General features: G+C 38.8%; 9 protein-coding genes and 1 long non-coding RNA gene across 17 annotated transcripts; 7 read left to right on the top strand and 3 right to left on the bottom strand.

Moving 5' to 3' along the window:
* Positions 1-47: 47 nt before the first annotated feature.
* Positions 48-19,868, top strand: arhgef7a (Rho guanine nucleotide exchange factor 7a). 3 transcript variants are annotated; one of them, XM_087803683.1, is made up of 21 exons: positions 48-435; positions 2,989-3,072; positions 7,770-7,854; positions 7,984-8,117; positions 8,635-8,836; positions 8,984-9,063; positions 10,010-10,104; positions 10,181-10,276; positions 10,343-10,465; positions 10,711-10,849; positions 12,882-12,941; positions 13,011-13,157; positions 13,540-13,626; positions 13,704-13,782; positions 13,863-14,002; positions 14,641-14,862; positions 14,931-15,024; positions 15,432-15,521; positions 18,641-18,740; positions 19,236-19,290; positions 19,356-19,868. In XM_087803683.1, the coding sequence occupies exons 1-21, from the start codon at positions 271-273 to the stop codon at positions 19,476-19,478; spliced, it is 2,400 nt and encodes a 799-aa protein (XP_087659809.1). In that variant the 5' UTR covers positions 48-270; the 3' UTR covers positions 19,479-19,868. The 3 variants fall into 3 exon arrangements, with proteins under 3 accessions (XP_087659809.1, XP_087659810.1, XP_087659811.1); XM_087803685.1 differs by lacking the exon at positions 48-435 and adding an exon at positions 2,819-2,876; XM_087803684.1 differs by lacking the exons at positions 18,641-18,740; positions 19,236-19,290; positions 19,356-19,868 and adding an exon at positions 15,821-18,492.
* Positions 19,869-69,416: 49,548 nt separating this feature from the next.
* On the top strand, positions 69,417-137,726 carry LOC148068640 (uncharacterized). Its single transcript, XR_015713184.1, has 4 exons — positions 69,417-69,806; positions 105,177-105,341; positions 128,561-128,599; positions 137,454-137,726. It is a non-coding gene; the product is annotated as an uncharacterized LOC148068640 (long non-coding RNA).
* sox1a (SRY-box transcription factor 1a) lies at positions 124,637-126,391 on the top strand. The gene has a single exon (XM_087804159.1). It carries the CDS (start codon positions 124,942-124,944, stop codon positions 125,968-125,970), a length of 1,029 nt encoding a protein of 342 aa, XP_087660285.1. The 5' UTR covers positions 124,637-124,941; the 3' UTR covers positions 125,971-126,391.
* Positions 137,727-163,929: 26,203 nt separating the features above from the next.
* On the top strand, positions 163,930-203,449 carry LOC148068639 (phospholipid-transporting ATPase IH-like). 2 transcript variants are annotated; one of them, XM_087804152.1, is made up of 31 exons: positions 163,933-164,316; positions 175,606-175,728; positions 175,968-176,057; positions 177,659-177,739; positions 178,184-178,291; positions 180,365-180,493; positions 181,924-182,027; positions 182,128-182,178; positions 182,298-182,362; positions 183,501-183,582; positions 183,642-183,792; positions 183,862-184,059; positions 184,118-184,291; positions 184,363-184,529; positions 185,736-185,807; positions 187,041-187,114; positions 187,228-187,331; positions 188,801-188,982; positions 189,238-189,471; positions 189,537-189,714; positions 189,781-189,883; positions 191,778-191,923; positions 192,272-192,331; positions 193,683-193,810; positions 194,149-194,284; positions 194,617-194,640; positions 196,343-196,408; positions 196,527-196,630; positions 196,696-196,861; positions 197,812-197,926; positions 200,722-200,868. In XM_087804152.1, exons 1-30 carry the CDS (start codon positions 164,278-164,280, stop codon positions 197,887-197,889), a joined length of 3,417 nt encoding a protein of 1,138 aa, XP_087660278.1. In that variant the 5' UTR covers positions 163,933-164,277; the 3' UTR covers positions 197,890-197,926; positions 200,722-200,868. The 2 variants fall into 2 exon arrangements, with proteins under 2 accessions (XP_087660277.1, XP_087660278.1); XM_087804151.1 differs by lacking the exon at positions 197,812-197,926 and having other exon boundaries at positions 163,930-164,316; positions 200,722-203,449.
* Positions 203,450-205,145: 1,696 nt separating this feature from the next.
* mcf2lb (mcf.2 cell line derived transforming sequence-like b) lies at positions 205,146-236,557 on the top strand. Of its 4 annotated transcripts, XM_087803623.1 has the most exons (34): positions 207,983-208,202; positions 218,987-219,070; positions 220,300-220,414; positions 223,114-223,204; positions 226,080-226,199; positions 226,291-226,407; positions 226,933-227,082; positions 227,149-227,273; positions 227,361-227,475; positions 227,567-227,686; positions 227,749-227,940; positions 228,004-228,195; positions 228,753-228,912; positions 229,740-229,798; positions 229,886-229,971; positions 230,070-230,136; positions 230,214-230,329; positions 230,842-230,911; positions 230,972-231,064; positions 231,127-231,219; positions 231,287-231,412; positions 231,515-231,736; positions 231,813-231,905; positions 231,977-232,055; positions 232,547-232,619; positions 232,704-232,807; positions 233,025-233,126; positions 233,227-233,286; positions 234,280-234,345; positions 234,454-234,531; positions 234,759-234,868; positions 234,940-235,052; positions 235,112-235,215; positions 236,081-236,557. In XM_087803623.1, the coding sequence occupies exons 1-34, from the start codon at positions 208,046-208,048 to the stop codon at positions 236,158-236,160; spliced, it is 3,732 nt and encodes a 1,243-aa protein (XP_087659749.1). In that variant the 5' UTR covers positions 207,983-208,045; the 3' UTR covers positions 236,161-236,557. The 4 variants fall into 4 exon arrangements, with proteins under 4 accessions (XP_087659747.1, XP_087659749.1, XP_087659746.1 ...); XM_087803620.1 differs by lacking the exon at positions 233,227-233,286 and having other exon boundaries at positions 232,971-233,126; XM_087803624.1 differs by lacking the exons at positions 233,227-233,286; positions 234,454-234,531 and having other exon boundaries at positions 207,984-208,202; positions 232,971-233,126.
* Positions 236,558-237,373: 816 nt separating this feature from the next.
* Positions 237,374-251,848, top strand: phf11 (PHD finger protein 11). The gene is given in 24 exon segments (XM_087804066.1): positions 237,374-237,577; positions 238,400-238,501; positions 238,785-238,918; positions 238,997-239,028; positions 239,089-239,123; positions 239,346-239,393; positions 240,173-240,240; positions 240,316-240,359; positions 240,428-240,477; positions 240,542-240,564; positions 240,747-240,858; positions 240,860-241,027; positions 241,114-241,130; positions 241,693-241,724; positions 241,792-241,850; positions 249,688-249,805; positions 249,879-249,922; positions 249,996-250,039; positions 250,393-250,421; positions 250,501-250,559; positions 250,625-250,736; positions 250,797-251,066; positions 251,131-251,202; positions 251,567-251,848. Coding segments are annotated over 24 exon segments (1,851 nt in total). The 5' UTR covers positions 237,374-237,475; the 3' UTR covers positions 251,644-251,848.
* On the top strand, positions 242,990-249,694 carry LOC148068637 (uncharacterized). 2 transcript variants are annotated; one of them, XM_087804065.1, is made up of 5 exons: positions 242,996-246,501; positions 246,605-246,728; positions 246,799-246,935; positions 246,992-247,069; positions 248,550-249,694. In XM_087804065.1, exons 1-5 carry the CDS (start codon positions 246,436-246,438, stop codon positions 248,553-248,555), a joined length of 411 nt encoding a protein of 136 aa, XP_087660191.1. In that variant the 5' UTR covers positions 242,996-246,435; the 3' UTR covers positions 248,556-249,694. The 2 variants fall into 2 exon arrangements, with proteins under 2 accessions (XP_087660190.1, XP_087660191.1); XM_087804064.1 differs by having other exon boundaries at positions 242,990-246,501; positions 246,992-249,694.
* Positions 251,849-251,887: 39 nt separating the features above from the next.
* rcbtb1 (regulator of chromosome condensation (RCC1) and BTB (POZ) domain containing protein 1) lies at positions 251,888-258,876 on the bottom strand. The gene is made up of 11 exons (XM_087804334.1): positions 258,749-258,876; positions 257,866-258,053; positions 256,388-256,538; positions 256,155-256,321; positions 254,666-254,824; positions 254,500-254,607; positions 254,298-254,440; positions 254,048-254,238; positions 253,298-253,576; positions 252,988-253,118; positions 251,888-252,521 (listed from the first exon to the last, which is right to left on the bottom strand). Exons 1-11 carry the CDS (start codon positions 258,843-258,845, stop codon positions 252,381-252,383), a joined length of 1,755 nt encoding a protein of 584 aa, XP_087660460.1. The 5' UTR covers positions 258,846-258,876; the 3' UTR covers positions 251,888-252,380.
* Positions 258,877-260,151: 1,275 nt separating this feature from the next.
* Positions 260,152-277,649, bottom strand: kpna3 (karyopherin alpha 3 (importin alpha 4)). Its single transcript, XM_087803549.1, has 17 exons — positions 277,517-277,649; positions 272,735-272,779; positions 269,225-269,314; positions 268,774-268,803; positions 268,649-268,701; positions 268,488-268,583; positions 266,888-266,973; positions 265,605-265,691; positions 265,309-265,478; positions 265,111-265,155; positions 264,904-265,035; positions 264,688-264,816; positions 264,487-264,591; positions 264,227-264,298; positions 262,582-262,744; positions 262,410-262,504; positions 260,152-262,336 (listed from the first exon to the last, which is right to left on the bottom strand). Exons 1-17 carry the CDS (start codon positions 277,583-277,585, stop codon positions 262,238-262,240), a joined length of 1,566 nt encoding a protein of 521 aa, XP_087659675.1. The 5' UTR covers positions 277,586-277,649; the 3' UTR covers positions 260,152-262,237.
* Positions 277,650-281,626: 3,977 nt separating this feature from the next.
* spryd7b (SPRY domain containing 7b) lies at positions 281,627-287,985 on the bottom strand. The gene is made up of 5 exons (XM_087804000.1): positions 287,831-287,985; positions 286,948-287,064; positions 286,314-286,480; positions 284,478-284,580; positions 281,627-282,333 (listed from the first exon to the last, which is right to left on the bottom strand). Exons 1-5 carry the CDS (start codon positions 287,934-287,936, stop codon positions 282,236-282,238), a joined length of 591 nt encoding a protein of 196 aa, XP_087660126.1. The 5' UTR covers positions 287,937-287,985; the 3' UTR covers positions 281,627-282,235.
* Between the last annotated feature and the right edge of the window lie 373 nt (positions 287,986-288,358).

The raw sequence follows: 288,358 nt of genomic DNA, 5'->3' as shown, positions 1-288,358 counted from the left end.
TTGTCCCTTTCGCCGTGACGTCACCGGCGGACTGATGCGCATGTTTCCAGCCCTGCAGCTCGATCACATCACAACCAACAGCATCTGACAGCCTGCCAGGTTAGACCACCGACGGGAGGCGAGAACACATCCACCAGCCGGAGACCCTCCGTCCGTCACCCCCGTGGTTATGCTGCTTTCTAACGCACGGATGAGCGCTTGAGACACGGACGCGCAACATCCTTTTTTTTCTTCTCCTCTCTGAACCACCGACTGGGTTCTTGTTTGGACATGAATTCGGCGGAACAGACGGTTACGTGGTTGATCACGCTGGGTGTGCTGGAGTCGCCGAAGAAAAGCATCTCGGATCCGGAGGCGTTCCTGCAGAGCTCCCTGAAGGATGGGGTGGTTCTGTGCCGGCTGCTGGAGCGGCTCAGTCCCGGCGCCACGGAGAAAGTAAGCCCCGATAACAACCCCACGAACCACCGCCGCACCCCCTCCCCTGTCTGTGTGGGCCCGGATCACTCTTGTTGTCTGGCTGCCCACTGATCCATGAGGGTCTTTTTTTTAGGTCACGACAGTTATTGTCTGTGGACACAAACGCGCACATATGTCACAGAGACATGTCGAGGGGCCTCGTTTTTGATATGTGTTATTAATCCTTGAGCAGGGATATGGCTACATTTTTTTTAAAGTCTCTCTAATCCAGAGTGATTTGTGTGTCAGTGGGGTTTTTTTTTTACACGCAATTTTATGATCCACGGGATCCCTGAGACACAGTTATGAGTAGGGCCGCCATTGACTGCAAAGGCGAGCACAGACACAGATGGACCCCCTCCCCTTTTAAAGAAACAGTGTTTATGTCTCATAATATACAGGAACCACCTATAGGGGCCATCTTTCCTTACAAGGACAGGCTCCAGTTGCTCACCAGACAGATGTTTGCGTGGAAATTCTAGATATTGTGTAATGCTATAATACTATTATAATATATTTAGTGGTTCATTGCAAACATATGTTTACGTTTAGAGCTGCTTCACTCTTTTAAAAGCTGCTCACATATACTTACCTTAACTCTACCTATACTCAAATAATTACTACTTCTGCGGCTAATACAGCACATTTGTCTACAAATATGACCTGTACTACTAATACTACAACCAATGCTACTGCCCCTTGGCCTTGTTTTGTTTTGTAATTTAGTCCTATTATTATGTGTGATACTATTACTAGATAACATACTGTAATTCATAACTTTGGTTGTAATACTACTACTACTAACACTACCAATTCTGCTTGTTTAATTGTGTGATGACTACTACTACAAGTACAAAAAGTGTGGTTTACTACTATCAATCATTTACCCCTGATAGAGTAAGTATGTTTTATTTGTAAAGACCAGGGTCACAAGGAGACAATAACAACTCTTGTGTTGAACTGCATAACTGCTAGTATTACCTATACTATTTGGACGGATACTGCTGTTTTTTAGTACTACTATTATCTACCCTTTATTTATCAATTTAACAACACTACCACAATACCACTACTACCACCACTATTACGCCCTTACTACTACTGCTTCTATCACTACCAATAATAATACCACCACTACATTCTCATTACTACTATGACTATACAACTATTGCTAGTATCATTATTGCTCCCACTACCCCATTTTCCATTTTACTTTATTGTTAAGGGTAACTGCTACATTGAACCGTTATTTACTTTCATATTTTAAATACTACTACTGCTACTGTTGCTTCTACTACTTTAATCCCATTTTACTCTCTTGACGTATATTACTGCTACTACTTCAATGTATGTACTAATAACACTACTCTACTACCACTACTACTACAAAAAATGGTGTGTTTATCTCTCGGGCCTTAACTGACACTACCACTTATACTATATAAGTTCTCCAACCTGTTTTATACAATGATATAAACCAGGATTATTATTTTTTATATATATTTATTTATACCATAGGATTATTTGGTGGCAGTACAGAATAATAAAATATGGAGATAATAAAGATAGTCACATAAAATAAGCTATAGAAAGATCGAACCACTATTACAACAATACTCTCCTTCCATGACTGTTAAAACAACTAACACAGCTGCTTGTTTACTTCTGTAAAATTAACAACTGCGGCTACTACTGATACTTAAACTACTTCTACTCACTGTTGATTAAACGTGTGAGCTGTATTCATTCATGACCACGGCCACGACGACTGATACTATCTCTACATTACGTATTGCTACTCTATATTACTACTACGAGTCTGTGTTTACTTCTATGGCATGCACTATTGCTACTACTTTCATTGTAACTTATAATGGAGATTAAACTAGAACTATTTGTTGTTTACTTGAATTACCTTTACTACTACTGTCTACTATTGCCACTAACCTCTGTGTTCGCTATTAAGCTATTTATTATTTAACATTAATCATATTATTCTGTGATGATATGCTGTTTTCATCTTAGCTTAAGGCTGTGTTCTATGTGAACCTTAATTGAGAAATCTGTATTATCTGTTGTGTATGTGAGTGGTCGACCTCTGTGAACTGTTTAAAAGAGTTATAATGATTTTTTTTTCTTATAATGTTGTGTTATTTAGATAAAGGTACTCAATTAATTAGTTACTAAATGTACCAAATAATATAGTAGCAAAATGTAGTATAACGTTGACAATTTTTCTAAATGTTACATGTACATTGTTTAGTGTTTAATCGCGTATTTAAGTGGGCAGTTAAAAACACGGAAGCGTGTAACAACAACATGAGGGTGTTGTGTTTGCCGACGTCACTTCCGGTACATCAACACTGCAGCCGTCCACTTCCCCGCTGCGGGATTTGAGCTCAGCCTTCCGGAGTGTCAAAGTGAGCTTTGTCCACTGTGGCTTCTTTGGAATATTATGCACGATTAAGACCAAAAAACAAACATCAAAACGTAGCTGGAAAAGTGTCGTTAACGGATGTTCTCGTCTCGTAGATCTACCAGGAGCCGAGGAACGACGGCGAGTGTGTGAGCAACATAAAGGAGTTCCTCAAGGGCTGCACATCGTTCCGCGTCGAGGTAAACCCACTTTTTTTTTATTAATATATACACACTTCATGTTGTTTTTACTATCGTCTAAAATCAATTCATAACGTTGCCGACAAAACATGGATAGTGCGGTTTGTATATTCCTCCGTTAACCGTAGTTCCGACAGCGGTAGTCGGTGCTCTGCAACAGCCGGGAACAATCACTCGTCGCCCGGCTTGAGGCGCTTCTTGCACCGCTGGTGATGCATTCGCGAAAGATTTGCACCTCAACTTGACGCCTTTGGATAAAACACACATTTTAATTGGTGTGGTTTCCCCCGACTGTGACTCAGTCCTGTACTAAAGCCCGGGGTCAGTGTTTACTCGTCTTTAATTCATGCAAAGCTTTGTCCTCTGAGCTCGCTTGCTTCCATTGTCATCCCAGGACTAGTGAGAACAATATTTAAGTTAAAAAAAAGAGCAGCTGTGAGATCTACACAAAATATATCTATATGTATTATTGCTGAGCTTTATATTTCCTATAACGTGGCATTAATACGAAATAAAAGCTGGAAAAATAAGACCAACATCATGTGATGATGGCACATCAGAAGAGTATCCTGGAATACATTGAGGTGTGTTGAACCTGGTGGATGGGAGATCAGGTTGACGATCTTATAGAGCCTTTTGTGAAAATTGACCAATTTTAGTATCAACATTTGACATAATTAGTGGTTTCTTTCATGTGCTGTGATGAGAGAAAAGCGTTGCTTTGGATTCAAAAATAACCATTAAACATCTATTTTCATTTACTTCTTAATCTGGCATTTAAATAAAAAACATTATCCTTCTGAATAAAATGGAACACGAGGCAAATGTGAAAAGATATAGATCAATGTCCTAATTTTGCATCCGTGCGCTTGATACATAAATCAATGTCTTCTGGATCAATGTGTTGCTAGATCCGTGACGGGGACATGACGGAGCAGAACTAGACACATTTCATTAAGAACAGTGTAATTCATGCTTGCATAAAAGCCTCATTGAACAACCTGAGATGACAACACGTCTTTGTTCTCAGAATTGCCTCACTACCAAGTGAGCAGCTGACGAGAGTGGTGGAGATGGTGATCAGGTCATGCTACATTACGTCTTATTAAGTGCAACAAAACAAGTAGCTCTTATTTATATCTTCTAATATTCAGAATAGTCATAAAATAAAATACATATTATATATAACACGCATACTGGAGTATTAGTGATAGTATATCTAGATGTGTAAATTGATATGTGACGAACATTCTTAGCCTTGTCTGGTGTGATTTTTGTCAGAAAAACCAGATCTCCGGTTGCTTTGATTAAAAAACTCTAACATCCCCCCAATGTTTTTCAATAATACTTTTGAAAAATAATAAAAATTATATAATGAAATAGTTTTCTTTCCTTCCTGATCACTCACACAACCGAATGGAAAATCACGAGTGGTGAAGAGAAGAATCGCCCTTTGGGATTGTATTCTTTAAAATATTATGAAAAAAAGACCAATAAGAAATGTAATCCTATTTTATGTCATCAGAAAACCCTCTTTGTTGACATAAATACAGCAATTGTATTATATTATATTATCAACATTGAGAAATAATCTGCTATTTTATTGTTTTCCAGCATCCTAATCCCGTCAGATGTGCACTTGTCCGACTAGCTCACCCTGTGTTTAACGGTCGTGTGTGCAGAAAGTGTCTTCCCATCGAGAGGAACAGAGCAGGTTTATAGTGAGGTTCAGATTTGGCAGTTCTCCTAGTACCATCTGTGGAGCAAAGATGGATTTTCTCCAGGGTCCAGCGCAGTGCTGGCTCTGACCCCAGGTAGCTGGAACTGCAGATTTAAGCCTTTGCTGGTTCCAAAAATCAAAATAAACACTTTAGCAGTTTATTTATGGAATGAAATGTTTATTAGGGATTCATTATGGAACCGATGACCTGGATATGACCATTTTTTGTGGATTACAGGGTTTGAAAAATCCAATCTCATGTCAAGGAGTCAATCTTTGATATAGGTTAGCGGCATAAAATCTTATGGTACTTTTAGTGTGATGGTTTCGAGCCCTCAAAGTATTTGTTGTTGTTCATTTGCTTGTGTATCGGTGAACTTGTTTAGTCAGTCATGACCCAGAGTACAGAGCTCTAGTTGGCCAAAAGCCTGGCCAAGATTTTTAATCAAGTCAATACTTAGTTGGAGGACCTCCTGCTGATGGTGCTGTGATTAAATCATTTAATCATCAGTGTTCGACTTGTATCACGCCTTAGAATCGATGTTCATGACCTCGTCTACTTTCACGTTACATCAATGTTGCAATGGAAGGAATTACAGTGTTTGCTCACAGCCCAGTTTGACTCTGTACGATCATGTCTCTGACTCATCACGGTCACCAATATATGAAGCGAGTCACTGGCTTTCATTAAAGTCAGTTTAAGTAAGTAAATAAGTAATTTATATTTATAGAGCGCTTTTCTAGACCAGGATCACAAAGCGCTTAAACAATCAAAACAATACTCAATAAAATATATACTGAAAATGTCAAGATAACACAGAGGACAACACAGGACTTTCAGAACATCAAGGAAAAGCCTGCACGAATAAAAATGTAAAGATGTTTCTTGAAGGAGTCAGTAGACTCCATCAATATTAAACTTGAAAAAAGTATATTTATGTCCCATGAGTATAAATTTGTATTTTTAACGGGAAACAAAGTAATAGCATGCAATGCAAGTTTTTCTTGCCTTATATTGCTTTTATATTTTTCCTATTTAGGTTTCATTCGTATGTTTGAAGCAGAATTTTTCCAATGTCTTTTCTCTAAATCTGGCTGAAGGAAGGTGAAGCACCGATTGACCAGTGTGTTTAAAATGTCTTAAAGGGCAAGTGAGGTGAAAACCCAACTCACCTTACTTACTCGCATCTTTTAAATGTTAAAGTCTTCTTGTCCAAGATGCAGTGGTTATTGTAAATAAGATTTTCGCTTGAGAAAAAACAAGCATTTTTATTGGACAGAGCTTAAGCATATTTTCTAATGTAAATATCTTTATCAAAAGAGAGTTTTGTACAAACAAACACATACTGATGAGAACAATAGAGGTCCAAGATCAATTTAAGACGCTTAAATCAATAAGAGTTTGCCTACTAGAAGATACCTAGAAGAAGGATTAGATGATGCCGACTTCTAATGGCTCCTACTACAGCAGGATGTCTAATGTGTATAAGATAGTAACCTCCAAGTTATAAAACGGTTAAAAAACGGCTTATTTAATTTTCCATTCAATAATTATTTTAACCGTTTCCTGTAACAACAGGAAATGGGATTGATGGGGATTATGTAAAAATGCAGCTGCCGTTTGGGAATTTGTTGACAATTGCATGGAGACAGACAAATGCCAGAAAAAGTGAAGTGACAGTGTGTGTCAGTGTGACTCTCACTGGCCTCTCGGTGTTCATGAATGGCGGTGATTGTATCTGCGTCGACGACTGTCCTCTCTCGTCTCCACTCGCCACTCGTGATCTGTTTCTCTGGTCACAGTTTTTTTTTTATAGATGAACGACAGTGAGAGAATTTCTTTTTTAAATCTTCCGCTCTGATTACTGATGCACCCGCAGCAACTATCTGTCGGACTACTTTGGTGACTGTGCGCTTGTGTGGGTCCATAAAGGAGCTGGTTTTTGTGTGCTCATGTGAAAGCACTTTCCAAGATCTTCTTCCACTGACCGCACCAAATCTGGGATTTATTCTCCTGACCTCACTTGGATTTTTACATGTCAAAGCTTTTAAGGAAACACTCTTACATCCTCAACTTTATTTAGACCAACAAAAATGAAATACGATTATGAACGCTGCTTTAGTGTTGTTCATTATATCCATAAAGTCAAGTAAAATTCTGAGTTGTATGATCACGGGATGTGCAACTTGAAAGATCACATGAGATCTTAGTGTATCTGCTTAGGGGTGTGAAGTTGAACCGGTACAAATCGGAAATCAATTTTGGTGAGTCTCTATATCTAAATTTATTTTAAACTGGTCGATGTCTGGTTGTAAAGTTTGAATCCGTTCCTCAAAGTTGGCGATAAAGAATGGACACTCTAACCCATGGTACTTACGCTTTGATGAACGTATCACGACAGTAATATTCTCAATAGTGACAACGGAAACGCAAACCACAGTAACGGTTTACAACACACCACCGAATCTTAAATCTCAAGCATGGAAAACTTGTAGATTAAAAAATAGAAAAAACAAGCATAGTTAGTTTAATATGTCTGGCTATTGTAAAGTGTCAAATCATGCCAGCATGGAGACACTAATGCTTACTCTGGTGATAAAACACGTCCTTTTGGTATTCACGCTTTTCATTTTCTTCTGACTGACATTTGTGTGTACCTCAACACACTGAAAACCTTAACAAATAACTGTTTTATTTAAGCATTGAGAGCAAAAATATGAAATCAATTATTCAGTTTTTATTCTTTGGGGACACACTGTTCTGTGCATCAATTTAGTCAGACAGTCTGAGATGTGGTTTTCGAGTCATAGACAAAGATAACATTCGACAGACCAACGTGTCTGATGAGTAACTATTGCAGTGTTGTCTGATCCGCTTGTGGTTTTCATAAAATGATTGACTAATCTCGGAGGCGTTGTCGATCACGCACACTGCATTTCAATTTATGTTCAACGTCTTTTGATTTCTCATCAACAGACATTCGAGGCCAGTGATCTGTTGCTAGGACTGAACTTCTCTAAAGTTCTCAGCAGTCTGGTGTCTCTAAATAAAGTCACTGCAGGTGAGAGAAAGTACCATCCTGAGTGTGTGTGTGTGTGTGTGTGTATTTCTTTAATAATAAACGTGTGTGTTGGTGAGGGAGCTGCACACATCAGCTGTGGTTTATTAATAAGTGTCCTCTCGCCTCCAGATATTGGCGTGGGCAGTGATTCGGTGTGTGCCCGCCACTCCTCAGCCCATCGCATCAAGTCTTTCGAGTCACTGTCCTCTCAGGCTTCACTGGGTCGGTCCTCCAAGCTGCTGCAAAATCAGTTCCGCAGTTTGGTGAGACCAAATAATCAGCTCTCTGAACACATTGAAGCGACTCCACACATTTCAGTGATTTAAGTAGTGTCTAATAATATGATAAATAATTAATAATGGTATCAAAGTTAGGTCAACAGTGGGTCATATGTTCCTATGACTTCCCTGCATAGACCTTGATCTCGAAAGGATCCCAAATCTATAACATCGCCTTGGGCCAAAAAAAGGAAAAAATTATTATAGCTGTAAGAGTTCAAACAGAATTTTATATAAAAAACGTTTTTTAAGGCAAATTTTAGCATCATATATATTATCTTACCTGATTATCTATTTCTTATCTAACTTATATAATATGTTTATAACTTAAAAAGGCATTCAGGTTTTCTCCCTACGTTTCAACCATAAAGTACGTTGAAATGTAGATGCAAACTTGCATAGCAACTTGGTCTTTGGTGCACCTTAAATTATGATTAAATTGAATCCACCAACTTGTCTTTGACACATGCGTGAGATGATAAAACCTCTACTCCATTGACAGGACATGTCAGAGAACAGTGGACAACAGCTGCTGGTAAAAGCGCGTTTCAACTTCCAGCAAACCAACGAGGATGAGCTCACCTTCGCCAAGGGTGACATCATCAGCGTGAGCCGCCAGGAGGACGGCGGCTGGTGGGAGGGGGGTTTAAACGGCCGTACCGGCTGGTTTCCTAGCAACTATGTCCGGGAAGTCAAGGGCTCTGGTAGGTCTTTGATGGAATAATATGTTTTAAAGGTGCCTTTGTTTGCTTGATCAGTAATGGTTTCTGTTAGAACGTTAGTCAAGGTGTTTTGTGGGCTTGCTTTATAACCTAACCTACCTGCTGACCTTTTTTTTTTTTCTTCAAAAGTGTCTCCAAAGTCTGGTACTCTTAAAAGCCCACCTAAAGGCTTTGACACTTCAGCCATCAGCAAGACGTATTACAACTTGGTAAGTTCACACCGCTTATCACTTTTGACAATCATTTAAACGCGCATGTTTAGGGAGATTTGTCAAACAAGCTTCTTCCATTAAGTACTTGAGCTTGATCAATAAGTTATGCTGCAGCTTTTGGGAAGCCAACAGTCTGTTCCTCTTAAATTAAGCAGGGAAGGTCATTTACTTTGATGCATGAGGGTTAAAAGATCAATTCTTGGGCACTGACCGCAAACCATTTAAGTTAATAGAATCATAAAAATAAAGGACCATAAAGTTTATGTACAAAGGAGCAATATCGATCGTCACTAGAAGTACATTTCTTTCTCTCCGTACATCTTTCTTACTGCATCTGATTATCCTGAGCCTTTTCCTTCTGAGACAACGACTCCACTAACTAAAATAAACTTTAAATAGCCTCTATGCCCCCCAAACATTTATCTTTAAAAGGCACCAAAGAAAGACTTGGAACGGTTAAAGTTAAAAGGCTAAGATTATTGTTAGGTACATTTGTTTGGATAAATATAATGATAATAACAATTAAACAATATATCACAACCATTTAATTTCAGATCACAGTCTAGATATTTCCAATTTTTTCTTGATAATAACCCCTTAAGGTATTACATGAATAGATATGACACCGTATTGCAAAAATGGTACTTTAAGGCGTTCCATATTTTCTTTTCTGTCAGTAAGTCATGATAGACGCGTGTCACAACCTGATTGAAAACTATGGTTTGAAGAAAACAATGTTATAATAATTGTACTGCTTTTAAAGTAAAAAAAAAAAAGACCTAAGAATATAAGGTTTATAATACATTTGTTTTAGTAATAGTAGTTTTTAGTGATTCTACAGCCGTAAAAGTTTTCAAACCATCAAGCTAGCTTAACAAAAGATTTTGGGTATGATACAAATTGAACTCATCAGTAAATCTACTAACATCAAATGCTCTTGTAGGTGTTGCAGAACATTTTAGAAACAGAGACAGAATATTCCAAAGATCTTCAAAGCCTGCTGACCAACTACCTGAGACCTCTGCAAAGCATCGACAAGTAGGAAGGATTTTTACTTCACTCTATTTGCCTATTTATGACCAAAATGTACTTATTGCTGGATTATGTTTTGCAGACTGGGCAGCGCTGAGGTGTCTTTGATTCTGGGCAACCTGGAAGAGATCAGCACATTCCAGCAGATGCTCGTCCAGTCGCTGGAGGAATGCACCAAGTAAGCTCCTTCCTCACTCTCCAGTTGTGTCCTCTGTCATTATACGCTGTTTGATGTCTTCCCAAGGTTGCCAGAGAGTCAGCAGAGAGTCGGCGGCTTCTTCCTCAACCTCATGCCCCAGATGAAAGCCCTCTACGTTGGCTACTGCTCCAACCATCCGTGTGCCGTGAACGTGCTCACCCAGCACAGGTATTACGCTTCTATTTCTGTGTCATCTTCCACCTGGATGAATGAATATGGGAGAGTGGTTGAAGGTTCTTTTGTGGGCAGCTACTTCACTGTGTTGCCATGGAGACGAGAGCTTTCCCTGTGTTGTAGTAGTCATTGGCACACTAGCTGTGAATACTATGTGATGGATGCTATTTTGGTCTTGACTAAAAAAGACAACAGTTCAGTTTGTAGTGTTCTGAATATAATACCTATTTTTTTTACAGTGATGTTTTAGGGGTGTTCATGGAGGGCCGGGGGGCGAGCATCCCTGGGATCCTCACTCTGACAACAGGTCTCAGTAAACCCTTCATGAGGCTGGACAAGTACCCAACACTTCTCAAAGAGCTGGAGAGACACATGGAGGTGTGTGTTTTACCTTTTGTACAACTAATGTGTTGACCCGCTTTCTTTAAACTCGCCACTACCCTTATATCTATCTATTTATACAATTTTAAAGCGGCCACAAAATGCTGATTCTCGTCCCCTGCTGAGACACCGCTTGGCTGCCCTAGGAGTATTTTTTTTGCAGTCTTATCAAGTTGCCTGTGACCGTAGACCAATAACACATATTGCAAGATAGTTATTAGAAGAAGCTACTAGAGTTGCTGATTGGTTTGTGTTGTTTCCACATATATTTGACTGCTTTGATGACACTAATGCTGTGCTTGAGAAGCTAAACTGTTCAATATGATGTCTGGCTAGAACAGACATGAGCACACTGCGGCCCTTTGACTGTATTGGTGCGCCTCTCCTTGAAGTCAGACTAGAACTGATCAAAATGTAGAAATGTTTCTGACGGCCATATATTACATTTTGTACTTATTTTTTTATGAAGATTACGGATTGAACTCTAAATAAAACTATTTATCCTATTTTAAAAGGTATATAATTTCATTCAATTTAAATTGACATATTTTGGTTGATGGCCCTTACAACTGTGACACTGTATAATGTGTCCCCTGAGGAAATTAAATTGCCCACTTCTGTGCTAGACTGATAGTCAAGGTCAAGTTCCTTATTCACAGACTTATGTTCGTCCAATAATATCCCGTCAGCATTAAAACACAGAATTTTATCCGGTTAGATCAGGGCTCTGCAACTTTTAACACTCAGAGCCATTTGGACCCCCTACAGGAAACTGGGAGCTGCAAAACCCATTTGACTTTTAAAATTAAATATAATTCCATATAAAGTTCACTTTCTCTGTTTGCCTTTATGCTATATATAAATAAACTATTAATAAAAAGCAAGTTAATGATAATTCACCTAAAATTTAAACTTCATTCATTTTAATGTTGCAACTGGAGCTCAGATGTCTTTGTCTTCATCTTCCTCCAAAAATACACACTTAAAAACAAAAAAATATGGGGAATTGTTCCCCAAAAATGGAAAAAGTCTATATTTTAGTCTTGTTGTTAGTGTCCTGAACCTCTCATGTGGAGGCTTCAATCCAAGAGGGACGTTACAGACGAGCAGTATGAACGTATTTGGATGTTTTTAAGTATCTTTTTTGGACGAAAATGAAGACAAAGACAACTGAGCTCCAATTATTACATTACTGTTGACTTACATTTTTACCCATGACTCTAAAAAGAACATATTATTGATAATTATCAATGGTAAGTACTGTATATATTTAATGCATTTTGTCCTGTTCAACCGATTCATGTTTGTTTATAACTATTTTCTTTTGTAAAGCACTATGTTATTCTGAAGAGTTATATGTAATTATACATACAACATAAGAATTGTATCTTTGACATCATCGTCATCGTTATTGTTATTGTTATTATCATTATTATTATTATTTTTTAAACAATGCAGAAAACGAAATAAAAGTACATTAAAACAAAATTTACATCCAACTTAATCTATTTCATAATAATGTACACATTTGTAACTGACTGACTTGCTGAAAAATATATAATATTTTCTATGCAGGTTAAAGAAATTATAGTTTACCAGGTGTTTATTTTTTCTGCACAAATTTGAAATTACATTTTTTAAACAAACTAAAGTAAAATATTATAACGCTCTAGTTATTGCGCGTGTGTTACTGTTCCTTTAAGACTGAGCAAGGTGAGGTAAGGTAAACTGAAGGAGAGCGCTGCTTGTTTTTCATGCATCATTGGAAAAAAAGGCTACGAAACATTTATATTGAATATCCACATTATACCAATACTTATTTTCAAAAACCTCAGTCAGCAGCATGAGGGCTGAAAAGAAGAAGTTGAAAATCATGGAATCAAAGAAATGTCTCTGGATTGTGTTTGTGCTTCCAAGTACCATTTTTACCTACTTGTGTTGCTGAATTCATTACAGTGTGTAAAGGTTTTACAGTATGTTGACCCTCACATGCTTCTGTTGTGATCTTAAATTCTCTGGTTTCTTCCAGGAGAGCCACTTGGACAGGCCCGATATTCAGAAGTGCATGGCCACCTTCAAAAACCTCTCGGTGAGTAGCATTGTCTGTTAGAACCAGCCGGTCTGTGACTGACACAGTTTCTTTTGTCCGACTCCGCAGAGTCAGTGTCAGGAGGTGCGAAAGCGTAAAGAGCTGGAGCTGCAGATTCTCACTGAGTCCATCCGTCTTTGGGAAGGCGACGACATCAAGACTCTGGGCACGGTGCTGTACATGAGCCAAGTTGTGGTGCTGAGTCCCGGAGCAGAGGTACCAGCTAGTTGCTACTGTACATTATCGTTCTTGAATGAGACGTTAAACTTGTAACCTGCTCAGGTGGTCAGAAATGGATAGAATATAATGGATAAATTTGAGCTAAACAAACATGTTCATGTAGACATTATCATGTTTGTTCTTTTAAGGGAGTGAATCGTTGATTATTTCGCACAATTATCTGTAATAACTCTCTTAGGACGGAGCAAAATTCTCCCTCTTATGGCTAAACATTCCTGAGTTCTGCCTAAAGAAAATGTGAATTCTCATATTTTATTTCCACTACTTTTTTTCATTTGAGCATCCTAATAGATCTGCAATAAGTTAAGTTACTCAAGCACCTCTCGGTTCTTGTTCATTCGTTGCCTTTCCCCGACAGGAGAAAAATGAGAGATACCTCATGCTCTTCCCTCACGTCCTTCTCATGCTGTCGGCCAGTCCCAGGATGAGCGGCTTCATTTTCCAGGTCAGCAGCCGATCATTAAATCTCCTCCAGAGTAATTTCTGTAAACTCCCCTCTTACCCAATCAACTCTCTCTGCAGGGAAAGTTGCCTCTGGCCGGCATGTCGGTGAACAAACTGGAAGACTGTGAAGCTCATAAAAACGCCTTTGAGCTCAGCGGTAAATAATCGTTAAATTAGCGGCACGCTGGGAGCAACTCTGAGTTCATTAGTTTAACAATGCTTTGCGTCCCTCCACAGGCACCATGTTTGACCGTCTTCAGGTGGCGTGCACGAACCAGCAGGACCTGCAGGACTGGGTCGAACACCTGAGCCGACAGATCAAACACACAGCAGCCACAGCTCCGAGCCACAAGCCTCTCACTGTTCCCTGCCACACGGTCAGTGCTGATGTGAGGTGTTGGCGTGCCGCTCCAGCTCAGTTATATGGTCGCACTGTTGGATGTTGACTTGAACCCACCTCTTCTTGAAATAAGCTGATGAAATAAGGGCTTTAATTCTCTTAATCTCTCGACACATACTGCGACCATTAGTACCAATAATTAAACGTCTTAAATCTCTTTAAAAAAATCCATTCTTACAGACTAGTTTTTATTTGATGATGCTTTTTATTTTTGTCTTTTTGCTGTTTTATCGACCATTCTTCGATTCACAACAAAGACAAACACAATGCATAAAGAGAAAAGATCCGAACAATATAAAATATAACTAAAAATGAATGGTAAGATATAAAGCGCACACACGACACAAACTTGGTGTTATTGAAATGAACAACACGGGCCGTTCAAATTTCCGAACAAGTTACAACTTGGTTGTAATATCGAGTTGTAACTTGTAATATCGGTGCCAGAGCTACTTTTGAACGGTGCCTGTGCTAAAGCAGTTTCTGAAAAGTATAATCATGAAATAAATGAACTTTCCAAGTTACATTCAAAAAGTATTATTAGGGGATATATTTTGTAGGTAGATGATGTACGGATATAATGTATAAAATGTTTTTTTTTCTGTCACTCCTCAGCTCCCGTCACACCCCCTCACTCCATCCCGGCATGCGGAGGGACGAGCCATGACAGTGGCCCCGACCTACCACACTCTTCCTCACCCCTCCTCACATGGAACCTCTCACAGTACCATGATGTGGGGTCCTCTGGAGCCCCCAAACACTCCCAAACCCTGGAGCCTCAGCTGCCTGCGCCCTGCACCTCCACTCAGGCCGTCTGCAGCCCTTTGCTACAAGGAGGTCAGAGACCAGATCTCTCTTGTCAGGCCTGAGTTCCCTTGACTCATCGTCTCTTCTTCAACCTGCAGGACCTGAGCAAAAGCCCCAAGAGTGTCAAGAAACTGCTTCCTAAACGAAAACCTGAGCGCAAACAGTCTGATGAGGAATTTGCTTTGAGGAAAAGTATGTTTGTTTTAAGTCAATAAGTAAAAGCATACATTTGTTCATGGGTGACACTAGCAAGTGTACCTGTCAGTCTAAAATGTAAAGTTTATAACCTTATTCTTACAGTTCCCCTGAGTATTACACGTTAATTTAATCATGAAATTAATGAACATTAAAAAAAAAGCATCATTTTGCATGAATATCATTCGCCAATTCTATTCTGGTCATTTTGAACCTGGAGATATTGTCCATGTTCTAGTTTAAATTAACACAAAAATAGTTAACTTCAAAGTTAATTTATCTATTTTTGTATATATCATAATATATTTACATATTTATAAACGTAATAAAAACATAAACGGACGCTTTTCTCTCTTCTTGATCCATGTTTTAAACTAAAATGTGTCTCCTTAACACCCCTTTAGGCACAGCAGCTCTCGAAGAAGACGCCCAGATCCTGAAAGTCATTGAAGCGTACTGCACCAGTGCCAAAACCAGGCAGACCCTTAACTCCAGTAAGATCAAACACTCACTCCAGCTGTGTTGCTGACCTGTTTGTACCTCTGGGAGTTCTGAACCGATCTAACAGAATCTTCTCTCTCTTCCTGTCCCGCCTCTCATTTTGGCATTCTTCTATTTTGAGTTCTTCCTTTTTTCATTTTCTCCTATTTCCATTCTGTGTCCGTTTCCCTTCTGTGATTTTATTTTATCCATGTGTGTTGCATTCGATCCCACCACCACCACAATTGTTTGTCCCCCGCCACCATTCGTCCCCCTTCCTCCCCCCCATCTCATTGTCGCATCACCCGGGCAGCCTGGCAGGGCACTGACTTGATGCACAACCACGTTCTGGCCGATGCGGACCGGTCCTGCCCGGACTCGACGGGTCGACGCAGCAGCGTGTCCCGACCCGAGTTGTCCTCTGATCTCTCGGAGGACTCTGACTATGACTCCATTTGGACTACCCACTCTTACAGGCTGGGTTCAGTTCCTCGCAAGAGCTGCATCTCCCACCAGAACTAAAGAACGTAGAAGTTCTGCCACGCTGTACAATAATGTAACGTACGGCACGTTTACCTCTTTCACCTTCAATGTATTCAAAGAAACTAGAATTTTTTAATTTATGTATTTATTTTATATTGTCAATTTTTATTTATTTATTTATTTTAGAGAATGTTGAACGCATCTCCCTGTTGCCTTTGCCACTTTCCCTTCTACGTGCCTCCTCCTGTTCTGTAGTAGTCATGCAGTAAATGTTATTTAATTCTCATTAATTTATCTTGAATGTGACCACTGACCCCCCCCTCTTTGACCATGAATTTCGGGGAGCTCTCAGAGGAGAGTAGAGTGATGTTATGTGGTAAGGGAAGAAGAAGACTGAACTTCTGCTGTCTGATATTCAGATGTAATTCATGAATGGGCGTCTTCTCTGCTCTTCAGTTTCAAGAATATTTATGCTCGATGAACAAAGCACAGCATCCAGACGCACACATTCAGGATTTTACGCTATCGCTGCCAATCAAAGTCTTAATATTTTTATATTTTTATTCTTCTTGAGTAGAAGTGAACCTTGTAGATCAGGAACACAAATGCAAGATAAACTTTAATTTACAATGTCAATTGAAAGGATAAAAAAGAAAAACGGATTAGGACCCGCTAAATTGAAACTCTTCAAAGCTTTCTACGAAGAGTTTAACTACTTATACCAACTTATTCTCAGACAAACATTCCCTGTATTCTATGCTGCCCTACCTTATATTCTTTTGTTAATACCCGTCAGTGTTTATATTATTTTGCAATAAACAAAATCAGTAGATGAGGTTTAAAATATTTCACATGAAAATCAAAAGCAAGTAAATATTTCATGTTGCAAAACTTGCATGAAGCAGTTATGACGTTATCCCACCTCAATTTAAATTCAATCATTCATTCTTGGGTTTGCAGGGAGCTAAAGCCTGTACCATTTACCTGAGCAAGTATGTGTAACATACATATTAGGTTCTAGCAGTCCACCAGAAACATTACCGTCCAATCTGATGCATTTTATTTTTACAGATTTGGGATTACATTTGTGAATCCAGTCAGACGATTATAGCACAAAATGCTTTTAATTTGAGTTCACTTCTTAATCTTCTGTGGCTAATAGACTCGTTTATTATCCATTTGTCAATCCATTCGTTAATTCCACTAGTTTTAAAGATTCATTTATGTGGAATATTTATTTTATTTTAAAAACATATCAGATTCCTGTCTGAGGCTTTTTTTTTAAAACATGCATTTGAGAACCAAAATGAATTACAATATTAATGACTGTTTTGCAAACTGTGAGTAACGTAACATCTTTTTTAATTTAATTTAATTTCACAATCCATTGTAGCTACTTAAGTAATGCATTTTAAAGAAACAAATTGGGGATACAGTCAAAGATTGCGTTGGTAATACATTTAAACAGATTGTTGTGGCATGACCTTTGAGGTAAGAAAAGAGAAGAATTATGCATTTTAGATTAGGATTAGTAACTTGTCAATACCTTATACATTAGCGTACCCAGTCATTGATTTGACTTGGCAGTTTTAGTTTTTCTCTCATGAACTGTAGCATTAAACTGTAACTTAAATCTGTCAAGGCCTCATTAACTGTTCAAGGACTTTATGGACCATATTAAAAACATTAGACAATAACACATTTCTATCATGGCCCTGAACTTGATCCTCCTTTTCTTACCAACCACATCCATTAAACATATTTATGTTGCTTGAACATCCATCAAATACAATAAACTCCAGCTCATTGATACAGATTCTAACATTATAATTTATCGCTATTTTAATGCAGAAGTATTTTTCCACTGTTTAAAACTCAATAACGACACAGAAGAGCTTTGAGATCAGAGTCTGGAAATTGATTGTCCATTTAAATGTCATTGGTTTTCTGTTTACAAAAAAGTATAGTAACTTATAACGGCAGAAAGTGTACAGTATAAACTATGTTGCACAATCCTGTAACAGATCATGGAGCGGGTGGGTGTGGGTGGGCTAGATGAAGTAAAATTCGTTACGTAAATGTCGTCTACCATGACGTGTGTATATCGGTAGACGTTAGTACTCGGTGTCACTGTAAAGAAAATCGTGGTGTAAATTTCTACCTTCAGTGTTCCAGAAGGATGAAAAACTGAAAAAAAAACTGTATAGAGGAAAAAACAAAGAGCACATAGTTCCTGTAAATACAAACATTCATGAGCTAAAATAAGATTTATGAAGACGTTCCTGTATCATGTGCTTAGACTTTGTGACAGGTGTATTCTGTGGTTTGAGATTTCGGACAGACAGGGTGACGACTTATTGACCAACGTCTGTGCGCTCTGATGCTAATTTCCCTCCTCACATGTGACCACGTCCTCGATCTTCAGTGTATCTGTACCACCACCTCTCAAGTGTTCAAGCCCCAAACGCTGTATGAATTTTGAATAAATCTTGTTATTTGCTACACGGCTCTGTGGGTGTTTTATTTGGACCTTAATCTCTACTTTTCTGCTCTAATCTCTTCTCCACTTCTAATACTTTTACTAATGGGTCTCTCTGAAGATGTCTGTGTTTGGAGACGCATGTCTGAGCGATGTCTTGTTTTCAAACAGGGACACGAAAGGAAACTGGCTTGCATGTCATAATTCCCGGCGAAGACAAGGTTGTGGTGGAGGATGCGAGTCGTAATGGACAGAATGCTTTGGAAGAGAAGTAAGACTTTATTACCTCTGCCAAGGAGGTGTTTATGATGCTCTGTAGGTCCATCTGGATCTGGGAAGGTTTTGAAGAATTCCTTCCTTCACTTATATTAACATATGTCATGATTTTACAGTTGACTTTTAGATCTAATTGAATGCTAACTAGATGATAAGGTTTTATAATGCAGTATATTCATTTTCAGAGCAAAGTAAAGTACCTAAGTAGTACCCAATACTAACATGAGGTCTTTCATTTTTTGGATCATTTATTCCAAATTAGTATTTTAGGTGCTAATCCTATGTTGAACTTCTGACTTTCCTTGTTAAAATGGTTTATTTACTATGACATTGAATCACTTTAATTTTTATATATTTTATATTTTTACTGTTTGGATCCTTTTAAAATATTTTTTTACAGAGTAAATGAAATGAACAAGAATAAAGATTCATTTAGATTCTTCTTTTTTCGGAGCAAAACAAACCAAATGTTTTTCCTACTGTCTCACAGAAGTCTAGTGGACGTAGTGTACGCGCTCCGAGATGAAGTTCAAGGACTCAAACAGGTAAAACACATTAAATCCTTTTAGTCACCTTCTCATGCTGAAACTAACAGAAACGTGTCCTGCAGGATAACAAAAAGATGAAGAGGTCGCTGGAGGAGGAGCAGAGGGCACGCAAGGATTTGGAAAAGGTGGTGAGGAGAGTGTTGAAGAGCATGAACGACCCGACCTGGGACGAGACGAATCTCTAGTTTCCCTCTCGGAGCTGGAACAACATAAGCTTTGGCATGGTGTGCTTGTTTTATCATGTCTAACCTGAATTTACTTTGACTGAAACATTCCAACCAAAGATGGATCATGTCCGTCTTTCTCTTCACAAGCTTTGCTGGTACATTTTCCAAAAACGGTACGACAGCAACCACCGAGGATCCTCAATGTTATTTATTTTTTTTAAAGTTTTCCATTTCGGGGTCTTTTCTCTGACGCATCTCAGAAAATTAAGGCTTTTTGTGTGCTGGCAGTGTTTTTATATTGTTCCTCATCATCCTCGCGAGAGATGATGTTCTGTACAATGTAAATATTGCAAAAAAAAGTTGGCCGTTGTACTTTTGGCTGAAATAAACCTGTTTTTAAAATTGTGACTCACGTTAATTCACACCGTGAATGGCTTAAAAGGGAAATAATCTATTATTTTATAAGTTTTATGATCAGATGTTAATGTTCATTATTCCTTATACAATTGAGTGATCTATTAAACAATTTACTTCTTAGCTGTTAAAAAAACAGGTATTTAAGTTCAGTAACAAAGACAATTTCCTGCAGATGAGAAACTTTTTTTTTTCTCACTAAGTAAGTAAGTAATTTTTATTTATCTACCGCTTTTCCAGACCAGGGTCACAAAGCGCTTAAACAACCAAAACAATATTCAATAAAGTATATACTTTAAAGGGCAAGATAAACTGATAACACAACAGGAGTTCCAGAAAATCAAGGAAAAGCCTGAACAAACTATTTTAAAATTGAAACCTTAAAACAATACTTTCTTATATTTTTAATAATTCCCTTTTATATTAGTTTCAAGTGAGCACAATTGTATTTTGTAGAAAACTAATTTGCTTCTTTAACTCTATCATACAAACGGTCCATTGAACTTCAGTGCGCTTCTCTCACCTGCGACAGGTAAGGTTGTTTGCTGCAATGCTAGTTTACCGTTGAAAATTAGCTTATTTCTATGTCGTATAACGTTATTTTTGTACTAAAAGTGCTTTTCAAAAAGTATTTTTGCCACTGCTATTTGTAGTCCGTCGTTAAAGCTAGCATGCTAACTTGCTCGATTGTGTTTGAAGCTACTTTTGCTGTGGTGTTTGACTTTATAAAGAGGATAAATGATGACGTTTTTGTTTTGTGACAAACTAAAACATTATCTATGTTAGTAAAAAGAGACGAGTTATAGTCACACGACCCATAAAGGGTTACAAATAAAAACAAAAATCGAACTAGCTAGCTAGCTAGCTGGTCAGTTTTAGGGACATTTAAATTATTTCTGCCTTTTCTTGTAACGTTTGACGTCGAATTTTAGACAAAAAGCGACTCTTCAGTGTTGTATTAATGTGTTGCAATAGAAATATGTTGTCATATTATGGGTTTCTATAGAATTTTCATGTTTTACTTGTTGTCCTTTTACCCATTTGTAAAGGTTTTTTTTTAACCCAAAATGTATAATGCCTATAAAAAGAAAGATTAGACATTTTAATGATTTTTTTGTGTAATTTTCATTGCATTTGATCATTTTTTTCATTTGACTCAAAAAGTTTCCAAACATACTGAACTGAAACTATCCATTGTTTAGAGTGATCTCTGTTGTCTGGTCTTGGCTCAGACTCTAGATGAAGAGAGAACACCTCAAGGTTGTTGACTCTCCTCAAACTTTCCTTTGGAATAATCTTGTTGTGAGCGTTGAGGAGTCAGAAACGAAGGACTGTGTCGTCCACCTCTGACCCGCCAGACTCCTCTTCCTTTCCCCCTTACATCGGGATGAAGTGATGGCTCTTCACCGGCTCCGAACCTTGAACTATTTCACGGCTCTGAAGAAAGCACCAAGGTCTTCCTCCCTGGTTCGCTCACTTTTTTTTCTGCCCTGTCTCTTTTCAAAGCCGAGAATCAATCAGCTGTACACACAAAAGTCTCTTCCTTTTCCCTCCGTCTATTCAGCAGCCAGTGATCATTTAGACTTGACATGTATTGTGAAAAACTGAGCTGCTCTCCCCTCTTTCTTCCTCTCCTCTTTCTCTCTCGCTCTTCTTTTCTCTTTCAACTGTCTGTCATTAATGTCCAGGTCTCACAATATGCGGAACAGAGGAGAGGAAGAAAGCGCAGAAAGAGGGATGAATTGATGGATGGGAGGATAAGCACTCAGTGTCCTTTCTTTAAAGATTTGTTATTGTACAGTACTGTCTCCCAGTCATTTTTGGTTGGTGTTTCAGTCTGAAAGCTCGTCCACGTGCTCTTTTGTATGGGAAAGCAATAAGGCCCCATTGAATGGAGCTGAATGGACCTGCCATCCTTGGGGGCTGAGGCCTGAGGACTCCTATTCTTTCGCCCCCAATCTAATTGGAGCTGAAATGAAATGGAGGTTTCTTATGAAAATAGGCTTTGTTTGGCTGCTAGGCTGGTAATTCATAAACAATAAGCAGGGCCCATTGTGTAGATAATAATATATTCATGCTGCTGGAGATGGGGAGAAGGCAAAGGGAAGGCTGTGGATATATAAGGAGGCGCAGGCTGGAGATGGAGAGTGTACGGTGAGAGGTAGGGGTGGAGGGAGACCAAGGGGGTAACCGGCGATTGGCGAGTTTGAGGAAACGGTAGGATGTTGGTTGAACCGACCGGAGCGGAGGAAGGAGAGTGGCTACAGGTGATGGATCGGGGCGAGGATGTGCGAGGAGGGGAGGGCGGGGTCAAGTGAGGCTGTCGCCCAGGACTCAAATCTAAGGTTGCAGCAGAGTGAGATGGTCAAGTGAGGAGCAGAACATTTGAAAGATGAGGAGTCATCGGTCCGAGGAAGAGCTTTTTCACTTCTGCTCTCGGACGGGATCTCGAGACTTTATCCCGTCAGCGGGCTGGACTTCACAAGGGTCAAGTTTTTTCTGAGAGGATTTCACTGCTCTTCTGCACATACCTGCCGAGTCATACGAAAGGAACTTTTTCTCAAACATTTCTCATTGAATGTATTGTTCAGGATGGTGAGTATTTTTGTAAACGTTCGACTCAACTGTTGTGTTTAAGTTAAAGAAGCAGCTAAACTGTCTACAACTGCCTGTCAAGTGTCCCCATGATGTCGATGCATGCATCTGTGTGTGCGCTCGTTTGTGTGTTCAGAATGTTTTGACAAATAGATCAAAATATATTCTCGTGTTAACTTTAAATTTGTTCTCGATTAAAATCATTTAACTGACCTTTTGGTTTTGTCGTGATTCAAATGTGTAGTCTGTGTGCGATCTCGAAATTAGCCACTAGGGGGAGGCATCGATCAACGTATAAAGAAAACTCGCTTATTTGACTAAATACACAACTTTATAAAAGCCAAGTGCGTTATCTATGTACAGAAGTTTACCTAAAACAACAATTTTAATAAAGAATCATTACATCTACCTGAGTGGAAACTTTATTTGAACAGTTTAATTATTTTGAAATAATTGACGTCATAGATGAGGCAAAAGTCGTTAAAAAGGAATATGCTCTCGATAAGGCAAAACAAAAAGAACACTATATGCCATTTGTGTTAGAAAATAAACATGTTTTAAAAGTGTATTTGTATAAGGCTCTCTAAGGACAAGATTTTCAGTGTTATATCGCTCTCTCTATACAATTAAGACTATTTTGTTATCTAAACCTTAGTTGCATATGGCAAAAACACAATTATTAAACATATTCTACTGACAAGCTTAAATACAAGATGCGTTATAATTCTTAAAAAATGTAGGTCACCACAGTAGAAACGCTTAAAATAACAATAAACAAAACCAATCTTGAAGGGCGAAAACATGGATGCAGATAATATGTGGGTCGTCTTTGGAACAATTCCCCGTCACATCGCGCCTATTACCACGAGATGGCAATCACACGTTGTGAAAAGGGTTTGAGTGAGAAGAAGCCGATGGTGTGTTTCCATTCAGTCATTGGTGTCGTGAGCTCTCCATCACTCCACGTCTTCCTCCACTGAAAGAATACAAGTTGTTTTACTGGATATTCTTTGTGTCGTTCAGGTGCAATGAACCAGCCAGGGTTGTAGTGTATCTGTGAGAGTGTGTTGTGAGTGCTTGTGAGATTGTGTGTGTGTCTTCCCCGAGAAGCAGCTCCTGGAGTTCCTCTTGTTTGTTTTTGTTTATTTGGATGCAGCAAAGTGTCTGCTGGCGTTGCTGGTCACTACAAGTGTCTGGCATTTGGAGCCTGCTAATCAGGCTGCGGGCGAACTGGGTGGCAGAGCTCCGAATGGTTTGCTGGAGATTATCCCAAAATTATCCACGAATTATCCCTCAGAATTACGCCATTTCTGTCATGCGGTGTCCATTGATGGGAGTGGGAAGAGCGAGTTGGACGAGGACCTGTGTTCCACACATGCATGTTTTGTCGGGGAGAAGATTTGGATGGAGCAGGGCTGTTGTCTGTGTCAGGAGTGTGTGTGTGTGTGTGTGTGTGTGTGTGTGTGTGTGTGTGTGTGTGTGTGCTGTAATGACTCTGGCAGTGTTGGTACATTGGGGTAATGAAGCATGTTAATCCACATCAAACAGCCATTAGCCGCAGATTTCACTAAGTCACAAGTTTCTTTGAAAGAGAAAATGTCAAAACAAAAACTTTTCTCTGGAAACTTGAGTTTTATACCCCAAAAACTATAAGTTATTACTAGTGATTGATAAAATGTATAACCTGAATGTATCATGGTTGGAAAAGTTTATTTGCAAATTAAAAAAAACTATTAAAGAACAATGATGGCAAAATAAATTTCAGTGATAAAATTTGCTCTCAAAAAAACAGTTATAGTTATAGTTCCGGGACATTTTTGAGACAGTCCGAAGCAGACCACCATCTATTATATAGCAGTCATTTAAAATACAAAAAAATTAAATACTTGTGAAGCGGAGAAATTTAAATACTAATCTCCTTTTCATTTAATTTAGCACAAATGATGAGTTTAAATTAAAGATAGAAGACATTGTTTTGTCATCAAATTAACATTTCCCTATCCGGTCAAATATAAAGATAATGATGAAAAACAAACAAACAAGAGAATAAATACAAACACGTGTCTAACAGAATATTATTAAAGATGAGGCTAAAGTAAAATCTGAAATATTTTTCTGGGGTTTTCAGTGAACACGTGAACATCACACTCCTCACCTCAGGTTGTTTTTGTCGAGCACTGTGTGTCGCGTGTGTGTCTGCAGGAAACCAACAAAGAATAATGTTGCTCAGTGGATTGTCCACAACTGCTCAATTTCAGCTATTTTTCTTGACTGCGAACACAAATTGTCCAGGAGCAGCAGTGGCGACAACTTCATTTACAGTGGTTTGTTTACATATAAGCCCCCTCTGTTGCCTTGTGACGGGGTCACTCTGATTGTGATGGAACCCCAGTAGAATAATTATCGATCTTCCAACATTTGAGTTGAAATACAAAAAATGCACCCATGGAGGTGGAGACAGGGAAAGCTCAGATATATTTATCAGATATTTTAACGTCTAATTTCACGTTTTACTGGCTCTGTATTTACTAAAAGTGTAGAAGAGCCATTAAGTATTTTGGACTCTCGTATTTCTAAAGTGGATCTCGATGAGTTTGTTCCCCTCAAAGTGTGTTTCTCTAATCTGATCTTTTTTTTTAAAGAAAAGAAACATTTGTGTCCAATTAATCTTGTGTGCTATACACAACCACCATAGAACAACAACACACACACATAGTGAGAAAAATGAAAACTATTTCAGTGAACTTGGATTGTACTGACCCTGAGGCTGAGCTATTATTACAGATAACTGCAAATCGACAAGACTTCAGAGAATATCAATTGGGAACTGTGTTAGTCTGGGTTCAGAGAGGCAAAGCTATGACACAACTTTTAATAAAACAAATAACAGGGATTTAAAGTACATTTTTTCAAATTAGCCCCACAGTCAAAAGGCTCAGGTGACTTTTAACGCCAGTTTAATGTTGACTTAAGACTTATCAGACACAGAATTTCTGAGGCTTATTTGAACATTAGCAAAGTTTCCTTGCTGTGAAGTACATTAAAATCTAAGTACATTCAGTACTGGAGAGCAGGAATACTACCTGTTACCTCCGCTGAGGAGTGGCTGTGGTTATGCTTTCGTCATTTGTATTGTTGACAAAATATATTCAATACGGTTAATAGGTGACTGATGTTGAAGTGATTGGATTTTCTTTTGTGGCATATTTTTCTTCCCTCGCTTCAGTGGCGCCCGAAAAGGAGTCTGTGTATGGTCGGTTACTTAGATCAGGGGTCAGCAATTATATTTCTTGGGGAGTCACCTTATATGCTGTGACTGCAGTGAGGGCTTAAGAAGATTTAATTTAATGGGAGATAAATAATTTTACTTTAATTAACCAAATTTGAACCAAATGTTTAATATAAAGATCAACATAGAAAGTGTAATTTATGATTAAAGCTAAGCAGAAATTGTAATTTGATTTAATGTATATATGAATTTTAAGAATTCTCAATATGTGAACGATACAGTTTGGTCAACGTATACAAGATACACTTGGAGCTAAAATAGTAATATATACTGATTTCCTTCACAAAAACATTTCTCAATCAGTTTCATAATTCTGCCTCATAAGGGCTACATTGAACAGTCAGAGGGGCTGCATGTGGCCCCTGGACAACTCATTGATCAGGTCTCATTTGTAGGGGTGTGCGTTGGCACTGCCCTCACAATACGATTTGATTACGATCCACCAGGTAATAAATTGATTCTGCTATGCACTGCAATGCATTAAAACTGCACACAACAAGGATCATCTTTCATCAGTCATGGTGCAATGTAAGCCGTCAGATGTTATCGGCTGGTATGTGTATGGCTGGGTACTAATCTTTGTTTTTTTGGAGGCACAGTCAGTAATACTTTGTTAGTAACGAGTTTCAAACATGCTTTTCTTTCAATGAAAAGTTTTATTACCCAGAGGTTAATCACGTGATCAAGACTGGCTCAATTTAAGAGCAGAAAGTTGCTCTGTTTTTCACTGCACGATGAGCGATCCCTGGACGTTCTCTGGCCATTCAGGTCCGCCCGTGAACATTACGCTCTAGCAGCCTGATTTAAAGTCTCAACCACTGGACTCCCCTTCATCCGAGAGTTTCAACTCCAGTTTTATGTCTGGAATATCAACAGCAACACTTTAGTGTTATTGCGGACGCTTGGCATGTACAGTCTGCATTTACATGTTTTTCTGGAAATGCCCCATGAGGTCATTGAAACCCTGCAACTTGATTGACACTTAAAGCCAGACCATAAAGAGTGACTTAATTGTTAATGGCATATTGCTGTATGGATGCTGAATTGTGCATGTATTGCATTGACGAATAGATTATAGTTGACAACACTACTGCTTTGAATGAAGGTACCTGGACCATCCAGTTAAAACACAAGAATGCTTCAGGATTAATCACAGGAGTTGCTTAGTGGTTAAAACCATGCATTTCAAAATCAATTTTCGGGTTCAAGTCCTAAGGAAACCTAATTATTATTCTTTTTTTTCTAATGCAGTTGTAAGTCTTATTGTGAAGAGTGACCTTTGGCGGAGGTATGTGCAGTCTCAGTGCTTTGGAGTCAATTCATCACGTATGAAGAGATGCTAATTCATTCAGATCACGATCAAAGAGAAACTGGGCAGGAAGTGGAGAATGTTGGAAGGTTAAGTGCTCAATTTTTTTTGGATGACGCGTGACGTTCCTTGACCCACTGGTTAGACAAGGGTGGCTGAAGGCAAAAGGAAAATAACCCAGGGAAAGGGGAAGGAGGAGCAAAAAGGCTAAAGCTTGGTGGATGCAAGGTGAGAGGTGCGGATGCTAAAATGGGGGGAGTGTTTGTCTCTGGCTGCTGGAGAACAATTGGACTCACACGGAGGTGCACGTACACAATCTGACTGGAAACAGAAATGGACTTTCTCACAACCACACACACACACACTCCCAAACACACTTGGAACCACAGTCCCAGCAGGCTATGAACTTCAATGCAGTTGTTGCCATGGCGATACACTGAGTTGCTGACCCCCCGACTCCATTTTTCCTGCCGTTTGGCTATTGAAAGAGATGATTGACAAGTGTCCAAATGTCAACCGACCTAGCTGGCCACACAGACAGGAGGAGGGTTTGGGGGGAGGCAGTGGGGGTATGACAAGGATGGCGGAGGGGTCAATTTATGTTACTTTCATTCACAGGCAGGAGTGTGTGTGATTCTGCTCAATACGGAGTGAAAATGAAATCACTATAAATTAAATACACTCAAAAGCAGACGTAGAGTGACATCGATAAATCGACACACACATGTTCAAACCTGCACAAAGACATGAAGTTCTTTTGTTTGCCAGGCCGGGTCATATATTCGCTTTGTCCGATAACCGAGCTGGATCAGGCGGTCGGGTTTTCACTGTCCTGATGCTTCAATCCACTTACGTGTACACCCACGTATGCAGCAGCAGACGACACGAGTTGTCAACAAACATCTTGTCTAAAGGCGGTGCCCCTTTTTTTTGTTTGCTGATGTTTGTGGGTGCGATATTTTCCTCCTGTACCTGGATTGTTGGTCCACTCTGGCCTCCCCTGGCTGTCTCATTGTCCACAGGATTAAAGGGATCAGTTTTATCTTGATCACCCGCAGCAACACATTAACCTTTTCCACTCTTATCTGTACATTGGTCATTAGCGCTGAGACCCTTAACGTCCTATTGACAGGGGGCGCCGAGCAGTGTGTGTGGCTTGCTGTGTGTTATCGTAGATGACATGCGGCGGAGATCTGCTGAGTTGCCGATCTGAGCTGATAACATTATTTGTGAGTGTGGCGGTTTTGTGTGCAGGAATATCAAATTGTTAGACTTTTTCAAATGGATGCTGGGGGGCCCACATGTAGCCCTTTGGATTGTATATATGACAATATGACTGTCAGCTGTCAGAAATTTGATCACAAATATAGTTTTTACTCTAAGTAACATTTTTTTTTAAATAGTCGTTACTTATTTTTTTCTAATTTGTTAAAGTTCCTCATTTTAAAACTCATTTTTGTAATGTGATCTTTGTCCCGTTTTTTTTAATGGCTGGATGGCCCCTCACAATAGTCAAAGTATATAATGTGGCCCAATAGGAAATTGAATTACCCACTCCTGCTTTAGAGTAACTCAGAAAGAATAAGCATAACTCATACCCAGAAATGTAGACTGAAGAGTTTTATTACGCTGCTTATGTCCTTAAGTGTGTCACTTTGTTGTTCCTAAATCTGAAAAAGGCACTAAGATAGTGTATACCTCTGCCAAGGAGCTTATTTTATATGACACTATGAAAACACAGCATACACTCTATTTTATGAAACCATTACTCAAAAATAGTGTTGAATCTTAGAGAAAAGTTTTGAACAGCATCTGTATGTGGACGACAGTATTTATAAGATATAGAAACCTTCCAAATATCTCTAAATCCAGATAAAATGACAGAGAATCACCATAACCTACCTTCTCTTTTCATTGAAATAGTTAATCCGCTGTTTTGCTTACAAACATGACGATCACTTAACCTTAATCCTTGGTGGAGGTAATTAGAAAGTAGTTAGTTGTTTTTTTTTGGACATCTTTTTTCACCCTTCACTTCTTCTTTTGGTATCTTCATTCTGGGTGAATGTAGACTAGATGTTAGCATCTGCAACACTCATATGACCATTTGACTATTGGCATTTGCAATGTAGTCAGAGTACAACAATACATCTAATGCTGCTTCTTGAATGGTACAGCTTCTAACAACCCTGATGTTTATATTGTCAATTTTTAATATGACTTCTTTCACTCCTTGAATTTAGGATTTCTTTTGTTAATGTTTTTCTTCGGTATGACTGTATTTCCTTGAACGCAACTATTAACAGTCATGTTGAAATATTAAAAAAACAATTGGCAATGAAGTGTTTCCTATTCACAGGTTTTGCCTCTATTAAAATGACAATTTGTTAGTCATATTTATAACGTTACTTGTTGATATCCTAACTTCTGTATTGCTCGTTGTTGTTTAAATATTTTCCACCCATATTAAGACCTCTTTTTCTTTGTTACCCAGCCCCTTACAACACTCCCGGTATATAATTTGAGCCCTTATAAAAGTGGATTACCCGCCCTCGCTATACACGTATGTGTAAGTGTGGGATCAGCTCGTGCCCACATTTGTCTTTGACGCTGCAGAAACTCTCCTCAGAATCTCTGAGCGTCTTTTACTTTCTGTCCTAATCCTTGATAATAATAATATTAGAGAGAGTGTGGTAAATAATAGTGGTCAAAATATAGTAAGTATGTTTTTAGCTTCTATTTTTATGTCACTTGCTGTAGAAAAATTAAAATAATAATATTCTTATTTGAATTCAGTTGTGTATTATTTAAATTTTGAAATTATAAATAAGCTACTTACCTCTACTGATGATCTTTTCTATAAACATTTATTCATACTGCTCAAAAACGCCTGATTCATATTTCTCATTGCACATTAAAATAGAGTCAAATATTTCCTACGGAATTGAAGTGCTTTTCCCTCACCGGGTCCTCCGCCGGTCCAGTGGGTCAGACCATCTAACCCAGGTTAAAAGAATAATTGCAACTCTATTTACCCTAAACAGCCTCTCCGCTGCACATAATTGCACGGAGGCGCACACGTGCACGAGCAGCCGTCGCACACCAAGACACCCACAGCAGAGAGAGAGACGCTAATATTTAGGTATGAGACGAGTCATGTGTTTGAGTGAGCCCTCCTCTTGGCCTCCTCTTCAACGCAAACACTGTTAACAACCGGCTCTCACTGTGAGAGGAATACACCCCATATTGACCACCTTGTGTGTGTGTGTGTGTGTGTGTTTGTGTGTGGGTGAGATGGATGGATATGCTACAATAAAAGGCTTTAGTAGTTTTATATAGAAGGTGTAATACATTTTCTTCCCTTGGTTCTTTCTCCTCGTGCTGAATTAATGTCACTATTTTACTGCAATTATAAAATGTGTTGATCGCTTTACTACATATAAATGGTAATGGTTATTAATTTCCTGAGGAATGCACAGGACATATTGACTTTCTACAATATTTTTAATTCCAAATTGTCGTTAATGAATATACATTTTAAGCTTTATTTAAAACAAAAAAACCCCAAAGTTTTTGATTACATTTCATAACTATAGATTTATCAAATACTTTGTATCTAAGGATTCATTAATGTTCATTGATTGGTATTTACCATTTTAGTTATTATTGCATCATAATTATTTGTTGTTTTTATATTCATGTGTTAACTTTTAATTTGTATTATTGGGCACTGTTTATATTTCACTTGGTGGTGTGTTTCAAAATTATATTATTGTTTACCAAACTCTAGCCAATTTGAATTTAGTTTATTTGTTATTTTTGCTAATTGACTAATTGATAATTTTCTTATAATAGTTTTGCTTATGGTTTTATTTATTTAACAGTTTATGTATATGTGTTTAATAATAACCACCAAGTGGCAATCATTTTAAAATATCTGTACATTAATTATTTTTTTATATAAATGTATCTCTTACATTGTTGAATTTACTCTGTAAATAGGTTCTCCATCTATAAATGTGTTTCTTTATCATGTTTTATCAACAGCTCTAATGCAACATATTTTCTCATTTTCTTCCTGTAATTTAATTTGCTCCTGCATTTCCTGCACTTGGACATTGGTGGCGCTGCTGCTGCACTCAGCCGCCAGGTGATCTCTCATAGTCCCCGGCATTGCATTAGAAGACATTATCTAAATAGTCTACAAAGTTAAATTGAATTTGAGGCTCTTCTGCCCCCTCTCCCGCCACCACCCCCCTCTGCTGGTGGAACCGGGGCCGCTTCGATCTCCATTCTCTCCTCATTGTTGGGGCGACTGGTGCAGCATCCTCGCCTCCTCATCCTCCCTCAAATTGAATCTCTCTCAATTTGACCTTTTTTTTATGTGCGTAGAATCAGCGACATGCTTCAGGGCTGCAGATGTACAGTATGTTTGACACTTGTGCGTGTGTGTGTGTGTGTGTGACCACACGTGCCCCCGGTGTCACCTCTCGTTGCTTACAGTGAAGTGGGAACCAGCATCTCCCCATTTGCAGCAGAATAGACCAATTAGTGTTTCGCAACAGAGCAGGAACCGGCGTGAATGAGTCATTGATTAGCAGGATTTGGCTAATCATCACATCTCAGAAAGTCAGCCGCCAGTGTCAGCTGGAGCTCCTACACTTCTGCCCGATCCTTCCACCCTCTCCTCCTTTCAATCCGACTCCTTCCACTCTTACCCCATCTGCCTTCGCCCGTCTTCTCTCCGTTGCTTCCTCTGTCTTCTCAATTCCTTCCTTCCTCTCCCCTCCTCATTTCTCCTTCGTTCTTTCCTTAAAGGGAAGGAGCTGAGCAGATGATTCATTTCTTTCCTAGTTATCTATTTCACTTTTTCACATGTATTACGGGAGTGTTTAAAAATACTCGGAAAGAAGATTATGACTACCCACTTTTAGTTCGGGGTGTTCTTTGGCTGCAGTGGTCAGTGGCGATTCATGTTTTCAGAAGAAAAGTATTGAAAAGTTGACGAGTACAAGATTATCAACAAATGGTTTCCTTGGTTTCCTTGTCTTTCTTTCGAAGCAATTCTTGGTCAGCGCTTCTTTTTAAACTGTCATTTTGACATGTGCACTAGGAAAGATGTCACTAGCTTCAGGTAACATACATTTGGATAACAGTTTTGAATGGAAGTCACATGCTGATGGGATTGAATACGGAAGTTCAGTTCTTTTGTAACCGAAATGCTTTAGTGGTGCCGAGCATCGAAACATGCTTTTCCTTCTCGGTGCCAAGTTTCCGTACCAACGTCTGATAAAAAACTGATAATGTTGGGAATTTTTAAAAAGATAATCTGATACGTGGAAACTACAGTGAACGTCAGATGGATTTTTACACTTGTTGCAAGTGTTCTTTTGCACTTTCTCTGTAAGAAAGCCCCAAAAAATGACTCAAGAATTGTACTATGTGTTGTATTATTTTCCTTTTGTTAAATTGATTCTATAAAAGTGGCACCAAAAAAGGTATCATTCATATCAAAGTGTACCAGTATCAGTACCTTAGATAAGGGTCTAATCTCATCGGACTTTTAGAAGTATTAAGCAAAGGATAAACAATGTATTGTTTGTGGCTCATAATATCTACTTCTACCAGGAGGTGGCCTTGTTTTAGGTGCACTTCCCATTTTTATTGGATTGAATTTTGAATGTTTACACACTGTGCCACATAACATGGTGGGTCAGATTTGGTGCCCAGTTTAGATACAATTTAAATTATATTTTAAATTGATTCTAAGGTTATGTCAGTTTGATGATTTTTAGAGAATTAAAAAATAAAGGAAGTCAATTGTGACCTTGACAAACAATCCCCACAACCTGTATCCATAATAACATTGTGTATTTTACTTTTCAAATGTCAACTTTAACATATTTTCATTTTGAGAGTTCTCATGAAGCCTTGAGACTCTTTCCTCAAGTTAATTTCCTTACTCCTCCATGGATGTTACCAAGATTAAGTGAGACTGATCTCTCTTAACTGGGGTCGCCCCTGGGCCTCCCTCTAGTTAGATATGTCCTGAACACCTGACTTCACTCCTTGCTCAAGAGCTATGGCTATACTATGAGACTCACCTGGTTGATTGAGCTTTTGATCCTTAGTCCAGAATCTCACAAACTTGTCACAGAAGGTGAGCGTAGGAACATACTAAAATGAAGAAGAGGGGTTTGTTGTCTTAGCAGGCTTTAAGTTTAGCACCGCCCTAAAGAAAAGATAGAACATTGTCATTTCATCGAACCTAATATCTAGTAAGTCGCTAGAAAAGACATGCCAAAATCAAGGAGCTTATTTCACATTATTATGTAAAATCAAAATAATACTTCAATTATTCAAAAATAGATGAATATATAAAACTTTATTGATCCCTCTGGAGGTCTCCTTCGGCCTTTATTTATTTATTTTGGGTAAAAATGATGATCATCAAAAACTGGGTATCGAACGCCAATTTATTTTGTCACAACATTCACATGAGGGTTTTGAGTCTATTGTGTATTTTTATAGATCAGAGCTGGGTACATAAATACATTGAGAATCTTTTGAGTTATTTTGCACTGACACCCACTAAAGTCATAAAAAACAAAACCTTGTCGGCAGAGGTAATAAATGATGATCAGTGATAAGGTAAATATTCTTTGAAAAAAGATGTCCCAAAAAACAGAGGCTAAATCCAGTTATTTTATTTTCAGTATGAATACTTATTTTGTTTTCCTTATTCTGATTCAGATTTTTCTTCCTCACTGGGCTGAGACATTATGCAGGTCTGATAGTTATCATCTTACTAAGTGTGTTCAGCTCTCTGCACCTACTCTGATATTTATATTCTTACCATCAAACGACGAGGAAGAAGCCTTTGCTTTTCATTCATCTCGTCTGTCGCCCTTTGAGTGAAGATGAAATTAAATTAAGGGTTTAGGAGCGCCGTATGTTCTCTAATAGGTATTAGTTATCATATTAATTAGCATCTATTTGACACCGTGCGGCGGCCAGCTGGGAGCATGATGGAGGACATGTGTGTGTTCTGTGTGTGCGCTGGGGGGGGAGTGTTTGATTTGTTGTGTTGCTAATGTGACACTGATTATACAGGTCAGGGTAAAAAACGAAGCGGTGAGACTGTGCCATGCTAATACAGATGCTGTGATAACAGGGTTGTCATTGCACACTCACGCTAAAACTATATCTTTGTGTGCATCATGTTTGCATTCTTGCGCTGCTGTAGGACACCTCAAAATCTCATGACACACACTTTAGCAGGTCATGGCAACATTTCTGACAATGGCCACCACTGCAAATGTGTGTGTGTGTGTGTGTGTGTGTGTGTGTCTATTTCAGGCAAGAGGCAGACAGTTGCCATGGAGAAAAGAGGTTAGTGAATTTGACCTATGCTATCATGCTAGCCGCCATCCCACAGCTGTAATTTCAAACAAGAGTGGAAAAAAAATGGTCTTTCTCACTGAATTGATTTATCCCTATGTTTATGAGTAGATAAGTGCAGTGATGCTTAGATGAAGGGTTATTTTCATGGGGTGACTCTTTTGTGTGTATTGTGTTTATCTAGGCCACTGTTGATGTCGGGAGTACTGTAGCTCTTTTTCTCACAGCGGGGCGCCGCTTTGTGTACGTGGGTTTTTTTTTCTGTACGTGCGCCTGCAATTTCTTTGTGCAAGTGTGTGTGTTTGCCAATCTCCACTGCGTTTAAGGCGAGGGCATGGGCAACACGGTGATTTTGTGAGGACGAACGCGTGGCTGCTGCTGTTGGATTTCTTTTTTTTCTTATGTATAAAAAGCAGCGACAGGAACATTGGAACCAGATAAAGTTATTGGAAAAGCTTGCAACTTTATTTTTGTAGATATTTTTTCTTTATCAATTAAGATGCAGGTAACACATAATATTGGGTCTTTGGTTCTTGAAGTTGTAGTTTGTAGTGGTCATCGCCTGAAATGGACTGAGGAAGTACATCACAGTAGAGATGGTGTCAGAGGAAGGAAAGTAAATAGAGGTGTGTATTGGTAAGAATCTGGTGATACGTATCATGATACAGGGGCAACTCTTATTGCGATACTGTAGAAACAACCCTATATGGAGTTTTATTTAAATAATTTTATGGTAGGAATACTGCCTTTGGATTGTCACATGCTTACCACCAGCTTATTGAATTCAAACAGAGGGATCTATATTTGTATTTCACAAGAGAAGTGATTATTTGCATGTTAATTTTTGTTTAAAAAAATCCATACAGTGCTGTTAAATATCAATACAATATTGACAAGAATAAAAAAAAAGGTTATTTAGGTGTATACACTCATCAACGCAATTGATTGGTTACACAGTACATACATTCAAATAATAAACTCTGCAGTAATGTTAATGTGTAAAGTACTTGGTTTTCTTCCACCAATACCACCATTTTTTTCTTATTTTTCTTCTCCCGTTGAGGACTTGACTTGAGATCTAGACACTTGAAAGCTGTTCGCATCATTGGAAAACTATTGCGCTATCGTAGATGTAACCACCAAATTTGATAGAAATCAACATTCAATCATCAATATATAGTAGTTTAATTCATTTTGTAAGGCTGCAGGTCTTTTTAATTTTGGCAAAACATAGGTTAACGTTCCAAAATGTTACCCATCAAACATGAGAGCCCTGTTTTTAATACATTTTCTGCACTTTTGCATTCATCAACTACAATTACACACACTACGCACATTTGTGTTGTTTGTAGTTGTACAGAGAGCAAAACAGACCAGATCTGGTCATCTGTCTGGGTTTTGGGGTAATTTGCAGAGGCCATCTTGAATATTGACCAGGGTGGGCGGAGACATGTCAATCAAGCCTGTTGACAGGACCTTGTATAGGTTTTCCTGTTGCTCGGCAGCCGAGGCGCAGACCCCGGCGCCAATCAGGGGTCACCGGCCGCCCCGAGCCCACGTCCCCTCCCGAAGCGCAGTGTGTGCATATAGCCGAGACATCTCTCCGAAGGAGGTCAGTCCAAGGGTGATCCAATTCTCTGTGTTTGGGGGTGACAGGAGATTGTGTGCTCATCTCTGTCAACCTCTCCACGTACAGGTCAGCAGAATAAGATGGACTCGCACAACTGCGGGAAGCAGGGTCAAGCTGAGAGGCGGACGGAGAGTAACCTGTGTGTGCTTGTATGTATAATTCAGAGCAGCTTCAGAACACACTGTCCTCGCTATAGTTAGAGGAGGCGACGCACTGGACCCTAAAGCACCTCAATTGAACTGCAGAGGCCCTGATGGCTTTGCAACGACGGCCACTTTTGCTCCTGAAGCCACGAGAGACTTTCATATTCATTGACTCCTTTGCTTTGTCCCAGTTATCTCCCTTTTCTTTGTGGCTCTCCGTGCATCCATGTCACTTTCTCAACTTTCCGCATCAGGAAAACTCTCCTCCTATAGACGGGGAGGATGTTTGCTACACTCGCGGCTCCGTTGGGCTCAGTGGCCTTGTCCTTGGTGAAGAATAAATAAAAATCAATCCAATTCCTCTGACAAACGAAACTCTAGACGGCAGAGGTCGAGATCCTGACTGTTGTGATACGGTTTGTGCCGAGAAGGTTGATAAACTAGATGGAACGTAGTGTGAGCGACATGTCATTATCTGTGTGTGTGTGTGTGTGTGTGGGGGGGGGGGGGGTGTGTGTGTGTGTGTGTGTGTGTGTGTGTGTGTGTGTGTGTGTGTCACACAAGTGTGTGTCAGGAGGAGCAGTGGGAACTACCATCTGTTGGTGAAGGCCAGGAGACCGTTGGAGCTGCAATGCCTAGGCCTTGTCATGAGCAGCTGTGTGTGTGTGTGTTAGTGTGTGTGTGTGTGTGCGTCAGTAATTACGACTGCTGCCGATCTTTCACTCTGATCAGAGCAGCAACGGTCATCATGTGTTGACACTTTCTCACGAGGGAAACAGGTCGACCTCCCGTGGTTCCAGTCTGATTGAGAGACGGAGATTAATGACTGCTGTTTTAACACCGAGAGACTTTGGTCGGCTTGTTATTCGGTTCTTTGAATAATCAGCTACAACTCAACCCGACTCAGCGCCTGACTCAGAATTCCTAAAAGTCAAACCTGGTTCGGAATATCTCGACAAAATAATTTGAACAGTTGTCACGAAAAATCTCTCTATGCACTAGTTCAGATTAATTAATTAATATTATATTCATTTTTATTTAAATTTTGTCATAGTTATTTTTATACTGAATTTCTTTATCTTCATGAATTTCTCCTCAAATTTTAATTTCTTTTTTCTTCTTTTAGCACTGATCTCGGCACGTTTAAAATATGATTGAATTATATATATAATTTTGATATATATATATTAAAATAATATAGCATATTATTATATATTATATTATTATGTATACGTTTTGGCTTTAGTAAATATTTATTTACTATTCAGCTCATATTTCTTCTCACATGACATCCTTAATTGTTTAATTGCAAAATTTTTATGGTTAAGTTCTACCTTTAGATCAAATTAACCAAGAGTATAAAATCCTTTTATTATTTCCATGTTATTTATTATATAATATGCTATATGTTTAAAAAAAAGAAGAAGAATTATGGTCAAAATGAACGATTTATAACTTATGATGAAGACACTGTTGTTAGAAAGTTATGATATAGGATAAAAATAACATTTAAATATGACTGTATAAACTTCAAAATAAGGCACGGGAGTGTTGGTGCTTACGGGAGAAGGTGTCAGCTCTCCACACTGAAGGGTGGACAATAGATCAATAGCACTTTGGCTTTGTCAAAGATTGCTACTATGTACTCACTATGCTATAAAACGTATGTTTCATACTCTTACACCTCTGATGATCCTCTAACACTCGGAGCCTAAGCACACTTAACCAGTGTTTGTTGGCAGAAGCTAATAAAAGAAGGAGGTTGTTTTCTGGTCTGTTTTTCTCCCTAGAACTCAGCAACCATCTAGAATGGATATTTTGTAAGAACATTCGCTACTATAAGACTACAGTTGACACATTATAACTAATCCATCTCCTCTAGCCTTTAAGGATAGATTCCTAGCAATTTTCACTTAAAAAAAAGCAGTAACTCGCCTTGAATATAGGAGTGTCACTATCACTATTTTTCACCACTATATTTGTGAAGTATCTGTGACAACAAAAGAGAAGCCATTTAACTGAGTGATGGTGTTTAAATAAATACACTAAATGGAAAGTATTAATATATTTTCCATTTCAAATCCCATTTTGTTTATCTCTTACTTACTTTTCTAAATCAAATTGAACTTACCTTGCGAAGTGTCTCTTCTCATCTCCTCTTCCCCTTCATCCCTATTGTCTGCCCGAAGCCCCCTTCGCCGCACCCCCACCCCCCGAACCCCGCTCTGATCCCAAGGGCAAGCCAAAGGCTGACAGCTTTGTTTGTGTTCTCTACTAAGTGATTTTTAATCAACTGGTCTGCATGAGTCCTCCCCAGGGCCCGACGGTGAGAGATGGATCTCGGGCCTCGTGCGGGAGAGACGCCTGTGAGATACATCTACGCCGTTTCATTTCTGGAAAAAAAAAAAAAAAGCCAGTGTCATTTAAGATTGACACGTTGACTAATGCAAGGTAGCATCGCAGTACTTCCTTGATTGGAAAAGTACCACACCCTTTTTCATGATACATTACCTACTAGAGATATGTTTTAATATTGGTGAGCTTTCTGGGGATAATTGTACTAAGAAATATGTCTCTGGTTCAGTTTATAACCGAGAGATACTCGCCTCAAAAGGACAAAAATCCATCTGTCTTTCCCATCTTTCACATAATTTCCCTTTATTCTGCATGAATGTTTCTGGAAAGTTGGATTAAACTTTGACAGCCTAATGACCTCTGTGATAACTCACAACATCACCATGAAGGTTTATAAGATTTTTGTCTTTTATTAGCATTTTTAACTTCCTGGTCAGCTTGATTTAGCCCCCAGTCCTTGAGTTTGAAACATTTGGTTTAGAACTATCAAACCAGAGTAGGTTTTTTTGGACTGTGAATGAATCGTTTATTTCGGGCATGACAGTTTCGTTCACATTTTATCATTACATACAAGTTCACATATAACATCTATGTCCTTGAAAGGAAAAACGGCGGGAGAAGCTCGAAGCTTATCTGGTCCCGCCCCCATTAACTTCAAAATATTGATAAATGTAGTTGTAAGAAAAAGAAAAAGAAAAAAAAAATCATAAGTATAATCACATCGTAAATGGTAAAGAAATCACAGGTATAATCACATCTTAAATTTGTATAGAAAATCACAGTTACAATCATTTTTTAATAGGTAAAGAAATCACAGGTATAATCGTTTCTTAATTAGTAATGAAAACACAGTTATAATCATATCTTAATTTGTAAGGAAATAAAAACACAGTTATAATCATATCTTAATTTGTAAAGAAAAACACAGTTATAATCATATCTTAATTTGTAAAGAAAACACAGTTATAATCATATCTAAATTTGTAAAGAAAACACAGTTATAATCATATCTTAATTTGTAAAGAAAAACACAGTTATAATCATATCTAAATTTGTAAAGAAAAACACAGTTATAATCATATCTTAATTTGTAAAGAAAAAAACAGTTATAATCATATCTTAATTTGTAAAGAAAAACACAGTTATAATCATATCTAAATTTGTAAAGAAAACACAGTTATAATCATATCTTCATTTGTAAAGAAAACACAGTTATAATCATATCTTAATTTGTAAAGAAAAATACAGGTATAATGATTTCTTAATTTGTAAAGAAAAAACAACTATAATCATTTCTTGAGTAGTAGAGAAATCACAGGTACAGTCATATCTTTAGTAAAGAATTCATGGTATAATTATATGGTAATTTGTAAAGAAAAACATAGGTTCAATCCCATCTTAAGTAAGAAATCACAGTAAAATCATGTCTTTAAAACAAGTTGATATGCATTAGGATTTCACATGGCATATTTCAATTGAAGATTATTATTATATTTTATTATTATTATTATTATTATTTTTATTTTGTGTGTGTGTGGTATGAACCTGGAGTAAAAAATAGCTAATTATTCCATGTGGAAAAATTCTCCCTGATCTTAGTAAAACTGACAAGGAGCCGTGACACACATGGAAATGAAACACGTTGATATTCTTAGACAATTTGTGTACAAGCCTGTGAAGTGGGCGTCGTCTGACCAGTAAATTGTAGTTCACCTCCTACATGTTGACAGTCCTGCTGTGTGTTTACTCTGTTCCAGCGTTGGTGTCCTTGTTACACGGCTCAGGAAACACGCTCAAGAAGGATTTGTTAAGGTGAGACTAGTATATGCCACTAGTGACGGGATATTCAGGTGTTAAAAGAGGACAAAAGTTAAGCTCAGATTCATGAAAGGTCTTCTCACTTGAAGTTTTTCAAGGTTTTTTCTCCAGATTAGATGCACCTTCCTAACACTTCCCAACTAGCTTACACATGTGAAGCTAATTCCATAAAGATTGATGTTTCACATTCAAATATCGACACTGTTTTTCCGCTGCCTTTGAGCTGGTTTTAGCTGCTTGGCAACAGATGCTGCTTAGTTGTCAGCGGTTCACTGCTGTCAACCTTGAAGTGCTGTAATCACTTTAAGGTTTTTCTGCATCCAAGACAACTCCGCAGGCCCACATAACACCTGTAACTCATCCAGAGAGTCGTTCGACAGCAGCTGCCAAACATTGTGGAGTCTCCTACACGTCGCCGTTAAGACACTTCCTGGTTAAAACCCTAAAGTATAAAGTCACATGTTGTTGTTGAATCTTGTTTTTTTTTTTTACAATCATCTGTAAAATGACACACTTTTTCCACCAAATAGCCGTCATCACCATTATGTTTGACGGTCTTTTTAAATGTGCTTTCATTTCCACCTTACACAACCTGTGAATCAGAGGTGATAATGTAATGGCTCTATTATCCACAAAGTCTCCTCTTTTTATTTGAGCTCACATAACCAAAGTTGTTTTTCTTTTGACTGTTGAAATATAAATGGCTCTTATTCTGGTGCTCATGACTGGTTTACAACATCCCCTCTTCTTTCAATACACCTTGAAGTTTAGATCATAAAATCTATGTAATATTATTAACATTATGCCTTTAGGGTTGAAATAAGGAGTAAAGGACTACTGACTATTTATTCACTCACTATCACTTATAAATGTTTTTTTTTAGGAATTTCATCTTCTCTTCTTCTATTTGTCATGTTTCTGTGAATATGTAGTGTCTTTCAAATACAAACTGAATTGAAAAACAAATAATATGAACTGCAAGAACATCAAATTTGCTTCTTTTATCTTTGTATAATTATTAACAAGAAATAAACATCACATACAATTGAATATGTAAAAAAAAAACTTGTGAAAATGTGAGATTATATATTAATATTGTTGTTACTTATGCATTTCCCAAACAAAATTAGTTCTTTTTTTTTTTTAATTCATTCCTACATTTTTTTTTCGATCTTCAAGTTTATTGACACTACACAGTCCTGGAAAACAATTTTCATGAAGAATCAGCTTTGATTCGACCAGGCTTTATTCTTTGTCATGAGAAATAGAAACCAAACCTTTTTTAGTTTTAATTTCCAAGAGGCAATAATAACTTTGGCCTGGACCGGTTTATGAGTTCGAAGTAGCTCTAAAAATTCAGTATACGCTGCTTGCTTAAGAGGTTTATTTTTGAATAAAAACTAACACCACCTTATAAATCTAATACATTTGAACCCAATAGTTGCAGAATTTGGAGATTGGAACGAATCTATTAATAGATGCCAAAAACTCAATCGAAACACAATTTTAATTGACTTCTTCCAAGAAGCTCATTCACAAGCTTGATAACTCAAGTTTCAGATTTCTTAAAAAAAGCAACTATACAATTTTTTTTTTTTTTATATCCTGATATATAAAGATATCAACTGATATGAAAATATACTGCCATGTTGCCTAGCTATGAACATATGATACTCCTGTACAAAATACATTTGAAAAAAACCCCTTGGCAGATGTATGTGGTTTCTCTTAAGCTTATATAGTTGCAAAATAAATGAAAAAAATATATATATTTTTCTTTTTAATAAATGTGTGTTTTCCCCTCTTAACCATCCTTAACAACCTTGAGTTTATGCCTCAAACTTTGATGCATCAAAAACTGTTGTAGAATCTGTGTGAGCCGTGGCAGCATCTATTTGACAAGGTCATCCCACACACTTTAAACCTGTCAATAAACATGATCGTTGCGTTGCTGATGGAAGCCTCTGAGACAGACAGTTTTTGGAAAGAAATCTGAAATCAGTTAAAAGTGCATTCGTTGAAACGCACTCTCTCTAGAGACGGCGAGAGCCGTTTTAATGTTGGTATTGATGAATCAATTTTCTGTCTCATTTCCAATATTCACAGTCGGGAACGGATCACTGGATTGTTCTGGTGTTGTAACGAAGCCTCCTATCAGAGAGTCGCCCCGCAGCTGCATTATCTCGCTCCTGTTGAGTGTGTGATAAGAGTGATCATGGACGCCTATTGCACCTCACATCGAGTGAGATGTAATCAACTCTTGTATCGCCAAATACCAAAATCGGGGGGTCGTCAGATTGTAGGAAGAATGTAAAGTCATGCTGTTATATCATTTCATGGAACGAGTGAGTGAATGAAAACTGTCATGTCGACTCTTTAGTAAATTAGTATTAAGTATTTAATCCTTCGCTCTATTTCAAGGGTCGCCAATTAACTTTTATAAGGGGCCACATTTATACTTAATTTATTGTGAGGGTTGTCAAGACAAAAGGAAAAACTTTTTTAAAAAGTGTAATGTTAAGGGATAGTTAATCACAAATTCAAATTTCAATTTCTACTCATGTCGACTAAGAGCTGGGATTATTTTCAGAATAAACTGTTATAGGAGTTATAGGTAAAAATAGCATCTGGCGCTCAGTTGTCGTTGTCTTCATCTTTGTGTAAAATGACAATCTTAAAAAGAAACAAATTACTCTTTGGTGATCGTCTATAATGTCCATCTTGTATTGAAGCTTTGACAAAAACCTCGAATTAATTTTTATTTTAAGTTTGTTTCTCATGGAAAATATCAGTCTCTCAGCTCGTGCTTCAAGACTTTCCTTAACATATTGCAAGTGTCAGTACACACGTGTAAGACAATGATGGCTTAAAATAAAGACTTTCCAGCGCATCCTGGGTCTGCCCCAGTGGTCTCCTACTGGTGGGACATGCCCTGAACACCTCACCAGTGTCCTGGAGGCATCCTGATCCGACGCCAGAGCCACCTCAACGATCACAGAAGAGCAGCAGTTCTACTCTGAGCCTTGCCCGGCTGACTTTGCTCACCCTATCCCTATCCCTACTGACGCCGCCGCAATCCGCTTGCCAATCTCGCGCTCCATAATGTTGAGACTTCAATACAAGAGGGACATTATGACGAGCAGTATATAAGCCCCTTAGCTAATAGTGTATTTAAGGAGGAAGATGAAGATGAAGACGAGTAAGTTAGCATCAGTCGCTTTATTAAAATTAACTTACATTTTTGCCTTGAACTTAGAAACAGTGTTCTCTGAAAATAATCCCAACCTTTAGTCGACATTAGGTTGAGTAGAAAATAAGTGAAATGTTAATTTAGTTTGAGAACCATGGTCTCAAGACTTGGCTGACTTCAACCCACTGATCTTCCTCTCTCTTTGCGCTTGATGGATCTACTGACTCTTTCAATAACATCTTAAGACGTTTTTATTCGTGCAGGCTTTTCCTTGATTTTCTGGCACTCCTGTGTTGTTTTGATTGTTTAAGCGCTTTGTGACCCTGGTCTGGAAAAGGTCTATATAAATACAAATTACTTATTTACTTACTTACACTCACGGTCATTGGTCAACATGAAACCGTTGTTTCTGGGACTTGTTGTAGTCATGTTTGACAGTGGATAGATTCTGCCACCATACCATACTATTTTTATTTTAAACTCCTGGCTTAACATTGTCTTTGAGCAATTAATAGTGAAGGAGCATCAAAAAGCCGAGACAGTATCTTGACGTAACCAAGACTAAAACCCTCCTCGACCAGTTTAATTTTTCTTTTCAGATCTTGTTTCCCTCCATCATTGATTTGTTCTGATTCTGTATCTAGTCAAACCATCCCTAAATAAATGCTTGCGACGTCGGAATCTCTCGGTCGGGATTGACAAGTGAATTTGACACATTTCTGTCACGACTGTCGAGTTTCATACTTGTCCGTTTTTTGAGTGGCAGTGCTTCACGGCATGCTTCCGAATTATGGGATTTCTCTCCTTAATGTGTCATGCATTATCTGCGAAACAGACATTTACATCTAATTCAATATCTCCAAAAATTGAGTGGAGAAATTGAATCACGCCACTGGCAGTCAAATCACATCTAGCGCGATAAGACGCCCATGAACCACTTCAACGTCTCCTTGTCAGCGGCGCTAGCGCGTCATCTCGCGCCGCATTATGCAGAAATCTCGCTGCCACTCAGCCGCCCGTCGGATCCTGGCGACGGATCGTCGTCTGGCACGTGTCAAAGTGGAGGCGGCAAGTTTGTGATGCCACTTATTAAGAGAGGGGATTAGTCTACAGATTATTTGTGTTATTATTTAAATCCGCGGACACACTACCAACATAGATTTGTAGCTTATCAAAACAAACAGCCTTCCAAAACATCTTCTGTCCTTGGAGAACAAATGACTCATGCGACATAATGCCTCGCGCACAATATCTCGCATAGCTCCAGGATGTGAACATTACTCAGCTAATAGTATGATGATAAAATTGATTTATTACTGGATCTTTTTTTCTACTTGTGTCAAATAAAGTTCTTTGATGTATTAATATCACGCAACAAGCCCCGGAGCGCGCAGAGACGAAACAAACAGTCGCTGGATGAATCAGGTTTACTCCAGAGCCAAGGATAGAAGGCCAGATGCCGTTTTAAATCTTTTTTCTTTTTTTTTTCATTAAGTCTGCTCTGAGCACGTCAAGGTTTGGTCCTTTAGAGAATCGGAGCAAGTGGGTCGAATGTTAAAGCTTAAGTGAGCCGTGGCTGAGGCTCATAAGAGCCCGGCTTGTTTTTTTTTCTCCATTGTTAAACAACCTTTCGTGAAGAAACTCCATTGGCAACATTATCAGTCGGTCCTTGAAGAGAAGGTGGAGTAGCAGCCTGTCATAAATCTATACATGATGTTGGATAGACATGTGACATTGTTTAGAAATTCATAGGCTTGTCTGCAGAGACAGAACATTGTTTTTTGCTCCGGGGCCCACATTCGGCCCTCAAATAAATGGAGAAAATATTGACAACACATTTAAAGGAAAATTGGATTTTTCTATCAGTTTCTTTTACACAAAAGGTTTATAAATACCGTGTGTTTTGTCATAAAAAGGTTTATTTTATGTCTATATTTCTTTTACTATTCATAATTGCTTGGTTTTTTATCATATTTTGGCTCTTGTTCCCCAGAGGAAATTTAATTTCCTACCTATATTTAGATACGTATATAAGATCACAAATATATAAAGCTATATAGCTAAATCTAGTTTTCATTACTTTAATATTACTTTAAAGGTTTCTTGATTTCTGAATTTGTACCTAATTTAGCCTGTCGTAGTGAACTATTTATTTATTATGTATTCATCCTTTTAAGGTGTAACTACTGTCCCCTAAAACATAAAACAAATTGAATATCAAAAGTATATAAAATATAATATTATTTGATATAATAACAGTTTTTTTATTTGTTTGCAAAAGCCTAAAACGCAAACATTTGCGACCAGTGTATAATGTTACACCAACAGGTATGCACTTGAAAAACTTTTTTTTTTATCATGTTCATGTACTTGTTTGTATCATAGGACACATTCACAACACTGGCAAGAATCCATACAAGTTCTATAGAAACCTGCTCTGTTTTTGAGTTATTTTACAGGTCGAAAGGCCCAAATGTAGAGTCTTGAGTTAGTATGTGTGTGTGTGTCTAATATACTCCATGTAATGTCCTGATGTGTTTCAGTAAAAGTTAACCACGGTGACTCTTCGTCTCTACTTCAGCAACAAAGTCGACAGGAAGCTCAGATTTGTTGTCGAAGTCAGAAGAGACTTTCCCTTTGGATCAAGTTAACCTGCCATACGGAGGGGTTTTTTTTTTTGGTCGGGTTCCCTTTCCTGCTCCACGGAAGCAGCTGTGGAGGAGCAAAGATAACTCTCAACTTTGTTTTGACACTTTTGATTAAGGACCATTGAAGGAACACCTGTATGGCGGGAGGGAACAATGCAGCGAGCCCATAGAGAGATTGATTTTGTGCATTAGAGAAGCAGCTTTTGTCTAAAGCCACGAGGCCCTTTGTTATGCTAACCAGCCGTGGAAGATTTCCAATTCAATTTCACCTGAACGCTGGTCAGCCGCACGCTCCATTGTATGCCGTCCCCGGGGCCCACCAGCCCCCCGCCCCGGCGCCGCCGCCGCCGCCGACGCTCCCCAGTCGTCTCTCAAACTGCAATTTTGCTGCTGAGGAGTGTGTGTCTGTATACGTGTGCGGTCGGGTGGGGTGTGGGGGTGTGGGGGTGTCTACGGCCGAGATTGACAGGCGGCTTGGATACTCACGCCACAATATTCTCCGTCCTGGTGTGTGCGGGCCACAGAGAAGGATGGCAGTGAAATGAGATGATATTAATTATCCTAATCCTGATAGCTCTCTCCGGAACTCTGGCTTCCACTCGTCCGTCTCAGGAGACGCCTCGGATGGTCAGAGGGAGGGAAATGAAATGAAAAGCAGGTTCTGTGGAGAATAATTCAAACAAAAACCTTCTGTAATAAAGTGAAATAATGTTTGCTTTTCAAGGTCCTTCTGTTTCCACAATGTTTCTCTTTTCACCTGGAAGATTTCTGTTCTCGACAGTTATTAATGAAGTAAATAAGAGTTCACCAATAGGCAGGTCCTTGGTCGAGGGCGATAACCGATTCGTGGTACAAGGTGGAAAGCAGGACAAACTTATGTAACTGTGTATGTGACGTCTCAAATTCCAAACTCTCAAGTGTCAGGATTAGCTGTCTAGCTAGCTTTAGCTTAAGATGTGTAACATATGATAGATGTCAGCATAGTATTTTGCGAAGTTTGCGGATCCATTTTTATAAGCATTTCATAAAACTACTTGTGTTTGCAGCTAAATTTGTTCTTGGGTTCTTTTGTTGGTTTCACGGAAGGGCAGTAATTACACCAAAATTGTTTCCACTGATTTACTTTACAGACTAGTCAGTCAAGTCCTACCACAGTTACTAAAAACACCTGGATAATGAATTGTCAACTGGCCAAAGAACAAAAGAATAAAAGTCCAGTAGTGAACATTGGTTATTGTATTATTTGCAGCTAAATGAGGACAAAACTGAAACTATGGTTATTACTCCTGATGATAAGGTTCCAGGGTTGAGTCAGTACTTGGGTGACTTAGGTCAGTCTGTCAAACTGAGCCTGAGAAACCTGGGTGTTATATTTGACAAAGACATGTCTCTAGTACAACACTGCAGAAAACTGACCAGAAACTGTTTCCTTTAACTGAGAAAAAATATGTAAACTTAGTAAATTGATGTCACAACATGATCTGGAGCTTGTAATCTGTGTTTGTCTCGGTGTTGTCTTGACCTTTTAAGCATATTTTATTGAGTTCTGTTTTGACTGTTTAACCGCTTTGTGACCCTGGTCTGGAAAAGCGCTTTACAAATATTAATGACTTACTTATATTCCATGCTTTTGTGTCTTCTCGTTTAGACTATCTACTAGTCTATTGTAACAGTTTATTTTCGTGTCTTAACAAGAAGGAACTCTCATTTCTCCGATCCTTAAATCTCTCCACTGGCTGCCAGTTTCTTTCAGGATCAACGTTAAATTCTGGTTCTTACTTTCAGATCTATTCATGGTCAGACTCCTCTTTACATCAGTGATCTGATCCAGCCTTACACCCCAGCTCGGGCTCTGAGGTCTGTGGATCAGAATCTACTGATGGTTCCTGAACACACTTCCGGACCAGAGGAGAGAAATCCTTCCAGACTGTTGCTCCTAAGCTTTGGAACGATCTTCCTCTCTCTCTGTGTTTGATGGATTTACTGACTCCTTCAAGAAACATCTTAAGACATTTTTATTTGTGCAGGTTTTTCCCTGATTTTCTGGAACTCCTGTGTTTGTCTCTATATTGTCTTGATCTTTTAAAACATGTATTTTAACTGTATATCGTTTTTGATTGTGAAAGAGCTTTGTGAACCTGGTCTAGAAAGGTTCTTTACAAATAACTATTACTTACTTACTTACTTACTATGAAAAACAGTTCAAAGTTGAATGTATCATGGTCATTATAATTTTTTGGTTCTTACTATATTGTACATTTTAAAATCCACCTGCTTTGCTGGGTCTTTTCTTTTTACATTTAAACAATTATTACAAATTAAAGATGTCCTTTTAACAGGCTGAATTAAGGGTAATGAACTATAGGATGTACAGTAAAGGCATTATTTATATGAAAGTTAGAAAGTACCAAATACAAGTTAAAATAAATTATTATTATGAGAAGGGTTTTGTGAAAGATGATAGAAAAAAAAATGAATGCAGTTGCAAGGTTTGAAGATCTATCCCACATACATAGGGCAGGAAATCAGAGTTTACAGAGGACACCCGCACTAGCAAGAAAACTCAGATCCACCTGTGTATCGCAAAGGTAGTACGGGTAGATCGCATGACAAAAAAAAGGTGTCAGCCTTTCGTTCATCCCTTCACTTGATTGATATAAAGGGCAGCCAGTCGATGATTTCTGACTTTACTCAGTTTACTCAGTCACTGTATTCTTGGCAAATCTGGCAAATCTTTTTGTCCCTTTCACTTTGACTTTTTTATTTAATCCTTTTAATTAACACATCTACAACTTTATTGAAAGTATACATTCCCTACAGAAGAATTTGTACCATCATCTTTTATTGGAGCATCACCCTACTCCTTAGAACTAGGAATGTTAAAAGATATATTTATACAGCGATAAATCGCATTTTTCTTTTTCATCATTCTGTATCTGTTTTCGACAGCGCTGTCTCGATCTGCTTTCAAATCTTATTTTCTATTTTGTATGGTTCTCAGTTAAATAAAGGGTGTTTGAAACAAAGACACATGCAAATATTTATGGTGTTTGATCATTTAATAATAACAATTAGATTATTGAATAGATTCAATAGATTAAATTATTTGATAATTTAATGATAAGTGCTGTAACTAAAATTTATTTCACTAGATGGCAGCTGACAATACCTCCTCCCCAGCTATGGGTACAATGAGATCCCGGCCATGAATGAGGACGAGAGGATACAGTCGACTCCAGCGGCTTTTAAAGTGGATGATTAGGCATATTTTGGTTTTAAAAAAAATGAAGGCAGTGGCGACTTTATTTAAGAGAAAATTGTAAATTCCGCAACATGGTACTTGGACAATAGTACAAAAATGTCATTGTTCCTGCTGTATCGCAATATATTGGACAAAAATATATTTTCTGTGTCTGCTTGTCTGGACCGCACATTCCCCAGGTCTGTTCCGAAGAAACTGCTATCATTGTTAGCAGCACCGCTAGCATTTATGTTTTATTTACTGTGACAGTAAAAAGTGAAATGAATAAAATGAAAATTTTTAGTCTGTTGAGTAAAAAGTGCAGCTGAATTCGAACATGCATATATCCTCATGATTAATTGCCGTAATTTCATGTTTTACCGCCTGAGCTTATCGAGGTGCACTCCTACACGGGTGTGTGTGTGAGCGGGCGAGTGTATATTAGCTGTGATAAAACTTAGCAAACCATTTTTAATTGAATATCTCTCGGAAAGAACAGATGATAATTGAAGCAGAGGGGAAAGGCGGGCCGCTTGAATGGGCCTGTATTACACAGAGATTTGTATTAAGATCAAGTCTCCGCTGTGATGAAGTAACACAATGCTCAGCTGCCGAGCATTTATTCGCATGCATGCATTAAGAACAACTTCTTCACTTGCTCATTAAGCTTGATGATTGTATTATTTTAGCAGCGTCACACCCCAGTGAGCCGGATTTGATAACATGATTCTCCGAGTCCTCAGTCAATAATGAGTTTCTGCTTCCTGTCAAGACTGAAGATGCTTATTTGAAAAACAACTTCAAACATTGAATCACTGAGAGTCGAGGTGATGGTATGAAACTTGGTTTTTCAGGACATCTTCAGGATCTGAATCTAGACTTAATAAATAGTCAGGACTTACGAGTAATTTGTGTTTATTTTTGTCTTTGGGGATATTGAATGCAACAACAGCAGAAAGTACAAATACAAAAATATTCAAACCATTTAACAAGAAATTGAAGAAGCGTTTCTTCTGGTACTTAAGATGGATCACTTATTTTCCTCTCCTTATTTTCAGGATGCTGGAGAGATTATTACTGTTATTACTGTAATAAGTGTGTCAAAGTAATGGCATGACAATGTGAATTTAAACAAAAACGTTATGACATAAATTCAGTGTAAAAGAAAGATTGTTGTGCTCTCTTCCTTTGTCTCTTATTCCAAAACGTATGTCCTTCCTGACTCTCCATATTGTACTTTCTAGTAACTTCCAATTTCAACCTCGGTTTCTTAAAAAGAACTCTTGCTGCTACTCTCTACTCACATTTGTCTCCATACTGCCTGCACTCTCTTCTTAACTTCCCTTAAGCTCTACATTACTCTGGATGATTGACAAGGTAAACTACGAGTCGAAATTTTATAGTCAATACATCTCAGGTTAATAGTTATTTTATCATCTTGCATTAAAGACACAAATAATTATTATTGCTTAAATGAAAAAATAAAAAAATTCAATGGTTGAACCAGTTTGTTTAAAATTTTCTGTGGTTAAATTAGGCTATAATTTAACATTGTTTGTTTTTTTGTTTTTTTTATTTGTGACAGACTTTGGCTGCGTTGTGTTCTTTCATTATTAGTTTGAAGAGAGTTGGTGCTGAATCTTGTCTTTCTTTTTTAATACATGTTGACTGTTATTATTCTGGATAAAGATTTTAATTAAGAAAAGTGAAACTGAAAATCTGCATTGATTTTCAGTCTTGTCCATGTCAGAACCGCTGCCATTAGAGAGACTTGTATCAATGCCCGTCCCATCTCGGGTGTCTTTCTACTTGGACTTATTGGACTGAACACTGAACAGGTCATAAATAAATGAATAAAAGAATAATTAGGGTTGTCACAATAGTAACATTTTCTACTCAATACTAATACATTTGATACCCGATACCATTTTCGATACCAAGAAGATCAAAAAACACAAGGCAAATTTAAATTGAATATTTGTTTCTGTATATTGTTATTTTTTAAAATGTTTTATGTATTTTTAATGTTTTTGTCAATACAATCTATATATATTTATTAATTTCCCTCCTGTCCAGTAGATAACATATTTATAACAGTAATAATAGACAACGTTATCCTCACTCTGTTCTACAAACCCTCTGACCATTTATTGATCAACTTTTTCTTTTTAGTTTAAGTAGTTCTAATGCTAATTCACTTCTGGACATGTATGACATTTGAAGCAACCAATGTTTAATTTATCGGTCCAGAAAAATCCAGATACAGGACCTCAATAAACAGTGTTTCCTATTGTTTTGACATAATTTGAATGTCAATTGAAGTAAAATCTCCTCTTTGTGTCAAAACCAGCGTAAATGTTTTCTTGATGATGATTAGGAGGCGTTGATTGACAGCTAAAATTGATTTTAATCTAATAAAGAGCGCTGATGGAGCAGTTTATTTCTATATAATTTCAAATTAATTAGTTTGTCATTTATCTGTGCAATTGCATGCTTGTTTCCAATTCTGATGGCGCTTTGTGAGGTAATGCAGCACATCAGCACAAATGTGCGCAGAGAAAGGCCTAATCCTGGCCCGGAGAGGAGGTACAGTATATTTAGAGCCGAGCTGATTGTGAAGCTTGTTATTATTGAATTTGAGTGACGATCACGCTCGTTTGATCATGAATCAATGCTCCGCCGTTCATTGTCATGTGCTCCGGGGGACGCTCGGGTGTAGAAATTGTTTCATTTTTTTCTCCCCCCCGTCTTTGAGGACCTCTTGGAGTCTCTCTTGAGTAGGCCCCGGAGCCTGATGAGACCCCCCGAAGGCGCCCCAACTTACCCCGCGACAACTGCACCAGAAGAAGTGAGGCGAGAAGACTATCTAGCGACGTAGAGTGGCAGATCTTCTCGTCCTCTGCCCACCTCCCCCCCTCTGCCCTCCCCCCCTCAAACCCTCAATAGGCTTGTGAAGTGTGAAGTACATTTTTGTTCTCGTGTTTTTATACCAATTTTAATTCCACAGCTGCATATCTGAGAAGCAGGATTTCCTTGGTTGGCTTCCCAGATTTCCATTCTCTCCATCTTGCTATTTCCCTCCCTCTTTCAAACCATCTCCTACCCCTACAATCCCTAACCTCTCTGTCTCTCCTACACCCCCCCCCCCCCATCATCCACCCTTCCGTTGCCTGGAGGCTGATTATTTTAGTGGAAATACCAGCGTCGTGTACGGCTGCCAGCTCCTGCCAGCCCGAGCCCCTGCCACCCTGCCCCTCCCTTCCCTATCCCCCCATCCCTCCTCTTAGAATAACCAATCTGATGATGTGACAGTTTCTTTCTCCCCATAGAAAATCTGCCTCTAACCCTTTTTTTTTTTTTTTTTCTTCCTCTCGCATCTTGGATTCCAGCGTTGTTTGACATGTTATGGAAGGGTTTCAGCTTCCCACCTCCGCAATCCTTATTCTGTCCCTGTGAAGCGCTTGGCATGGGAATCTAATACTTGGCAGAGGGCAAGAAGGAAGTGATGATAGGGGGGAGACTGGGGGAGCTTTAAAAAACCTTTTTTTAAATACATTTTTTTTTCTCCCACTAAATGTTCTCTTGATATTCTGTCACATTTGAACTTTTATAGAAGGCTTTTCTTCGGACGCATGACGACTAAATGCTGCGGGTGCAAACGCGGCACTGAAGTTAAAGGTCGGGAGTGTCTTGAGTTGTCTACAAACACTTTATATACATAGGCTGGAATCTTATAAATGCATATTAAGATTGTAAATTCAGTTCAAATATACAAATATACATTTTCAAGGAAAAGATTTGGGTGATATAAAAAAGCCACTCCTTTGGATATTTCTCTTAGTACTATCAAAGGTATTCATTATTTTCCATTTTATTGTGGGATTTAATGTCTGCGCGAGCAAGTATGGTTTTATATGTGGACACTAATGTCCATGGATGAGTTTGCTGTTGTTCAGTTTGCATTTACGTTGCTGCACGAAGCTCAGACACTGATGTCATATAAGGCCTAAACATGAAAACTAAATCAAGTTGCCAATATATAATATGTTAAGTAAGTAAGTAAGTAATTCATTTATTTATTTATATAGTGCTTTTCCAGACCAGGGTCACAAAGCGCTTAAACAATCAAAACAATATTCAATAAAGTATATACTTTAAAGATCAAGATAAAACTGAAAACACAACAGGAGTTCCAGAAAATCAAGGAAAAGCCTGAACTAATAAAAATGTCTTAAGATGTTTCTTAAAGGAGTCAGTAGATCATCAAACACAAAGAGAGAGGAAGATCGATCCAAAGCTTAGGAGCAACAGCCTGGAAGGATTTCTCTCCTCTGGTCCAGAACCGTGTGCGAGGAACCATCAGTAGATTCTGATCCACAGACCTCAGAGCCCGAGCTGGGGTGTAAGGCTGGATCAGATCACTGATGTAAGGATGTAAGTGATTTATATATTTCACATAACTTACATTGAATGAATAGTCTGTAAAAATAATAAAAATATTAAACATAGGGCAGTATCAGGCTCCATTTTTATTGGGCTAAATTTGATCAAGGGTTCCTGTTGCCCTGGTTTCCTCCTTGAAGAGTTCCTTGAATCATTCAAGACTTTTTAGATATGTTTTAAATTTCAATGTGTGCTTTCTACAAAATATCATAGAAATCAATAAATAATAAATGAAATCAAACGTTTAAGAAAAATAACCTTTTTTTTCTTCATTTTTGCGTTTAAGATCTGGTTCTAAAGGGCTGATGAGTGATCCAAGTTGTAATTAATAATCGAAGGTGATTCACTAACTTTGTTAGATTTAAAATTTGTGTTGTAGTGGATGTTTAAGAATTCAAAAATGGCAAAAAATATTTTCTTATTTAATGTGCGCCTAGAGTCACATGCAGCTTTTGTTTCTCTTTTCATTTCCCATTTATCCCATCACTTATCACTTATCCCAGATGCAACACTAATAGACTCAGGGACTCATTCATTCCTCGTGCCAATAGATTGTACAATTCTGAGTTTGGGGGCTTAATTTTTATGAATAATCATCTATATTGCTGTATACTAATTGGAAAAACAATCAATAAAGTTCTACCTATCTATCAATTTCCAGATCAAATTTTAAATAGGAAGGGGTATAGTTCATGTTTATGTGTAAAACCAGTGCTTTGATTTAGACACATTTCGTAACGTTAGGAGCAAGATACAATTTTGAATAGACAAATGTGTAATTTTGAATCCTCCAGGTTTTGTGTCCACTACAAGTTGTTCCACATTACGCTCCTCTGCGTCTGTTCGCCTCTGCAAACTGTAGTTCAAGACCCCTCACTCATCCTCGTAATAAGTCACTTGCTCAAGGGTGCGACGGAACCATCGAATCATTCATGCCATCATCAGTTTCATTGTCATGTAATCAGGTAGTTGCCAATTATTTTTCTCTTGTTAGTTTACAGGTGATCAAGACAAATGTGGAAAGAATAAGACGCTAATCAATGAACTCTCGTGTCATTGTCTCAGTTAATCTCTTTCTCTCACACAATGGCTCATTTTTCAGCACAAACACACACTGGGCAGCCTTTAGTTTAGGCGTTTGTTCATGTTGAGTGTGAGCTCTGTTCCCATCGATTCTGCTCTAAACCCAGGTTTGGTCCAAGAGTCGGCACATCCTAAGAAAACACTTAAAGATTCCCTCCGACTCACACCTTTCTGCAGAAATACTGTACCAGGTCAACAGATATATGTAATCGCTCCAGTGTTACACAAATCTCTGCTTTGAGCTTCTTATCCTTTCTTTAAAAGAGATGTGTTTTTCTCAGTGTTATCTTGACCTTTTAAGTATATATTTTGTTGAGTATTGTTTTCATTGTTTAAGCTTTTTGTGACCCTGGTCTGGACTTGTAAGTAAGTAGGTACCGGTAAGTGATTTGTATTTGTTGAGCGCTTTTCCATCATGGAAAAAAGTTTTTTATTTTTTTATTTATGATTAACTGTTCATAAAGGATCACACCAATACTTTTTTACTTACTCCAACTTGTTCTTGAGTTGTCCACATCCCTTGATATAATACTTATGGTCAGTTGTTGTATCTTTACCTTTGGTGCTTTTACATTCATTTAATCCCTTGTCTTGGTCTTTTAAAGTGTATATTTGAACTGTATATTGTTTTTGATTGTTAAAGTGCTTTGTGACCCTGGTCTAGAAAGATCTTTACAAATAACTATTACTTACTTACTTACTTACATCTTATTGTTTTGGTCGCTACCTACAGTGACTTAAGTCTAAATGTAGACAAAAACTACTGTCTCTTGGCTTGGCTGTTTCTACACCATAGTAAAGACTTATGACTAAATCCATCTGTCTCACAGGGTTTTTTGGGGGATCTCTTCCTGTGGTCAGTTTTTGTAGGGTTGGAAAGTATATTATGTTTTGTATAAATTAAAATGTTTTACTTTGTCCAAATGGTACAAAAAAATCTGTGAACATGGTTTGGCATAATTTGTAATTGTCTTTCTTGAATTTCGTTTTTCCATGTCAAATAAATAAAGTCTTTCATTAGTGAATTGTTTTGGTTCCTAACAGTTATACAATAATCTGAGTCAATATGTAGTATCAGTTGTAACACTCATGTATGGATTGTAGTAGCTAAAGATACATCCACCAGAAAAAAACGGTGAGCAAAGGATACTTTACTTTTCTCCTGTGCTGTTAGTTTGGTGTTTTTGTTTCGTTAACATAATGGGAGGGAGCTGGAGGAAATAGAACTGCGTCTCTTTCCTTGACAACAAGTTTCCTGAATGGTTTTTTTCCTAAATACACGGGGCTGTTGTGGAACTTCAAGCTGCTGACTGCTGTCATTTTTGAACAGCTACGCTGGTTCTCCAGCCTCACCAATCATGCTTTGCACATTCCCCATCTCTATTGTTTGAGATTTCACCACCGCTACCGGGATCCTGTGCAAAATAACCTTTATTCTTTTTGAAATACCTTTTTTTTTTCTTGTAAAACTGTGAATAAAATTACAATTAGAATCAGATCACAGTAACCTCTGCTGGTATCTTCATTGGACACACTAATATTGTCAGCTTTTAAAGGGTTAGTTCACCAAAAGTTCAAACTTCTGACCCTCATGTTGACTAAGGATTGGTTTTATTTTCAGAGTAATCCTTTCTTTTATAAAGTAATAGACAAAATGTATTTTCATTTTAACGTAGGGACTGATGCTTAGACACTTCAAAACCTTCTTGGTGCTTGTCTGTCCACCTTGAAGCCTCAACAAGAGAAATTGTCATGGAAAACTTAAGCCTGTCTATATTTTAAGCTTCATTTGTAGCAGAACAGGAAGTACTCTGGGTAAATATCGCGAGTGCGTTCTAGTCTAATTTCTACACTACTGTCCACTTGAAGCGCTTGCGATATTTACCTGGAGTACTTCCTGTTTTTCATGCTGCCTTTAATCTTCTGCTACAAACAAGCTGAAATATAAAAATGTTTAAGTTTTTCCGTAACAATTCCTCATGTCGAGTCTCTAATAGATTGACATCACAGAAGAGCAGTATGTTTTTTTAAGTGTCTTTTCAAGATAAGGAGAAAGACAAGTGAGCTCCAGTCCCTACATTAAAATGAACATACATTTTTACCTATAAATCCAAAAAGGAATGGATTATTCTGAAAATAATCTCAACCCTTAGTTGACATGAGGGTGAGTAAAACATGTGTTAAGTTAGATCTTTGGATTAACTACCACTTTAAAGACATTTTTCCAATTTCAGGACCTCTGAAAGATAACATTTATATATTTATAAATCCAAAAAAACATCATATAAAGCTAAGTAATGGTGCAAATGATGGGCTGAAATCACAAAACGTGACATTTAAATTGAGATCCGTTTATATAGGTGTATTCGGAGTGTGATGAATAACGTCTTTCCATATTGTACGCCATATAGATGTTGATATTAACACGTGGAGAGGAGCAGATTGGAGTGGCTCGCCTCGTCTGCGGCTCCTTGTTAACAATGTGCGTCTCCTCTCAGCATGCAGAGCAGCACTGGCGGCCCCCAGCATGGGGCTGAGCCGGCGGAGCTGTCATTGTTTAATGCCGCCCCTGATTAGTTTACTCTCGCCTGATTAGAAATTAATTAAAATGATGACACAGATCCCAGTGGTGTGTTTTGAGACGGCGAGGGCGGGCGGGGCGACGGGGCTGGGAAATGAGGTACACGGACAGGGGGGGCGAGGTGAAAAGACGGTTTGCTGGTGGCGTCCACTGGGAAGGTTAAGTCTGGGGGGCTTTTAGTGGGAGAGAGGAAGGGATTTGGTGTGGAGTGTGTGGCAGGAAAGGGGTAAGTGTTTTGGGGCAGAGGCGGAGGGGTGAGGGCGTGAGGGAGCGGGGGGGTTCTGGCAGGGGACAAACATGGCTTAATGAGTGACTCTTGTCGCAATCAGAACATGGTTTGCTTATGCATTATAATGAGCTGGATGTGGCTCCTAATTTATTCAATATATTTAGTTAATAACAGGTGCCGCGCACATTAATCAACAGCCGTCATCGCGCGGAATATTCCTTTTCTTGCGGTCAGAGATCCTCTGGACGACGCTATCTGTTCGCCCGCTTATTGCTTCTGCGGGGATCAGAACAAAAGCTTCCGAGTATTACGCGGCGCTTTGATAGCATCACACAAATATCGAGCGCCGCTATTATAAACAAGTGTAGCCGCGGCTTACATGTCATCCACGGATGAGCCTGTAATTCTCTCCGTAAATAACTCTCCCCGGAGTTGCCCCACACATCGTTCGTCGCTCCTCATCATTATCTCGGTGAAGGTTTTGAGAACGTTCACTTTTAATCCCAACAGAAGTTTATCCCGCCAGGAAACCAACTTCTTCTAAAACCTCTCCTATTTTCATCGATGATTTGTCGAGAGTCGAGGGCGTCATTCCGCCTTTCTCCAGCGGGGCCTGTCATAATGTAATCAAAGGGGTTGTTGCAATGGATGAGGCTACGGTCTGTCTGCGGCGAGGGGGTCTATGTAGTGGGTTTCCCATAGTGATGAGGGCCAGTGGTTCTCTTGGTAACCTAATTGGCATGTGTTTCCTGGCAGGTCTTATTGTGGCCTCTCCTAATCACTGTCCCCAGCCCTAACAAGGGCGACCTACAGTAGAAGCGGTGGCGCTGAAGGAGCATGTCTTTTGTTGTTTCATTTTTTTTTTCACTTTCTTCCCCCCTCTTCCTCCAATCCACCCCCTTCTCATCCCGACAGCCTGATTACCGCAGCAAGGTCCAAAATTGTCTGCCGTTGCATGTTTACACGCCTTAAAAGACCTCGTTTTTTTTTTACCGAGGCAGCCTCGGCCCAACTAAAGCCTAATTGGGAAATGCTTTAAATAATTTCTAATTAGTACAAGTGTGGTAATAATTGGCCGGGTAATCGGAGGATTAATTAGCCGTGTGTGTGTGCGTGGATGTTGCGCCCGGGCCTGTTGAATAGACCCCAGGTTCTGCAGCTTGCTAATGGAATCCTTCCCACTCAAGGAGGTCTGTGGAGGAGGGAGGCCAAGACAGAAGCAGCTTTGTTGTCCAAGTTTTACTGTGGGTGGGCCCCCTGCCTGCAGAACCTCATTTGTATCACGGTGGGCCCCCCCCACCCCCCTACTCTTTCTTATGACCCCCACCGTATTTAACAGCTAACCTTCCCTCCACCTCCCCTTCACCTCACCCCCACATTTGTGCCACCGTCCTCTTTCTCTGGCTAAGTGACACGTTTTATTTCCTTTGACCCAACATGCTCCATGCGTTCCGCCTCCATCCCTCCGCTTTAGAAGTATTCTTCTACCACTTTCTCCTCTCCAGTCACACCGCTTTCCATCTCCCGGTCCTAGGAGAGCCAGCGCCGGGGCCCTTGAGTTGTTTACTTCCACCTGGACTGTACTCTAATCCTCCATCCTTTCTTCCATCAAAAAAAGATAAATGGATGAAGAAAGAAAGGGCCACTTGTTGCCGTGTGCAGTGGTTTACGTAGCACTCCACAATGAGTTTCTGCCATTGACCATCTAGAGCTTTTTTCGGAATTCAATGGATCAGCAACTAACATTTTAAGATTCATGTATTGTAGGATATATATTTTACTCGTGTTAAGCTGCTGGTATTTCTCCTCCATCCAGGCCGGCGACGAGTGAGGCTCTTAAATATGTCCCTCAGAGACAGATGGCTGTCACGGGCACACAAACAGCGAGCGGTAAGAAAGTAAACAAACAAGCCGGGGAACAATATGGGAGACTAATTGAACAATGACAGAATCAATTTTGCAGCTCCTCGTCATTGATGGTCGGCAAGCTTGCAAAGTGTGGCTGCCAGAGGACGCCAGTGTCATAGTAACCACAAAGCAGCTGCCACATAGACACTGGAGGGAAACAAATCTTTCATTTATCTTCTCCCGCTCATCCCGAGCAGGGCACTGGTTCCAATCCCACTGGAAACAAAGCACATTCACTGTTATGAATGTTTGACATGAATCAAATTGTTTGCTAAATTATGAAGCTCTTCTCGATGAAAAGATCTGTGTCGTACGACGAACAAGTAGAAGAATAGAACTCAGGATTCTCAATTTGCGTTGAGTGGGCAAGTCTTTACTAGAGTTGTAATCATGTCGGGATATAAGGCTAGCAGGTTTTAAACAAACACGAGTGTAAATGCAGCAACAGTTTTGTGGTGCAACCACACACATTGCTATTTGACTCGCACTGTAGTGTGTCGCCCAAATAGTTGGTGGATCTGCTGAGGGGTCTCAAAGGATAGAAAAGTTAAAAGGTCAATCCGAGAGGCAGAAGTGCACCTTTATCCAATGTTCAAGCATGAAAAAACTGTTCTTCTTGTAGATCTACAACACAACAGTGAATACAAACTGACACTGAGAGAAATGTGTCGATAGATGCTGACATTCTATATTTATCAGTCGATGAGTCACAATTTGTAATTTTGCTCACATGGTTGAAAGGATTGGAATGGTCGTCATTGTGTCATTTGAAGAAGATATGGAGAGTTTACATTAAGTTAATGATGCTTTATTTAGTCAGGAAGTACTATTTTTGAAACTACAGAAAAACAATATGAAATTAAATTAATACATATAAAAAAAAGGCTGATAAAAGCATGAAACTAATCGAGCAGAAATGAAGCAACACCTCCCGAAAGTTAACTTTTCCTTCAACAGCGTCATGTTTGTTACTGCAGTAGAAACCTGGATACATCGTGTCACATGGAGTAAACATAGTGACACAAAATCAGCCCAGACGGTGAGAGACGATGGATCTTATGTTTATGCTCAGTATAATCCAGCCCTCTCGACGAACTGGATCAGATCGTTTAATACTGAAAGACATGTTTTTCATTAAGCATTGAGGGGGAAATAAACAATATGGCGATATCCTTAGCGGCTGGTGTGCTACGTGTTCCAGTACTGTCTGCATTTACCATTGGAAAAAAAAAAAAAAGGCGAAATAAATACTTTGAGAGTTAATGATGAATAATAATTAACGTTTATTGTGCTCTTTAATTATACAGAATGTGCAAACACATTTAAGTTTTACTATGACATACATCATTCGGTAAAAAAATATTTATTGAACGACAAAAAGGAAACTATTATCAACCGACATCAGAGATACTTTAAACCCACTCAACATAATAATAATACAGTACACACAAAGGCAGTGCAAATAAAAAAACAAACTCGTAAAATTAAACAACTAGAACACGGTGTCCTCATTGTTAAAAAATGCTACTAAGTGAGTCAACCAAGCTAATCACACATCATGAATGAACACCATTATTTATTGCAACTATCACAGTCCCTTTTTCCCAGTGCACTGAAATCATATTCAGAAACGACGCTTCTCTGTCGGCTGAGTTACAGAAACATGACGTCACTGATGGGCCCTTCAAAGAATCGCCCCATTTATTACGGCACAAACCAAGATCTTACTTATGGTGTAGACAAAACATTGGCCTTTCTACACAGTGCTATATTTAGTGACTACTGATTGGTCGCTACAATACTGTATTTAAGTTCTACATTTATGTCAAAAGAGTTCGACATCTGTGATTGGTTGGCTGGGCGGCAAAGTATTGTGGGAGCTGTTTCAGGTTGTTGAGAGGGATGGAGTTTGCAAAATCAAATAATTGTTGTTAAAAAAAAGTGTTCAGATAAAATGAGTGAACACTTCATAGATAGTTTAACTTATAAAACTTTACATAGATATTTTGGCACGGCAAAAATACTTTCAAGGCAGTGAAGTATTTCCACATTTTGTACAATCTGGCTCATGTTTATCTTCTAAAATTTGCCTTAAATAACTTGATTGAAAGGAAAAAAAATGACTTCACTGTTTAATCACAGCTACAATAGCCATGATTTTACACCATCGCAGGAGGGAAAAGTCATAATTCAAATGTGCTCATTAAGATATATATTTCACTCCTGGCATCTACGAGAATGTCTGCACCTTATCCGCTGTTAATGGTGTTTCTGTGACTGATGACACACAGATTTAGCTAATTGTGCTTACAGGTGCTTATCTCTTTTCCCGCTAATCTGGTCGGAGAGATAGAACAAACTGCCGCAGATTTATTACCGGAGAACATCCCTCCATCGCTCACACGTGTGCGAAAGGGAAGGAAGCGGGGTTCTAAAAAACACCCCTATTTTCTCAGTGATGTACGCCGAATTCATGGGACTCTTCGCGGCGCTTAGCCCGTTCTGACATTTACTGGGCTGGTACAAGGACGTACCCTTTCCCTTCCCCTCCCAGTTAATCAGACTGGTGTGAAAAGGAGGCTGATAAGCCCATTGTCTGGCTGACAATGTCTTGGTGATGGGCCCGTCGTGGTCGGCTGCTGTCTCCTGCATCAGGCCATCCCCATATTTCCTTCTGCCCTGGAGCCCCCCGGTGCGCTTCGCCCCGTCCCTCTCCTCGCCCCTTCTTAACCCTTCTCTTAAAAAAGAAAACTCTCTCGCCAACCCCTCCAACCTTGCTCTCCCGTTGCCTTTGCCATGCCTCTCAGCACCCATGCACCCTCGCCGTCCTCCCCTGACCCCTCTCTTTGCTCGCCCTGCTCCTTCCTCTTCGCCATTGAGCGCCACGGAGCCACCAGAGGGAACTCATTAGTCCTCTGCTCCCAGGTTAATTGGCTCGCTCAAAGAAAAGGACCAAGCACCAAGAAATGAATGAGAAGAACACCCACTCTGTGCGCGGAGAAAAGGAAATCGACCTGTGTGTTTCTCACGCCGGCAGCTCCTCTAAACAGTGATGCAGCTGCTGTCAGGGCAGATGTGATCCTCGCCGACTGATTAGCGTTTACCGCTAACTCTGCATGCAGGGGCCAGGGAAGGCCTCGGCCCCCCCATTGTCGGATTTATCTCTAATGGGAAGTATGTAGCAAATCTGTCAGGTGGCCCCCCCGTGTGACAGGTTCATATTCCTCTAAGAAAAAAGGGGAGCGATAGCATCGGGCTGAACTGAAAGAGTTATCTGAAAGCTATCTGGATGAGTCGTGGCGAAGATAGCGGCGCTGAGTTTTGTGTCCCTCCATCCATCCTCATAAGCGTGACAGGATCATGAGGGTGCTTCAGCCGGGCGGGTGGGGGGTGCGAGGGGGGGGGGGGTCCTAAGAAACAGAGGGAAATGACTCTTGAGCGAGTGTGTTGCAGCGATGGTGCTCGTGACAAAGACAGGAGTGCGTGAGTGCAAGACTGGAGGGTCGTCCACTCTTTAATTAACCCCGCGGCTCCCTGTCACCGCGGGCAACCAGCACATGGCAGCCCCGAAAATGTCACAACAAAAATAAATAAATAGCCTTTTTTTCTTTGTTTTCTCGTTCGTTTAAAGTAAAAATCACTTTACGGAGCCGCGCAGACTCACCTTAGAGCCTTTAAAAATAAAACCGCCACAATCCCATAATGTACTGCAACAATTAAGATCGTTTTTGATTATGTATATATAGTCACAGTAGTAGCGTTGCAAGTTCAGTTTCCGCTCATCCCTGTGTGTGTGTGTGTGTGTGTGTGTGTGTGTGTGTGTGTGTGTGTGTGTGTGTGTGTGTGTGTGTGTGTGTGTGTGTGTGTGTGTGTGTGTGTGTGTGTTGACTCAGGTGACCCTCCAGCCTGTTGCCCTGACTAGCTTGAATAAGCTCCCATCAAAATAAATTACATTTTATTAATTGGAAGACAATATAGTAAAACAATTTGAATATATATTAAAGTATTTAAGCTCACACGGGTTCAATAGAGGAAGATTTTTGCTTCACAAAAATGACACACTGCGTAAAATATATGTTTATCCAAAGTTGATGAGTTTTCCACGCCGTCTAGATTTGGCCCCGAGCCTTGATTGGGATTTAGAGGAAACAATTTCAGTTTCTCAGATAAGACTGGATGATGTGTATTTTTTATTCTTGTATAGTCATTTGAAAAACAGGAACACAAACAGAAACAACATAATTTTTTTTTTAGATTTAATTAACCCTTGTTTTATCTCAGGGTCAAGGTGACCCAAAAGCCCGAAAAATAATGTGTTGGTGCTATTCATTGTTGTTTTTAAGGTGAACGACCTCCCTGGCTTTTATAAATACACACGCTGGGGTGGAGGTGTTTACCTTGACCTAGAAGCATCACAAGGGATACCACAAATACTTTTGTTTTTTGTGTCGGGATCACCTTGACCCTGAGATAACACAAGGGTTACTTTAATATGGATGTAACATCATGTGTGTGAGTGTTTTTTATAAACATATTTATTAAATGTAGTTTATTGATTTAAGCATTAAAACAGTAAAAAAAGATTAATTAATTAAGTAAAATATAAAGTATTTAACAAACAATTTGTCGCATTTTTCAAACAGGATCTTAGCTGTTAAACAAACATTGGGGAAAAAGATAAATAATAAATAAAGCAATTTTATTCTGTGTTTAAATTGTTTCACAAGTTGCCACAGTCTTTAGAATTTGTCAAATTTGCGATAAAATACATTTCATTTATTTATTTTAAGAGAAAAAAAACAAGTTATTTTTGGAGCAAAAAAGAAAGAAATTTAAGGCTGAATAAAAGGTTAATATTTAAATATTCAGAAACCATGCAGGAGTAAATGAGGAAATGAAAGGCTTGTGAAGGGTCACTAAGGTCAATCCCAGCTACTTGGGGTGATAAGCTGGGGATGATTTGTCCATCCTGGGACACATGGACAGACAGAAGTGTACCCCCGTATTCTTGCAGGTGTGCGTCATTCGCTCCACGCTGCATTGGAACAAGTTGATGAAAATAACTAATTATTTAAAAGTGAAATATTCCCCTCAGTTTGATCAATCCTCTTCCATGGACACATTAGGAACCGGCAGATTGAAGCCGGCACTTTCAATTACCCGCCGATCTGCTCAGTGACTGCCGATAGAGATACGGTGTGACACGGCGGAGTCGAGGGGTCTCCTCAGGTTAAAGATGACGGATGAACCGAGAGCTCAGAGTGGATTTATGTGCAGACAGAAGTGCTGCTGCTGGATGACAGGTGGCCTGATGGAGAATAAACAATAACGCAGCCCCTCGTTCCCCTTTTCTTCCCGCGCCGTCCCCCCAGTCTTCTCTCCGGTGAGATGATAAGAGGATCAGTGGTTCGCTGGGCTTCAGCCAGACGAGAGATCATATTCATACGAGGGGTTGAGACTCTCTCCAGATTGGCTGCCGCACCTGACAGACCGAGGAGGGGGATTAGGAGTGTAGCAACAGTTTTAGCCACTTCTCCTCCTGTCCTCAGTCACTCCTCTGGCTCCGCTTGTTGGACGTTACTTTCTTCCACGCACACTCCGACTCGCACACAAGCACCGTGGGCACCCCCCCATCCCTTCACCCCGACCCTCTCTTTTCAGCTGGGAGAAAGACATGGGGGGCACTGCATAGATTTTCTGCCATTGTGTGTCAATCATTGTGTGTGTGTGTGTTTGTGTGTATGTGAAAGAGAGGGGGGGGGGCTGGCTCCAGTGATTATCTCTGTCAATGCAGGTCTCTTGCTGCTTACAGAATAATACAGTAAGGCCTTGAGGAGAGGAAGGTGGTCTGCTTGCGAGCCCGCCAGCCCAGGGGTCATCACTTTCTCTTGTTTTTGTTGTGGTATGTGTGTGTGTGTGTGTGTGTGTGTGTGTGTGTGTGAGATGGACTCGAAACTAAATCTGGGTGGAGGTGAAGAGCCGTAATGTTAGTTTAAAGGGTTTTCTGTGGCGTCTTTGTTGAGATAAACACAAGTTATGTTTATGAAATAACATAATATTAGTTTAATAATTTAATAATGTTAAACAGTGGGTGGACTAAGGGAACCGTTGCTATATCACTGAACATTGCTGATCACAGATATTGACGACATATATATGACTATTGATAAACTGTGTTTAGATTTTAGCAACATGCTAGTTATTCATAGTTAATAACCAATTATTACCAGGAAATCATTTACTAATAAATAACTTATCAGTGGTAGAAATACTTTTTTTCAGTGTTCTGCAATTTTGCAATTTGAAAATAAATTCTGCAAATACACGAACATCCATACTACCACCTTTTCAACGTTATTATGCTTACATTTACATTATATATAGCTTTGTAACCCGTAACATAACTTTGTTCTCTCACTCTACTTTTAATTTATAGAGTTATCATTCCCTGATACCTCCACTGGTCTTTCATCCCCCTCTCTCTTTTTTTAGTACAACTAGAAGTATATCAACTCATTTATAAATGTACTAGTCATCACACCCACACATCATCCTTTCACACAACATACTAATGAAGTTATCACCACAATAAGAAAACATAAACCTTTTCCTTCAAGAACAAAAATTGTATTTTTATATGTTACAGCTTGAACAAAACTGAAAACAATATATACAATCATACATATACAATTAAAGAACTAGAACTAGTGCTCGGGCTGAACGAATATATTATATATATATATATTAATTGCGATTATTTTCCTCAATATTGTGATTAAGATTGCAATTATTTTTTCAATTTCATCTTTCATGCATTTTTTTCTCTAATACAATAAATAATTCTCTTTACAGTAAAATGTATTCATTTGTTAAGATAAAGTTATAAAGCAATTTTCAAGATAAAGGCAAATTAAGCATACTTTGAAATAAATTGAGGTTTATTTAGTTACTTTAATCACACTTGTAAACAGATGTATTCACTGCAAATACTTTAAAAGTTTGGTATAAACATTAATACACTTAAACACTTAAAGAAAAGACACCAAGTCATTCAATCATATGGAGGTTTGAAGAGTTTGGATTATGACGCTGATACTACATGTTGTTTCTTGTTGTTGAGACACTGGTAGCATTTTATCCACAGTTGTCATATAAAATGCTGCTTGTTAGCTTCTGTGGGCGGGGCTAAGGTGGTCAGGTGTGATCTGATCCCACGGAAGGTGATGATTTTTACAATTTCCAAATGGAAACTTAAACTTCATAGTATGACCCACTTGTAGGTTCCCTGAGTCAGATCTTTGTCATCCACACGAGCAATGCAGTAGAACTTCCACTCTGCCTGTGGAGCCTGTGAGTTGCACAACCTTGGACCACATGGGGGATATACTTTGGTAACCATAGCAACGGATTATGTCACTTTACGGTGCCACTTTTTCGTAGTGGAAGGAGCCACAGCAGACGGCTCTTCTGGAGGGTCAAGCTCAAGCGATAGGGGTGTCCAAACTTTTTAAAAGTTTTTGAATGGATGTTCCACTGACTTGTTGCTATTTTGTCGTGACAAACATAAAATAAGATTTGATGTCAGAGGCTTCGTTCTGCTTGGTATCACATCAAGACCTGTGAAGGGTCCATGAGCCAGACTTCTCTGAATACTAGGTCATCGTGAAGAAACTCTTTTCTACAATCTTCTCTGGAAAGTTACCCAATAATAGGACATTTTCTATATACATTAAGAGATGAATGTTATGTTGACATTACTGCTGCAGAGAACATTTAAGAAGCTCAACCCTTGAGTTATCCCAGTGTCAGGGTGACCCAAAGGTGATTGTGGTATCCCTTGTGTTGTCTCTGGGTTAAGGTTGAACGACCTCCACCACTGCATTTGTATTTATGGAAGAATAGACGTCATTCACCTTAAACCATAGACAACACAAGGGATACCACAAACACATTTGGTTTTGAGACTTCAGGTAACCTTGACCTTGAGAAAACACAAAGGAATAAGTTGGATATCTGGAAGGTAGTTTAATCATCTGACAATTAGGGGAAGAACAAGTTTCATATTTGGATCTACCTTTAAAACATTTTTTACAGATCATTTTTCCAATGACTGCTTTGGGTTGCCATATTTAGTTTGGAATCCCCCACTTTTATTATATGAGGACAGAAACACTTGAAACTATTTCTACAAGTAATTGAAGAATAAACACATCTGAATCAATGAGTTGATTGATTGAAAACTGCAAAAACAAAAATCTTTGCAAGTTTACATGCGTTTATTTATTATATTTAATCTAAGTAGAATATATATATTTTTTATATTTATATATATATATTTGATGCTATAATCAAGTTGTATTAAACCACTAATAAGTCATGTCCAAAAATATAATTTGTCTCAGTGTCTCCTTTTTAGATTCTCCCACTCAATTGATCAGAAATCTTGTTTTAAGAAAGATTCTCAAACTACATATTCAGATAAGAATATACAAATTCTGTATATATAATACTAATAATTATTATTTTCTTAATAAAAGTGTTTATATCTTTAGGTTTGTGGAAGTGTGGTGGACTCTTACACTTCCACATCATAATAAAAAAAATAAAAGTTTGTTTGTGATTTATTAAAGGAATGTTTGGTCAACATGGTCAATTTATCATAAACTTCATTTTTCAAGGGAACAATAATAATTCAATCATTCAGTTTATTTCTGATAACAAAGCTTTTATACGAATAAACAAATGACAAAGAATACAGTAGAAGGACTGAGCACTCAACTATATTTAAAAATACTGGTCAAGAAAATCACAATATTTTTATTTTCATGAAGTTTCTTTAGTTTGAACAATCTTGCCTCACACACACACACACGCTAACACATACACACACACACACACACACAGTCTTTTTGCACATGTCATAAGTGGGTGTGCAGAGTATCGCCTTGAGCTGCAGATGAACATGAAATAAACACAAACTAGGGCAGTGACAGTTTTAAATCGGCTTTAGATCACTATGAAAGGTAACGGATTAGGACGCTTTTTTCCCGTCCTGAGGAGATGGGACACAGTCTTGGAGACGAGCCCACTCCTCTCAGCCTGCGACGGGCCCGGTGTCTATCTTCTAATCTTCTAAAGCACTCTCTCCACGTCTCTGTGTAGTGTGGCCTACATAGTTAGCATATGCTCATCTGAAGAGGCTGCAGCGAGCGAGATTCTTCCTCTTTTTTCTCTAACGCAAAGCTGGATCTTTATGCAGCGTTGAAAACGAAATAAAAGATCATATTAAATCATGTTAAATGGTTGACCCAAGCTTTTTAATTAAAGCTATAAAAAAATCCCAATACAAACATATGTATTTACATAATGTAAAATATCCAAAATCCTTTTATAAAAAAGCGGTTTTATTTATAAAAAATCATTTACAATGAGCTTAAAAAAGCTGCAACATTAATAAACATTGAAAATTCACAGCAGTTACTTCTAGAAACTTCTTGTCATGATATTAAACTGGATCACTTTTAAGACATTACTTTACTATTTTGTTGAATTAATTCCTAAAATATAAAGACAAATGAAATGAAATTATCTGAAATATTTAAAATGATATCACATTCAACAACTAACTCATCGTCTGTTATTTTCTTATTCCCTGCAAGACTCCACAAAGGAAAAAACCCACATCAAAATCAAATTAAAATTTCTATTGAGAATGTTGCTCTTGTTATTCAGATGCTGGTTTGAGGTCTTTTGTGTGAATCTAATTATTCTGTGCTATCAGAACGGTCCATGGGGTAATTAGTCACTTCTCACCAAAGTCCTCCCGCATCCTCCGATTCTTATCGGCGCAACTCTGGCATTTTAAAATAGACGTTTCCCTCCAGTGTGTTTTTTTTTTTTTATAGAACTATTGTTACGCCGCGTAAATAGTCGCCTCCTCTCGTGTGTTTTAGGGAGAGAAACCAATGCGATGATCCCGTTGCTGCCTGGAAATGTCGCTCCACGCCGACACAGCGACGGTGAAGAGAGGAAGGAGCCCCGGATTGAAAAAAAAGGAGGCGAATAAAAGGTGCTTTAAATTCCGGCCGCGGCGAATGGTCTGGTGCAGGAGGGCAGAACGGGCTAACGTGGCTTTTAGTGAACTACAACACTCACACTTGAGTTAAATTGGTGCATTCGAGTGCTGCTGATGGTGTCCCACTAGTCTCCCTGATGGAGGGGAAGGAATTAAAAGCGGACGGATAAAGTGGAAAAATAACACCAGAGTCTCAGGTGGAATTAAATTCAATAAAATGTGTTATTAGAGACATGGTGGAGTGAATGATGCAACACAGACCAGAGTTGAGTTAAAACGGTTTTACAGTTTATTATCTAAACACAGTTGTTTCATTAATTCTGTTACCTCAACTGGACCAGCATCCTTCAAACCAGAGCTGCTTCAACTTCCTAAAATGCCACATTATGGTTTTAAGGCAGAACAATCCAAGAATAAGAAAATAATTATGTTAAAGTTAGACTTAATAACAATGCTCAAGTAACAGGAAACAGAGGAAATGAAGTTATTCAACCATAATTTGGTTAATTCCTTCTACATTATAAAAAAAAAGAAATTATATATATTATAAAAGAGTGTTTTATAATTATTATTATTATTATGATATTGTTTATTTTTATTCTTTTATACATTTTAAAAAATATGATTAGTATCCCTAAATCAATTATTAGAACGTAAGACCGAGTATGTTGCATTTTGTATTCAAAAGTATTAATTCACTGTATGTTTACATAATATTATGTCTTAATTGTTAAAACATTGCAACCTAAACCAGACATGAAGAAAGAAAGAACGAAAAACATGAAGCATGAACGCAAAAATGGGTTTATCTTAAAGGAGCATAACTATGTCGTTGTATTGAGAATTAAAGAATTGTGATTAATATTGACATTTCAAATGCTTTGAATCCTGCAATTTTAATAAAATAATTCAATTAATGTATGTATTTTTAATGGTAAACAGCCTCCAGGAGGCGCTCTTGTCGGAAGCAAGGAGCAAGACTGGGTGCTAACTGCGGACAAACAAAATAAAGAAGACAAACAAAATAGAGATTGGCAACAATGAGTTGATGGTGAAACGTTGGAGACGGCAGCGTAAAGAGCTGACTCAATGGAAAAAGACAACAAAAGCAGATTTCCTTAATCTTAGAATGACTTTCTCGTAAAGCTGCATTTCTTTTTTATTCTAGCTGTTTAACTTTTATAATCTTTCCCATGTTACTATGGGGGCACCTGTGGCTTCTAGATGTATGTGTGTTATACATGTAAAAGTGCTTTGTTTTAGAGTTCAGCTTGTGCGGCTCCATAGTCTGTAAAATACAGTCATAAAAATACAAAAGACAATAGGAAATTATTAGCAGCAGGTTGGTTAGTTATCCATGAGCAGCTTTCTTCTTTCACACTTACCTCATGAGGGTTTCATCACGAAGCGTTGCATGTGCTGCACACCCAAGTCTGCTTAAGACTAAATGTTTTTTTCCTGAGGGCCACATGCAGCTTAATATGCGAAGGGCCACTCCTGAGTGGTGAGCGGTACTTCCTCACCTCTCATGCAAATGCTCTGATAATTGAACACGTGTGAAGAAAAAGAGGCATCACAGCCCTCCATTAGTAGATTTTAATTTGTTGTGGGTGATGTGTGGGGTCGTGACGGTGTGTGTGTGTGTGTGTGCGTGTGTGCGTGTGTGTTGTGTCGCTGGCAAAAACAACCCGGTAATGTACACTCATCTTCCACTACCTCTATCACATGTTTTTGGCTCACAGGATGAAGCTAAGAAGAACATTTATGCTACAAGTATTATGTTTTTTTTCTGTTCTAATATTAGCTTTGGGTAATTAATAAAATAGAATAAATAAAGATTATCTAAGTTGAAATTTAATGTAATTCCCTTAAAAGACAATATCAAAATTAAGGTCAACATTCGTTTTTCTTCATTAAAGAACCTGATTATTGTCACTGATGTTAAATGTAAGTAAGTCATTATTTTTAATACGACTTCTATCGAGTGTTGATCGATGTAATCAATAAAGAAGCGGCACAATGACTATCACATGACCACATACTGAAAATCAGTTAAGAACTAAGTAGGAACTTATTCACATATTTGTCATCATCAATCATTAACACAAAATGTATTATTTACTTTCTTTGTGATGCATAAACTCATGATATACGTACACATATACTTCAAATATACTCATCATTTCCAGATAAACCTGTTTTAAATTCTCCTATTTGATATCTTTTTTTAAAGGATTAACACAGAATATATTCTTTAAATTTGCTTTTTGCATGGAAAAAAGAGAGAAGACCATGTGAAGACATGTCAAATCATAAAGCACTTGAGTTAAATATGTCCTCAATAAAGCATCACACCTGAGATAGTAACTAAATAAACCAGTGCAATGTTTTATCCCTCAATGTCTGATCTAGGCATGAATAAACAATCAAAGTTTCCCTGTCTTGTTGAGTTGAGGCAACATTAATACTCCCTTGAAACTCCATTTCCAAACATGTGCTCCTAAAAATACATTGAGAGGTGTGGCTAAAAATAGTTTGGTTGATTCCTAATGTGACATAAAACAATCATTGCCACTAGAGGATGTCAAGAGCAAGTTAAGATGAAGAAACAAGGAGCCAAAATATGTCGCCGTTGTTGATATCAGCACATTTTATTTATATTAGCGTTAGCATTTAGCATCTCTATGCTTGGTGTTAAATATATTCTTTCCCGCCGACTGGAAAAGACAAACACCTTGAATAAACTGTTTTTTTATCTTCCATTCCATGTGTTCAACTTTTTGCCAATTAATTTTTGACTTTTACAATCTTTGCTAGCTACTCGCTAGCTACTTTTTTCCCGTCATGATAGCAACATGCGTTAGCGGTGACCCAATTTCTAGTACGACTTCAAGAGTCAATGTTGTGAATTTAAAACGGAAGGGCCGTATTTGTCCGTATTCGTTAAAACATGGATAAACTTGATAAGCGGGTGTCTTTAGACATTAACTTTCTGACCACAAATACATAAAACTTTGATGTCCAGTTGGTCCACAGGCCACACATTTTAGACCTATTCTAGCCACTGTTTTTCGACCTTCATAAACAAAGTGACAAAAGTTGATACAGAAAAAAATCGAAAGTCAATATGAAAATAAAAATGTTGATTTATTAGTGTTTATGTTGAAGACAGTAGGTATGATGTTGTTAGCATGTGATTCATGTTCTGTTAGCAAACAAAGCAACATTTTAAATATATATACACACGACAACAAGGAATGTCGCGGTATAGAAATGTGTTTTAAAGCTGTCGGAGGAGAGCCGGCGAGGTAAAGAGGCTGTTGATGTTCTAATCTGAACGGCGAGTTATTAACAAGAGTGTGTGATTGTGATGTCACGAGTTGTTTTGTGCCCGAGAATATCCATTTACGAGCCGCATTCACCGCCTGATAATGTTGGTAAAAAAGTGATTTTGGTGGTTTGAGAAAAGCGGGAGCCGACTAGACGGGGGTGTTTTCTAATCACACCGTGTTGTCACCTGCACCGAGACAGACAAAGTGACTGTTCCCGTCCACGTCCGAGTTATCTGACACCAACGCCCCCCCTCCCCGAAAAAGAAATGGGGGGGGGGGGGGGGGCGACGAGGCACAGCAGCCTTATCCCGAGTAAGGAGGCTTCTTATCAGATCCGGATAGGAAGTTTATTTTATGGAGTAAATCTGGATGGAGGGGATAAAGAAATGACACATCCCTCGCGGACACAAAGGGAGAATGAGATTAGTCCTCCAGCAGCATATATGGCTTTAGTTCAACCTGACAGCCAGCGGATTGAAAGGTCATGAAATAATAATCCCTCTATTCTTCCGCTCTAATCCTACGAGGGTGTGTTTGACTATGGGAACGTATCGTCCGCGGCGATGTGCTGCAGGGTGGATGTTCTTTTTTTTTCTCCCCCTGTTGTTCCGACAGACATCTAACACTGATTTAAATTAATTAGACTAATTATGATTGAAGAGGGTTTTATATGGTGTCGCTTTCCTCTCTGATGTTTTTTGTCCCCTCGTTTTATCATCCGCGCTTAGATGCTGGAGGATTGTTTTGAAGGTTGCACATGTAAAGGAACATTCCTAATTCGAGCGCCACACAAGGTCAAGGATGAAGGCGGATAGATGGTGAATTTATAATGATTTAAAAAAATCTCTCAGAATGTATATTTTCAGATTTAAATAGACCCTAAATAGACCCTCATTTTCCTAAAGGGATTTTCCCAATGGATTAATAAAGTTATATTTAATCTAAACTAATTTATTCAATTAATTTTATTTAAAGTAAATGTGTGCTACATTTAAATGTGCAATTCTTCAAATATTTTTCCTCCAAAATCTTGATTTATTATGAATTTATAATCTTTTAATGAAAGGATGAGTTATAACTTGAGGCGAAACTAAATAAGGGAATACATTTTTTTTTGTGTCGCTAATACATTTTTAGCTAGTTTGTAATAGTTTATAATATTTATTCCGGGGATTAGCTGGGGCCTGGCAGGACTGTAATCCCTGCCCCTTTTTCACCGAGCAAGCATCAGGTGTGACGCAAACACACATTTTCACCTATTATGTGTGTGTGTCCGCTCGCTAAAGGAGAGCGAGATAATGCCATTTAGACGAGTGTGTGTGGAGTGTGTGTGTGGGGTGGGGGCATGTGTTATGTTTTTTCGGGGGTGAGGTGAAGGGGGTGGAGGGACCTGTGTGTGTGTGTGTGTGTGGGGGGGGGTGTGTGTGGGGGTGTGTGTGTGTGTGTGTGTGTGTGTGTGTGTGTGTGTGTGTGTGTGTGTGTGTGTGTGTGTGTGTGTGTGTGTGTGTGTGTGTGTGTGTGTGTGTGTGTGTGTGTTAGTTTGGCCAATAGCCTGATAATCGAGCCCGGAAAATGAGCGAGGCAGAAACTGAATGTGTTCAGCACAATTATTCGATTAATAATACTTATTCCATTACGCCGCCATGAAGACTCAGACAAAGAGCGAGGGAGATGGTGCCAGAGGGAGAAAGAGGGAGAGATTCTCGGCGAGAGATTGAAGCGAGGGGAGAGAACATCAGGCTAAGAGATCTGCAGTGGCTGTGTATTTCCCAATTCCTAGTTAAGGCGGCGAGGCAGGGGTCAGGAAACTTAATTATAGCGTAAGTGGATAGAAACTGCAGGATGATAAAGAGAAACATGCGGACTGATTGGAATGGCAAGGACAGGTTTAATACTATCTTCTCCTGGCTGCTTCCCTCCCACAATACAAGCCAGACCTGCAATCACACGAGGAAACAGCCCTACACCCGGCCTGACAATGGCACTAATGCATATCAAAATTACATACTCCACAAATGCATGCCGGCTTTTTTTTTTTTTCTGCATGCCCATTATTATTACTTTCCAATTTTGTCCCTTCAATAAAATACATATCCCATGAACTTGGTCAGATAAGAGCTCACCTGTAGTGGCGAAAACATCAGAAACAAGAGTTATTAAAAGCAGCATAAACGCTCTCTCTGTAATAACTTTCATTAACGTTATTTATTCGCGCTTGTATCTCAAAAGTCCAGACTTCCCCCGACGCAGCCACACGTGTGTCGTGCTATTCCTCATCTTGGAATTTGAATGGCCGGGCCGGGGGCCGACGGAGCTCCGCAATCTATTTGCACTGTATGAGATTTGCATATCTGCAGCTCATGAAGCAAGGCTTTAATTTCCTCCTCCCGGAGATAAACATCACCTTGTTGCAGCGGATGGGGAGGCGGGGGGGAGGAAGACGCAACACAAAGGCGCGGGTCAGGCGTTCGTTGGCCAAAACTAATACAATTTTCAAAAATTGATGGCGGCGGGCCATGTGACTTTTTATTAAATAATTAGGCGTAAAAGGATATGGAATATGGAGAGGCTTGATAGCGGTGGATGAGTGAAAGTATGTGTTGGAATAATTCACCTCGTATGTCCAGATCGTTTCATAATGTTATTAGCATAAATTCATTTTTGCTCTTTCCTGGATTTGCATGATCCTCTGATCTTGTCTGTTTTATTACGGCTCTTGAATTATTGTTTTATTATTATTATTATCTTGTTATTGATCACAGGCCAGTGTTTAAGTTAGTTGTGACCAAACTTTTTGGTCACTCCCCACCGACCAATTTTATAAATCAAATTTTCTTTTTGATATATTTTCTCGGACTATAAATCGCCTAAAATCTACTAATCTCAATTAAGACTATTTATATAATATTTTCAAACATAAGGTAATTAGGTAAATTAAGTTTGGTGCTGCTATGTATCTTAAGTAAGTCATACTAAAACATTAAGTCAGATTTTTGAGCCCTGTGTACCACAAAATAAATCGGTTCATGGTCAGGAAGCAAAACCAGAATTAATAAATAAGTGCACCCTTTAGTCCAGAAAATATGGTAATTACACTGTTATTAGCATTACCAGCTAAAGATAGCAAGAATTTTTTCCTATTTTCCCCAAAACTCGTGTTGGTATTATTTTCATTAAGCCACTCCAGTTGACATGCAAAGACAACTTAAATTCAAAGAAAAAAAGTCTGGTCCCCCCGGCTTCACTCTCTTCTTCACCGTCATTCTCACTCGATCTCTCTACCAAAACGCCTGAGCAGGTTTCTAATCAGATGATGTTTGTTTTTCTTCTTCAACATAAATATAGCTATAACAAGTATGTTTTATGAGCTACGATACTCTTCATTAAACCATTTTTTTTATTCTCATTTGCATTGATCCGTCTGCTCTGATATTAATACGAGCCTTGATCATATGAATGATGCTCACGCACGTCAGCCTCATTCCAACTGGCATGAATCAGGAGCGCATATTTCTACCCGGTTGACGCTTTTGAGACTTAATTTGTGTTAATAATGAGCGTGGCCACGTTAAGGCAAAGAACCTCTTCTTCTGCTAGATTATTGAGTGACAAGGTTCAACACCTGACTGTAGCTCCTGGCATGAACTGAATAGATTCCAATTTAGCTCCTTTCACACTCACATGTTGGTGTATATTGTCTTGCTTAATATCCATATTGAATATAATTAATACCCTCCCAAGAGCCGGACTGTATTTCTCGCCACTGTTGGCATATTGTACTTATCATGGCGTATGAATTAGAGTGTCAACTAAGCACCTTTATTATGACGATACTAGACAGAGTGGAAATGATGAATTAGCTGCAGATTAATTTAATTAGCCGCCGACATGGAATCCTGCTCGTGTTGACGAATTTGACTTGTAAAGAAAGTGAATTTTGTTAACTTTCCAGACGAGGGAATCTCACATTGTCATGCAGCATTAGCATCCGGGGAAGGAAGATTGCTAGAGGAGTTGGTGAATGACGAGCGGCTGCTGGGGGAGTTATGTAAACCTCTTGTTATTTGGATGTAATTAAAGTACTTCTACAGGGGGATGGTTCCGCTTTCTGCTTCGGGTCGAGCCGGTGTCGCTCTGAGGAATCCACTAGCGGCACATCGTACTTTTATGACATTGTTCTTTTTCATGTTTCAATCTTCCACGATAGACACCAACACACACCGGGGTGACCAGTGAAGGACATGCTGACATTCCTACGTTAGAAAATGTCTCCTAAAGTTTTCTTCGTAATAGTTGACGGAATCAGTTCTAACCAGGCACTTGTTGCCATCCTACTTCTGACGCCACTTGTCACTGAGTCCCTTTTGAGAAAACTTGCACACAAACTTTATCACAAAAAGTCCGTAGGAAGTCCCAGGTGCTGAACAACTAATTGAAATTCTTCAATGAAACAAAGAAAGTTTAAAAAAAAATACAGAAAACAAACCACGAGATGTAAGTAGAAGAACAATAAAATATAGAGTAATAATAAAGTGAACCCTTTGGTAGATTCCAATTTCTGGAGATACATAATCTTGCAATATTGAGACTAAATCATTCTTTGAAAGTGAGATGCCAGTTGGTAATGATTACCTGCAGCTGTTAGCGAAAATACATAATACAATACACATTGTAGCCTTAAAATACAAGAAAATAAACACAAACGGGCAAACAGGATAATGTGTTTAGACTCGCACTGTGAGTTGTTCAACTTGATTGTTGTACAATAAAAGTCATCACATTTATTTCCTTTGCTATCACAACTAGCTGCAGCTAAAGACAATCATTATAGCAGTTTTCTTGATTTTACTATCATAAATACATTGCTCTAATTCTGTTGAAAATTAAAATCAATTGTTCTAAAAATGTTGTTCTCTCACTTCAATATGACAAAACGGTCAACATCTTTTTTATTTCTCTATATTTGATAAAGATTATGATAACAGTTTGTTAATTGACTGACCTCAGCGAACACGATTACAGCAGACACAATCTTCTAGTTTTATTCTTCTGTATTTTACGCCAAAATGCTAATCGGAAAGCGTGTTAATGACAGGAAGTAATTAATGTAAAAAAAAAAAAAAAAAGACCTGTGAGTGTTCCTGTGCGTGCAAATCATTGTGTTACAAGTTCATTCAATTTTCAAAGAAAGGATCGGATGGCGGCGAGGAAAAATCGGCGCCACGGCGTTCATTTAATCAGTAATACCTCGACTCCCCAGGCAGCGTGCAGTTTTCCACGAGCCTTTCAGCCTCTTAGAAGATGAGGGTTAAAGAACAGAGAGATTAAGGAAGTGAGAGAGAGGGAGCAAGTGAAAAGAAGGCCGCAGATTATGTCATCCACAACTGATGTGCTCTCTTAATGTACCTTTAAACATGTGCCACCGGGGCCAGCTTTTACGAGGTCTATTCATTCACGGGAAAAGGGGTTAAAGTATTAACCCAGAAATACTTTGCAACATATGCGAGCCGGCGCTATCAGGGTTTGTCACTTTGATATGTATACGGCATGAAAGAAGTACAATCCTGCTCGGCTTTTCCCTACGTGGACGCCGTCTCCGTATCAGAGAGGAGATTCATCAGAGCGTCAGAATGTGTGTGTTCTGGATCGCACTCATCTCCGACTGCTTAAATTCATCAAATTCTGCCAAACTTCAAATACAACAAGCCTTTTATTATCCAGGGAAGGTACTTGCAGTGGAGGATAACGGTTTTACCAGACTTTCTTGTTATATGTTTTTTCTCCGATAGAAATAGATCTTTTTCTGTTATCTAAAATCTTAGTTTGAAGGAAAAAATATAAATTTAATGATAGAAATTCAATGTCAATTCTATGTAAAACTGGTGAGACTGAGTTTAAAAGAACTTTATCATATTTGAGTTGCACTAATGTTACTTATGACCTCAAGGAAAGATTTATTTTGTAATAACAGTTGAGTAACTTTGTCGTGGAAGTCAAGAAATCAATTTGCAGTCACAAAAAAATGTAAAAGAAAAGACACAAAACATTCCAGATTATAAACTTTGTGTCAGTATAATGTATTCTTTTGAAGTTTACAAAAATAGGTTTAACAATAAATGTGTTATTTAACAGAGAAAGAATAAAAAGGTCAGTAATTCAAAGACAAAAATTTGATTTCTTTCTTTTACCTGAGGTTGGGTCGCAGGGGTTAGCAGCACCTTATTTGTTACCACGATTTAAGCCTGGCTAGTTTTTTTCACCCTATTTACCTTAATCTCACTTCTTCTCATACCATAAACGACTTGTTTTCACATCTTTTCATTCTATCAGTGTTTTTTTTCTCAATCAGGGTTTGGACATTTGCGATGTTTGCCTGCTAGAAAACAGTCTGGATCATGATCTCAACATGGTGATGTCATTTTTAACCCTTGCGTTATCTCAGGGTCAAGGTGACCCAAAGGCCTCGCAAATAGATATATTGTTTTATCCCTTGTGTTGTCTCTCGGTCAAGGTGGTGGAGGTTGTTCACATTGACTCAGAGACAACGCAAGGGTTAAAACAATGACATTAATTTTCAGGCATCTGGGTCACCTTGACCCTAAGATAACACAAGAATTAATACAATTTGGATAACTTGTTCACCAGTGATCTATGCAGTATTTAAATGACATGCAGGCCGAATAAAATGAGTTCCAGATTTACAGCAAATGGAGTAAACCGTTAACATTTGACTTTTATCTGAGTTTGTAGTTTCATTCTTTCTCAGAATGATGCTTGGAGATTGTGTTGAAATGTACAAAACAGACACTCCATGATCTGTCACCCCAGACTCGCCCTGGTAAAGAAGGTGCGAAATGATTTCGATTTAATAAAGAGAACAAGGTCATAAAGTAGTTATAAATGATCTCAATAATTCTTGTTTAACTTTCCTTTATGTCTTGAAATCCTCATAGGAAAGCAGCCTTCACGTTTCAAACTTGTGTGTGTGCAGGTGTGTGACTGTGTGTGTGCGTATATGTGTACATACACTTGTCTCGGTGTCCGTTAAGTGTGTGTGCGACCATTCGATTAAACCCACAGCTATCACTAACAGGATTAGCTGAGTGGACAGCAGAAGTCTATCATTGCTTATTGATTTCCTCTGATTGCCATCAGTCCATCAGGGCAGGACGTTCCAGGAGAGGCTCCGTCGGGAATCGTTGCCGTGAGAGCAGGTTAACGTATCTGAGAGGCCTCAAAGCTGTTGCCCATCTCTCTGTGTCAGGAAAAGTCAAATAAGTCAAAGCTATCAGGGGCAACAGATGCCGCCGTCACTCGCCAACAGCGTGACAAACGGGGCTCGACTCCATCTGAAGTGAATCGCCCGCGGATCAATCAGATCAATTGATCCTCGCGATGTCGGAGTAAGTGAATTTTCCTCTCCGCGCTCCGGCTCCAATCCGTCTTCCATGGAGAGAAAAAGTAACATTTAATGAAGCTTCTAAATGCAAAATTAGCTTGCCGGAGTGATCGTGGCCTCGCGTTGCTCAAGGACGACGTGCCTCATAATGACGGAGAATTAGTGGAGGAAAGAAAACACTTTTTCACGGCGAACTGCCAGCTAGATTTGTCACATCTCCACCACTGAGTCTTCTTGTCCTTGAGCAAGTTTCAGAACAACGTGCTTTTTTTTTTGGCAAAACTTTTTGTCAAACTGTTATTTTCTCCTTGTGTCTGCTCGAAAAACTTTTGTTTTAAACTTACATCTGGGTTTTTTGTCCTCACAAATAATCAAGCTTTGCCACAAAAAGGTTGTATGTTCCATGCTTTCCAGTTTTAATTGCACTTCATCCCACAGTGAAATTAAAACATGATTTATTGATGACTTTAAATCATGCATTTTGTCCAGTTATTTTAAGTTTCCTGTTCAGTTCTGGACATTTAAGAGCCTTGCTTGTTCAAAAACTGCTTGTGAATCTATGCTATGAGACAAATAAAAAATCACAAACAAGTAATATTAAGAGTTTTTATCCAGTCAAACATGATGCACCACTAAGCAAATTCATAAACTAGTCCCACAACCGTCTAAACCTGTAGGAGTTTTAACCAAGTGATTGGTAGCCAAGAACTTTTGGGTTCTATTGTCTAAAATTTGTCTTCATCTACTCAAGACAGAAGCGTTAATCAGCTCCACTTGTTCGTAAAACAGATAATGACTCCATGAATCATGCGGAGGGATGAGCTCGTTACCTGTTTTGTTTTTTTACCAATACCTGAACCGAAACTGTCTGTTGTGGTCAGACATTCCGAGTAGATTCTATAAACTAAAGCCCTAATAGGCACGGGATAAGTATTAACTGGGGACCTAGTTGACCCCTAATGACCCCCCCTTCCTCTCCGTTATTTTAAGTGTATTCACACAGGATTAGTGATGTCTGTAAAATAGTCATTTTTACTTACATTACCTAGAGATACAGATGTAAAAAGTTCCTCGTTTAGAGACGAACGTTTATTTTCTTTCGTTTCTAAACTTGTGCAGATGCTCAACAGCGAGAATGCTGCCCTGCAGATAAATTTGCCCCAAAATAATTCTTACAAAAGAGAAACAGTCTGTTACACGGAAACAACGAGGCTGGAACTTAGTTTGTAGCTGTGCAGCGCGCACATCTTCTTTACTTTCGTCCTGTGGAACACACCCCCAAACAACAAGGAATTCCATCTACTTCCTTTTCAACCCCTTCAAAATAAAAGGGAAGTAAATATTAACACAATGGCGAGTGCCTAGAAGTCCGTTACAGTGGCATATATGCGGCATTCAGAATTACAAACACAGGCATTCGGATTCACACGGGACTAGTTTTATCACCTGACGTCTGTGTCTGGTGAATTACAGTAGGTATTTCGCAGCGGAATTATTACATTACAGATCACAGACATGCCGCAATCGAACGGGATTGAAACTCAGACATTCTCTGCAATTATAACAATTCACCAGAGGTCCCCTGGTAATACTTATCCCTTGCGAATCGGACATATGATGATCATGATGAATATTTCAGGAGTGTTTGATGTAGAAAGAGATTTTTGAATCCAGGCTGTTTCTGTTTCTTTATTTCATATCATCTTTCATTCCAGACGTGGTAATTAGACTCCGTCTGCTCCACAAGGTTAAAATATTGTTCATTTTTCTGCCACATGGCATGTACAGTGAGTTTTTCGGTGAATGAATCGGATCACTCAGTTTTCCCTGCAGCTTCTTTGATAAGCAAGTTTAGATCACAACATCAGACTGGAGACCCATGAGTGGAACAGGGATTTGAAAATCTAAAAACTAATGTTTTGTGACGAGGTTTACTCCGGCCACTCTGGTTTCCTCCCACAGTCCAAATACATACAGAGGTTGATTGGGAACTTGGGGAAATTGTCCGTAGAGTGTATGTGTGAATGGTTGTATATCTTTTGTGTGCATCTCCCCTGAAAAAAATAATGGGATAGGCTCCAGCCCCATGCCCGTGAACCCCACTATACAAAATACAAATGTTTTTAACAGTTTGTTACCTTGACTTATTGGTTTTAACAACTCTGTTGTTTTCCTGAAACCGAACTTCAAGAACTGCATCCAAACTGTAAGTGCTTGTTATTGTTCCTGAATCTTTTGTATGTTCAATTCCGCCAAAGTTGATACAAACAACTGCTCGAGAAATAAACGAACAGTTGCAACTGGCCAATAGAGGGCACCCCTGGAAATGATGGGTGAAATTCTTCTCAGTTTAAAATGCTTGTTACATCTCCCGAGGCAGACATCCCTGAGCAATGCCCTTTGGCTCAGCTCTTTTCTTTTTTTTACTCGACAGACCAGAAACAAATACCCTTTTATTCTCCTTTTTCCCCTCACTCTTGAGCAAGACACCTTCGTAGTACATTTTACTTCATCTGCGTTATTTTTCCTTTATTCGGAAACTACATAGCTCAAAAGGTTGTGACGAAATTTACGTTATTTAATGAAATTAGATGCGAGAAGATTTCAGTAACGCATCAAACAATGTAAACCAGAAATCAGCTGGTGTTTCGTAAAAACTCGTCAACAGCAAAACAATGACTTCCTGTTGTGGCCAGAGTGAGGAACCTGTGTCAATAAAACTGGCGTTCTGTCTTTCCTTTTGTTTTGTTTTTTTTTACTCACATGCTGTGGCGCCTCCTAGAATCTTTTAACAGCCACCAACGCAAACTATTCTAAAAAACCTGAACCTAATTTACTCCTTTTCTATTCCCAACAACATGTTCAGCGCCGGCTTCAGATTAGGGGACACGAGTGCGAACCGGCAGAAGATAATAACCGAGGAGACGCCAGCAGTCGTTCACCTGCCACCGCTGCCGTGTCAAAGGCTAAAAAGACGTCCAAGGAAGTTTGTGAATTTAATAACAGCGCAGCGGAGTCTGCGAGCAAGGACGAGGGAGAAATAGGTTCTTGGGGATGCAACTGTCACAGCATCAGAAGAAGAAGTCCAATTAAAAGTGGTAATTGCTTTGCTAATTTCTCCTATTAATTTCCAAAGGCTGCGAGAAAGAGCGGCTGCATAATAGGAGAAATGTTTTAACCCTTCGCAGCTTTGATTTCCTCCCTCACCTCCGCCTCGCCCGAGTTTTCTCGCCGTCCTTGTATTTTAATAGCTCATCTGCACTCTTCACCCTTTTGTGTCCCCGAGTCTTTTTCCTTCGCCGCTTCAAAAGCGTCTTTGTGTCCTCGTAGGTCTGAGGATATTCCCAAATTGAAAGAAATCGGTTTCTGTTTGTATCAATCAGCTTTATTATTTGTAAGAATGATGATTAATGGAGGATATATCCGGAGGATTGCTGCAAATATGTTGCAGCCGTTCATTTTCCTGTGCAGTAACGCTCCATTATCGCACCGCGGCTTTTGCTCAATTAAAAAAAAGAAAAGAAAAGGTGTTTTCTGACATATTTTCAGGAGGAGGATAACAATGTCGGTTTCCATGGCGCCAGTGTGTTAGTGCGACTCTTATTCTTTTCTTAAATACAAAGAGAGCACTCGCTCACTTTTACGGATTAGCCCATGATACTTTTGCCGCTAATGATGGCTATTGTTTAATCACTTTCTTCAAATTCTGAGACAGAAAAGTATCACCAATGGGCTCAACAGTTTGAAAACAGTAAAAACTTTGCATCAGTTCCTTACTTTAATTGAAAGAGTCAAATACAGATTTAATGATCCCGATTTTTTACATATTTAACCATTTTATCTCAGAACCTTTTGTTTCTCTTGTTAACTTCCTGCTATATTTCGCTCACAGCTAAATGTATCGCGAGAACAATTATGGTATTTACAGTGTTAACGCTGTTGTGTTCATCAAGAGTTCGCCTGATTTGATCTGGTGCTGCCATGGCAACGGTACACAACAGACAAAACAAGATTTATTCATAACTGTCGAGTAACGACTCTGTCATCTGGATCTTATTGGCTCAATCATTTCATCCGTTTATTGAGAGTCCCTGGAAAACAAGTTGTCGACGATAAAACAAACCAACAGGTGGCTCAAAATCTCCCACAATCCATGCAGTTAAATTTTAGGCCAAGGGACAGACCGCCATTACTTGACGTGGCCCACAAGAGGAATTAAAGTCTTTAGGGTAGAGATACGGAGGCAACTAGTCTAGACCACACGAGAGTTCAAATGGTTTTAATTTGAAGTCATTTAATCAGAATCATAAACTTTTATTGCCAGCGTTGTAAACACAACACAGGAATTTGTGGTGGTTGCATTACAAATGGAATAAAAAGTGATTAATAAAATAAAATACAATACAATAAATTAAAAGTCTGAAAAAATATAAACTACTTACTTACATTCCTATAAAATGGCATATGCATAGATTACATTTAATTAAACAATGTTCATGATTATTAACTATTTATAAAATGATAAGATTAAGGTGAGTTTTTAGTTAAAGGCAACGGATCGCTCAGTTTTACTGCAAATATTTTAACAATCATCAATTTTGACCTTGGCTCCTGTAAGGGTTTTAGTGAGAATATATGAGGTCTGTGATGTCGCTTAAAGAAACCATTTTTTACGTTTATATCCATTACTGGGAGATTTGTAAAACGACAGCATAAATCATGATTCAAATCATATTATAGTGTATTTTATAAAATGAATTTATGATTAAAAGAAAAATTTTAATTTTGGGTGATAATTCTATATGTGACTTTTTTACATGGGTTCTCATTGACAATTATTAGAAAGATAGATTTATATTTTAAACATCCTTGGAACATTCATTAAGTCTTTCCCAAAACTTAAATCAGCAGTTTTGTTCATTTAAACTTCGCTTTGACACATTTTAGCCGCTGAGGCTTGACCTAACAAGAGAGTGACTCAACCTTTTTTTTTAAATTATAAATTTTAAGGCTCCAAAAAATGTCACTTTGTGTGGTTGTTTTGTAACGTCTGCCGTCGTGTTTATCATCCGTAACAGCCTCTCTTATCTTAAACTAAGAGGTGACACATTTATTTCTCATCAGTCATCCTATCAGTGCCAGGCCAGCCTGCCGGAGCGGTGGCGCTTGATTTCCCTCACAATAGTGTCTCCTCCGACTCGATTATGCTCCATACATGTGTCAAAAAAACATCCAGGGAACAAATTGAATCTGCTCTTTAGCCAACGAGGTGGTCAGACACGTAATTTGTCCCCCCGTCTCGCTGGAGTGTGTGGAGTGGGCAGTCCATTGAATTCCCATCCGTCATGGTTAGTTACACGCCTGTCAGCTGCTCTCCCCCTGCCCAGCGGTTGAGCCGTCACCCCTGACCTGGAAGCATTATATCTAAATCACATTACATGCCCTTGTGTTCTTTATTTCCCTTTTGAAGTCGCCGGAGTGAGACATCTGTCCGGCCCTGTTTGAGTTGACTTCCCACTCAGCCGTCACGTCTTAATTAGCTCATCTGATTTTCTTTCTCCTCGTGTGTGTGTGTGTGTGTGTGTGTGTGTGTGTGTGTGTGTGTGTGTGTGTGTGTGTGTGTGTGTGTGTGTGTGTGTGTGTGTGTGTGTGTGTGTGTGTGTGTGTGTTTGAGGGCGAGATTTGTTTGCGAGGCTGCTGTGAATGGCAACTCTGATGGGAAGATAATATGTTCACAACAGCAGCCGAGAGGAGCTGGGTTTCATTAATTGCGAGGATAATGAATCGCAGAGAAAATCCTTGTATTTTTTGTTCATTAGCTATTGAGAGCGATCGACATGCCCTTCCAGGCTCCGGCAGCCGCAGACGTCCTTCACTCAAGTATTTTGCAGCACCTGAGTCCTTCCTGGCTTATACAACTTAATTAGTGCACCAGTCATAAGGTGCGTGGCCTTAAGTAAGTATAGGTGCCAATGAAACATTTTCACAAGTACACTTTATATGAGCGCGTCCCAAACTCTGAGAAATAAAAGTTTTTATTTCCACATTACAAGCTTCTTACTCGATTGACTTCAACGATGGAAGAACATGCGAGGGGGACAAGATCAAGAGGTGGCGAGCTGGTAAACAAGGCGAAAGGATGGAGTATTTAAGAAAATATTATCAACACACTATTTGTCATATTTGTGGAGACTGAACCCCTGCAGTCTTTCAGGAGTTTTTGCTTAATGTCTTTAGCCCTATTCGCTAGTAGATAGTTTTACCTGTGGACCATTGGTGGTTTGTAAATGCCCCCCCACCTCTGTGGTATTTGAAGTACATTCGCACGGGATAAGTGACGTCTGTAAAATAGTACATTACGGACGGATGGGTCGCCATCTTGATTACTGAAAGAGAAAGGTAGCGTATGCACATTAAATTGCAATAATAAACACCAGGATGCAGATTCGCACTGAACCAGTGTGTTAGGTGAATACAGTAGGTCATGTGGCAGAATTATTATAAATTGCCTTAGGTCCACAGGTAATACTTATCTCATGCGAATCGGGCTTTTGACCCATTTTATCTGTAATTTTGTTTTATTCATTCATTATTTGTGTGGTTTCACTTTGAATTTAGGCGTTTCTTTGTCTAATTGTATGTTTCATTTTATCATAAGTGATGGTTCACAGAATTTCACTCATTTTCTACTCACTGTAATGTTATATAAGGGTTGGGATATTCAGAGTAATCTGTTGTTTTTTAGAGTTATAAACAAAACTCACCTCACCTCATTAATGTAGCAACTCATGCTCAGTCGTCGTCTTCATCTACATCCAAAAGGAACCTTAAAATACCTTATAGACTCAGGGACTCATTCATCCCTCGGGCTATTTAATAGCCTCGGGCTATTAAATTGTACAATTCTGATTTCGGGTGCAGGAGTGGAGTGAGAGTATCTGGATGTTCTGTTCCATGTTAGTCTTTGTATCCTTTGTCTTTGTTGTTTTTCTTTGATCTATGTTCTTTGTCTTTATCTTTAGACTTAGATTGTGTCATCTTGTTCTTCCTCTTTTTTTTTCTTTTTTATTTTATGGTTTATGAAAAATTGCTGGCTATTGGTAAAAAAAACAATTTCAATAAAGATCAATAAAGTTTTACCTTACCTTACCTTACCTTAAAAACATCCAAATAACTCCGTACTGCTCAACCGTGACGTCCATCTTGTATTGAAATCTCGACTTGAGAAAATGTTCCCACAAAAAATTAAGCAAAACAGATGTTAAGCTTGTTTGTAGCAGAAGTTATTAGTCTATCAGTTCCTAGTGTATCCTCGTTAAACACACAAGTGTCATTGCGCATGTGAAAAATTTACGCTGATAGGAAAAAAAAAGCTGAAAAAAACAATAGACATTTTTTGGGGAAATGTTAAATCAAAGCCGTATAAATGATTTTATATTTTTAATTTGCATGTGAGTTGAGTTTGAGGCCCCTTCACTGGAATGAATAATTAGAAGAAAAACAAATGGCTTACATTTTTGTAGATAAACACTTTAATTTCCCAACCATAATAGACCATAAAACAAAAGTTCTACTTTTTAGTGTTTAATACAATAACCTTTGGATTTGGCCCGTCATCAGTTTGGCACATGTGCTCTACAAGAAGGAAGTCTTTTGGACCCACCTTTTGTAAACACAACATTGCATGGCAAAAAAATGGAATGAAAAAAACATCCTATGATTACGCTGAATCAGCAGCAGCTGTTTGCTGGTATCTTTGCAACAAAATGGTCCTGTATGTTTCCTAGTTTTCACTAGTGTATTTATATTAACATAGGAACTAGTTTAAGCACTACCTTACTTGTAAAACTGTATTCACATTCACTTGCTGTGGCAGGAGTGTAAGACAGCTGTCATTTGTTGACTGGGCGGCAAAGCATTATGTAAGCTGCTCAGGTCACCATTACTGAGAAGGTTGTTGAGAGGGATGGCATCTCATTTGCAATGTTGTTGTAAGTTCTAATATATTGTTTATTTTAACAAGTGAAAAAGGAAATGTTTTATGGATTAACGGAATGTCAACGGACACAAGGACCATAGTTTATCTTTTGTTATTTTTTCCTCTTTCTTTCACTTCCTAAACCTGCCACACATACTTAAAATAGTTTTTTTGTCTGGGATTAACATTTACTGTAGCTTTGTTTCTGTTGTTGCTTCGCCACAAGGACACTTAAATAGCTCTGGATGTGAACGTCGAGGAGTGGAACAGAGGTGGACGTTTCCTGCTCATTATCCTCCTGAAACTCAGCCCCTATGATTTACCCCCGTGAGCTCTGCTAGCTCCAGCTATTAGGGCAACATGACGCGAACTGATTGTGATTAGCTGCGGAAAATTAGTCATACGTGTTGAGGAAAGTTCAATCGGAGATGTCGGTGGTGAGTCAACTTAAGGTTCTTAATGAAACTTTTCTCCATTAATAATATTAACTTATTTGAATATACAAGTTATTTAAAGTTGAGGACTGCTACAATTCAAAACATTAAAAAAAAAAATCCGTCGTTTAGCTATTTTGTGCAAAAGTTGCTGTTGAGAAAATATCATATTTCAATAATCAATGAGATTTCAAGTCAGTTTGACGAATTAAATGCCATAAATTCTACTGTTATTTGTCTACATTAGCATAGTAATGGTAAATCCTAAAACTGTCACTGTTAAAAACAATAAATGACTTTAAGACAAGACTTTCTGTCTTGTATATCATTTTCATCTAGCACAAAGATAACTAAATAGAAATAAAAATAAAAAATCAATGTATAATCTATTTATAAAGGAGATTAAAAAGAGATTAATTAGATCAATGTATTAATGACTAAAATTATAATAAATAGTAATTCATGAATAAATCATTTATATATATAAAAATAAAACGATAATAAAAGTGAAATAAAAATTCAGTGATTCAACAATAGCTTCAGAGAAAACTATGTTTTTTGTTAAAGGTGTGGACATGTGATCTACTGTCAGCACAGGTGTGTTGAATGAATCTGTTGGTAAATGTATGTTGTTGATGTTAAACATTGTTTTGGTAAAGACAGCTGCCCACGGCTTTTACACTTTTAGTGATTTCCTTCGAACACTAATGGATAGGATGAGTCTTTGATTGACAGCAGCAAAGTGAATCTACAATATACTTCCATTTTCTTCCGTTGACCTGGAGATTGCAAGTTTTTTTTTTTCTCTGGAGGAAACAGACATGCAAAATAGTTGTGTAGAACCGCCGCTGCATAAGTGGAAAAAGTTAAGTGCTTTGCTTGAGAATCTGCAGTGAACACATTCTCAGCAGAGGAGGGTAGAGGTGATGTTTGGAATTCTTAAAAACCTCCCTTCACTGTTGCAATAAAATATTGCCTCATATTCAAAGATGATACTTGTAAGAGCTAGCAAACTGAATCAATCTAAACATGGCCGTTTTATTCATAGACGTTATAAATCTGAATTTAACCAACATTTTCTCCCACGACTGTGAGAGTCATTAGTAGATTTATTTTTGAATTTTTTGAAATTGAATAACTACAGATTCATCAAAATGTGGTGGTCAGGTTTATATAGCTGTTTATTTGATGGGATTGTTCTGAACTAAAGTATGTTTACTAAATGTACTTAATCACCTAGCATTTTATTATTATTGTAAGTCAGATTCCTAACATGACATTATTACAATTATATAACTGAGGAACTACTTCATTTTCAAATTTTATAACATGCTAGAAATTTAAGGTGAGATGATAATTTTAACTATTAGAACATATTTTCACCTAATAAAGGACTTGTATTATTTACTTGTTCACAAGTCAGTGTCTAGATGTTTTTAGCTGCTGTGGTGGGACTGGACTCACTGAACTGAAACTTTATAAATAATATAAGTAAGTAAGTTAGTAAAGGTTATTTGTAAACGCCTTTCTAGACCAGGGTCACAAAAAACTTAAACAATCAAAAACAATACACAGTTAAAATATATACTTTGAAAGGTCAAGACACAAAAAAACACAGCAGCCCCAGAAAATCAGGGAAAATCCTGCACAAATAAAAAAATCTTAAATTGTTTCTTAAAGGAGTCAGCAGATCATCAAACACAGAGGGAGAGGAAGATCATTCCAAAGCTTAGGAGCAACAACCTGGAAGGATTTCTCTCCTCTGGTCCTGAAGCATGTTCAGGAACCATCAGTAGATTCTGATCCACAGACCTCAGAGCCCGAGCGGTGTGTAAGGCTGGATCAGATCAGTGATGTAAGGAGGAGCCTGACCATGAATATCTCTGAAAGAAAGAACCAGAACTTTTAAAATTGATCCTGAAAGAAACTGGCAGCCAGTGAAGAGTTTTAACGATCGGGGAAATGTGAGTTCTTCTACTACAGCGGGTCAGAATTCTCGCTGCAGAGTTTTATATCAACTGCAGGCGAGACAGCTCCTTCTTATTTAGACACAAACTCTTTTAAATGGACTGTTGCCCAGAAAAGAAAAAAAAAACTACTTTCTACTTTATAAAATGCTTAAGTAAGTAAGAGAGTAATGGTTATTTGTAAAGCTTAACAATCGTACAGATTGATCAGAAGTTTTTGTTCATACAAGCCTGTGTAACCTTTGAATCCTTTGCAGTGCCCACTTTCCTAGATCAGACAAACCTTGCACCAGTGATGTGACATTCGTAATCCTGTCGGCGAGGACGAATTGTTGGTCGTCCAGATCTTTTGTTTGTCTGCACCGAACATGACCACAGATCACCTTGGAGATCTAATTAGCTGCAGATTGATGAGAAACAAAACTTAACTTGGAGAAAAATACTTTTTAGATAAATGAGTTTTACAAGGACTTACCATGTCTAGTTCCAGGAGTTCATTAAGTGGATGTTAACTCGGATTGTAAACACGTTCCTCGGTGACATTGGAATGGAAGTTATTTAAATTGTGAACTTCTGTGACGCTGGCGTCCTTCATGGATTGTGTCTTCTGAGAAGGAGCATCGGCCAATTGAAAGAGAAATCACTTTGTTCGCTGCATGGTCAAAGCTCAGACCGTTTTAAAACTGTGGCGCTCCAACGATGCTTTTCACCCACTAACAAATTTATTAGTTTGAGTTGAGTTTTGGACAACTCTTCTTTCGCAGCTTCATCAGATCTATTGTGAACTGGTGACATTTTTCATAGAGCCGAATAATTCATATTTTCCACCATATGACAGATAATCTAATCTTCAATTAGTGCTACGTTTTTAAAACATGTCTTCCTAAAAATGTGTCTTTTGTTATTTTATGATAAAGAATTTAGATTATTATCTTCAAAATAAACAAAGTGTTGTGGAGAGGAAAGTTTTACCTCAACTAGCATTTTAGCCAGGATAGCAGGTCAACCATTAAGATTAATAATAATAAATAATAAAAACATATTTAAAAAAAGTTGTTTAAGTACAACGCACATCAAGTATCAGCATAAAAAAAAATGAATTAAAACTAATATATCTCACTACTATTTCTATGTAGCTAGCATGTAGAAATTGTCCATCATTCTGGAAAAAAACAAACAAAAAAACACTAGAAATTTTAAAAATATTATTTACATTGCAAATTTGCGGCTGGATTGGAATTTACATTGCATTTTAAATGTGATTTAAGTTGCGAGTCTGCATTGGTGTTGCGGTTTGTTTGGTGGTTTTCTGTGTCAGTTTTCATGTATTCATGTTTTTATTCATGTACATTTGCGTTCTGTTGCATTTTAAGTTGCGTTTTGTGTTTTGCTGGCTTTGCGTTGCGGTTTTGCTAAGATATCAGATATACCATTTAGATTGAGGAAAGAACTATATTAAAAAAGATGATATAGTACACTGTATATAAAGTATCAGTATCAATATAAATAATAAAACTGAATTAAAATGAAAACAATATTGTTATTTTAACGAAGCTAGCATGTAGAAATAATTTTGCATTTGTAATTAAGTTGACAGTTCACAGTTGACAAATACTGCTGATCCTTTTAGACACAGTTTGACATTTTTTGAATGCTCATGACAGGATTTGTAGAAGAACCCGACTAATATTGTCTGCCGTAATACCATGTATAGAAGAGCAACCTAAAGACTAACCTGACTCACACCAAGTCTTCTCTGAGTTCTTCTTCCATGAAGTCTAAATCTGTGTTGACTGCAGTGTGTTCAAATGTTGCTATAAGATGCTACACTATCTAACTGCTGCTCTTATTTTGAAACACCACTTCCTGCCTGCACACTGGTTAAAAACCTCCACGATGGTGGTCCTTGATCACAAGTAACATCTTGACTGAAAAGTGAGAGACAGAGTGCTCAAAATTAACAAACCTTTTCTACTCAACTGTTTATTTGATCGAACTATCAATATGTACATCCCAGCTGTGGTGTTGCATCTTTTTCTGCTCAAGCTCTTCACATAAACTCTAAAAGTCTTTTCATGAGAGAGGTTGACCTGATAAAGTGCTCACCACAATAAAGACCCTTTAATTGAGCATTACATGGAAGCAACTGATCAAATTTCACTTTAATGTAGCAAAACTAAGCAGCGGAACAAAGAGCGTCAGAAGTAGGTTTGTTCGGAGCGAAGATAGTCGCAGCTTGTTTGTGTCTAGATCCGATCTTGCTTTCTGTCAACAGAAAAGAGCACCTCTGAGCTCCGGCGGCAACACTCGTCGCTTTTAGCTCCTTCAGTCGTGGTGTTCCAGGTCCAAGGCCGCGCCGCCATTCAGCGCAGGCTCTCACAACTCACATTCAACGCTCGGCTGGCTTCAATTAGCATTTAACTCATGAGTGTGAGTGAGTATCTCCTTGTTCTCCCGAGTAGCTGGGAATTCAATTTCTCTCCGCCTCACCCTCACAATAGGCCGACGACCAGTGCGCCTCCGAAACGTTACACAACTCCTCGCGACCGTCCGCCCCGGCTTTGTCTCTCCTCGTCCTTCAGCCCTCCTACGGTGCTGTTTTTACTTCACCTGTGTCGATGAAATCATCTGCATTTTTTGATCGCCGCCGTGCCCGTGATACTCCTGATGAAGATGGAGAAGATAAGAACACATTGATCCATCCAAGACTGAGAGCTAGAGAATCTGCAGAATCTAAATAAAAATGTGAATCATTCTGTTATGCATCGACGAGGAGCTCAGGATAGTGATGTAGTCTTAACCAGGGTATGGTGTACATTTTAGGACATCGTCAGGTATCAGACCAAACGGCTTCATCCAACAGACGAAGAAGCCTCAGACAAACATCCGTCAGACGAAGAAGCCTCAGAAAAACATCCGTCAGACGAAGCAGCCTCAGAAAAACACACATTAGATAGATCATTTTATTTATCTGAGTTCAGAAATTCACAATTCAGGCAGAAGATTTACACATGAACACTTTAAAAAAAAAAAAAAAAAGCAAGAATACAAAGTTTTGCTAACTTTGGGAATGTTCATAGTCAGGTATCAGACCAAACGGCATCAGAAAAACCTCCATCAGACGAAGCAGCCTCAGACTAAACGGCCTCAGACGAAGCAGCCTCAGAAAAACCTCCGTCAGACGAAGCAGCCTCAGACTAAACGGCCTCAGACAAACCTCCGTCAGATCGAACTTTGTCAACCTTCAAAATAAAAGTCCCCAGACAAAACTACATCAGATAGCCTCTGGAAAAAATAAGCGAACCATTTTATTGCAAATTAAACCAGAAGTACATGTGATAACGACGTGATACTAGACAAAACGACATCAGATAGCATCTGGGAAAAAAAAAAATCACCGGAGCATTTTATTTCGAATAAAACCGGAAATACATGTGACGTCACCGGGATCAACCACGCTGATATATCCTAAACATCGCTTGTCGCTTCATAATAAAATGTAATACAAAAAAAACACACAATGCAATCGACTTACCTTGCTTGTATCCAAAGCGAATATAATTTTTTTTTCACCTCAAATCGCGCCACAGTAGTTGCAATCAGTGACGTCACATGTATTTCCGGTTTCAATCGAAATAAATAGTTGTTTCCAAAATGCCATCAGATTTTTTAGTATCGTTATCACATGAATTTTTGTGCTATCTGATGTCGTTTTGTCTAATATCATGTCGTTATCACATGCATTTCCTGTTTTATTTGAAATAAAAAGAAGCTATCTGATGTAGTTTTGTCTGGGGACTTTTATTTTGAAGGTTGACAAAGTTCGATCTGACGGAGGTTTGTCTGAGGCTGCTTCGTCTGACGGATGAAGCCGTTTGGTCTGATACCTGACGATGTCCTAAAATGTACACCGTACCAGGGGCTAGAACTAGGGGTTTATCTAATACTGCTGACAAACTGCTGCTTCTGACACGATACTGCTTCAAACTTAAGGCGAAAAGAAAAATGGTTTCAACAACGCAAAATTGGTCTCTGAATTGTAACAAACTTCTTTTGATGAGTTGTTTTAAAACACAGTGAGTGCCGTATAATTTAAAAAATTTAAATCAATATTTTCATTTAGTGACTGAATAAAGCTGCTGACTAGAGAATCCACCATTAACTTGTGAGCTCTGTCTTTTGGCTCAGCTCTTTCTTCACCATGACAGATGAACACATCATACCTATGGTTGGGTTGCGGTTTGCATTGAGATTGGATTTTGACTTGCATAGCTGTCGGTTTTGTGATTTGCATTGAGATTGCTTTATGATTTGCATTGCTGTTGGGTTTTAGTTTACGGTTGCGGTTTGTGTTACAGTTTTAGTTTAGGCTGTTGTGTTGTTTACCCCTCGGGTTTGGTTTTTTACGTTTGCTTGGCACCTGGGTTGCAATTTGCGTCATAGTTTGTCTTGCAATCGAATTTCGGTTGCCATGAAGGTAGAATGTTGTTTGATATACGGATGGGTTGTTTTTTGTTTTGCGGTTTCCCTTTTGCTTTGTGATTTGGGTTGCAATTTGTGTTAGTGTTGCTTTGCACTCGACTTGCTGTTGGGTTTTGGTTCGCATTGCAGCTTGTTTGTGTTTTGCATGGCTTTTGGCTTTTTTTTTTGTGTTGCCGTTTGTGTTGAGATGGGTCGGCGGTTTGCTATTCGAATTGCATTACATTTACATGTATTTTGGATTGGCATCCAGGTAGGTTGAGGTTTTCATTGTGGTTGTTTTTTGTTTGCTATTGCGTCGTTTGTGTTGAGGTTTGCATTGCATTTCCTTTTCTGGTTTGCATTTGTGTTGCGGTACGTTTTAAGGTTTGCTTTGCATTTGGTTTGCGGTTTGTTTTGAGCTTTACTTTGCATTTGTGTTGAGGTTTGCTTTGCATTTGTGTTGCGTTTTGCGTTGCATTTTGTGTTGAGGTTTGCTTTGCATTTGGTTTGCGGTTTGTGTTGCGGTTTGCGTTGGATTTGTGTTGCGGTTTGTGTTGAGGTTTACTTTGCATTTACGTCGCGGTTTGTGTTGAGGTTTGCTTTGCATTTGTGCTGCGGTTTGCGTTAAGGGTTTGCGTTGCATTTGTGTTGAGGTTTGCTTTGCATTTGTGTTGCGTTTTGCGTTGCATTTTGTGTTGAGGTTTGCTTTGCATTTGGTTTGCGGTTTGTGTTGCGTTTGCGTTGGATTTGGGTTGCGGTTTGTGTTGAGGTTTACTTTGCATTTAAGTCGCGGTTTGTGTTGAGGTTTGCTTTGCATTTGTGTTGCGGTTTGCGTTGAGGTTTGCATTGCGTTTTGTGTTGAGGTTTGCTTTGCATTTGTGTTGCGTTTTGCGTTGCATTTTGTGTTGAGGTTTGCTTTGCATTTGGTTTGTGGTTTGTGTTGCAGTTTGCGTTGGATTTGTGTTGCGGTTTGTGTTGAGGTTTACTTTACATTTACGTCGTGGTTTGTGTTGAGGTTTGCTTTGCATTTGTGTTGCGGTTTGCGTTGAGGTTTGCGTTGCGTTTGTGTTGCGTTTTGCGTTGCATTTTGTGTTGAGGTTTGCTTTGCATTTGTGTTGCGTTTTGTGTTGAGGTTTGCTTTGCATTTGTGTTGCGTTTTGCGTTGGATTTTGTGTTGAGGTTTGCTTTGCATTTGGTTTGCGGTTTGTGTTGGATTTGTGTTGCGGTTTGTGTTGAGGTTTACTTTGCATTTACGTCGCGGTTTGTGTTGAGGTTTGCTTTGGATTTGGTTTGCGGTTTGTGTTGCGGTTTGCGTTGAAGTTTGCGTTGCATTTTGTGTTGAGGTTTGCTTTGCATTTGGTTTGCGGTTTCTGTTGCGGTTTGCGTTGAGGTTTGCGTTGCATTTTGTGTTGAGGTTTGCTTTGCATTTGGTTTGCGGTTTCTGTTGCGGTTTGTGTTGCGGTTTGCGTTGAAGTTTGCGTTGAAGTTTGCGTTGCGTTTTGTGTTGAGGTTTGCTTTGCATTTGTGTTGCGTTTTGCGTTGCATTTTGTGTTGAGGTTTGCTTTGCAGTTTGTGTTGCAGTTTGCGTTGGATTTGTGTTGCGGTTTGTGTTGAGGTTTACTTTGCATTTACGTCGCGGTTTGTGTTGAGGTTTGCTTTGCATTTGTGTTGAGGTTTGCGTTCAAGTTTGCGTTGCGTTTTGTGTTGAGGTTTGCTTTGGATTTGGTTTGCGGTTTGTGTTAAGGTTTACTTTGCATTCATGTCGCGGTTTGTGTTGCGGTTTGCGTTGGATTTGTGTTGCGGTTTGTGTTAAGGTTTACTTTGCATTCATGTCGCGGTTTGTGTTGAGGTTTGCTTTGCGTTTTGTGTTGAGGGTTGCTTTGGATTTGTGTTGAGGTTTGCTTTGGATTTGGTTTGCGGTTTGTGTTGCGATTTGCGTTGAAGTTTGTGTTGCGTTTTGTGTTGAGGTTTGCTTTGGATTTGGTTTGCGGTTTGTGTTGCGGTTTGCGTTGGATTTGTGTTGCGGTTTGTGTTAAGGTTTACTTTGCATTCATGTCGCGGTTCGCGTTGAGGTTTGCTTTGCATTTTGTGTTGAGGTTTGCTTTGCATTTGGTTTGCTGTTTGTGATGCGGTTTGCGTTGGATTTGTGTTGCGGTTTGTGTTGAGATTTGCGTTGCGTTTTGTGTTGAGGGTTGCTTTGGATTTGTGTTGAGGGTTGCTTTGGATTTGTGTTGCGGTTTGTATTGAGGTTTACTTTGCATTTACGTCGCGGTTTGCGTTGAGGTTTGCGTTGCGTTTTGTGTTGAGTTTTGCTTTGCATTTGTGTTGCGTTTTGCGTTGCATTTTGTGTTGAGGTTTGCTTTGCATTTGGTTTGCGGTTTGTGTTGCGGTTTGCGTTGGATTTGTGTTGCGGTTTGTGTTGATGTTTACTTTGCATTTAAGTCGCGGTTTGTGTTGAGGTTTGCTTTGCATTTGTGTTGCGGTTTGCGTTGAGGTTTGCGTTGCATTTTGTGTTGAGGTTTGCGTTGCATTTTGTGTTGAGGTTTGCTTTGCATTTGGTTTGTGGTTTGCGTTGAGGTTTGCGTTGCATTTTGTGTTGAGGTTTGCTTTGCATTTGGTTTGCGGTTTGTGTTGCGGTTTGCGTTGGATTTGTGTTGCGGTTTGTGTTGAGGTTTACTTTGCATTTACGTCGCAGTTTGTGTTGAGGTTTGCTTTGCATTTGTGTTGCGGTTTGCGTTGAGGTTTGCGTTGCATTTTGTGTTGAGGTTTGCTTTGGATTTGGTTCGCGGTTTCTGTTGCGGTTTGCGTTGAGGTTTGCGTTGCGTTTTGTGTTGAGGTTTGCTTTGCATTTGTGTTGCGTTTTGTGTTGCATTTTGTGTTGAGGTTTGCTTTGCATTTGGTTTGCGGTTTGTGTTGCGGTTTGCGTTGGATTTGTGTTGCGGTTTGTGTTGAGGTTTGCTTTGCATTTGTGTTGCGTTTTGCGTTGCATTTTGTGTTGAGGTTTGCGTTGCATTTTGTGTTGAGGTTTGCTTTGCATTTGGTTTGTGGTTTGCGTTGAGGTTTGCGTTGCATTTTGTGTTGAGGTTTGCTTTGCATTTGTGTTGCGGTTTGCGTTGAGGTTTGCGTTGCATTTTGTGTTGAGGTTTGCTTTGCATTTGGTTTGCGGTTTGTGTTGCGGTTTGCGTTGGATTTGTGTTGCGGTTTGTGTTGAGGTTTACTTTGCATTTAAGTCGCAGTTTGTGTTGAGGTTTGCTTTGCATTTGTGTTGCGGTTTGCGTTGAGGTTTGCGTTGCATTTTGTGTTGAGGTTTGCTTTGGATTTGGTTCGCGGTTTCTATTGCGGTTTGCGTTGAGGTTTGCGTTGCGTTTTGTGTTGAGGTTTGCTTTGCATTTGTGTTGCGTTTTGCGTTGCATTTTGTGTTGAGGTTTGCTTTGCATTTGGTTTGCGGTTTGTGTTGCGGTTTGCGTTGGATTTGTGTTGCGGTTTGTGTTGAGGTTTGCTTTGCATTTGTGTTGCGTTTTGCGTTGAAGTTTGCGTTGCATTTTGTGTTGAGGTTTGCTTTACATTTGGTTTGCGGTTTGTGTTGCGGTTTGCGTTGAAGTTTGCGTTGCATTTTGTGTTGAGGTTTGCTTTGCATTTGGTTTGTGGTTTGTGTTGAGGTTTGCTTTGGATTTGGTTCGCGGTTTCTGTTGCGGTTTGCGTTGAGGTTTGCGTTGCGTTTTTTGTTGAGGTTTGCTTTGCATTTGGTTTGCAGTTTGTGTTGCGGTTTGCGTTGGATTTGTGTTGCGGTTTGTGTTGAGGTTTGCTTTGCATTTGTGTTGCGGTTTGCGTTGAAGTTTGCGTTGCATTTTGTGTTGAGGTTTGCTTTGCATTTGGTTTGCGGTTTGTGTTGCGGTTTGCGTTGGATTTGTGTTGCGGTTTGTGTTAAGGTTTACTTTGCATTTACGTCGCGGTTTGTGTTGAGGTTTGCGTTGCGTTTTGTGTTGAGGGTTGCTTTGGATTTGTGTTGCGGTTTGCTTTGCAGTTCGGTTGCGCTGCCGACAGACATCTTCCGAAACTCCGACTCTTTATTATAACATGGTTAACAAATAATCTCACTTTTTTCACTCTCTTCATGTTCCTGTTGAAAATGATTCATATATTTTACACTGATGTGTTTTTACAAAACATCACCAATATTCAAGAAGAAATGTTAAAACTAAATGCATGTGTCTTGTGTCGGTTGTTTGAAAAGTCGTGTCAGTCGTGCTGGTTTGAATGTGTCTGTGTTCTACCGTAAGAGTCCGTTCAGCAGGTTTAATGGCTTCTTTGCTCGCTGAAGAGAATCAAAATGATTTTATGGTACAAATGTGACTTTATTGGTGTTTTTTCAATGTAAAATTCTGTATTTGATTTGCTTCAGCGGCAGCTCTGGTGTGATCACGCAGCTTTCTCAGGAGGCATTATCAGTAATTACATGTCAGGTATAAACACCATTCAGACAGCATCTTTTTCAGATGTTTACGAGGTTGTGGGCGCTTTGATCAGTCGTTTAAACAATCCACCAGAGAGTTTAATCATCATTTTCTAACACGGATCAATAAATAGTTTTCTCTTAGCGTCTGTCTATCAGCCGCGCTGAACACATCAAAATAAAAGCTCTGGACTGCAAATGTGTTGTTGCCCTGTTGTGCGCTGACAGGTTTCTTTCAGCATTGAAAGCGAAGAAAGTGTGTGTCTGACAGGACTTTTGGACGTTTTTTGTGTTAAAGGTTGTTCTGACTCATATTCTCGCCCGGTTGGTTGTGATTAATATTTTGTGATCGCAGAATCTTTTGTTTCAGATGACGGAGCACACATGTCGTGCCGAGGCGTTGGACATGTTGTTGCTGAGACTGATCCGGAATCAGTAATTATTAAGTATATTGTGTTGTTTTTTTTTTCCTCGTCCTCCAGGTCCCACATGAAGCTCTCTGGTAGCTTGATCTATTTGTTTTTTTTTTTTCCTTTTTGCTCTGCCAAAGAGGTTTTACTTTCACCAGGAAGTTGTACTTGAATCCATACTATTTAATTTTAGAATATATTAATAGCCACTATATATATATACTGTATATATTTTTAAAAGGTGCTGTATTTTAAAAGTGCTTTTTTATTTTTCTTCAGTCAATTCTAACAACAATAAAAAATATATTTAAAAAAATTATCTGGCCTGAGAAGGGCCGCAATAATACACTAAAATGTGCCCCATGTGCCCCCCTGGCCCCACTTTGTCTAGGTTTGCTATTAAATTAAGTTTCTAAAGTAAATTAAATTTCATGTAACTGTGACGATAATCACTGAAGCCAGTTTGATTCTTAGTGCAGGTAGAGAAACTGGCGACACGATACGTATCACTACTGACACCAATACTATTTTTATTGCAATATACTGCGATACTGTAGGAAAAAGTATATATTTGTACTAGAGTACTTGACTCTGGTTTTGCAGAATTTACAGACCACATGACTGTTGAAGTCGTGACTGCTTTCATTTGTTTTGAAACCAAGATATGTCCAAACATTAGCGTTAACATGAGCTGAGTTGACTGTATCCTCTCGTCCTCAGTCATCGCAAGGATCTCACAGAATATTATCTTTCTTTAACTGCAGAGGATGTTAATACTTTCATGTTAATTATAAATTTCATAAAAAATTTCAAACACAATTTGACTAAATATAAACCATAAAAGTAAATAAATAAATAATTTAAAAGCCTCTTTTTCTTGTTTTTGAAAACATAAATCAATAAATTTATCTTGAATATATGGAAGTATTGTGAAGAAATATTTATTTAGATAGATATGTGAATCATTTACCACAAAACTAAACTCATGAATTTAATAATTTCTCCAGGCTAGTATTGATTTCGATAATACTTTGAGGAAATTCATGTTGATTTGAGAATTCATGTCATAAGACAGTTGGAAGAAGTATATATATATATATATATATATGTGTATCCTGATACAACCTAGTATCTAAAAGTATAATTTTTCCGTATTTTCGAGGATGTTTTTTCATATCATGTTCGGTTCATAAAATCATTTCTGTGGTTCTCGCTCGTCTTTTTGTGATAACCCGTCTGGAAAGTATGATTCTGTTTTTCTTCGCGACTGAATCGAATTACGTGGACGCGTCTCATCCCTCCTCTTGTCCCGGTAATGCTCGTTCTAACCTTCAGCAAGTGCATAACAACAAGCCCAGGAGTGTCGGCACACACACTCCCGACCGACGCCGCACACACAGCCATTAGTTGTTTCTTTGTTGCTGTGTCTCGGCGAGGCCTTGAGCCGCTCGGTTCCACATTCACGAGCAAGTCCTCGATATTTTCCGCCGGCTGCCTATATAAATTCAATAACATATGGAGTTCAGGCGCACGTACGCCGTCACATATGGGTCCGTCGGGCGGCTCTCCATCTCCAAAGGTCGCATGCAACCTTTTTTTTCCGAACGAGGGCAGGGGACACTCATCCTCATTTATTCAAAGGGATGGTTCTCATTCAATTTTCTCCATATTCATAAGCGTGTTTCGCACCCCCGCTCTTATTTTCCCTTTCAGCTTTAAATTAAAGGTACAGGAACGAGCCGGGCCTTTCATCTGGCGCCGGGGGGGTGGTGGGGCGCGAGGGGGGTGATGGGTCGTCGGACGAGGGAGGGGAGGGATTGATAGTGGCGAGGCCGTTTCTAGTCTGTATTTATTAGCTTCCCCTCCCCTCCTCCCTTCCTCCCCGAAACCCCCCCCAGTCCATGCCGCTGCCACCCCCCCACCTCCGAAACGACACCTGGCAAAAATGATTCATTAATTCAAAAAGCAGCATTTTTTGAAAGCAGCATTTCAAAGGCAGGAAAGAGAGAGGAGCTGAGTGGGGAAGGCTGAGCGTGGTTTCTGAAGAGGCAGAGTACACTTCAAGTTTGTCACGGCAAAGATCAAGCTGGGAAGAGACATGTGCACGGATGAGGACGAGGATGGGGGCTTTTACCCACCGAATCGACTCGTGTAGTCTCTAAAATAATTTACTAATAAACTGACGTTTTTTTAATGTTTGTTTTTTTCATGGGTTTGAGGCTGATTCTGTGAGAGAGGATTAGAATATACTCCATCAATTCTGCTTTAAAAATACCTTCCAATAAGTACTGGAAGTACACTTACATTTTCTCTTTTTTAATTTAACATTTATTTCCATTTACAAAACTTAAAATTGCAACAACTGTCTCAGCAATGGTGACCTCAACAGCTCCCGTAATGCTTTGCCGCCCAGCCAACCAATAGCTTGCACTTGCACAGCCAATTGCTTTGGACATAGCAAAATATATTGAATTTAAATGCAGTATTAAAGAATAGAGCAGTGTAAGTTCTGATTGTTTTTAAGTTTATCTCTTGTTAAAATACATTACCTTTGTTTGTTACGTTTGTAACAGTGGAGAGAATGACAAGGGGCTTTGCAGTTTCTGACTCTAGCTGACTATATATTTTTTTTGAAGGTGCAGTGGTTCTACTACTTCTAATTATAATACATATTTGGCCGCACTTTTTTGGCACTCAAGGACGCCGTACATGAATTCAAAACAGCCCAAAGCATTTAAACATCATGTAAGTAAGTATGTAAGTCATTTTTATTTGTATAGCGCTTTTCCAGACCAGGGTCACAAAGCGCTTAAATAATCAAAACAATATTCAATAAAGTATATACTTTAAAGGTCAAGATAAAACTGATAACACAACAGGAGTTCCAGAAAATCAAGGAAAACCCTGAACAAATAAAAACGTCATAAGATGTTTCTTAAAGGAGTCAGTAGATCCATCAAGAGCAAAGAGAGAGGAATCATAATGGAAACATTAAGACACATTAAAACATAATTATCAGTGCATGCAAAAAAAAAATGCATGGTACAGTGAGGACGTGTTAAGGTGAACGGTGATATGTTTGAGAATCAGAAGGAACAATTGAAAACGAAATCCTTCAAATTCAAACTTTGCCGAACATGACCACTCACGGCAAGGTTAGGTTACTACACTCCTGTCCAATAAACGTTCTACGATGGTGGACAGAAACGAGAAAGTATCCACCCTCGTACGACCGAAGGGTCATTTTTACGGGCCGCGGGTCCTTCAGCCGCCGGGACTGGTTCGGCAGCAGCGGCACTCGTTTATCCACACGAGTGGTAAACACCAACAGCGGGATCGTGTGTCGGACACTCCCCAGTCCGGCTGAATCTTTCATATGGCTGCAGATGATGTGCTTAATTATAGATGGCAGGACAAGCTAGGATCCTTAGCCTCAATTAGACGGGGCCACGGGGTTACTGACCTGCACGCCGACTGTCAGTGCCGATTACACTCTACACATGGCCGCTGACAGCCAGAGGAGCCGGAGGTGGAGGGCAGGAGCTGCTGGCGGTGGAGGGCAGGGCCGGGTTACAAGGGCTACTACTGTATTCTTTTCTTCCCGGCGGACGAAAGGAAATGGACGTTAACGCGGCGCCGGCCCTGAAGAGAGGCCGCTTCTGTAATCAGTGAAATTAATCAGAATATTAGCTTATCACCGTGATTGTTTGCTGCACGCCGCCTTCGCTGATTTTTGTGACGCCTGATTTCGTTCAAGGCCGACGACAAATGTCACGCTGACGTCAATTTTACGTGACCTAATTCGGTTGATTTTAATGATGGATGGAGTTGATGTGAGGAAAAAAAACATGGTTGATTCCATGACTTTGAACGTCTATTATTATCGAGCACTTGCAACTCTTCTGGCTTGCCTGTATGTTTTTAACCCTTCATTGACGACCTGTTCAGTGGATCGAGAAATTAAAACGTAATTTGAATGCAAAGGACCAAAGCTTTTAACTCAAAAAAGTGTGGACCAGATTCACCTGCATCAAGATTAACACAGCTTCCCCTGGATAATAACCTTTGAGCAACTGGTGTGATTAAAAAAGAAGAAAGAACCAGAAAATAAGAGCTTGACTACGAAGGAAAATTATAATAATGGTGGATAAAAATGTAATTATTATAAGATAGAATTGGACAAATAAATCAATTTCTGAAGATCAAGATCCATTATGTCATGAAAATATAAAATAAGGCTGAATAAGCTCGTACTTTTATATTATTCACATAAAAAAGGGTTTCTTGAAAAAAATTTTTTAAGTTTTTACTATGTTTTTTCTTTTTGTTCATTCTTTTGAGGGACTCGAAATGTTCCAAAGAGGAAAAACAAAAGTCTTACTTCAACTAACTTTTTTGAGTTGAATAATTCAAAACAATTGAAAAAAACACAAATGAAAATTGTGATTTAAGTGTCAGAAAGCATTTGATGTATAGATTTATAAATCATTAGGGCCACACAAAGACAGTTAAAGGGCCACACTTTGGCTAGGCCTACGCTCCACGCCACCAGTTACACTGATGAGTTCACTGAGTGGGAGTAGGACAAATTTTAAGAGAGTGACTTGTTTGAATCAGAGAGTTAAATGTTTGTTTGTAAGTGCCATGGAATTGGTGTCTCTTTCAGTGATTTTTTTGTTTACCTACAGGCACTGAAACACACACGATGATGCTAAATGAAATACAAGTGTGACTCAGAGCATTAAGATCTTCATGACTTTGTAAAAATACTTGTCATTGTTGCTCATATTATCAACACATTCCTACTTCTATTGAAACGTTACCTCTAAGAGAAGGCGTCCATAAAAATAACATTTTATTTATAAATACATTCATAAAAAACTGCTTCACCGACGTGCCGATGATGTCACCTGCTCGTCTTCCTGTGCAGGTCCCTGCAGGTCTGTGTGGAGGACTGGGAATATCCACAAAGGAGACAGAAGACCGGGCGGGGAGATGATATCGGCGGCGTGTCCAGGGAATGTCTCTGCTGGAGGTTACTGATGTGACCGTAGGAAAAAAGGATTCAGCGCTTCTGAGACTGATCTGTGATAAGGTGACGTCGGCAACATTTTTCACTTATCGCGGCTTTAAGGACGCTTGAGAGAAGCACCTGATGAATATAAATGATGATCTCTTATTGAATAATATTTGTGTCATTCTAGATGTAGATAATTATCCATTAATAACAAGCTTCATCTCGTAGATCTGTTAACGCCACAGAGGCTCAAAATCCACCTGTTTTGGGACTGTGGGAGGAAACCAGAGTACGCAGTAAAAACCCTCCACTTCCTTCACTAAACTCAATATTTCTTCATTCTTCACGTGTAGAAACGAACCCAGCAGTCGCAAAGAAGGTCGTCAGAACGATAAAGTTTAGCACAGGCTCCGGTCCAGGTATCAACCTCTCTACTATCAGATGGAAAGCGACAGCGACCGATCGAGACGTTGACGTCCTTCTCTCGCGGTGTAGTGTGTCTCATTCCCAGGGTGAAGACTTTCTCTGGGAACAAAAAGCGGCAGATAGACGCTGAAATGTATCATATAATGATCGGCCCTGATGACCCGAGGAGGAGCGGCCCTTCAGTTAATCACCGCCGCCCGTATTGAGCCGTGGATCTTGTCCTCGCCACCCTTCTCTTGTATCCACTGTGCAGGAGAAACCGACGCTCGACTGTTTGCGCTGCAATATCTCGTCCGTACAATTTGTTTAACGCCTTTTTTTTTGACAATCCATCATACGTAAACTGTCGATTTCTTTACGTTTGTGTTTAATACCATTTTATCAGACACTGAATTACCTTAAATCAACTTTGTATGTCACGGAAAGGTGAAAATAAGGTAGTATCAGATTAAATAAATCAAGCAATTCAATATATAAATATTAAAAACAATTACGACATGATAGTTGCACTTATGATCATGACAATATAATATTTGATTGTCCAATGAGAAATGTTATTCGTAACAGAAGATAATAAAAATCAAATACTGACTTAAAGAAAAGTCATTGTCAACATATCTGAACGATATTAGTTGAATATATTGCTAAAATATTATTTATCAATTAATATAGATTAGATAAGATTAGATTGATTTATAGAATTCAGTTCTTCTTTATAATACATTTACAAGTTTTTTTCTTTGCACAATTATAAAATACATTTATAGTAGTTTTATATAAAAATAAAAAAACACTTATGATAATGTTGGGGAAATGTAATGTATTAACACGTATTTTCATCTTCATTGTTTAACCTTAAAAAACGTAAATAAATATAAAGAAATTAAGATTAACTTATTTACTTTAGCTCAATATTTGATGGTGCATGTTATCTGTATTATTAAGTTATATTACGTAATATTTGTATATTTTAAAGGAACACACACAAACAAAAAAAATGCCTAGAAAATGTTTACTGGCTGAAACATTGAATATATACTTTATATCATACTGTATGTATCATTCTGTAAAGCATCCCTGACCACCTGTTCTCTTTATGTCTTTTTAAACTTAGATATTTCAGTTTTAATTTTTTGTGTGTCAAGAAAAAATCATTTTAGTGAAATTCGATGATATCAGAATACACTGCAAACTTAAATATTTAAGTCGCTTCTGTTGGTGTCTTTTTTATTTACGTTATTTTTTAACTAAATGTGCTACAAGAAGGAAGAGTTTAACAAAAACTCAGGGTCACCAAACCGAATCAGAGGAAAGAACGGCATCTAAGCTCTGTTTCTTGTCCTCACCTGTGCTCACCTGGGCCTGGCGGAGCGGGCCAGAGCGAGCCAACCCCTTAGGGATCTGCTGATTAGGGTATTAAAAATAAATGGGCTGACTTTAGGGGGGTGGGTAGGGTGGCACGGTGGTATATATTTCTGTTAATTTTTCTCCCACCCCCGTCTCCCCCCCCACCCCTCCCACTGATCTGGCAGAATATGATAGCACGGGCTGTCACGGCAATAATTAGGCCTATTTTCCGTGAGGTCATCTTACAGGGACGCTGGGCGGCTGTGGTTCACACACAGGGTGCTCTGTGCTGCCCGAGAGCCCCCAGGATATGATCGTCCTCGCAGGGCAACAAAGAATCACTCCGCGGCAAACGAGAGGAAACATAAAACAGCTACAATCTGATATGGACTTTGGTTCTCACAGTTTAGCTCGCCCGGGCCGAACACCAAACAGCTTTTTCATTATTTAAGTCGTCCAGTTTAGTCTGAAGAGGGAGATTAAAGGCGGGGGGGGGGGAAGGGGGCACCTGCGATGATTTCTCAAAGAGGAAAAAAACCCACTAAAGAGTCTAACAAGTTGACATGGGAATACGTGCTGACGGTACCAGAAGAGACAACGGTGCCAAGTGAGAGCAACATATTTCAGCTGGGCTCGGAACACTCCCTGGATGGGTCAACAGCTGCAGGCTAGAATTAGAAATCAATTATTCAGCTTCGACAAGCTCATTAAGTCCGTGAATGGGATTTTCTGTTCTGAGTCGGCCTGCTCTTTTCTCCCGGCTCGCACTTCTAATTAGTATTTCTTTTAAAGTTTGACGCCAGTTTTGGGTCGGAAAACGTGGGCTTTGACTCGCCGGCGTCTCCCAACAGTATCATTATCCGCGGAGGAGGTTGTGTCGGAACATCACTAAAAGTTGTTTGATTCCAGTTTGGACACTGGCTAATGGTCGCGAGCCATCAAGCTAAATTGGGCATTAATAATCAAAGAAGTGTAATCTGGCTTAATTGGGCATTAATAATCAAAGCGTGAGTGGAAATTATCACACAGGCGCTAAATGAAGCGTCGCTAATCAGCAGGAGCCGTTTCTCGAGCACTACTGTCCGTCCAGGTCCACGATAACCAGATACTGCACCAGCTCCAGCGGCAGCATCCACTTGTTACAAATGATAATGTTCATTAAAACTTTGATGGTTTTAGTGCTAAGTGCAAAGTAGACTTTAATAAGGCAAAAAAAAAACTTTTTTAAAGGAGGGGTAGGTGATCTTGGAGAGCTGTTAGAGCAACATTTGTTCAGACTTTCCCTAGAGCAAGGCTTTTAGAGCCGCAGGATAGCATTTTGTCATGGCTCATGGACCGGTAAGTAACCACTACGAGTGGTCGTTGGTTACAACAAAACAACTTCCCGTCGTCTTTTGTGTAGCATCTTTAAAACGGTCAAATGGAGGGTCTAAAGTAAGTGGATAGTCAGAATTGCAGGTTTGGACTTGTTGTTCATTTTTCCTTCTCTGAATTCACCAGTGTAAAACCTGGACTCGGATTGGTTACGTTGATACCCTTCACCCCCAAAACAATGTTGCCCATATTGTAGTGCAACAGTCACATAGTAGAGAAGATTGACACTTTAGCAAATCCGTCCTAGTTTGGTGAGAAAAGGGTTGTGATTGGAATTGTAATAACGCTGCAGTTCACCGACTTTTCTATATGGTCTGTAAATTGTTACCAAAGAAGTCAATAAAAAAGACTTGTTGAAAAATGAATGATGGTAAAATACAGACTTCCAGGATAATTATCTTAAGTGTTCCCAGCAATGGAGAGGAAGCCCCTGGGCAGACCTAGGAGTGATAAAGTCAATTGAATTGGGAACACCTTGATATTCCACCAAAGAGTTTTGTTTTGTCTTTTTTTGTGAGAGGAAGGTCTTTTACTTCAGCTTAGATATTTAGAAATAAAATAGATGGATGAAGAGAGTCTTACGTTTGTGGTAGACTTGCATTGAAACAATTCTGACGCTTGATAACAACGGAAACAAATTCAATGTCGGGAATATGATTCATTTTTATTTTTTTTATTATTATTATTTCATGTTTTTATTCTTTTGTGATGACATAATCTATATTTATTTTTCTTTTATCATTCATTCGTTCATTCTCTCATGTTTTATTCCCTTTGCTTGTCCATAACCAAACAACATCCTAGCGAATCCATCGTCTCGCCGCCATTTCAACGGCAGAAAGTTTGATTATCGGCGTCTGATCCTCCGGAGGACGAGCCGACGCGCAGATCCTCGCACCGCAAATGAGGCAGAACTAATCAGCCGCAGGAACGAGGCCACAAGGCCGGCCAAGTATGTTTCCTGCGTCGTGGAAATGAAAGGATGTGAGAAGGAAAATGCACTCGTAAATCGGTTTCCGGGCTGAAGGACGAGTCGGCGCGAACACAACCGATGTTGTCATAGAAACTTCCGTCCTCCTTCCTTAATGGCAACGGTGAAGACGGGCATATGCTCACGGCTCATCGCTGCCTACATCACCTACAGTGCAAGAGGGCTTATTAGCAAAACTCCTTCTCGGCCCCTTGCTCGGTCCCTCCACTTTGCCCCCTCTCTCTTTCTTTTTCTCTCCCTCTCTTCCTCTCCTCCCTTCCTCTCTTCTCTACATTGTGTGTGTCTATCTGATCCCGTGGCCTTTTGTTGCGCTATGAAAGGCCTGATGCCACACTCATTATTTTCTCCTTTATCTCTCTCCCCACTGCTCTGATTAGAACAGTCGCCCCTGACAGACGCCCTCAGCCAGCTCCTATCCATTACACTCTGTGTGTGTGTGTGTGTGTGTGTGCATGCGTGTGTAGGTGTGTGTGTGTGTGTAGGTGTAGGTGTGTGTGTGTCAGGGAGAGAGAGGCATTTGAAGCTCCCGATATTCAATCATAAATGTTTCCAGATCAGTAAATGTCTGTGTTATGAAGTGATTGGGACGAACTCGAAGGGATTCTTAAGCTCAAGCAATTTACTCTTTTTTTTTCGCTTATTTGTGCTTTTTTTAAATCTCAATTTACTGTCCATCTTAATAACCAAATTTGGCTGTTCTACTGTTAAGTCGAATCAAAGGTATTAATCTACTAAAGCCCGTTTTTGTTTTTTCAGGTTAGACAAATAAAGTACTTGTGGCATTTGTGCAGTATTGGACATTATATAGGGGTTAATAAGATATTGAGTATTAAATACATTCTCTCGTTAACAACTGTTTTGTTGCAATCCAACTTCAAAATTCAAAATTCAAAAATGAAAAGTCTTCATCAGCGACAAGAACATTTCTTCTTCAGGAGATTTCAGTGAATAAGCGCTAGAAAATGTAAATGAATGGATGGACATTTTAGTGTTTTTCTTCCTTTGATAGCATCTAGTGTTTGACCATTTTGTTTGTTAACTTCTGCCTTGTCTTTGCCTTCACTTTGGATCATAAATTGTTTTTTTTCTTTCTTCTACTTTATAACAGGTTGTCGGCCATGTTTCTTCCACTCTGGTTCAGTCACACTGTTGAAAAGCAAACATGTTAGTTTGACGAGTGTTACCTGACTTCTTTTATTGTTTATACGGCACTACTATAGCACTAGAGTATGTTTCTTTTAATGGAATACTCTAATCAGGGATGCTAACAAGTATTTTTTGCAAGTCCAAGTCAAGTCTTGATTTCTTTCATTGAAATTTGCGTTCTATGATTATATGCTAATATTTACCACTAAACTGCTATTTTAAAGCTTTAACTGAAACATAATTAACAGGAAAATATACTTTTTTTTTTTTAAATGTACTTGATTGTATTTATTCACTTATTTACTTCACCTCACTTATGTACACTTATTTAGAGTGTTTTTAATAGTATTGAAGGGCATTACTTTAAGTACTGACCCTACTAATTAAAAAAATGTAATTAAATTACATTTAAATTATAATGATGAATTAAAACTCATATAATATTGTTTACTCCTCTTAATACCCAAGTATTTTTATGACTTGAAGAGATAGTTCACCCAAAATTCAAAGTAATCTGTTCATCCTTGGAGTTAAAGGCAGGAATGTTTGTCCATTTGATATTTTGAAAACTGTGCTCATTAGTTTCATACTTGAAAGCAGAAAGGGCGAAAATAACCCAAACAAAAAAAAGGTGGTATTTCACAATATGGCATAATCTGTCGTCGTGACAACAGCGAATTCTCCTCTTGAAAGAAACTTAAAGAAATGTGTCCTTGGTAATGTTTTTACTGAGGCCACTTGCTTTCATGAGAGGAGCATCTATGAAGCTATTTATAGCGAGGCTCAGTCAAATGTGAGTTTTATCCGAGCTTCTTAAGTCTGTAGTGAAAGTACAGCAACAGTGGGATTGTTTAATGTTGTTGCTAAACCCGAATTTGATGCAGATATGAGATCAGTGAGGAGTTGCTGTGTTTGTTTCAATGACTAAGAGTCTGGGGGATAGCTAAGCTAAACTGGCGAAGCTATTGGCGCCATGCTAGCAAGTAAGTAAGACGGAAAAAAAACTTGACTATGTTTTAAAAATATAAGAATCTCTGACAAAAATGAAAACTTGTTTTTTTCAAATGTGACTGTAATTCCACTTAAGGTTCACCCAAAATTAAGCTTTTACTTATTTTCTACTCACCTTCATGTCAAACTAAGGGTTGAGATTACTTTCAGAGTAATCTGTTCCTTTTAAGAGTTTAAACAAAAATGTTTGTTCAATTTAATGTAGCGACTGGAGCTCAGTTGTCTTCGTCTTCATCCAAAATGAAACACTTAAAAACAGCCAAATACCTCCATACTGCTCATCTTTATGGAGGTATTTAAAAACTTAAATAAGTCTGTATATATCAAGTTTCTTTGTGCTTGAAGTCTTTCTTATGTCAAGGCTTCAATACAAGATGGACATTACAAACAAGCACCACAGAGGGTTTTTTTTATGTATCTTTTGAAACGAAGATGAAGACGAAAACAACTGAGCTCCAGTCGCTACATTAAAATGAACATGCATTTTTGTCTATAAATCTTAAAAGGAACAGATTACTCTGAAAATAATCCCAACCCTTAGTCGACATGAGGGTTGGTAGAAAATGAGTGAAATTTGAATTCTGGGTGAACTATCACTTTAACAATTGCAACACAGCCATTATGAATTTTATGTTATTGAATGTGAGCATATATTGAATAAATATATATGTAATATAAAGGTCACAGAGTGGTTTACTTTCAGCCTGAGGCAATCGGTGTCCTCGAGCTTGTATGTTGCTTGAGTGGGTTTAATTCTGGCACTCTGGTTTACTCCCACAAAAACACAAATAGGTTAATGAGCGCTATCTTTATTGTCTAGGAGCGTGTGGTTGTTTTTCTGCTGGACCTGTGAACGGACTAAGTGGTATAAAATGAATGTATGATATGTATTAATTTGCTTTTTATTTTAAAAAAATATATGTTTGAAAAATGTCTTAAAATAGGATACGTTTTGCGGAGTTTCTCTAATTCATGGGGTCGTGGGGGCAGCAGCTAAAGCAAAGAGTCCAATATCTCTCTCCCCAGAGATCCTGCCCAGCTCTTCTGGGAGGACTCAGAGGTGTTTCAAGGTCAATTGAGGGACATCATTTCACCAGAGTGTGCTCCCGACTGGATGACAGGGCACCTCAGAGAGTCCCCCCCCAAAAAAAAATCAATACATATTACAGAAAGCTGCTTGAACACAGATGCCAGAGTTCACTCTTAAATAGAGAAACACTTTTCTTTTCCATTAGTCGTCGTTATCTATAATCATCCCAAAATGGCCGCCCACTTAAACATGGCACTGAAGACGTCACAAATCCATGTAATACAGTCGTAATCATACGTAACGCGAGCAGTAAACAAGCCCCGAGTGTTCGGCGTGTCACTCACTAATCTCTAATAAGCTGTTTACCGTTGAAATGAATTTATGAATAAATCAGCTGCGCCAAATTATTGGGGAGAAAACACTTTTAAATATTTACAGGCACATTAAAATACACCCAAAAGCCTTTTGCACATATATTATTCCGCGCTCTTCCCATGCGAGGGGCCGTGAATATGTCATTTGCTTTTAAATTGAATTATCGTGGAAAATGAAGCAGAAATTTGATGAAACTGGGATGGATTCACCTGAGTTAATGGAATATGGGTTTAAGAGGGAACTAATTATGCCAGTTTAGCAGGAAGTGAATGCATTTCTTTGGAAATCCCGATTTTGAATGTAAACATTAATGGCCTCCTTGATTAGCATAAGAATGGCGTGTTATTGTCCGGCTCGCTCCCGCAGCCTATTGGATATGCATCTGTGCGGCTCCAGACTCACACACTCGCACACAGACTCACACACTCGCACACAAAAAAGGCTCCAATTCACTTATTACCTGCCTTATCTACTAAGAAAGCTATTTCTCTTGTTTTTGTTCTGCTAATCCAACATTCATTTTCCAATCAAATTACTTTTTTTTTTTAAGTTATAACTGGAATGGTTGTTTTTTTTTAATTTGCGACACAAACAATCCAGCAGGTATTAGGCAGAGCTGAATGGGTGTTTGTGAAGTCCGGTGTTTATCCGTGAAATGAAGCAGACGTGCAAAGATCATGAAATGGTGCACATCAGTCAGGAGTTAACTTCAGAAAAGAGGAGTTAAAGGGCAGGCGAGGAGAAGCTTTGACTTGAGGCTTCCTAGGGACGATGACCTTATTCCAAATTCTGGATCTGGGAATATAGTTTTGCTGGCAAAGGTCCCCCCCGCCCTCTCCCCACTGCTTCGCTCCCTCACAAGCTTTCTTGACTTTCAAGGCCGAGTTGAGGAAAAGAGCCGCCATGAAGTCCTGCAGTTTTCTCAAAGGCCAAACAGTCAGCGTCTTGGCTCAGCGGGACAATGGCTCGAGCTAACAAGAACACGAGTGTTTCTTAACCTTGGATATCTTGTCTGCGAGAACGGATGGAAAAGATTTTTTCCTCTTTCTAGAAGATTGGCTGCGCGGAGTGTGTTGCTCAGTGCCATCATCCAACGCCACGGAAATTAAAACGTCGTACACAGACAAAGGCATTTCTACGAGAGATAATTCCAGACTGATGGTGCAGTGAACTAGTCTAGAGTCCAGACAAGACCAGAAGAGTTCTGCCACACTTTTTAATGATCTTTTAATATGATATAAGGGTCATTTTTATACAGTGAAGCTACTACCTGAGCATCCCTTAGCAGAAGCAGATCTAATAAATAATAAATAATTCAAATGATTGCGGCCAATATCCTTGTTGGATCCACATCAGCCGCACTAGTTGAAGCCTTTTTTTTTTTTTTACCAGGGAACAAGAAAATAATAAATTACCTTTTCATTTCCATTGAGTCAAAACACAATTTAATATGTCTCATCGTATGTTAATTAAAAACTAACAGATGTCGTTTTCTGTTGTTTCTGAATGGTCCCATCTTGTTGCTCAAAATTACTAAGCTTTAAGGTGCCAACCAAACAGTGAACTCCCATGATGCCTTTCTACACACTCTATTTAATGCTAAATATGCTGTTTGTGATTTAAACCTTGTCCATCGTCCATCTCCTTGTTCAAATAAATAATAATTATGTAGGTGTTTGTAACTGTGTCAGAACAGTTTATTAAGAGAGCAATTATCGGGCTTTATTTTATGATGTTCCCCACACAAATTATTTTGGGGTGTGTGTCTTTTTTTAGTAATGGGATTATTGGCAGCGCCATGTATATATAACATGGCATGCTATTGGCTAACAGACGAGCATTTCTGTATCCTGGTTGCTGATTGCCTCATGTCGCTCCACATATCAACACGTCAGATGCTTCATTCTCATTTCATTTTTAAACGTTTGTTGAAATGTGTAGTACCAAAAATACACCACCTGTCATCAACGTCATCGCCATTATTTCTATATCAAAGAAGTTTTATCACAATCTTTAATGTTGAGTACAACAATTGTATTTTTAAAGTTTATTGAACTACTGCAGGGTTTAAAATGTTCTTAAATTACTAAAAAATATTATATCGCTGCTACTAAAGAGATTTTGTTGACCCCACAATGATTGAGGGACCAATAGAAAAAGTAGAAAGTGCTTTTCCTTCAACACAACTGTATGGAGAGTGAAAAGACAACATGGACACGTTTGGGCATCGCTGTGTTCATCTGGGCCGAGAACATTTAATCATTTTAGATACAAACTTATATTGGGGATAATCCGCGATAATCAGACATCGTGAGGACGATGATATAAATCGTGGTGTTTTGAAGAAAATCTCTCCGATGTCAGTCTCAAGCATCCGACGGTATAAATCCCATTACTTCTTCCTTTCCCTGAGACAGCATCTGAGAGGTGGAGATTTGAAAGGCTCTCGCTTTTCATTTTCTCCCGGTGTTTGGCTAGATCCTCTCGATTCTGTGCTGATCCGTGTGAAAACAGGCATCGGTGGCTGAATGGGCCGCAGAGTGCATCAGTGCTAACAAGGTCTAAGTGCCAAAGTGGTTAACTAGGAGTCTGTCTCACCTTTCTCTCTCACTGTCACTCCAGATCTCCATCTGGCGTCTTCCTGCGCTGCACCGGCTCATGCATTCCACATTCCCACCCTCTTTTTTTTTTTGTCTTGTCAGTTTCCACATCTGACGAACATGGAAGATTTTGCCAACACCAAAGAAAGAGTTCCATTAACTGACCTTTTCTGAGGAGTGTACTTATACCCCCTCCCGTTGCTGCCATTTCAACATAATCTCCAGATTCTTTTTTGTCTGCTGCCATTAATTCTCATCTTTTCCTCACACCGTGCGAGACCCCCTTCTGTTGTTTGTGGGGGCTCGGCTGATAGCCATTAGCGTTACACCCTATTACATCAGTAATGACTGACTGTGAGCTCTAATTAGAGATGTGTTAGGGAGAGCTGACTTGCATCCCCCCCCTCCTCGTCTCCATCCGTCACTCTTCTGCCTTGACTCCATCGCCGTGGCGACACTATTAGCATGCGGCCTCTAAGGGGCGAAACTCCTGTATGTAAGGACCATTATGTTCATTACAGGCCAATCAGACCAGAAGGTGTTATGGCTAATTGATAAGCAGAACGAGCCATAAAAATATCTCTAATCTCTCTGCTCTTAGAAGAGAAAAACCTCAATTAGTTTACTTACATCACACCTTTCAAAGAAAAAGCCCAGGGGCCAGATTCTGTCATTTTATGTGGCCCTCAAGTAGAGATGGCTAGCAATAATCTCGTCTACTTTAGCACTGGTTGTGACATATGTATTGTAATGAGTTCTACTGCTTTATTTTGGGGCCCAAATAGTAATGACAAGGGGAAACATGTTCATTTGCATCTGAATAAAATATATAAGTAAATATTATTTAAGGCAAAAGGTTTGCAATCTTTTCGTTGCACCATTTCGGGCTCTATTTACCCAATAGCGCTGTCCAAAAAAAACATGTCAAAATCCTTATGCTGTCTAAGTCGCCGGGCGAACAAAATAAATTTACTAGGAAGTATGTGTCTGGTTGTGATATTATCTTTTTATTCTTAGAGGCTTTATATACCTGAATTATATATTTTTATTTTGACAATTGTGTTTATCCTCATTCATCAAACACTCAAAAAGCAAATTCTTTTCCTTAAATTAATACTGGAATTATCGGTTTGGATGTTGACATTCAAAATCTCAGTCACTTATTTCATACATTAACATCTTCATATGTCATGATATCAACATAAACATTTATCTTGATATGAGCCAAGGATCCGGAGGGCTACTTTAAATGGCGTGTAATGATAAATTGGCTGTCCCAAAACTGAAAAATTGAGAAATGAGGAACAACAATAAGGGCTTTACGTTCCTCAACTTTTTGGATTGTTAAGGACCTCCCTTGGTAGTAAGTGGTATCCCATAATGACGGAAGTCACTGGTGGCAAAAAAACAGGAAAACATAGAGCTACAAAAGTATTTTCTTCGGTAATGGAGATGTAAAAATTACAAAAACCACGTGGTTGTCTAAGTTTAATGTCATTTTATAGATTATCTACCTCGTTAAAGTGATCATGTAACGTTAGCATGTAGTCGGCTAGGCAAGCTAACCTACAGCAATACGTATTTGCAATATCTTCTAGATACCAGAAGTATCTGCATCTGTGAAAAACTCTTCTCCAATGAACATTTCTGCATCTGGCAGCTAATAATCGTAAAAAAAAAAAGAGCCTAAATCCCATGCTTAGAAGATGAACACTGTAGGTGGCACCGTTCTTGTCGGTTCAGTTGTTGTAAAACTTCACCTCATATTCTTTCGACGGTAATAGACGACCTATGATGACGTATCTGATTTGAAGGTGTGTCCCATTAGTGTCTAAATAACCCTCATTCCTTAGTTTTGAGGGCCAGCTTCAAGGAACGAGGAAGCTCATTAAGGAGATAAATGAGATTGGGCCTAGATCCTGACCCAGGTGGTCTAAAAGGTTTGAAATACTATTGGATAAATCCGTCCCCATCGTTGGCTCCAAATAAAAGTCGATGCTTTCATTTTCATGCTGACATAGTGACCTATGATACTTTGAAGTTATTCAAGAAAAATAGTTCACCAATGTCAAATATATAGACTCCTTAGAGCAGCACAAGTGAAGTCAGGGTGTCAGTAAAAAAATCTGAACTCGAACAAGTCCGAGCCCAGATTTTATGAAGACATATACATAGAAGGAAAGATTACTAGCAAATTTAAAAGCTGTTTACTTCCACCCATTAAGATATTTACGTCGAACACTTTTGTTTTTGGCACCCTGACGCTTTCTTTTTTCAAACATTGGACTTCAACCAAATTTAAGGACACACATCAAATGGTCTTATAGTAACACCACAACAGGTCAGCAAAATACTTCTTCAGCAGCTACGAAGTTTAAAGTTGCAACATTTCTATCAGGATTTTCAAAAATCTCGTGTTTTATATATCATTACAATTTAAAACGGTAAGTGACGAAAAGACTATCAACGTAAAATTGATTGATATATATTTTCTTCTTCTATATACTACAAATATATATATATATATATATATATATATATCTACAAATATTTTAATAACAAAAACACAAAAACATGAAGTCAATAATAAATAAAACTGTAAAAATAATAATAAATAAAACCGTAGAAACACTAAATTAGAAATATTAACAAAGATAACAAGACAATAACTACTACTACTAGAAATTGTTAGTAGTAGTAGTTATTGCACATTACAGAACTACAAAAAAAGTTGGAGAAAATAACTAATTAAAAACATTATATTTTTTAATTCAAAGACGGGACCCCTGTGGGCAAGAAGGAGGGGCAGAAATTCTCCTTCATACGCCGGTGAAGATGCTATTTAGTTTCATTAAAGCACTTTTTTTTCTTTTTTAAACTAATAGAAAATTCCTCAAAGAAGTAGATGGATGGATGGATGGATGGATGGATGGATGGATGGATGGATGGATGGATGGATGGATGGATGGATGGATGGATGGATGGATGGATGGATGGATGGATGGATGGATGGATGGATGGATGGATGGATGGATGGATGGATGGATGGATGGATGGATGGATGGATGGATGGATGGATGGAGAGAGACGTCGTAATGAAACGTGAATGACGTGAAAGAAAAACAGCAGAAGGTGACTCTGGCGGGTCTTCTGAGTCCGCCCCAGAGGTCTCACCTGGCGTCTGCTATCACCAAATTAAAAGCGTGTTGGGTTTGAACTGACACAAATTCCCCTCCGCCCTGCATCATGAGATGTTTTTTCTCAACTGTGATAAGATGATTATCTGAAAGGTCCGTGGCACATTGTGAAGAGAGTCTCGCCGGCTCGGCTGGAGTAGGTAATCCTGGGTAATAGCATTATGGACACAGTGTTTTCCTAAAGACCATGATTATCCACTGCTGTTTGCTGTGGGATTGACATTGGCCTCCTTGGTCTTTCACTCCTCTTCATCCCTCCACCCCCTTCTTTTTATTTTTTTTCTTACACTTTCTCACTTGGTCTGACTCACCACTCCATCAAGCCCTGATATGCTCTCCTCTTACAAATCGAGGCGAGAGAAGAAAGATGAAAATGGAGCACATGGAGCAACAAAAGAGCAAATTGCTTGTAGACAAGAGTGCCCCCCACCCGATTTAAATGCCATGTGATGCTCCCTCTTTTCAAAGCGAGTTTCTGTTGGGCAGTTTGGGGTTACAATAACACCTTAAAATCTGGAGAAGAAAAAAAAAAGATAAGAAAATGAGGCGGCTTGCTATTTTCTATTATGTTCGAGGCTTCATACAAACAAACAAACCAGCGCTTCGCTTGAGAGACTCACATTTGTGTTCAACAGAACCATCTACTCGCACCAGGTTGTGTCGACATAAAGACTTTATTTCGTTATATTTCCTTTTTGTCTGTAAACTCATGCAAGTTTATAAAATAATGATGCAGATTTCATTGTCTCTATGACATGTTTATATGCTCACAGCGCCAGTGGCTTCTTTTTAAATTTACTTCTAAAACGTAAGCAACCTCTGACCTTTGAGCTGAGCCAAAAGACAACGCTCTGTAAAGTTGATCTACGGCATTAACTAGAAGAGAACCAAGTGGTTAAGAAAAAGTGGCCAAACTAGTCTTTTTTTGTGAGTATTGATTTATTTTAGTTTGTGTTTCTGTTCCACTGGATGCATCTTTGATGTCGTTTTCTAGTTAGTTGCGTTTGTGCTTTTGTTGTGATTGCATTGGGTTGTGTTGCAATTGTGTTGGGGTTGATTTAAGTTGGGTTTCGATTAAGTTGCCTTTGTGTTGTGCTTTTGTCTTTATTTGATGCTCTGCCAATTTCAACTAGATTGTGGTTGTGTTGCGACTACAGTTATATTATATTGTTATTATACAATTATATTGTATAGTGATTGCATTGCTTTTCGGTTTGATCGTTGTGTTTTGGCAGTTGACTGGCATCGCAGGTCTTGGCCATTGCTTCGACGCTGCAAATTTCTACGACAATTCGATTGACGACGTGGTTGTCTTACTGTTGTGTTGCAATTCTGGTTGCAAAGTATTGGCATTGTGTTTGCAGTTGTGTTGCAATTCTGGTTGCAAAGTATTGGCATTGTGTTTGCAGTTGTGTTGCAATTCTGGTTGCAAAGTATTGGCATTGTGTTTGCAGTTGTGTTGCAATTCTGGTTGCAAAGTATTGGCATTGTGTTTGCTGTTGTGTTGCAATTCTGGTTGCAAAGTATTGGCATTGTGTTTGCTGTTGTGTTGCAATTCTGGTTGCAAAGTATTGGCATTGTGTTTGCTGTTGTGTTGCAATTCTGGTTGCAAAGTATTGGCATTGTGTTTGCAGTTGTGTTGCAATTCTGGTTGCAAAGTATTGGCATTGTGTTTGCAGTTGTGTTGCAATTCTGGTTGCAAAGTATTGGCATTGTGTTTGCTGTTGTGTTGCAATTCTGGTTGCAAAGTATTGGCATTGTGTTTGCAGTTGTGTTGCAATTCTGGTTGCAAAGTATTGGCATTGTGTTTGCGGTTGTGTTGCAATTCTGGTTGCAAAGTATTGGCATTGTGTTTGCTGTTGTGTTGCAATTCTGGTTGCAAAGTATTGGCATTGTGTTTGCAATTGTGTTGCAATTCTGGTTGCAAAGTATTGGCATTGTGTTTGCAGTTGTGTTGCAGTTGAGTTTCCACCATGTTGCATGATTGTATTTACGGAATTGGTTGGCCTTGCAATTGCATAGTGGTTGTGTTGCTTTTGCAAATTCATTATGATTACAGTTCTTTGATTGTAGTTGTGTAAAAGTGTAGTTGTGTTACCAATTTATGTTGCATTGCTTCTCTGGTATACATGGTTCTCTGCTACATTTCTGATGCTTTGCAATTTCACTACAGTTGTGACGCTTTGCGTTGGTGTCTGAGGCGAACACTCCACCGACTCTCCGTCTTCTCTTTTTCTCATCCTGCAGAAGTTGTGCGTTCGTCGCAGCTCGTGTCGTGGATTGTGTTATGTCATCTCAGGAGAGTTGATGAAGTTGGCAGTGTTTGGAAGCGGCTTTGATTTGCTGGTGTAATTGAAAAACTTGCTCCTTGATTGTAATACCAGGAGATGTCTGACAAAATGATTCTCCTTGTCAGTGATCAGTGTTACACACATGCACACGCACACATCAATATTGGTATATTTTAGTGTGTGCTCATGCGTGGAACCTAACAAATGAGAATACTTATATATTTTGAATTCCCTTTGTCTTTGTTTGTGTATGTCTGGTTGTTTCCCTGTAAACATATACAATTGCGTTTGTGATCTTTTTTTAATGTGTATTTCTGGTTGTGTAACTATATATGTTTAAGTCAATTGTGGCCATGTTGATAGTTTGTGCACACGAATGACTGACTTTGGCGGCCATTTTTGATTTTACACATGCAACTAATGTGTTTTTAATGTGTGTATGTGTGTGCAAGCTTTCACTTCATGTTGATTGTATTTTGTGTATATGTTTCTTGTGGGTAATGGATGTGTGTTTTTATAAATGTGTAATATGTGGATTTTCTGTGTGTGTCTGACGTGTGTGTAAATTGTTTTGAGAGATATGGTTGGGTTTTTGTGTTGCTATGATTGTTTAAACGAATGTGTGTTCATGTTATGGTGTGTCCGACATGTGTGTGTGTAAATTGTTCGTGTTTGACTTGTGTGTACTAAAAAGTTGCCTGTTTGAGTAAATTGTGGTGTATTGAATAGTGTGAGTGTGTGTTTATAAAGGTTAGTTTGTGTTAATAAATTGCCTGGTTAACGAAACGTGGGTAGGTGTGTGTGTGTGTGTGTTCCTGTGTGTGTGTCGTCTCCTGTCACACACACATGCTCACAAGCTGCGCGATCCAGAAACTTGCTGTGACTCTAATGATTTGGGGATCATTTCATAGGTTACCCCCTCAGTAAACAAACACACACACCTCTTCTTTTCTCTTCTTCGCCTCTAATGTGAGTCTGCATCATCCAGGAGGCTCAAAAAAAAAAAAAAAAAGAGGGTGGGGGCTCCTGCCAACTCCTCGCTCCTCCTCCTCCTCCTTCCCCGAATGCGGCACAGCTGCCTTTCAGAACCCCACCGCTCCAACCCATTCATCGTGGAGAGCCCAAAAAACTGCCTATTTATTAGAATACTTGTTTGCTATTGTTCTGCGCCGCACAAAAGACGCCTCATTATGTTTGAAGCCCCTTTTCTGCAGAGAGAAACACTAACTTGGAATTGTTTTGTTTTTTTCCTTGCTCTGAGAAAAAAGTGTATAACAAATGTGTCTGAAATGTGTGTGTGTGACTGGAGGCTGTGGGCACCGGGCGTGGACGGCCTTGGCACTCGAGCGGATAGATGGTGGAGGGAGTAGCGGTCATACATGGAGCTTTGGAGGGTTTAGGACGGATTTAGGATGTGGAGGGAACAAATCACTTGGTGTGGAGTGGAGGGAGCCACGCGGTGTGTGTGACAATTACGCACGGGTGAGCTGTCTTCTTTTGTGGGTTAACTTTAAGTAGAATTTGTGTGTTTTACTTAGGGGGGGAGGGTGGGGGCGCAAAACTACCAGTTGATCTGAAACCATTTTTTTTAATTATAAAGTAATTTACGAGAGATTTTTTCTGTTATTTGTGACTAAAATATACGCATGACTGGCGTGAGAAATAATTACCGAACATGTTCTTTCTGATGAATTATTGAAACGCCTGGTTTTTTTTGGGGGGGGGGTGGGGGGTCTCTGACCTCTGTGAGCCCCCCTCCTGCTCCTTGACAGTCCCTCAGCATCATGGCAACGCACATCCTGTTGCAGAGGCCGCACAAAAGAAGAGGTTTGTTAAAAGAGGAGTGAGTGATGGGGGGCTGACACGGGGAGTAAACACCGACCACCAGGGTCCTAGTGTCACCGCGAGGATCGCCTGTTATTTTAAGAGCAAAAAAAAATACATATATAAAAGTGTATTTAAAATATATTATCGTCGGTAATGTCGATTTTTTTTTTGTTGTTTTTGTTGACAAGTGTTTGTGGTTGAAACGTCATCTTTCACGCGTACGTCTCATGACCATTGTGACACGGAGGACGGGCGGCCCTGAACGCACCACACATCCAGCTCCTGTCTAATTAGAAGACAGACGACAGGATGATTAAATCGTTATTGGCGCCGCGGGAACCGCTGTTTGGTTTTCCTTTTCAATTAAAGCCTGATTGGAGCTTTTGGCGGGAGGTCAGCGGTGACATCCGGTGTTTCGAGGAGACTTCCTAAAGCCTCCTGAAGGTGTGGAACTTTGACAACGTCAGGTGCTTCAGACACGTGTTAGGAATACGGATCATTTATTTTAAGGCTTTTCGTTTTTACTTTTTTTTTTTGCCGGCGACATTTCACCGCACAAATGTAAATTCATATTTAATAAATAATCTATTGCGCTTTACTATAATTTAAATGGTAATAATATGCATGTATGCAAATCATTAGGAATAAATTCTTAATACATTTTACATTTTGGCTTTTTAGTAACGTGTTTAGGTGAATAACAGCTATAATTGATACACAGTAAGAGTATAGCTTTTTTTTTAGAAGCATTTAAAACGGATGATGAACAGATAAATCATTTTAGTTGTTACACTATCATTAAACTTCTCAAGGAGCACATGAACGCACCATCACACGAGCGTTAGTTCAAGCATTTATTAATAATATTACGTAAAGCCTTTTTCAACATAATTTAGTTGTATGTGGTAGTAAATTATATTTAAATAGTTAAAATGTGATTGTGAATTTTATTAATGGTAGACATCATTTTAATATTGGCTAACCATGCTAGCAGCAACATTACTTAAAATAGAGACGATTAAAAATAGACTTTTCTTATTAAACGCTAAACAAATATATATATTTTCTTTTATAGATTAAAGCATAGTAGAGGTACACGGTGGTGCTTTCACGTTTCTATGGTAGGTTATTTGTGCACACTTTGTAATTAAATTATTATTATTACTATTAGTGGCTCAGGTTATTGCCTTTAATTAATCTTTACACGTGATTGAAATGAGCAGATTCTTAGTGGCTGAACCTGGAATTACACTCCAAATATTTCAAACACTTTGACGACCACTTATTGAAGAACATAGTTGTCCAATTTTAGTGTCTGGAGAGGAGGCTTTCATCATGGTTATACTTATTTGATTTACTAAAACTAGTAAATGAAATGAACGCCTTGAGAAGCTGATGGTATAAATCAATATCACTCTAATGACGCTCGCTTGTAGGGCCAGGTTGCAGGAGTGAATGGATGAGCTGACGAAAAAAGAGAAAATATCTTCGTTATGTCATTTATTCGGTGATATTATGGGGTTGAAGACGCGCAGGTGTGTGAGCGCAGATAAAAGAAGAGCAGCACCTGGAGGCTGCAGAAATAAATCAAGAATCCAGATGAACCCGTCAAACTCCACGATTTTTGTTTTTGTTTAGTAGTTGTGAATTTGGACATTTTCAAATATCTTGTTGCTATTTGTGGGACGGGCCCTTCTCTCCTCCTCCTCCTCCTCCGGGCTCCTCGCGTCACGTGACCCGACGCCACGCAAATAAGCCTCAGTGCCTGCGCCTGATTGGCTGCTGGTGGTTCATTTAACCGCTGTCACTGCGCATCACATGGCCGCCGCTTTTACCAACTTCCCAACTCCCGACAGCAGAGAAAGTGGCTCAAAGGCGCATTCTGTCACAGTGGATGTGGAAGTGTTGCAACGGAAAGTCTGTCTTTTTTTTTTGGGACAACTACACCATTTTGGGGAATAATTTCTGCTCGAGCTCAGCAGGTCCGTCCACGCGCGCAACCAGACCCTGAAAGACTTTTTTTTGTTTCTCTGCTGGTGGTGAAGTTTGAAAAATCCGGGTGAATGTATAGCATGATGATGGAGACTGACCTCCATTCCCCTGGCCCCCAAACGAACACGGCCACGGGGCAGACCGGGCCGAACAGCGGCTCCAAGGCGAACCAGGAGCGCGTGAAGAGACCCATGAACGCCTTCATGGTCTGGTCCCGCGGCCAGCGCAGGAAGATGGCGCAAGAGAACCCCAAGATGCACAACTCTGAGATCAGCAAGCGTCTGGGCGCCGAGTGGAAGGTGATGTCCGAGGCGGAGAAGCGTCCCTTCATCGACGAGGCGAAGCGGCTCCGAGCCATGCACATGAAGGAGCACCCGGATTACAAGTACCGGCCCCGGAGGAAGACCAAGACGCTGCTGAAGAAGGACAAGTACTCCCTGGCAGGTGGACTCCTTTCTGGACCCAGCGGGGGCGCGGGTTTAGGGATGAACTCCTCCGGGGTGGGACAGAGGCTGGACAGCCCCGGGGGTCACGGAGGCTCCACCGGCGGCGGGTACGCGCACATGAACGGCTGGGCGAACGGCGCGTACTCGGGCCAGGTGGCGGCGGCGGCGGCGGCCGCGGCGATGATGCAGGAGGCGCAGCTCGCCTTCGGCCAGCACCCCGGGTCCGGGGCGCACCACCACCACCACCCGCACCACCACCACCACCACTCCCACAACCCGCAGCCCATGCACCGCTACGACATGACCACGCTCCAGTACAGCCCCATCTCGAACTCTCAGAGCTACATGAACGCGTCGCCGTCCGGGTACGGAGGCATCAGCTACACGCAGCACCAGGGCTCCGGGGTCTCCTCCTCGGCCGCCATGGGGACGTTAGGCTCGCTGGTGAAGTCGGAGCCGAGTGTAAGCCCCCCCGTCAGCAGCACACACACTCGGGGTCCCTGCCCCGGGGACTTGAGGGAGATGATAAGCATGTATTTACCCACCGGGGAACCCGTGGACCCGAGCATGCAGAGCAGACTGCACGGCCTCCCGCAGCACTACCAGAGTGCCGCGGCCGGAGTCAACGGGACGGTCCCGCTGACACACATTTAGAGAAAAAAAAAACTGCAAACATAACCAAATATTTACCTCTTTTCTAAATCACCCCGCTCCCGAGAACTACCTGCATTTTGTACAGAATGTTTATTGTAAATGAGGGTAAATAGCGAACATCTTTTTTTTTGGGGGGGGGGGGGACACAAATATTGGTTCTTGTTTGTCGAAATCCTTCTCGAGATAAACGTGTCATAATCATATAAGTGCTTTAAAACGAAACTTGGGGTTACTTTTGTGTTCATTTGCAGAAGCCTGTGTCTTTTAATGTAACGCTAATTATTGTAAATTGTGAATAATTTTAATATTTGGAAAGAGGATGACGGGCTGTTGTAACTTATGTGCTTTTCTGCAGGTGAAAAGCTCCTGATATTGCAATGAAGACATGAATAAATTTCACAAATGTTGCTTTCATTCCTAAGCCCACCGTCTTAAATTTGATTTATTCTCATGAATTTTCTCGGGAGAGTTGTGACGAGGTCGATACATGACGCGGAAAAAACAGGGCCTGTGATTTTGAAACGGTTTTTAAAAAGGCTCATTGTTTGTGCGTAATTGTGCGTAAAAAGCGATGTCTTGTAGGCCCGCGAGGAAATAATTCACTACTCTGGCTCTTGAATTTAAAACCTTTATTTGTTATTAAATATTAAGTCATAAATCATTTATTAGCGTGTTCATAACGCGGCCTTCTGCGATAATATTCTGTGCGTATTTTTGGAGACGAAGGCCTGACGTGAGAAACCACCTGTTTAGATGAGTCACCCTTTGTATTTCTTTGACTACGATTTAATACATGATAATTCGATATAATGACGATCATTTTTTTTCTCTCAGACAACTAGGATTAGAAATAGAATTTTCGAAATTAAAAATATCAAAAAATAGATACCCACAGGAACCAAATTCAAGTAAAAGAAAGTCGTTTTTGTTTATATTTTTTTAATCACCGTCCATTATTAAAAAATAAGGATTTTATATGAAGTATATTTTAAACGAAAGTTTGTCCACATTAATTAAAAAACGAGTGGGAAATAATTGATTGTAATTTAATTAATATCACTCTGCCAATTATATTTTCCATATCACGCATAGTGCTCTTAGAACCTAATTTTTTTTTTATCATTGCTGCTTCTTATTAAAAAAATAAAATCAGTATTTGAAATTATAAAATATACTTCAATATAACGCAACGTAATATACGAAGCATATATTCGATCACATGTGATGGATTTAAATGTTTTATATTTGATCACATGCTTATTAATTTATATATTTAATCATCTGTAATTCAATACGTCTCGTTCATATTTTATTCCAAATGTTTTAACATGTTAAGCTTTAAAAGACAATGCAACGTTAAACTGCACATTTGAAAAATATTTAGCAACAATTTAAATGTATATTAATGAACTCTATTATAACTATATTTAAGTACATAAAACATATGGTGCGCGTGGAACAGTTTGTGCTGCTGAACCGGGATCCGAACCTTCCATGGCAGATTGATTCTATATTTATTATAGATCTTCAGTGTGAATTTTGACAGCGGATCAACTTTGATTCTAATGCAAATGTTCTAGCATTCTGCTCTAATTGAGGTGTTTATATAAATCAATTATTGGCCAAAAAAAGAAGTGTCGGGGAGAAGAAAAAAAAAGTGTGAGGCCTCTGGCTGCGCAATAATCACAAACAATGTCGTGAAATGAGTTTAAAAATGAGTTTCGAAAAAAAAAGGGAACACACCCCTAGGAAACATCATCTATGGAGGCATCTCCGCGTGCACGCCCTCGGTTCTCTTATCTGTGCATGTGAAGAGATGCGGATTAAGTGTGAAAGCGCGCAAAAGGCGGAGCGCGTCACGGCGCATCGGCCGACTCAAAAGAGCCGCGTTCTGCCAAATTTAACCCGAATAAATGACACCTTGAGGTGGATGAGGGGTAAGTGTAGGGTGGAAGACAGGGGGTGATTGTCTGCGTGGAAAAAAAAAATGTGTGTGTGCTTGGCTGACCAGCCAATAAATCTCGCCACTGCGCTTATCTTGTATATATTCCGCGCTGCAGCTCCGGCGCGCTCCCGGTCCCCGCAAAGCCCCGATCCCTTGCACTCCCTGTCCTAAATGGGGATAATTAGCGTCACTTTATCACGCCTCTGCATATTTTCTCCGCATCTCCCCCTCCTTTCCCACCCCCAAAAAAAAAAAAAAAATCAGCAAGCAGGCCTGCTCTCGTCGCCTGCTCTGTCACAGAAGATTATGGAGACAGATTGCACAGAGCGAATGTGCCGGGCGAGATTAGCGCGGAATAGAGAAAGCAAACCGGGCCAATGAATTCCTCGGAAGGGCCTTATCGTGCAATTACACGTTGACATGTTTAACAATCTTGCTGCCTCTTAATCCTGCAGTGCTGCTGCTCCATCTACCCACAGCTTCCACGCACACGCGCGGGGAACAACACATGCGCCGGGAAAAAAAAAAAAAAAACGCAGCTCAGATTGTTGACAGAAAAAAGTTGTGGAAAAATTTTGCTTCTTCAGTTTTTTTTAATGCCCCCGAAAAACATTTTTTCTCTATTTTCCTTTTGTTATGTTTCAGATTACATTCGGAATAGAATCTACAGAGGGACAAGACGAGGTGAGATCCAAACAAACACGCAGTTGATGTGACTATAAAGATGAGGCTAAAAAGTATTTTTTTACTAACGTGTGTGATACATTTCTAACTATGCACACTGTGACAGTGCATACCTCCTCCAGGGGGAATCATTTCTTTGCAATTTATCATATAAATTAACCAAATTCAGGATTGAAAATTTGAATTTTAAGTTGTCTTTATTTGAATTTAACCACCAGGTAATGCATGTTTGCAGTTCCTTAGTCATCAAAAGTTTGGCAACATCATCGGGCGACCCTAAAACAGTTTTGATGTTTAAAATATTTTGGCACTACACGACAAACATAAGCTTATTCGTACTGTGTTGTGTTCAGGTTTTCCGTTTCTTTGTTAGTTGTCATTAGAGGTTAAAAGCCATTGAATGACAAGTCCTTCAAAACCTTCTTAGACCCAAATGGAATTCCAGAACACCGAAAATTTCCTCAGTTATTTTGATTGTTTAAGCGCTTTGTGACCCTGGTCTGGAAAAGCGCTATACAAATAAAAATTACTTACTTACTTACTCAGCTGTTACTAGTCCTATTACCAACATTACTCAGGGAAAAAAAAGATGTTTTGCCTACAATCACAAGTATGACCTCCTTGGAGGTGGTAGTGAAATGAAGTTGCGGAGTGTGAGTGCATGTGATAGTGACACACTGTAGGTACAGGTTGGCATCTGAAGAAATACTTAAAATGTCCAACTTTATCATATTATTGCAAGAGCAAGAAAAGTTGTGTGTTTTCAATGTCACAGAAGCAGGAAGTGAGTTGTCCTTGAATATCCTGCTGATATGATGAGAGACAGACACAGTTGAAATGACAGAAACACGCTTCAGTGAACTGTCAAACTCAATCATGCAAGAAGCCAAAATGTTAAACACAGTCCAAGTTGCAGAGCAGACGAAATGTTGTTTTTTTTATGAACCAGAATATGGGAGGATATTTTTTTTAATCATAAATAAAACTTTGTTGTCACCATCAGCGACTGCCTCACCTCACCCCATGCATTTTCTTATCTTTATTGCTTTCGAATTACGGATGATTTGAGTTACATTTTGGACATTTCTAATCTTGTTTTTGTTAAGAATAATCTGTCAAATTGTATAGCTTTTGGGTATTTATATCAACATTCTTCAGTGCGTTTAAAATCATAAGGGAAGTTGAACAAATATAGAAATTAAAAAACTCTGATCGGCATAAAATGATTTCATCAGTCATATTTAGGCCCCTGCTCTTATGTTCTAACATAGTATGTATAGAATGAATATGAAAAAAATAATTCTTGATGTAACACAGACGCTAGTCTTCATCTAAAGTCATCTCATCCTGATCACTGACTGAAGCCCTGAGGTGTTTCCACTGAGAAAAAAAAATGATAAAGATGAGCTCAATTGTACTTTGACTGTATATGGTTTAATTTTATTTGAAAAACAAAATATAAATCTTTGAAAACGTGATGAAGCCGCACTCAAAATAGTTACTCGCAAAAAAGTCCTATTTCTACCTGTCATTGCACAGTTTAAAACATGTTGTCATTTCACACAAGAACACTTGTGTGTAGTGAAGAAAACTTTGCATAGTTAATCAGCATCTAGGATACAGAAGATTCCACTGTCATGCCGTCACATCTTATCTATCCACTCATAATATAATGTGTGTACAGGTAAAATAAAATGCATTTAGACCACAGGAGAGTCAATAAAACAAAAGTAGACACATCTATTCTGATTTTATTTTATATCTACGATGTCTGCAATGAGTTTTAATATTCATGTTCCTTTTTTTGAGTTAAGAGTTATTTCTTTGACGCTCTTAAATTCACCTCCACCTTCACCTATCTTCATCATCCTTCTGAGTCACATCCGTCCTCTTCACCACATCCCAGAACCTCAGCTGTTATCTTGCATGCCGACTCAAATGTCAATAAAGGACGAGTAAAAATATTATTTTCTGAAAATGTTCCAACTCTACTGAACTTATGATTCAACTTCAGAATTCTAGTACATTTGAAGTGTTTGTAGACAAGAAGTAATATTTTTATGGTAGTTGTGAGTCTTCCTAATGCACTAAAGTTTGGAAAAAGCAATGAACAACAGACTCTAGCTTAAAAAACATAACCTACTGACTCATTTCTTAGTCAATAAACATTCTCTTTTGGCTCCTAACTTGTATACAACACAACCATTCGCTTCGTCTCAGTCCCTCTCAGTGAACTCATTAGCCACGCACAAACACTCTAAAAAAGTTATAAGTACACTCCCATACCATTGTTATTATTAATATTAAAGAAGGACTAAGATGGATCAATGTGTAACAAATAGTAACTACTGTATATTAAAATAGTGTTTTCGTCTGTAACAGAAAAATAATATTAACCAAATGAAGTGAATCTTCAAATCATTTCAACTGAAAACATTTTAAATCAACTAAATTGAACCTTTCCATTCTGGAAAAAAGATACATTTTAATTGATCGACAGTCTCAAAAATATCTACCTCTCCAATGTGCACGTCGTTCAGTCTTTGAAAGCCTGATTTGAGGCATGATACTGCAGCGCTCAGCTCCTTCTCAATGTTTACCCTGGTCTTCAACTTCAGCAGAGAAGATAACTGCGCTCGCTCTTCTGAAGTAGCTTTTACAAAGCACCATGATTGTCGGTGATATTCGGATATTTGGCTGCTTCCCCCGTAGCCGCCGTCAGAGCTACCGTAATGACAGTTGTATGAGAGCAAAGCCCAGTTTTCTGCTTACATATACATTTCAGTTGTTAAACTTGATCTTATGTCGAACTAACTTAGCTCAGCTCTCGATGTTGTACAGTTGTCCCTCGTCATATCACCTTCTACACTCTGTATTAGGGTATTTTCTCTTGTACTACAAGTATTTTATAGCTTCAGTCAAGTAACCTTGTCGTTCTTCACGCTCTTACAAATACATGCTTTATTTGAACAGCAGATAAACACAAGCACAGAACTTAGTCGGAGGCACTTATTACCGTCAACCTTACTTATTGTGCCAACAAAACTCCCATGATGCCTTTCCACACACTGTTCTATTTCGTGACAGTTGATTGGGTGATAGAATACTGTATTTAAATTGTACGTCTATGTTGCTATGTCAAAAATGATCGACAGCTGTAATTGGTTGGCTGGGCGGCAAAGCATTATGGGACATTTTCAGGTCACCATTACTAATAAGGGTGTTGAGAGGGTGTTGAGAGTGACTCAAGAGCTTGAGTAACTGTGGTTAAATAAATGTTGTTTTAATTTAAGCAAGTGGAAATTTAAAAGGTCACTACTTCGCAAATACTTTCATAATAGACGAGGAACCAGCGTACTTTCAAACTGTTTTTACATTTTAAAAATGTATATTTGAGACCTGTTCTTGTTACGTCACCCTCAGGATTCTCGTAGCTAAAGAGCGAACAATAAGTTTGCGTAAAGATAAATACGGCGCGTCGCGTCAGGAACACGAGGCTCGCACACACAGCGGGTCTGCGAGCGAGTGATTGTCGAAGCTCCACTGGAGGAATTTGGCAGCGTCCGTGGCTTGGAGAGCAGCCCCACGCTGAGCAGCATTCAGCGGCTGGAGCGGCATGTGAGGTTTGGGAAGTTTTCAGTCTGTGGCTCCCACAAAGGCGATTACAAGCCCCAGTGGGTTTTTTCTGCCGGGACCTGGGAGCAGGTGTGAGGGGGGACACGGGCGATGAAAAACAGGACAATGTCGGAGGGACCACACAGGGGACGTCTAGAGACCCGGTGTGTGTGTTAGAGGCCAGACTCTCAATCGAGTCAGGAGAGAGATAACATTATGACCCGGTCCCACCATAATGCACTGCAACGGGTGCAGCTCTGGTGACATGATTTGTGTTGATACCTCACTTCTGCCTCAAGTTTGTAGTGACTGAGAGAACAAGATGGTGGATGTTAGCGAGTTTGAACTCAACTGGTCTGTGGCCTCTATAGGTATATCCTCGTCTAGACAGGGACCCTGGCTGTGGAGGGTCATTAAGCTATTTTTATCCACTTTTATCCAATTTTGATTCGTTGTTAAGTGTGTCTGTGTGCGACTGAGTTATTTTCATTGTAAAATCTATTCTGGCCAGATTGAGTACAGTCCCTGGTGTGAGGGGGCATTAAGAAAAGAATAAATAAATGAGCGAAAAGCCAGAATATATTTGGAAAACAAAAAATTAAAAATCAAGCTAAATATCTGTAATTACTATTTTATTATTGTTTGTATTATCAAAACTGCTGGATTAAAATAAAAATGATTTTCTTTTTTATAAACAAAATGACAAAACTGACGTCCTAAAACAAAAACCATGTAGTCGTATTTATAGTTGAACTATTGACGAATAATACAAATAAACCCAAAGTAAAATTGTTATTTTCTACATCAGCATTAACCTCATGAGGGCCACATATATACAGTCAAAGTGCCCAAAACGTGACCCCTGAGGGACTCAGTAGAACCACTGTTTCTCCTCATAGAAAGAAGGACTCAATGTCAGGACCTAATATATACTGTATGTCGGGGAGACTATTTTCCTGCTTGTTCCTGCTGCTCCTCACTGTTCTTCTGGGAGATCCAGTAGATGTTTAAGGGGAGAGGAAGGTCTGGGCCTCCTCATTCTGGCTGCTGCCCCCGAGACCCCCCCTCGGATCAGCAGCAAATAGAAGAGAAAGATGTTTCTATGGAAGGAAATCCGAGTCACACAGAGAATATTCTGGTTTTCTCCAGACCTCGGTCCGACAGACAACATCTCCTCTAATTGTCTTGTCGTAGCTTCCATCGTTTTCTCAGTTTGTCCTCCACCATAAAGATGCGAATGCTTGACTAGAAAGACAAGGAGCTCGACTGACCTTCACGCGGCTCACCTCCACGGTCAAGGTCTCACATTAACTTCCCACGAAAACAACGTAATTGCTGTCGACTGAACAAAGAATGTTTGTTTATCGTCCAGAGGATGACACTGACATGGAGGCGCGCTGACGAACAATCCTTGTTTATCTGAAGCCTGTTGGTGCATGTGACGGCCTGAGAATCCATCCAGAGAGAAGTCGGACTAGTTCTAACTCGTGGAACTCGACTCCCGATGTAGCATATCAAGTAAATCCTAGCAGAGGTTAAGTGGGCCACGTGGAACAAAACGCTTGTTATTTGGCTGCATTCGCTCTTAATCTCCTGAAAGACGCCTGGAGTAGTGAAGCATTGATGAAAGTAAACAGCTTGATTAAAACACTCTTTCATAACCAGAGTGTCGGTTTACTGTATGAACATCTGATCCTTCGTTCGTCAATGATGTTTCTGTGCGTCTGAAGGCAGCGCGACAGATGTGCGCCACAGATGTGCAGCCACTGGTTTGCACAGGCGACGCCAGCGTGGCGATTAAAATCACACGGTGGAGGGTCTTCAGAGGAACTCTCCACGGATGTGACGAGTGAACTTCCACCATCACACTCCGTCTCTGCAGACGTAACATCTGCTGTGTTGCTCGACAGATGCAGGTTTCTTCTGCCAGTCAAACTTTATCGTCGAAAACATTTTATTCAAGGGACAAAATAGATGACGTTAGAAATGTTTCCTTAACATCTTAAGATGTTTTTATTTGTTCAGGCTTTTCCTTGATTTTCTGGAACTCCTGTTGTGTTATCAGTTTTATCTTGATCTTTAAAATATATACTTTATTGAATATCGTTTTGATTGTTTAAGCACTTTGTGACCCTGGTCTGGAAAAGCGCTATATAAATCAAAAATACTTACTTACTTACTTACTTACTTAAATTCAGCTCATTTTGTCGTTGGTAAGGGGGCAGAAAAAGGGGCAGAAGACCCTCATTAAAATACAACATGTTTGAACATTATCTACTGACCTCTCTGTGAAGGTTTAAAGGGGGAGGCAAACTCAATCAGGTGAAGGAAAAGGGGGCACAAGGGGGGAAGAAGACGCCCACAAAAATTTCAAATATGTCCAATTTATTGTCGACTCAGTAAAGGAGATTTCCAAAAGGTTTGGTCTTTTGTTTATTGTAAAGGGGCAGAAAAGGGGGCGAAAGTCCCCCAAGAAAAAAACAAACACACTTTTTAATGAATACGGCATATAAAGCATTTAATTATTTATTCCTTTATCAAACCTCGGGCCGATCATGCGACGCACAGATGATCATGTGACAATGTAGATCAAGTAGCAAGTAGTTGGAACTTTTTATGTCATGTCTGGTGGTAACATTTTTATGATTGAGTTTTAATTGAGTTTTAAAGGTTACAAAAATATTGAATTTAGTGAAATTACATTTGGAATTATTGGAGTTAGAATATCAAACTCTATTCATTTTGAAAATATGCTTATTTTGTAACTAACAATTTAACCTTTCACATCAAATCTATTGAATTCAATAATAAAAGAAAAAAAAACGCATTTTTTCAAAGATTCAAAATTTGAAATGTTTAAATCAACCATGTAATATTCTGATGACACTAATATACTTTGATCAAAAAATTGCTTGAAAATGATCGTGTAGACAACTGACCTCTGAAGGTTTCAGGGGGCGAGCAACCGCATTTTGTCGAGGGAAGGGGGGCACAAAGGGGGGCAGACGACCCCATGAAATTTAAAATGTGTAATTTCAATTGAATTTCAACCATATGTATTACTTAGTGAGTCAAGGAGATGTATCTCCTTTAGGGGAATGGATAGGGGGGCAAAAGACCCTCATGTCTAACTCTAACTTCCATTAAATGTAATCCATTTGTGTTACAAAGTAGATCGTTTTTTAGTAATTCATTAAATAATGATGATTTCCATACTTTCAGAATTGTTAAAGCCTATGATTCCATTTGTGGGGGATTCATATGGACTAGGAAGGACATGATGTTAGCTAAAGGCTTTTATCTCAGCTCTTATTGTGACTTAAACTCGCCTCTGAAGCTTCTTCTGTCTCGTGTCCTCGCATCAGCTAACTTGTTTTTATATCAGACAACTTTATAAAAAAATCACGTCATCTGAGGTTGGTACAGATCAGGAAAAGTCTGACAAACCGGAGCAGATAAACCACTCTGGTGATGTTTGTGGATGATTTGAGAGAGTTCCCTCCGACACTGTGACGAGTCAACTCTGATTTAAATTACAATAAAATCACAAAGATGCCTCTAGTAGCTGTGAACACAAGTCTCTGCTGCTCACGCCGGCCACTGACCATTCACTCAATAAAGCGCTAACAGGACAGCGGCGTATATATAAAAACGCCACCAGATGCTGTAAGAGATTCCTCCTCCTCCGTCACGGGTGATGATTCTTCGTCGCCGTGGCGATGAGGGGTTAATGAGGGGTCAAAAAGTTCAGATAAGAAACAGCACTTTTATGGTTTTTGCCGCAACCTGCAGCGCATTGATAGCGGACTGAAGGGGTGCGACCTTTGAACCCCGCGGGGTCAAGAGATCAACTGACCCGCTCGTTAAGATGGGGCTCGGATTGGAGCGTGTGAAGGATGTTGGTGTCCAACAGGTGCCGATAAATCCTCCTTAATGGTGCAAACGCTGATCAATTTGTTTCCCAGGGTCGTTAGATTGTTGTCGGCGATGAATTTAATCCACTTCTAATTGAAATGATCGCCTGGAAGCTATTAGCTGCTTAGTTCAGAGTGTGTGTGTGTTGGTGTGTGTGTGTTCATGTTGTGCGTCATTGATATCTCTTTATGATTTCAACACTATCTATCGTTACTTACTTATCTATTTATTGTATTTTTTTAATTACTATTTTGTTTGTTTTTAGTAGGTATGTTAAAAAAAAATTGTCAACTTTCACCTGGGGCAACTCAAATGTACCCTGGAAGGTTGGAAGAATAAAGGAATAAGTTTTCCAAGATATAATGAAAAATAATAAAAAAAAAGAACGACTAATTAAAATAAAATTAGATAACACAGTTTCTACTTATTTATATATATATATCTTGTTGTTCATTTTCAAAATAGTTTTTTTTTAGCTATAAATAGACGTTTAAGAGATTTTTAACATCTAAATATATTCTATGACATAAGAGATAAACTGACAAGAAACATTTGTTTTCCTTTTATACTGTGCAGTAATTCCATCTGGATTTAAGAAGTTTTTTTTCTCTCACATGTAAAATGTCACACGATAAAATCACTCAAATCCATTAACTGTTACTCTACTAATACAACGTGTTTTATTCAATATTGTTTTGGGGTTGCCAGATGATATAATTGTCAAGAGTAAAGATGTCACTCAGAGTACGTGATCATGAAGAAAATAAATAGTGTAAACTCAAATTAACATGTCAATGAAATCTCTTTTCCACTGACAGGAGAGTTAGTATCGTCAACATAGCAGCTGCACTTCAAGTCAATGCGTTTTGTCAAAAAGCTGCTTTGAAACTTTGTTCCTAGAAACATACTTTACAGTCTCTGGACGATCTGTACGACTCAGGACTGCTTCAGAACAGGGATGGAAACCATAATAGACAGTAGTACTACAACGAAAATAATATGTCAGTCACAGCTTTTATTTTGAAAAACAAATAAAATAGCCACCTACAAGCAAACGATGCTCCTGCACCAAATCTTTTACAGTGTTTGTTTCATTATAACCGTTAAGTTGTGGAGTCAATAAAAATGTCAATATTTTCTGGTCGACAATTTGAGCCACTTTTAAATGAAGTACTTACTCCTCAATCATATGCTTTTAAATCCTTGTTTCATACATGAAAGCTTCTGAAGTTTTTCTCCAGACCCATTTGACATTTGAAACCCCCCCGCCCTCCTAAGTTTCTGCACTCCCACCGTCTCACTCTCTCTCATCTGTGTCTTCCAGCGACGCGTCCATCACCAGCAGACGTGGAGAGAATAAAGCCGACGTTCTCCGTCATTACTGAAAACACGGAGAATTGCTGCTCTGGGCAAAAAAAAAGAAAAAAAATGTTGTTTTGGAAAATGTCTGTGATAATCCTGAATTATTCTGTGGCTGGATGTTTGCTATCAAAGTGTAGAGCATGTGTAGAGTCCTGTTTTTAACGTGGCTTACCTGAGGCTTCAGTGAAACGTCTTTTCACTCAAAGTAAACTGGAATAAAGAGTCTTCAAATCTCCTCCCCCCCCTTCCTCTCACTGCAGCCAGATCCACTGTCTTAATACTCTAAGTCCTTTCTCTGGCGTGTTTGCCAAGACGCAACTGTATTTCCACATTTGTCAAATCCACCCCGATGCCTGTAATGAATATTCCGACAGCAGCGAGCCAATCTAATGAGCTGTTTGACCGGCCCGCAGGAGGCCGCCAAGGTTCTGGCACCGTCCGGGGTCGGAAGTAGGACTGTAGCGATACACTCATCTCAAGATACCGTTCCATAGGACATTTTCAGCTCATTATACAAGACAATACGATATATTCAGTTTACAATCCGATTCGGTACTATACATATTCATCTCACGGTACGCTATATTTGGCTCACGACACCATTTAATACAACATTTTTGATTCACAATAGCTCAAAATATGAAATATTCATCTCACAATACAATATATTTAGCTCACAAAAATATGTATTCATCTCAAAATACGACATATTCATCTCACATTAAGATATATTTGGCTCACAATATGATTTGATACGATATATATTTAGTTTATGATCCGATTCAATACGATATATTCAGCTCACAGTATGGTACGATACAATATACTCAGCTATTAATATGAAATATTAATCTCAAAATACGACATATTCAGCTAACAATACGTTATTTTTGGCTCACAATATGATTTGATACGATATATATTTAGTTTATAATCAGATTCAATACGATATATTCAGCTCACGGTATGGTTCGATACAATATACTCAGCTATCAATATGAAATATTAATCTGAAAATACGACATATTCAGCTAACAATACAATATATTCATCTTACAATACGTTATTTTTGGCACACAATATGATTTGATATGATATATATTTAGTTTATGATCTGGTTTGATACAATATTTTCCTCTCACAATATAAAATATTCATCTCAATATTCGACATATTCAGCTAACAATACGATATATTCGACTCCCGATATGATATATTTCGACACATTATTTTCATGATTTTAGAAGACGCTGAATTTTAGAAAAATATTGTGATTTTTTTCTTTTTTGGCAGCTGGAGTGAACTGTTTACTATCCTCTCGTCCTCAGTCATCGGCGCTATAGAGCATGAGTATCAAACTCAATCATACAAGGAGCCAAATTATTTTAACAATATAAGTCGAGTACTGAACAAAAAGTTATCTTTTTATGATGTTTTCAACTGTTCAGAAGTCTCTTTATAATTGTAGACGTTAATCATCTGTTTCTTATCTTATCATAAACACTTAAACATCTTTATATCTACTTTGGGCAAACCATTTGGCGGGCCACATAAATTGACATGTTCTTGATCGTGACAAATGTGCAGTCGAGCAGTGGTTTCCAAACCCCAGTCCAGGGACTGGTTCCGGTCCGTGAAGCATTTGATACCAGAAATACCGGAAAGGAAAAGTATTTTTTCTATACTCTGTACATTTTTCTGTATTTGTATTGTATTTTTCTTTGAAGTAACATTAGTCTGTGACTCTTGAGACCTTGTCACCCACATTTACATCAAGTTTACTCAGAAAATAAACGTGTAAACTAGTTGAAAATAAGACAAACACAAACTCTAAGATTTATTTTTACTGTCAGCAGATGTCATTGAGCAGATGATTCAATATTTACCACCTCGTGAGTAACAAGAGGCTCTTGATTTGAAACTTAATGCACACATTTAGTAACACTTAAATGTTCTTAATTTGATCAAAGAAATTATAAGTTTGTGATTTTATTAAAGTAATAAAGAATTTAGATTCAAATATTTTAAAATAAACACTCGTACACAGAGGTACAGGTTTGGTAAATCAACTTCGAACTCCTGCAGCTAACACAGTTAGCAACTTGCTAAGCTAAGCTTAAAGTTAGCAAAAAGAGCAAATAAATCATATTGTTTTAATTTACCTTGAGTACTAAAAGTGTTCTTTTTAAAGGCCAAAATATGTAAGCGTAACAGGGTGGTATCTAAAACCGCATGATGTGAATAAATCATGATGTTTTACATTAGAAATTGTACTTTCATTAAAAAATATATATATATTAAGTATTAATAAATGGCAGAATTTTAATAATGATCTTAAAGGAAGTCCGTTTTCGAACCAATCCTCAAATATTCTACGCTCTACACTCTTAGCCACCCGGGCAAAACATAACATTAAAATAAAAGATGTTCTTTTCTATTACTTGTCAGAAGAAGCTAAACGTAGAACCTGTGTCTGGAGGTCTCCGGCTGCTGTTGCTGCCCCCTTGACCATGAAAGATGTGTTGAATTTAGATCATGATCTTAATTTTTGTAATAGTTTTTCTCTAATAATATTAGATTTTCCTTTATCAGGTTTAATTTATTCCTAGGTTTTTTCGTGAGGTTCCGTCAACGTGTAGTTGTCTGTGTGTACGTTCTCTGTGATGAACTGCTGAACTTTCCAGGGTGTCCCCCCCCATACATCCACTTAGTAATGGAAGGAGCTATTCGTGTAACATCGGGACGACAATTGAATTACGAGGGTCTTGTAATTATTAAAAAATAATTTGAGCTATTTTGATATTTAATTACTTTTTTTGGACAATTTTACCGTCATTATGATTCACTTTAATGATCTCATTAAGCCAATTTCTCCTGTGATCGACTGTCCGTGTCATTTCAATGGGAAGTGGCGCTAATATTAGCTCAGATTAGCCTCCGTGGATTAAAGAATTTAAGAAGCACGTCTGCGTCGTTATTGATTTCTTTTTTTAGTCGGAACAAAACTCGGCAGCGCCGAGCTAATAATGACAGTGTTTTTCACTTTCTGTTATTTTCTCCGAAGGTTCAATTTAGTGGCACGCCAAGACGCTCTGAAAAAAAAGTTGAAATAATATAAAAAATGTGGTTTATTTCAAGGACTTTTGTGCGCTCTCAGTAATATTCGCCGGTGCCCCAGAAGTAATTGATTTATGGGCAGAGAAAGCGAGGGGTGATGTGTCAGCAGCAAAAAGCCGATGAATGAAAAATAACTGACGGCATAATTGTGGCGAGCATTGTAACCTTGCTTTATTGATTTTGACTTTTTCTTCCTCATCAAGGCATTTGGCTAACATTAAAAGTTGGGCACAAGCAGCTTTGTGGCTTTTTCTGCAATTTTTCATGTTTTTTGTTCTCTCGTCCTCCCTCAGCCGGTGTTCAGGTGCGCACACACACACTTGTGTGTTGGCGAGCACACACACAAGCGGGACGTGTTGAAGGATAATGAGCATCTCAGGTGACTACATGCAGTGATTACCAGGTTGTTGCTGTTGTAGGAACTATATCGCGTAAACATACATCCCCAATCTGTTCACGCGCACACACACTCCGACACACACACTCTAGAGAGATCCACGGTTATCACACCCTTCCAGATTGTTCTCAACTACTTATGGAAACACACACACACACACACACACACACATGCATCTCAAGATGTGGCCACTCTTGCCAATACAAGCCCAGTGTTAAGAACAGTCGTTGTCGTACTGTATGTGTGTGTGTGTGTTTTTTTTTAGCATCTTTAAATTCCTAGCGTTGCTAAGGTGCTTTGGGAGGGGATTAACAGAGGCTGGCGCCGATGAGCAAGCCTCGCAGATTTTCAACCGGCGGAGGAAAAAAAAAAAGACAAAGAAAGAAGGAAAGACGGAGGAAAACAGCAGAGGGTTGGACGGCAGGGAGAAGACGGGAACAGCTTGTGTAAACACTTCGGAGAGGTAACAAGGTAGAAGCCCACGAAGGTGGAGAAGTATCCCCAAAAGTGGAGGATACAACTTTTCTACAGACTTCCTTTTTCGAGTTTTTACGCCCAAACAGGATTTGTTTTTAAAACTTTTAAATTTCAGATTAAGTTTTGTCTTCATACCGTTGATGACATATGTGTTTGTTTTGCTTTAAGTAAACGGCGCCCTTGAGTGTCAAAGGTATGAAGGACTAAAAACTGACAAAATCAATCCAAACAACCGACAAATATAGTTGAGACCGGTTTGTCAAACTCACTCGCACATGAGGAATCTGTGACTTTTTCAGGCTGATGATAACAATACATTTAACATCTATTCACTTTACTTTTGCCTTTTACAGTGAATTCTATCTTGTTCTCCGAAACCTGCCAAATTGATTCTTTTCATTTTAAAGTTTTCATAAAATGTTGGAACCAGAGTCTCTCAAGAGGTTAACAAAGAGTTTAAAAGTATAAACTGTAATTTCTAGCCATTTTAATCTTATTTGAAGCTCTGCAGACTCGTCTTTCTTTTTAATTCTTCCATTGCTCTCGCAGCGTCTCATTGTTTGCAAGTTCAGAGTGAGTTATACATTTTTTTTCAGGAGCCTTTTTTAGCAGCCGAAATATCTTTTTGGGAAATTTAAATTGAACACAATGACTAATAATACATAGTATTATGACCTTTATTGTATGACGCTTATTACGGCCCTTTTCACAGTTAGTTCCGACCTTTGTTCTCCGTTATCAAGTTTATTATTCAATGTAAAATACTCTTCACATTGGAGATGTGAAACTTTCTATTTCAATATTCTAAAGAGCCAAATGAAAACACCACGTCGGTAAAATACTTTAATTTCTGAACTTCTGAATTAACTCCGGGTGTGATGTCACTTCCTCAAACCCTAACCCATCACGTCACCAAATGTGGCCCTCCTCAAAAAAAAAGTTTGGTACCCATGATTTAAACTACACTCTTGGATGAAGATGACCTTGACCTTGACTTGATTTAATGTTTTTTTTTTGTTTTGTTTTTTACCAATTTTGGTCCAGCATCAGCTGAATACTGATCCAGGATGATGGATCGGACTGTCCTGATTCCAAATGGATCTCGAATCACGTCTATCTTTCATCATTCCCAGCTCAGGAATGATGGGTCATCTGCATGCTAAGTAAGAAAAACATGATGTTGTGCGTCTGCCCTGGGCCTCCACCCAGACCTGTCTGAACGACCTCAGCGTCTCTTCAAGCAGAAGGATCAACTTTGAGTCGTTCTTAGATAGAACAGGCTCAAACACCCTTTGAAGAAAAAATCTCTTGCATCCCAAATTTTTCATTTTCAGTCACGTCCCAAAACTGGTGACCACAGGTTAAAGCTGTAAATTGCAATCCCTTGGCTCAGCTCTTTTTTCGACCATAACAAACCGATACAGAGTCATTGTGTTGGAAAACAAAATAAAGTATCACCACTTTAAAAGTTTACTACATTTTTTTCTTTCTCAGAATACACTTGATGTGTTTCTGCTGTGAGAGACAAGGCTTGAGCTGTTAGAACTTTAGTTCAAGTCTCAGCTCAGACACGATCACCCTTTTGATATATGAAGGGCAGAATCATTAGGATGATGTTTGGCTCAAAATATAGATGAGCTTAAATATAGTCGTGTGTCGTCGACAATCTCTGAGCAGCGTTGAAGTGTGACGGATGAAAATATAACTATTTTTAACTTTTCCTCTCCTTCATTTTGAGCTTGAAAACCCACTGAAGGTAGTATTTGCTCAAGGTTGTCGCCTCTGCAAGCGTCTATTTACAGCATCGGGAAAATACATCAGAAATTAGGTAAAACTATTTATTTTCTTTTTTTTACCGCCATCTCTAACGACCCACTCCGTCTTTCATCTCCGTCCTCCCTTCCATCTCCTTTCCCATTACTTTATTCCCCCCCCCCCCAAGGGCGGCCGTTTTTTTTGGATCAAGACACTTTTGTCTTGCTCTCCTTCGCTGTCACGTCTTCAAACAGAGCCGGCGTTCAGGTCACAGCGACGCGCCCGGAGCATCGGTGACTGCGGCGTCTCAGGTGTACGTCTCCCAGCATGTCCTTGATGACGCTCGCTGCCTTTCTCCGTCTCGCTGCTTTTAATTAGTGCGGCCGCGAGTGCAGGCGGCGCGACAGCTGAGACACATTCACCCACTATTGACCTGTGTGTCGAGTTGAGAAACTACTTCCACCGAAAAATTGATAACATTCTCTCAGAATAGTTTCCTTTCAGTGAAAAATACAATTAGACTTCCTCTTGGTGGCGGCATATAAGACATTGTGATCACTGACCTAAGTTGAGAAACTTTTTTTAAATGAACCCATTAGCTCAAAACTTTCACGTGGAATCCGCCGCTTATTGTCGAACCATATGAAACACCTTTAAAAAATACTTTACGTGCTCACAATAATATAGTTGCTTATACGTGTTTTCCCTTTTACATCTTCTTCTGCATTTCCATTGTAAGTAAGTAAGTAAGTAAGTAATATTTATTTATATAGCGCTTTTCCAGACCAGGGTCACAAAGCGCTTAAACAATCAAAACAATACTCAAAAAAGTACATACTTTAAAGATCAAAATAATACTGAGAACAACACAGGAGTTCCAGAAAATCAATGAAAAGCCTGAATAAATAGAAACGTTTTATCTTGCATTTTCAACTTAAAGTGAAAAAAGCGAACGCAGGAGACGTTTGTCATTCTAAGGTCATCATTTGATTGAAAAAAGAATAAAAAAATATATATTGTAGACTCATTTTTTCACTTAGCTACACTTGACTTTCCTTATAAATTGAAGCGCCTTAATCATAGCTGTCAGAAAAGATTGTAGTTGTAAAAAACAACTATATAGTCAAACTTTAACTACAAAAACAAAGTAAAAAAGTAAAAATACTTGAAGAATATCTTTGCTTGAGTACATTTCAGGTGTTTTACTTTACTTTACATCCTCCAATTTATCAAAGTACTCAGAGAGGGCACATTTCCCGAGGCACTTCCATTAAGTAAGTGTGTAAGTAAGTTAGTAAAGGTTATTTTTAAAGCCCCTTGACCAGGGTCACAAAGCACTTTAACAATCAAAAACAATACACAGTTAAAATATATACTTTAAAAGGTCGAGACACATAAGACAAACACAGGAGTCCAAGAAAATCAGGGAAAATATGCACAAATAAAAATGTCTTAAGATGTTTCTTGAAGGAGTCAGTAGATCATCAAACACAGAGGGAGAGGAAGATCGTTCCAAAGCTTAGGAGCAACAGTCTGGAAGGATTTCTCTCCTCTGGTCCAGAACCGTGTTCAGGAACCATCAGTAGATTCTGATGCACAGACCTCAGAGCCCGAGCTGAGAATTTTAAAATGGATCCTGAAAGAGACTGGGAGCCAGTGAAGATTTTTAAGGATCAGGCAAATGTGAGTTCTTCTACTAGAGCAGGTCAGAGTTTTGTATTAACTGCAGGCGAGACAACTTCTTCTTGTTCAGTCACGAAAATAAACTGTTACAATAGTCTAAACAAGAAGAAACAAACGCATGGATTACAAGCTCCAGATCGTGTTGTTACATCATTTTCCTAAATTTAGAGATTTTTCTCAGTTGAAGGAAACAGTTTCTGGTCAGTTTTCTGCAGTGTTGAACCAGAGACAATGCTTAATGCTTTTTTTATCTCAATTATCTTGACTAAACTATATTTATCTGATCTGATTAATTGATACAGTTAACTTAATGGGACAGTAGGTGTCGGTAGTTTTCCCGAATTCACTCACACACGTCCTCTTAATGTAGTGATGAATTCTTCAAATTATTAGTGGATCCAGATGGCAATTCTGAACCGAATTGTCTTGACCCGTTATCCCCATTTCCTCAAGATTTAATATCAGTTTATCCACTTTTTGGACTGTTTTTTTAACAGCCAGGCAAACAATAACCCACTACAAAACCTCAAGTATAGTTATTCGATACTTCTGTTTGTTCCTCCTTTGATATCAAAATAAGATTTAATCATAGTTTTTTAAATACTGTAAATCCATCTGGACGAGCTTTATTTAAAAAAAAAAATAGAATATAGTTCACAGTTTCCTAATGTCTGTTGTTGTTAGTGATTCCATATCCAGCCGGACCAGAATTTCCTTCTCAGGCTCCTTTAGAAGTTCTCCTCCGGCTCGGCTTCTCAGGTGAAATGTAACTGGATGCTTCACGGTTTTTTTTTTCCTTTTTTTTTTTTTTTTTTGGAATACAAGGCACTTGACCAAAGGCCAGCTCCGCTCCTCATCCCCGCCCTCGCCATCCTTCCCTCACCTGTGTCAGGTTTCCCTCTCAGCCCCTGTCCTTCCCTTCACTGGGTTTGTTCTGCGGCTGCATCCTGGATGTCGCCTTCCCCTCCCAGCCTGCTGCGGGTGACAGTTGTGAGGCCGGCAGCTGTGCTCCTGCAACCATCTCCGCTGACGGATGCGTCTCCTGCCTCACGTACGTCTCTAAAAACCGATGATCCTCGGGGCCGGTTCGTCTGATCGGTTCGAGATCTTCGCTTCACGGCTGCCGGGGTCACCGAGCCCAACCCATGGATCAGCCTGATAATTACAGGCCCCCCCTCTGTCCTCTGTCTCCCCCCCGCCCAACTGAGATACAGGGAAGACAATGTTGACTTTGACATTAGAAGGTCAACAGTGAGTGGATAAAACCAGAATATTAGTTTCTGCCACGTCCTGGTCACACCCTTCCTCGCTGCCCTCAGGGAGAGAGACACTGAGAGGCGTCAGTGAGGGCTATTGTATCAGCGAGTGTCACCGACTTCACACACCAGTGGCCCACTTCCTCCAGTCGCCCTGAAATGTTTTGTCTCTTTAGAAAATAACAAACCTGCTGACACTTCAGTCACGTTTATCTGGATTTTATTTTATTTATGGGTTAACTCTGATGTTTAAATTTCAACTAATGTGTTGATTTAAGTGGGTCTTAAATAGATGTTAAACTCTATTGTACTCATCAGTATGTGTCTGTTTGTATTCTTCCTCTCTCTTTGCTCTTGATGGAGTCTACTGACTCCTTTAAGAAACATCTTAAGACGTTTTTATTTGTTCAGGCTTTTCCTTGATTTCCTGGAACTCCTGTTGTGTTATCAGTATTATCTTGACCTTTAAAGTATATACTTTATTGAATATTGTTTTGATTGTTTAAGCGCTTTGTGACCCTGGTCTGGAAAAGCGTTATACAAATAAAAATGACTTACTTACTTACTTACTATTAAACTCTCTTTTCATTGAAATATTTACATTAGAAAATGTGCTTAAGCCCCGCCCACTGAACATTATAGTTTTTTCTGGAGATTAAATCTTGTTTACCATAACCATACCCACTCTGCTCTGATTGGTCAAACATTGTGTCATCAATCCAGGAAGTCTCCACCACCGACATATTGTATAAACAAAGCGGGGTGTGATTACTGTTGATTGGAGGAGGAGTGAAGCATTATTACGTTATAATGGACTCTCGTAACCTCTCGTTTGCAGAGATTTCAGACGGGGGAGAACTTTGTAAAGTAATAACTTCAAAACATGGTCATGATGAGAGACTAACTGCATCTTGGAGACAAAGAGTAGATAAGTTGCCGTTTAATCGTAAATCGTTCAAAGCTGTTATGAAATGTGAAAATTGAGACTTAAGGTTTGTTGTCAACAAATGAATGTATGTGTTTAAAAGAATATTCTTGGAAAAAAAGGATAAAAGATGCACTTTTTGTGTCTTCTTTCGTCACTGTCAATATACATATCTACATATTTTTAAACTAAGATGGATTTTTTCAGTAGAGAAATATCAATTTCACACCTTATGTAGTATTATAGTTTTAAATTGTTGCAAACTTTCTGACTGAAGTAAAAACTATATGAAGATTTTGGCCAAATGCATCAGTTTGTTTGAGTCTCAGCAAAGTATAGCTTTGACATTTATGTAAATAAATCATTTTCATCAGAATATTGAATGGTTGGATTTAAAATGTCAATTACAAATTTTTACTTTGTTCACTTCTTATTAAGCATTAAATATATTGAATTGTTGCATTGGTGACTACAATCTTTAGTAATTGGAAATAGAATCAACTGTACATGTACAAATACTTTTTCAATTACAGTTAAACGTATTATTCCAATTATTAAATAAAACAAATTCAACCTTTCAATAAACAATCATTGAATTTAATCAATCCATAAAAACAAATGTAACATTTCAGTATGGAAATGATTCAAAAAGTATTCAATGCTTAAAAAACGAATTTCACTCAAAAAAAGTTTCAAATAAGCTGTATAAACGCTTTATAAATTTCAGTTGTTATTTCCACTCAATGTTGTAGCTAAAAAACTCAAGTATCAACTGTTTAATCTGAGTTTGCCTGAGACATGTCGACATGCTCTTACTAATGTTTATTGTTTAATGTTCGCGCTCAATTGAACGCTCGCCCCTGCATGAACGTATAGAATTATCACCTGCAACAGTAGCGTTCGTGGAAGAATTCATCACCAGACGTCATTAAACTACAGCCTTATTTCTAATTGCCTGGTGCATCTGCTTTGTGGTCGCTTAATTGTCGCGGTGAGCGACTAAGACAACGGTAAACTCAGTGATCCGATTTACATTGATGTGTCCAAACCACGCATACAAGGGAAAAAAACAATGTGCACGCACTGAATAATAATTATTTTTGCACCATTAAAAACAGTCATTCCGGCTTGTTAAGTTTGAGTTAGAGCGACGACAGTCACGTGACGTGGGTGTGTTTATCGACTTCAGACTTGACTCAGCGTTGAAGCTAGCATATGCAAGTCAATATCAGACTTGGAATATGAATTTCTGTTCTTTTTTTTGCTGTCATTTTTATGTAAGATGTAAAAATGAAAAGTAAAATGAATTTGCCATCCAATTTTAAATATAAATTCCTAACAAACAGTTTTACAACATCTAAATCAGAATTGGGAAAAAAAAAAAAAAGTCAAATTTGAAGCACTGTTATTTTTTTCTCTGTCTTTTTTTCAATTAATGAATAAAATCAGTTTAAAAGACAAAGTGTAAAAACGATTTTTATATAACATTTAGTGAGGAAAATTCAATGTTATAGTCAATATGAATTAATGTAAAAAGAAAAATAAATAAATACATTGAGTGTAATGAATGCAGAGTTGGATGATTCAGTGTTAATGCGAATATGAATGATTATGAATAAATATGAATGCATATATACATTTGAACGTTTTTTACAGGGACACATTGACTTTTCTATACTAGCAGCTTGTCTTTGACTTTAAGCACAATTTACTTCACCTAGAGGTAGCTTTAAACTGTTTTGTATTTACACGATTCGATATGTATAATGTAAAAGAAACTGAACTGTTTTAAAACATGGGGATCAGTGACAGCACTACATTGAATATAGCCCTCAGGTATTACAGCATGCTAGCAGAATAAAGATTAATAATATCTGTAAATTAAGTAAGAATTAAGCTACCTTACACTCAGAGGGAATAACAGAGGTAAGTTTACACCATCAAACCTCGTCAGTTATCACAAAAATAGACTACAAAGATGGATGCTAACGTGTAATATGTACTGTTTTGCTAATATTAGCTAACTTTGGCTAGTGTAGTTAATAACCTTATTTTATTTTTCTTAATGAAACAATTCTAGAATGATCAGAGTGTTTTTTCTATGAATACAACTTTTTAATTTTAAATATTATTTTCTCTTTTTAACTGTTTTAATAATTTGTATTATATAGACCCTTGTTTTTGCTAATCATCTGTGTCCTAAACTAAAGACAGAAGCTCTTTGGCAGGTCCAGGTTGGTGGTGGCGTCAGGACTGCAGACTGCTGGTCTTAGGCGCGTAGTTTGCAAACATAACATCCCCTTTTTTATATTTTATTATCATACCTACAATGTGCCTGTTTTTATTCTGTAAATCCATTTTTTTAAATTAAATTATCCATATAAAGTCTCATGCATTCATCATGATTATTTTATTTTTCATACAAAAGCCTTTAAAAATGTATCTCAGAGACATCTCAAGAGGACCACTTATCTAATAGGGTACTGGTTTCAAAGTCAAGGCCTGAGGGGCAAATTCATCCCACCAAGTCTTTCCATGTGGCCCAGAGCTCTTACTGTTTTTTAAAAATGAACTTTAGTTAATACAGTTTAAAAACTGTGTTTAATCTGCATTATTCTCTCAACGATCCATATATAGTCTCCTGAGCCCAGTCCTACATTAGATTACAGGTTCTTTAAGAGCTTTACCGAGCGTTTCTTCATTGGTCAGAAGTTAATCAGAAAAAGATTGAGTGGACACAAATCACATGCATGAACAATACTTGTTACTTGTCTAACAATACCACTTGATTTAACTGCATGACTTGGGAGCGAGCAAATGATGCCACCCGGTGCCGAGCGCTGAGAACCTCTCTGCTATCACTGAAACAATAATGCACTAACTATCAAGCAATTTTCTCAGGTGTAATCAAGGTGTTTGCTGATGCTCAGCGTTCAGTGGGTGTCGCTGTAATTACGTGCTGCGCTTTCTTCTCACAGCTTGACCACTGCTATTTTTCACCGTTATGCTACTCTTTTCCGTCTCGGAATTAGACCATCACAGGCTGCAGACTTTGATTAGCAAATGACTGACATATATATAACTCAGAATCTGAATCTAGTGTGTAAAACTGTTTTGAATAAAAATCTTCACTTTATATTTTATTCATTAGACAAATATTTTAAATAATGTTGCATTTTTCTCTTAACTGAAACACATGTAAAATCTTTACTTAGGTTGTTCTTTTTTTTTTAATCTTCATTGTCTTGTGACATTTTAAATATAATTCATTGGTTCATTTTTCATTTTAAATAATCCTTAATTTCAAAAAAAGTATTAAAAAGTATTTCTTAAGGGGGAAAAAAGGTATAACCTTTATGCCAAACTGTAGTTTTTAAATTCCGGAACTAATAATGACGGATGTATTAAAAAGACAATTATAATAATAATAATAATAATAATATTCTATCAATGGTATGGTTCATTACAAATATACAATCCCTTAAAATATTACTTGTAAATTCAAAAACAAATCTACAAAACCGTGTAAAAAATGAACCAAGAACTCAATAATGTTTCTGCCAATTGAAATCATTAATGTGTTAATTTAAAGAATGAATCAATAATGATCAATAAGCAGCTCCCAACACCTTGTTATTTTACTTATTTAACAAAAAGTTTCTCAACCTCAAAAATAGGTTTGAGGTGAAAATGTGTCACTAAAAACGAATAATTAAGACTTAAAGCTATACAATGTATTCATTCAGATTAAGGAATATACAGAAACAGATTTATATTCGTGAGCAAAGTAAAAAAAATATACATATCTTGAAGTGTGAGGTGAGAAATGCTATCTGAGATGGTATTCAGTTACTGTTGATACTCCATACTCCAGAGTCCATACCATAGTAATGAAACCTCTGGTTCTTGATGGGCTCTGTTTTGACGCTAACAGGTTCTGTTTTGTCCTGCAGAAGTCATGATCCCAAATATTCTTGCTGTACCTACACTCTCTGCACAAAGTGCCTGTTGAGCTCTATTAACCTCCCATCATCTCTACCAGGGGAGAAAAGTGCTGAGTCATCACAGAGATTTGAAGGTACAATCAAGGTAAAGAGAATTTAAACTGTGGAACTGGGTTGTAGAAAACACTACCTGGAAAAATACAACCTGATTGGCGTATTGGACTTTTAAAGATGTTTTTTTCATTTTGAAAATCTTTTTTTAACAGCAGTAAAAACAACTGTGAAGTTAATTTTCGTGGGTTTTTTTAAGCTTTCTTGCTCACTCTTCTGTTTCTGATCGATCCATAGTGACCATAGATATATATATCTGGACAATAAAGCGGCGTCTTTTTAACCAAATTGTCTGCAATAATGCATTATATATTATTCTTTAGCATTCAGAAAAATCGCGTACACGAATGCTCCTTCTCAGATGCAACACTAATAGACTCAGGGACTCATTCATTCCTCGTGCTGTTAGGCTGTTTAATTCTGAGTTTGGGGGCAGAAGTGGAGTGAAAAGATGATATTCCATGTTAATCTTTGTATCCTTTTTCTTTGTTATTTTTGTTTGATCTATGTTCTTTATCTTTAGATTTAGAATGTTACATCTTGCACTTTCTTTTTATTGCACGTTGTTCTTGTTCTTGATCTATGAATCTGTCGTCTGTGTTGCTGTGTGCTGTTAAACAATTTCCCGAAGGAGACCTCCAGAGGAATCAATCAAGTTTATCTAATCTAAATATTAAGTAAAATTGTTTCTTAGGTAATAAATACATAGCGTGAAAAACATTAAACTTGTTAACCTAACAATCGCATTCTGTGTCAAACTGTGGGTTGGTTCACATCAAAAGTAGATCAATGTTATTGTTGAAAAGTCAACCAATGTTTAAGGTAAGATAAGTGACTAAGATTATTAATGTCAATGTCAATGAAAAGATAATATACTACCTGATAGATTTAGAGTCACACACCCTTGCTGTGTCTCAAATCGCATACTCAAAGTATGCAGTAAGTATTTTTAGTGCGTAAATGCGTCTCAATTCTTAGTATGCGAAATTTAGTGCTCCATGCACACTAAACTGGTGTACTAAAACGCCCACAAAACTGAGTATGGTTCGATGGACACTATCTACCCTAAACAGCTGCCATCTTATTGACGTTGTAAACTGAAGTTACGTCATATATATACATGCATACAGTATATATTCATATACTTACAGGTGAATTTTCATCAGCAGTAGAAGTATGACACGTCTTTGGTGCGGATACCAGCGAATATTTCGATTCTCATATTTTTTCTTTATATCTTCTTTCAAACTTGCAAAAGGTGCTGCCAGCAGGTGGCGATAGCGTTCAAACAGCTGCAACCATCGTTAAACAGAAGTAGAAGAAGAAGCTGTCGCGTTATTTCCTGTTAGTGCAGTGTTTGATTTGAGACATACTATCTGTGGAGAATTTGCGTACTAGTTAGTACGTACACTATCCTGATGCATACTAACTTCTAGTATACTAAGAGAAGTGTGCGATTTGAAACACAGCACCTGCTTTACCTACATTGTCTTCTTCATCTGTTGTACGAGCTTTACAACGCCACCTACAGGCCTGGCATATGTACTGTACCACACCATCACAACAAGAACGGCCTGAGAGCGTTTGGAGATGCGTCTGAATCATCCGAGTATTTGGTTCTGACCCGTCGTAGCTCCTGACCTGCCAAGAACCTCCGATACAATCATATCACAGTTGACGGGGGAAACCAAAGACCCGGACTAATTAGCAGTCTGGACCGGAGCATGGAGTCGAGGAGGAGGGAAATCAAAACGAGGGAGACTTTATTAACGGAGCTGGTGACCTCTGGTTATTTATTCATGGGATTACTGGTGAGGACCGGGAACATCACGCTCTGCCAACTTCCCAAAAAACAAAGTCTCTATTTACTGAACCAAACATCAAATGCTTATTTTTTTTATTTTGCCCTGTTTTTTTTCTGGTCTACATGCACTTGACACTTCTCTCTCTACCTGTCCAGGTATTCCTGTGATCCAGGCCAGGCCTCGTCAAGTGGAAGAAAGTCTATCCCAGGGCACAGACGAGGGGGGGATGGAGGAGGGTGGGGTGTCGCGGTAAGTCTAGCCGGTGGTTGGGTGGAGGAGGGAGAGACAAGGGGCAGGTAAAGGGGATCGTTTTCAGGCTCCTGGGGACAGGAGGCTTGGCGTGGCACCGCACTGCCCACCCAACATCAACACTCTCAGGTTCCCTGGCTCAGATGGGCCAGATAATCACCCTCGCTCCACAGGGACCATCTGGAGGCAGGTGGGGAGGCGGAGGCCATATTTGATTTCCATAAAACATAAATTCACTCGTCACCTGTTGAGTCAAGGGAGGGAGAGAGAAGGAAAAAAAACCTTTTCTTCGTTTTGACTCATCACATGACCACCTTATGACACACGCGGTCCAGAGCACGGCGACGTGTTGACTCACCTGAAGAACTTCTGCGGTTCGATTGACGCTTCTGTCCCGGTGCAGATCAGAGGAATCGCCAGCGTGATTATGGCCCCTGTGAGGTGACCGAGACCCTCCCTAATCCCATAATAATCCCTCTCAGTTACTCACCACAGGAGTGTCACACCTCCATTATGTGTGTAGCTACACTCGCAAAAGTTCATAGATTTATGGTGGATCACGAGCGAGCATGATGCTGGCAGTGGTCAGTGGCTATAGAGACAATTCAGCGGCATAGAAAGAGAACAAGACGTTTCTATTTGTTCAGGCTTTTCCTTGTTTTATCTTGATCTTTAAAGTATATACTTTATTGAATATTGTTTTGATTGTTTAAGCGCTTTGTGACCCTGGTCTGGAAAAGCGCTAAACAAATAAAAATTACTTACTTACTTACATATCGAAGCTGATTTCATTATTCTCATTAAAAACATCAAAATATTTGGTATAAAATAATATATATATTAAACTAAATCCAACACTTTTCCCCCCAAACACTTTAATTGAATAGAGATTTTATAAACTCAAACTTCAACTTGAATCATTTTCTTGTGTTTGCCATTGAGACTCAACCTCAGTCAACACTCGAGAGGTTCTTAAATACAATCCTAAGTACTTCAAACTCTTCCTTTAATCTGATTACTATTATGAACTACTCGACAAGTCGACGATGATTAAAGTACTACGCTCAGCCTTGACAACATTTGGAAAGAACCACCTCAAATGTTTGCGGCACCATTAATTGATTTCCAGAAAGGTAAATATGAATCAGAATTAATTTGGAAACTTTTTTAGTTTTTACTCTTAATTAGAATGTAAATGTTGTGGAATGGAAACGAAAAACAAACCAAAAATAATTGATAAAATAATAGAGGTCAAAGGTCCTGAACATTCTTATATTTAGACACTTTTATTTATGATTAAACTCATGTGCAAAAATGTTCATAATTGTTACCGCGTGTAATGTTTGGGTCGCACATAAGCAAGATGTTGTTTAAGGAAAACATGGCAGGAATCAGTATATTCTGATTAAATTAAGAAATATATGTTTTAATCTGGAAAAATCTGTATAATCTTAAATTTTCAATGAGAACGTTCTCTTCATTTTTAATGTGCTGGTTGCTTTTTCTTATGTTAAAGTAAATCCTGGATAATGTGTTTATATCTGTAACATACATTTTCGGACTCATAAACCATTTCCCACGCAGCACAAACCATTTCCTGTTCAGTACGATGACAATGTTGAGAGTGGTCAGTGCTAAAGGAAGATGGTGTCAGGTTCAAATCCAGCTTGAGGCGACTCTGTGTTTGAGGCAAACGTGAATCCTTTCTGTGTGGAGTTTGTATTGTTTGCCCAAAGGTTAATTGGTGACTCTTCATAGCTGTCCTGTGAGTTTCCTGCCGCACACACAAGCTACTTTTTTTATGATGAATCTATGTGTTTATGTTTTTTTCCTCATCACATTAATGTCAACAATTGTTTTTTATATATTAGGACTATATACATTATCTAGACTCTGTATTATGACACATCATCAGCTGTCTTTATTTTGAAAGACCACTAGATGGCACTCTCTGTTTTAGAATATTTGGCTGTGATCTATTAATCCAAAGAAATCTGGCATAAATCACTGAGAGTGCCATCTAGTGTTTTTGTTAGTAATCACGAGGCATCACCAACGCATTACTAGTATTTCCAAATATTCCCTCAAATCCAAATGTTCAGCTTAGCTTTTATTATCTGAGGGTCAAAATGGCTTTTTATAAATGAAAGGTCACATTTCTAGGTTATAACGTTTCAATTGAATTGAATTAACATTTTTTTATGTTTAGCAAGATTGTATTGACACGTCCAATTAAAGAAAAAAGCGTGAATCAAGAAGGAGACACTAGAGAAGAAAGTAGCCTTTCCCTCTATATTTATCCTTGAATCCTTCAACATTTAATATACATTTTTCTTGATCCCGACTCAAGTGCGAGAAATAATTGCAAATCCTTTCAATGTGGATAATGACAGAGGAGAGAAGTTCAGTTATTATAAAAACGTTGTCCCTGACCCTTCAATTCAATGCAAAGTTCCTGTATATTATTCAGCTGCGAGCATGTGGAATAGTATTCCCCGTCTTACACACCGGGATTGAAAAAAACGCACCGGCATAGACACTAACAAAGGACAAAGTATGCTCTCACTCCAGGATACCACATTTTTATGACAGGTCTCAGTGGTGCAACGGCAGCACACATCCATCTCTTTAATATTAGCCTGATAGATGTATTTTTTCGTCTGCCATTAGTGCCGAATCCGTGGGCTGAGTTTATGTTAATGTGCGGGCTCACACCTGCAGCTTCCAATTACCCCTGAGGAAACGAGCCAAGGCTCAGTTAGCAGCCACCAGCAATAATATGAGTAATGGAAAAATTGCACCAGTCTTTTGTTTGACATCGGAGAGAAAAAGGAACAAATCATTCAAGAGGTGCTTAGAAAGGAGCGGAGAAACAAGGAACCAGAACAATGGTCCTGCAATTTGACCTCAAAGGCAGCCAAGAAAACTTTTCACCTTGTAGAAATATCAGGCAGGTTTCAGGGTAATAAAAAGAAAACTTGAAGATATTTATCGTAAAAAAATAAATAAGATGAAGGTTGTAGTTCATGCTTTGAAAAAAAAGGTGAGCTGAAGGCTGCGTGCCAACCACCAGGCATCAGATTACGCCGGCTGCCGGGCAAAGTCTTCGACAAGGTTCTGGAAAGGAAACCAAGTGTCGAGCCTCGAAGAGGAACAATGACGATTCTATGCTGGCGGAGGAACAACAACTCTTTATCCTCGAAGCTTCTTTGGGAATGACATAGAACCATGACCGCCGCTCTCCTCGTGTGATTTGTACATTCGTAGGTGCGCCATCGTTCCTTTCAGGCGCCATCGTCCTCTCATGAGGGATTTTTCTTTATTGAGTTTGTCTTGGATGGTTCCTGCTCCTGACTTAGACCTGAATTAGACTACGGCTGGTTCTGAATTTTGGTCTTTGGAAAACTTAAGAAAACAAGTCAAGAATTTGTTTTTTAACTAATATTTAAACAACAAGAGATTATTAGTAGGCGGCCCAGATCTTCCTAAAACATTCTCTGTCAGATGTGAGTCTGATTCCCTCATTCCTTATTTAGGATATAGCATTTCAAGACACTATTCGCTGCTTCATCTCATGATCGTCAAACCTGCCGTGGCTGAACGAGAAGGCCAACTTTTACGCTTTAAACAAAATCCCCAAAAACTCTATGGACAAAATCTTGTGGCTCTCCAAAATGTGTGGCATATCTTTGTATCTTGTGTGCACAGCTGACAATTCCCTCTATTACATGCAGTGTTTTGAGATTTATACATTGATGTCACTCGTAACTGTGATGACTTGTAAAGGTTCAGCAGATCGTGAATGCCTGAAAACGGACAAAATTCCAGCAAAAAGTCACGGCCAGAAACAACCGTTATGGAATGATGTGGCATGTTTGGCCTTACCGTTGGCTAAATTAACGCAATAAAAAAACACTCACAGAGCAACAGCAACATGTTGCACATGTTTCCACCTATTCTCGAGCCTTACAGTTGCATTATCATACCTGACGGTGATTTACCATGAACTGCCTGTTTTCATTTTCATTTGCGCCAGAAGAGCATAACCATAGTCAGGCGAGGACGTAGTATTTGTGATGTAGCACGTCTGTTACTGAACCACGTTTTATAGCCATTCCCCAGTCGCGGCCATCTTGGAAATGCAGTTTTCTGATGAAGTCTGGTTAAGTCTGACTCTCACTTGTCAGTCTCCAACTTTAAAATAATGAAGGTGACACAGTAACCAGTTCACGCACAAGTCACCCAATGCAATGGCAGTCCAATGATGTCACTCACCCCTGTCCTCTAAAATAGTCACGGTACATGACATTGTGAATGAGTATGACTAGTAATGGCAAATCACATGTACACACCGTACTGTATAAAGATGTTTTTTATTCTTGTTTACTTATCTTTTAAAGAACTAAATAAAAACTACAATTTTACCTAAGTAAATTTGGTTTCAAGCACTGTGCTTAGATCTTTACGGAGCACATCTCTCAAGATTACTGATCAAATTCTCGTGTCTATTAATGTCTATAGATGATAAAGTCAGTGATGTTTTAGCTTTAGGTGAATTATGGAGAGCTTGGATGATTTTTACTTTAAGCTTGGTCTTTAATACAGGCACATTGTCAATGTTTTAGAAAAAAGACTTTCATATAGTTTATGACATGAGACTGCTATGTGATAGGGATATTCTCACCACAAAGCATACTCTCGCCTACAATTTAGTATAATATAGTCAAATATAATTTAATATAACACATTTCTCACTCATGCCTTGAAATTAAACTAAATCTCTAAAGAAACATTGTTGAAATCTCTCAAATTCTGCAGAAATTTGTGTTAAAAATTAACTTTCACTTCCCATCAAACAAAACAAACATGAGCACATGTAATTTATTGATCTATGTTTAAACACAGTAATTGTACAGGATCACAAATAAATACATGAGTGATTGATTTTAAAATGATTTCTCATGGTTGCATATGTGCGTGTCCAGTCACAAATTGAGTTCAGATGATGTTGGGATCTTGAGATTTTTTTCTCCAAATTTTTCTTGTGGTTTGAGAAAAAAAATGTAAATGTAAAATTAAATCACGGTAAGCATATTGTGATGAACAAAGTGAAAAACCGGTACTGAAGTATTAAATGATGGAGACACATCACGTACCTTCTAAATATTAAAATATCATATAAAGACATGATTTATTGTCATACCCTTTATTCTCTTTAGATAGAAAATAAAAAAAAATTATATTTCACTTGTTGCATGTGTTGTTTCTATTAAGGGCAGGTTTAAGTCATGTATGCACTCTATGATAATCTATTTAAAAGTCAACCAACCTCTCCACCTTCCTGCGGATCAGAACCATGCACCTGCAGAGGCGAACATGGGCCGTGGCACTGGTGCAGACCCTGGCAGGATTAGTCAGTGGTTTGACTTGGTTGGAGAGGGAAACACATGTTCTAGTCAGAGTCACAGACAACACCGTGCTAATGCTCCAAACCCTGCTCACTCCCTCTCCGTCCACAAAACACCCCAGAATGCACGTGTGTGTGGATCTGCTCAGAGGGTGAGGAGGGGGGCACTAAATCCGCAGAGAGGACTTGGCAGTGGCTCTTCTCCCTTCTCGCTTCATTGCTTCGGTCCTCCCCAAAATCCTATTTCACGGTGCCAGGCATCCACTCCCTGGGATCTCCACGGCTCCCATCTCCAGACGCAGGTTTAAGCCTCTCTCCTGGCACCCGGGCCGGGCGTGATGGAGAGAAGACATGTGACGCACCAGCACCACCAGAGACACAAATACACCTATTATGGTGGAGTCTTCCAGCTCTTCTTATTCACCGCGCTCGCATGTGTCCGTGACATTTACCAAACCTGAGCCGCGGATCCTTCTCCACGGATCCTTCTCCACCTCCATCACCCTCAGAAAGTCTCTCAGTCGAGGAGAGCATCTGCTCTTTATTAGCCGCTAACAGAGCTGACAGCCTCGGTGTCGTCTTGTCTGCTGTGGCGTGAACTGAACACTTGTCTGTCAGCAGATCAGAATTAAAATAAATCAAAGTTTAATGACCCGTCAATGACCAGGACTTTCACCGTCATGTGATTTCTCATGTTGACCGGAAGGTGGCGCCACATACCTGTCCTCACACATTCTGCAAGCGTGATGACGTCACGAAGATTACTGAACTGAGTATCTCGTCTTGTATTGTTCAACCTCAAAGAATGCTTTTTTTGGTTTTCTTTTAACCAGATATATAGTTCAGGAGTTAGTGTGATTTTTGTGAAGCCAACACAATTATGTTCAGACTTGCATGCTGTCATTTAAATAACACTATCTATCTATCTATCTATCTATCTATCTATCTATCTATCTATCTATCTATCTATCTATCTATCTATCTATCTATCTATCTATCTATCTATCTATCTATCTATCTATCTATCTATCTATCTATCTATCTATCTATCTATCTATCTATCTATCTATCTATCTATCTATCTATCTATCTATCTATCTATCTATCTATCTATCTATCTATCTATCTATCTATCTATCTATCTATCTATCTATCTATCTATCTATCTATCTATCTATCTATCTATCTATCTATCTATCTATCTATCTATCTATCTATCTCTCTCTCTCTCTCTCTCTATCTCTCTCTCTCTCTCTCTCTCGCTCCATCCATCCATTCATCCATCCATCCATCCATCCATATATATATACTGTCTCTATCCCTCTCTATAACAATTTTACAGTATTTTAGCTTGTATTGCCTTTTAAGTGAAATTTTAAATGAATAATAGTGAAAAATTGTATTATAGGTTATGTTTACTTTGTTGGAATAGAACATCTTTTAGTTTGAATATTATGATTATAATGTTGACCTTTTCCCCAAGTACAATTGTTTGGTGATTGTTTGTATCATATTTTTGAAAGTATATTTACTTTAGATTTAATAAGATGAATAAATAAAATAACAATTCAATTTTTAAATTAGTATCATTAAGTATGCTACAGTATACATTGTTTTTTGTACCCATTACCTTGTCTATTAAAAAGTATGGTTTGTATATTCATAAATAATCATTTCTACGTTATCTTGGTGGTGAAATAAAATGTTCACTTTTTTTCATCCACTCTTGACTTTTTCCAGTTATTACTGCAGAGTCTTGTCAGCAGAAAAGAAGGATCCTATAGCAACTCAGCGCAAAGAGAATAAATTGCTGCAGGTATGAAACTACAATAACAAACCTGAAGAGATATCTTTGTAATATTTGAACACAACAATGTGCTGACTTTACCCATCTCTGACAGTTCTTGTGTGAAGACTTTCTTAGCTTCTTGAAAGTCTTGCTTCTCATAATTAGATACATTTTCACAATGTGAATATGTAGAAATGAGAGCGCAGGGAATAGCAAACATCAATGTCTATTAATAATGTTTTTTGATAAACAGTCCCCTACTCTCACCATTTGTCCATGTGATGTACAGTATATCCTCCACTTTATCCAGCTACTGATTCAGTCTTGGAGATTCACTTTTCAACCAATTTCATGTAATTGCTTTTTTACCAGCTAACATCAGAATGATAAAGAGATACAGATACATCTTTCTTATTTATAACAGTGTAAGGATTTAGACTGAGTTACTGATATTGGCTCCTTTGGGACGCTTTAGCCCAGAATCTATTTGCAAACATTAATGACATTTTTACAAAAGGTTTTGTTTCATTGATTGGCACTCCGGCATCAACACTGAATTTCCTCCTTTCTTAGGAACAACTTGGTTGTAAAAGATCTGAAAAGGGAGGACTAGGAGAGCCACATCAAAACTATTACAACCCCCTCTTATTTATAATTAAAAAACATTCTCCTTCCATGTTTTCAGTGAGTATTTAAAGATCCCTTTCTTTCATTTCTTGATATTTTAAGATACATTTCCCCCCCTGCTATCATCGTAGTTGGTTGCGATTGTTTCAAGTTTAATTTAATGTAGTTCCGTTTTGATGTATAATCTGGGTCATACCAACATACAACAGACGTTATTTGTGTTTCTTTGTAATACTTTTTGAGATTGGATACTGCTAGGCCCCTTCCTCTTTATGTAGTTCAAGTGTTTTTAACTTTATTCTAGATGTGGTCTGCAAACATTTTCATCAATAAAAGCTTAACACTTGTAGCTAATAATGTTAACTTGTAGTACTTACCATTGTTGTGCTTCCATGTGGTGAACAGAATGAACTTAAACACAGCACCTCTAAATAACCATGTTGTAATGTTTCATGGACGCAGACGCATCATGACACCCCAGAGGCCTTGTGGGAGGTAAACAGCAGTGTTAAGCATTAGTAGGTCAGCGCTAAGAGCGTCATGAATTTTTAATCAAGGCGGCGATAATTGAAAGTGAAAAGTCCACAAATGAAAAGTATGGAATAGAGAGCAGGGGTCGTCATCTGGCAGCAGGAGGATTCAAATGGCTGCTAATTTTAGAAAGGCGTGAATAACAGTGGACTAGTGGGTTGTGCTGCAGAAAAAAAGGATCATATCTAACTGCAGTACTTTGATAAAGTTGATAGTGGTCACATTATTTCTGTCTTCATGGTATTAAACTATGGAACTGTGTGTAAATGCCTTCATAAAACGTTTTCTAAATATAAAATTGAAGATATAGATTTTTCGTTTATTAAAGAGCAACTACTGTAAAACTCAGACTCTCCTAACTTACTAACATGTCTTCCTCTCCAAGATACAGTAAGTCTCTCGTCATGGTCATGTTTTGAACGTATTACTTTATAAAGTTCTCCCCCGTCTGAAATCTCAGTGAACAAGAGGTTACGAGATCAAAGTCAATTATGACATAATAATGGCTTCACTCCAGCCAGCTATAATTACGCCCCGCTTTGTTTATTCAATGAGTCCCTTGGAGGTGGAGACTTCCGGGATTGATGATGCACAGTGACAAACCTTGATGTTTGACCAATCACAGAGAAGTGAGTGTGTTTATTGTAAACAAGGTTTCATCTCTAGATAAATTAAGCATTTTTAGTGGGCGGGGCTTAAGTACATTTTCTAATGTAAATATTTTAATTGAAATACAGTTTTGTAAAAACAGACACTGATGATACAATAGAGGTCCAAGATCTATTTGAGACATACTTAAATCAACACTGTATTTGCCCTTAAAATAAATATTAGAGGAAGAAGCGAACCCAACCATATCTACTTACTAACATATCAATATAAATAAATGTTTTACACAACTAAGTAAATATATACATTACATATTTTCTCCTTGTAGGATTTCTGTTTTGACTGTTGCTTTATTAAAAGCGTTGTTTTTTCATTTGCATATGTTAATTATTCCCGGCAATTGTTCACGAAAACAGCTGTTTCTTATGAATTATTGATGAAGATCTTCTAAACACATTTTACTTGGTAAACTATTCATGCTCATTAACCATCAAAATATCAAGTAATTGTCGAAATATTCCCCTTTAGTTGTTTATTTGATAGTGATTTGTGTCCTCAGTACTTTTTTTTTATTTTATTGTAATAATAATATTTTCTGAACAGCGAAGGAGAGACTCAGGGGGAAGGGTGTTGCCTAAGGCATGTAAGAGGTTTAATATTGTGAATAATAAGTTGAGTGTATTAAGACATATTTCTTATTGTTAGAAACAATAACATAACATAAATAAACCTTCTTATAATTCAGAGAACTGTTTAGATTATTGTATTTTAAATTGTTACTGGCAAGTTCTCAATACTATATGTAATAGCTTTCTTTGTCAACATAGCATTTCTAGTCAGATTTAATATTCATTCGTCTGCACTTATGTGAACCTCCAGACTTGAACATATCAATATTCATGTTTGCTTTGTTTATTTGATAGTTATTTGTGTCCTCAGTACTTTATTTTATTTTATTGTAATATATTTTCTGAACAGCGAAGGAGAGACTCAGGGGGAAGGGTGTTTTCTAAGGCGTTTAAGAGGTTTAATATTGTGAATAAGTTGAGTGTATTAAGACACATTTCTTAGTGTTAGAACCAATAACATAACATAAATAAAGTCTCACACACCTTCTTATAATTCATAGAACTGTTTAGATTATTGTATTTTAATTTATTACTTGCAAGTTGTAAACAGGCTTTTCATTGATTTTCTGGAACTCCTGTGTTGTTCTCAGTATTATACTTGAACATATCAATATTCATGTTTGCTTTGTTTATTTGATAGTGATTTGTGTCCACAGTACTTTTTTTTTCTTTTTTATTGTAATATATTTTCTGAACAGCGAAGGAGAGACTCAGGGGGAAGGGTGTTGCCTAAGGCGTTTAACAGGTTTAATATTGTGAATAATAAGTTGAGTGTATTAAGACATATTTCTTATTGTTTGAAACAATAACATAACATAAATAAAGTCTCACATACCTTCTTATAATTCGGAGAACTGATTAGATTATTGTATTTTAAATTGTTACTTGCAAGTTCTAAACACTATATGCAATAGCTTTCTTTGTCAACATAGCATTTCTAGTGTCAGATTTGATACTCATTCGTCTGCACTTATGTGAACCTCCAGACTTGAACATATCAATATTCATGTTCGCTTTGCTTTATTTATACGATGAGGATGAGGGGGAGCCCAGTGCGCATGCGCCATCGGATGGGCGCTTCATCCAGGGCCACTGCTGCTCCAACTGAGCGGGACTCGAACCACTTCTCCAAGAACCGTGAGCCACTTCCGCCGGCGACTCGAATAACAGCCACACGAGCGCAGAGGTACCGTGACCCACGAGAGGGTTGTTTTTTTGGGGTGTAAAGGCTTGGAGTTTTCTCGCGGTTCTTCTCCGGCTAAAAATGTAGCAGCGTCGCGGGGTGTTGTGGTCGCGGGGCTCGCATGGCTCTTCACGAGGATGCCGTGAAACCCTCCTGCTGACACGGACGCCCACACCGCTGCTCCTCGCTACGATCACCGGAGACACGGCGGCGGGGAAGCGATGGACCCCGCGGGACACGTCCACGCCAGGTAGCGTCGAGGCAGAGCCCGTGTTGCAGCGCCGACGGAAGGATGGACTTCAGCCAGATCCGGAACATCATCCGCAGATATGTAAGAGACCCACACGTTCCTTCCAATGCTGCTCCAGGCTTCAGTGTTCTGGACTGCAGGTGATGGCAGAATAGAAATGAACTTGGCTGGCCTATTTTGAATGGCTTTAACCAAAACATACTTAAACGATCCCAGAGCTGCCAGGAGGTTCTGCAGGGGAAATAAACACCATCACTTGGTGCACTTCTGTACAAGTATAGGTGCAGATCACTCCAATCCTGCAGTGGCCAGTACCTGCTCTGTTTAAAAAAAAGATAATTCGTTTTGTTTTTATGTGTTTGATTTTGGCAGTTTCGCTTTGTTTATTTGACTGTTCTTACTAACTCACAATCTCTACTAACTGCTGCCGGTTAAAGTATTTCTTGTTGTTATTTAAAAATGTCTTCCTTGAAATTACTTATTTCTGTTTTTTTTTATTATGATGAACTCCTGCTTCATTTCCATTTTCTTCTTCTATTTCTCCAGATTAATATAGTACGCCAATAGTTCCACACTTATTAGGGGCCTAAAGCAGACCTGGGTAAAGTGCGGTCCTTTGACTGTATTTATGAAGTCAAAGATCATGTACTAACAATATTATATTATATTTATTTCCGTTGTTTATAACTTGCCTATAAATATGATGATAAGGTTGCTGTTTTTGTAATTTTTGTGAGTATATATCTAAGACTTGCTAGACGTAAGTAAAACATTGGGGGGAAAAAACTGCTTTTTTATCAGATGAAGCATTTTTTGAATATAAACAAATATATAATATTATTTAAAGAATATTTAGCTCTCTTTCATACTTCTCACTCCTTTATTTTTGATGACGGCCCCTCAGAATACACACTGTCCCGCTGTATGGAATTTGGCCCCTGAGGAAATGTAACTGCCCACCATGGGCAATAACTTAGTCAAACTCAATCACACAAGGGGCCAAAATCTTATAGTAAGTAAGTAAGTAAGTAATATTTATTTATATAGCGCTTTTCGAGACCAGGGTCACAAAGCGCTTAAACAATCAAAACAATACTCAAAAAAGTACATACTTTAAAGATCAAGATAATACTGAGAACAACACAGGAGTTCGAGGAATTCAAGGAAAAGCCTGAACAAATAGAAACGTCTTAAGATGTTTCTTAAAGGAGTCAGTAGACTCCATCAAGCGCAAAGAGAGAGGAAGATTGTTCCAAAGCTTAGGAGCAACAGCCTGAAAAGATTTCTCTCCTATATAGCAATCTTTGTTGCTGGCAGAAATAACTTTGATGTACCAAACTGTCTCTTTGAATCAAATTCCCATAAAATGATTTTCTTTAAACCCATTATGAATGTTTTAGGAGATTATGTATAATTGTTGACGACTATTGAAACCCTTTCTTTACTAACTTAGCTTAACTACTGGCATCTTTATGGGTCAAGATATCAAAGTGGGCCACATACAATTACTTGGGCTGGATTTGGCCTCTGGGCCATGAGTTTGACCCATGTGTGTTAATGGAAACCCTTTTCGTGGATATCCAAAATTCTGCTAGGTAACATCAAAAATTCCGAGTTTGAGTTGCTGTTAGCCAACACAATTCTAAGATGTTTCTTATTAATTTGATTGTTTGCTGTGTTTTTATAGTTATTTATAGTTTGCTCCTTGACATATGTTGCTGTTGCTTTTCTAGTTTAATTCAACATGCTGTTGTACAGCCAACATGATGGTGGAAAACTAAAGAGAAATATATATTTGTATTTTCTATGAAAAGGCCTCTGAATGAATGAATTATAGTTCATTGGGTTTTCCAAATCAGTGTTTTTATTTTCTAATATTTTGACGGAAAATGTCCAGTTTTCTGAGAAGCAAACCGAGTCATGTAACAGACAGTTCCGGTTGAGGGGAAATACTTGCCCTCTGACCCTGAACATTCTGAGGTAAAGACCTTCCTAGAGGTCTCGGCAGCAAAGAGCGGGCTTGTTGGTATAGAAGTGCATACTCAACATTGTGAGGGTTGTTGAGGTCATAACCTTAAATCACCATCTATACTTGTCCCTTACTAATGGTGGTCATATGTGATGCTTCTAATTCAATTGTAACCAGAAGACAATGAAGCAAATACGTGCACACTGATGTAAAACTCAAGATTGTGAACTGATTCTTGTTGATGCACAAAAGAATACTCTGGTTTGTTCATAATATCCTTAAGAGTGATATTTTCTTCAGCACATATGAAAGTCCAGATGTAATTTCCTAATGGCAAAATGACGGCATCAACATCATCGGTTGGCCTGACATAAACTGTCAGTGCAGTTTGATTATCTGCCAGATCTGATCCGAGCTGCAGGCGAGTGTCTAAATTAGGGGAAGTTGAAGTGTCTTCTAGTATCCAGGGAGGAGAGTGTGACAGACAAGAAGACCCTTAAGTCTGACCTCAGCAACTGGCTCAGGTGTGTTGGAGATAACTAGCTGTTTTGTCACACTGCTGTGTGCTTGTTAGCTAAAAGTTTTTTCCATCACCTTTGTCCAGAAAATCCTATTTTAAAACAATTTATTTTTGGTCGTTAAAGTGAAAGCTCTTTCCTTCCTGTGATCTGGCCTGAGAAGCTACAGAGTTTATGATTGTAGCTGAACGACGATTGATCGAGAGCTGCCTCTGCTGAGTACTGATCAATAACATGTCCGTGTTGCCAACAGAACAATTGGCAAAACACTACATTTAGAAAAGCAAACATACACATGTCCAACTGGACGCACTGAAGAGATTACGTGTAGCATTGCAGCCTCGGAGTGTCCTGGAAGACCTTTAGAAAGTTCTAGAATGAAATCAAGTTTATTCAACTAGTTGACATCATGGCATTGTTGAGAAAGCAACACTTTTTTTGCGAGCATTCACAACTGCAGAAAGAAAGTAGTCTGAGGCAGAGGTAGGGAATACCTCCAGTATTTTTTAAAAATAAAGAATTAACATTATAAAACCCTGTCATATTAAAAAGTTGGGAATGAAATGCATCGTGTTGTCAAAAAAGACGTGGAGGAAATCCACGTACCTGCAAGATACGACTAGGGAAAACAAGTTTTTAATAAAAGAATAAAAGAGGAACTGTATATATGTTAAGATGAGTTTTTAGGCTATTTAATAAATAAAGCTGAAGAAAGCAACCAAATAATTTGTGTGTTTTGGCAAAATAAGATATGCCTTTATTATTCCTTCATTTTGGGAAGCAGTTAACAAAACGATACCATAAATTAAACATAAGTATATAGTACATATAACTGATAATATGAAGTACAGAACTAAATAAAAAATAATTAAAAAACAATAAGGAATAAAAAAAAGGAGTACAATGACCTCTGACCTTGTCAACTGATGATAATAATGTCTATGGCTTGCTGCCTCGAAGTGTTAAGAACCATGACTTAGAACTTACTGAGGTGGTAAGTGGGTCTGGCTCTGTTACGAAAGGGTTCGCAGCAGGTCCTGAGCCGGTTGTAAAAAAGGTTTCTAGTAGCCCTTTAAGTCTCCCGGCTACTTGTGAAAAGGCAAAAACGGCAGGACTACTATTTGTCACACCAGCAATGGCGCTACAAATGTTAAAGAGCGGTCTATTCCTGTCTGTTGTTCCTCTTGGAGAGGAGCCCTGCCGGAGATCCTGGAGGTGACAAAAACACACTGGATTTGTGTCAAGCCAGGCTTCCGGAGACTTTCATCCGAGAAAACAGGCCTTGATCGGCGCTCTGGCTCGCCCCGGTTCTCTCTGATCTCACCTGCAAAAAGTTCAGATTTTCGGTGGAGTTGGAAGGAGATTACAAAGCTGGTTGGGAAAAGCCTGAGTGTGAGGGGAGACTAAAAGTAGTGCACCAGAATTAAAGACTTATGTAACAGTTGGATCATGAGATTAAAACAAGCGAGGGGGCACATGCCATAAAATGATGCTCTTATTGTCTAGATTTTGCTTTGTCATGTGTGGGCAGAAATGCCTAAAATACCAAGTGTTTTACATTATTTCAATGCTTTCTATTTATTTTTTCGCTGTGCCTTTCGTCCAGGCACTCTGGTTTCCTCCCACAACCCAGAAACATAATAAGGTTAGTTGTAGTAGTATACGTGTTAGTGGCTGTTCCCTGCCTCTTACCCTATATTGCTGGGATTAGGAATAAGTATCAGATCACTCAAGGTCACACCATCTAATAATGTTGTTTATACTTTCTGTAATCCATCAAAAATATGGTCTCTTTAATCTAATGAAGTTGTTTATGGTTTGCATTTCGTAAATGTAGGAGCTGGTACTTGTTGCTGGAAACGGTGTTGCCATGGCGATAAATGCCCTATAAGTAGCAACGGAGTAGATGCTGAGAAGGACTCCGTCTTCCAAAGATCAAGGTCCCGAGTTTCCTTTCATCACCGCAGTGACAAACTTCACTGTGTTATTTGATTTCCCCGTCCTGTGCTGTTTTGCCTCCAGTCTGATCTTTGCCTCCTTTTAAGATTGATTTCTTTAATGATGCAAGAGTGTGGATTAGTTGGTGCTTCTTTCACACCACAACGCTTCAAGTTCTTTTTAGGGGCTGGTGATGCAAAAAAAACAAAAACATTTCATATTAAAATCGGATCACAATTTTATCACGTTGTTTCTAAATAGTTTAACAGAGCCACTTCCTTTCCAAAGAATAACCCAAAATGACAAAATAAAGTTCAAAAGGACTAATTATTAAACATTATTAAACTGCACTTTATTTATTGTGGTAGTTACAATCAACATCAAAGGTCAATTTAAAATATGGTGGCTACTTTTAAAAATACAAGAAAGGAGGAAATAAAAATAAAAAAATGAGATGTGGTTTCTCTAGAAGTGCTATGCTGTAGAATACCAAAAAACTTAAACGACACCTAATGTGCTGATTTAAGTGTCTTTTAAATTGTTCTAGGACCTTTATCATACTCACCAGTATGTTTCTTTTTGCAAAAATCGTCCAAGCAACCACGCCCACTCTGCTCTGATTGGTCCCAAAAACATGAGTTGTATCAAGGACTGGCAAAAATTTCAAACTCACCCCTGTGTGTTTTGCACATTAAAAACGAATAATAAAAACAAGGTTTGCCGCTTAGTGTACACATAACAAAAACACCTAAAGGCAGAAGTAACTCTCAACATGTTTACATAAATATTTATTTTGTTACACGATTAACATGTAAGTACTTAACAGACCTAGGTCTTCTAGGGGAGGACTTTTCACCAGAGTGACTTCAGAATGTTTAATTTAAACCGTAATCACGTTTGGCCAGATTTCAGACGGGAGAAAATTGTATTAAGTAATAACTTCAAAAGGGAGCAACGTCATGATGAATGACCTACTGCATTTTGAAGAGGACGACTTCAACATTTACAAAATGTCAGAATAAGTCAGGAGAGTTGGGTTTTCACATTAGGTGCCCTTTAGAACAGCTTTGTTAAATTTCTAATCCAAACCATGTATTTTACCTGAATAAGGCAATGACAAAACATAACAGCCAATCTGTGGCAGCATCATCAAGCCTCAATACAGTGATTAACCTCTGGGTACCAACATTTGGCCCCGAAAGATGAAGCGTGTTTTGCTAGCACAAACTTTCGGTCAGTGCTACAAAAGAACCAAAGTTCGATAGCCAACCCTAGTCAGCTTTATTGTGTCTTTGTCAAAAAATTAGTTTGGGTTAATGCTTGCTGTTAGCTTTTGTTAATGTCAATATCCTCACGGTTTTTGGCTCTTGGAATGTTAAGGATTCTTTTGGTCAGGGGTGTTCCATCAATGTTTTTATGACGACCACATTCAATGACGTTAAAACAAGCAGTGTCCAAAGATTAACTGTTACATCATACCAAGATATATAGTATCCTATTTAGTTGAGTTGAAAATGTAATGCTTCTGTGTCAGGTGGTGCCAGACCTGTTTACATAAGGACGCCAAAATCATTAGGCTGTACAAGTTACCGGCCTAACAAACTTATATTTACCTTACAGGAATTAAAATAATATTTTTTTACAACTAAAACAATTATGTATTTTAGGTTCTCTGGTTTAAACTGTGGCCTCCCATAGCCCCTGACTTTTGGACATACTGTACCTACTTTAGGCTATTGAACAGGTTATTTGTGTTACTATCCACCATCTGTATGCAAAATCTTCAACTGACTATTTGGGGAAACGGCCAAAAGCAAGTTGTTTACATTTCCACAGGAAGTTTTCATCTAGAATGACTCGTACAATATAGTTTTACTTGACTTTCCATGTGACTTCCGAAGCACTTTCATAATAGACTCCTGTGCGTGCCTTTCTTTTAGCTCCACTGTTCTCCATGAGAGCCCTCTTGAGTTTCAGTACGTGATGTTTCGTTGTCCTCTGACCGGCTTACATGAGGAGTCTATTAAGTCAGAGTGAAATCTGATCCACCAGTTAATGAGGGATACACGGCATGAGGTGACACCGGAGGGAAACTCAAACAGCAGCGTTTAATCGGGTCAGTCGATGGTGTGTGTGCTACAACATCAAGACTTCTCTATAGGGACTCACTTTCACATGACTTTTTCATCATCCCTGCTCGACGGCGACAAAACTGAAATGAATGGTCAGGAGGCTTTCTATGTTATCGCGTCCCTCGCCCCATTGTTTGTGATTGATGGTGATGTAAGAGCAGCCTGCCACGACATTGTGTGAGGCTTGTTAATAAAGACAAAGCTTCCATGTCCAGAGAGCAACCAGCCAGCCACTTTGTGTGATGGAGCAGTAGAGTGGAGAGGAAACGCTGGTTTAGTAGAAAAAGGGGGTGAGGCCGGATTTGATACGGATCACTGAGGATTAATGATCAGATAACCACGATTAAATCTATAAGAGTATAAAAGTTGTGTCTTCTTTAATATACGTGTGTGCCTAAAATGTGTAAGATGAAAAAAATTTGGTTCAACATTTAAACCGATTTTTCTTTCAACAATATATTTCTTTGCAGGATGTAATAGATTGATGGTTGAAACCGGAGCAATGGTCAGTCGTGGTCACTTTCACCTTGAGCCTCTTTCTTAATGAAAATCTATAGTGTGTTTATGGTATTTCATCACACTGCAAGAGTTAGAATACAAGATCCCATCAATCAGACATTATTTATTCTCTATACACTTTTGATTAACCTTTCCAGCAGAATATTCTCCCAGTATAATTGCTTAAAAGAAAGTCTTTCATTTTACCTCATAGAAGATTTTTTTCTTTATAACTGCAAGCAACCCTTTTTATCAAGACCTCTCTCTACACTATGAAGGATTCATTTGTATGTATCAGTACACATGCATGCGAAATGGTCTGTTTTGTTTCACCATGTTTTTGTGGCAAACCAATTCGGACAAAACGTCAGAAAAAAACGATCTGGGAAATCATCAGAGTTCCATTTGTATGCATGTGTGTTGCATTCAAAAACATAATCGATATAGCTTATAATTAAATGTCTCTTCAAGTCAAGGAAATTGGAGTCTGTGTACATGTATTCAATTAATTGATGATGTTTTGTCTTCTACGATGTACAATTAGTTGAAACATGACACAATTATTTATCCTGTGAGAAACCGGGAGCTTCCAAAAGAACCACCGTTCTGCAGGACAAACTCCTTTGTTACGATCATTGACACAAACAAACCACTGTGGAAACAAACACACTTAAACACAGACTTAAACTGCCGTGCTGGCCAACAAAGAACGTTCCCTGAGACGTCTTAATGGTCATCTTGATTGTAATATTGATGGTATCTCGACGTAATGAATCGCTTTCCTCTTTATCTTTCATAAAATCGATACTTTGAGACTTAAAGAGACGCTACGTTCTCGTAAAGTTTATTTTGAATGTAACAACCATGCGCTAATGGATCGCTGACCAGACCCTCCTTCATTGTCAAGCTTATAGAGGCCACCCAGGCAGGGGTCTATATTCTGGCTGCCTAAATAAGGCCCAAATGTTCATAAACATTGCAGTAAAATGGCATGAAAACTCTTTTATATCCCTTGCTTTTTTCTCCCTTTTTTGAGCGAGTACTACGCCACCCACAGGTTTGGCATTTCTGGCCCTTCTGGTGGGTGGCCTCACTCATGCTAAATTTGGATGTCTAGTGGTGGGCCCCACTCGTATGAGACCTTTGCATTAGGTGAACTCACTCGTTTCTAGTCAGTTCGAAAACCTGCAACTATCTGCAACAGTGTCTATATTGTTGGTTCAAACCCAAAAACATTTTACTTCTTTCCCTTCGTTGAATGACAATAACCTCCCAATTGGTTCTTCCAGAATATTGAGCCAAATCAACACATCGACTTCATATAATTGTACAAATTGATTTACTGACAACCAGTCTGTTATAGCTTCCTAAATCAGAACGTTCTGAACCACCTCTTGCATACTTGATGGTTGGGAAGGAAGTCTTTTGGATTGGCGGGGAAAAATGGCAGATTATTTTGATCGATATATCCATGTTTTCTACAGTATTAGGTGACTAATATAGTTAATCTTTATGCTTTATTTAATTGGCTGAAACTCGGTCTGAAACATGATTTTTATTATGATAAAAAAGCACTGCAGGAAAAACTAATTGAGTTTATCAATATATTGTTTGCCTAATGGATTTATGCTTACAATAAGTGAAAGAAAGATACTTAAAATTGAAAACTCTCTCGTTAAACTGTAGGTTATTTTAATTTGAAGCATTAATGGTGAATCTTTATAAGTCTTTGTTAGATGATCTGTGTGTTTCCTCCGTCTACTGTCTCTTTGCTCTTTCCTTTATTAGCAGCTTGGTCGTGGCACGTTTAGCCCCCATGTATGTTTCTGGGTCACGCAGCCCCCTCCCTCATGTTTCGGAGGAATCTCAAGTCAGCTGACACTGTTTGCTCTCTGCTATTTTTATTCTTCTTCAAAGTGCTTGTTGATCTCAGAGGATAAGTTTAGATCTAACGTCTGTTTCACTGTAATTTCCATTACATTAGGAAACGGCTTAACTAGCGGATCTGCAGGTTCAGCCTTTTTTTTTTTTCTTTTGGTTCTTTCACGGTCTAATTCTGAGAGATTTCCTGACTCGTACTAGAGTTTTACAGCAGGCGGCTGCTCGGTACAAAGATATTAAAAGTTCAGGTCAGTAGTAATGATGAGGTACATGACTGCCAAAATGCTGAGGGCACTGAAAAAGGTGAGGGGCTGTGTCCCCTAAAGTGCTTGCTCCGGAACTTTTCTGTTAATGGTCGATACTTCTCATTAAAGCTGTGTCAGACCGACCGCTGTGCCAAAAAGTGGATCTCTCTTGGCACGAAAAGACAATAAATCCTGTTGATTCTCTTGCTTTTTTTTTTTGTTAAGGAAGGTCAGATGTGCTCGAATCTCCTGAAGCACATGGTAGTAGCAGGTTGACTCGCATGCAAGTTACGAGTCGCTTATCTTTCGAACACCTTCAAATGACCTGCTTTTCATTGGAAGATCTTTCAGCTTCTCTTATCATTTCCCACCTGTGAAAAGCTCAAGGATTTTGGCCAAATCCGGTCAGTTTACATGGCAAACGAATTCGGGTCGATGCAGACTCCTTTTCATGTTAATATTGTTACCTATTTAAGTTATAAAGCAACAACCAATAAACCAATAAAAATATATATAAATATAAAATATAATATAAAAACTATAAACCTATATGTTTTGTTTACGCCAGTTTTTACTTTGGCTCACTTTTGTTCTTGTAGCTTGTCTTTATGTTGTTTTTTTTGTGTAATATTGTGTTGCTTTATATATTTTTTGTGGCACGGCGGAGGCTACAAATAAACTTTGAGCTTTTTCTATTAGGGTTCACTTAAAGAATATATCCCTACAATTTTGATCATTATGGAAAGAAAGGAATTTGATGGGAACTGTCGTAGTATCTGATGAAAGTAGACAAACACTGGAAAAAATTCTAGCTTTTACTTCTATTAATAAAAAGTAAGGCGGATATCACATTAAATTTACCTATTAAATGAATTGTCTTTGTTTCTTTTAAGCCAGACCAATCATAACAATCAACCAATTCATCCTAAACATGCATGAACTTAACAAGGTGAAATGAAATGTCCATGTTTGCAGATTGTGATGCTGTGCTTTAAAAAAGTAGTGAAAAGTTAAATGAGTCCACAAACATGTGTGAGTCAGTGATGAATCCACCTACGCACATCAACAAACATCCACTCATCCTTCAGTCATTCCTCTCATCTGCACGCTCGCTTGTTAAAGGACTGACTCAAGTCATGTGACACACTGAAGTGAACCGCGGGAGGGCGATCCAAAATCCTCCACGAAGGATGATGATGATGTCATTTCAAACCTAGTTTTTGATCTTGAAATATCTAAATGTCAGGTTGAGAGTAACGTGAGTAATGGTTCCTAGAGCAATGATGTCAAATGCTAGCTGCTCTTGTATGTAGTGACATCTTGAAGGAGACATATTAAATCATGGTATTGTTATTGCATAAATAAAGATTTACAGGCTTATTTCTCTTATTAAACCTGGCCAAAAGAAGTGCCTTTGTGTTAGAGGCTACTGTTATATAAAATAAAAATGTGGTAAATAAAAAGAAATAAATAATAGTTTCAGAGAGTAATAATAAATACAACATCTACAGTTGGGTTTTGGCATCACCGTAATAACAATTATTTTTGAACAGTAGTGCAATATTGGAGGCAAAATTTTAATAAACTGTTGATAAAATGTTTTATTTAAATTGTGTATGCAGTCAATATTAATTAATACATTTCTGGAAAATTAGATTTGACTCACAAAATGTAAAATAATCTCAGGAAAAATAACATTATAGGTAGTTATTATAAATCATCATTTAATATTACGTTTGGGTATAATAAATGAAATGTGCATAATATACAGTATATATAGACTATGATGATTTCAACTAAATAACGAAAACAAATAAACAACGAAATAAATGAATAAAAAGGGAAATATAATTAATGTAAACTTGATTTAAAAGTAAGTTTACATGGATTTTATTGTTTGTGAGTGAACAAGATTGATTATTAATATTGTCAATGGATGCATTAAAGAAGAGAGAAAAGTTTAACTTAATATAAAAAAGAGATAACAAACAAATCACGATCAAAATAAATACTCTTGGAAAATGTGGATGATGATTAAATAAAACGTTGCTGTGATACTATGCGAGTGACTTTAAGAAAGACATGTTAGGAATTCTTCTCATTATTTCTTTCTACACATGTGGACAGGACAGGGGTGAGGTTAAGTAACACTGTATATAAAGTATACCTGCTTTCTATTTTTATCTCAGTGTGTGGGGGAGGACAACTGGGTGGACAGCCGGACGGTCTACATCGGGCATAAAGAACCCCCTCCGGGAGCCGAGGCCTACATCCCTCAGCGTTACCCTGACAACCGCATCGTCTCCTCAAAGGTACCAAGCTCCTGCTCATGAGTCTCTGCCATGATATTGTTTATTATCATCTGTGCGCTTTTGTTCTGGAGCCAGACGGCCATGAAATCTCTGTCAGGGACATTTTACAGCAGAACACATTTCATTGTTATTCAGCCGTGAGTCTCCGTTTGTCCTGACAGAAAAATTGTTCAAATGTTCTGATGTGGCTTTTGTCCTCCAACTTGTGTGTGTGAAACTGCGTTCCTTCTCCCTGGCAGTACACCTTCTGGAATTTCGTGCCCAAGAATCTGTTCGAGCAGTTCAGGAGAATCGCCAACTTCTACTTTCTGGTCATATTTCTGGTCCAGGTTGGAATTTCTTTGTTTCTTTTTTTGTGTTTGTTTCCTTAAGGCCTCCTTAAAGACTTGAAAATGTACAGATAAAAATTGAAATGGATCACACATTAAAACACATCTACATAAGCCAGTGCAGAAATACTTAATCAGCCTCTTTCACATCAAATATGTCACGTTACTGAATATTACATTTCACTTTTGTTTTGTATTGACAATGTCAAGAATCCTGTTTCCCCAGAACTAATCAATAAAAGTACTACTGAAGTAGGGTTTGTTAAATGGTGCCCAAAAAATAGTTTTTTGTCGGCGCTGCTGCACCTGTCACAGCATAGTATCATAACTAACACAAGTATCATATTCTAGATCTTTCTTTCTTCATTAGCATTAGTTAGTTGGTATTATCTTGGATAGGTGGGATCAAATTCAAACATTGTGAAGTTTGTCGAAAGAGCATTTTACCATTCTGTTAAATACTGCACATTGGTAGAAGAAGCAAAATAACATTGAATTACTTGTTCTCAATCTTCATTTATATTTGACATATAATATAAAATGACAAATCATGTTGGCGGACGAGTTTTGGAACAAAATTGGGGATTGTTCCTTCAAAATGTCTTTTTTATCTTCCTCAAGTTTAGCATGTACATGTTATAAAAGTGTGACTATTTCAGTTTTAAATTTAATATGCATCTAAAGCTTCAACAATCTTTTATTTAGTTGTTTAAATCTTAATTAAGCTAGCTTCCATTTTTCCATTTTTAAAGATGCATTATGTAGAGTAGAGCTGTAGCTATACACTTGTCTCATTCCAGATGATTTGTTTAGCTCATAATAGGATTCATTAAAATATATTATATTCTGTCGTCATTTTTGCAACGATTCTAAGGGTCACTGAATTTTTGTGACATCTTGTGATTGTTCCACTATCTTTTGGTTAAATAAAATAAAAATTAATCAAACTTTATTGAAATATAAACCATAAAATAACTATGATTCAAAACTATTTTAATATATTTATATATAAATTGATACTTTTTCAAATATAGTAACAGAAAAAATATGTATCTGTGTATTGTTTTCTTACAGCCCTAGCATGGAGCAGGCATGGCTTTAATGTAGCCATTGATCAGATCCTCTGCGGCCTCAGCCTTTGTCTAGAACAAAAACTCTTTTGAAAGGAAAATTCCACAAACATTATTGTGAGGCTGACTGCTATTTACCAACCTTTTTAAAAAGCCCAGCCTGTGAGGGAAAACAAGTTTAGTCTCTGTCAAAGTCAGTTCACCCCGTTTCAAATGTTTATCTCTAATTTTCCTTTTTAAATTAAGAGTTAACTCTTAGCAACATGTTTTTTTGCTGATGGAAGGAACTTTTGAATATTGCTAACAATGTTTTGAAGAACATTTACCCCACCTTTACACTGCATTTATTTCATAAGAGAATTTAAGTCAGTGTCGGGTATGAATAAATAGTTTGGACACTCCTTTTTTGTAAGTTTTACGAGCTCATATTGTGTCACTAATCTCACTCATGCGACTCATGACAAGTAGTGCAGTCGATACTTTCTCTTCTACGTTGCATCATTTGTCTTCTGCTTCATCTTCTCTTTTCAGCTGATCATCGACACTCCCACCAGCCCAGTCACCAGTGGCCTGCCTCTCTTCTTCGTGATCACTGTCACTGCCATTAAACAGGTACAAACACACACACACACACATTTGCTTGAGATTTCTGGCAAACGCAGCCCCGACTCTCCACTTTTCCGTCCAATCAGCGGCACTGTTATCTGCACACACACATTCCTCTCTCAGCGAAAGGACACGCCATTGAATATGTCTGGTGATGTGAGAAATATGATAATGAATGGTCTCCTCTGTTAATTACTCCGCCGCTGGGACTTGCATCCTCCGCTGCATCCTGGTCGGAGAGGATTGTGCGGGTGATATATGGAGCTGTTGTGGGGAAAAAAAAAGAGCTAAATTTTCCCGGGACATAAATCTCAAACATGACATGTTGGCGGCAAATCCAGGAAACGGGTCACTAAGCTCAGAGAGCGGCGATGCTAGTTAATTACAGTGTGACTTTCACCTCCTCCAAAGATCTATATCAACACACTTTTCTACTTGAAACTCTCGCAGGGCTACGAGGACTGGCTCCGACACAAGGCCGACTGCTCCATAAACGAGTGCCCGGTGGACGTGGTGCAGGAGGGGAAGGTGCTGAGGACACAGAGTCACAAGCTCCGGGTAAGACTGTCCTCATTAGAGCAGAACAACACCTGAGGCCACGACTGTGATGATCTACAAGCGTCTCCCCTGCTTCTGCGCCCCGCCCCCCTCCCCTTAATTGCCCTGAAATGCTCGTGGAGAGACGCGGAATCATAAACCGTCCCTTAAAGGCCGGGCACGAAGGATTTATTTCATCATTTGCAACAGCCCTGTCATCGTCCCTCAAAGTTCTCCCATGATGTAACAGCAGATCAGCGATGAGAACGTTTTAGATAAACGACCAACCTAAATCTCCAAATGATATGTTTGTCTGCTCGGAAACTTTACTGCCTCAGCTTTAAACGTTGTTGTGTAGATTTATTTCAAGGAGGAAACTACAGTTAAGTCCAGGGTTTCAAATGGAGCACTTTGACTGTATTTACAATAATTGTGTTATTGTTAATTAGATTTCAAATATAACTTTTAGATATTTGAATATAGCTTTAATATCCAATGTTTCATACAATGCATATACAAATGAAATTATATAAACAGTGGTCCCTCGATTATTGCGGGGATTACATTATGAAAACCCCCGCAATAAATGAAATCAGCGAAGTAGTAACTATATATATTTTTTCAATATTAATTATATTTCCGCGACTGTCATTAACATTTTTTACATTCTTCCACATTTTATTCACTCTCAAAAACAGACACCTTCTTAGAAACATGAAATTTATAATAATGCTTTGCCGCCCAATTTAGCAATCCCAGCTGAGGATCACTTTTCACATAGCAACATTTAGCTCGAATTTAAATACTGTATTTTGGCGACCAATGGAATCTTTCAGTGACTCAATAGCCAGATCTTATGACAAAGAAAGGAGCTCCTTGGTGCATTTTTTAAACTTGTGGTCGGCTTTTACAGTCAGCTGGACCTTCACAAACATCACTTATGTGATCGTGTAGTTTCAATAAAGTTGTAAATGTTATTACATTAACACAATAAACTACCAAAGTCAATGTCGATAATTGTGAACATTTAGTGATCTATTGACGTGTGCAGCCTCATCATTATTTATAAGTTTCCTTTTGTCCTGCTGTGTCGAAAATGACTAGTAGAATTTGCCCCATTGATCAGAATGTTATATGTTAAATGTTAAAAATGGATGCGTTGAGCTGTTTATGGCAATTGTTGATAACATGTTTTTAAAATTCTCATATTTATTTTCACTTCTTTACTCCAACATATGTTCATAAAGTGTATTTCATTGTAACCATGAGCTATAAGATGAAGAGTCTTTTTTTTATGCTTCAAATTCAAGCTGTGTGCCGTCTTTGTGTTGCTGCAGCACATGCTGGGGGTTCAACACCGGCACGTGTGAGAGTGGGGGAAGTGTTAATAAATTATGAAACCTTGATCCTAAGGTTCATCTTGTTTGCACACCGTAAACGCTGAGTAATACGAGCGCCGCGGACCAGATATTAAACGTCAAAGCCTATTTTAATCACAGTTCATCTACAGTGTCCTGAATCAGCTTTTCTCAGCAGACTTGAATCTCTTCACTCGCTGAACGTAAACAGGAGTCAGACTGCAGGATGAGCATTTTTCCAAGCATCTCCTATGGAAATGCATAAGTGGCGTATATAACCGCTGAGGTGCCTTCTGTGACTGAGCTTTCATTACACCGGCCAAGAAACAATGCAGACCGTAAGAAATACAAGATGAGGTTTTCGGTTTCCTTCATCCATCTTGCTCCGCTCCTCCATTTTTACACTTTTAGCGCCATATTTATTGCTCTTTCTCACCGCCCTAGATCAGAGAGACGACGGAGCATGAGACTCTGGCGCAGGAATAATGATGAATATATTAATCATGCAAAAATCAAAGAGCGTGTGTCATGTGCATGGTCACCGTGGAGATGGGATTTATTAGAGCTTAAGCTGCTCGGCATAAGCAATAATCCGTTATGCAACTGCTCAATCCTTTGGAAAAAGAGCGAGCAAGAGAGAAAATGGTAAAGGATGAGTAGATTACCCGCAGGTCTGTCTGTTCGCTTTGACTCTCATGTTTCCAACTGTTAAACCGAGAGCTTGTGTCGTTGTCAGGTGGGCGACATCGTGGTCGTGAGGGAGGACGAGATTTTCCCATGTGACCTCATCCTGCTCTCCTCCAGCCGCCAGGACGGGACCTGCTACGTCACCACCACCAGCTTAGATGGAGAGTCCAGTCACAAGGTGAAAGGGCTCAAGACTATGAATGCACGCAATAACAGTTGCTATGATGATGAAGGTTACTCTTTATCGCTCCTCTAATGGGGTGATCAAGTCAAGGTTTTCCCTTTTCATTGTCATTGGTTCCAACAGGACCGCAGATTGAACTCTGATATACTTTCCAGATAAAATTTTTGTTCCTGCTCTTTTTCCTAAAGTCAATTTAAATAAAAAGAAATGCAGTACACATTCTGGCCTGTGGTTTACTAATGTACTAGCAGAAAATGGAGCAGAAGGTATATTGAAGCCGTATTCGACCACAGAATAATGGTTAAATTGCAAGTGAATAGAAAACTACGACGGGGTTATTACGGGTCTCTTTGACAGTTTGGACTAGAATGTTGACCGATTCATTTAATGTCGGCAAACAGACTCGCCGTTTAGAAGGACAACAAAAAAAAAAGAACAAATATTACCCATTTGATTTAATAGATTTTACTTTTTAAATTATTTTGTTTCAAGGATAAAAAAGGACAAATATCTGACAAACCCCTGCGTCCAAAATCCCCCTAAAGAACGTGTATATAATAAAGTACATATACTACATAAATATAATTTCTACAGGTTATTTATAATTGAATACAATTTGTGTGTCCTCCTCAACTAGTAGTGAAACCAGTTGTTATTTACCTTGTAGAGCCTTATAAAAAAATATAAAAAGTAAAAGTAAGTAAGCTTTAATTGTACAGCGCCTTTCACAGACCAGTGTATAAAGATATATCAAAGTTGTCATCTATAATTTTAATAGTAGCTTGGAGATTGCATGAAAATCCATTTACGGATCTCAAAAATATATTTTCTTGATTGTAAATCAATAAATTATAAAACATTTATTTATATATATATACACACACAGTTATGTTAACTAGCAAAATACGCAATAAAATATTTTGACTACCAGATGCTTCAATATTCCAGATGTGAATATTAGAGGCATGAGGCTGAGAGATTCTCTCTTCCGTGATGAACAGATGTGTGACAGATGTGAGGAGATGGTGACAAAGTAAAGTACACACACACACACACACACACACACACACACACACACACACACACACACACACACACACACACACACACACACACACACAGAAATGTTAAGGTAACACTTCACCACTCTGGTGTCTCCGATGATTTTCATTGATGTCAGTCACATGACTACATGCATGACTGATAAAAGAAGCCCCCACCGGGACCCTCTGGGGAGCTCACCACCACGGCTCCACCCTCCCCGGACCCCCCGCCATTGCTCCGAGGTCGCTGCTTTTCCAGCATTTAGCAAACTGCTGCTGGACGTCACGCAGAGTTCAGATGAACCTTGTCTCGGTAATGACTGAGGGTGACATTTTCCTCTCTTGTCTTCTCCCCCCTCTGCCTCCCCCTCTCTTCTTCAGACCTATTATGCTACACCAGATACCATGGCCTTTCGAACAGAGCAGGAGGTGGATTCTCTACATGCCACAATTGAATGTGAACAACCGCAGCCTGACCTCTACAAGTAAGTGCCATCCGCACGCAGACACCAGTTGACATTTATTAGCACATAGAACAACTTCTCTGACCTACTTGATTCTCATCTGGACTGGATGTTTTCTCAGATTCGTGGGACGCGTCAACATTTACAAGGACAGGGAGGAGCCTGTGGCAAGGTGGGTCATCTCTCACTCCATGAGCCTCTTCAAATGTTGCTGTCACTCGCATCCACAGCCTCTTGCTGTTGAACTATCGTCTGAATTGGATATAAATGTGCCTTTTTTGATTCTCGCAGACCTCTCGGAGCAGAAAACCTGCTACTAAGAGGAGCGACGCTGAAGAACACACAACATATTTATGGTATAACCAACATGTGCACTGATAACTTGAATAGTGAAGTGAATTAAAAGACTATGTGCAAAAAGTGTGGGGAAAATACGGTTTGGAATTTAACTAAATTATTTAGTGCTGCCATATTATGGGCCTCTTGTGAAGGGTGATTCAAAGTTTTATTGAAATGTTATTTGCATTTAATTTATGTTCAAACCGACATACAATATCAGTAATGACTTGAGTATTTATTCACAAATGATGCCAATGCAGGACCTTAAAGCCTTTTAAAGCTGGGTACCCCATCCTTTTTATAGTTTGACTGATAAACTTCTGATAAAAAAAACAGTAAATAATAAAGTGAGAAATACATTTCACTGTAATGGTGCTGAAGTTGTGTAAAACTGCTGTTGGTGTCGCACTATACTGTAGGCGTGATCATGTTATTTATTTTTCTCTCTCTCACTCAATTCTATATGATCGAACCTAAAATCATGTTTTCCCCAAATTATTATGTGTAAATGTATTGCGAACTTAGATGTTTCTAGATACTGCATTGAGGAATGTCTCGGCACTCCTGGGAGGTCGTGAGACAAGGTCTCTTTATAGGAGATCTGAAATGTATAAGGGTTTTCATTAAAGGGCGTGTACCATGGTGTAATACAGTCCCTTAATGGACGTTAAAATCGACTTTTCTGTCCCGAAGATTTGGAAAAACTATAGCAAAGCCTCGACATAAAACTGAGAAGTATTCGAAAGACACCACAGAGACACAATTTAGATTATAGGACATAAAAAGTTGTGTTGCGCAGTGTAAAATGGTTTCAATAAGTAAAATACAATACAAGTTTAAATCAGATTATGCTAGCAAGAACTTGTTCTATTGTTATTATTTTGGGACATAGTTTTGTCAGTTGTTAAAGACTGAGTTGTGTTTTTGTCAGTATTGTTTGGGGCTACATTGTGTGTGCATGAGCGGCAAATATATTTTAGAAAAAATGTGATACTATATTGATACTGGGTATATGTCCTGGTTCCTCACTTAAAGCGATAATACATTCTTTTTTTAATTGTAATTACAAAATAAATTTACTTCTTGATTTGAACACAACAATTTGTCACAAAATAATCATTTTATGCCGCCCTAATATTTGACTATGTATTTCAGCTGTTGCCGTGTACACTGGCATGGAGACCAAGATGGCGCTTAATTACCAGTCAAAGTCTCAGAAGCGCTCGGCCGTGGAAAAGTAGGATTCATGTGCTTAATGTCGTGACTGCAATTGCTCATGATCCACTTTCTCTGCAGGTCAATGAACGCTTTTCTCATCGTCTACTTGTGCATCCTGATTAGCAAAGCGGTCATCAACACTGTTTTAAAATACGCGTGGCAGTGGTCTCCGGACAGAGACGAGCCCTGGTACAACAACAGGACGGAGAACGAGCGTCAGCGTCACTGGGTATGTTCCTACTATCTCTGAAAGCACCATCATGACCTGACTCAGCATGTTTTTAAACCGCTCCCTCAGGTGATCCGAGCATGCACGGACTTCCTGGCGTTCACCGTCCTCTTCAATTACATCATCCCAGTGTCCATGTACGTGACCGTTGAGATGCAGAAATTCCTGGGCTCCTATTTCATCACGTGGGATGAGGAGATGTTCGACGAGGAGCTGGGAGAGGGAGCACAGGTTAACACCTCTGACCTGAATGAAGAGCTTGGACAGGTGAGCTTGGGATCATTCCTCACTCCAGACACTTCCCTCACCTCCTCTCTCACCACAGGTGGAGTACGTGTTCACGGATAAGACCGGGACTCTCACAGAGAACAACATGGAGTTCATCGAGTGCTGCGTCGATGGGAACGTTTACATCCCGCACGCCATCTGCAACGGACAAATCCTCAGCGCCGCCTCCAGCATAGACATGATCGACTCCTCGCCGGGAGGGTTTCGACGAGTACGTGCTTTTTCAAAGAAAGATACCACAGGTTACAGCAGCAACAACAACTGACAACGCTGTGTTTGTAGGAATATGAGGACCTGTTCTTCCGGGCGCTGTGTCTGTGCCACACCGTGCAGGTGAAGGAAGAGGAGACGGTGGACAGCATCAAGAGGGGCATCCACCAGGGAAGACCCACGTCCTTCTACATCTCTTCCTCGCCCGACGAGGTGGCGCTTGTGGAAGGGATGAAGAGGTGAAGCAAAGAATACACTTGACCTAGATTTAACACTTATTAATTATCAACATGCTTATGACTTCCATATTTACTGTAAACACTAAACTAATGAATTTAAAAACAAGAACTAAAGAACTTGGTGAATATTAAAAGTCTTAAAAATAATAACATGATGAGCAAGATTTTATGTCCGTTTCAACTCTCGAAATATTTACTATTTAGTAATTTGTGCAGGAAATGTTTTAAAAATAAACACAGTGGGAGTCAAGAATATCAGACTTATTTTGTGTTTAATAACATTTGGTAAAATTGTCCTTAAGCATGTGTCATTAATCTTTTTTTCTTTTCTTTTTTTTTTCTACAATTTTTACAGTTTAGTTGATTGTCTTAAGTTGGTCTCAAATTACATTTCTAATGGTATTAAAACAACGTAATCATTCTCAAATTTCACTTGCCTTAACCCTGGTAAATAATTGGCAATTATATACACAGTATTTGGCCTTCATTCTGGTTTTGATTTCATTTTAACAAATCCAAATCTTCATTTAAAATTAGGGAAATCAGACACTTAACCTGTACAGAAAATCACATTAGGTGCACGTAAAATAGATCTCGTTATATTGCTGAATCAACAGGAGCCCTGGAATGGATTCTCTGCAACAAGATGGTTCCATATAGAGTTTGTTTTTAACTAATTTAACCAAGTGACTCACTGGTTCTTTTTTTTTAGTAAACTTGACTGAAAACAATCATCCTGACGTGTCAAGAGTCACATATTTATGTTGCTTCTTAGAGAATCTGGTCTTTTTTCAAATAAAACTTCTTTCAGACACTAATAATTGATAGAACAGAAATTATGTACCTTTTTTATTTAGTTTTGTTTTGCCCGGTACAAATACCTCACTGACCAGTGCCAGTCCAATTAACAGGCATCCACCTCAAAATAGTACTGACAAAAGATAACACAGCTAAAGTCAATTGCAATGTAAATGTAAAAGTTTATTGTACTTAAATGAAAAGATTGCAGAATTTAATTTTGCAACAAAAACAAAGTTTTGGGCCAAGTAAAGTTTTCTATTATTGATTCTGTGACAAACAAAAAGACACCTGAAATAACTGCTTTGATCCTCCCTCACTGCGAGGGTGCAGACTGAAGGAAAAGCTGCATTTCTTCCCTGAAAAGATCAATGTTGCAATCAGCTTTATTCTCTCTCCTCTCCACAGACTCGGCTACACATACCTCAGACTGAAAGACAACTACATGGAGATCCTCAACAAAGATGATGAGATTGAGAGGTTCGTGAGTGTGTAACAGAAAAAAACAATTTCAACACTGTGCTGGCTGCTGACAGTTCTTGCGTTCAGCCTCACTAAATCACAGAGCTCTGTCAATACTCGGCTATTTCAGGAGGCAGGGGAGGTGCAGAAGTGAAGCTACATTCATCAGCTTCTGAGATGAATTCTTCTCATCACACAAGAGAAAAAACAGGAGTTTAAACATAAAAGTGTATGCTAATATAATGTGTGTTTGGAATCATAATATCATTATAGCAAAAAAGACGAGGGAGAAGATGTATTAATTACATTTCATAAGGTGCCAAAATATATGCTGTAGACTACGAGGCAAAAGCAAGAGTGCCAAAAAAGAAAAGAACATTTAATAAAGAAAAACACAATGTATTAATCATGTCAACAAGATTTTTTGTAGAATTCATGCAACACTTTTATATTTTCATTTTAAACTTCTTTATATATTTCTCTTTTTAACTAAATCATTATGAACAATAAGTTCAATAACTTGAACACACAAGATTTTTTTCAAAGTACATAATAAAACTCTAAGCTGCAGTGTGAGTGCCACACTTTGCCCAGGTATGATCTAGTACTACGGTATTTCAAGTATTGCAATGATATTAGATATATCATGTATTTGTTAAGAGCTAAACAGTGGTCTTTTTTATGGTGATTTAAGAGATTGTCAAACCAAATAAAATGATTGTTACCTAAACGTTATACGGGTCCTTTTGTCGAAGAAATACATGAACCAAGTTACTAATAACTTAATATAGCGAATACAAATTCATATTAAGTCATAAGAGTTTAGAGATTGGGACACAAAAATGACCAGTGATTTAATTTACCCTATTTTAGTTGTTGTGATTTGTTTAATGGAACTTATTCTTTTACAATTTTTGATGAACAGTGTTCTAATACAGTTTATTCCATTGCTACCTTCTTCAAGGTGGTTAATGAATATTATATTTATTTTGTCTAGTTTTGTATTGTCTTATGCTGTTGATTTGTAAAAGAAAAACACACGTGGTAAACATCCATGAGAAGAATGGAAATCGGATGCTGCTTAATGTACAGCTCCTGGATTTCTTGCTTCCTCGGTAACATGATCTGATGAAGACTAAACTTCTGCAACAAAGCTTCAGTTGTATGCTGGACTTCTGTTCCAGTCGTAAAATTACAAAGAAGTTTAATGGGAGTGTCAGAAAAGTAACAAAAACTCCACCTTCTCTCCAGGTTTGAGCTTCTTCACGTGCTGAACTTTGACTCGGTTCGGAGGAGAATGAGCGTCATTGTGAAGTCGAGCTCAGGTGCGGCCTCACACTCTCTCACACTCTCACACACACACACACACACACACACAGTTTCATCTACGACTCGAAGTGTCCTTTCACCGCCTTCACACTGTCACTTGGTTTCGCAGGCGAATACCTGCTCTTCTGTAAAGGAGCCGACTCGTCTATATTTCCTCTGGTGGTTTCTGGGAAGTTGGAGCAGGTGAAGGCTCGGGTGGAGCAGAACGCTATAGTGAGTCGACTCACCTTTGATTAAGTTTGGATGGAAGTTGATGACAAAAATATTCAATATTTTCTTTTATGGATAAAAGTGTAAATGGTTTAATTTAACATAAGTCAGAGCCAAGTTTAGAAATGAAGGTAAATTATAAACATAAACCAAGTAAAGACGATTCAGTGCATCACAACTGAATATAAATACAAGATGAATAATACTCTCATTGTACTATGATGCATTACATTTATTAATATTTGATGCCGATGAAGTACAAATGCTCTATAAATGTCTGGTATTGATTATAAGTATAAACTGGTGAGCTGGAGATCCAGTCTGAGATATTGGAAATGTTTTTGAATTGTTGAAAAATGTAATATTGAGTTTTTCAATGTATAGTTTAAAAAAAATAACCTGAGTTTGTACCTGTTTTTCTCTCAATCTTGTGTATTTATAGTTTAAAATTGTGTATGAACTGTAAAGTAATGTCAACTGACCAGATGAGATTGCAGAAAAAACATTACTATTAAATATTTGATTTATTATTACTGTAACTCACTTTCCCTCCTTGGCTTTTATTATCACTTGTTTACAAGTCAGTATTCAGGTGTTTTAGGGTTCTGTGGTGGGACTTGAAGCATCCCTGAAATAATAATGAGTCGCAGTGAAATCAAGTGCACATGTCGATAACCTGTTTGGTGGCAACAGGAAGGTCAATAAAGGGTAAAGCATTGACATATTTGTAATCAATAGTTCGCTAACAACCAATAAACTATCCATCAAAGACAAAGCTGTCAAGACACAGACAGGTGGGGTTAACATTTTAAATCAAACTTTTATTTATTGCAGTTTTTAAAGTGAAATAATAATCAAGAAGATCAATTTGATTTACTCCTTAAATCTTGTTGCTCTGCATTGTGAAAAATATGAGAAGCGCAAGTGCTTTCTGTGGATGAACCGCATGATTTAGTTATGATGTAATGTTTATGTAAAATGGGAACAGATAAAATACATTCAAATAGTATGTATGATTGTGATTACTTATAGTCTTGTTTAAACTCTATGTACATGTTGTGATTGAGCTTTTTTTTCAATGTTTTTTGCAAAAATATATTTATATATTCTATATCTATAAATGTATATAATCCTTATAGAATGTATAAATTGAATTCTCAACAAAAATATATATAAAAAAAGGATGTAGTAATGAAATGGGTCAACCCTCTGCGTTAAACAAAACCACAAAATATTGAACGTTAAATTTTCCTCTAATTTGACATGTATTTGAACTTGTAAGCGTTACAAATGAGTTGCCATCTATCGCAACAATCTAATGTTGCCTGAAAAGCTCCCATAAGGCTTTGCCGCCCAGCAAGATAGCAGAAGGGGAACTGCATTATAGGGAGGGACCACTGTATGTCACAGGCCAGATATGGCCCACCAGCCTCGTGTTTAATCTAAAATATCTCTATGTTTTGCTCTGTCAGGAAGGACTGCGAACCCTGTGCGTGGCCTACAAAAGGTTGTCACCTCCTGAGTACGAGGAGGCGTGTCATCAGCTGACCGAAGCCAAGCTGGCTCTGCAGGACAGGGAGCAGCGGCTGGCTCAGGCCTATGACATCATCGAGAAGGACTTCGTGCTCCTCGGGGCGACGGCTGTGGAGGACAGGTTAGTCCCAGCGTCATCCCGAACAATAACATTAGAAAGGTTCACTTCGGAGGTGAAGACAATCTTTGTCCATCGACGGGGCAGCTGTGATTAACGAGCCGCCCGACACTTTGACGGCGCTAGATAAACCGGTGACGGCGCCGGACAGCATCGATGAGCTATCAGCCGCCCCGTCATTGATCGATTGGAGAATTTAGAAATGTTTTTACCTACTCCTCTGGAGGCGGATGCAATTATTGATTTATCGACATGCAGGCTCCAGGAGAAGGCGGCGGACACCATCGAGTCGCTGCACAAAGCCGGCATGAAAGTCTGGGTCCTGACGGGCGACAAGATGGAGACGGCCGCCGCCACGTGCTACGCTAGCAAGCTGTTCCGCCGCAGCACACAGATCCTGGAGCTCACCAAGAAACGCACGGAGGAGCAGAGTTTACACGATGTTCTGTTCGAGCTGAACCGAACCGTCATGAGACAACGCTCCATATCTGGGTACGTGGAATAAACAGGAAGTGTTTGTATTTATTAGAGAATTAAGTTGTCTTTCTCCATCCTAGTCTGTCCGTGGACTGCCTGGACTTCGGCCTGATCATCGACGGAGCCACTCTCTCTGCCATTCTGAAACACAAGCAGGACATCCCGGTCCACGGAAACTACAAAGAGGTCTTCTTAGACATCTGCCGCAACTGCAGCGCCGTGCTCTGCTGTCGGATGGCTCCTCTGCAGAAAGCTCAGGTGAGACGTCGGCAGCCCCTCCGTCGACTCGTGGGATTCACGAAAAAAATATTCTTTACTTTACAGATTGTGAAGCTCATCAAAGCCTCGAAGGAACATCCTATAACCCTGGCGGTTGGGGACGGTGCCAATGATGTCAGCATGATACTGGAAGCACATGTGGGGATAGGTGAGGTCATGAGTTGGTTTGAAAGAGATGGGTCTGCGTTTCACAGAGACTTATACTAACTGGGCGAGAGTCTGTAATTAATAAGCACATTTAAGACGGCACAATATTAAAATAACTGTAGTGACTTTGAGACTATTGGAAGTACAGTTTCCAGCTGAATCTCCCGCGCATTCTTTGTTTCGACCTCAAATAGAACCAGGAGATTAAGGCACAGAATTCTGGGTCAGCGACTGTTACCTGAGGAACTCTCAGATACAGCCTACCAACTGACGACAGAATCACAGAAACAGTCATTTCTTATACAGTCGAGCTTGGGCGAGGACGCTTCGGATTGGCTCCATGGACCCAGCAGATTATGGTGTTGTATCAGTGTCCCCAGACGTGAACCTTTGACCCAGACATGGACCGTCATCAGACCAGTTCTGCGGTTGGAGACTGGCGCGTTCCATTCTTCGTCACAGCACAGATGTTTCCTGTTCTTTCACTCATCAGGATTTCACACTTTTAATTCTCACTTCACACTTACATCGTGGCCTGGTACTTTCCATGCACTCGGGGTTAAATTCAGGTTAGATTTCTTACCAGGTTAGATTGTACTCTGTGGATTGTTCAGTTTATTCTTTATTGGTTTATTTATATTTTATCTATATCCTATTAGACTTAACAGTCATTCAACCATCTTTGTGTGATGCCCCCTGATGAGAATTAATGAAGAGAAAAATGCATCTAAATCAAAGCAAAGTTCATGAGTTCATTGCTGAAAAATCATTATATGTGGCCCAACGGATGGTTGGCTAAAATCAAAGTGTATTAATGTTCATGATGATGATGTGACCTTTAAATATACCAGTATTATGGGATAAGAAACAGAGATTCTACATCAACAATTATACAGAAACTTTAAATCTGAGTCAAACTAAAGTCAAAGAATGAGGGAGAAAAAACACAGATAATTTGGATCAAGATTGAGCATCAAGTTTGGTGTACATTTTTCTGGCCCACGACTAGTGTTGGAATTGTGCAAATTAATTACATGATTGTCAATGAAGATGGGTGGAAAGACGATGGTAAAGGGACCGTCCTCCAATAAATTCAGTGTGAAAATGGGGTAGAAATGGTATTTTAAACATCTTAATTATCCTCATATTGCTACTCTTAAAGGTTTTAAGAATTTATCCTCTTAGAAATATTTTAATGAAATATTGTGTTAGTCCTTTTTGTTTATAACTCCTTAACCACAGCAAAATATACTCCATTAATACTTCTTAAAATGTTCTTCTTACACATATTAAAGGAATACTGTTTGGCACTTTATTGACAGCACTTATGAAAGGAAACCATTTTTATTTACCATTTTAATGAGATTTATTGTAATCTTTAGGTTTTATTTGCTGTTTGTTTTATTCAGCTATAAAATCATGACGTTGTCCACACAATTGATACCTTTTCTTTTTAAATCGTAAAGCCCTTGCATGTAAGACAAGATTAAGGCTCTTATTCTCCAGCCTTTTTTTTCTGGTATGTTTAAAAAGTATCTCAAAACTTATATGAAAACAATGTCTCTCACGCACTGCTGTAAAGCTTTTTGGTGATCACATGACACTCGGATTCTCAGAAGAGATCTACTGAGTCATGACAAAATAAAAAATTAAACCAATCACCATGAAAAGGAGTGGAAATATGTCAATATAAAACTGTTTTTTATGTGTTTAAAAGTGTTTTTTATATTTTTTAGCACACATTTCTGCCCAAAAAAACAGGCTCACAATTCAGTTTCCCTTCCCACATTCAATTCAATACTAGTATAAAGAAATAAATCTCTGTATAATGTAATTACCGCGTATATATCTCTCCTCTCTTCTGACTTTTGAACAACCTCTGCGTTTCTCCACAGGCATTATGGGTAAAGAGGGCCGTCAGGCAGCGAGGAACAGCGACTACGCCATCCCAAAGTTTAAACATTTGAAGAAGATGCTGCTGGTTCACGGTCATTACTACTACATCCGGATCGCTGAGCTGGTTCAGTACTTCTTCTACAAGGTAAGAACGTCCTCTCTCTTTTACACGCTTTAATCACTTTATCGAGATTCTCACTGTAACACCCGGTAACAAAGGAGCAGATTTTAGAGCTTCTCTCTGACAGATTAGCTGATTTGTGAGTCCCCGGTGTAACATTCTCTCTGGGATTCATGGCTGCAGTGACGAGTGTGGGCGGCTGATTCATTTGTACGTCCTGGCACATTTTTTACAACCCACTCAGGCGGCTTATAGCTCACACTCGCCATATAGAGCAACAGCTCATCACAACAAAGCGTAGATCGTAGTGTTTTTAGATCCTTCAAATCTCCTCATGTGTGCTTGATCGCATCTTCTCTTCTTTCTCTGCAGAATGTATGCTTCATCTTCCCTCAGTTCCTGTACCAGTTCTTCTGTGGCTTTTCTCAGCAGGTGAGTCAGAAAATGAAATGCATTTTAAGGATTCTTGTTCTTGACAACATGGGAGTTTTTAAAGATTAAACAAAGACGGGAAGCTATATTTGTACGCATTTGCATACAAATTTAAGGTTTAGGTGGAAAACAAAGAACCCTAATTTTTAATTTAATTGAATTTAATTATTCTTTTTTTTACCCAATTAAAAAATATAAATCTCTCAAATATATTTTTTTTAACATGATACATCTTAGACTCTTTGAAACATTGCGTTTGTTAGCAAGATCTTAAACAGAAATAATGGAAATGTATAGAAATTAACATAAATACATACAAAATAATAAATTATATTTATATTATTATTAAATATATATTTTATACAATTACATTTTTTTCAATAATCATTCAGCCCTACAAGGGTGTGTATCGCAATTCGATATGCATCACAATACAGACATCAACGATACATCAGCAATATATTGTGATACTGTAGGAACAAGGATGTATTTGTAGTATTGTCCGAGGACAAAAATGACACACTCCTTGATGAAGTTATAACTTCTTTATTTGTTTTAAAACCAAATTTTAAAAGCTGCAGGGGTTAACTGTATCCTCTTGTGCTCTGCCTTTTCCGGGATCTCGACAGATTTCAATCTAGCTTTAGACGTGGAAGACGTAATAACTGCTGCCATCTAGCGGCCGTAAGATTAATTGCAACTAAAAATTAACAAACGCATGAATATTTGCACGTTTATTATAAATAAAAAATGTAAATATTTTATTTTCAACACACGTTATTGAACTATACACCATAAAGGAACGATGGATGCGTCACAGAATGCATCGACTCCTTCAAGAAACATCTTAAGACGTTTTTATTTGTTCAGGCTTTTCCTTGATTTTCTGGAACTCCTGTTGTGTTATCAGTTTTATCTTGACCTTTAAAGTATATACTGTATTGAATATTGTTTTGATTGCTTAAGCGCTTTGTGACCCTGGTCTAGAAAAGCGCTATACAAATAAAAATTACTTACTTACTTACTTACAGGCTCTTAGTGAAGTTTTTCTTCAGTCATGGCACATGTTTGCAAGTTAATAAACACACTCCAGATAGCGGTCCTATGATCTGTACATTCCCCAGATGTTGCGATGAAGTAATGATTGTGTATATTAATCTCACTCTTGGTACTGGTCGGTTGTAATCTCCTAAATGAGACATAATTTGTCATTAGTTCCGCAACATTGTGATAAAGCTCCTGCCGAGATTCTTTCAGCAGCAATGATGTTTGAAAGCTGCTCACTTCGCATGTGGCAGCGCTTCGAAACTATGAAGCATGAGCTCATCGAGTCTTTGTCCTCCTCTCACAGCCCCTCTACGACACGGCGTATTTGACTTTGTACAACATCAGCTTCACCTCGCTGCCCATCCTCCTCTACAGCCTGGTGGAGCAACACGTTACCATGGAGACCCTCAAAAGAGACCCCTCGTTGTACAAGTAATTATTGTGGCATATAATGCTACCACAAATGTATACAATAAACCACATCAAACTCAAGGCCCGGGGGTCAAATCTGGTCATTTTATGTGGCCCGTCGGTTGTTTACTGTTCATGTTGATAATGTGACATATAAAGATGTAGTTGTTTAAGATAAGATGAGGGATATATATTATGGATTATTAGGATGGATACATACAATATCAATATCAAATTTATACTTCTGGTTATAGTTACAGACAGTTTGGTAAATAAATATATGTCTCTTAACAATATTTTCGGGTTAACCAGGAAAAGGTTTTGGGTCGACCATGTTTCTGAGTCTCTGTCTGGTTCAGGGACATTGCTAAGAACTCCCTCCTGCGCTGGCCCGTCTTCTTGTACTGGACCTGTCTGGGGGTGTTTGACGCCGTCATCTTCTTCTTCGGTGCCTACTTCCTGTTCGACAACACCACCTTCACCAGCAACGGCCAGGTGAGCGTGAGCTCTTGAATCAGCGGAGGGAAGTAAAGAGGATGATGAACACTATAACCTGTAAATGTGGTAAACTACGGATTTCACTCATTTCCATTGAGCGGCGACGACGATTACAGTTTGTGTCTCACGTCACTAGACTCATCCATATCGACGACACAGTATCTACGTTTATTTAAATCATGTCAACTGTTTCGATTGCCTCTGGTCCTGTTTTTTCAGTTGAAGCATCACAAAATTCATTTGACCCCTTGTCCTGATTATTTTTCTCTTTTTCTCTCCCCCCTCCTTCTCTCTGCTTCCTCTCTGGTTATTTTGCTCTTTCTCCTCAGCTTATGACCACCAACACACAGATGGTAAGCCTGTCTCCCTCCCTGTCTCCTCTCGCTCTGTCTTTCACACCCATTTTCATTCCAGTCGTACCGTTTTTTAAGTTTCTCCATCCTGTCCGGCTCCATACATGCGTAGACTTATAGTGCTCCATCATTCCCCCTCTGATTTAACACTGATGAGATAGAAACTCTAGACGCTTCCTTCCGTTCTTGTGTTTGGTGATCTGGCGTCTCGACATCTGTCTGGTTGTGTCTGTTGCATTTGTGTTCCCGTGTGTGCTGTCTCGGGCTCCTGTGATCCTGCTGTAGCTTTAGAAAGATAATCCTCATTGTTTTGCCTCATTCTAATAACAAACAGCAACGATCCTGGCGCAAGCTGTGGTTGTTACTTAAAGTCTGTTGTTTCCTCCTTCTGTCTCTCCTCCGTCTGTTCGCCCTGATGTTTCCAGAAATACAGACAGATTTCTAAATATTGTATTGCATTCACTTGGAAAACTGCTGCTTCTAAATGAAGCTCTGATTTGAAAGTCAATATTCCATATTTTTCCGCTATCACAGAATAGGCTGATTAAAACTTTTGTTTTTTAATCTGGAATGTCGTGGCATTTCATATAACTTGATAAATACATAAATGTATTTATTTACGTTAATTTCTATTTATTTTTAGCATTTTAGCAAGATTTTAAAGAAAATTAACAAAAAAGGATTCCCACATAAAAAAAAAAAAAAACGAAATTACCCTAAATTAGAAAAAAAAAATGTTTTCATCTTTCAAAAGGGTGTTGTATTTTTAATCAGCACTGTTTCCTAAGGTGTATCCTGTTCAGAACATTTTGCTATTTTGTGTTACTTCAGCACTTAACAGTAGTAATTCGAGAGTAGGAATGGGTCCCGTTACTCTATTCTATAATGTAATTTGTGACATAAATGATAGTAAACGAACCAAAATTATTTTAGTTTTGGTGTCATTTTTCCTGACTGCAGTTTTTTAGTCTCAAACACAAACATTAAACATGTATTTTATTGGATATAGTCAGGAAAGTGATATACAGCACATCTGAACTCGCCTGGTGCAATTTTGCCCCAAAATCGTACTGGCAGGATGTAACTCATTCTGTTTCATTTGACAAAATGTCATTCCAAAATAATACTGAGAGAATGTTCTTGGTCTGCAACTAGTTACAAAATTAAGCTGCATAATAATGTTGAGATAACATTATTTCCTCAAAGTTTATTTTTCCATTTTTATTGCACTGTTAAAGAAGTTTAGTCACTTATATGGGAACCTTAGAACATCTATAATTAAGGTTTACAAAGGCTTTATAAAAAACATTTTTGAAAACAAGGAATAATATAATTTCAATGATGGAATGAGTGTGGTTGTAGAAAACAAGTTTGAATGAGAGTATACAATTCACCTTTTTATTTTGATTAACATTTTTTTCATTTATTTTCCCAGAAATAAAGATTTCTAAAGTTGTTTCAGAAAAAATGTCTCTTAATCTGCCTTCAAGAGAAAACTAGTCAAACTAAAAAACGACGAACAATTATTATTTTTTCAAATTCATTTTGTTGCCTTTTCGCCCAATTCGTTCGTGTGTACTCACCAGAATACATTTTATAAAGTGTGTCCTTCTTGTGAATGCAATACAGAGTAATTTATGTATGATTTAAAAAAAATGTATTTTATTATCTAACTGTTACATTTGTTCTTTTTCTGCCCCAGATGTTCGGCAACTGGACATTCGGGACTCTTGTCTTCACGGTGCTGGTGTTCACCGTCACGTTGAAGGTGTGTGAGATGAAGTAGAACGATGCCTCGCTCTCTCTTCTTCCTAGAGTTACCACCGCGTAACACACATGTCGCCTGAAGCCGTTAATGATAAGTCCAATGATTGTGTGTGTTGCAGCTCGCCTTGGACACACACTACTGGACGTGGATCAATCACTTTGTCATCTGGGGTTCGCTGCTCTTCTACGTCATCTTCTCTCTTCTCTGGGGAGGCATCATCTGGTACAAACAAACGGCCAAGGGTTTAAACGAAGCTGTAAATCCTAACGACTCCCGCTGTTCGACAGGCCGTTCCTCAACTACCAGCGGATGTACTACGTCTTCATGCAGATGCTGTCCAGCGGTCCGGCCTGGCTCAGCATCATCCTGCTCATCACTGTCAGTTTGCTCCCTGATGTCATCAAGAAGGTTCTCTGCAGGGCCGTGTGTCCGACAGCAACAGAACGTGCACAGGTACAAATCTATGTCTCTGAAAACTTCACTGTGAACTACATGTATTTGTCCAGAAGCTGCTAATCTCACTCTTTATGTTAATCAATATAGTCCTTAAAGTCTTTCTATATATCATATGAAAAGAGTCAATCAAATGTAAACTATTGTTTTAGAGCTCTACAACTTGTTGTTGAATTTGAAGCTTTCAAACTATATATTGTAGTAAATAACAAATACTGCATTGAATAAACAAATATCTATTGTCTTTTGAAACTGTTTCAATAATCCCAATACTTGTAGAATAAAAATAAATGTTAATAATATCTAGCTATAATAATTATATGTATACTATTTAAAACATTTAAACATATTTTTAAATAAAATAAATGATTGCATTAAAATATAACTAAGTAGTAATGGATATTTATACCAAATATTAATATTATTTAAGGAAAATATATTTCTGTTGAATAATTATGAAGAAAGGTAAAAATGCAACTATCATGTTATGTCTTGCAAGATAAAAACTATACTAAAAAGTAATTCAAAATAAATGGTATCCAAATATTTGACCTAAATTAAGCTACAACATATTGAAATGATTGTAATCCTTTACAGCAAGTGTTTTTTATTTTATTGTATTTGGAACTCACCAAAATAATGTTATTATCCTTATTATCAAATACTTTTTTTATTAGAGTAAAATGGCTTTAGCATTAAAAAAGAACATGAGTTTCTAACCTCCTCAGAAGCCTGCACCTTCAAACTGGATAGAAAGTCTAACAAATCTTTTTTTCCTACTGTGCTTCTTTTCTTTTCATCTCTAATGGACCACCGTAATCAAAACCCTCACAATCCTCCATCCCTTCATCTGTCGCCTCTCAATGTCTCCCCTGCCCTCTGACATCCTCCTCCTATCATCACCACTTCCACTCTTCCCTGCACTGATCCCGCGTGACTGGTCACCGCAGTCCTCTCGCCCGTGCCTTACTGTGGAGCCCTCCACCATCTTCATGCTTTCTCAGTCGTCCAGCAGAATGAGTTTCTGATTGGCCCACACAGACGAGCGAGCAGCAAGAAGAGCAGGTGACTCTGACGTCTCTGTACTGTGAGGCTGCATGACCTCCAGACATGTGAAGAACTAACTTCTTACATGGTGTCGATGCAAGTTAGTCATCGTCCTCCAAGTCCCACCACTGTCTTCTCTGCATGGTCCACTCAGTGTTGCCTCCCTGGTTAGTTCAAGTGCATCTGTGCTTTATTAGAGACACTTTAATCAAGCATCAACTCGCACAGTTCCGCTGTGACGTTATCAACTTGTAGAAAACTGCTGCTGTTTTTTAAAATAATGAAAAAATAACATAATAACATAAAAAATAATCACTTTACTGTGATTATTATTATTATTATTATTAGTCTTACTGTTATTGATGTTGCTTTGTATGGTCCATACAGACAATATTGAAATATTAAATTGAAAATAAAATATAATAAAGAAATAGATTTTTAGAAAAACAACCTCATAAACATTTTAACATCTGTTTATGTTTGTACTAGCTCTTTAAAAAGCTACTTTTGTATCCTTTTTTATTTCTACTTTTTTCTTAGATAAATATTTTCAATATTTTAACATCTTTTTAATGATTTTAAACCAACATTTATGCGTATATTTATTTAAATTTTAAATGATTGAATGCCTCCAACATCGAGCTTAGGAGCTTGGAAAAATGAATTGCTAGAAATAAATTAATTATTGGTTTAAATATCTATCAGTGCTGACAATTTGATAGTTCAAATGGTCATGACCTCCCACCACTAGTTGGCAGTGTTTAACATCTTTTTTTTTCCAACATGTATAAATTGGAAATATCAATTAAAGTTACGTGGCAACAGAGAGATTGAAAACCTAAATTCAGGGAATGTACAATAAGTATAATAAAATGGACTTAATAGAGATGGATAACATTTAGGTTTTAAACAATAATGGTTCAAAAATGGTTCTTTTGAAACGCAACTTTAAACACAGAAAATTCCCAAACTTCACCTCCTGTAGAATTGAAGTGATAGTTTTTTAGTTTCAACAAAGTAGTATTTCACTTGTAACAAACTATTTTACCTTCTGTTAATGTTATTTTGGGCTTAATTGTGTTTCTGAAATGAACATTTCATTTTTGGAAAGTCTATATATTCTGACAATCCTTCAATGTCTTAAAGGGCTGATATCCTGCTTATCCACATATTTGTTTTTAAATCTAATTGTTAGCCTATATGCACTTCCTAAAGTTATGTCACAATTTTAGAAAATCTTCCAAAGTCGCATGGAAATCAAATGATGAGAAAACAATATTAAACGGGTAGGCTTTTTATTCTTGTTTTATGGTGTAGTTGCATAATTTTCGCCAGAGGTGGCAGTGTGGTGGCATCTATAATGGGAGTTGGTTATTGGTGAAAGACTAACATTAACAGTCCTAAAAAAGCAGCTTCTAAATGAAGTCAAAACCCAACGAAAGCTGTAGGTGACACATCAATTCCTTTTTATAACCTTATGACTGATACATTTATAAATGAATAAGACAGACTTAAATCTTGACCAATGATCTGGAACCACACTGAGACAGTAGCCCAAGCATCAGACCCCCGGGTGCACCCCTGCATGTGGGCATACGTTACCATGGCTACGACGCACATGGGTCAATCTCAGTAGGAAGTGGAACTCTTTAGGTCGATGCTCCGATGCCTCCTGCTGTGGCGCCCAGTGTGGCGTCGACTGTAACACACACACGCACTTCCTTCTGTCAAACGTCTTCAATTAAGTCTGGTGCTGGTTTCAAAGATCTCACCACATGTGAGGCTGGAATTAACTTGATCCTGGAGCCAGCAACAGGAGAATATTTAATCCTCTTTATAAGAGGGAGGTTGTGACTCCTTGAGCAGCTTCCCAGTTAATGGACACAGTGTGTGTTACAAAGAGGAACAAGTGAACCACAGCAGCAGAAATATCACTTATATAATGTGATTGTTACCGAATAGTCTCTTTAAATCTTTTATAAATAATATATGAAACTATCACACCTCAAAACTGACAGCAGTGCCCCCTGGTGTCCACATTCAGTTAAAGAAATCGTGTATTATGATTTACTATACTGTATAATCGTTTAGTGTCGTAGAAATACTGTTTAATTACCTTTTCCAATGAGTTTGTGTCACTATCTGGTAGCAACAACAGTCATTTAAGTTTTGCTTTAACTTCCATGAAGATAATATAAAAGAAGATTTAATTCTGGTGGTCTTCTAGATACCATCTGAATCCACGTATTTCTAAATGTATCGTCTGCTGAGAGAAAACTGCAACAGGCTATTCTCTACCATTAGTTGGTTAATGCTTTAAAAATGTACCAAATTAATAGGTAAACTCAACTTCAGATAATAATTTTGGATAAAATGTGAATCTCTGCTTTTTTTGTTTAAAATTTGTTTGATAAATACGTGAAATATATATTTTCAAATTGATCAATAAGGTATTTACTTGTTGTTTTGTTGTCTGCACTGATGACAGAAGGCTCCAAAATATTGTTATCTTCAAATATTTCTCTTAAACGTAATCGTTTTAACTGCTATTAACATAATTGGATATCGACCCATTATCTTTTCTGGTTTATGAATCGACATACACAAGTAGACAGAAAGTACGTGTAATATCAAGCTGCACAAACAAACATTAAGAACATAAAAAAGTGAGACAGAGCGACGGTGAGTTTTTGGAGTAGCGACGCCATCTGGTGTTAGACAATGGTATTTCAAGTAAAACGTGATGCTGATCTATTGTCTTGTCCTGACGCTGCTGTCTTCTCATCACGATGCCTTCACTGCCCCCTCTGCAGGATCAGGAGAAGCATGTTCGGGGCGTCATGGCCGAGTTGACCCCTCTGTCCTCCCGGAGGTCCTACAACGGCACGAGCGCCGACTCCTCTCGCCTGCACCTCTCGGCGGTGGAGACCCTGTCGCTCCGCAGGTCCGATCCGCTTCCTCAGAAACTCCTGGCCCACCTGGCTGAAGGGGGAGGAGCCGACTTGCGAGCGCTCAGCCCGTACGTGCTCCGGCTCTCCGGGGCCGGGTACGCCTACTACGCTCCGGGGCCGGAGACTTCGGTGTGAACTAACTCTGGAGCGTGATTGGGTGACGGATCGATGGACGGAACAACAACACGGAGGTTCACCACGTGCATTTTTTTCTGGACTCCTCTGAGCTGACAACCCTTTATTCCGTACGTCCCGACTTTACTTTTCTATGTCGCTGGAGTCCTCGGAGAAGAACGAAAGGGGGTTCGATGCATCGATTCATGCACTGTGGAACACTTCTGGCTCCTGAAGTCTACAGTTACTCGCCTGTTTCTTTGTCGTTCTGTTCCCAGACGTACACATTGAGGTCCGGCCAAGTGAAGGGTAGCTGTAGATGGTGCGTTCAGGTACTCTTCCCCAGGATTTAGACTTCAGCCTAAATCTTAAACATCTCTTTTTGGATTTGTTTCTGTCTGGATTTGGACTCTTTAACGTTCTTTAAATCACCTTGAAGGCACTTGAATGCACCACTGGTTGTAGCCCTTTAATGTGTGTTTATGAGATTCGTGTGTGTGTTTGTGTACGTGTGTGTGTGTGTGGATTCTGCCTGCATGTCTCTGCCTGTGCTGTCTGTCCCACACCTTTGCCTTACAGGTACCACACAGCAACCAAAGGTGTCGACGCAGACGTGGTGTATCACAAAGCCTTAGACTCACACTCCACCCCCAGAAGAAGAAAGTGGGGCGGTCCTGCAACCTGCCTTAACTCAACCTGTAGATAAGTCATGATTGTTTTACTGGGAGGGTTAAATGTGTCTTTCGTCAGTCTTTGCTTTCCCCCCCCCCCCCTCTCTCTCGTCGAAATAGCATGTCCTGTTTGTTAGCATGTGGATCTGTAACCTCAGTCGCCCTTCATCACATATAATACTGTGAGCCGGTCTGTGTCGAGCAGCAGCAGCTGACTTCAGATCAGTGGTCGCCAATCACAGGGACGCTCGTCAGATGACGAATATGAAACACAGCTTTGACTTCAGTTATTCTACATTTTTGTGCATATATTCATATTTCTCTTTTTTTTATTAGTAAATCAAAAACTTTAAAATTCATTTTTTGTCCCAATTTTTTACTAAAATCTTTTAAAATAATATTTTTTAATTTATTGTTTCTGTTATTGTTTTGCATTATTCTAAATATGTATTTTTCAAATTTTCTATATGTTGAAAGTAGCTAATGATCCATGGGTAATATTCAGTGATGGAGCGTCATTGGCTACCGTTGCTCTCACTGACGTTGCTGCGACTCTTCACTGTCCTGCTCTACGTTCTACTATGAATGCTCTGATGTCGAGTCTGTGTAGCATATTATTGGAGTATTTAATATCGTCACTGTCGATCCGAGGATGTCATTCAAACACAGGATGTTGTCGGGAGGGAGACTTGAATAGGCGACGTCACAATCAAGCAATAGAATGTCCAACTGATTTCTGTCCTCCAGCTGAAGATTGTAGCTCGTCTTAACTGCATCTTCTGGAAGTTTGTCCAAAGCATATCAGTCACAGCGCATGGTCGGGAGTCTTGAATGTCACTTTTGTATATTTGTACAGTTGAATTGTACCACACACAGCGTATTGGGGACATCAGAGATTCATTAGAAATCCATTTAATTGGAGAGGAAATAAAGTTTTTGAGGATAAAACCAGCTTTTGACCTGAAATATCCTTTAATAATTTGATCATTTAAATCTAAAAAATACTATTTTATGAGCTTTAATGTCCCTGATACGCTGTGGTGAGAGACATTTCCTAATTTATTCAAGTAGTTCAGTCACATTTTGACTTTGGGGCTCAACATCGTGACCTCAGATTCATCAGAAGAGACTTTGGTGCTTGTTATGCAGCGTCCCGCCTCACTGTGCTGTTGCCATTCTGCATCCAGACACTAGATGTCACTCACAAATGAGGTTTTATTTTTCAACAAATCCTCCACAGGCTCTATTTTCACTACGACTTCCGTTCATGTTCATCTGTATTTTTGTGAATATTTCTTTTGATACTTTTTGTATCCCAGAGAGAATCTATTTTAGCTCTTGTTAGAATGTGCGGTCAAAGTTTGTAACCAAAATGAGAGACGACGTATATCTATATCTGACGTTATATGAGGTCATTAGAGATTTAACAACACACACTGCACTTTGTTCTACGGATCCGTTTACCCCCAAACAAGGTCTATCGTCTTGACGTGGATGATCACTCTTTCTCACGAGTTATTTTTCTAGTGGGTGAGACCAAAAGTGACCAAATAACGAGGAACAATCTGTACCTGAGGAATCGCACCACCAGCCTTCTACTGCTGATCAGAATGTCAAACTGCTTTTCTAACAAAGGTGTCGACCTTTCTGTCCCGCACTATTTGTACTAAACCAGTTCTGACCACTTTGTTTTGGTGAAGATTTCAAGAGTTCATTTATTCTCTGCCAGCCTGTCTGTAGCAACCAAGGGTGGAAACACTGTATTGTTTATTTGTTTGCTTGTAATAAAATGACCGACAATGTGTGATTGTTTTTTTTTCTTTTATACCCCCCGAAGAGTTGGTGAGACCCCTGGAGTATAAAACGGACCTGGTGTTAATCCACCTCACAGTTAAAATTCCTTATTTTTAATTTAATTTAAATAAAAACATTTGTGCATTAATTATTTTATTTGAAGAGTATTTATTTTCTTTTTACCTTTGTATATTTCTTCAGCATGTCAGCTTGTCTTTTGTGCTAAATTATTCGTTTTTTATATATTGACTGCACCTAAATATTGATTATTTAATGTATATTCATCGATTCTACTTTGAAATTGTGCATTTTTAATCAATCTTAGGTCTTTATGATTTTATATTTTAATGTTTGATCTTATTAACTAATAGTAACAAAATAGTGTCGTTTTTTATCCCTTCAGGGTTCTTTTGTGCATTTATTGGTTAATGTATATTAATAATGTAAGAAACAAATCCCATATTAAATAATCTCTTGATTGGAGAACGATTTCTTAGAATCCTTGATTTTCATGAATATAATATAATGAATAAATAATACAAACAATTAAATACAGAAAAAGAATGTCTCTCAAAAGTACATATAATGTAATCAATTTAAAATTAAAGTTTCAAATTGTATTCATTCATATTTTTTTCATATTATATGCAAATTTTCTATCACAACAACTTTTCTACACAAATTGACAGATTTATCTTGTTTCTTCCACTCGCCTGTTCAAAAGTTGAATAGAAAACGCTAACCTGTGCAAATTTTGCTTGTATTGCTGAAAAAAAAAATTAAATTTATATTACATTTGTTCAGCTTTATATACAAATGTAGTATTTAAACGTAGTATGATGATAGGTTTGTGTTCCTCAGATTTAACTTGCTCAAATTCGAGTAGTCATAATTCGAGGATAAATATAGGAAGACTGAGGTAAAAAAGGTTTGAAATATTTTAATGCATTTATTGTTACATTTATTTACTCTTCATTTTATCCCAAAAGGTATTTCCTGACTATGGCGTTCTTACCGTGCTTTATTGAACGTCTCCCGAAATTCCGGCTTCAATGACGGCCATGAACGCATCATTCAGTAGCTAGCTTGTTGGCTAACAAAATCATTCGTGAGTAAAAAAACGTTTATTATTAATATACAATGAAGAATTGTCGTTGCTATTGAAGTAACTATCTATAATACACGTTGCTCGAAGTTATGTGTATTTTATTTTTTATTTTATTTTAGAATTCGTAGTTTTCTGATAGAAATTATGTTTCCTTGAGTAAGTAAGTAATAGTTATTTTTTAAGACATGTTTACAACAAAAAATGAATTTCAATCTCACACTTTTATTTACACCGCATACTGAAATTAAGCTTGTTAAATTCTTATTTATTAGTGTCATAGTTTTGGTGACGTCATTGCGGTATACGTTCCTCATAACAGTTCTTGCTGTTCCTCTCTCGCCCGCATGATGTCGCTGTTGCCTCAACAATCTCTTCACCTCCTCCCCTCCCCCTCGGTGAGAGCCGAGGGTCTCAGGTTTGCAGCATCATGTGAAGCTGAAGCTGAGGCATGCATGAGCTGATTCTCGCTCCTCCTCATCTCATCCTGCGTTCCTCGCCACCGGCGCCATCGGCAGCATCTCCATCTCTGCCGGGATCCATCGCCCCGCGTCCCCCTCCGTCCTTTATGTGATGTAGGCTGGTGACCTCCTGGACCGGCTCCCCTCATCATCATCATCATCATCATCATCTAGTTTCTAAAGCAATCGTGCAGTACACAGCAGGCAAGCTGTCTCTTCTTCCCTCCAAAGTGTCTCTTGGCTGGGCGGCGGGTCTTCCACTGCCCCTCTGGAGGATGTTCCTGTGGATGAAGACGGAGGAGATGGCCGTGGGGGAGCTGATGGAAAGACTGAGGACGGTCAGCAAAAGCATAGGTGGGTGACTAAGATCCTCATGCTTGACCTTCAGCATCGTTGACACTAAAATATCGATGCATTCAAACCCATCATGGCAAACATTCCCTGTTGATACTTAAGGAGTCAGTTCTTGTATTGGTTTAGCATGACAACAGCATCATGTTTTTAGTTATGAGCTCTGATTGGTTCAGGATAAGAGAAAGTCTATTATCGGCTCACATACCACGACTCTGAATCTGGTGTTTTCTCACAATATATGGAAATAGATGTTTGTTTTTTCTTCTATTGGATCAATCCAATACTCTCATTGGATCCAACATATGGTGGATTGTATTTCCATTTGTACGACTCCGATTACACACACAAACAAGCATCTAAACCAGGACTAGACACACTGACCTATATATGGAGTATGAGGCAATATCACAATTATTTGTTTAAAGCGACAAGTCGCTTTAAATGCACCTGCGACCATACTTTACAATAGACCATACTTTAAAATAGACCACTTAATGCTTTTTTCTCAAATATTCCAGTACCGTTGCAGGAGAACTAACTGCTACAATGAGAAGAGTCTTGCACCAGTGAGTGGGTGGACTTGTGAGTAGAGGGGCTCTGAGAAGAGCATCCCTACGAGCAGATTTGGACGTGTATTGCAGGGAGACACTAATGCGATCTGCCATTCTTTTCAACGTTCACGCAGTGTGTGAGAGCGTTGGGTTCGGCTGGCAGCTACTGTCAGTGTGGAGAAGTGAGGGATGTGTTGAAGGAGGGATGAGATAAGAGGCGGACACCAGATAGAGGAGAGAAAGATTTCCATGATTATTTAAGACCAGGGGTCTCTGCTGCTCGTCTTCTTTTTGCGTTTAACAAATAATAGTTTTATAAATGATAACATTTGATGCAATGATCTGCAAAGATGCAGTGCCTTTCCTGGCCATCAGCTTATCAGCTTGTGTGGGCTGCAGGTTTTAGACCCTTGTTATAGTCAATCGTTTGTATAGTAGTAGAATACTATAAAAACATTTTTTTTGTTTTTAGTGGCAGCTTTCTAATCAACCTGATCATATGATAAATTAGTTTATTACAGTTCTGAATACATACATGCAAGGATCATCCCACTTTGATCTAAGAATGAGACGGAACCTGTCCATGTCATTGTTGATCACTTACTATCATATATGTCATATGTCATAAGTGCAAAAAACAAAACAAATTAAAAGTAAATTGTTTATTTTTTCATTTATTTATTTTATTATTATTTTTGAAAACTTGGTATGGTTTCCTCTGGATCTCCTTCAGGAAATTGTTTGTTCAGTGAATTGTGTAGAAAGGGTTGTTGGGACAATATATACCAGGTGTATTTACTACTTTGATTAATATATTTGTCTGTTGATTATTTCTAGAAAATTCTGAAAGAACGCTGATCACTGCATATACTTGTGAGGAGCCTTGTGATATTTACATTTATTTCACGTGAAGAAGTAGCAGATTTTATACTAGGGGTGTGTTGGCAGGAATCTGCCGAAACGATACATATCACAATACAAGTTCAACGATACATACAAAACATGTTGTGATACTGTAGGAACAGGGTTGTATTTGTAGTATTAACCAAGCACTTGAATTGACAGACCCCATCACTCTTGATGAAGTCGTAACTTCTTTCATTTTTTAAGGAACCCTAATTTTGTCGAAATATCAGCTTCAAAAGCTGCTGGAGTCGACTGTATCCTCTCACCCGCAGTCATCTCTTGGGATGTTGCGGGATTTAATTGTTCCTTTAGCTGAGGAGGACGTATTGACGGCCGCCATCTAGAGGCCGGAAGTTTAAGTCCAACACAAAAATGATCAAACACTTGATACAGTACTGTTCAATACCAATACGGTATCGTGAAGAAAATATTGCAACATTTAATTATATTGATATTTTCTTACACCCTACTACGAGTCCGAGAGTTAACCAAGCTGCAAAAATCTAGCTCTAGTGAGGTGATGAAGAGAGTGCAGGCATGGTGGAAACGGGTCAGGGAGACTCACGGGCCTGTTGCTTAAGTAATGGCCCAGGAGTTGATCACAAAACTGATGAATACAGACAAATTTGACAAAGAATGGTTTGTATTTTTTGCGGAATCCTTTGATTATTAGTCTGAGCTCATCGTCATTAATGCTCAGAACGACCTGAAAAGCTGAAGTCTTTGTGACAAAAATACTTTTGTCTAAGTGGTGTCTGTCAGTTAAATGACGTCAATGCTGGTTTTGAGACATCTTCCGGTCCATGTGGGTGAGACAGGGAGAGGGAGAGAGAAGAGGCAGATTAGTAAAGACTGGGGGAATATAATTAGCCGAGGCGGCAGAAGGGGATTTGTGCTTTGCCGGCTGCCCTCTGCTCCTGCTTCCCTCCTCCTGTACACTCCCAAACTGTTGCCACTCCGCCGTGAATGTGTTTGTGCATTCGAGAATCTCACCTTCAACTTGCTCTAACTGGAGGTTGTGCAGGGGTGGTGAGTCAGCACTTTTTTCACTACTGCACCAAGAGTCCCTCCGTGAGTGTGGCGCTGCAGAGGACACTGGGCTTGTGTTCTCTCAGGATGAGGTTCCCTGGATAAAGAGCATGTTTCTGAGCTCCTCTGTGAAACTTCTTCTGCCTCCTTAACGTGGATGACATCGTTTCTGTCGAGGTCTGAGACCTGACGCCGGCTCTCATGGCTCTGCATGAGATTCTGCGAGAAGGCGGCGAGGCGTCCTATCGGATGATAAATCGCCTCAGTCAAATCATCCAAAACTTGGACTTATCAGGACTGGGCTCCACTTTTCCTTTCAGCCCGTCCAGCCGCAATAATTCCTGGAGGGAATGGGACGGTAAGACCAACAGATGAAGTTGTGCCTGTTAAATACCCAGGAATCAGAAATTAAATCAGTTTTAACAAAGACATGTTCTGAAAGTGAGGTTAAATGTGTATCAAACTTGCAAATATACAGCCCACCTTCTTAATTAACCTTCTTTTAAACTCCACAAAATTATTGTGTCATTAATCTTCAATAAAACCTCCATCACGAAAAAGTCTAATATGTATTCTGCAGCAGTTTTGCCAGAATCCTCCGGAGTCTTTTGACCGCTTTGCCCTGGTATATATAGAAAACACTGAGCTAGCTTCTTTCTCTCGCTAACATTTGCTTTGAGTGAGGCGACCTTGTGAAGGGGTGACAGGGATCACTATGACGACAGTGTTTGTCCATATTGCTTTTCTTTTCTCTGATTGATGGCTGTGGCTCTGAAGGAAATTTGGCCAGATCTGGACGACCGTGGGGTTCCCTCTTTATGTGGTTTGAATGTGAGCGGCTTGTCTTACAAGCTCACAGATCTCTGTGATTTTGCACCCATAGAATGAAGGAAAGAAGGAACAGTAAAGGGGAAAAGTAAAGCACTATCGTCGCATCTGTTTAAAGATTTTTCATTGGCTGCAGCATGATTCACCGTCATAACCTTTCGCACGCTTTTATTAGCTGGTGTGTGTGTAATTAACATCAGGGTCGGGTATTTATGGCAGGTCTATATTTGGAAGCGTGCCCTCACGCCTGCATACATCCACGTATGTGTGGTTAACACCATGCATCAGGGAGGGTGTGCGGCTCACATTTGTTTTTGGAATTCATTCAAGAGAGCAGCCATGTTGTTATGGGTTGTTGTGTGGCTTCGTTGGTTTAAAGGTGGATTGAATGAGCAGCTTATGCCGTCAGACACAACAAAAACACGATGATTTTAGAATTTGACTCTGACTATAACACTTTTTTCTTCTTCTTTAGAGTCTTTCATACAGTATCAGCAAGTCCTTAACCTTTCTCAATAATCTTGTAGTCATACCTCTTTCTTTGCAAGCACTTCACACCCCTACTACAAATCATCTCACCTTCAGAACTTTGACTCCAAAAATAGACTTTGTGTCTGATGTACTAAGATCTATCCTTACCAGTCAGCCCTTATATCTTTGGAGTTTGACCTTTCTAACTTTGCTAATGGAGTCTCTAAAAACTACAGCTTCTCCCTAAAGCCTCCCCTACATACTGACCCACACACTTTCAATAAAAGTATAGTCCAATGTCTCCACTTCCTCAACCTCTTCTTCACCTGTCTTTATGTCGATCTTACTAGTCCCTTTAAAAAATGTTCTTATGTATTATTGTGACAAAGATATTCTTGAGATAAATGTGTGGCTTTTATTTCTTAATCTGAATAGTAATGTTCCTCCCTTTAAAGAGTTTACTCGTTGCATTTATAGAGTTTTTTTTTATGCCAAGACTGTACCCATAAAATGTGGGAACTCTGTTTTAAAATGAATATGCCAACAACTGTTACATCCATTTGAAGCTAAATCATGCTAGTAACTTGTTGCTTCACATGTTACCAACACTTGACACGACCCTTTTAACCACAATAACAACCAGCAGGACAGGGATATGTAGTGACCTACACTGATTTGTAGGTTTGTCTGAAACACACAACTTCAAATAACTGATCTTTATTCCCTATATTGTCTATAGTTCCATGCGTTTATAGTTGCACTTTACATTAACTCACACCTAATAGATTGATCTATGTTTTTGGATATGAGTATCAAGATATGGCAAGAAGTCTTGTTGCTAGAAACTAGTCACCACTCGGGTTTGCGATGGTTGTCAAATCACGACTCTTTATTTACTGCATCACTTAAGAACAGGTGCTTCTGGCGCAAATAACCCTCCCGTTCAACCTAAGCTAATGTCTTTAAACGACCCTACGTCCGTCCACGAGTGACTCCATTACTTTTACATTCTTACCTAATGGCCAAGTTATCTCCAAAGAGCTTATGACTAAGATAACCTTTCTATATGTTCAGTCAGAGAGCAAACACAAGCGACCTATCACATCTCCACCAATTATTTACACTCCACTGGACACAGACATTCATCTCTGGGCTGAACCTTCAGGGAGACGTGGTGTCACTGTATTTTGACTGAACTCTATCTTTCGTTCAAACTGGAACGCTCCGCTGAGAAACAGTGTTTTTCTTTGAGAAGTCTCATTAGAATTAAGTCTTTCAGTAACTGTGTGAGAATGGAGTCATTGAGAGACAAACAAGCAGCCTTGAATGGATGCTGTCTTTTGAATGCTTAAATGTGGCTCCAGTCAGTGTTTAATGGGCCGGTCAATAGGGGGCTTTGTACTTTGGCCCACTTTTGGGGAGATAAGGGAGGTAGAGATCCTTGCATTGTTCGAAAAGGCAAATGAACACCTGAACATTACACAAACAGTTATTTCTACTCTTTTTTTTTCCCTCTTACCGGTGGAAAAATGTGAAGCTATTGCTACGAACGGATGGTCAGATGGTAGCCAGGGAGGGGAGGATACAATCAGGCTACAAGGTGTCTTTTGTCTAGCAGGTAACCTGAGGTGGCCGGAGGAAGTCCCCCACAGTTACTGCGTGATATCCCGGAGGCTGAATGGACTGATCTGGAGAACAGGTGGAGTCGTAATGGGACTTTGTGCATGGAGCAAGTGCTTCATAGGAGGAGTGATCTGAATCTTTAGCACAGGGATGGGAGGAGAGGAGATGGCAGAACTGAGTCTCTTTCTAGATAGAGACGTTGAGTTGGACTCTGGGTTTTGCACCGAAGCAGATTCTGAGGCAGCCGGATTTGATTCCCCGGAAAGTGGAGATTGGTTCGCCATCTCCGGAAACATCGATTCCGAAAAAGAGGAAAGCTCTTGCAGCGATGGTGATGAAGAGAAACAATCTCAGCATGAGACGGAGATTGATCCAGAGTCGATGGAGATAGCAGCCCGAGATGCAAACGTCGATGAAAGAAGGGAAGACAAACAAACCAATGGAGCTTTTCACGTGTGTCTGAGGCCAATAGAAGAGAGTGGAACTCACGTAAGGATCTCTTTAGAGGAAGCAGAAAGATACTACAGGTTTTCCCGCTGCTGCTGCTGGCTGAGTGGTAGGTTTAACCAATTATGATTCCATCAGATATTTGTAAGATTCATTCAAAGAGTTCATGTGTTTTTGGTGTGTATTATTTCTGTTTTTAGCTAATTGATTGTATCATTTATCATCCTCTACTTAGAACTAGTAGGTCTAAGTAGATTTTTGTAAAAATGACACATATCCAGCATGTAATATTATAGTTTAGGTCATGGCCTTTGTTTTGTTCCTGCTTAAACTGTTTGAAACTTAATAGCCTCACAGTTACACACGCACGTAACAAGAGTTTCTGTACTTAAAAAGCTGACCCTCCCACCTGAAACCCAAACAACCAACAATGCCTTTAGCAGACCCAGAAAAGTCTGGGAAGGTAGTGCTATAACTAGGAATGTTTCTCATTTCATAATTGCTGCTTTGTACCACAAAACTGAGCAATTTGTGTCCTTCAAGTTGCTTTCTGAAGTTGGTTCCTAGACTTTCTTTATCATCACTCAGAATCATCTTTTACCCTGATATCGTATTCAAAATTGAGAAACTGCAGACGACTCTTTCTGGGTGAGATGAAAAAGTCTTGTTTCTTATAAAGCTTACTTACTTACTTGTCAAATTCAAGGCCTATGGGCAAACTCTGTTCCATTGAGTAATTTTATTTGAAGCTTCAAATACGTATAAAAGGCTTTAAATGTAATTAAATAGTATTTTAAAAAATCACCCACACGTATACAACATATAACGTATAATGGTTTCCAAATAGTACAGACTATGACAGCCATTCTTGAGGCTGATTTCTATCAAATGGAAATCATAAGTTTACCTTTTTTGCCCATTGTATAATCGAGATTCAACATGAATATACTAGCATGTTGTTTTGCCTTTATTGAACATCTAACATTACTATAAGCTCCTTATTAAGTCGGAAGCATTCTCCACCAGTCAAACCATTTCAGGTCTGACTGTTGAGCAAATACACATTTCTTTTCCCCAGACTGCCTTTGAAAAGAATCTGTGAAAAAAACACCATTAGAAACCTTTTCATTTCACTGCTGAAAACACCTCATTGATCTCCTTGAATGTCTGTCTGAAAGCACCGAACAGCGGGGATCCTTTCCGAGCTTCTTTCCCAGTCCAGTATAATCTGTGTCAGTAACGGCAGCCTGTCCAGGTGTGTGACTGTGTGACCCACTAACGTTTGACTCGTCAACCACAAACGTGAGTAGACTAATCCCCTATGTTAAGCCTTTGAAAGAACATTAGCGCCTAAAGAAGCAGCAGGTGGTGGGTGTGTATGTACGTTGTCTCTGGGTAGGAAAAACTCTGTTTTAGGGTTGTTTTTGGTATGCTACACAGACATGTTACCTCTTACACTTAAAAAAAGAGGTTCCTTATGATTGGACTTTTCAGGTTTAATGATCACATTATGTCCATTCAATCAGAATCAGAATCAGAAACCCTTATTTGTCCCGCGAGGGGAAAATCTAAATAGAATAGAATAGAAATTCTGCATTTCAACCATTTTTATTTAGTAAGTAACTGTCTTTCTATATTCTAAGCAACCCACCTCTTTCCCAGCTACTTATGTTATATGTTTTAGATTGTATTAATTAAATAAAAATGTAATATCAGAAAGTGTAATTATACAATGACAATAAAAGACAAAAGTTAGCTCTATGATACCAAGATGTCACGTTCTGTAAAGTTATTTATCAGTACAAATAACCTTTAGTTATTTACCTACTTACTTACAATTTCAAGAGAAGCTTTAATAGCTATTTTTGTAAGAAGATGGACAAAGTCTGAAGCAACATGGAAGACAAAGCAAAGCGCTCAAATCTCTCAATGGCTTTATTGTTTTGTAAGGGAAGGATAAAGTAACGTTCCAGATCTAAACAAGATTTTTCACAGGGAGCTGAAACTGAGATGTAAAAGTAGAGGGGGATTTCGTCCGTAAATCTATATATCCCTGTGGAAACAGAGTGGGTGTGGTTTGATGAGGAGTGTGGGAGCTGCTGGAGGCAAGGTGTGGCCGGTCTGACTGATCCTGTGACAGCGAATGGTGTGTGAAGTGGATTGTGCCTGTGAACACAGTTGTTAGCGTCACCTGAAGTAGTGAGTTATCAAGTCTAATAGTTCTTCATTAGGTTACAGGCGTTAGGCTTGAAGCCATCTATCTAGTCCCTGCATCTCTGTCAACACACACCCTGGCTGGAGGAGGAGGAGGATGTCGCTCACATATCAGATTTTTACTAGTTTTCAATCAATATTTGCCGACCACAGATGTCACTCAATATGAAGCTATAAGAGGGAGAGATTAAAACACGTTTTGGCATTTGCTCGGACAACTTTGCTGGTAGCTACAGGTCGGATCAGAGTGTTACATTCGCCAGGGTACAAACGGAGGCACCTGCCAAAACCAGGCTTTAATGGATGAGCAGCAGAAAAACAACAAAAGTTAGTGCAACATCCTGTTTCAATAACAAGCTTAAAGGGAGAGTTCATTCAAATCTTTCCTATTTTCGACTCACCCTCATGTTGACTTAAGGGTTGGGATTTTTTCCAGCGTAATCTGTTCCTTTTATTTATTTATTTTAAATGTCTATGACGATTGCAAACCGTGCCTTGTCTAAAAAGACAATGAAAAACATCAAACTACGTCCATACTGCTCTTGTAATGTAGTGTCGTAAACACAACATGGGATTTTTTTGTGGTGTCAGAACAGAATCAAAGGATGAAATAAGATAACACACGCAGTAAACAATAGAGAAACAGAACCAAGCACTAAGGCAGTCATTCAATTGTAGATTTTATTTTCCAGAAAACAAGTATTTACTTTAGTCTTGTTTTGAGCAGAGTAAATATCGCGCAAGCTCTAGACTGTAAATACTGTTAGAGACGAGCAATACGGAGGTATTTGGATGTATTTTGGTATGTCTTTTTGGTCAAAGAAAAGAGACCTCCGTTCATGACCCTCATATGTACATGCACTTTCTCCTATATCTCAAAAAACCTACGGATTACTCTGAAAATAATCCCAACCGTTAGTCGAGTATGAAATTATTGCAGTTTTTAGGTGAATTATCACTTTAGTTCGAGGGACAGCTGGTCTGTAAGAAAATGTACGTTGATAGAGGATTACATTTTCCTAAAGACCGCACAGGAGACTCTTTAAATGTTTCAAGATGATAATTCCTTCACTCCTATGGGAGGATACAACACGATTTAAAGTGGAGTCAACAATCAAGTTGAGAGTATTTTGTCTAAGTTTAGCTCCAGTCTCTTGGTGATGACTGAACTCCTCAACATTATTATGTTTGTCACCAAATGCTGGATAAACTGTAGCAAAGTAGACCATACCGACTGCAGTAGATTAAAGAATGTAGTCGGGTTAAAGCTTTTTAAGATATATGAATAGAATATATCTGTTTTTCACAAGAACGTAGTGACATTCTAGCAGTTGAATTCCAGCTAGCTCCATGTTTGTTTGTTAGCATAAGCTAGTTTGCTGCAGGGATGAATGATTCATTCTAACTCTTGACTTTTTCTTCTCTCCAAACATAAACATATGGGACTTCCTTCACTCAGCTTTTTCCTCCATCTTAAGTCTGGAAAACTAGCTGCAGTAAACGGGCACCATCACCTAACAAACACAGAGCATACTCAAAACCACATTATATGCTTTTCACATGAAGTTCGAAATTCATTTAATCTTTCTCTTCTGTTTACAAGAGGTGGATTTGTTATAATCCCTTAAATAATCTAAAATGTAATTTTATGTTTGGGCACCATGCATGAGTTGGACATCAAACCACAGTAAATTGTGGCTAGATCTCAAAGTTGCTTCTCACTCATGTTCCAGAAACTGCAGAACGAGTCTGTATTTGTTTTAAAACACGAGAGGAGGGTTGGAGTATCGGAGGGTGTGTAGGAGAACGACTGTTACACTCAAGACTCAGAGAGAGGAACTTACTGGAATCTAGAGGAATATTAGTGGTTGTTTCAAATGGATTGATGGTAGGTGTCATCTTTGTCATAATGTGTGTGTTTTCTGCTGATGTTGCTGGTATATCTTGGTTTATTATTACATAACATACACTTGAAGATAAACATTCTTGTCATTTATTTCATCACATGGATTCATAGTGAGTCAATTCAATCAAACTTTAATGAAAAACAGTTTTGTAATCTGTTTACAGTTATTGTTTCTTTTGGCTCTGCTGAAGTGGAGTGAGAAACAAACTAATTTAGAGTATTAAACAACACTTCATGTTGTCTTATATTTTCTGTCCTTACATCACAACTATATTTCTCAAACGTGCACAACGTTTTTAAATCAAAATATATATATTTATAGTTTGCATTATTAGACTTTTCACAGGTTACAAGGTTCAAGTATACAGATGAGGAAAATACTAAAAATGTGCTCTAATAGATATTGAGAATAGTGAGTAGTGAGCAACTTTTATTAATTAAATGAGCTAAAACAAAGTGGTAGCCAGATCGACGTTACTATTAAACTGAATGTGTACATTTACAGACATTAAACAAAAACAATTAAAAGTAAAAAACAAAAACAAACATTGTATACAGTTTTATAGAAAGTCAGTGTCTTGCAAAAGAGGAGTCGCCTGCTAGTCAAAAGATTATTTGGGTTTAAAGACGTATTGTCTCCATAAACCATTAAGCAGATAAGAAAAAATTAAAAAATGTGTTATCTTTTTTTGATGCTGAATTTGCTGTAGAAATATTTGTATACACTTGGAAATAACAGAAAAAGTAAGTAAGAAGATTTATATCATAAAGCTAGTAGTTAAAGTCATCGTAGAAAACATTTACTGACTACATGTAACAATTAATAAAAGAGGTTAAATAAACTCACACAGTGCAGAAGAAGGGTAATGGAGATATTTGTTATTAAAAATAAAGTGATTCAATTATACTACAGAACCTGTATTTATTTGAGAAATAGTACAAACTTTGCTTCTCGAGAAACAAGGAAGGGAGCTGAGTCACAGGGCTGACTGCCTCGGGTCCATTGAGCAAACAACCAAGGAGAAATGTCAACACTGTTCATAAAGTCATTTGGCCTTGTGTTGACTGAACCTTTAGACTTTTAAATTGTGTTTACCATCGTCTGTGGGAAACGTCCTTCTTATCAGTATCTGGGAAGATTCTCAAGAGGTTTCTCTGAAGTGAAGGACGATGGTTGAAATCCACAACTCAACCAGCTTAGTGATGACAACAACAAATCAACCTGAATTAGTAGGTAAATAAGAAACCACTATGTATGCCAGAGACAACAATACAGTATTATGCCACGTGCCTCTTTAAGGTGATCTTTACTTGAACAAATTGTGAAGAAAACGTGAGTTCCAGACACTTGACGTAGCTCTCTGACTTTACTGTCCAGTCCACATCCTGCAACAGACTTGTGAATTTTTAAGTGTTGATTTCAGGTGCTTGTTAAATTTCTGTCACGTATTCATCATCTCTAAAAGAAAAACCCATAGAAAAACAAATTTAACAGTTTTCAGTTTTGTTATTGCACTTACTTTATTTTAAATGAAAGGCAGAAAACAACATCCATTTTTATTCAAGATTCTCTAGGGAAATGAGACACTATAATTGACCAACAACACTGATCCTTTGATTTCTCCGAAACCTCATCGATGCCATTGCTCCAAGTCGGTGGAAGATGGATTGTCGCTTTTGTCTTTGGGAACTCGTGGATGTTGATGTGTGAATGTTGAGATGTACATTAATCCAGAAATAGAAAGAAAGTTCTCTCTATCACTTTTATTTTGAAAATAAAAAACTCCTTTCCTGGAAACATAAGATGATCAGGAACTCAATTTCCTGGAACTTGTAACAAACTAGATTGACTTATTCCATGCGTCATGTTTATGTCAATCAAATTATCTTCCATGTTGAGGCTTTTAATATTTGACTTTCCATACCTTAACGCACTGTTCAAAATATTATTATCATTTGACACTTTTAACAGCCACTAAACTTTAATTTATTAAGTAGAGAACTTGAAATTATATAATATATTATACATTGAAATTAAAGGCCAGTGAGAGCATAAGAGGATTTCTTTAATTTGTTTTTTTTGACAATTCATTGTACGACGGATGTTTGATCCACTTCCTGGAATGTGCCTTCAAACTGGTGGTTATCTACAAGGCTCTTATGGTGTTTTTCCCTGTTCAATATTTCCCACCTTGACTCCAGACCGCTTCTTGAGTTGTGACAGACTGGTGGGATTTTTCCTGTTTTAATCCCGACTCTGGTGTTAACTGTCGCGGGGTCATAGAGGTCACACATGACTGCTTTTTTTATCACTCTGCAGATTCTGCAGCCTCTCCTAGGCTGAATTTAATTTAATTATTTTCTTTTCTTTTAAAGCTGTTAGTTAACTTTTATGCCTGAATTATTCTCTTCTTTATTTACTTACTGTTAGGACTTTATGATTTTAAATATGCAGTTTTCAGCCTAGGAGGCTGAATTATTATTATTATTATTTTTTTTTAAAGCTATTCATTAACTTTTATGCCTGAATTATCCTCTTCTTTATTTACTTACTGTTAGGACTTTATGATTTTAAATATGCAGTTTTACCAATGACAATGGAGGGATTTATATTCTTAATTTTGAAGTTGGAGGAAGGATAAAAGAAGGGAAGGAGAAGGCAGGACGGAAAGATGGGCAAGGAAGGAGAAAAGGCAGCAGGATGAGGAAGGATGGAAGGAAGGGGGTTGAATGAAAGGAAGGAAGGGAGAAAGCAGAAGGCACTAAGGAGAGGCTGAAAGGATAAAGGAAAGAGAAGTAAGGGAGGAGTAGGAAGGATGCATGGAACGAAGACGATAGAAGGAGGAAGAAAATGGGAAGAATGAGGAAGAAAGAGAAAGGTGAGGAGTAAAGAAAGGGAAAAAAAGAGTAAGAAGAAGGGAGTAGAAAGGATGTAAGGAAGTTAGAAGGAGGCAGAGTAGAAGGAAGGACCAATAAGGAACGGGAAGAAGAAAGAACGGAAGGAAGGAAGGGTGAAAGAAAGAGGAAGAAGTGAGTAGATATTTTGAAGGGAGGAATCTGAGAAGAAAGGGTAAAGGGGGAAGAAAGGAAGGATGAAGGAAAGAGGAACAAGGAAGTAGGGATTAAGAAGGAAGGATGAGGAAGAAAGAGAAAGAAAGGAAGGAAAGAGGAAGAAGAAGGGAGTAGCAATGATAGAAAGAAGGAGGGAGGAGGAAAGAAAGGGGAGGAAGAAGAAAGGGAGTAGAAAAGATGTAAGGAAGTAAGAATGAGGCAGAGTAGAAGGAAGGACCAAGAAGGAGCGGGAAGAAGAAAGAACGTAAGGAAGGAAGGAAGGGTGAAAGAAAGAGGAAGAAGTGAGTAAGATATATTGAAGGGAGGAAAGGAAGGAAGAAGGGGTGAAGGGGAAAGAAAGGAATAATGAAGGAGAAAAGAAAAGGGAAGTAGGGAATAATAAGGAAGAAAGAAAAAGAGACGTTTTTTCGTTGAAATGTAGTTTATCGTCAGTAGTTTGTCTGCCTTGATTCAAAGTCAACCCCAATGTTTAATGTTATATTCATTTATTATATTTATTCATAAAAAGGTTGTTTAGAGGCGTCACACCTCAACTACTGTTTATTAAACCTCATTTAACGTGATGTTTTTCTGTTTTGCAGATGACATCATGCAGTTGGACAGCAGCCCCCTCCGAGCTGCAGACATCACCCCTGACCTCAGGAAGCAGTTCGCCTTTTTATCAGGTCACACTTTTGTGTTTTGTGTCCACTAGTAAGATCTCTCCCACATCGCATTCGATTTAGATTTATACTTTAGGACGTATGCTTGCACAGTGTAAGTATTTACACATGTTTTAATACAGTATAAATAAGGTACACGGTGTACAGCCAAACAAGGATCCTCAAATACTTCATACTTATTGATGATGTTGTTCGATACTATTCGTGCAGCTTCTTTCTTCCCTGCATGTTTAGTGAAATATTCTCAGTGCTTGGTTGCAGAAACCTCATGCCTGCAGCAGTTTGCTGAGAAAAGATCTGAGCCGGCGTATGAACCATGACCATGCACTTGCTGTTGCTATGGCGATGGGAGAAGAAAACGCAGGCAGCTAAATATTCTAGTCACAGGCGCTGATGAAGCAGCTGTTCAAGAAAGAGTGTGAATGATGGCGTCGTTGACCTACTTTTTAACATGTAGCAGAATCAAACCCGGGGGCCAAAGTTAAGAGTGATTAAACAAAGGTTACTGGTTCAATCTCACGCCAACCGTCCTTGAGCAAAATACATCCCGTCTTAAAAACATGCACTGCCTTAAAATATTCTGGGAGTTTTTTCAACAAAATATATTTGATGCATGTTGTTCAAGGGGTTCATATTTGATAAGTCAATAGCAAGACTCTTAGACCTTTACCCAGTCTTTACCGACAGCGCCATCTGGTGGATCTTCTCACAGGTAGTTTTAATTGGAGGCAAAAGTTGACAAAGCAGATTTTTTAAAAATCAAATTTATATTGCACTATTCTTTAAGTATTATCTGTTTACCTTTTCTTGTCTTACAAAACTGCTTTCAGTGGGTCTTGGATCTCTTAATTGGAAACAAAAAAAACGAATGTTGTACAGTATTTTTAGATTATAATAAGATCATTATTTTGTTCTATGTGTCAGGTTAAACTGCATATTCCTTTCTTTAAAAAAAAAATTGCTAATGGCTTGTCATTTAGGGGAAAACAACTGATTTATAATGTGAATATTTAAATATAGTAGATATATATAAAGTGAAATAATGTGAATTAAAAATACTAACTTTACCATGATTATGATGTTGTTTATATGTGGATTGGTTTAACATTATAGTCATATTTTCTCATATTCTAGGTGATCGGTGAAACCTTTTAGCTTCAAATAAAAAACAAACAAATAAAAGAACGTTATCTTCTTGTGACTTTAACATCTTTCTCTCCGTTGCCGATCAGGTGGAAGAGGAGACAACGGCAGCCCCATCATCGTCTTCCCAGAGTTTCCCACTTTTGGAGACATCACAGACCGGGAATTTCACAATGTTCTCACCTACTTGACCAGTGTCCCGAGGTGAGGAGTCGAGCACTTGTTTGGCTGTAAATTAACAAAACTTGTTTTTTGTGATGTAGAATAATATACCAGCAACTTGAAAAAAAAATTACGCGTTTTACCACCAGTAGATGGCGGTATGTTTCTATTGTGTAAACCAGAAAATTGTAAAATAACGTTTTTCTTAAACCAAAATTTCAACTTAATTAATCTGATTTCCTTCTATGATTATTCACATATTCCAGCCCTCCTCTTCTCTCCTTACATCCTCCCGTCCTCACAGTGCTGACAAACCGTTTAAAGCTTCGGCAAGTGTTTGGAGCTAAATAATTCAAGTTGACAGTTGAGCTGAATTGTGACACGGAATCACACAAGCTCGTGCACAGATGCACTCATGCGTGAGATATGCTGTTCAGTTACGATGTTTAAAGGAAAATCAAAGTTGTGTTTTCTCTTTCAAATATTTGTAAAAAAAAAAAAAAACTACCTAAGGGTTTATAAAAGTATTATTTTATGACTTTTATTCCACATATACAGGGTATTTGGTCATAAATACATTACATACAAGTAGATATTTGGATTGTCTGCTCATCAGTATCCTTGAGACTTGTTTTCATGGATATGATCTTGTATCATTGATTATTTAAGCGCTTCAAGGTCAAAGTTCAGGGGTCAGCGGTCAAGTTAAAGAGGGACAGTGGTGCAATATAACATCAAGCTGTTGTCATTAAAAAAAACAGATGGTTGGGCCGAGGGTCACCTGAGGAGCTGTGTCCCCCCTAGAAAACACAACATATACAAACTGGAAATTAATGTTTTATTTTCCTTTTAATACATTTGCATATCTGTGTGTCCATCAATCTGGGCCCTATACTTCTCCACCTTACCTTCCTACTCTTTAGGCAACACTTATCATCAAAACCTCAAACCTGTATTCAAATGCATTTTGCTCTGATGGATATTTAATCTGTTTTTAATTAAATATATTTATGCGCTTAAATCCAGACATTCAATTTCCTGCTCTGTTCGGCCCGCAGAGTGTGTTTTACATGCAATCATGCAGCAAATCTTTCTCTATAGTTGCTGCGGCAGTCGACCTCAGCAAAGAAGTCGCTCTCAAGACACGCATGAGTCGACACAATTTGTGTCAGAGTTATACGTGCAAAGGATGTGGTTTTTAATTCATTTTCATGTTGGGATGTGTGATGAGTCACGTGTTAAAATTCATTTTGTTTCTTACTGAATTCATGAAACAAACAAATTTTATTTTAACTCTGAATTCTGGTTTCACTTTTAAGTCTTTGGTTAACAACACAGGAAAAGATTCTTCTTTTACTTCTGAAAATGAGTTTCCAGAATTTTTCACTTAGGAAATATTTTATTTGGTTAAATAGTAAAAATTGTGTTTTCAACGTATTTCTGTTATTTCTGCCGTATTATTATTTATACAAATTTTAAAGTGTTACTATCTGTTTTACATACTTAAACATAAGCTGCAGCATACATTTGCACAGTTTATGTTGTTCATTTTAGGTCTTGCTCCACATTCTTTGGTCCTTAAGAATGGTGGAAGTTTCTTCTTTCACATATGTAAAGAAGTTTCCAGATTAATTGTGTACTAGGGATAGTTGTTGTAGGGATTGTTTTGGTTTTGTCTTATGAAAAATAGCTTGGTATAATGAAAACACAATATATTTTTCAAAAAAATCTTGGTTTATATTCCATTAAAACCAATATATTGGCAAATTATAATTTTGCTCTGAATGTATTTCTGTTGTGAGGTCATATTCAGATTTAAAAAAGCCAATTTAGCAAACGTTTTTATCTGGGAAAATTAACCACAATAAAGGCAATGTAAAATATATTGTCATATTAAATCTAGTAGTATAGGTAGTAAAAAATAAAGTTAACTTCAGTTGTTAAATTGGTAAAGAAATGTTATCTAAACTCTGAATATAAACTACTGATTTGTGCTTAAATCCTTGACCTTACGCTCTGAGATATTAAAATATTTCGCTGCTCACAAAGCCCGGGTCTGTTTGTTCGTCCCTTCCCCCACATCTGTCCTATTCCACTGGCTCATGGAACTGTCCATCTCTCGACTGCCTGCTTCTGATTGGCTCTTCCACCGGCGTCTCTTGGCAACCAATTAGACGTGTGTGTGTGTTGGGAGAAGATGCTGGAGTGTGTGATGTCCCCAAAACATTGTCGCTCTGCCCGCAGACAGGACTACACACTTTTTCTCAGCGTACTACTTTTTTGTTTTACACGATGCTGGACTTGGATTTAAACAGTTTAATATAACCTGGAGTATCGACGAGTGTCACTGCAGGTACGCATGATTGGTTTCTCTGATGAGCGTCACACTTGTACCAGTGTTTAATACATGCTGCCCCCCCGCTCTCCTGGGACTATCTGGAGGAAGGTGGGGGGGGTTAAGGGGGAGATGGAATGATGGCCAAGAAACCTGGAAGTACTTGACAATAAGCGTTTATGGACTGCACCAGCTGCCTGAGGAGATAAAAGAAACTGGCATAAAGACTTGTCTTTAGAATGATTTCACGCACCCGGCAGTTGGAGATTCTTGAAATGTGGTGTCAAATAGAAAACAAATACAAATAAATCGATTTAAAAGTGAAGTCAACTTTGGAAAAATGTGTATTGTTTTAATACTTTCATTTAGAAAGTGTGTTTTAAATGCATTCTTTTGTGTTTTGCAGTTTGTCGTCGACTGGCGTGGGCTTCATCCTTGTCATTGATCGCAGGCAGGACCGATGGGCAGCCGTCAAAGGGACCCTGCTTCGCATTGCTGTATGTTTATATCCTCATATTCCTTTGTGTTTATCTCTTTGTTTCACCGGCGATACTCTCGGGTAAGGTCATAATACTAGTGGTGTTTCGATGAAGCTTCATGATACTGTGTCCTCATTTTCAAAAGGCCACTTTAATCTTCAGCTCTGAACCACTTATTTTTATAAAAAACCTTTTATAAAACGGAGAGCACCACCTAGTGTGCTTTGAAAAAGACAACATCTTACTCATCTGTTTCATGAGTCATCAAAACGTTGTGACTAAAACATAATACATCTTCATATATAGGAGAGAAACAAGAAAGTATATGCAATCACATCGTGCCAGAGGAGGACACAATTAGACACAAAGACTAGCAACAACAACAACAACAAAAAAAAGCCTCCACTGAATCCATTGTTTTACAATTCTGATTAAACAAACCTGGCATAAAGAGAGGGGGGGGGGCGGTGTGGATATATGAGCTTCACAGGAGAGAAAATGAGAGATGAATATCACCACTCAGAGGCTCCAGAGACTCACTCACTGGTTTGGAAATGCAGCCAGGCTTTATTAATCCCACAAGGGGGCTTTAGAGACTGACAGTGAGCGAGGAGGGGGGGTTATTCTATCATCCCAGTAATAATGTCCTGTCTGGAGCGAAGCTTGCTGGTGCTAAATAGATAAGTGAGCCTGATTAAAGCCGCCTGAGTACAGCGGAGACAAGTTTGAGACAATCATTTACTGAACGAGAAAAGAATGTGAAAAGACTGAGAAAATATAGGTCAGTGTGTTACTAGAATTGTGGTCAGTGTGTTGTGAGGACCCTCTGGATTATAGCTCATAGTCATGGATATGTTTTTGTTTAACCTACATATCAGACAGCAGCAGCAACGACAATAATAATAATAATTATAATAATAATACATTTAAAACCACCAAGATTTCGATATCAGGCAATTTTCCTGCTTCTTGGAAGTGATTTTGCAAAGTTTCTCTGCTTTCCTTCTATTACTTTCTGCTTATTCTTTAAATATTATAGGTTAAAAAATGCTATGTTGTGTCTTATTGTTGACTCTTTTGAACAGAACTTATTTATTGGTTAATCTTTGTTTTCTGTCAGGTTGGTTTTATGCTTTATTTGTGTTAGAAAAAAATCTGGCAATCAATCTTGAAAGTGATTTGCACCCCCAATCTGCTTCACTCATCTTAGTGTAATATTTCAAGAAACTAAAATATTAAAAAAAAAAAACACATAAACATCATTTTCAGTAGTCAAAGTGCTAAAGTGGTTCCTGGTAGAAATTCATTTTGTAAAGCTGGAGAATAATTAATTATATAATTATGTTTAGCTAAAAATGGCTTTTAAATGGCTTGTAGGAGAATTAAATATGTAACATTTCACCACAATGCTTGTTGTTATTGTAAATATTAGATGTTGTCTGGTTGTTTCTTTGACGTGTTGTTCTGAAATGTCAACAACCAATCAGACGCAATAATGACTTCAGAAAAGTAATTTGATGCTAGATGGAAAAGTAAATGTTTGTTTACGCTTAAAGGAAGAAAACAGATTGTCATTCTAACTAAATAAGAAACTGCTCCAAGCTAACATTAACCTTCCTCAGCCCTCAACTTGAACTTTTGTATAGTTCCAGGTCACACAGAGGTGTGATTGAGAAGTAACCTATCAATATGTCTTAGTTTTAATTGAGAAATACACTCACAGGCTCAGCAATGAATATATTTAAGGGTTAACGGTGGATGTAAACCTACATATTAAACAGCAGTTTAGTTCACAACAGCAACCATTCAAGCATTACCACCGCAGGCTGATTTGATTTATTAATCCAATTAAATTTATCCCCAACTGACTTTCCAACAATGCATTTGTTGTCAGTAACGCTTACGGCAGCAGATCCTGAAAACCCACTGGGGTGGACAGTCGGGTCGTTGAGGTCCTTAGATAATTAAAGCAACATTAGCGTTCACAATGCCGAGCCAAGGACACTTCTCTGTTTCTTTGACGATTAATATCTTCTCCTTTTTTTTCTTTTTTTTTAAATTTTATACAATTGCTCCAACTTTCATTCTTAAATATTCCATTTTTATCTCAGATTTCATTTACACCAGGGGTCCCAAACCTTTTTAGCACAGCAGACCGGTTTAACGTCACCATTATTTTCACAGACAGACCTACAGATAAAGCAGTAAAAATAAAACAGCGTGACGGCAAATCAAATAAACATGGTTTGTTTTCATTTTTTTTCGCTAGTTTAAATAATTGTTCTGTTAGTAACTTAAACAAAATAGTGTCATGACATGTCACAAGTCTTATTTCAATATTCCTTTAACAAAGCTTTTCAAAATAAATAAATGTGAATGTAAATGTAGACAGTAGGCAGTAATAATCAATAAAACACCAATTTAATAACATATTTTCAGTACTGGTTTGTTATTTGACCTGGAAAGAAGTTCTTCATTTGTTTTCATTATTATGTGAAGCATCCTTGTATTTGAACTATTCGGTTATTTTTATACTTTTTATTTGAACATTTTTGTTTTGCAGTTTCACAGAAACAAGGTATAAAAATAATTAAAAAAAATAAAAATATTCCATAAATGTCACTCAACCGAACCTTTTAAACACAGTTATATACCGTTAGTTTTCTCCCGTCTTTATTTTTACATGAATACGGTTTGCCAAAGAGAACTTTTCTGCAATTTTCATAGTTTTAATCTTCTTAAACTGTATCTGCCATGAAAAAATAAGTATTTATTTAACAGCATATGAACTATTGTAACCAAAAGTCTTTACCTCTGTTAATTCATTATTTACCCATTTATTCTGTATTTTTGTTGCCATGAACAAAATTGTAAAGAAAAAGTCGGTCCACAGGGCGCTTTCCCGGGAAATCTCCAGCTGGTTCTGGTTCTGAGGCCCACCCAGCTCCTCCAACGAACCCTCTCGGACCTCCTCTTCAAGTTCAACAAAGATGAGTTCAAGATGAAAGTTCCGGTGGGTGCAGTCCGGTCAATAAACTATACAAATATCTACTGTGTATGAAACGACCTTATAAGTATTTTCTTTTTCTCTGCTTTTTGTTCAGGTGGTCATGCTGAGCTCCGTCACTGAGCTGCACACGTACCTGGACCAGTCGCAGCTCACACAAGATTTAGGAGGAACCCAGAACTACTGTCATGAAAAATGGATCTCTAATAGAACTGTGAGTTAAACTTTGGTTTAGATAAAATCGTAATCTTGTAATGAATTTAAATCAATATTGTTTTTTTAACCTGATTAAATAAGTAATATTGACTTGAATTTGAGACAAATTATACATATTGGATTCACCACCAGCTCCTCTGGACTCCAGATTATAATTTATTTTCCTGTAAAGTGTAGCTAGATTGCTTATGACCATGAAGTTTGAATCCTGATGCGAGAGATGAGTGAGTCCTTGGAGCTTCATGCGGATCTATTGTAGGAACAAAACACTATTATTTTGTATCTTGTTGATTTTGCAGCCAGATTTTCATTTGTTGATTGACTTGGCCTGCCAAGTCATTTTCTGTGGCCCACCAGATGGTGGCCTCCAAATAAAAGTAGATGAATAATTGATGAGGAGATGCAGAGATAAAAAGAATGATAAAAACACAATCAGACTTTAACTTCCTGCTAAATAAAGAGGTTGTTCAGCCAGAGACCTGGACTGTATGATGGAGTTTGACATGTCTGTTCCATGTCTTAGGCTATTGAAGGCTTCGCTCTCATGGTGAAGAGAACAGCGCAGGCCTTGCAGTCCTTCGGGACAGAACTGGCTGAGACAGAACTTCCGAATGAAACGCAGGCGACCAGCGACCTGCTCAGTTCACACTCCAGCAAGAAAGCTCAAATGAAGGTAGATGCACCAGTAGACCATCTCAACAGTGTTCCGTGACTAACACGAGAGCTTCTCGTATTTAAGGACGATCTGCGAGAGGTTCTGGGGCAAGGCAGCGGGTTGCTGGAGGACATCAACGAGCCCGTGGTGACCGACCCGGACCACAACATGAACCAGGACGAGCTGGAGAACCTGGCGACGGTTCAGAGGTCAGAAGAACCTGCCTGTGTCTTGTGTAACCTCTGCCAAGGAGGTTATATTTTCTTCACCTCTCTTTCTCTTCACTCGTACGCTAGACTGCTATCCCAGCTGGACGAGACTGAGAGAGCCTTCGATGAGTTCTGGCTCAGACACCAGACGAAGCTGGAACAGTGCCTGCAACTGCGCCACTTTGAGCAAAACTACAAAGAGGTGATAGAAGCTTCCAGAGATGATGAAATGTGACAGTAGGCCTGCAGAACTCATGTGTGTGTGTGTGTGTGTGTGTGTGTGTGTGCTGCAGGTGAGAGCTCAACTGGACCAGCTGAATGCAACACTGGAAAACTTCGGTGAAGTTGGGATCAGCCCCGCACACGCTGACCACGTCCTGTCCGAGCTCTGCTCCTACGAGGAGAAGACTTCTGTGAGTAGATGTTGTTTTAAAAGGATTTATAAAGCGGATTATTAACTGTTTCTGTTTCACAGGAGTTGATTGACAGATGTACAGCTTTGGCCCAAGAGGGCGACGAACTGATCCGCAACTCTCACTACGCGGAGGATTCGATTCAGCCCAAATGCAGCGAGCTCAGAACGGCCGCCGAAGATCTGGTTGTCAAAATGAAGGAGAAAAAGGATCATCTGCTCAAAGCCATGGAGCTCCATCACTGTCTGGAGCGGGTGAGACACAAAGAAAAAAAACATCGTCACAGTTGATTCTGACTCGTCTCCCTGTCGCGTCAGGCGTCCAAGTGGTGTGACGAAGGTATATACCTGCTGGCCTCGCAGCCCGTCGACAAGTGCCAATCACATGAGGGGGCGGAGCTTGCTCTGCAGGAGCTGGAGAGTTACCTGGAGGGCGAAATAGAGAATCGTTTGCCAGAACTCAGCGTCATCTGGGGAGATTATGATGCTGTTCTCAACCCGCAGTTCAGGGTGAGAGTCCCTCCAAGTATTTACACACACCTTTTTGATGAACCCTCACTCGATCGATTGTTTTCACCTCTGATTATATACAGATTTATATCAATTTATATCAATTTATATCAATAGACTAAATAAGGGAAAAAATGGTTGCATTTTGTACATTTCTCATGCAAAATATGAGTCAAATTTTGGGTTCGAACATACACACATAATGAGATTTTCTTTTGCACAACAGTATTGCACCACACTATTTTGTCCCTTTACCTCTTTGCATTTCTTGCAAAGCAAAAACTTCCACCTTCCCAATCCTTCCAAAGATGGATGGATCCAGACAGTTTCTTGAACCAAAATGTAACCAGATGTTCCTCGACCCCTTAACGAGGTTTTCTGAAAGTTATTTAAATCCATCATCAGTTATTTTGCAGACACACAATCAGACGATCACACAATCTTCTTGGCAGATCTATCAAACTTCCTGTTTCTCTTACAGACAAATACATGTAAAATTTTGCTTTGTTATTGCCGCATATTTTCGTCTGTAAATTGTATATATCTGTGTGTGTCAGGATCAAGTGGAGAAGGTTTTCCAGAAGCAGACGTCCATGCTGGAGATGTTTGAGAAGAGAAGGATCAGCCTGAAGAAGCTCGCCGCCAAACAAACCAGACCAGTTCAGCCTGTCGCTCCCAGACCCGAAGCCTTCATCAAGTCTCCCCACAGCTCTCCTGGTCAGTATATACGATTGAAGAGATTGTTTTTGGCTCCCCCTAGTGTCAGGTCTGTGTCTGGTTTTATCTTCCTAATAACTTCTAAAAGTCTCACAGTTGGTCATATGAAAACACTGTGTCTGCCCCGGGGTTCTAGACCAATTTGGAGGTCACATGACACTCGCAGACTCACCGGGTGTGTCATCCAGACAAGATACTTGGTCAAGAAAATTATAAAAATAACAGCTAGAGTTCTACCTGAGTCATGACTGAACAAAGTTAAAGAAATCGTTACAGAAAATCTGAAAATGACAATAAATATGACTAATTCTGTATTGAGATTGAGACTTTAATGAAGCAGCCAATTCACTCACAGTATAAAACTGTAATTATTATACAAAGTTACAACATCCAAAGAATCAAATGTGTTACTTTTGTGTTTTTATGACAACATTTAAAGTAACACATATTAAACATGAAACCCTAATGCAAAGTTGATAAAGACTGTAATACATATTTAACTGGTAATTACCATATAAAATCAACAGCTCTAAAAAAAATGATCATGATTTAATAATTTTAAGGTCAAAAATACTAAACTATGCTAAGTTATGGTAATTTAAAATATATACTTGTTTTATTGAACTTATATAATACAATTCAGATTTGGGTAGGGTTTAGTTTTTTTTCATAAAAGCAAGTTTGTTAGATGTTTTATGAATCAACAAATGATTGATTAGACATCAGACTTTATAAAAAAAATATATTTAAAATAAAAAAACCATCATGTATAAAAGGATCTGAGCATTAAAACTGTATTGTATTGTCCTTCGTGGCCCCTGCTGCAGCTCACAGAGGACAGATGGAGAGGGCCAAGTCTGAGGGAGACGCCGGGAACTGTGAGAAAGTAAGTCGATACTGTCATGATTCTTCGAAGCGCTGTCTGTTATGTATTCTTTTCATCCTGATCAAACATGTTTGTTCTGCCCTGAAGGGAAGCGGCCAACTGCAAGACGGAGACGGCAACAGCAGACATGCGTCTCTGTCGGAAGAAGAGGAGAACCTGGCGGTGCTGAGGAGGTCAGGGGGTCGAAGCACTTTCATCTCTTATCAAATAACACGGCAGATGGGTCGCCACAGTGAGATTAATTTCCTCCGTGATAAATGTTTGTCTGCAGACATGTGATGAATGAGCTGCTGGAGACGGAGCGAGCGTATGTGGAGGAGCTGCTCTGTGTTCTACAGGTGTGTGACCACGACTGTCCTGCTCACGTTCTCGAGCCGACCTTGTTGTCTAATGTTGTTCCTGTCTCGTCTCACAGGGGTACGCCTCTGAAATGGATAACCCGTCTATGACCAACCTCATCCCAGTGCCCTTGCAGAACAAGAAGGAGGTGCTGTTTGGAAACATGCCTGAAATCTACCACTTCCACAAGAGGTGATCAGCGTCATCTAGTGGTCGATCATGATACATTACATCCATAATGTATGATGGCTGGAGAGTTAAAAACAACCTTTATAAACAAAATTACAATTTACTGAAACAAATTTACAAAATATTGAAACAAAATTTAAGAAATTCTTAACTGATTTACAAAGTTTGAAAATGAATTTACTAACTGAAACAAATACACAAATACACAAAATTGACTCAATTCTTCTCTGCCTAAATTTACTCCGAAACACATTTACAAACTTTGAATATTTTTTTTTAACTCTGAAATAAATGTACTACATTTGGAAACAACCAACTATACCCAGAAACATCTGTACAAAATCTTGAAACCGATTTACAAACTCTGATATACATTTACAGAATCTAGAGAAAGATTTACATACAAACAAAGTTTTGAAATACTATTGAAAAAACACGGATGTAGAAATGAATACATGTAGAAATACTACCATATATTATATATTAATACTAAGGATGTTTCTCATTATTTCCAGGACGTTTCTGACGGAGCTAGAGCAGTACACCGACTGCCCAGAGCTGGTTGGCAGATGTTTTCTTGAGCGGGTAAGTGTCCAGAGATCTTCTCCTCATAAAGACTCGTCTGGTGACGTATCTGCTCCTCAGATGACAGACCTGCAGATCTACGAGAAGTACTGTCACAACAAACCTCGATCTGAGAGCCTGTGGAGGCAGTGCTCTGACTGCGCCTTCTTCCAGGTAAACACACACGCGTGTGTTTATGGCGTGTCGTTTCCTAATCCAAATGTTTGTCTCTGCAGGAGTGCCAGAAGAAGTTGGAGCATAAACTGGGTTTGGATTCTTATCTGCTCAAACCTGTCCAGAGGATCACCAAATATCAGCTGCTGCTAAAAGTACGAAGAGAGTAAATGAAACAAATGTTTTTGAATCAGTGAGCTCAAGACTGTTTCTTTTTTGCAGGAGATGCTGAAGTACAGCAAAGGCTGTGACGGAGCTTCTGACCTGCAGGAGGCGCTCACAGCCATCTTGGGAATCCTTAAAGCTGTTAATGACTCCATGCACCTGATCGCCATCACAGGATTTGAGGTGAGCCGAGACAATCAAAACGTTCTTGTGTTATTTTTGTTGATTTTGTTCCATGTTCTTCATGGGAAGAAACACAGCTTGACTCTTGATTTGTGTCGTCAGGGAAACCTCAGCGACCTCGGTAAGCTGCTGATGCAGGGTTCGTTCAGCGTGTGGACGGAGCACAAGAAAGGTCACGCCAAGGTCAAGGACCTGGCTCGCTTCAAGCCCATGCAGAGACACCTGTTTCTCCACGAGAAGGCTCTGCTCTTCTGCAAGAGACGCGAGGAGAACGGAGAAGGTTACGAGAAAGCGCCGTCCTACAGCTTCAAGCAATCTCTCAGTGTACGTACCTGCTCTAATGCCTTTTGTTGAAGTTCAGTTTCACCCCCAAAATTAAAAACTGGTTCTTCCTGAGCAGATGTCCGCGGTGGGAATCACCGAAAATGCAAAGGGAGACACCAAGAAGTTTGAGATCTGGTCCAACTCTAGAGAAGAAGTCTACATCGTCCAGGTCAGGACACAAGTCTTCAAATGTTCTAGAGTTCTGGTCCACAGTTGGACTCATGTCTTGCTGTTCCTCAGGCACCGACGGCGGACGTGAAAACCACTTGGGTGAATGAGATCAGAAAAGTTTTGACGACTCAGCTGCAAGCATTCAGAGGTCATTCTTCATATCTTTTCAACCTGCCAGAGAGTCGTCTGCTGGTTAACATGGCATAAATCATCATTTTGATATAATAAATTATGCTTTTTTAAGAAAATAATAATGATATAAATATAAAATATCACGCGGAACATCTTGTGAATGACATTTTGTCAGTTTTGTTAGTAGATTTGAAAGGAACTCTGATCCTAACCATGTTTACATTTTTAAGAGCTTAATTTAAAGTTGTTGAGAAATAATTTATCCTTTAAATCCTAATCAAAGGATGAATGTTTAGGTCAGAACCGGTTCACAAAGTAGTGTTCTGTTTTTAAATCAAATTTTAATTCCGTTAAAGGTTGTGTTTGTACTCAGATTTATAATCAAATAGTCAAATATAATTGAATGGATTTGCTTAGACATCTTCTTTGGTCTTTTTGTGCAAACTAAACGAGAAGAGAAGGTAGTTTTAAAGCATACTTATATTGAAATACCTCACTGTCCTTCAGAAGCCAGACAGCAGAGGGCGCCAGATCAAGTTTTCCAGTTTCCACCCGGGTCAGGTGGAACAGTGAGTCTGAGGTTTGTCTGTTTGTGGTTTTAATAACTTATCAATATTGCTGGTGTTTTCTTTTTAAAATTGTGTGTGGTTTGTCGTCCTCGCAGTCCATTTAAAACTGCACCAAAAAGCTTGAAAAGGGGAGATGAGAAGAAAAGTGAGCCGTTCAGTCCTGACGCCAACTCGTCCTCTCCAAACCCTCCAGGAAAAGGTGAAAAGAAAACCCATAATAATCACACCTTCATCTATGATTTATTCCCCCATTACTACTTTTCTTTACTCACCTGGTGACTCTCCCGTATTTCCCACAATATTCTTTAACATTTTTCCATCTTACGTTTTATCTGAATTGGAAAAACTTTCTCCTTTTCTAGACCTTCCTTTCTTACCTTCCCTCTTTTCCTCGCCTGTCCCTCTTTGCTTCCAAGTCGGCTCGGACGACGCTGTGACGAGTCCGACCTCTGACAGACACGCCGCGGCTAAAAAGCGCTTTACTTTGCAAGGATTCAGTAACCTGAAGGCTCAGAAAGGTAACCAGGAGAAGGTTCAGTTTTCATCCCCATGTCGTCACCAGCACCGTCCACTAGTTCAAGCTGAGCCAGAGACAAACCTGCATGCTTGCTTCCACAGACTCTCCCTCTGCTGACGACAAAAGTTTTACTTTACCCATCAGCATTCTTCTGTCAGCAGGTACTCACGGTGACATGTCGCCATGACTCCATTCCATCCCTGACTGTGATCTTAGTAGTTCCTCATTTTTTATTGACATTCTTTAATTGTATTTGTTTATGCAAAAACGTCATGTGTGTTTTGTTTGTAGCTAGAAAACATGACCAGGGCCATTGAAAACAGCTTCTCTGCATAAAAATATTTGTTTTTAACTAAACAAATACCAGTTAAAAAAGCAAAAGCATTCAAAATGTTCTTTTTGAGTAAACCATGTGACTTTGTTCGTCAAAGTTAGACTTATTTATCAATTGTTGCGACAACAAACAGTTTCTCTATCATGAATAACACATTTTTTATGACACTTTAAAAAAGAATAAACTAAAAAAATAGTTACTTTTTCAACCAAATTGCTTAAAAAAAATGTGCATGTAGAATACTGAAGGTATTAGTAAAGAGAGAGCAACTCTATCAGGTCAGGGAAAAGCAGAACAAGAAAGACCCTATAAAATTCATTCAAATTTGACAAATTTTGATGAAATTTAAACCATACGTTATTCCATACAAAGTGAGCGGTATAAAATGGTGACGAAGATCCCATTAAAAAATTCAAATACATCCAATTTTGTAAAAGTTTAAACCATATGTTTATCATAACACATAAGAAATAATTACAGGATCTATTTTCTAAAATTGTGAAAAATGGGGGCAGAAGACCCTCCCATGGAAAATTAAATAGGATTGAAAATCATACCATATTTATGACATATTAAGGAGGATAATATCCATAATTTCTCTTTCTTCAAGTTCACCACATTAGTTGAACTTGAAATTTACTGTAAAATCAAACTAATAATGAAAAATCGTGTTCAAGTCATAATGTGAAATGAAGTTAATGTCGACTAGTCCAGACGTCTCCAGTCTAGATGTCTGTGTGTGAAGTACTAGATCTGTAACTAGAACCTTCACTCAGACGCGTCTGTCAATCATTGTCTCACCTCTGATTCTTGTCTCCAGGATCTCCACCCAGCCCGGATCAAAGCACCAAGCGCCAGAGCGACCCCACTCCATTCGGGTTCAAAGGTAAACACACACCTGACACACCCCTCCGACTCGCCCCGTGACACCCACCAGCAGTCCAGCCCAGTCTCTGACTCGAGGGGGAATGACCTGTTGCCCCCTGTCCTTTAGATGCCGCCCCCCCGCCACTCCACCTGACCAGGGCCAGGTGGATGAGCACCTCTAGTCTCTTACAGACAAAGCTGAGAGGTAGACATGAAAGCAGGTCCATGTTTCTGCACTCGTGGGTTCTTTGCACTTCCCTTTAAAACTCACCGTCAGACGGAAGCTTCTCTCCTTCGACTCTCACAAAGCATGCTCTTCACAGCAGGCCTCCTCCTCCACCTCCTCCTCCTCCTCCTCCTCCTCCCTGGTTCTGTTGCTGGTTCTGCTCCCCTTCATCCAAACGAACCCCTCACCCTTGACTTGTCCCGCAGGCTGGAACAAAACCTCTCTGTCTCTGGACGCCTCTGAGGAGCACGACGACTACTCCAGCACGGAGGAGCCGCTGAACTCTGACCCCGAGGACGAAAACGTCATCAAGTTGGTGAGTTTGCTTCGTTTCGACCAAAGAAACCGTTTCAAACTAACTCGATGATTGACATTTATCTTTCTCAGAGCGCCGGCAAATACACGGTCATGTCCAACTACGAAGACGGCAGCAACCAGGACCTGTGGATCAAGAGCGGAGAGATGGTCCAGGTGGTGAAGGAGGGCGACGACGGCCAGTGGTGAGGAAGCTGCGACCCGAGACGCTTCGTCTTGTTGCTTCAACTTTGCTTCTCGTCAGGCTCGTGCGCAACCTGAGCTCCGCCAAGGAGGGATGGATCACGGCCGCCAGCCTCACCTCCATCATGCAGAGGTCCAAATCCTGTCAGTCCCTGACCAGCTCAGGTGGGTCGTTTGAGTCCATTAACCATCATGACACCACTGACGCTTCAGGGATAAGAAATAATAATACATTTCAACACGTGTTGACTGGTACTGACCACTGCGCCTAATGAGAGCTACAAGAGCAAGATGTTTGTAATATTTGGCAGGTTGGTAATGAAATACAAAGGGAGGAAAATAAACAAAAAATATGTGGAATAGGGCGAACACTATTTCAGAACATGACAGTACAAATTAGACCGGGGGGGCCTCACGGGGCTCAAAATAATACTATGAAACCATTTAGAAATAAGCTTTATTTATTTTATAACCAGTTAAACTATATATATAACTCGAAAAAGACATTTGTTTGAAGACCTTTTTTCTCCTCTCTTCTGGGTTTTATTTGATGTTTTTGTAGTTCTTCTATATCTTTTATAATGAAGTGTATATTATAAGACATTTTATACAATTTATTTTAAGGTATAATTACAACTTTTTGCATTTAATTAATTGTTATTTTAATTGTAATTATTTTAATTTTTTTCTATAGAAACTTTTAAAAATACAATCTTATACAATTACGACGACAGCTGTTTTTAGAATGTCCTTTTTTTCTTAAATACTTTATTTTCTTCTTAAATAATTCTGTATTTGTTTCTTTCTTTTTTGGCTTGATGGCCTCGTTTGACATTTACTCAAAGGGTCATATATAAATAAAAATAAATATATATAAAGAGTTCATTTGAAATGTTTCAGGGATAAGAACCTACAAGAAAAAGACAAATGAATAGAAGTAAAAGGAAGAGTCCGAAGGGCTTCATTTGGCCCGCGGGCCGCACTTTTCCAGACATCACATCTGATGTTCATGTGTTTGTTTGATTGACAGAGGGCAGCGGCTCCGGGAACCTCAGCACCTCCTCCAGCTGCAGCGAGACCTACACCAACTTCTCCGACATCAAAGTGTGAAAACGTCGAAGACCCGCATTCTCTCTCCGCCGTCGTCACGTGTACAAACCCATGTTCGAGATGTATTTGCTTCAGCAGGACTGAGGATACATGCTGTTGTGTAGGACTTGTGCGTCTACTCTGTGTTCATCGTCGACGCTCCCGTGGATAACAAGTCGCATCAAAAGCACTTTCTTGATTTCACCGTCCTTACGATGTCATCTTCTGTCCTCCCTCTGCAGTCTCTTGTTTTTAAGAAGATGATTCCTAGCGCTAATTTATTCCCAGAGACGCTGATGCTCTGATTGTAGATATTGTTTATTAATCTTCGTCAAACTATGTGAATACCTGAAAGGATATATTGTACATGAAGTATGGTGTTGTCAATATTTGTGTCTATATTTTTTACATTAAAGAAGAAGAATATTATGATTTTATTTTTCCTCTTTCCATCAGTCTTTTTCAAAATCGTCTTACTGAGAAAAGTAAACATGCAGTCGTAATATTTAATCTGTTGCCGACATATCAATGTATTGATTCATATTAATTTTAAATGATTTATATACATTTTTACTATTTCAAGTCACTAGTTAGTACTTCAATTTTCATCATAAACGTACCCCTGTGTGACTATTCCTCAAAATCACTTTTTCTCTTTTTTTTGTTATGGATTTCAATAACATTTTTGGGAATATTTATGATAGCACAAGCATTAGCAGATGAGTTTTTGCTAATGTCCTAAATAACCACCTGGAACTATGAAATGAAAAAGTTGATGAAATATAGCAGCTTATATTGGGTGGGGAAAAAAAGAATACAAATCTTAAGAAACAACAAAAACATGCAGTTTTTGCTCCAAAGGATTTTTATAAAAGAAATAAATAAAACTTGTTTAAGACTTCTTTGCTGCAGCGACAACTATTATGTCTCACGTTGTAGCTCATCGTAAAGGTGAATAGTGTGAATAGTTTGGGAGTGGTTTCATTATTAAAACTGGTTTGGGAGTTTCAACTATAATTAACGTCAAATTAAATCGAACTTTAATTTCTCTAACAAACAACAACGACTTCACACAATATTTAAACAAGGGGAGTGGAAACGAAAATGAAAGTGTCAGAGCGGGTTGCCAGGTCGGGTCAGTGTAATGCGAGGACAAAAGACATTTACATCGGAGACTTCCGCATGAAAAGCAGGATTTGTTCTGTACAATCTGGCAACCGCATCAGGTGGAGGCTCGAAGGGATGAACGGACACGTCACTCATCATTTGTGAAAAGATACAAACAAGTTATTCACCGGTTTTTACATTTTTAGAGACTTTTTAAATCCGTGCAAAAATGTTTGCCGAGAATTGTCAACTTTGTCACAGGTCTGAAGAAACCAAAGCGACCGGACTATTGTTGACCAAGAGCCGCGCTTGCGCTCACTTGCAGTGTTTGGTAACTATCGTCTCACGACAGCGCATGAAGAATCTACGTTCGTTTTTAAATATTCCTTAACATTTGAATGAACTCGTCAACTCGATTTCGTGTTTACACATGAGGACATAATACTATGTATAAGGAAGTTAAAACATGTACCATCACGCGACCGCACACTTCAAGACGGTGCGTTTATTATCAAACTTACGGTCAAGTCACTGATTCCCGCCATAAAGTGAGACAAATTCCATAGTTATTTATCACTATTTTCAACAAACTTTTTTCTATACAGTTGACAGTAGCGTTGTGAGTTTACTGTATAACGATAATTAATATATATTTGAACAAAATGAAATATTGTATGTATTACTATCCCTGTTAGATTTATATTATTCATTAACAAAAAAAAAATATATATATATATATAATATCACTTGATATTATATTTAAAAAATATATATATATAAGAATATTATATATATATATATATATAATTTAAAGATAATCATAATCTATACTATTTTACATCAACCCTGACTGCATAATTGTGAGTTTTGAGAAAAGAGGAAGTCTAACTACTTCAGTGATGAATTCTATTATTAATATCAGGAAGAAGATGCACTTGATAAACTTTCTAGGATTTAAATTGTAACTTTTAACCACATGTGAAGAGCAATATATTGATTACGTTATTATTGAGATGGTTAGAAATGAGCTTTTGACTGTAGAGTTTGGAGTCGCTGTTATCCAAGAATTCTCCTGTCAGCCATTTTGTAATTGTGGTGATGCATGTTTAAGTTTAAGTAGAACTTTTAATAGAAAGCATCTCTTCTATTTCAGTTATACTCTTCCGGCATTTGGTGCGTCAACACAGATCTGGATGATCTTAATGGTTTCGCTGTGGATGACGTGATGGAGGAGATTCGAAGAGGACAAAAACTAGTAAGTTCATAATAACGTATTAACAGACGTTACAATCACAAGAGATTTAACTCATTATAAACTTCACTAAGGAGATTTTTTTCCTGTATTAAGTTACAAGATTGTTAATGTAATGTAATGGAGCTCTCAGGGAATGTTATGTTCTAGATTACCATCTGTTTACCAAATTGAAAAAAGCTGAGAAACGCTTGAATAGTTGCAGAGTCGCCACTAAAAGACAAAGCAAATCCAAAGAACGATAACCAAAGTGTTCCTGAACACTGATCCACCGTCTCACCTGCAGCCGTGTCACAAGTGTAAGCGAAATGGCGCCACAGTTGGATGTGAAATCAAACACTGTCAGAGGTCCTACCACTACCCGTGTGCTCTGGAGGACGGAGCTGCAAACGTTCATGATGAGGACCGGGACACGTATGCGTGAGTCTGGTTCATGTCATACAGTATATTTCTGTGTTGTTTATGAAAACAATTTATTTTTTTTATCTCAATTTTCAGGGTGTACTGTCCCAGACACAAGGACCACCCTGGTAGGTTCACACTTTATTGATGTCCAAAATCAGGTGACAAATCAGTCTCTCTTTCACCAGATAACAAAGGATCAACACCTGTGACTCCTGCCAAGGTTTGCTGAGTTAATAACCTTCTCGTACAAGGGTGTCAATTACACGAGTTGTGGGACGGTCTTTTCATTCATTCAGGCTTGAGTTTGAAACGTGTTCTACAACATGTTTGAACGATCAATCGTCATAATGATGATGCATTTAGATAGTAGTGTGTGCTGCAGACTCAAAGAAAGATAAATCCAGCTGCAGCTTTTAATTTCTCTTTCCATCTCACTTGTCAGGAACAGGAAGTCAAGAGACCCGGTCGTGGAATCAGTTCAGAGATCCAGGTAATAATCCCAAAGCAGTTTAATCACGGTCCATAAAATACAGAACGTAATCACAAAAAATAAAACTCCAAAACGTGCCTAAGAACGTGTGTCAAAAACATAAAACGTATCCACACTCGATAACAGGTGAACAGGAAGTCAGAGCAGAGGCACAACTTAAGAAAGAACACGTTAGAACTAAGGATGCTAACAACGTCAGAATGGAACAGTCCTTCAATCTCAATAGAGCGATCCAGAAACAACGAAGGAGACAAACCGATGTCAGGAGACGAAATACTCCTTAAGAATGGGAAGAACCCGCCAATTGATCAGTCGAAAACCGAGCACACCTGCCTGTGCCTGAAAAGAAAAGAAAAACAAGGGCATCACATGGTCAACATCACATCACCCCCTCTCAGTGAATTCATCACTGCATGTGGTGTTTTTTCTTAATTGCACTGATCTTTCATTAGATATTGCTGATAAAAGGCTGCGGAACTATTGAATTATAAATTATAAACGTTTATTTTGTAACCAAAACATCAATTTTGATTGAGAAAAAGAATAATTAGCACTTGTTTCTTTAAATAACTAAAATACTCGATTTAGTCTAATTTTCAACTCTCCGAACAGACTCAAGAAGAGCAGTCTATTGTACACATTGTACAATATTGTTCAAATTATTTCATTTTTTCTCACCCTTCGAGGGGTTAAAAGAGCCGTTAGTGTGTGTCTTAACTGGCTTGACTTGATCCCAAGTGAGTGTGAGGATGTCTGACGACCATTCCTTCTAATTGAAGGTTTATTGCATGAAATGTGAGGCTCTGAAGGGGAATTCTGCGCTGGAAGGATCCTCAACTGCAAAGATGTGAGAATTTACATGAGAATAACTTTATGTTACCGGGTTAGTTAAGGTAGTTAACTGATCTACCACCTATTGTAGGTTAACCTGCAGCAAACACACACCGGAGTCAGATTGCACTGATGGTGAGTGTTTTGGTTGTGTTGTGTTTTGAAGACGCAACATTTTGTGTGACCTCATCTCACTTATTCAGACTCTGAGGACGAGCGTGCACCGAGCGAAGTTGTAAATGAAAACTACAAGGTACTACACTGACATATGAAGTGACAAATGCACATTTAATCTTTTTTTTCTTATTCTTCCACAGAGAAAGTTGAATTTCTCAGAAGAGTAAGTCAAATGTGTTCTTGTTAACATGCAAAAACACACGTCTTTGTAAACAGACACACAGCTGCGATTAATCCGCGCTGTGGACTTGAAAAACTGGTTTTTAAATTAACAATATATTCTGAGAATATGTTGAAGCTGATTGTCAAAATAAAGCAGGGCTAATCATTAGATTCCTGTTGCAGAAATGACGAGGAGATGTCTCTCAAGAGGAAAAGGAGATCAATTAATACTATAGACTCAGGTACTATCTTCATCCTTCAAGCATGTCCACATCCTTCATCATCGTCTAGTCATGTCTGTCCTCTCTAACATCCATGAACCTGATTTCATTACAACATTCTTGGACCCACTCTCTACATGTTTTCCAACCACTCAGATTCAGGTATGTTGCTGCTGTCCTTTTTTCTTCCGATTTTTTGAACCGACATCTCTGATCTTTCCTGCAGATCACACTGATGACCTTGTGAGTCAAAACTGTCCAGATTTATTCTTTATACAGCAGAAAAAACCTTGTTCAAATGTCTATGTTCCTTTGTTCCACCCTTGAAGGTTCTTCGACTCTCCAGGTAGGTTTTCCCGAATCTCTCTCTGCTGCAGACGACAGATGCATAAAGATGTCACACTTATGTGTGAGGATTGATAGAATCATCTTACACAAGGAATCAAGGAGCTGACCTGGAAGAAGCTCAGTAGCGCCCACCAGAGGGGAGAAATTACTGCATGAGATGTTGCCAGACTCTTGTCTTGAATGGATCTTGACCATCGATTTATTCGATGCAATGTACAGACATGTATAAAAACTCAAAACTAGCCTCCAGTAAACATGAACTTTGTTTGTTATAATAGTTATTATTAGGTCTCCATGTACGTCAGGAATATCAATAGGTATTCACTTTTGGTAGTTTTCTCAGCAACCATTCTTGAGAACAGTGACAGTAGTATTTGTGATTTTTTCTCACTACCTATAGTTAAAACATTCATGATGTCTCAAATCATGACATGAAAACTTTCCTCAACGATGGTGTAGAAAGTAGGAATAAAGGAGAAGGTGTGATGGACGGATGATGACGTCACATGAATGTTTTTGTAACCGACATGCCATTTCAACTGAGTCTTCTGTTTTTAAAGTGAAACGGAGGGCGTGTCAAGGTCGTCGTCAGGTGAGTACAAGGAGATCAGCACACACGCCATGATCTCGTTTTTCAACTGCTCTCAATGTCCCCGCAGAAGAAAAGCGAATGTGTGATGCAGATTCTCAGTACGAAGGTGAAACCATCATTGAGCCAGTGAGTCCCTTTTATTGATCATGACCAATAAACATGGTTAGAATACGGTGGTCTCTCCTTTATTGCAGGGGGTCTGTTCTGAAACCCCCGCAATAAATGGAAACCAAAAAATGTTATAATTCAAGGACATAAGAAGCTCTTAGAAGGCTTCTCTCGTCTGTGACTCATATCCATATATGTTGATTTACTGCAATGCATGAATGGGTGAGTTAAACGTTGAATGGATTTATTAGACTCACAAAGATTCTTTAATGTTCAAAGGTTAAATCATAGCAGTATAAACTCATATATCCAGATGTGGGTGAAAACTTTATTCTTCATTATTTTATTATTTAAAAGCGGTGGACATCGATTTCCCCAACTATCCCCATTTTGTCGCTAAGAAGGCTGCTAAGAGTGGGTCAGCTTGATCTTACATTTCCTTCTTAGTTGCAATATCGTCTTAAGGTAAAAGCGACTTTGGGAAACACATCCTTCTTTCAGTGTTCTTAAGAGCACTCCTAAGAAGATCGTAGCATTTAAGAGCTTCTTAACAAATGTGGAAAACCATTTTCCACATTTTAACACATTGAATACACTCTCAAAAAGATAATTTTAACAATATTTAGCTCTCACTCACGCCAACAAAATATATCTCTGCGACAGCAGCATCACAGTGCGTCGGGTGCAGCAGCAGGTGCTGAACAAAAGTTGAAATAAACACTGAAGCAACACTACTTTATAGTAGTGACAGTGATCAGTAATCAAAATTGGAATGATAAAGCTTACAGTTATGTTTAGTTTTAAGATGTGGATTTACACAAGTCAGTGAAGGTGTCATGAGACTATGATTGGCTGAGTGGTAGGATTACACTACAACTGTTTTATTTTTTTTGTATTAAAAAAAAAAGGGTGCAGGTTGTTTTGGTTGTTGAACAGCGCGAGACAAGAACTGGTTAACTCTGTTTTGGTGTTGGCTGTTGCCTTCAGCAGCTTGTGGATCCATTACCAAATAAAGGTATGAAAGCTACAGACCGTCTCGTAGCCGTGTGAGTCTGGAACACTAGAATACATTTAAACCCCACCTTTATCCCTGAACTTTCCTCTTTTTATATACGGGACTCCCTTGGACAATAAAGACACAGAACACAAGCCTTTGATGTTCACTGAGCAAATCAGGCAACAGAACACAGTAAGCTGATTTGAACAGTAGGATTTAGACATAGAATCATAGTAAGTAAGTAAGTAATTTTTATTTGTATAGCGCTTTTCCAGACCAGGGTCACAAAGCGCTTAAACAATCAAAACAATATTCAATAAAGTATATATTTTAAAGATCAAGATAAAACTGATAACACAACAGGAGTTCCAAAAAATCAAGGAAAAGCCTGAAGAAATAGAAACGTCTTAAGATGTTTCTTAAAGGAGTCAGTAGATCCATCAAGAGCAAAGAGAGAGGAAGATCCTTCCAAAGCTTAGGAGCAACAGCCTGAAAAGATGTCTCTCCTCTGGTCCTGGACCTGTGGAATAAATTAAATATAGTTAAAATATGCTGTATGGAACAACAATCTGCATAGGTGAACCACGGTATGGTTAGGGACCACTGTGTTCTACAATAGTCATTAACAAAAGAGTAACAAAAAATAGCCTTACTGTCCCTACCACGAGTGGAAGCTATTAACGTTTGTGTCATTGTCTGCACAAAAACCATCTTGTAGTATAGGTGGTAGTTATACCAATTAAGATATTGTGTCACACGAGGTACATGAGGTATTGTTTATATTAGCTTAACATGTGAATGAAAGTTTGCAAAAATGCTTTTATTTGGAAAAAGTACCAGAAACGATTTGTCTCACATCCTGCCCATTGATCTACTCAGCTCTGGAAAGAGCCAAAATCCAAAAGCAACTGCTTAAATCTGAACTATTGAGTGTACCTTCTAGTTTAAATATCCATCATTTTGTGATAGCCGTCAAAAAAACAACTGTTACCCCATGTATCATGTGTTACAGGGGTGATAGATGTGGTAGAGCAAATAAACCATGTCAAATTGGATCTTGGCCTGGCTCCTGTACGGCTATGATCGATGTCGTCTGCAAGCAGTGATTAAAGAAACAGTGCCTTTGTAAAGGCCAGAACATTAAAGTGTAGTATGAAAAACTGCAGGATGAGCATTTATCTGGGGTCACATGGGGCCACATTATACAGTATATGATGTACATAATTTTTGGCTGTCCATGTAAGAAAAGACACATAGGAAAATGGCTTGATATGCAAAATAAAATTGATAAAAACAAAAGCTGTTTTACCAGGTTTAATGATATAATATTGTAGCAGGTACTTGGGGTGTGGTCTCTAAACCAGTGGATGATGGGTAGTGACCACCTAATTATTATAAATACTTGTGTTGTGTAAATACTGCAATCAAATTTTGTCTCCACCTCGCTCATCCTGTCATATTGGTGACCCCGACTTGACCAAGTTTGAGGTAGAGAAGGTGTTATGTCTCCTCATCAGCAGCCGATGGAGGTAGCTTCACTTCAGCCACAGCGCCCCAACTCGCCCGCACTTAGGCAACTTAAGCATCTTAATTAGTAGGGATGGATTGTAAAGACAGCCAAGTGTGTCAGTTTGGAAAGCCTGTGTTCGACTTCTTGGGCAATCGCATTTAGTCTCAGGATACAGTTCCCTTGCCTTCTAAGGTTTTCCTCGGGCCGGCTTCAGTCAAGTCTCTAAAGGAATTTTGGGCATGGTGATTTTTTATAACTGGTTCCTGCCCTAATTGGCCAGCCTCATAAGTTTACGGGGTCCTGAGGATGAAGAAAGCAAGCAGTTGGTAGACTGGACACTTGGTTGACCACAGTCCAACGCAGCGCTCCTGGCTTATATCTGATGTGGCGATGGCAGCTGTGCTTGACAAGCGTGTCTCAGGGCATTTTCAGTCAGAGTCTGCGGGACAAGTAGTGTAAATTTAGCTGCTATCGTTGTACCTGGCTATGCGTCAATTTTGTTTCTTGCTGGAGAGTCGTATGTTTAATTTGTATGTCGATCCACAAACTGTTGATGTTTGCAATGGCGAAAGAAACCGAAAAGTCTGTTTCAAAATGTAGCTGGTAAAGCAAACTTGGTGGCAGATTGTTTGTGTCATGTTTGATATATGCTGTGCACCTCAGAATCAATTTTTCTGCTATGGCTGCTGATCAGTCGGAGGACCCTGGAGGGAGTTGGAGGAAGCAGTGGTGGTCCTGCACTCATCTGCAGCGTCTACTCTGGCGCCGGTCACAGCTCTGCGTCATGTTTTAGATATGGTGCACTCTCAAGCTAGTGGGAGCTAAGTTTTTCTGGCCATAAAGAATTGAGGGTTGGGCGGCAGTGTGTGTAGCATGTCAACATGCTAAAGTGCACCAACACACCAACACACCAACACACCAACACGAGCCTATGGACCAGTTTTGGTTCCAACCTGGCATTTTTGTTGACTCGGTAGAACCACTGCCTTCTTCCTAAGGTTTTAAACACCTGCCACCGATTAAGGCTCCACAGCGTCTGCGATTGTGGTTTGTGCATTTCTTTCTTCCTGGGTCGTGATTTGGTTCCCCGCCCTACAACACATTTGCAGATTGTGACTGAGCTTTGGTCAGCGCTGGCAAGGTCTCTTGGTGTGTGAGTGTTTTCACTGGTCTTTTTAGGCGTCGTTGCCTGCCACACTCTTAGATGCTGATGGGGTTGATGGTCTGCCTTGGGCGCTCAGCTCCTAAAGAGGATCTGGATGCATCTCAGGCTGAGTTGGAGTACAGTCAACTGCTCCGTGTTCCTTGGGAGTTTGGTGGCCATTCATTTTCTGTGCCTGTGCTCCAACTGTAGATGGTCTCGCTCGGGTGTACCATTGTTTTCCAAAGCCATTTTTGTGTGCTTGTGGTTGCTGGGACGTATGTCGGGCTGACTTTGTGCTTTTTTCTCCCAGGGGATGATGGGTATTGACCCAATGAATATTATACATTCTGGTGTCGTGCATGACTCCAGCGAACTGTTCGTAAACATGGCATTATGGAAAATTAACAATACTATTAACGACACTTCATCCAAGTCTTGACCTGTTTAAATATATTTGTTAAAAAAGTGTCATATTTCACGCTGAATTCTGCACCTACCCAGGAGCCATGGTCATGACGCATGTATCGACGCGCCTGTCGCTTTAAGGGAATCACGTGATCGATTCCGACTATCGTTCCTGGAGAAGTATTTAACAAAAAATTAAATAAAAAAAACATGACAATAAGCGCTCAGACTGGCACTAACGATTCATACAAAACTATTAATTCCCGTGAAAAAACGTTTGCTTAATCTAAAACTGAAAACTACAGTCGGCGAGGAAATATGACGTCATTTCCGCTAGAGAGGGCAACAAACGAAAATTCACAGCGGCCGATTGTGATTCTTTGATCGGTACCGTCGGTCTTCCAAGGGGTATCCTCGGACGAAACGGTGTCGTCTGCGCGCGGAGACGCGAAGTGTGTCCACCGTGTGACCGTCGAGTCGCGTTTGCGTCGTTGCACGGAGGAGGACCGTCGCTGTGTTCCATCGCCACCGTCAGCCCCGGATCACAATGGACTGGAGGAAAAGGAAAAGTTCTCAAGTTTGGGATTATTTTGACCACATAGCGCCGAGCAGGGTAACTATGAATCCTTCCTCGATCACGTTTTGAGTGGCGTGTGTTGATATGAGGCCCGTGAGGCTGAGGGAAAACCGTCGCTGACTGGTACTGGTTCCTGCAGGTCAAATGTAGGATCTGCAGCACAGAGCTGTCCTACCTCAACAGAAGCACATCTTCTCTGTACCGACACTTCAGAGCTCTGCACGACCGCATCGACCCCCTGGCAGCATCCGTGACCAAGTCAGGTATTCCTGGAAACACACTTCTCATCCCGAGAGAAACAGAATGATTTGGTTTCATCTCATGGGACCCCAGAATGCAGGAAGCAGGCGATGGACCAGGCCGTGTTCAACATGGTCAGCGGGGAATGGCCGGAGAGCATCGTGGAAGACGACGGCTTCAGAGAGCTGCTCCACCTGCTCGAGCCCTCGTACACGCCGCCCAGCAAGAAGGTGCGTGACTTTCTCTCGGAGTGAACAATCCTTAAGTAACCATGCTGTGATCGTAGATGCTCCAGGCCATGATGCACCAGAAACAAGAGGAGGACGCCGAGGAGGCGGAGAGGGAGCTTCTCAACGGAGCCAGGGTCAGTATGACCCAGTTTCATTGAGACAATCACCCATTCTTGGGAGCGCAACTTGTAGCAGAAACCGTTCTAAAAAAAATGGAAGTCAGGTGTTGTCCAGAGTACATCTTTATCACTGATGATGCTTTAGGTAGGTAGAACTTTATTGATCCCTCAGGAGGTCTCCTTTGGGAAATTATTTTTTTCCAATTGGCCACAGCAAATACAGCAATTTTTCATAAAAAATAAATCAAAAATAAAATAAGGACAGGAACAAAGAGAAATAAAGAGCAAGAACAAGATGACACAATCTAAGTCTAAAGATAAAGAACATAGATCAAAGAAAAACAACAAAGACAAAGGATACAAAGACTAACATAGAACAGAAAATCATGATACTTTTACTCCACTCCTGCCCCCAAACTCAGAATTGTACAATTTAATAGCCCAAGGAATGAATGACACCCTGAGTCTATTAGTGTTGCATCTGGGAAGGAGCATTCGTGCACTCATTCTGCTTCTCTGTTCACTGTTGACAGTGCTGAGAGGATCACTGTCATCATCATGATGGACTGTAGTTTGTCCAGTGATCTCCTCTTAGCAACTGTCACCAGTGAGTCCAGTTTCATGCCAACCACAGATCCAGCCCTCCTGATCAATCTGTCCAACCTGTTGACACTCCTCTTGGACACATTCCCACCCCAACACACCACAGCATAGAACAGGACACTGGCCACCACAGACTGGTAGAACATGCAGAGAAGTTTCCTGCAGATGTTAAATGATCGGAGCCTCCTCAGAAAAAAGTACAGTCTACTCTGGACTTTCTTATATACATGGTCTGTGTTGCGGGACCAGTTTACTGTTCAGCAACACGCTCAGGTGCTTATAGTTGTCAACTATCTCTCTACCTCGTAGCCTCTGATGGACACTTTAGAGAGATTGAGAAAGTGGAGAGAAGATGACGTCTTAGAATAAGTGGTAAGAAGATTCAGGTTTTATATGCGGTGACTGTTTCAATTAGCCATCAAGCCCAATATATGAAAAAGTAAATATTAAAAAGTAAAACCATCATAAATACACAACAAAGTTGTCAAACATTCTCTACATGCAATACTTGGATCAACGACCAGTGAAGATGATTCTGTCCGTCACATGTTTGCTGCAACAAACGAAACAAGTTGGCGTTAATTTCAAGACATAATTGATACAGAAAATATCCAGTCTCCATATTGTTGTTTTTAACACGCTACCACTTATTCGGATGCTTTTAAACAGCTGCACATTTTTTAAATTACTATTGGCTTCTTGTCTCTTGCTGAGATGCTGCTTGGCTGCATCTCCTCTCTCACAAGTTATTTATGAACTGGATGGATAAACAAAACAAATATTTTTTATCTTAAAAAAAAGCTCTGCATTAAGTCAGTGAAAACGATTCATACTAACGAACATGTCAAAAAGATGAATTTAATATTAAATCTAATCCTTTGTTGCAGTGCAGCCTTAAAATCATGTCCTCAAATACAACTGTTAGACCAGAGAACTGTCTCAGCTGCTGAGCTCTGAAGCTCTGAGCAGATGCAGCTGCAAGTGTCTCACAGAGACAACACTTGAGGGATGGATCACAAACTTGCTCACAGATTTGGACTTGATATTCCTGGACTCTAAGAGAGTTCCATCAGTCATCAAAACAACCCGGACCAGCAGAACCAGGCACGTCAACCTTGAATCCCTTTCTTGGTCAAATAGTTTCCTCTGGCTGCTCAATTATCTTCACTAGGTTTCTAACTAAACGCATGTTTTCACAGATGAATCACAGAAGCCGTGACGGAGGAGAACCACGTCCACTAGAACTCTATACGACCGACTTTTCATGAGCGTAGAGTCATTCCACCGAACCAGTGACAATATTTAAAAAATCCTCCAGAACAAGCGCAAACATTTTAAAATCCTTAAATATCATGTTCTTATTGTGGCTGCTGTCATTTATAAACCTGTAGCTAGCACCGTAAATGGTCTGGAAAAGCGCTATACAAATAAAAATTACTTACTTACTTACTTACTTGAGACCTCGGCTCCTTCAAGTGCTTCAATGATGTCATGATGTCTTTGTAATGACATATCATTTCAATGACAACTTTGAATTTGATCAAATATGTGGAATTTATCCACCAATCAATGATGTGATATTTTTAAGTACATTTGGGATTGAAGAAAACACACGAGTCAGCGGTTTGGTGGAGCGGCGCTGCTAGCATACACTAGTTAGCTTTAGAACTTCTCTGTACCTTGTGAGAGTTTGATAAGAAGGATGATCTGTTGTTTTTCTAAATAAAAACAATGACAGTTTTACTGTTTTTTTTACTGGTCTGCATGACTCGTTTCATCCAAGAAAGCCCAGAGAAAGAACCTTTGTTCCAAAGAGCAAAACTATGATGGAAGCGAGCGACCAAACCCACTTTGACGTCTCTTCAAAGTCTCGCGTTTTCCTCTGAACCACATATAAACTGGACCGTGGCTCGACTCGTGACCCCGGGAAGATGTTTTTCCCGCCATCGCACCAACTGCACATCTATTACTAGTCCTCACACGAACATGATCCGCTAGAGTTCTCATGTGTTTGATTTGCTCTCCCTCAGCGCATGAAGGTGGAGAACCTGCTGGCTCCTCTGGAGTTCTCGCCGCCCACGTCCCCAGTCTTTTTCCTGAAGCAAGAGCCGCTGGACGAAGAAGAAGAGATGGAGGCCAGAAACGCAGGTGAGAAGACCTGGTGAGGTGTGAGGTGATGACGACTGTGTTGTTTATGAAAAAGCTGTCGTGACCTCCACAGAAAAGAGAGAGAAAGCAGTGCCTGCGGAGGAGAGCAGGAACCCTGTGAGTGAAACCATCAGGATTGTTGTCCAGGTGTTGCTCGTCTCTTGCTAACGTCTCTTCGTTTCTCTCTCAGCGCGTCCGGTTTCATCAGCAGTTCCTGGATACCTACAGGAAAAAGTGAGTTTGAACTTTTTTGTTTGTAGGCGAGACATTCCTACGCCGGAGTGACGGCGTGGTCTGTAACTGCTCTACTTTGAGTGTCAGACGTATGACATAACTCCTCATCCTTGTGACAGTTTGTACGGTTGAACTGTCAATCACACACCAGGAAGAAATAAAACCAGTCTTAAAGGGTGGGGTAGATGATCTTCAAAACATTGTGAACAAGAAACAACTTCTAAGCTCAATCTCGTGACTTTTCTATTATCAACTGCTGCAGTGCATTATGAGATGAAAATAATGACTGGTCATAATGTTGTGGTTTGAAGTGTAATGTAACTAAAGTCCTGAATCTTCTTCTGGTCCTGCAGGGACTCTAAAGGTCTAGCATCGGGCTCAGGTCAGTGATGTTCAGACTCGGTGTTGTAGACTTGATGGTTCACCAATTTCTAGTCCATTAACTGGTTCTGGTTCTGAAGGTCAAGGACAAGGAGACGCGGAGCCGTCGCCGTACGAAGCCGAGTCCATCATACCGTCGGTAAGCCTCCACACGTCTTCCCCTCCCCACACCAGAGTCTTGGGTCTCATCCACCGTCTGTTCAGGATGTGGACTCGGACAGTCTCCTGGCTCCGGTCAGGATCAAACACGACGGGTTCCAGGGCCGCTCGGCGAGTCAAGTCGGACCGTCTCAAGGCGCGGACTCAGAAAATGGAGGTAAATAATGATTTCTCTGTCCAGTAAGTTTGAGAGTAAACGTGTCGTGTTTGGACTCAGTGTCCAGCCAGAGGTCCAGGACTCAGTCCAGGCTGACGGATCCGGTGGACATGCCGGACTACTACCAGTACGCCGGCACCGGCCTCTTCTCCTCCCCCGTCTCCCCCACGCCATTCGAGAGCAATGGTGGCCCGAAGGCCATCATGGACTCGGCCACCTTCTGGAAGAACTGCAACATGGCGGGCTGCACCGAGGACTTCTTCACCGACCTGGTGTCCGAGATGAGCCGACTCTCGCACCGGATCCAGGCCGACCAGGCCAGCCAGAACGGTGAGGGAGAGACGCGGCGCCCCCTTGAGTCTGTTTTGTGTGCTGATGATTCCGTTGTCTGCAGACTACGATGTGGCCTTGAAGCTGATGGAGGCGGGCGGACGACTCGCCTTGCTCGTGGGCAACAAACAGAAAGGTAAATCTAATATTGAAATTATTTTAATCTCGTCTCTCTCTTATGTCCAACTCGCTCTCGCCCTCCACTGTTGTCATTCTTTCTTGAAGCAGAAGTTATTACGTTTGAACATGTTTGTTTGGCTCCCTCTAGTGGTAGAACATTGCAATGGTTTACAGGTGCTTTATAGGTTTCTTTCAGTTTTATTTTATAACTTATAAAAGTCTTTGCAATTTTAGTAATAATGGAAATGAATGCAACCGCCATAAAGCAGTTGGTGGATATGGTGACCTCTGGGGGTCAAGTTACGCATTAAAAAGGATATGTAAGAAGTTTTTTTTCTATCGATCTCAAGTCAATGTGAATTTCAACTTCCTGGTTGCAGAACTGGAAGAGAGGCAGGTGGAGCTGATCCAGGCTCAGACGGCCATGAAGACGGTGACGGCGGCGCTCAGGAGATGACCTGCACGCCATTTTTAAACAAGATGGACGTTCACTAACTTATGTCTTTAAAATCGTGAAAGGAATTTTAAAATGTTTTTTTGTTTGTTTTTTTAATGCTTGACGAAGCTGCAGCTTCTTATGTGAGGATTGTTTTAAAGAAACAAAGGAAAAAAGTGTCTGTTGAAGAATTGTTGTAAACGTTTAAATAAAGTTGAAAAATCTGTTTTTTTATATTTCCTGCCGGGATTTGAAGGTCGACACATTTGTTCAGATAAACCTTTTTAATCTTAAAAAAAAGTATGTACACAGAATCCAGTTCTACACAGTAACAAACTACAAAACAGCAGCAGAGCAGCTTCGTTCGTCCGAACGGAAGAATAGTGCACGAGTCGACTTGTCTGTCGTCATGGAAACGGTTTGTAACAGATAAGATCCAGGTGAAGTAACTCGGTCACTTCACGACACAACTGGCCAAAAGTTCCTCAAAACTGTAGTTTAACGAGTTAAGACTTCATGAAACGTCTGAAAGAGATTAGATCTGAACGCCTCGTGGTGCGTTCAATGCACTGAATGTGTTTTTAAAGTCAAAACTTCAGAGTCAAGTTGTTCTTATGATCTGGAATGGGCAGGAGTTCCATCTCGACAATCATTGGCCTCGACTAACCTGGGAGGAAACAGGAGTACTCGGAGGAAACTTATATGACAATGATGATAGAAGCAGCTGCACATAATTCAAGTCCCCCTCGAGGCTCCCCTCAGTTCTTGAAGGCGCCGCAGTGACTGGCCCGGCAGATGAAGTCCTTCAGCAGGTTCCCGTCGATCTGCCAGAAGGCTGCCGTCTGGGTCACCTCGGTCAGGTGGTTGATGCAGAACTTGAAGCAGAACTCTTCCAGGTCCTGAGGACGACAGTTGACCCGCGTCAATACATTTACTAATGAACACGTTAAATATTCACTTAGGTCGTATATTTTTGTGTTAAAATTAAACTGCTCGATGGAAGTCCTGGCGACAACTGAGTACAAGAAGATACAGTCAACTTCAGGAGCTTTTAAAAACAAATGAAAGCAACAAGTACTCAGGAAATACTACAATTATATCCTTGTTCCTACAGTATCACAATACATGTTATCGTTGCCCCTGCATCCTCAGATATGTCAATACACAGCTTAGTATTAGTCCAGGAGCGCTACTGCCCCCTGCTGTCTGATAGAGTTCATCTATGACAACATATTTCAAATGCTAAAAAAAAAAGTGTTCAATTGTGTTGAAAAAATAAATAACATCAGTCAAAACTAAGAAAATGTGTGCATAAATGAGCTGCTTGGAGGAGGTCTGCGCTCGGCAGGACAGTGTGGAGCTGACCTCTGCGTCGTAGCGCACGGCGGCCGACAGCAGGATGAAGGCGTTGTTGACCGTGATCCCTCTCTTGATGATGTGCTGACACAGACGCTTCAGTCGGTTCTCGCAGTACGACGTCGCCAGGTCCAGCAGGCCTGGAGAAGAAGAAGAACAAGAAGAAGAACAAGAAGAAGAACAAGAAGAAGAACAAGAAGAAGAACAAGAAGAAGAACAAGAAGAAGAACAAGAAGAAGAACAAGAAGAAGAACAAGAAGAAGAACAAGAAGCAGAGCGTCGGTTACAACAGAAACTGGGAATGAACCACGTCTCTCACCGGTGGCGTCTTCGGGAGGAAGCTCCACGTGGTCCGTGTAGAGGAACTCCAGGAAGGAGCGGTAGACCGGGTAGGAGAACTGGTCGATGTCGATCACCTCCTTCATGTTTTCGTTCCAGTGCGCCTGGAACATGGACCGGAAGTATTCGCAGCGGATTTTCAGGATGGACTTATGGACGTGGATGTATTTGCCGTCGATGCAGAACTTGAGATCGGACGTCTCGGGGTTGTCGAACTCTTTCCTCAGGGACTGAGCCACGGTCAGGAAGTCGTCGTGGTCTGAGAACGAACAGACGATGAGATGTTGTCAGGGAAATACAGACTACACCAGTCATTACGGTAGATCTCAACTCCATAAGTTAACTCTCACTGATAGAGGTGTAAGAAAATAGACACCAGGAAAAATTGCAACACAAAATATTGGATTTTCTTTCTTATTTTTATCCTAGTTCTTTTCTGCTTTATATTACAATATATTGTGTATATATTTGTTTACAATCAACATTTATTTGTTGCCATTAAACTTTCAGCCACTAGATGGCAGAAGTCAACAAGTCCTCTGCAGCTAAAACAACAAGGGAATACTAATGTTGACGACTGAGGACGAGGGGATACAGTCGACTCCAGCAGATTTTAAAGCGGTTAAAACTTTGCCCGAGTCATGCGGTCTGTGAGACCTTCTCAAGTATTCGATCAATACTACAAATACATCCTGGTACAGTATCACTTCACAGTCAGACGTCTACTCACCGATGGACAGTAACCGCCACATGACTGACGGCGTGGCGAAGCAGGCGAAGACGTCGTCGGTGCACAGGAAGTGCGTGAGGTGCGGCAGGAGGACGGACTGACCCCGACACTGACCCCACATGAACACCTGACCGCTCTGGGTCCTCACCGCCGACGTGTGCGCCGAGTGACAGGCGGCGATCTCGATGATCCTGTCGGGGTTGGCGCGAGAGTTACCGACGGGCGGCACAAGAGGGCGCCGTTGTCTCACCTCTCTTTCTCGGCCATGATCTGGACTGGACTCAGCTGGTTGCTCTTGTTGCCGGTGCCCAGCTGTCCGTAGGTGTTGGCGCCCCACGCGTACAGCAGCCCCTCGTCCGTCAGCGCCATGGCGTGAGCGTAGCCGCAGACGACCTGGAGAGAGACGCGCGTTTACGACTCACTTCAGGTGAGTTCACTTCCTCCGGCCGCACCTGCTGCACGCATAAACCCTGCAGGCCCATCAGTCGACACGGGGTCAGCTGGTTCCCGTTGTTCCCGAGGCCCAGTTGTCCGTTTCCGTTGTAGCCCCAGCCGTACACCTGCGGACGAGAGCCCCCCGTGAACACGCCGCTCGTCTGGATGAAGGTCAAGGGTCACCTCTCCGTTCTCCACCACAGCCAGAGACGACGTCTGTCCGCACACGATGCCGACCACCACCTTGTTCTGGAGGTTGCTGGTCACTCGCCGGGGGGACGGCTGGTTCGCCGTGGAGCCGCATCCCACCTGCCCGCAGTTGTTGTAGCCCCACGCGTACAGCTGCACACCAGCAGAGTCACAGGTCAGCCATCATTAGAGCTTGATAAGTTGAGTCGGACTAAACACAGGTCACACGTGTCACACTGGAGGCTGAATATTCATGATATTACGAGATACATTTATTTTTATTCATAAAAGACTTCACTGACCACATGAGGCCACATCTTTACAGGCAAAAGGCCCACATGTAGCCCCTGTGCCACACTATCAGCAGGTCTGTTGTAAGTACATTTAAACGTCCAGAGACACTTGAGAATCAACTTTATAAAATTATGTTCCTCAGTAGTTCTGTTAGAAATTAATAAATGTTTGACATTTTATCGAATTTTTGAATTAAAACTGGATGATGGTCTGATGAAGCTTCATGAAGCAGTGCAATGTTGTTTAGAGGTCAGTAGGGGGTGCCATTAAAAATAATTAGATATTAATTAGAACAGTTTTTCAAAACAAAAGGAAAATAGTACAGAGAACGCCATCTAGTGGACTCTGAAAATAATGATACTACTTCATGAAGCTTCATCAGACCATCACTAGTTGAAACAGTTCTTAGGTTAATCAAAAGAGGACTACAGAAGATTGAACACATTTGCTTCTGGCGCCCCGAAATGTTAGAACCGTGTGATTGCAACAGTGTGGTATAAGCTGCATGTGCATTTGTTTGAAACCAGTAAACGTTTTATCTTCCTGGAAGCCTCAAAAAGTCACGATGAAAACAAATGTAACGGCCTTCTCTGACCCAAGTCCGACATAGTAAAGTGCAAAGTCTTAGATGTGTCATGTTTGTTGACATAATAACTAAATTAATAAATAATAAATTCTGTTTGTAGAAACAAGGATCTTTTCTTGCTGACACAGCCAGGTAAATGAAAAAATTAAACATGACATGTTTAAAGATTCACACTGGTTAACATCCACATGATGCCAGTCATCCTCTGAACACTGTCATCAGTGAGCAGAGAAACAGATGGAGCATAAATGCTCCTCCCCAGATGCAACACTAATAGACTTAGGGACTCATTCATTCCTCGTGATATTAGTTTTTATAATTCCGACTTTGGGGTCAGGAGTGGAGTGAAAAGATGATATTCTATGTTAATATTTGTGTTATTTTTCTTTGATCCATGTTCTTTATACTTTTTTAGATTTTGTTAACCCTTGTGCTTTGTTATTTTTATTTAACTTTGTTCTTGTTTTTATGAAACTATCATCTGTGTTGCTGTGAGCTGGAAAAACAATTGTCCAAGTTAATCTATCTACCCTCAGTCACACTTCAATCAATAGTGTCGATTTGAGGTTGAGTTCATGTGTTTATAAAAACCTCTGCACTCACTTCTCCTGTGTCTGTGAGAGCCATGGAGTGGTGCGAGCCACAGGCCACCTCCACCACCTTCTTGTTGGCCAGGTTGGCAGACACGAGCACAGGCGCCACACCTTGGTTGGTAGTTCCATTTCCAAGTTGGCTGTACCCGTTGTGTCCCCAAGCAAACAACTCTCCATCTGTAACGCACAACAAAAGGATTTACAGAAGCAGCACATGAGTAGGATTACACACACATGTAGTACCTTGAGTGGCCAGTAGGACGTGTGGTCCACTGCCGTAGCTCATGCTCACCACCTTCTTTCCAGTCAGGAAGTCCAGCTTCTTGGGCACAATGGTGCTCTGGATGTCACCGGTGCCCAAACAGTTGCTGCAGTTGAGGCCCAAAACAAACACCTGAAGACACAATAAGAGAAGCATTTGTATGTTCCAAAGAGCATGAGATCCATGACCTTCTTTTCTCACAATAATGATGGTCACTGTTTTTTTTTTTATTAATTTAACCAATTGGTTCTTGTCATAAAATTAATTTTAACTGTTGTCCAAAAAGGCTGTGTCTCAACCTGACTTCTGCACAACACAACTGATAGACCAACTCCATTAAAAAGTCAAGAAAGAAATATAAACAATAATAAACATGCATATATTCACGGTGTTTGTTAATTTCTTCGTTAAACTTTGTGCCACTCATTACATCATCTGCAGCTAAAGGAAGAATAAAAAATACTGCAAGATCCTGGCAATGACTGAGAACAAGAGGAAACAGTCGACTATAGCAGCCTTTTAAAGCTGATGTTTTGTAATTTTGTGGTTTCAAAACAAATGAAACAGTTACGACTTCTTACATTTGTCAAGAGTCATGTGGTCTGTAAATTCTGCAACACCAGAGTCAGGTACTCGACAATACTACAAATATATCTTTCCTACTACATTATTGCAATATAATGATTCCCTTGTATTGTGATACGTATCGTATCCCAAGATTCTTGCCAATACACAGCCCTTGTACCATAATGGATCTGAATTTACAGTAACCAAAACCGAAAACATAAAATGGGTTGCTTTATTTGGATCTGTTTTTTCCCCCTGATAACAATCTTTATCTAAAACATTTATTTGAGATCAAAATCTTTCTCTGCACCTGAACTAGATACTGGAAGAACAGAATCAATAGGTCTGCTACACTTGTAAACACACCTGTTGTTGTATAAATGTAGCATTAAACTGATGTCAGTGAGGATTCTAAGGTCACACAAGTTTCAACAACGGCTGGTAAACAAACACGTGTGATGTCGGACTACTGATAACACGCTGCTAACCCACTAGTAAGTTTTACGTCAACACATAAAAAAGAATCCAGGTCAAGGACAGAACCTGGACTTTCTTGTTTACACTTTTAATCTGAAATTAGCAAAAATTAGCTGCAGGGCAAACAAAACCAAACGAGTGTCTGTTGCATAGTTGTTGCGAATAAAAATACTTTATGAATAAAGACATAACAGAAGTATGTCTGATCGTGAACTCCACCATCAATGTGAGGAAGATTATAACTTTTCAGATTATTTTCTTTCATCTCCGTACAGACGAGTAAGTCCAGTAAATCACAAATTTGAAGAGAAATGGTTCACGAGTTTGGAGAACAAATAGGAGAGGTGTTGTCATCGTTATCATTTCTGACACAGAAACTATTAACTCGAGAAGTAACGGCAGACGAAAGCCTCACCTCATCCTCACTCGTGATGTAAACGGCCTCGTTGGCCGAGTTTCCAAAAACACATGCCTTCCTTATGGATGCCAGCTCGTGCTGGCTCATGAGACTGAAGAGCGGCCACTTGCTTAGATCCACCATGATGGGCGGGCTGAGCTTCGGCGAGGAGCTGAGGGGCGGCGAGGCCATGTGCAGCTTGTGCTCTGAAACAAATGAAGCCGGATCAACATATGGAGACAGACTTCCTTCCGGGTCATCATTGAACCTCAGGGTCAGAAGATACTTCCTGTTCTGTGAAATCGTTTGTCAATGTTTGAAATTCTATTTACTATACAGTTTGAGTAAACATTACAATAAACAATAATAATAACAAAAAGCCTTGTGAAGTAAAACGGTATCGTGTAATTCAAAAAAACTATTGTGGAAGGTTGAAATAAAAATGTCATACATATAATAATGTTTAAAACGCATAATACATTCGAGGTTGGATATAGTTTTAGGAAAATGAAATGGTTTTATGGAAGAAAAGTATCTTACTCAACAGAAACTATGAGCGATAACGTTTATTTATACCTAATAAACGCAGTTTCTTACATGTGAATAAGTCATATTCATTTGATTAAACAAAGGATAACTTTATACATCACTTGACTCTATGACATCATATTTAAAATATGTGTTTCCTTAATGTTTTACGGGCAGAAAGTCAGTGTGTCAAACTCAACAGTGATGTGTTTACATCAGCATGACGCGGACACGAGCTCTCTGGAAGTGTCGACTAACTTCAATGATGCTAACATGCTAACATGCTAGCTCAGAACCAGGGCAGGAAGTGCGTCTATTTTTCCAACTTCTCTCGCCGCAACATGGATGAATGTTCCTCAGAAGGCCGACATACCTGTGAGGCAGGCCCTGGTCTGCTCGCTGGAGGTCAAGTAAGTGAAGTCAACATCGTCCAGAGCTTCTGCTGCTGTGCTGCTGTTGTGTTTTGACATCGAAGCGACTCACCGCCAATGTAATCCTCGCTCGTCTGCGCATGCTCAGTGACGCGCCTCACGCCAGCCTGCACGCGCAACTTGTTTTGAACTTGTCATTAGAGGTTAAAAAACTTTTTTAATACAAGTAGTAAATACAATTAATTATACTTTTTGTTCCCCAATGTCTTCGTGTGTTTGTAGAAATTCTATATATTCACTAATATTGTTTTAACTGTTAAATTGTTGATACGATCTTAAAAGAAACAGGATTGTCACATATATTTACTTGGTGAAGAAAAAGTAGTTTTATTAAAACTTCACAACAAAATTCATTCCATTCTAATATCTAAAGTTGGGCCCCAGGGCTCTGTCTGGGCCATGTTCAAATTTAAAATTCAAATTTAATGACTGATTTGACAATTTGGCTGAGAGAAAAATGAATTTTGAATGAATATGGTGCTTCTATGTCAAATGTTCCACATGTACTGTCCATTTAAAAGAGTCAGACATAAAGTACATTATCAAAACAGTCTCAGGTTACTCTTCACATATGTTTTGGACCTGCATGCAAGTGTATCATTTCTGGCAATTATTTTTATATTATTTTTTTGGAAAGATCTTTCTCTCTCTGCGTTTGATGGATCTACCGACTCCTTCAAGAAACATCTTAAGACTTCTTTATTTGTGCTTTTTCTTAATTTTCTTGGGGCTGCTGTGTTTGTCTCTATGTTGTCTTGACCTTTTAAATTGTATGTATTCAACTCTGTTGTTAAATTATATAATCCAACATCTATCATTAGAAAGGACTCAATATGCTACAAGGGGAAAGAAAAGCGACTTTATAAGATATGGCCATTGTTTTTTGGGGAAAAGTGGCAACAATATAAATTTTATATGTTATTTATTTCATTACTGTGGACACGTTTGGGTTTCTTTTTGTCTCTTTGATTATCATGTCCCTGTATACGTTTTTTCATCTCACAGAATTAGATTTAGTAAATGGAAAAATTTGCTTTTATTTGATGGAGACATGTTTGGATGTTTATGCGATACTTAAAAAAATAAAACCAAAAAAAACATGTGTTATATGATTCTCAACACTGAAACATTATCATTTTAAATACATTTTTCAAAGCTCCTAAAATAGACAAAGGGCCTCGGTTTCAGACAACAACTCGTTTAAATGTATTAAATAAGCTTTTAAAAGGAGCAGCATAGTGTTTTGAAAGAGTCTGAGCTTGTTTTGTTGCCATCTTTTCCGTGATGGATGACGTATAAGGATGAGTTCATGAAGTTTGAATCAAACACTGGAAAGCACAGATCATCCAACGGCTAAACAGCAAGTTTATTTTGGTTAGGATCAGAAGTACAGACCATGTCCTGAGGGTGAAAGGAAAAGAAATGAAACGTCCCCAGATTGAAGTATGGCGATGAAGTTTTGGGGTTGAAAAAAACCGAGTAAGAAATGCTGTTACAATGTTCAGGGGACGAGTCTGGAGGGGAGCGGCTTCTCTGTACAGCAGAGTTGATTTGGCCAACCTCGTGGCAAACGAACAAACAGGAAGACCTCTCGTCACCACAGACCCTCCAAGTTCAGTGCTCTCCAGTAGCTCCACAATCTCTTCTATCCAACAAAAGTCAGTTGAAATGAAAAACCAAAAAGGCACAATGATTTTCAACTCGTTTTAATATGCACAGGAGTTGAAAGCATCAATGAGCCACCTTAAAGAGAAAAGTCAATCTAAAATTTATAAAAAGATATAAACAATCAGAGGCCAAAACGCTGTCTGTTGCTTTTTACTCTGTCATTTCAGTTAAAACAACCTTTTTTTTTTTTAATTAGCAAGTAAAAATCTTGCAACAAACATAAGCTTGTATCCACGTCGGCTACAAGACAACAAAATTGTAAATCTTTAAAGTGGCTCGGTCTAGTCTGCTCGCCCGTGACTATACACCCTCTCTTTTGTTCAGTAATAAACAAGCCCACCCCATATTTAAAAAAGAAAACAGGGTACACCCCTTTTTCTGCCCCCCCCTCAGTAGTTAGCAGCCAACTAGAGGATCAAGTCCTCCCGACAAGGGTTGGGGGTTTACAGTCCATCACCAGCACGGAAAATAAAAACGCCTGTTCCAATTTCTCAGGATGTCATCACAATATATATGCAAGTCAAAAAAATATTGCTTCAACTAAGAAGCGGAAAAAAAAAAAAGAGCGTCCGTCTGCCCCCCCCCGCGTCATCCTTGACAGCATGTCAGCTGCAGCAGCTTTGTACAGGCGAGGAGATATTACACATCACAATTCTTTGTACAGTTAAACTGAGTGATGACGCGTGACCACCTCATGTCAAGTAGTTAAGCAGTGTAAAGACCCTCGCGGCTCTCAAAGTCTTCTATCGAGTAAAGGTCCGGGTCTGAAGGCAGATTTTGAATTTGCCTGTCAGACGCGCGTGTGCATAAGACTGAAGAGGAAAAAAGAACTGTAAAATAGGATTTTCTAAAAGAGGAGCAACTTCAAAGTTTGCAACAGCGGCTTCATTTCCAATGAGAGGTCTTAAATGGAGGCGGGGGGTTTAAAGTCACGATCGGGTCGTCAATTAAAAAAATGTTTTCTCGTTTTGCTGAATCATGTCGGTTGCACATTTGAAAAAATAATCTTCACATTTGTGTTTTCTTTTTTAAACAAACATTCAATAATTCGAAAGAGGTCACGTTTAAAAAAAAGAAGAAAAAAAAAACGTGACGTCATTCAGTCACAAGTCCCGTCAGTCAAGTTCACTGCCGAGTCCTCTTCTTGCTTTGAAGCCCTTTTGCCGTTTGTCCGCTCAGCGAGGCCCCGGGTCTGTGGTTCATCATGGCTTTGCTCTTGGATTAACTCTTACGATGGGGTGGGGGGGAAAGGTCATCAGGGTGCAACTCTAAGTGACTAGGTGTGTTTTTGTGCGTGCGATAAACACCGGAGAACAATCTAAAGGGAGGAAAAAGCACGAAAAGAAACCACGAAAAAAAACCAAACAGCAGTATTTCTTCCCCATTGGTGATATGATGGCTTCAAACTGAAGTATGCACACAGAGTCTAAGATTCAGAGTGTGTTTGTGTGGGTGCTTTTGTGTTGTGTTTTTAATCCTTGTGAAGATTTGGCAACTGAATCTCGCCGCAAAAGGCCGTTTTATAACTCCTCGTGGTTGGTTCTGGATGAGAGGAGGGAAATTCTGTCTTGACGGTGAGTCCGATTGAACGATAGAAGAACCCCCCACAGTGCAGGGGTGGGGGTGCGTGGATCCCTCAGTGTGGAGTTGATGCAAATCCTTCTGTACCAGGTTGCCAGGTGGGAGAGATGGATGAATGTCTGTGGTGTTTACAGAGCCCCCGGCGAGGCCGGATCAACCCCAAAGTTTCGCTCCGGTTCTCCTCAGAAGTTGAACTCCTTGGTTTGCATGTTGGACGCCGGGTCGAAGCTGAAGGTCCCCCCTTGAGTGGTTTCAGGAATCAAAGTGGGGTCTTCATCGATCTGCAAAAAAACAGAGTTTAAAGCCTTATGCGAGACGCCGGAAAATAAAGAAACGTAAATAAATGAAACTTACATCGTCTCCTGAAAAGTACTGATCAATAATCTCGAAGGCTAGTTTGTAGATATCCTCGTTCTCATGCTGTTGTAAATTTTCTATCTTCTCCAAACCTGGAACAATCATCGCAGAGACGCGTCAAAGCACTGGAGGACACACACACACACACATATAATAATCCAACACAAACCTCCACACTCCTCTATGATCTCAGCAATGGTGCTGGCTTCATCACCAGCCATGATAAGAATATTCTTTAGCCCGTCCAGAACCACCTGCACCACCTGGGAGTCCTTCACCGACAGCAGGTTACAGAACGGAGGGATGACGTTCTGGTCCACCAGGAATTCGACCTGCACACACCATCCAAACATGAAGGAAAAATGTTGTACAACATGACAACAGGAAACCAGACAAATGATCAAACCAGCTCAAGCAGGTTCCTGAGGATATAAAGACTAAACTTTACAGCCGTTATTCCTGCACATCTTTGATAACAATTTGATTTATCGTTTGCAGATTTTTGTGTGCTTTAACTGTGAATTTGGGACACTTTTTTTTTAAAACAATTCTTTATAATTTAGATCCATCTAATCCAATCTTATCGTAGCTATATGACGCATGTGAGAAGATAGAAAACTCAAACATCCTCTGAAGGCAGAGAATCTAAGATTAGAGACAAGACTGCTGTAGAACCAAACAAACACAAACCAGATTCACCTGTTCACCAGTCAGGTTCTACAGGCTTCAGAGTATAATAACAAACTATAAATTAAAATACAGTGGTCCCTTGTTATCGGTCCGGAAGCATGTGCGCAGAACCATCAGTAGATTCTGATCCACAGACCTAACCTAAGGTGTAAGGCTGGATCAGATCACTGATGGAAGGTCTGACCATGAATAGATCTGAAAGTAAGAACCAGAATTTTAAATGTGAGTTCTTCTACTAGAACAGGTCAGAATTCTCGCTGCAGAGTTTTGTATTAACTGCAGGCGAGACAGATCCTTCTTGTTTAGACACGAAAATAAACTGTTACAATAGTCTAAACAAGAAGACACAAACGTATGGATTATAAGCTCCAGATCGTGTTGTGACATAATTTTCCTAAATTTAGAGATTTTTCTCAGTTGAAGGAAACAGTTTCTGGTCAGTTGTACTTGAGACACGTCTTAGTTAAACACAACACCCAGGTTTCTCAGGCTCAGTTTAACAGACTGGCTTAAGTCACCCAAGTACTGACTCTACCCTGGAACTTTATCATCAGGCAACAATAACCAGAGTTTCTGTTTTGTCCACATTTAGCTGCAAAGTGTTTTCACTCAGTCACTGTTTGATTTCTAGCAAACAGTTTAATAAGGTGGATGTGGTAATGCGTGCCCGCCCATTTAATTTTGTGGTTGTATTAGAGGTTTTATTCTATCAACAGATTAACTCTGAGCAAACAAAGACAAGGATATATTTTAAACATGCAGTACGAAATCAAAACAAAAATCAATGAAACAGGGAGAACGTGGAAGATGAATTGTGATACGACGAGGAACAACTGTACACATAATAATCCATGAATGCTTTATATTTAATTTGTGAAAAAGTTAAATTTCCTTTTAAATGATCTTAATTTGATTTGTTTTAAGAATTGTCTAACAACAATCCAGAGAAACATCGGCCCAAAAGGTTGATGATCCTGACAAGTTTGTTAAAACGAAGCAACATAGTCATTTATATTTAATGATGCTGTATGTGATGAGGACACAGAGTGAGGCAGCAGTAGACTGTCATTGAACCCATCTTGATGGTAAATGGGTCAATTTGTTCCAGCAGAGCCAAGTCTCACCTGGTCTTTCCTTCCACTGATGGTAAGATTGCTGATGGCCCACGCCGCCTCCTTCTGAGTGCCAAAGTCCCCCTGCAGAGACACCAGCTGCCGCTTAGAAGTCGTATCAAATCCGCAGAGAAGAAGAGACACAGACAAGCTGCTATATCCTCCATGTTTCAATGTGAAGTAGACTTTGAAACGCAAATGACAAACATTCCTAATCCAGTTACAGACGTTACCGTGAACACATCAGGACATGAAAACTGTTGTGCACAAACCTTGGCCAGTTGCTGAATAATCATGGGAATCAATCCGGCATCGATCACCGCTTGAACCTGCTGCTGGTTTCCAGCTGTGATATTGGACAAGAACCAGACTGCTTCCTGCACATAGAAAAAAAGGAAGTTAAATCATCTTTTTTCTGTCACCCGTGAGGATATTTAACATGATCAAACATATCATAGAAGTTAAGAGTTTACCTTATTAATCTTTTCTTTCGGATGTGTGAGCAAGTTGGGGAAGTGTAAAAGGACGTCACAGTTGAGGACGACCTGCGTCTGCTCGTCTGTGCCCGTCACAATGTTTCCCACTGCCCTTAAAGCTGCCGTCTGAAACCAAACACAAAAAATAAATCATTGTTTTGTGTTTTGTTTTTTCTGATGTCGGAATCCATAAAAAGACTTCGTTGAACTCACCTGAACTTTCACCTCTTGGTGGCTGAGGAGAGGCACAAGAAAAGGAACCACACCTGAATCGATGACCATTTGGATCTGCTCGTTGCCACCGTCCGTCAGGTAGGACAGAGCCCAGACCGTGTCAACCAGGATCTAACGCAGAAACGCAGTCGTATAAGATCGTATGAATATGACTCTGTTCAGGCTTTAACAACGCTTGACACTTACATTTATGTCAGTGTGATATATAAGGACACAGAGGGCAGGCAAGATCTGAGAGAGAAAGAGAGATGAGTAGGTGATAGACCATGTTTACATTTGTATAAATATGAAATGGGAATTAAATACATTTTATGTAATTTACTATAGAAAACCGTGTATGCAAATTCCCATTGTGTCTCCGTTTTTGTCTGTGTGAGGAAATACCTCTTGCACCGTCTCCATTGGAGGAGGCGGATCCTTATTGCGGCAAAGATTGACAATCACCCAGGTGACGTTACGCAAAAAGGTGATAGGGATTGACGGGTTGATAAAAGACAGCAAAGGTTTGACCACACCCAGGGAGATGACATAATCCCTGCACTGTGGACCGTCACCTGTAACACAAACTCGGATGTAAACGACAGGATTTACAAACACAAGAGAGAAACACTGTAACTTCACGTTTCATAATTTTTACAAGAAGGAAGTAAAATTAATCTGATGAATGTTATGAGACGGACCTATAATGTTTCCTAAAGCCCAAACAGCCTGTTCACAAACGTTCTGATGGGTCGAGCGTAGAAGGTCGAGGAACAGCGGCACGGCATCTGCAAGCAACAAAAACAAACAATCATTGAAGAGTCACGTGAGGTCCTTGTCTGATGACATGGAAGAGAGGAAGAACCTTCTACCAGAAAACTATTAACAATGCCTACAATTGTTTATTAAGAAGAAGGGACACATTTATGCCGTTCACACATTTTAAGTGGTCTTGGATAATCCTGATTAACATGTTTTGAAAGTAGGTCAAGTCATAATACACAAACAAAAGCAACACAGAGGGTGAATTTAACTTTTTTTTTTTTTTTAATATTCAGAACCTTAAATTCATGGATATTTTTTAATAAAAAACCGTCTACACAGGCATACATCACACTCTAATATATCAGAAACAATTTAAAAAAAATACCATTCACATAAAGTGGAAAAAATAAATTCTTTAAAAAGACAGTATTTGTATAACCAATACCACAGATATTCCTTTATTCCACGTGGTTGAGTGATACATATTTCTGTTACCCTTTCTAGTTAATTAAACTAAATGAACAATAAGTAACCCATCTTTAGGTTGTTCTTCAGTAGAACAAAACATCGGTATATAAATAATACAGATTTTTCATGTGGTAAATGTAAGGAATCTGGACATTGAGAAGGAAACATTATGTTTTTATTGGCTTCAAATCTGTTCTTAAAAAGGACACCCTTGTCTTGAGGTGGTGCCATGACCCAATTCTCCACCACCTCCTCTCAACATGGTTTATTCCCACTATAATACCCATTTCATCTCAATATTTTTTGAAGCCTTCCCCTCTCCGGACACCTCGTTTGAGCTCGACATGAAACAAGCTCGATCCATCCCCTCACTTTTGATTCAGCTGCGGCGAACAGACCTCAGATCAGTTGGACTGGATCCTGTTAGCAAAACTCACAAACACTACTTGGGTGAGCAGCAGACTATTGATGCATCTGAAGCTGGGATGGAAAGTGGAGAGAGTGAAACTAGGTGACTATCAACGACAGAGCTTTTCCCTCACCCTGCTTACTATCTGCTAAATGGGTCACCCCTTTTTCTCTTTTTAAATATCACCATTAAACACGCCAAACAGACCCAATTGTTAAGCTTTGAGATTCCGGTCAAAAAAAAGAAAATAGATTAGAAGAGAAAAAAGGTGAAAAAACAATGAAGCTCATTGAGAGGTGAAAACAAATATGCAGGAATGGGCTCAGTTCAAGTCACACTTACTAGATTTAACAACCGCCTGAGTCTGTGCTGACGTTCCAGAGGCGATGTTGGTCAGAGCCCAGGCCGCCTCGAACTGAAGAGATGGGCTGCACGACAAAGTTAGAAACAAGTGAAGATCAGATGGAGCAGGGATCGTGAAAAATATTCACATCATCAAAAGTTGAAGCTTGATTTAATGGAAGGCCAAATATGAAGATGTGAAAACGAGCAGAGGCCAAATGTGTAAAGTGACATCATTAAAAATCGTTTATTTAAAAAAACACCAGTATCTTCATCCAGTTCATCAAACGTGAGAACTTCTTCATGGGCAGACAAGGCCAAGTGACAATTAAGAAGTTTTGTTTTAAAAATCTTAAAATGTTTTATTTGATATTCTCTTGTTGGGCCACACGGAATAAGCTTAACTTTGGACATGTCTGTTCTTGATAAAACTCACCAACCTTCAAAAGAAAATGATTAAAACATGATCAGTTTTCTTTAGTTTAAAATGTTCTTGTGTTTTGATAAGACGTGTCATTAGGTTGAAACTATGGCCACAAACAATATGGTGAAATATTGCCATATAATAGATGAATATCAATACATACATTTTTTGATTTTATGATACATTTTATTTCAAAGGAACCAAAAGTCCTTTAAAAAAATGTTTTTTTTCTCCATAAGTGACAATCAACAAATGCCCAATAGTTATATGATATATTGGTTAGTTATATGGAGGCATTAAAATGTAAAGTTGAAGAACGAAATTTCTAAAAGGTATTAAGATAAGATAATGGACATTTCTTTTTATAGATAACAACGGGTACAGTATTAAAAAGTTATTACATAAATGTATGACCGAAAAAAATCACTTTAAAAAACTCCTTATTTTAGGTGGATCAAAGAAAAGTTCTTTATAAGTCAAAACTCATGTCAGATAGAAAACTTGGTTGGAAACTCTTGATAAGAATTTTTAAAACTAAAAAGGGAAGCCTCACCATTGTCAAAGTAAATAGTCATAAAATCAATGAAATATCAAAGCCCATAATATAGAAGACAATTGGTCCAATATTGAAAGTCATGTTTTTGGACATGTATTAAAATACAGTCATAAAGATGTTGGACAGTAAATCTATATTTATACATATATATATATATATATATATATATATATATATATATATATATATACACCAAACTGAAGATTGTGCCTCTTTACAAGCTGAAATAAATCATTTAAAAAAATTATGGATTAAATAATGTGCCAAGAAAATTAAGAGATCAGTGTATTGATCACAATTTGTGTTGTTTATAGTAATTTTATTAATTAAAAACTGATTTAATCTTGTTGACCATTTGTTACACTGCAACGAAATTCTTTACTAAATGCTTACAACCAAACTATTTTGTCTCCCTTGCTCAAGTGAACACAAGGTCCTGGGAATTTGGAACTCTGAGGCAGAGGAATGTCGTTATATTTGGATTGGCCGGGACAGTCAACATGCCGACCGCCCTCTCCATGTTCACACACACACCACTGACATGAATACATCATGACACACAAGGACTGAGCCTCATGGCACAACATTTCTAACTGATCGGTGGAAAGGCGTTGACTTACTTGTCGTCTCTTTCTAGGCATTTAACTAAAATAGGCAGGATCCCAGACTTTATCAAGTCATCGATGGGTGGGTTTCGGTCACTGGAGAGCAGTTTTCTGAAGAAAGGAAGACGTTGACGTCAAAACAAGTGATATTTTGGTTACTCTGGCTGGTTACTCACCTGGCTGCCTGCACAGCACTGAGCTGGATAACTGCATTATCACTGGTTGCGTTCTATGAAGAGAAAACCCTTTTAGCACTTTTCTAAAAACCTGATTAAGCTTCATTAAATATATATATATTTACCTGTAATATGGCATCAAGGGTAACATTTTGCTGCAAATCAAAGAAAAAGATTAGATAAATGTACGGTTGCTTACAGTGTTTGTAAAGATTGGGTGTGGAAGACAAAAAGTAAATCAGTTTACATTTTAAACATTTTTAAATGAGTCACAAACCCATAGTTTAATCTCCTACAGCCCTGATGTCTAAGTTTATGGAACATAATAATTAAAAAACACAATAACAACAACCACAAAACAAAATAGAAACCAAATTTCAACAATTATTTTCAGTAATTTGCATGTTAGGGGAGAAGATTTAAAAGATTTAAAAGCTTTAAAAGACGGCGAGAAAACGTTCTCAACTTCTAACAAAGTGTACATTGCCAGCATGATTTTCTATACCAACAGTCTCGAGCTGTGGGCATATCATTAAACACAGACACACACACACACTCTCCCTGACACACACTTACTCCTTTGAAGTCTAAGTCGACATCAGAGTCCTCCAGACTCTCCTCCTGTGGGACGTTTCTCTTCTTCAGTAGATGTTCGTCTCGTTTGTTCTGAGAGCAAAGAGGAGGAAAAGTTAATGCATTCATGAATTCTTCATGGCCAGGCTTATAGGCTTCTATTAATAGTTGGGAGACGGAACTATATCTTTATGAACAACCGGGATGGGAGTGAGTGGGTCGGTACACTTGACAGAGGAGAAAATATTCTGGAATTAAGTGGATTGATGCTCACATCAGTTACTTTTAATGCTTTCTCTGGATATGTGCATCACAAATAAACAACAAATCTACATCATCTTAGATACATTACAGAAGAAATTATTAATGTTGCAATACATACATTTTTCACAATTGGGTTTAGATCGTATACAAACTAACCTCATTTAAAATGGAGAAAACCTTTTTTTCCATATACCTTCTATTTTAATAAACATTTCATGAGACAGAAGCACAGAAATACCCCCAGTTGTACAAAGGATACAAGTATAAACATTACCATTATGAAATTAAACTCCTATCAATAACAGATGTTGAGAACAGATGTATAGTGACTAGATATGAACGACAAGTTAGACATGCTTGTTATAAATGTACAACGTTGGCGTCATATTAAAAAAATGTTTTAGTTGCTCCAACAATGAGTCAACAATGTAACTGGGAATTGATGCAGCTTTCACAGCTCGAAGCATTTGACACCCTTTACACTTCCAGTTTGTGTCAAAACTCAAATTTGTCTCACTGTAATGTGACTGTTTTGCATTTGAGGAGATGATGCATTATAATCCTGGACAATGACGATTTAAATCAGATTAATTTAAATCATTTAGGTTTTAATGAGGCTGCCTCCATTATAGTTGTAATGTTATTTGATGCTCATGCTATTAAATGTTTTTTTTAAAGAAGATGTTTCAAACTCAATCACACTAGAGGCCAGAATATGTTTACAGTCCAAGCCATGGATCAAGCAGAGTATGTACGTATATATGTTTACACAACAAGGACAGAATGTTTCAATCCATCTTAATTATCTCCGTGTTTGTCCTCAGACACCAAACTAAATCCAGTTTCATTCGCATTGTTTACATTCCCTATCTGCGCATCTTATCTTAAACTGATATCTTAATACATCACCATGTCAACATGAACATTAATCTACTAACAACAACATACAATTATTTAGTTTGGCCCTGATAGTAAACAAATTCAATACCAGATATCTGATTGAAATGATAACCCGAATCTCAAGGCAAGGGTCAGACTTGTGGTTTTTTAAAAGAAATTAGATTAATTTCAGTTCCCAAATAAACCTGTAAAACAAATAAAAAGCCTCAGTTATATTAGTATCATCATTGAAACCCATCCACATCTCTATAGGAGGACAGAAAGCTCATCATTTTTCAGCAGGATGCGAGTGAGGAGGAGATTCCCGTGCCCTACATTCCAGAGCATCATGCTGCTGTGCGTCACTGATGACTAATCAGCCAGTGCAGCATTTTCTTCCTGCCCTCATTCTACTTGCATGGAATGTGCTAGACTTGAGACCCCACATCCCTCCACAGAACGAGGGACTTAGGCTTTGACGATACAGACGGAGCTCCCCAGACGGCCGTGTTTGCCAGTCATCAGACTCACTTAAAGACGATTTATCAAGTGTATTTGTGGTGCATCGAGTCAGCCCGAGGATTCATTTACCTCTTCATTTACAGAATCTAATCTCCTGGTGCACTCACTTTGCTTTAGAAATACATCTAATTATAGTTTTAGAGAAGGATGGAGGGAGCTCCCCATCGATCTCTGTACAGCAGAGACTCTTCTAACCCGTCAAAGAAGGTCATCGTGCACTCACTTGACATTTACAACTGAAGGTGGTTCATTGTCTGATCGGCATGATGGTTAGTGCACTTTTGTAAGACGATTAAGAACGCTTAAAATAATAACAATTATGACAGTAAAGAACAGTTGTGATGCAAAGTCTGATTCCTAGAAACTTGAATTTAAAACATACATAAAATGTTAATGAACTACCAGGTCATTAAAGGGGTTTATTCAGGACCACAGTCAGCTGGAAATAATTAAAAAGGTCCTAAATCCAACATTCTGTGGATAAGAAAACGAACCTTGTCCGACCCAGAGTGTGTTCATAATTCATACTCCCGGTTTCAGCCCAAAAAATGTTCTCTCGGTGAACAGTTGATGCAAAAGGTCAAAGGACAGCGTCTAGACGGGTTTAAGATTATAGAGGAGGAGTTTGAGTAACTCCCGACAGAAGCTAAAATTCTGGCCATTTCAACTTCAGTTGTCAGAATGTAAACAAAAAAATTTGGAACGTTTGGTAGCAAAGCAACTAGTTTTAATCCAACAATTTGTTGAGTATCTTTGCTACCCATTCTAAAGGTTCAACATCTCAATTTGAGACGGGAACTTGATTTCAAATACAATGTTGGTGAGGTTTTGAAGCAAGAGGACGTGCAGCCAAAGACATCTGAGCAACGGTGTAACACTATCGTGTGTGATATAATAACATGAAGCGCCTCGATGAAACCACTTTCCAAGAATTAAGGCACTTCTAAGGGCAATAGAAACTGGACGTGACATAAAATGGGATGGAATTACAGGTAGTATTGCTGGATACCTGAAATTATGTAGAGTTTGATATAACTTATTACATGAGGGAACATCTTAACTTCTAACATTAAAACTAGCAGTGTTTCTTATTTGATGCAAAACTGGGGAAGCTTTCACAACACCAACTGTCACCATCTTTCAAAATAGTGAGGTCATGGGTGATAGAAGGGAAGTGCACCTTGGCAAAACCATTGAGCTATAACCCATGTTCGGCCACACATATCACTGTAACTGACATTCCTTACAAAATACAGAGCTTAAACTACAAAATCTGGCCAATGACATGTCATTAACAATATTAATAACAAATAGTACGGATTTTTTTGTGGTTGCATGAATGATTAAATAATGATCCACTTGTTTCTCTACTCTTTAACTTATAAAAACAGGCGTTAACTAGGACAGAGTAATTACCCTCAACAAGTCTGTAACTAGAATAACTCAAAAAGGCATCAAGCCATTTCAATTAAAAGTTTGATAAAGGGCCAAGGAACTGATAACAGGTAGAGGTTTGTGTTAGACTTACCATCTAAATCGACAAATCTAAAGTATTAGTCTTTCTCGGTCCTGCTTTGTGTGTTGAATGAGCTACTCCCAAATGTAATTTTCATGGAGGTCATTGCTAACAACAATATTTCAAACGCTAGAAAGGTATCCAATTATAGATATGGAATAAATGAAGGGCAATAAAGTTGGAGGAGCGAATTAAATGAAATAAAACATGGATATAAAATAAAAAATAAAGTGGACAAATGAAGGTCATGCAACATTTCAATAAAGCAAAAAGGAGCGTAACAAAATGTAAGAGATCACCATAAGACACCAATGCAGTGGAGTTTATCTTACCTTTCGTAACTCAATTGTGACTTCATTTCGATGTCTTCTCATAGTCTGTAAAAAACAGAGAAGTATGATTAACAAACCGATCATGCAGACACTTATTGACAACATTACAGAAACAGTCTTATGATGGTTTCTAGTCCACCAGGCAAAGGCAGACGTTATTAGAGCTAAACAATTAATTGCATGAGTCATATAAACTAATCTGCCAAAATGATTATCAATAACAATTTTGGAAAATAATTAAATTCCAATTATTTTCCTCAATATTTGTGATTAACGTGCGATTCTTTTTTCATTGTGATTTTTATGCATTAAACCTCTAATACCATAAGTAATTCATATTGCAATAAAATGTACTCTTTTTGCGAGAGCAACTGTAAAAAAAAAAAAATGTGGAAGCTGGAAGAAAGAGACTCCCATGTCTGACGCAGTGTTTTCACTTTTGTTTACTTTGCACTAAAGTGTGTGCGATTTATTAGTGACTGATAAATGTAAATGTTTACGCCACAACTTTTTGAAGCATTTGAGGCGAATCTTCACAAGGCTGCAAGTTTTATATTACGTTTGTTTACAGCTTAAATTGAAATCACCAAATAACAATATTTAAAATGTGTCATTTTATTTCAGTATATGCTTAATTTGCCTTTATCTTAACCAATTTCCTGAAGAAGATCTACAGTGGGATTAATGAAGTTTATCCATCCATCTATCTTATCAATCACAATACATTTAATTGCAATATGAAGTTCTTATTGTATTAGAGAAAATGCATGGAAACGAGGACATTGAAAATATAATTGCATAATTAATTACAAATATTGAGGTAAATAATTAGATTATTTTCCATAATCGTTCAGCTCTAGAATTAATAATGATATTGGTAGATTCAGAAGCATAGTTCACCAGCAGCTTTATCAAAGAAATAACAAAGTATTATTGCCATTTCAATTCCTTGTGCAACCAAATCACCACTTGGATGACTTCCATATTGAGTTAAAGCAAAACAAAACACTTAAAGGCGATTCCTTTTTATGTGCACCATTAAAAATTCAAGTCAAGACAGGAAAGCCCACAACATGTTCTTTTTCCAAGTTACCGCTGTGTTTATTACACCAAGAGGAGGATATACAGCCGTCATATATGTGAGGCATCTCATGGGCCTCAAGCTCTTCTTGGGCAGTTTGGAGATGGCCTATGATCTTGTGACAGTTTAGAGAGGTTCAAGTTGCTTTCCTAAATAGCCTCTTAGGCAATCTGGTGGGAGTCGGACTTCAGGAGGCTGCAGAAGGGGTCTCCCCAAAGTAAAAAGACTGTGTGTGTCTCAGTAGGCATCAACATTCATTTGAATTACCAGTCAACCAGAATTGCTCTATATTTTGGCATTCATAAAATGATACACACTCCTGTTATCAACTGGGCAGGATGATTCAAAGTTCAAGTTGTGCAATCGACCACAGGTCAGCTACAGACCGTTATATTGACACAGGTGTGTGTGAAGTGTTAAGAGTGTAAGCTTCTGCAAACTCAATCTAGCAGCAATTTAACTGCAGTTGCAAAGCACTTCCAATAAGCAGTGATTTCGCAGTTCACATGCCAAATAACTGCACGCACAAAAAAACACCAAGTGACAAAAACAGGGGGCAACATTTGCAGGTTAAAATGGGAAGGATCAATGACTATCTCAACACCAACTCTTTATATCTGATGTTTTTAATTAAAATATATCTTTTTATCATTATTGCGAAAAAGGAAGACTTGATGGAGACCGACACTTCCTGTTAAGATAACTTGTTCACATGCCTTGTATTGTCTTCATGCTACTCTGCTGCATCCATGGCAACCTTGGTATGTGGCATCTGTTAAAAAAGTCAATGCATTTTGACCCAGTAACACCTACACTTCGAGGTAGCAGAAAACATGTTACACAGGTGTGATTTGTGGCCAAGATTTTAAACTAATACTTTACCAGAACAGCTCTTAGTTTCCTTTGGTAGACCTGCTGACCATACTGAGACTCCCCTGGGTTTGCATACAAGGGTTGTTCAGTAAGCAACGTTTTCTGACCAAAATGTTGAGAGAAAGATGACCCTAAACCCATGTGACATGAAAACGGCCGTTTTAATGATATGGCAGTTTCCATCCATTGGCTTCTTTGCAATCTAATGATACACTCAACATGACAAAAGCAGAGCGGCAGTTGTGCATGATCAAAGCGATTCAAAGGGAACAGCTCCCAATCTGCTGGTAAAACGCATTTGAACAGAAGCTGTGAAGATCACTCTGGATTATCAAGGACGCCTGAAATAGCAGTGAGAATTCACTTGGCAAACCGTTTCCGTCATAGTAGCCACGTGCAGGTCACTGGTAGTGTCCAAACAACAACTTAAAGTGGGGCATCGGTGTCCAGTCAATGTGACTTGCACAGTCTTTTCGTGGCGATTTCTTAAATGACCCGTTAGTGTCACAATGTTCTCAGGTTATGTTCACATGTCTTGATGCAGACAAGCTCTTGCCGTCTAGACCAGCCGTTTTCAGTATGATGGAAAGAATACAATAAACAGGTAGCTAGATTATAGTGTCATTTTATTCTAGTAACTATAGGAATCAACTGCAAAAGATTGGTTTAGTTTAAATACCCGTTAAAAAACACAAAGAAAACCGGAAGAGTAAAAAGGGTATTAAATGTACTGTTGTGATGTCAGAAGTCTCAACAAAATGTAATTATCGTGCATTTTGAACGCTGTATAATGAGAATAAGGAGTCTTAAATCTGTTCAAATTATGACTAAAGGGGTACATTTCTGGGTCATCTTGGTTTTGCGAAAGAGTAAACTCTGTTTCTGTTACTTTAAATTGAGCCTCTTATCCACTGCTGCAGCTTCATTCGGGAAGTATTCCCTCATCTTTCAATAAACTTGGTCCTCGTCCATTTGCTAGTGACTAGAAAACCTCTAAAGGAAGGAGACAATGACAACATGCCTCCTAACATCATCTCCAGCAGCTCGTTCTTCTGACCCCGTTTTAACACTTTGCAAAAGTTTGTTAAAAGAAAAATGTTTCTCACACACTCACTTCTACCACTCCTCTTAAATTTTTTATTTTCGACCCTGGCAAAAATCAAGTATTTATCATTTATGAGAAAGGAAAAAAGGACGAGTATCCAAGTGTCCTAGACATGACATTTCACGCCAAGTCACAGTCTGTGCTTTTAAGAGGACCTTAACAAAGGTGAAGGGATTGTTTGAGAGTAGCTCAGGAAATCAATGTAAGAATTAAAAATCATATCTATTGACTGTTATTTTATACGACAGTTATCTAGGTAATAGAAATTTACGAGATTGGTTACAATCGCAACATGGACTAAAGACCAAAAGGTGTGAGCGACTGTTAAATCTTTGTCTTATGTGACCTTTTAAAGTATATATTTTAACTGTGTATTGTTTTTGATTGTTAAAGCGCTTTGTGACCCTGGTCTAGAAAGGCAGTTTACAAATAACCTTAACTTACTTACAAACTTATTAATAAACTTCCATTAGATGTTCAATAAAAGCCTTGTCATCGCTTATAAAACTACCAAAGGTACTGTAGAGAAAATACCTCCTTTTTTGACAGTACTACAGGTACATTTTGTTGAGACTTATACCTTAAGACAGTTCAGAAATCACACAAAAAAGAGGCAGAGTAAAAAGAGTAGACAGCTTTGACTTGACACGAGCCAAAATACCATCTTTTTCCCCCCCAAACAAAACACATTTCAGGCAGTACCACAATAAATTTTGTTGAGACTTCTGACATTAAAAAAACGTAAAAAAGAAACAAGGCAAAAGAGAAAAACCTGGTAATTCATAAAGAACATCTGAGTGCAACATCTGAGCTCCCTGTTTATTCTATTTTTCTAAACAAAACCCATTTCAGACAGTGATTATCAATAGAATAGAGATTATATCAATTATTTTTCTTTCTTCATGGCCCTGGGGTTGGGGCAAAGGTCCAAACAAGTAGCGGGAAAGCCAAGTAAAATAGTGTTTCATCACATTTATGTTTCAACTTTAGATATTATTTTGGATTAATGGCGCTTTTACCCCTTGTTATAATGGTCTATTTCACTTTTCGTAGGCACTTATTATTAGTGATGATGAGACTAAAGGAGAATCTAGATGCACAAGTTAAAATATATGTTTACAAAAGCATATTCCTTCTTTAGCATTGACCACTTTCTATACAAAAGTATAAAGCTGGAAACTCCTTTAATCGTCTAAAAAAACGGGGTAACATGTGCTTTCCTCACGACTGCGATGTCTTCACCTGGACTAGCTCACCTGGCGACCATCAATGCCAGCCAGCAAATGATGGGCGATGCTGGGATGGACCCACGAGAACACTTTTTAAAAACTAAACAACCAAGCTGGACGTCGTCGTGACAAGAGTTCAAGTCATTTCCCATCATAAACAAACAGCAAAATAGAGGATTATCCTCCAGCCAGGCCCTGCCCCACTGACGACCGGCGTCGTCTGACAGCTCGCTAGAATCCCTTAAAAATCCCAATAACAGGAAGAGATTCTCTCACGAAGCTTCTCCCTGTGACACCCTGAGGAGGCGCTTCTGTTCCCGGTGATGTACGTCAAAGCTGAGAGTTGAATTTAAACACAGTTCGAGTGAGACTGGAGAACTCACTGTGTTAGCTTAGCATTGCTAGCCACCGGGGCCGGGCGTCCTGGCGAGGCCCCGACAACAGCGACTCCACAACATCCCACTTTAGGCGCTGCGTTCTCCCCGCGGACTCACCTCGACATCGCGGCCCTTGTTTTTAAAGCTCTTGATGCGGTGGTTCTCCAAGCCGGCGTTGTCTGCCATGGCTGTAACGGGACTAGTAACGGGACTGTAAGGGATTCTCCTCCGCGAAGAGAGACGAGCCGCTGCTGCTGGAGGGGGGAGGAGGGGGAGGAGGGGGGAGGAGTCCAGATCCTGGGCTGTCCTGCTGATCCACAGCCGCCCCCCCACGCACGAGTTATAGCGTCATCGCTCTTGTTATGTGCCGTGGAATCATGACGTGAGACAAGGTCAGGGTGGGAAGATGAGGGAACTTTCTATTTTCCACTTTTTCCACATTAGAAATTGAGTCATCCCCACGCCAGAGTGTAATGTCTTCTTAGGTCTAGTACACTTGACCACAGAAATTGCCCAACGTCAATTCAATTCAATTGTATTTAAAGTGTCTTATCATAACAAAGTTATCTCAAGACACTGTACAGTTGAAGTAAGACTATAGTTGATTAAGAACTCTGCGCAATTTTAGTGTATCTGCCAATCAAATGAGGTCTGAATCGGCAGATCTGTTGTGTGGAGTCCCTCAAGGTTCTGTTCTGGGTCCTTTATTGTTTTTGCTGTACTTGATTCCCCTCGGTAAAATCATTCAGAGATTTCCTGATGTTTCTTATCTCATTTTTGCTGATGACATCCAGCTCTACTGCTCTTTTGATCAAACTGAGCCCCAGAGGCTGAACAGCTTAGTCAATTGTTTGCTAGAAATCAAACAAATGCTGAGTGAAAACACTCTACAGCTAAATGTGGACAAAACTGAAACTCTGGTTATTGCTCCTGATGATAAGGTTCCAGGGTTGAGTCAGTACTTGGTGTGACTTGGGTCAGTCTGTCAAACTGAGCCTGAGAAACCTGGGTGTTGTATTTGACAAAGACATGTCTCTTGTTCGACACTGCAGAAAACTGACCAGAAACTGTTTCCTTCAACTGAGAAAAATCTCTAAACTTAGGAAAATGTTGTCGGAACATGATCTGGAGCTTATAATCCATGCGTTTGTTTCTTCTCGCCTGGACTATTGTAACAGTTTATTTTCATGTCTTAACAAGAAGGATCTGTCTCGTCTGCAGTTGATACAAAACTCTGCAGCGAGAATTCTGACCTGCTCTAGTAGAAGAACTCACATTTCTCCGATCCTTAAAACTCTTCACTGGCTTCCAGTTTCTTTCAGGATCAACTTTAAAATTATGGTTCTTACTTTCAGAGCTATTGATGGTCAGGCTCCTCCTTACATCACTGATCTGATCCAGCCTTACACCCCAGCTCGGGCTCTGAGGTCTGTGGATCAGAATCTACTTATGGTTCCTCAGACACGGCTCAGGACCAGAGGAGAGAAATCTTTTCAGGCTGTTGCTCCTAAGCTTTGGAACGATCTTCCTCTCTCTTTGCACTTGATGGAGTCTACTGACTCCTTTAAGAAACATCTTAAGTAGTTTCTATTTGTTCAGGCTTTTCCTTGATTTTCTGGAACTCCTGTTGTGTTATCAGTTTTATCTTGACCTTTAAAGTATATACTTTATTGAATATTGTTTTGATTGTTTAAGCGCTTTGTGACCCTGGTCTGGAAAAGCGCTATATAAATAAAAAATACTTACTTATTTACTTACTTAAGGAAAAACAGATCCAGCAATTCAACAATGAGCGAAACACTGTGCAGTGAGCTATGGCGAGGAAAAACTTCCTTTTAGAAGGCAGGAACTTCGAGCAGCCTATAGCTTCTCAGCCTATAGCAGCTAAGATAAACAGTTAAGTTAGTAATAGGCTTTATTGAAAAGTAAGGTTTTAAGATTGTTTTTAAACATAGAGAGGGTGTCTGCCCTCCAGACTGAAGCCGTCAGTTGGTTCCACAGCAGAGGGGCTTGAAAACTGAAGGCCCTGGCTCCAAATCTACATTTAGAGATTTGTGGTATAACTAATAGATCAGAGTTTAAGGATCGTAAGGTCCTAGAGGGTCGGTAAGTTTGGATTAAATCTTTAATGTATGTTGGTGCTAGACAATGTAAGGCTTTATAGGTTTGGAGAAGGATTTTAAATTGTATTCTAAATTCTACAGGAAGCCAATGTAGGGCCAATGTCACACATTTTAAATATCCTAAATCAGAGATTTGAACTTAAAAATATATATAAAAAGTAATAAAAACTTGAGTGTTATTAAACAAAAACACTCAGAGAGTGCTAACCCCTGCCAAGACACTTTTTTACTAATATATTGTGATTGACTTGTTTTTCAAATATTATTAAACCTACATTTATTTCATTTTAAAATATATTCCCTTTTTTTTGTAATAATGCAGGCTTGTTCCGAAGTTCCTTCTGCACCAAAGAGAGTGACAACATGTCCAATGGTCCTGATGATATTTGAGAAAACCATTTTAATAATCTGTTATTTGACCTTTTAAGTATATATTTTATTGAATATTGTTTCGATTGTTTAAGCGCTTTTTGACCCTGGTCTGGAAAAGCGCTCTTTAAATATTACTTACTTACTTACCTTGTCCTGAATACATTTCTGAACATTTCATGTAACCTGTTCTTTTCAGTTATTTTGCCAAGTGACATAACACTGACAATTTTAAAACCTTCTTTGCAGACATAAAAATCTATTGACAAAAATAATATTCAGAAATGTTACCTTGATACATCAGGGAAAAAAATTATCCTTTTTACATGACGTGTCACAAAATAAATACTGAAAGTGAATACAATTTAATAATACAATTTTTAAAAAAGGACTCAGAGAGCAAACCAAGCAACATTTTATATTTGATGTATTATTATCATTGTATCCAAATCATTGTATATTTTTAGCATTAAAATAAGGTAGAAAGAAACCGTCTAAATTGAAAAGCAGGCAAACACAAATTAGGCACCAAAAAAAGTTTGTTAAAGCTTTTGCTCCAGCTCTCTTTTGACAATAAACAAACTTCTTTTTTAAGAAAATTCAATCATCTTGTCAAATTTTCACTCCGTTTCTAGTGGATGGAAAGACAATAACAATCCTTGATTTCTTACTGACAACTTAAATGATATCCTTTTTAATGGTTTGGCATACTGACGAGCCATATTACATCCTTTGCAGAGGGAATACATGTGGAAAACAATGCTGTAAAGAATGCAATAACAAATACACCCACAACTACCAAATGTTTGAGTCATCTCCACTTTCTAAATCCTCAATGCAGAGTTTGCCCAAATATCCAACATGAGTCAATGTAAGACAAATACTCTGTCGCCTGTAGAGGATTGGTTTTGTTAAGCTAGCGGGTATACAGCTAAATTTAAACATGAATGGTTGATAAATGACATTCTGAGTCCTCCTGTATCATGAGCACAGATGCAGGGAACCTTTCCAAGGAATCCTATTGCAGATGGTATTTGTTTTTTCCACTCAGTAAATTAAACAAGAGCAGAGAAGGATCGTACACATTCATTAAAATAATGTTAGCATAATTCCAAGTCTTTGCCCTCATTTTTCTTCCAGATTAAAAAGTGAGACTGATGACAAGAACAGAAATGGAGAAATAAATCCTCACCAGAACCTTCAGTGTTCAGTCCATTCTGAGGTTTTCAAAAGCAGAAAGGTGTCTAAATGAATTGAGAATGAAATTAACTGAAATGTTGTAAATTAAATAGGGCCATTGTTCATGTTAATTAACACATTAAAAAACGTACTTGGATAATTTGATCATGTTCAAAAAAGACCCGCAAAGAATTAACTTAAAAAATCTTGGCCCATATACCCCCCAGTTATGTCTACCACAAATAAAAAATGCTTTGGACAAACAGGTTAAACTTGAGGCCCATGGGGCGAAATATGGCCAGAGAACTCATTCTATGTCGGAATTTGGATCAAATCATCATCATAATCACCATTACAATCAGACTCACACTTCCTGTTATGGGCAGATCGGTCATTTTGTTCTTCTCACGGATGTGACTGCCATAAGACTTTGGCCCCTTGTGTTAACTAGTTTGACGCGACTGTTCTAGATTATTGAAAAAGAAATATGGATTTTGTCAAATGACAGTTGGACAAGAAGAGCTTTGGAAACGAGTGAAACCCATGAAGACGATGCTGCATTCAAACGCAGAAGTTTAATCAACAGTATTTGGGTTTCAATACATCATCAGTAGTGCAAACAAAGACAAGCGTTGGAAACATTCAAAGTTTCACTTCAGCAGCAGATTTCAATACGACACTAGAGATTGACCATGATTACAATAAAGAAGGTATTTGATGATACTGCAGATCACATGATATGACATTTTCCAGATGATAGAAATGTTTAATAGGGCTAAAAAAAATACACTAAAGAAGTGAAAATATCATGATTAATGTTTAATGATTCCCCCTTCCAATTTGATTTACTTTTACTTTCCCCGAAAAAGGCATTGTTGTTAAATTGATGACAGGGCTGGTGTTGTCTAACGTGTCCTACATTGTAAGTAAATAAATACAAATAAATATAAAGAGACACCATGTGCATGAATAGGTCCAACAAGATGGCTTCTGATCCTGAAGAATCCTGCAGACAGCCACTTAAATAAGAAGCGTCAGAATGGAAAAGATTGGAAAAAACACAACAATAAATGAATGGAAAACATTTTGATTAGTGAACAACAATTATAGCATGATTGCAGTTGATATATTATATATGGACAGGACGAGAGGGTGACATGAGGTTTCAGAAGATCTGTTGTTCAAAGAGGATCTTCTCATATCCTTGTGGGGCGGTGTGGTAGAAGTCGCTGAACTGGCAGTCGATGATGGCGCTGTCGTCCACTGTGGGGGCAAAAGAATATTGACGTCAGACAACTTGGATTTTCTCTACTGTTGTCAAAAAAGAACCTTGGGCCTCATGTACTAAAGGGTCGTATGCACAAAAAACGTGCAGACTTTCTTTTCCCACGTCAAAGTTCATATGTATCAATAATGAAAAGAGTGTTCAAAAGGTCAGACTTCCCGACAAGTTTGAAGGTGACGTACATCCTTATTTACTGCTCAGATGCATGTCATTCTCACTAGAATGAACTGAGATGTTCATATCAGAGTTACATCAATGACCAATATTGATAAAAAATGAACACACGTAGTTACACGAGTGGATATTAAATGATTTACAAACTTATAAATATGTTCTCATTCACAAAACGGAGGAATTTTTATCTATTTTTTATAGACATCGATCGTTTTATACCGAATATTGTAATCCGCCATTTCACGCTAGTCAGAAAAAATGTAGAGAAATTATGAGCTTGTTTTAATACAATATAATATAACAAACAAAATGATCAGAGTCGGATCACTTGATGATTTGATAATATGTAATTTGCAAACAAAACGCTTTTATTTTATAAATGTAATAAGAACTTGTGCGTTTGCGCCACACATTTATATGAAGCTCAGACCATCATCATCATCATCACTACTTAGCGCTCTAACCTACTGATTTACAATTGTATTGTTGTTAAACTCCATTTTAAAATGTTAAAAATAAGCCCCTGATCTGATTCGAGTGTTTGGCTGTTTTAAGTAGAAATTCCACAAACGTATACACTTTTAACATGAGGCCCCTTAGTTTTGTTATTTTGATCATTCCCTGTAAAACAACCTCCGGAGGTTATAGCGTGACTTAGGGAAATTCTTAGCGGCCCTTAGTGAGGGTACAAGAAGCACTGGGTAACATTTTGAAATTTCAAAAATATATTCTAAAATGATTGGTTTAATTTTAAACAGTTTGTAGGTTCTCCTTATGTTGTGTGGGTTTACTCCGGGCACTCTGGTTTCCTTGCACAGTCAAAAACCATGCATAGGTTGATCAGGAAAATTGTCTATAGGTATGAGTTTGTAAATCTTTGTAGAGTCATCTTAGCTCAACACTTAAGTTCACAGAAAATTAGTGTTGAGTTTTTTTGATGAATCAATATTTCTCATGCTTTTCGTGATTGGCAGAAAGGAGCCTTCAGAGATGTTGTAAAATCCCTTTTTTAAATATGATGAATCATCATGTTTTATAACATACAGTATAGCATACATTATAACAGACATAAAGTTAAGCCTTGACTTGGTTTTGGATTTACCGAGTCATACAAACAACATTTCAGATTCACTCAAATCTTCAGATCTAACATTGCAAAACATGTTTTTTTTTCTTTTTCTTCAGTGAAATTATGCTTCCTGTTAATGTGGTGTCAAATCATTGGTAGAATTTTAAGAAAAGATTCTTTGATAACGTGCTCGCGTGAGGAAAATAGCTGATGTAATTACGATAATGCAAAGCTGATAACAAATAAGGATTTAACAAACACCAACAGTGTCCCACAATGTGCTCAATTTCCACTCTTTTATAAAGAACTGTGTGTGAACTGGTTTTGTGGGTTCCTGCAGTTAATAGATGAAAAATAGTTTTAATTGATCTTGTTTTTTTCTCCTTGAAACAGCCTGCTCTATCACAAATAAACCCTGTAGCTGTTTTTGTTTCATCCGACAAGAATAATATAAAATAAAACTTTTCACTGCACAAACTATTTATTTTCTGGCTGAGTGTAATCTCCTACACTTATAATTACACAATTATTTGGCTAAAAACAAACAAAAAATGGGTGCTGAATAAACAAGCGACGCGTAGTTTTTCAAATCTCACTATGTGATTAACTACTGCTCTCTTGTGGAGTGACTCAGCCACTGCCTTACGCATCTGGTACAAGTAAATCGATTGGGGAAGAAATGTAATTCTTTTTTTTAATCTTATTTTTCTGTATTTTTGTTGGCAGATAGAAATCTGAAAAAAATGGTATCAACCCGGAGTTCCTAAAAAAGAAAAAATGTTGCACTCCCAAATAAAGTAGACAATTGTAGATGGGAAACTTGACCTAACAATTTCAACATGAGAAATAAACAAACACTTCATTAAGATGAAGACTTACCATAAACAACGGGGTATACTGTGCCTCGGATCCCTGAGGCAGGACAATGCATGTTCTTTCCATTCAGATATAAATTAAGCTCCACGTGGTCATAGGTGACACCCTGAAGACGACAAACAGCAAGTTACTCATCTGAATATTTACAGGACGATCCATTCAAATGATGCCCTAATGATAACTTAATGATCTTCACGTGCATGACACGAGTGTGACTTGTACTGTTCAGAGGCTCCACATTCACACAGACACAGATTTAACAGAGCAGATAATAAACTAACCCCAAACAAACAACGTCTCATATTACAACCTCAAAAGGAGAAACAAGATGCCACAGAGTTCCTGAAGGCTTTCAGCGTATCGGTTTATTCTTATTCATTAATAATGCAGCAATCAGAGAGTCTAGAGCAGACAAAATGAGTAATTATTTAGGGATTTAGATAAAACTATAGACTGCTTGTTTTGACGTGGGCTTCGTAAACACCAACAGATGCCTAACACCAACAGAAAAGCTTTTGTTTGTTGAAGCCAATGTCAATCAGTCTAGTTATTTGATCAGACATCTCTTGCCACAGGGGTGTAGGCTTGCATGTGTGCATACCAGCGTGTCTAGTTATAGAGCTGGTAAAGAATAATGCAATAATTAAGTAATATTGTACACATGATTCTTTGTCTTAAAATGTTTTTCAACAGTATGTCATTTAATTAAGATTTTAACGTAGAAAAGTGAGGGCATAACGAAACCCATGACAAAAATGTTTGCCAACAACCCATTAACATGGTGAGGCAAAGACGAACCAAGGTTTACAAAATAAAAACTATGCTAAAAACCATGTAATTTGACTAAAAATAATTAACACCATGAAAACATTTTCTCTGCTTGATTGACACAGGTGAGTACTGTGTTCGATAGCAAGGGCTGATTATTGATCGATAGTTTTCAATACCGTTTAACACGTTGACTTCACCACCAAAATGCTTTCTGAATGGTACGTTTTTCAATACAAATTTTATAATTTTAATAAATAACAAAAAGAAAATGTTCCAGCTGTTGTCTTACAGAAAAAATGAAAAACAAATAATTTACAATGCAAAAGAACACATTATAACAAGTTAAAAAATCAATCTGTTGGGTTTGTCTTCAGAAAAATCCATACATTATGAAGTATTGATTACTCATGGGAACCGAAACTTGGCACTGAAAGACGATACTTGGTGCTGCCAAAGTATTTCAGTTCGCTACTCTTCCCCATCAATAACGTAGGGTCAACAATAGGACAATTAATTTTTTTTTCTCTATTCGTAGTGAATCCTTGATTAGTAAAGACAAATCAAATTCAGAGAAAAACTAAACTAAATACACAAATTTGAATTGAAACACAATTTAATTGAATCTACAAGGTAAAAATAATAGAATAATTAAATTAAAATTAAACATTTTTTTTATTTCTGCTTTGTTCCTGTAACAACTTGTTTTAATGCTGGACTGCTGCGCTGCCGACTACGGTCTCTTAAATGCACTGATGTGGCTTTACAAACATTTCCAATAGTCTGATTTATCTTTGATAATGACACTTTCAGTTATTACATCTAGATTTACCCACATGTTTCTGTAAAGATTTACTGGCGGGGTTTCATGTGACTACTGAAGAGCACAGAGGAGTTCTGTATTCTTTCTCTGAAATATATCTGAAAAGCAAAAGAGCTTCTAAACTGTTTGGCTGCAAATCCACACAGAGACAGCAGTGTTTTAACAAATATGTCTGTGTTAAATTCTCATTAAATACATGTATATTTGTATCAGAGACTTAATTTAAATCCTGTGCATATCAAACTCACCACTACATCCCCCTCCTGGGGAAGATTGTTAGCAGGTAGTCGATTCTTCTCTTCGTTATTGTAAGTCACAGACCCATCATGCCTCAGGACAAGGCTGTTGGTGTCTCTGCCCAAAGGCACCTGGTTAAGATTCACCTTCTGTGTGGCAACACCAATTCCCCACACGCCTACAACGAAGGCAAAAAATGTTAGCCGTCTGTACATGCATGGGTGGACTGTATTCGTGTTGAATTTCTCTGTGAGATTTCTCTATGGAGATCAATAACGTATATTGAAATTAAATATTTCTGCTGCTCATGAGATCTGATGAACTTATTATTAAATACCATCAGCATAACAAGGTGCAAAGAAAACAAATATTCATGCCACATTGTTGCTGAAATGCACATTAGACAACATTACAATATGAGAGAAGTGATTAAAAACGTCTTGTGCTACAAGAAATGAACCTCATTAAAAGGGATAATGTGCAAGACATTTAAAGAAATAGTCATATTTCAATGAGAGACACGGCTGTTTGAGATAGAGCTCACAGGACAGTTAAACAACACAATCAATCATCTTATCCATGTTTACACAAAGAACATGATGAAAGAGAGCAGTGACAAAACGATGAGAGCAGTTGAAAGCATACCAGTGGACTGGATCTTGAACTCAAAGTAGCTTTTGTTCTGTTGCAGAGGAGCGTTGGCCAGGCAAGCTCCAGTGCCACATATCCTACGCCCGCTTTTCACTATAACTACATCTGTACCTGGGGAGCAGAATTAAAACAGGAGATCAGTTGATTTACAAACACCTTAAGAGAGAATAAAAAAAGGTCAATGCACCCTGTGTACACTTAAGGACAAAAGGATTAGTACGACATTTGCTCAATAACTACAATACAACACTGACACTACTCTGTGACTAAGAGAAATATAAGTCTATTATATACTTGAAAAAAGTTTTTTTCACATTAATTTAAAAGATTAAGAATAAATACTTCTCTTATTGACGTTTAGAAGAGATTAAAACAATTGTAATATGAGATGTAAAAACACAACAAAATTAGAGATGGAAAACGGTGGATCATTAAGGTTCATAGATGCTTTGGCAAAACCCGAAGAAAATTTTCTCGTGAATGTGATCATTACATTTTTAATAGAAAATATTATGGTATGTCTTCTGTTATCCTACAGATTTTATATAACACTACCAGAAACGTGGTAAACACTTTGGGTTTAATATGAAAATGAAGATGTATAAAAAGACAACTGTCAATTTGAACCAGATTTAATGCAGATTTTTTTTCCCAGAGAAAATGAGACGCGCATTTTAACTATAATCTCGGTAATTTCGCAAATCTAACACAATTGTTGCACGATAGTGGAAAAACATGACACAACAAAACAACGTTTCCAAACCAAGCTAGAGAACACAGCATTAAGCTAGGAGTGGAAAGTAGCAACGGTAGTCGCGACGAAGCTTCATTTAGAAACGAGTTTATAAGAAGTCTGCACCAAAGATAAAACGTTTACCCATGTTGTGAGTGTCTAACTGCACCGTTGGCATTTCTTTGAGCTGAACATGGCCTGATCCACCATCTCCGCAGCAGTTCAGACAACACGTAAACATCGCCGCCATTCTTGCTGCTGCTGGACTCGGACACTTCCGGTAACACGACGAGCGTCTGACGAGGAAAAACCAGCATCATATCCAACAGCGACACCAAGCAGTGAAGCCAGGAACTGCATAAGCTCGTCCATCCACTGTGTATCCAATCACAGCAGCAAAGATCGGCAGTTGCTCCTGATGGCATGGAAACAAGGGAAGAAAATCAAGGTCAACATTTTTTTTTACACGTGACTAACTGATTATTGGATATCGATGTTACATAACAACACTTACAGAAAAGTCAGGTTTAGTCTTATTGCTATATTTGAATTGATTGATCTTATTGTTAACTTTAGTCATCTGCTGTTTGATGCTAAAAATAACTTCATAATTTGATCTATTTACAATACAATACTATCATTAGGGTACACGTTGCACAACTTATTATGAGG

This window comes from Callionymus lyra, chromosome 12 (assembly GCF_982586985.1).
Source record: "Callionymus lyra chromosome 12, fCalLyr1.hap1.1, whole genome shotgun sequence".
Classification (NCBI taxonomy): domain Eukaryota; kingdom Metazoa; phylum Chordata; class Actinopteri; order Syngnathiformes; family Callionymidae; genus Callionymus; species Callionymus lyra.
This window is presented reverse-complemented; position numbering and strand designations above follow the sequence as displayed.

Bases quoted from the DNA above. Each gene is read 5' to 3' on its own strand.
- arhgef7a (XM_087803683.1), top strand. From the start codon at position 271: ATGAATTCGGCGGAACAGACGGTTACGTGGTTGATCACGCTGGGTGTG. The intron at 10,277-10,342 runs GTAAGCTCCTTC...TGTCTTCCCAAG, and splicing joins TCGCTGGAGGAATGCACCAA to GTTGCCAGAGAGTCAGCAGA. The intron at 15,025-15,431 runs GTATGTTTGTTT...ACACCCCTTTAG, and splicing joins GGAATTTGCTTTGAGGAAAA to GCACAGCAGCTCTCGAAGAA.
- sox1a (XM_087804159.1), top strand. From the start codon at position 124,942: ATGTATAGCATGATGATGGAGACTGACCTCCATTCCCCTGGCCCCCAA.
- LOC148068639 (XM_087804151.1), top strand. From the start codon at position 164,278: ATGGACTTCAGCCAGATCCGGAACATCATCCGCAGATAT. The intron at 185,808-187,040 runs GTTCGTGAGTGT...CCTTCTCTCCAG, and splicing joins AAAGATGATGAGATTGAGAG to GTTTGAGCTTCTTCACGTGC. The intron at 187,115-187,227 runs GTGCGGCCTCAC...TTGGTTTCGCAG, and splicing joins CATTGTGAAGTCGAGCTCAG to GCGAATACCTGCTCTTCTGT.
- mcf2lb (XM_087803623.1), top strand. From the start codon at position 208,046: ATGGCTCTGCATGAGATTCTGCGAGAAGGCGGCGAGGCGTCCTATCGG. The intron at 230,912-230,971 runs GTAAGTGTCCAG...TCTGCTCCTCAG, and splicing joins GCAGATGTTTTCTTGAGCGG to ATGACAGACCTGCAGATCTA. The intron at 232,808-233,024 runs GTGAAAAGAAAA...TTTGCTTCCAAG, and splicing joins TCCAAACCCTCCAGGAAAAG to TCGGCTCGGACGACGCTGTG.
- LOC148068637 (XM_087804064.1), top strand. From the start codon at position 246,436: ATGGACTGGAGGAAAAGGAAAAGTTCTCAAGTTTGGGATTATTTTGAC. The intron at 246,502-246,604 runs GTAACTATGAAT...TGGTTCCTGCAG, and splicing joins ACCACATAGCGCCGAGCAGG to GTCAAATGTAGGATCTGCAG. The intron at 246,729-246,798 runs GTATTCCTGGAA...ATGGGACCCCAG, and splicing joins AGCATCCGTGACCAAGTCAG to AATGCAGGAAGCAGGCGATG.
- rcbtb1 (XM_087804334.1), bottom strand. From the start codon at position 258,845: ATGTCAAAACACAACAGCAGCACAGCAGCAGAAGCTCTGGACGATGTT. The intron at 254,441-254,499 runs GTGCGGCCGGAG...GTCTCTCTCCAG, and splicing joins AGGGTTTATGCGTGCAGCAG to GTCGTCTGCGGCTACGCTCA. The intron at 253,577-254,047 runs GTGAGTAGACGT...GTTCGTTCTCAG, and splicing joins GTGGCGGTTACTGTCCATCG to ACCACGACGACTTCCTGACC.
- kpna3 (XM_087803549.1), bottom strand. From the start codon at position 277,585: ATGGCAGACAACGCCGGCTTGGAGAACCACCGCATCAAGAGCTTTAAA. The intron at 269,315-272,734 runs GTAAGATAAACT...CTTTGCTCTCAG, and splicing joins TCACAATTGAGTTACGAAAG to AACAAACGAGACGAACATCT. The intron at 262,337-262,409 runs GTAAGTTTCATT...GTTTTTTTGCAG, and splicing joins AGTACTTTTCAGGAGACGAT to ATCGATGAAGACCCCACTTT.
- spryd7b (XM_087804000.1), bottom strand. From the start codon at position 287,936: ATGGCGGCGATGTTTACGTGTTGTCTGAACTGCTGCGGAGATGGTGGA. The intron at 287,065-287,830 runs GTAAACGTTTTA...TCTGCTCCCCAG, and splicing joins GTTAGACACTCACAACATGG to GTACAGATGTAGTTATAGTG. The intron at 286,481-286,947 runs GTATGCTTTCAA...CCTTCGTTGTAG, and splicing joins GTTCAAGATCCAGTCCACTG to GCGTGTGGGGAATTGGTGTT.